Here is a 269,993-nt window from a genome sequence, read left to right as displayed (position 1 = left end):
ACACAAACACAGATCACATCACGCACACACACAGATCACATCACACACACAGATCACATCACGCACACACAGATCACATCACGCACACACAGATCACATCACGCACACACAGATCACATCACGCACACACACAGATCACACACGCACACACAGATCACATCACGCACACACAGATCACATCACGCACACACACAGATCACATCACGCACACACACAGATCACATCACGCACACACACAGATCACATCACGCACACACACAGATCACATCACGCACACACAGATCACATCACGCACACACACAGAGATCACATCACGCACACACAGATCACATCACGCACGAACACAGATCACATCACGCACACACACAGATCACATCACACACACACAGATCACATCACGCACACACAGATCACATCACGCACACACAGATCACATCACGCACACACAGATCACATCACGCACGAACACAGATCACATCACGCACACACAGATCACATCACACACAAACACAGATCACATCACGCACACACAGATCACATCACGCACACACAGATCACATCACGCACGAACACAGATCACATCACGCACACACAGATCACATCACGCACACACAGATCACATCACGCACACACAGATCACATCACGCACACACAGATCACATCACGCACACACACAGATCACATCACGCACACGAACACAGATCACATCACGCACACGAACACAGATCACATCACGCACACACACAGATCACATCACACACAAACACAGATCACATCACGCACACACACAGATCACATCACACACACAGATCACATCACGCACACACAGATCACATCACACACGCACACACAGATCACATCACACACGCACACACAGATCACATCACGCACACACAGATCACATCACGCACACACACAGATCACACACGCACACACAGATCACATCACGCACACACAGATCACATCACGCACACACACAGATCACATCACGCACACACACAGATCACATCACGCACACACACAGATCACATCACGCACACACAGATCACATCACGCACACACACAGATCACATCACGCACACGAACACAGATCACATCACGCACACGAACACAGATCACATCACGCACACGAACACAGATCACATCACGCACGAACACAGATCACATCACACACACACAGATCACATCACGCACACGAACACAGATCACATCACGCACACGAACACAGATCACATCACGCACACACAGATCACATCACGCACGAACACAGATCACATCACACACAGATCACATCACACACACACAGATCACATCACGCACGAACACAGATCACATCACGCACGAACACAGATCACATCACGCACACACACAGATCACATCACGCACACACACAGATCACATCACGCACACACAGATCACATCACGCACGAACACAGATCACATCACGCACGAACACAGATCACATCACGCACGAACACAGATCACATCACGCACACACACAGATCACATCACGCACACACAGATCACATCACGCACGAACACAGATCACATCACGCACACACAGATCACATCACGCACACACAGATCACATCACGCACGAACACAGATCACATCACGCACACACACAGATCACATCACACACACACAGATCACATCACGCACACACAGATCACATCACGCACGAACACAGATCACATCACGCACGAACACAGATCACATCACGCACGAACACAGATCACATCACGCACGAACACAGATCACATCACGCACACACAGATCACATCACGCACACACAGATCACATCACGCACGAACACAGATCACATCACGCACACACACAGATCACATCACACACACACACAGATCACATCACACACACACAGATCACATCACGCACGAACACAGATCACATCACACACACACAGATCACATCACACACACACACAGATCACATCACACACACACACAGATCACATCACACACACACACAGATCACATCACACACACACAGATCACATCACGCACGAACACAGATCACATCACGCACGAACACAGATCACATCACGCACACACACAGATCACATCACGCACACACAGATCACATCACGCACACACAGATTACATCACGCACGAACACAGATCACATCACGCACACACAGATCACATCACGCACACACAGATCACATCACGCACGAACACAGATCACATCACGCACACACACAGATCACATCACGCACACACAGATCACATCACGCACACACAGATCACATCACGCACGAACACAGATCACATCACACACACACAGATCACATCACACACACACAGATCACATCACGCACGAACACAGATCACATCACGCACACACAGATCACATCACGCACACACAGATCACATCACGCACGAACACAGATCACATCACGCACACACAGATCACATCACGCACACACAGATCACATCACACACACACAGATCACATCACGCACGAACACAGATCACATCACGCACACACACAGAGATCACATCACGCACACACACAGAGATCACATCACGCACACACAGATCACATCACGCACACACACAGATCACATCACACACACACAGATCACATCACGCACACACAGATCACATCACGCACACACAGATCACATCACGCACACACAGATCACATCACGCACGAACACAGATCACATCACGCACACACAGATCACATCACACACAAACACAGATCACATCACGCACACACAGATCACATCACGCACGAACACAGATCACATCACGCACACACAGATCACATCACGCACACACAGATCACATCACGCACACACAGATCACATCACGCACACACAGATCACATCACGCACGAACACAGATCACATCACACACAAACACAGATCACATCACGCACACACAGATCACATCACGCACACACAGATCACATCACGCACGAACACAGATCACATCACGCACACACAGATCACATCACGCACACACAGATCACATCACGCACACACAGATCACATCACGCACACACAGATCACATCACGCACGAACACAGATCACATCACACACACACAGATCACATCACGCACGAACACAGATCACATCACGCACGAACACAGATCACATCACGCACACACGATCACATCACGCACGAACACAGATCACATCACGCACACACACAGATCACATCACGCACACACAGATCACATCACGCACACACAGATCACATCACGCACACACACAGATCACATCACGCACACACAGATCACATCACGCACGAACACAGATCACATCACGCACACACACAGATCACATCACGCACACACAGATCACATCACACACACACAGATCACATCACGCACACACACAGATCACATCACACACACACAGATCACATCACACACACACAGATCACATCACGCACACACAGATCACATCACGCACACACAGATCACATCACGCACGAACACAGATCACATCACGCACACACAGATCACATCACGCACACACACAGATCACATCACGCACACACACAGATCACATCACGCACACACACAGATCACATCACGCACACACACAGATCACATCACGCACACACAGATCACATCACGCACACACAGATCACATCACGCACACACAGATCACATCACACACAACACAGATCACATCACACACAGATCACATCACACACAAACACAGATCACATCACGCACACACAGATCACATCACACACAGATCACATCACGCACAAACACAGATCACATCACACACAGATCACATCACACACAACACAGATCACATCACGCACACACACAGATCACATCACACACACAGATCACATCACGCACACACAGATCACATCACGCACACACAGATCACATCACGCACACACAGATCACATCACGCACACACACAGATCACACACGCACACACAGATCACATCACGCACACACAGATCACATCACGCACACACACAGATCACATCACGCACACACACAGATCACATCACGCACACACACAGATCACATCACGCACACACACAGATCACATCACGCACACACAGATCACATCACGCACACACACAGAGATCACATCACGCACACACAGATCACATCACGCACGAACACAGATCACATCACGCACACACACAGATCACATCACACACACACAGATCACATCACGCACACACAGATCACATCACGCACACACAGATCACATCACGCACACACAGATCACATCACGCACGAACACAGATCACATCACGCACACACAGATCACATCACACACAAACACAGATCACATCACGCACACACAGATCACATCACGCACACACAGATCACATCACGCACGAACACAGATCACATCACGCACAACACAGATCACATCACGCACACACAGATCACATCACGCACACACAGATCACATCACGCACACACAGATCACATCACGCACACACAGATCACATCACGCACGAACACAGATCACATCACACACACACAGATCACATCACGCACGAACACAGATCACATCACACACACACACAGATCACATCACGCACACACAGATCACATCACGCACACACAGATCACATCACGCACGAACACAGATCACATCACGCACACACAGATCACATCACGCACACACAGATCACATCACGCACGAACACAGATCACATCACGCACACACACAGATCACATCACGCACACACAGATCACATCACGCACACACAGATCACATCACGCACGAACACAGATCACATCACGCACACACAGATCACATCACGCACACACACAGATCACATCACGCACACACACAGATCACATCACGCACACACACAGATCACATCACGCACACACACAGATCACATCACGCACACACAGATCACATCACGCACACACAGATCACATCACACACAAACACAGATCACATCACACACAGATCACATCACACACAAACACAGATCACATCACGCACACACAGATCACATCACACACAGATCACATCACGCACAAACACAGATCACATCACACACAGATCACATCACACACAAACACAGATCACATCACGCACACACACAGATCACATCACACACACAGATCACATCACACACACACAGATCACATCACGCACACGAACACAGATCACATCACGCACGAACACAGATCACATCACGCACGCACACACAGATCACAATCACGCACACACAGATCACATCACGCACGCACACACAGATCACATCACGCACGCACACACAGATCACATCACGCACACACAGATCACATCACGCACACACACAGATCACACACGCACACACAGATCACATCACGCACACACAGATCACATCACGCACACACACAGATCACATCACGCACACACACAGATCACATCACGCACACACACAGATCACATCACGCACACACACAGATCACATCACGCACACGAACACAGATCACATCACGCACACGAACACAGATCACATCACGCACACGAACACAGATCACATCACGCACACGAACACAGATCACATCACGCACATGAACACAGATCACATCACACACACACAGATCACATCACGCACACGAACACAGATCACATAACGCACACGAACACAGATCACATCACACACACACAGATCACATCACGCACGAACACAGATCACATCACACACAGATCACATCACACACACACAGATCACATCACGCACGAACGCAGATCACATCACGCACGAACACAGATCACATCACGCACACACACAGATCACATCACGCACACACAGATCACATCACGCACGAACACAGATCACATCACGCACGAACACAGATCACATCACGCACACAGAGATCGGATCACGCACGAACACAGATCACATCACGCACGAACACAGATCACATCACGCACACACAGATCACATCACGCACACACAGATCACATCACGCACGAACACAGATCACATCACGCACACACACAGATCACATCACGCACACACAGATCACATCACGCACACACAGATCACATCACGCACGAACACAGATCACATCACGCACACACAGATCACATCACGCACGAACACAGATCACATCACGCACACACAGATCACATCACGCACGAACACAGATCACATCACGCACACACAGATCACATCACACACACACAGATCACATCACGCACGAACACAGATCACACGCGCACACACAGATCACATCACGCACACACACAGATCACATCACACACACACACAGATCACATCACACACACACACAGATCACATCACGCACGAACACAGATCACATCACACACACACACAGATCACATCACACACACACACACACAGATCACATCACACACACACAGATCACATCACGCACGAACACAGATCACATCACACACACACACAGATCACATCACGCACGAACACAGATCACATCACGCACACACACAGATCACATCACGCACACACACAGATCACATCACGCACGAACACAGATCACATCACGCACGAACACAGATCACATCACGCACGAACACAGATCACATCACGCACGAACACAGATCACATCACGCACGAACACAGATCACATCACGCACACACAGATCACATCACGCACACACAGATCACATCACGCACGAACACAGATCACATCACGCACACACAGATCACATCACGCACACACAGATCACATCACACACGAACACAGATCACATCACGCACACACACAGATCACATCACGCACACACAGATCACATCACGCACACACAGATCACATCACACACAAACACAGATCACATCACACACAGATCACATCACACACAAACACAGATCACATCACGCACACACAGATCACATCACACACAGATCACATCACGCACAAACACAGATCACATCACACACAGATCACATCACACACAAACACAGATCACATCACGCACACACAGATCACATCACACACAGATCACATCACGCACAAACACAGATCACATCACACACAGATCACATCACGCACACACACAGATCACACACGCACACACAGATCACATCACGCACACACAGATCACATCACGCACACACACAGATCACATCACGCACACACACAGATCACATCACACACACACACAGATCACATCACGCACGAACACAGATCACATCACACACACACACAGATCACATCACACACACACACACACAGATCACATCACACACACACAGATCACATCACGCACGAACACAGATCACATCACACACACACACAGATCACATCACGCACGAACACAGATCACATCACGCACACACACAGATCACATCACGCACACACACAGATCACATCACGCACACACACAGATCACATCACGCACACACAGATCACATCACGCACACACAGATCACATCACACACAAACACAGATCACATCACACACAGATCACATCACACACAAACACAGATCACATCACGCACACACAGATCACATCACACACAGATCACATCACGCACAAACACAGATCACATCACACACAGATCACATCACACACAAACACAGATCACATCACGCACACACACAGATCACATCACACACACAGATCACATCACACACACACAGATCACATCACGCACACGAACACAGATCACATCACGCACGAACACAGATCACATCACGCACGCACACACAGATCACATCACGCACACACAGATCACATCACGCACACACAGATCACATCACGCACGCACACACAGATCACATCACGCACACACAGATCACATCACGCACACACACAGATCACACACGCACACACAGATCACATCACGCACACACAGATCACATCACGCACACACACAGATCACATCACGCACACACACAGATCACATCACGCACACACACAGATCACATCACGCACACACACAGATCACATCACGCACACGAACACAGATCACATCACGCACACGAACACAGATCACATCACGCACACGAACACAGATCACATCACGCACACGAACACAGATCACATCACGCACATGAACACAGATCACATCACACACACACAGATCACATCACGCACACGAACACAGATCACATAACGCACACGAACACAGATCACATCACACACACACAGATCACATCACGCACGAACACAGATCACATCACACACAGATCACATCACACACACACAGATCACATCACGCACGAACGCAGATCACATCACGCACGAACACAGATCACATCACGCACACACACAGATCACATCACGCACACACAGATCACATCACGCACGAACACAGATCACATCACGCACGAACACAGATCACATCACGCACACAGAGATCGGATCACGCACGAACACAGATCACATCACGCACGAACACAGATCACATCACGCACACACAGATCACATCACGCACACACAGATCACATCACGCACGAACACAGATCACATCACGCACACACACAGATCACATCACGCACACACAGATCACATCACGCACACACAGATCACATCACGCACGAACACAGATCACATCACGCACACACAGATCACATCACGCACGAACACAGATCACATCACGCACACACAGATCACATCACGCACGAACACAGATCACATCACGCACACACAGATCACATCACACACACACAGATCACATCACGCACGAACACAGATCACACGCGCACACACAGATCACATCACGCACACACACAGATCACATCACACACACACACAGATCACATCACACACACACACAGATCACATCACGCACGAACACAGATCACATCACACACACACACAGATCACATCACACACACACACACACAGATCACATCACACACACACAGATCACATCACGCACGAACACAGATCACATCACACACACACACAGATCACATCACGCACGAACACAGATCACATCACGCACACACACAGATCACATCACGCACACACACAGATCACATCACGCACGAACACAGATCACATCACGCACGAACACAGATCACATCACGCACGAACACAGATCACATCACGCACGAACACAGATCACATCACGCACGAACACAGATCACATCACGCACACACAGATCACATCACGCACACACAGATCACATCACGCACGAACACAGATCACATCACGCACACACAGATCACATCACGCACACACAGATCACATCACACACGAACACAGATCACATCACGCACACACACAGATCACATCACGCACACACAGATCACATCACGCACACACAGATCACATCACACACAAACACAGATCACATCACACACAGATCACATCACACACAAACACAGATCACATCACGCACACACAGATCACATCACACACAGATCACATCACGCACAAACACAGATCACATCACACACAGATCACATCACACACAAACACAGATCACATCACGCACACACAGATCACATCACACACAGATCACATCACGCACAAACACAGATCACATCACACACAGATCACATCACGCACAAACACAGATCACATCACACACAGATCACATCACGCACACACACAGATCACATCACGCACACACAGATCACATCACACACAGATCACATCACGCACGAACACAGATCACATCACGCACGAACACAGATCACATCACGCACACACACACAGATCACATCACACACACACAGATCACATTACGCACACACACAGATCACATCACGCACACGAACACAGATCACATCACACACACGAACACAGATCACATCACACACACAGATCACATCACGCACACACAGATCACATCACGCACACACAGATCACATCACACACACAGATCACATCACACACGAACACACACTGTGTGCACACACACAGATCACATAACACACGAACACAGATCACATCACGCACACACAGATCACATCACACACACACAGATCACATCACGCACACACAGATCACATCACGCACACACAGATCACATCACGCACGAACACAGATCACATCACGCACACACAGATCACATCACGCACACACAGATCACATCACACACACAGATCACATCACACGAACACAGATCACATCACGCACACACAGATCACATCACGCACACGAACACAGATCACATCACACAGATCACATCACGCACACACAGATCACATCACGCACACACAGATCACATCACACGAACACAGATCACATCACACAGATCACATCACACACACAGATCACATCACGCACACACAGATCACATCACACACACACAGATCACATCACGCACACACAGATCACATCACGCACACGAACACAGATCACATCACACAGATCACATCACACACACAGATCACATCACACACACACAGATCACATCACGCACACACAGATCACATCACACAGATCACATCACACACACAGATCACATCACACACACACAGATCACATCACGCACACACAGATCACATCACGCACACGAACACAGATCACATCACACAGATCACATCACACACACAGATCACATCACGCACACACAGATCACATCACACGAACACAGATCACATCACACAGATCACATCACGCACACAGATCACATCACACACACACAGATCACATCACACACACACAGATCACATCACGCACACACAGATCACATCACACAAACACAGATCACATCACGCACACACAGATCACATCACGCACACACATATCACATCACGCACACACAGATCACATCACGCACACACAGATCACACGCGCACACACAGATCACATCACGCACACACAGATCACACGCGCACACACAGATCACATCACGCACACACAGATCACACGCGCACACACAGATCACATCACGCACACACAGATCACATCACGCACACACAGATCACATCACGCACACACAGATCACATCACGCACACACAGATCACATCACGCACACACAGATCACACACGCACACACACACAGATCACATCACGCACACACAGATCACATCACGCACACACACAGATCACATCACGCACGAACACAGATCACATCACGCACGAACACAGATCACATCACGCACACACAGATCACACGCGCACACACAGATCACACGCGCACACACAGATCACATCACGCACACACAGATCACATCACGCACACACAGATCACATCACGCACACACAGATCACACGCGCACACACAGATCACACGCGCACACACAGATCACATCACGCACACGAACACAGATCACATCACGCACACACAGATCACATCACGCACACACAGATCACATCACGCACACACAGATCACACGCGCACACACAGATCACACGCGCACACACAGATCACATCACGCACGAACACAGATCACATCACGCACACACAGATCACATCACGCACACACAGATCACATCACGCACACACAGATCACATCACGCACACACAGATCACATCACGCACACACAGATCACATCACACACAGATCACATCACGCACAAACACAGATCACATCACGCACACACAGATCACATCACGCACACACAGATCACATCACGCACGAACACAGATCACATCACGCACACACAGATCACATCACGCACACACAGATCACATCACGCACGAACACAGATCACATCACGCACACACAGATCACATCACGCACGAACACAGATCACATCACGCACACACAGATCACATCACGCACACACAGATCACATCTCGCACACACAGATCACACGCGCACACACAGATCACATCACGCACGAACACAGATCACATCACGCACGAACACAGATCACATCACGCACACACACACAGATCACATCACACACACACAGATCACATCACGCACGAACACAGATCACATCACACACAGATCACATCACACACGAACACAGATCACATCACACACGAACACAGATCACATCACGCACACACAGATCACATCACGCACACACAGATCACATCACACACACACAGATCACATCACGCACACACAGATCACACGCGCACACACACACAGATCACATCACGCACACACAGATCACATCACACACGAACACAGATCACATCACGCACACACAGATCACATCACGCACACACACAGATCACATCACGCACACACAGATCACACGCGCACACACACACAGATCACACGCGCACACACACACAGATCACATCACGCACACACAGATCACATCACGCACACACAGATCACATCACACACGAACACAGATCACATCACGCACGAACACAGATCACATCACGCACGAACACAGATCACATCACGCACACACACAGATCACATCACGCACACACAAATCACATCACGCACACACAGATCACATCACACACAAACACAGATCACATCACACACACACACAGATCACATCACGCACACACAAATCACATCACGAACGAACACAGATCACATCACGCACACACAGATCACATCACGCACACACACAGATCACATCACGCACACACACAGATCACATCACGCACACACAAATCACATCACGCACGAACACAGATCACATCACACGCACACACAGATCACATCACGCACACACAAATCACATCACGAACGAACACAGATCACATCACGCACACACAGATCACATCACGCACACACAGATCACATCACGCACGAACACAGATCACATCACGCACACACACAGATCACATCACGCACACACAGATCACATCACGCACACACAGATCACATCACACACGAACACAGATCACATCACACACGAACACAGATCACATCACACACGAACACAGATCACATCACACACACACACAGATCACATCACGCACACACACAGATCACATCACGCACACACACAGATCACATCACGCACACACACAGATCACATCACACACACACAGATCACATCACGCACACACAGATCACATCACGCACGAACACAGATCACATCACGCACACACAGATCACATCACGCACGAACACAGATCACATCACACACACAGATCAGATCACGCACACACAGATCACACGCGCACACACACTGTGTGCACACACACAGATCACATCACGCACACGAACACAGATCACATCACGCACACGAACACAGATCACATCACGCACACAGATCACATCACACACACACAGATCACATCACACACACACAGATCACATCACGCACGAACACAGATCACATCACACACGAACACAGATCACATCACACACACACAGATCACATCACGCACACGAACACAGATCACATCACGCACGAACACAGATCACATCACGCACACACAGATCACATCACGCACACACAGATCACATCACACACACACAGATCACATCACGCACACACAGATCACATCACGCACACACAGATCACATCACGCACACACACAGATCACATCACGCACACACAGATCACATCACGCACGAACACAGATCACACACGCACACACAGATCACATCACGCACACACAGATCACATCACGCACACACAGATCACATCACGCACACACAGATCACATCACGCACACACAGATCACATCACGCACACGAACACAGATCACATCACACACACACACAGATCACATCACACACACACAGATCACATCACGCACACACACAGATCACATCACGCACGAACACAGATCACATCACGCACACACACAGATCACATCACGCACACACACAGATCACATCACGCACACACAGATCACATCACACACACACAGATCACATCACGCACACACAGATCACATCACGCACACACAGATCACATCACGCACACACACAGATCACATCACGCACACACAGATCACATCACGCACGAACACAGATCACACACGCACACACAGATCACATCACGCACACACAGATCACATCACGCACACACAGATCACATCACGCACACAGATCACATCACACACACACAGATCACATCACACACGAACACAGATCACATCACACACGAACACAGATCACATCACACACACAGATCACATCACACACACACAGATCACATCACACACGAACACAGATCACATCACACACGAACACAGATCACATCACGCACACACAGATCACATCACACACGAACACAGATCACATCACACACGAACACAGATCACATCACGCACACACAGATCACATCACGCACACACAGATCACATCACACACACACAGATCACATCACGCACACGAACACAGATCACATCACGCACGAACACAGATCACACGCGCACACACACAGATCACACGCGCACACGAACACAGATCACATCACGCACACGAACACAGATCACATCACGCACATGAACACAGATCACATCACGCACACACAGATCACATCACGCACACGAACACAGATCACATCACGCACGAACACAGATCACACGCGCACACACACAGATCACACGCGCACACGAACACAGATCACATCACGCACGAACACAGATCACACGCGCACACACACAGATCACACGCGCACACGAACACAGATCACATCACGCACACGAACACAGATCACATCACGCACATGAACACAGATCACATCACGCACACACAGATCACATCACGCACACGAACACAGATCACATCACGCACGAACACAGATCACACGCGCACACACACAGATCACACGCGCACACGAACACAGATCACATCACACACGAACACAGATCACATCACACACACACAGATCACATCACACACACACACAGATCACATCACACACACACAGATCACATCACGCACGAACACAGATCACATCACGCACGAACACAGATCACATCACGCACGAACACAGATCACATCACGCACGAACACAGATCACATCACGCACACACAGATCACATCACGCACACACAGATCACATCACGCACGAACACAGATCACATCACGCACACACAGATCACATCACACACACACAGATCACATCACACACACACAGATCACATCACGCACGAACACAGATCACATCACGCACGAACACAGATCACACGCGCACACACACAGATCACATCACGCACGAACACAGATCACATCACGCACACACAGATCACATCACGCACACACAGATCACATCACACACAGATCACATCACACACAGATCACACGCGCACACACAGATCACATCACGCACGAACACAGATCACATCACGCACGAACACAGATCACATCACGCACGAACACAGATCACATCACGCACGAACACAGATCACATCACACACGAACACAGATCACATCACGCACGAACACAGATCACATCACACACGAACACAGATCACATCACGCACGAACACAGATCACATCACGCACGAACAAAGATCACATCACACACACACAGATCACATCACGCACACACAGATCACATCACGCACAGATCACATCACGCACGAACACAGATCACATCACGCACACACAGATCACACGCGCACACACAGATCACATCACGCACACACAGATCACATCACGCACGAACACAGATCACACACACAGATCACATCACGCACACACAGATCACACGCGCACACACACAGATCAGCTAATTGGTTGCTCTTAATATGTACCAACTATCTAATTGTCGACTAACAGCTACACAAGCTAATCTAATTTGTACCAACTATCTAATTGTCGACTAACAGCTACACAAGCTAATCTAATTTGAACCAACTATCTAATTGTGGACTAACACGTTGTGTGTTTGTGTGTGTGTGTGTGTGTGTGTGTGTAAAGTGCTTGAAGTGTAATGTGATGAAGGACTTCATTCTGTGACCTGAAACAGCTTTTCTTCTTCTGAGGGCTCTTGGTGCTCTTCTGAGGGCTCTTGGTGCTCTTCTGAGGGCTCCTCGTGCTCGATTAGAACACTGCTGTCCATCACTCTGGTGGGTGTATTTAATACCATCGTCGAGGTTTCTTCTGTGATGTCCACTTCCTTCCAGCCAGCATTGTTATTGTATGCCATGTAGAGGTTAAATTCATTTATTCCACACAGCACATTATCATTGTCGTCTATAAGGCCCAGTTCCCTGCAGCGCTTCTTCCTCTCAGGCTTGCTGAAAAAGACCTTGAGATTCGGGTCATGGAGACAGTTATATTGTGTGTCCATGAGCTTCATGTTTGGATCGCTTAAAGTGAAGGCTGCCTGATGCCGAATGAGACTTTCACTCAATTTCTTTCTGGTGAACTGTGGAATAACATTTCTGGGGATAAACACCTTAGTGCCCCGCGGTCTATACATATCACAGTCCAGTTGATACTGAACTATCCTCTTTGAAGGCTCCATCGATAAACAAACGATCAGAAGATCCGCAGAAGTCCAGTAAACAGAAAAGATTCAGCGTGTGACGTCATCGGGAGCACCGTTCAAAGCCGCAATATACTTCATGGCAACGAGACTCTACACGACGGTAAGTTTACACAAAATATGAAATCCATAATTTCAAATCACACGATTGTTCACTACACGCATTACTGACGAGAAGTGATCTTAGAACGTAATTATATGAATAAATGACTAAAAAAACAGGTCCAAAACAGCACGCCACCCTTCCGCAGAGCAAACTCATTAATTATGCAAAACAACAGCCAATAGAAAGTCTCCAGCAACAGACCCTTCAATACTTTCATGTCACTGTTTGAAAAGCAGCTCAGTTTATTATCATTTGTATATGAAGCGGGTTTCTAGTGTGATTAGGGTTCTCGCTGTACGCTTGTAATAGTGCCTCCAATTCGACTGGCGAGAAATAATCGGAGCGCTTTTGGTCACATGCCGTTGCCATGGTGAATCGTGCTATCTTTGCTCAATTGATGACGTGTTCTTACAGCCGCGGTGCACGCGCGTAACCTTGGGTGCTTCTCAATATCCCTCCTCGCTCCTCAATCCTATGACCCGGAAACCGATCGAGCTCAGCCATATTGAAGGACATCTCAATTATCTAATTGCACCGGGAGGAGGCGAGGAGGCTTCCCGGGGAGGGTTTTTATTGCCTAAACGTGACGCACGTATAAATTCTCCTCCCACTTCACATCTGCTCCATGGCAGAACATTCAAACACACATCAATGTGAGTATTAATCATAAGTTATTGTAAATGTGTGTTCTTGCCACTGTTTATTAATTATTATTATTATTATAATCATTATTGTTTACATGTACAAGACACAATGTGTGTGAAATCACAACAACAATAATTCATTAATAATAACTGGAGAAAAAGTTGACGACGCGTTGAAGTGACGCTAAAGAGTGAGGATATAGGCTTGTTTGAGATGCGCCTGTAATGTAGGTGAGAGTAGGCGGCTGCAGTAAGGGGAGGAGTCAAAAAAGACCTTTGAAGTCGGACACTTCGTGAATCTCGCTGTTTTGTCGCTTGTAAACGTGAACAATGGAGGAGATCGCGGTCGCGTTTTTTATCGCAGACGAAGTGGATGTAATCGAAATAACACTGTTCTTACATGAAGATGGTTACAATAATAATCACTGAATGTGCTGTCAAATAATGTACAAATAAACAGCTTACACAAAAACATGTAAGACATTTTCGAGGATTGTATAAACAAATGGTAAATTAAGTAAAAAGTTGCTTTTGAGAGACAGAGGTCATATCAAATGTTTATCATGTTTAATAACAAGCAGGTTTCTGCCACCGTTTCACGTCCATATTATTTTTCCATACCATGCAAGTCAAAGCTGTATTGTAGCAAACATTCTTCAGAATTTCTTCCCTTGTTCTAAGACCCAGACACTTCTCAGATGAAACCACACAAAGATGAGGCGTAATGACTAAACAGTCCATTTAGATATGTATGTGTGCATGTATATTTTTAATGGATTGATTTATTAATTCACACAAACATACAATAGAATAAAGTGAAAATTACAAAAAGGAAGAATTCTAATGAAGAGAAATATAAAATAAATTCTTAACTTCACTAGGCGTGTTTTGTTTTTGTTTAGTTTGCATGTAAATATAAATAAACAGATGCGTAATCTAATTCTTAGAATGAAGAGAAAATGTATCAGTTGGCATTCTCAGCCAATGAGCATGAAGCTGTGTCGTCAGTCAGTCGTTTCCCATCATGCTTTTGAATAGCGCAGTCGGAGGAGAGCAACTGCGCTCGACTGCTCAATCCGACACAGCCGCCTCGCCGTCGCGAGAGTTTTTTGGCACACGTCATCATGACATCAGAGCAAGGCGGACGTAACTCTATGGAAGGCCATTTAGGCAGAAATGTCTTTAGACGTAACGTGTACAGACGTTATTGCGCCTAAAGACGTAATTTCGCGTATAGACGTTTTGGTTTAGCCAATGGTAAGCCCCAAAACGGAAGGATTTGCATTAAATTGATTAAACATATAGCCGTGACGTCATCGTTCACTTGGCCACGTGTCATTCATGAATAATGCATAGTTCCGGATGCGTCACCAATATGTAGTTTTAGGACAAGGAAAAAGAGAGCATTTCAAAATACAAGCGGTAGAATAAGGAAAAGCAATGGCTTTGCGAAATTTTCTTAACAATTGCAGACGCGTTTTTCAAGAATGTGTACATCTTTGCATGTCAGATAATGTGGAGGTTTTTTCCCCTTAACAGCCAAGTCATCTGCTACTCCTCACAGTGTTCCCACTTAGATTAGATTAGATTCAACTTTATAGTCATTACACATATACAAGTACAGTAACGAAATGTAGTTTAGGTCTAACCAGAAGTGCAGTTAGCAAGTGCAGGATATACAGTTAAAATAAATACAGAATACAATACTGATAAAATATTATACAGTTATGAAAATATTTTACAGTAGGTATGTTCTATAAAATAATATGACAGTAGGTATATACTAAGAACAATATATACAGATCACTATATACTATGAACATTAACACTATGAACATTAATGTACAGGTGGATATGAGCAGATAATAATTTAGACTAAACAATAGTGCAAGTGATTTAAGTGTGCATAGATTATTGACATTAGCTGTTAAAGTTGCAATGCAATAGGTGAGTTAATGCAGTTGTTGAAGTAACAGTGCAGTGGATGAGTTAATGCGGTTATTAAAGTTACGGTGCAGTATTAGAGTTAATAATAGGTTGCAGTCCAGAAGATGAGTAAATGCAGTTAATAGGTTGCAGTCCAGAAGATGAGTTAATGCAGTTAATAGAGTTACAGTGCAGTAGAGGGGTTTCAATGAGTTCAATCCACTAGTAAGTTCACACTAGGGGGGCTTCTCATTTCTTATTTGTGCGTCTTTGTTTCCTTTCCTCGTGTCTTAGCTTCACCTCTTCAGGATGCGAGAGAAGGAATCAAGGAAAAGACGCGAGGACGGAGGAATCGAAGCTAGTGAAATGATATCCTCGCGCTCTTTAGCGTCACTTCAAAGCGTCGTCAACTAATGATGACTGTACACCGCTGGATTTAGCTTGCACATCAGGATTCTTGAACATAAGATACAATGATTTATATTGTAACCGTTTCAACCTCCACAAAATACCACATTTGTTCTTATTTTTTACCAGTTATTATTAAAGACTTATTGTGTCTTGTACATGTAAACAATAATGATTATAATAATAATAATTAATAAACAGTGGCAAGAACACACATTTACAATAACTTATGATTAATACTCACATTGATGTGTGTTTGAATGTTCTGCCATGGAGCAGATGTGAAGTGGGAGGAGAATTTATACGTGCGTCACGTTTAGGCAATAAAAACCCTCCTCAGGAAGCCTCCTCCCGGTGCAATTAGATAATTGAGATGTCCTTCAATATGGCTGAGCTCGATCCGTTTCCGGGTCATAGGATTGAGGAGCGAGGAGGGATATTGAGAAGCACCCTCGGTGTTGGTTGAGCCTCCTTATTGAAACGGGCCCTAATAGTTAGAACAAGCTAGCAGGGTAAATAGCAGACTTACGCATCTCCGAAGTTTTTATTTTATTTAATAAAACAGTTCTTTATTCAAAAATGGTAAATTCTAGTTCTCTTTCTAAAAATCCCATAATGCACTGGTAAATGGGGAGCATTGATCCTCACTTCGTGTGTCCAAAAAATCAGGTAGGCTTTCTGTCCAGCATATGTGCGTTTGCAGTATGGATTAATTCCAGATATGTATTCTAACTTCCACATATTTCAATGTCAACAACTATAATTCACGTTTTTAAACCATATATTAAGCTACCAATCAAAACAACTTTCAATATCACCAACATACATGAAGTCAGACTGGTGTAAATCCTTAAAAATAATACATGGTATAAATTGTCTTCTGAGAAACAAGGATATTATTATAGCTTCTGACAAGCGTTCCTAAAATGAAAAGATATTAAAACAAAATAACATTTTACACTGGTCAATCTGTCCAAAGGTTTACAAACACCTGACAATTAAATGTAATGTGTTGACGTCGTCGTAAGCTCCACTGAATGTATGTTTTGCAATAGTTGTGTACGAGTCTCTCGATTCTCCTGCTAAAAACATGGACCTAATCTCACACTCAACGCTGGACAAAGCTTGAATTTGCACAGATTGGGGAGCATTTCTCTTAGGTGAACAGTGTCATGTCTCAGGACAAACCAGAAACACAAACAAAACTTACATTGATCGCCCAGATAACAACAGGCATCTATAGAACAAATGCGAGAACACATTATGTAAACAGTTTATTTGTATATTTTCCCAACATAAAGTCATTTAAACTATCTGAGCAGTAAAACCATAATGCAGGGAAAAAAATAAAATCAAAATAAATACAAACCATAAACACAGACTTGAAAATAAACGCTGTATATGATTTGCACATGAAAACTGAATGAAGGGATGTATTTACACAAATCTATGACCGGCCGTCTCAAAATTCACACCCTCATAACATTCATCATTCGAGATCCTCTGCTGGGAAAAGACATCTTACAAAAACCAAACGGGATGAAATGACAGGTCACTGTATAAAAGGCATCGATAAAGCCAAATAAATATCCAGAGTTCAATAAGAGACACTGATTTGAATAATAGTTTGCGAAGGTCCATATATGGGCATTGATGGCAGGAAGCACTGAGCTTCTGAAGAGAAGAGAGAGAGAGAGAGAGTTTATCACACACGCTCCGTGCCCGGCGCTGGAGACCCAGCTGGACCCGATCTGACCCGTCACGAGCTCCCAGTCACAGATCCACAGAAGAGGAGAACGTCTGATGTTACAGCAAATTCAGGACACATCTGCAGAAAAAATTACAGGTTTCCAATAGAAATTAGTTCAAGGGACAGTTTACCCAAAAAGGACAATTCTGTCATTCTTTACTCATCCTCAAGTTGTTCCAAATCTGTATAAATTACTTTAAATTAGAGTGAGAATTTATGGAAAATGTTAACAATTTTCACTTCTGGGACATCATTGACTTACCATAGTAGGAAAAATTTAACAAACCTTAACTTTTACTAAATTCTTTAAAATATCTAATGCTGTCTTCAAAAGAACAAAAAAGTTACAATAATATTTTTTTCTACTATGATAGTGAGTGAATGATGTCCCAGTACTGAAAATTGCTAAAATTCTTTCAAATATCTTTCTTTGTGCTCAACGGAACAAAGAGTGTGTACAAGTTCGAAAGAAAATGAAAGAACATTCATGTTTGGGTGGAGTATCCCTTTAAACACATGTAAACAACACACGTGGGGGTTTAATACGTACAGCTTGCAGGCTGCTCCCCGAATCTCCTCATCAGCTGGTCATGGGTGAACTTCACAAATGCATCATATTGTTCTAAAGAGAGAGAAAGAGAAATAAAATCGGATTTTAACATCCAGAACCAGACTGTTGTGCTCTAGAATAAGGAACAAGAATAATTGTTACTGCTGATACCTGCAAGTTTGGTGGTCAAGATCTCGTCGTACTCCTCCCGGACCTTCTCCTCACGCTCCTTCAGCAGACGCTCGCAGATCATTCCCACCTGCTTCAGCGTGAATAACGGCTGCTCCCGTCTGGAGGGAGACGCCGATCCAGAAGAACCTAACGGATAAAACCAGACAAGATAACCTAAACCAGCTGCATAACCAAAACACAGGCCGACAAATCTGCCCATCAAACCCTTAATAATTCTAAATGAAACACCACATGAATGGATCATGGAAGGGCACCTGGTATTGTGTTGCTGATGGAGGTTTGGGGCTGGGAATCAATGGGGCAGCAGGTGTCTGTCTGCTGGAAACTGATCTCCAGATGTCTTCTCTTCTGCATGCGCTTGTACTCCTGCTTGATGTTACTCAGGATTTGCTCTGAAAAATAAAACAATTTTAACAAAGCAGCTCTGTGGTTATAAAGACAGATAGAAGCTCAGAAACACAGGCGAAAGATATTTGGAAGAATGCTTATAACCTAACAGTTCTTGGCCATCATTAACTACCATAGTAGAAGTTTCAGTGGTAGTCAAACGTGCCCTAGAAATGTTTGCTTACCAACATTCTTCAAAATATCTTCACCGAACAAAGAAATGTATAAAGCAATTTTTCCTACTATGGGAGTCAATGGTGGCCAAGATCTGTTCGGTTATAAGCATTCTTCTAAATATATTTTTTTGTGTTCATCAGAACAAAGACAATTATACAGCTTTGGAGAAACATTTTTATATTTTTAGGTGAACTGTTCCTTTAAAAACCATGGTTTCTTATAACCAGGCAGAGGTTGCGCAAGACTTCATTTATCGTCTGTCATTTTGACGGACCGGCTTGTAAAAATCCGCCATAAGCCATTACCCGTCGCTATGTGTGTGTGTAACGCAAGGTGGTGTTACGTGGTTATTAGCATGTTCGTGACATCATCACGCTGTACTTTCGTTTACTCTCTGAACTGTCTGTATTTTAATACAACTGAACGCCCAATGAAGCCGTTGTTGTTTATCTTCATTTATATATTAAATGTTTCTGTTGTCAAACATTTGTCTGTAATTAATACTTTGTCTATGTTCATATGTCTAGTCAGTAACAATGACATGTGCCTGTAAATAGTGTTTTGTACTCGCTCACTCATAAGTAAGCTGCGGTTTGGTCATGAATGTAATGCTTCTGGCGCTCACTGAACACGCCGAGAGACATTTTTCCACTCACTGAAAGCTAATGTTTATTCCAAATAGATGCTAGTAGCTTTTCTGAAGGAAGAAAACTCTTAACACCACACCGCGTCTGTGTGTGTATAAATGCACGCAACACAGGGGTCTGAGTGACAGATGCATCTTTGCATTTGCACCGGGAGTCTCACACGTTTACCTAAACCGACAAGGCATTTGCAAGTGAGTTAATGATGTGTGCGGTACCGCTGAAACCAGGTCTTCAAAACCTTTTTTTTACTCCAAGGCCCCCCATTGTTTTCAACAATATTCACCCCCCCATAAAAAATATTTAGAGCTTGTAATTAAATAGGAAAAAAAATCATTATAAAGATGGTCAAAAATAAGAAACATTTCGTTTTTTGTTGAATTTCAAATCTGAAATGCAGGGCAGGCGTGGGCCTAATGGTTAGAGAGTCGGTTTTTGTTACCAGAAGGTTTCCGGTTCGATTCTTAGGGCCGGTGGGTAATGACTGAGGTGCCCTTGAGCAAGGCACCATACCCCTACTTTCTCTCGGGCTCCCAGGTCACATTTCGGATACTTTCACTTTAGCTTAATCTTCTTGGGCCCCCTTAGCTGGGGCACCCTTGTTGAGAACCACTGTTCAAAACCATGTTTTCACACGAGATGCACCGGTGTGTATTGGCTCCTGATGATCACGAGTTCATCTTTGATCAATCCAAGACCATCAACATATAAGCTATGGCCTTGGCTAGCTGGAACCGGGTAATGAATTTTAATGTGGCGGATTTCCAGTTAAAAACACCAAGAATCTTATCCATCAAACGCCTCCAAACATCATGAAAATTTCATAAAGTGAATATTTGCAATTCCCACCATTGACATAGCATGAAAAGGCTAATATACCAAACAGTTAATTAAATATATGTATTAAGGCGCTGAATTGCACCAATGTTTATGTACAGTCCCTCTAGGTAAAATAATGTCAAACTTACCACAACAAAATGAAATCTGTGTAAAAATGATGAATGGATCCGTTTCATGTTCCATGATTGGATGATGTAGCTCTAAATAGCTAGTATACCGTACTGCATGTGTTTTTGAACTTTTATCATTTAAAACGTAAGCACAACACTGATCTATATTAATGACAAAAGTTCAAATAAGTTAGCATGTGACAAACAACGTCTTTTGCCAATAGCCGTTTGGTAAAATCGACATCGAGTCCAAATATCGCACAACTGCTTTCCTGACGGACACTGATAACATTCGTGTTAAACTATCCTGTGTGTTTCAGAAACAGAAATGATGTTTTACTTACTAAGTCTCAAATGAATCAGATCATAACAGATTACAGCTAGCATAGTTAGCAACACTCATTAAAAACCCTCACGAACACAACACTGGATAACGTTAATGTGATGTTTTTAACCATAAAGTATTATGTCAATAAAGTGACAGCGAGCATATATACAAATATATAGATGACTACGTGAACACATTAAACATGTATGTTCATAACCGTGACGTATTGTCATCGATGTGGAGGTCACGTCACTGCAATCAGTGGATTTCTCCGTATTAACACGACGCGATGTGTGTAAACACGTATGTTTAATGTGACCTGGATGTGTTCGCGATGTTACAGACCTGTGGTGAGGACCGAAGACACTGCGCCGAAGGGCGACGGCTCCATGCGCAGGTATTTCTGCGGAGATCCGCCGGAGGTGGACGGGGACATGGGCGCACATCTCCGCCTCTTCGGAGACGCCGGGTTCATAAGAGGATCAAAATCCAGAGTCCGTTTCAGAGTGGCTCCGCATGCCATTTTATCTGAACACTAGAAGGGTAAAGTGAGCAATCCGCGAAAAATATAGCACACAACGCCCGGGCCGAGCCTCCTGCTAGCGACAGTCCTGCTGTGATCTCTGGGGAACACGACTCGATCGCTTCGTTTTATTCAAATCCTGCGTCGACCTTCCACGCAAAACATCCGCGAGGAAATAATAAACGTTTGAACACGATAAAGCACGTGGATGAGCAGTCGATCCTCTACATGAACACGCCGATGATGTCGGATTGTGCTAACAACCGCGGTCCGACGCCTCTTGGTTTCCGCCGGCTAAACAATATGGCGTGGATACAAAACATTCGACGAAGCGACCTCTCTGCGCATGCGCAGCGGCGCTAAAGGGAAGGAGGGATTTGCTGTTTTTAAAATAACTTTCCTGGTGGATTCTGCCTGTGAATAGGAGCCTTGAAAACGACATGACCCAGAATGCACGTCTCGATTTTTCTAGCTGAGTGAAGTTTCCCATTGGTGGTTGTGGATTGTTTGTAAATTTGAAAAAAGCACCTCACAGACAGACACTGGATTGATTTACTCTGTTCAAATCATACTGATGATGTTTTTACTCCGTGTCCTTTCACCAAACCTGTTGATATAGTGTTGAAAAAATATATAACTTTTGAGGATATGATTATATGAACGGTATTGTGTGAGAACACGCCCATTACAACCTCTTATAAGTCACTTCGTTTTCACAACCATACAGACAGACATATTGGAATTTCTTCCTATGTTTAGCAGAACAAATAAATGTATACATGTTTGGAACAATTTAAGGAAAGTCATTGATGAAAGAATTTTCATTTGATAACAAAACATTGTCTCTATTTTTTAAGTTCCATAGCTAAAAAAACGTTATCATAGTTCCTTTTCAGTCATTTTTGGCAAAACTTTGGGATACTTCTCCCAAAAATGACAATTCTGTCATCATTTACTCACCTTTGAGTTTTTCCAAATGTGTATAAATGTGTTTGTAACACAGAGAATGATATTTGGAAGAATGCTTATAACAGACAGATTTTGACTCCCATCGTAGAAAAAATACAATAGTAGTCAGAAGTGCTCCAGGACTGTTTGCTGTCCTACATTCTTCAAAATGTCTTCTGTTCAACAGAACAAAACAAATTATAAAGTAATGTTTCCTATTATGGGAATCGATGATTTGTCTGGTTATAAGCGTTCATCCAAATGTCTTTCTGTGTCCATAAGAACAAACACTTTTAGACAGATTTGGAACAACTGGAAGGCGACTAAATGATGACGGAATCTTCATCTTTGGTTGAAGTATCCCTGTGATGGTCTTAGAGATGTATGTTTCGCTCCGCATTCACCATCAGTTTTGCAGCATCTTTTGCACTAGCTCTTACATGAACACTGTTAACGGCTGTTTTGAGTGTTCAAAGCTTTCAAAAATCTATAACAATGATTATTGTTTAATCAATATTACATTTTCAGGTTGACATGTGATTAGTGACGTAAACATGATATACAAAATGGTACTCATTCAGAACAAGGGTAAACGTGACCCTGGACCACAAAACCAATCATAAGTCAAATGATCGTCATATTGCTCGTTAGTTTGGAATGATCCACTCAAGTTTGGTATCAATGTAAAGCTCAGATGTTTCATCTACTCTCCTCAATAGAGAGCGTGAAAACAACATGTTTCATCTTAGCAACGGCCTGCTACAGCGCCCCTGATGGACAACATCAAAAGCCATTTAATGCACCCTCAGATTCGAGCGTCACAAGGATCCCAATTCAATTATCACGCACTACATTCGTTTATAAAGGCGCTTTGTAATAGAAATGATGTGAGTAAGGTTTTCACTAAATTATAGTTTGACCCCCCGGCATATCGCTCTGGGCCCCCAAAAGTGCGTGGGCTCTAGAATCATCCTTCCCCTCTTATAGCACCCCTGAAGACAACTCGGACATTATGAGTAAAACAAGATGTTTTAATAATAAGAGAAGAATATCTTTACACACTTCGTTGAGGGGGAGCTCGCCCAGTAAGGACGTGCCCGTGCCCGGCCGCGACAGAAACCCCGTCGATGCGCGCAGGCATGAGTGTATGCGCGCACCCGCGCGAGTAGCGCCGCCCGCCATTTTACATTATCGGGAATCGCGCGGAGCTCCGCCGGGGACGATTTACCGGTCTCATCACACCGAACATACACTCACACTAAACCGAACAACCCGGAAAAACACCGTCAGGTAACCGTGCGCCCGCTCGGGGGATTCGATGCCGTTTACCGCTGTGTGGGGGTTTATTTCACCGCTGTTTGGAAACAATGTGAGGCGCGGGGGGAGGGGGTACCGGACACGTTTAACACCCGTCAACGGAGTCAAATCAGACCTGCAGATCAGATTAAACGTCATGTTGAGAGCCGTTGTGTGGTTTATTGTCGCGTGTGAGGTGCGGATGTGTTTTACGTGTTTTGTCTGGGTCACGCGGGGTGAGTTAACGTTAGCAGGCTAGTGCTAATGTTGTTGACTGAAGACACTCCTGTGCCATATTTAACGTAAGCTCACTCGTATCGTGATTTCATCTTTTTTAACGATATCAGCACGTTTGATGTTTTTTTTGTTTGTATAAACGCAGTTTGACCGGTGTTTAGCTGAAACGGCCCCATATAACACCGGCGCGTGCACATGTTTCATTTCACCTGGGCTCAGGTGTGCAGATATAAACCGCGCAAATGATACAAACAGGGTTTCAGTTTAGACATCACACTTGTTTAGATGAGGTCTGCGCATGGAGACCGTGGAGATGATGTTTAATAGTAGGCCGAATTGTGTAGATGGTGTTTAATGCGTTTTTAACACTTTGACAGTGTAAAATACACAGCTGATCCGAAATAGACTCACGTCTCTAGGTGTGTGTGAGCAGGATGGTGTTCTGCGCTGATCAGATGTGGAATATTGATCATTTGATATATTTGTTCATGTTGTGAAATGGCTGCCTTCACGTGCTCTCGGAAATTAGATGATAATACTTTATGAAACTGTTCTATTCATGTTAGCAGACAGTTTACTAAATAATGTTTAATGTTACTAAATCCAGAGTCGAAGTGTCGAATGATCAAATTCCCGGGAGCACGTGAAGGCATCATACGTCATATATGTTGGGTGATGGGGAGTGTGTAAGAATCGTTTTTATCATGTCTGAATACCTGTAAGTGATGTCATGTACTTTACAAGATTTCTTTGTCGTATGCATGCAGTCTATATTTTTAAGTGGCGTTATTTGTCTGTCTGCCTCTACCAAAACATGGAATCATTTGTCTCATTGCATCTGAACAGATTTCTGGAGACATGGCCACAGAACATATTAATGGGAACGGTACAGAAGAACCCATGGACACCTCTGCTGAAGTTACCCATTCTGACCACTTCAACGCTTTATTAGAATCTGGTTTACCACAGAAAGTTGCTGAAAAGCTGGATGAAATTTACATAGCAGGTAAGCAAAGCTCCAACCCTCCCCAATGGACTCCTCACCCTTGTTCTATATCCCATTGAGTGCATGTTGAAGTGTGCCCATCACGTCTCTCTCTCTCAGTAGGGAACGGGAATGTAGTTAGAAACTTTGTGTGGTTTCACCGCAAAATGAGTACTGCAGCGCCGAGCAATGCTTTACAACGGGCAAATCGAGCATGTCTGGTTCGATCCAGAGAGGAGTCTTTTTGGGGATTAGCTGTTTTAAAGGAGGGTGGGGAAGGGAGCTGTCCCGGGGGAAACGTGGGCCAGCTGGGCATATGCTGGGACAAAAGAGGCAGCTGTCTGGAGCAGGGACAGGTGATGTTCCCCCCTGTGGCTTATCGCTAACAGATGCTAATTCTAAAGGGGATGAGATGAGCTGGGGGCTTTTACAATAATCTTTATTGTTTATTTAAATGAGTTAGTAGATAGGTGATAGCTGGATGAACAAATGCAATGCACTAGAAAGGGATATTTAAAAGGGTTGTAACTATGTTGCCGCACAGTATGTCATGTATACAGAAAGCTATCAAGCTTTATACTCAGTGACGTCAGTTTAAATGTCCAGTGTGTAATTTTTGGGAGGATCTATTAATAGAAATGCAATATAATTAGGGATGCACCGATACCAGTTTTTCTCTGCCGATCCGATTCCAATACTGAACTTTCAAATATCGGCCGATACCGATCCAAATCCGATATCAGTTATTGTTGACCTTTTAAGGTTTAGAATGTCTGTAACTCACACAGTCATTCAATTTATCTGCTTAAAGTCAAGCTTTGCATATTCATGAAATACATCAAAACTTAGATAAATAATATACACAGTATGACAGACATCTTTATTAAGAACACTGTGCTAAACTTATAATTGAAATAAATTACATTTAATCAAGCTATGAAGTCATCCAAATGACAATCTGTATTTTCCAACCATCCAGCATTTCTTTGATTGACGCTGAAATCACGCTGCTTCTGTGTGATCCTCGCAACTCTTTAGCATGTAGCACAGCACTCTGCAATGCGTGACCAGAATCCATCCCATGCGCGGTTAAACTCAAAATGAAATGGGACACACGTCGGAGCTCCAAATATTAGCAGTGAAGCTCAAAGATTTGACATCTTTTAACTGATCCGCAACATGCGACGACACTATAAAATAACTCGGGCAAAGCTGTTTCAGAAATGTATTTACGCGATGGTAAACTAACGCGGTTCAGGCGACGGAAGCCTACATTTTCCACAACAGAGAGAGACTGATTATCTAGTACAATAAATTCCACAACTTTTTCTGTGATTTTTACAGATTTTTTTGTCGTCTTTGTGAAGTTTTTCTTGCCTTTGAAATAATTCCTGCAAGGTTTGGTGCTTTAATTCGTCCTTTTTGCGTTTCGCTTGTACAAACTCTTCGTGATCTTTTCCGTGATGCTTCTGAAGATGTTTGATTAAATGTGTCGTGTTGTAACGCGAAACTGGCAGCTGTGCTGCTTTCTGTTGTTTCAAGCGTGAAATATTTCCACATCTGCGACATCTTCAACGCGCTGAAATTTCCATATAGGCATAAAGTTGGGTCCTGAAAGGTCTCCCCACTAAACTCGCCTGTCGGGCCATTACGCAAAATACATTTCAAAGTATTTAATTATTATTTTTAAGTAAATGCATTTTTCTCAAAATAAACGAACGTTTTCTATTTACTTAAATACAGCTCCCCGTTCAACAACTGCTGGTAATTTGGTATCGGATTTGGATCGGTTGTGCTGACTCGCGCATGATCGATACCCGATCCATTCAAAAAGGTATGGATCGGAGCCAAATCCGATCCAGAGTATCGGATCGGTACATCCCTAAATATAATATAAAAAACTATGTGTTCAGAGATGTATAAAGAGCTTACATAATGAAGCGTTATGTTTTTATTACCTTAGAATGAGATATTTCTAACTACATACACCTCAGGTCCCCTTGCGTGTAATTGGCCATGTTCTGTCAGACGTCATAGTGTTTGGAGAGGGAGGGGTGGACTAAGCGCTTAGTTGCAATTCACAACCTTGCAGCTAGATATTACTGACTGGACCTTTAAACCTGTTGGTTAAGCTGCCAATAAATGACATGTCACCATATAAAATGTTTTAATTTTGTGTGCTTTGTGACGTTATGTCAATAAGTTTTATTTGCAACTACTTTATATTTATATTAATTTTTTGTCAGTTTACATACAGAAGGTCAACGAAGCCTAAATATGGTCAGTTCTGTAAGAAGTGCAACATTAATGTTCTGGAAAACATTTGTTTATCAAGATTTACTGCTGCTTCCACAAATACATAAAGGATTTTAAAATATAATTTTTCCCTTGAAGCCTCGTCCAAATGATGATACCCTTGAACTCTCTCTCTGAGTTACACTGTTACTGTGATGTACAACAGAAGAATCTGATTGGACGCTGGTTGTTGTGTGTGTGTGTGTAATGTCTGCAGTGGCTTAAACGTGTCTGAGATTTGCCTGCTTTCCTACCCACAGGTCTCCTAGCTCACAGTGACCTGGACGAAAGGGCCATTGAAGCACTGAAGGAGTTCAATGAGGAAGGTGCACTGCAGGTTCTCTTGCAGTTCAAAGAGAGCGATCTATCCCATGTGCAGGTGAGCACGCTCGCTGTGTGTGAGTGATCACGTGAAGTGAGCCTTTATTGACTCACTCACTCTCTCGTTCATCCAGAACAAAAGTGCCTTTCTCTGTGGCGTTATGAAGACTTACAGACAGAGAGAGAAACAGGGGACCAAAGTTCTAGACTCCAGTAAAGGACCAGATGAAGCGAAAATTAAAGTAAGTCCAGTGACAGGTTTCTGATGTCGGTAATGAATGTAGATGTAATTTGCTGCGTTTTTTGCCTTCAGACGCTTCTTGAGAGGACAGGCTACACCCTTGATGTCACTACAGGCCAACGCAAGTATGGTGGCCCTCCCCCTGAGTCCGTCTACACTGGTGCTCAGCCCACTATCGGAACAGAGGTGAATGAAATGCTGTTAGGCCTAGCGGTCTGTGAGGATTGTGTCCAAATGATGAATGATGTACACTGTTCTGGAGTAACTCTTGTTATGCTGATGGTTTACCGCTAAGATCTGATTGGACGTGACACGGAACCTGACTGATATAAACCCTGTAGTGCGCTGTTAGAACACCCACAGCGTTCACTCTGTTTATTACGAAAACAGACTGTGGTTTGTAAGAAACCTCACTTTTCAGTGCGTACCTCATCTCCACTCTCTGTGCTACAGATTTTTGTAGGGAAGATCCCGAGGGACTTGTTTGAGGATGAGTTAGTGCCTCTGTTTGAGAAGGCTGGACCGATCTGGGACCTTCGTCTGATGATGGACCCTCTGAGCGGCCTGAACAGGGGATACGCTTTCCTCACATTCTGCACTAAAGAGGCTGCACAGGAGGCTGTCAAGCTAGTAAGAATAACTATTTCTTTAGTTGTTGTTCTGAATCTCCATTGTGAAGCTTGTGGAGTCATTTAAATTATTCTGAGCAGAAAAAACTGAAACGAAAACGCACATGTACTGCTAACTGCTCGGTACTAATTTACAGAAAATCTAGCACTGCATTTGTTGAACATGCTTATGTTGTGGCACTTGCGTTGAAACATTGGGTTTGAGTTTGGAAATGTGTAATGGTTTCAAGAATGTGTTCACGTGTCCTTTTTCTTTGCAGTATAACAATCATGAAATTCGCTCTGGCAAACTCGTTGGCGTGTGTATCTCTGTCGCAAACAACAGACTCTTTGTGGGCTCCATCCCCAAGAGCAAGACAAAGGAACAGATTGTAGAAGAGTTTTCCAAAGTCACAGGTGAGCTGGTGATGTGGATGTATGCACTGCTCATTGCTGAGCATTTTGACATGTATTCTCTTGGGGTTGAATGATGTACAAAACTTGCTGTCTTTTCCCCATCAGAGGGTCTCACCGACGTGATCCTGTACCATCAGCCCGACGATAAGAGGAAGAACAGGGGCTTTTGTTTTCTGGAGTATGAGGACCACAAAACAGCAGCACAGGCGCGACGGAGACTCATGAGTGGGAAGGTGAAGGTCTGGGGCATTGTTGTCACAGTCGAGTGGGCCGACCCTATCGAGGACCCTGATCCAGAGGTCATGTCGAAGGTCAGAACCTGCTCGGACTATAATTTTGTTTTTTATTTTTTAATATCGCATTTGAGTCTTGCACAATACTGACTGCTTTGAAGAAGTATGTGAATAAAGTGTCTGAATATTTATACTGTGTCATTGGCTGTCCAAATTATTTTTGATTTTGTTGCACTGACAGTTTACTGCTAAGATCTGACAGGACAGCCTCTTGAAGCTTGTGCTGCGCTCCTTGCCGTAAGTCTCTGGGTTTCAGATGTACTGATGGTCTGTTGTGTCCACGTGTGCCGTCAGGTGAAAGTGTTGTTTGTCAGGAACCTGGCCAACAGCGTAACTGAGGAAATACTTGAAACCACTTTTGGCCAGTTTGGAAAACTGGAGCGAGTGAAGAAACTTAAAGACTACGCCTTCATTCACTTCGATGAGAGAGACGGTGCGGTGAAGGTAATGACACTGAGAGTTCTTTTGTTGGGTGGGAGGCCTGTTTGTCGAACGGCGATAACAGCGGCGTGGTGAATGTTGACAGGCCCTGGCGGAAATGAACGGAAAAGATTTGGAGGGAGAGAATATTGAGATTGTGTTCGCCAAACCACCAGACCAGAAACGGAAAGAGAGGAAGGCACAGCGCCAAGCAGCAAAGACACAAATGTGAGTTTTTATGGGTGTCTGTCTTGAGGAATTTTTCCCTTGTTTTCAAGAAGTGTCTGTATTGTTAATATACTCTATGTACGGTTGTTTTTTTAAATCTAGGTATGATGATTACTACTATTACGGCCCCCCTCAAATGCCACCTCCCTCCAGAGGCCGGGGCAGGGGCGCCGGTCGCGGTGGTTATGCCTACCCGCCCGACTATTACGGCTACGAAGATTACTATGATTATTATGGTTACGACTACCATAACTACAGGGGTGGCTACGATGACCCGTACTACGGCTACGATGATTTCCAGGTGCCCGCTCGAGGCCGCGGGGGGCGTGGTGGTGCCAGAGGCGGGGTGTCTCCGGTGCGTGGCCGAGGGGGTGGCGCTCCACGGGGCAGGGCGGGCTTCACGCAGCGCGGTGGTGTCGGACCGGGAGCGAGCAGAGGCCCACGGGGAGGAGCCAGAGGCGGGGTTCTGCCGAGAGGGCGCGGGGTACGTGGTGCTCGGGGTGGACGCGGTGGAAATGTAGGAGGCAAGCGCAAAGCCGATGGCTACAACCAGCCAGATTCCAAACGGCGCCAGACCATTAATCAGAACTGGGGCTCGCAACCCATTGCACAGCAACCCTTGCAAGGTGGCGATCATTCTGGTAACTATGGTTACAAATCTGACAACCAGGAGTTTTATCAGGATTCTTTTGGGCAACAGTGGAAGTAGAGAACGTAGGGCCTTTTTGCTTTTTTAAATAAGAAACCCTTTTTATAGAGACTTGATTGGTCCTAAAACACGTTAAAGGTTGTCCCCTCTCTTTTTCCCGTCGGGTTTTCTTGTATATATTTTAAGAATCCGCTTGGACTCGATCAGTAGTCACACACTCCCACCTGCTTCTGCCGAACTGATTTTGTCTTATGTTTTGTTTGAGAATCGTTTCCTACCTTTTAAAAATCGGGATTGAAATTTTAAAATTTGCAGTTCTTTGTCTATTTGGCAATATAGTACCATGTATGTTCATAGGATTTTTGCTCTCCATGTCTTTAAAGTAGGTAACAGCAACAAAAAAGGACGGGGGAAACTGTCTCCTTAACATGTATTCAAGAAAAAAAACAAAAAAAAAATTGATATTTGTATGTTACAAGAGATAATGCTAGTAAAATAGCTTGTCTTGTGTTGGGGAAGAAAAAAAAAACACGATAAAAGAGGACTTGATCCTAATTTTTGGCTTTACATTTTGGCTTGTATTCTTTGCTGTTTGTCTGCTTGAATAAACATACACGCACCAGTGTACAAAAACTCAAATTGTGTTTCAAATTCATGTTTCGGCAAATTCTCTCTTCAAATTGCCTACAAATTTATGGCTCCTTGTGGAAGAAAAAGGACTAAAGGTTTGCCTGTTAGACGTGCTGCTACCTCACTCTGCATGCCTTCAGATGATATATCACCGACAGTCCATATCCCACTTGAGCTTTATGTGTAAATACATGATATCATTTCACACAATGACGACAACAACAACAGTTCACTGCCATTCCAATCTGGAGCCTTCTCTCTCCCGAGGTCCCGCTCTGTGTTTTTTTTTGTGATACGCATTCAGAGGGGTTTTGTTAGAAAAACTCAGCTGAGATCTACGCTCACTTATAGCCACAGAAAGCACAATTTGACCCAAAGCGGACGAGACGTCTTTGTCGCTGGAGGCTCTAACTCTTTGCCCTTGCACGTTTGTTCCAAATTGTTAGCGAACGGTGGGAAATCTTTACATGCATGCATGCACTATTGTCTCTGTAGTCAATCTGTTCTGTTTCTCTGTAAACGATCATAACCCCTCCCACCCTTTCCTAATACCTGTCGCTTCGATCCGAACCGCTGCTTGGCTACTCTCGTGCATGCCACAGATCACAGGGTGTCTGTAGTGTCTAGTGAATGCATCATCCTTACAGTCTTTTGTGTTGTTTTGTTTTGATATCTTTATCCTTTGTGTTGTTGTATTTGTTGTTAACGCTTCTCTAATTTGTGTCCCTTTTGTCACCTGGCTAGCAGGGTAAGGGGCTGGAGGCGGCTTTTGACATATCCCAGTGAAGGACGAGTCGCTTGGTGGGGTGCTGCCGGTGGATGCGATGGTAAGGTCCGTTCCATGGTCCGACTCTGTTCCTGCCTTACGGAAGCTCCCCATCTGCCTCCAGGATTGCCGTCAGATCCAGCATAAGACCTGTTTGGACCGTAATGCCACTACAGTAACTTCTGGAGGTGGAGATGCCCAAAGGATATTTCTCCTCGACGTGAAATGTATTTTGCACTTTGTAGATGTTTGAAGTGGCTTGGAGGTGCTGTTTGTGTATGTATATTTTTGTGCGTTTTTAACCGCGGCTTGGCATGTGTCGAGTCTTGCTTTGTTTTTTATTTGATGTGTTTTTACCACCTGGCATGCTTGGCCAGGCATTCCAGGTCAATGGTTCCTTTTGGAACGTTTTTTGCTTTTCTCTTCAGTAAGTTGATATTAAAGGGTGGGTTAACTACCTCATCGTGGAGGCTGAAACTGCCCTGTCTGTTCTGTACATATGATGTAAGCAGGGCTTTTTATATTCCACACTTATGCACAAGGGCCACAGCAGAGCCGATGTACTTAGTGTATTATAGTCCTTTTGTATAGCGCAGAACAGTCGGACTGGACATGTGTCTGAAACTCATATGATGAGTCTAAAGTCACTGGTTTGTTTTCTGTAAAGGTGGGGGAAAAGCTACTTTTTAAAAGCTTGAGCTATTTTCTCTCATGCATTTTGTAAAAGTCTGCAGCTCGATCAGTTTTTAATCGACATCATCTCTTTTGTATGCCGTGTCACAGTTTCAGAGGTAAGTTTATAAATGTCATGCACTAGAATGAGACGGCCCGGAAGATCTCACAGGACCTAGAGGAAGTCAAGCTTCCTTGTTCTCATCTCATCAGAGGCTTGAGATCAGTCTCCTCCCTGCCGCTCATCTTCAATCAGACTGTTGCCATAATTCTCTAGTCTGTTTTGTGAGCTGTGCTTGGGATGGACAGGAAGTGATGTCATGTAACTGGGCACACCAGAGCTGCCTTTACATCACATTAAATGTGATGACTTAATGAGATATGCATCATTGTGGCCATGTGATTGGTGGTGATTTTAATTCTGTCTCTCTTACAAGTAAGGGGGGGGTTAATATCTTTGAAAAGGGATTTTCTTGCATCTGATAACATTGACTGGATTTTGAACATGACTGACTGCCACTATTTCTGTATGATCATGAAGCCATTTTATCAGAAGTGGTATTTGTTTTGAATTCACAATACTGCTGCATTAGTGTTTGCATTCCTGCAAATAAATTTTGTTACCGAACATGTGTAGACTCTGATTTTGTCTTCTTAATAATTTATTTCTCAAGCAAACTTGCATTTTCTACATTGCAATGTGATCTCCAGTGTAATAGTATATGAATTCAGTGCATTGTTTCACAGATTAAGTGTCTCATTGTGTTCTCTCAATGGTCTCAGTAATGTCTCACTGAAGTAGCTCGTGACGCTACTAATCGTTTTTGAAATGGTCACACGCTCACTTACAAACAACTGTCGGTGTAAAGCAACATACAGAGATATGAAAAGAAACGACTTGAACACGAACAAAAGGGCGAAAAACAGGACTAGGCCAATAACGTCATTCCTGTTTCCTTCCGACACGAGTGACGTCACTTCCCATAGGCTGAGTCTCCGCGCTGTTTCAGTTATATCTATGGTTTATGTTTTTGCATATTTAATATTTCAAGTTCTCTTTTTTAAGTCTTAAATGTATTTATGTAATATATTGATTAAATTATTATATTCGCGAAATAAAGCCAATGAATACATTATATTTAGGACGCAATGTCCTAAGTGTAGTTTTATGATTTACAGTATTAATTTATTGGCATCGCCTCATGGAAAATATTGAAAGCGCTTTTTATACACAAATTATTCAAGTGTGCCATGGAGCACATTTTAAAAGGTTTAAGTAATTCAAATGTTTATGGTGTTTTTAGATATATTATATATTTATTTGTTTCACAGAAAATCGAATACATTTACATTCGTGTATATTTTATTAAATGTGAAAAAACACCAAATAGTATATTTATTACAAAATAAAACAAAACTAACATCAATATTATTACCAAAAAATAACCCCAAATCTGCCCTTGTTCATAGGCGGGACCTCGCGACGATGACGCAAGTTTACGTGACGTCCTTGCGCTGATTGGCTGGTCAGCATCGAGGGGGCTCGTGATTCGCTAAGCTGGAAATTTGAAAACATTCCGTTGAAGTAAAATTGTGTGTCCGGGCGGAGAGAGTTAAAAAGAGCAAAGAATTAGACAATAAGCGATTAATACTTTGATAGCAACGATTGAAATGAACGTCTAAACATTCACCAGAAGAACAGATGGACATCGCGTCTTATTTTCAGTAAGTGAAATGACATTTCATCGCGACGCTATTGGTTATTCTCGTATGTTTACAGGACACTATTGTGATGAAAGTGTTTGAATGGATGTTTATACAGTATAGTGTCAGGATAGTCATTTATACTCCTTGAACATCTTCTGTCATTCACAAATCTTCTTTCAGGGCCTTTGAGTCCAGCGTCCGCAGTTATGTTGGCGATGACCCTTTAGACCCATGGGATAAGTCAGTGGATTTTTATGAAATCTCCATGTGTGTGTATATGCAATGTTTCACATGTGTTGTGTTAGGTTTGTGCAGTTCCTGGAGAGCAGGTTATCGCTGGAGGAGAGGAAGGGTCTGTCTGTGGTGTTGGACCGCCTGGTTCAAACCTTCCTTCATGATGACCGATACCACAATGACCTGCGATACGTCACTCACTGTATCAAATGTGTAAGTTCAGTCTCGTGCATTTGCAATCACGCGGAACTGAGCGAATCTATAGCTTGTAAGATCAATATCTAAACGAGATTAAAGTGATCGGTCACTCAAAAATGAAAATGCTGTCATCATGTATTCACCCTCTTGTCATTTCAAACCTGTATGTACTTTCCTTCTGCTGCAGAACACAAAAGAAGATATTTTAAAGTAACAGCGCCGGCACACGTTCACTTACTGGTATTGTATGGACACAAAACCAATGCTTGTGAATGGGTGCAGGTTAAAAAGAAATAAAGTACATACAGGTTTGAAATGACAAGAGTGTGAATTGGATGAACTATCACTTTAATACGCTTTAAACGTCCTCCGCAGGCGAGTTTCTACAGCGATCCGATCGAGGTGTACAGTCATCTTTACAGTCAAGGTGTGGGGACGCAGGCCGCAGCGCTATATATGGACTGGGCCCATCAGTTTGAGAAGAAGGGACTGATCCCGCAGGCCGAGGCGGTGTACCAGAGAGCCCTAGAGAACAAGGCCCAACCGCAGGACAACGTGCTTCAACAATACAAGTGAGTGATCGTCCCTGCTCGTATTCCGGATGCTCATTTTGTTGATGATATGACGTGTTCTTATGGCTTCACAGGCTCTTCCAGAGTCGAATATCTGTGAACGCTCAGACGACAGTGCCAGGTACAGGAATGATCTTCTGTTTGAGCTTTTGAATGTCTGAGAGAGAGGACAATAATCTATACACCGCCGTCTCTTCACTGACAGATCACGTGCGTCAGCCGCTGCAGAACTCTCAGCTCGTCAATCAGACCCAGAGACAGAGAGAGACCGTCCAGACTCCATGCAAGGTACAGACGTCACACTGTCTGCTCTTGAACTGCGTGGTCTAACTGTCGACCTGTTTTCTGATTCATACGTGTTTGTGTCGCTCGCAGGAGTCCGAATGCGTCTCTCCGGCACCTAGAACAGTGCGCGTGTAAGTGTCTGTCAGATCTGCTGAATCTTCTGGAACACAGTAATATTTCAGTGTGTTTCTTTGGAGCCGTGTCTGACCGGCTTTTCTGTGTGCTCAGGATCTCGCGCTCTGAGAATAACCCGAGCCGGGCGGCCGGCAGTACGGGTGCTGAGAGCGTGTCCATGTATTGTGTGAACGAGCTGCAGTGTGAGGGATCCGAGTTGTCGTTTGAAGAGCTCCGAGCCAGACGATACTTCTCTAAATGCAGACAGCAAGAGGAACAGCGCAGACTGGGTGAGAACTCTTCCATGAATCCTTGACGTGTGTTTGAAACATGCGCACATGTGACGCCTGTGTGATGGCGAGTGTTTTGTGAGCAGCGGAGGAGCAGAGGAGGCTGTGGGAGGAAGAAGAGGAGGTGAAGAAGATGAAGAAGCTCCTGGAAGATCTGGAGAAGAATGTGATCGTGCAGCCAGCTGAAGAGAGGAAGGTAAAGAGGTCACTGAAACATCACACCTGCAAAAAGCAGTCGGTGCAAGCTCTCCATTCACAGCTCGCTCTCTGTTCAACTTGTTTGGGTTTTGGAGAGAGGTGTGGGGTTGCAGGAATCATTATTATAGGTTATATTAGTTTTCATTCTGAAAGTGTTTGAACTCTTTTGTACAGGAACAAGCAGCATCAGCGTTCAGAAGGACTGAAATCTCTGAGCTGGTGTCTGAGCATCAAGCAGCACTGCAGCTCCGCACCGAACACTCCGCAGGGCATGCCGGGAAATCGGACATCTGTCTGTCCTCCAGACACGTGACAGAAGCCAGTCGACCCCTCGTGCCTCAGGGGTCCCAGGCTGAATGTGTGAGCGGTGTAAGAAAGAGTGGAGATGTGATGCAGACATTCAGAGCGTCAGGAGATACTGAGAGCTCATCCGTCCATCAGATCAGAGATCGGTGAGGAGCATCACATCACAGCTTGATCAGATACTGAAGGAATGTTTTAACGGACTGTATCCTCACACTTGTCTGTGTTTATCTGTAGTGATGTGTCGAAACAGCCGGAGGCAAATGATGATGGGAATAATGCTGACAGTGAGTGTTTCTATACATGACACACACACACACACACACATAGAGTGGCTGTATGTGGATTCACTCTCTGTCTCTCTCTCAGCATCATGTGGAGGGTTCAATCACTCTCATGTTACTCCAAACACATCTCTGGGTTTCATGCACGCCACACCATCCCGAGTTCTTCCTTCTCCCACTGTCAACACACGAGAAGCTTTGGGTAAGAACACACACACACCTGATTCCTCAACACCTTGATATCATTGTTGTCCTTTCATAACCTCAGATGTCCAACATCTTTTAGGAAACACTCGTTTTAAATGATTAAATACTGTTGTCAAAGATGACAAGTACTTTTAAATGAAACTAGTGATGTGATGTTTGACACCGAGGCTACGAGCTTGTATAAAAAGAAAGAGCGAAGCATTGTACCGCCGCTTTATTCGTTTTGTCATAACCACGTGATCCGTGACGTCTGAAACTTCGTTTTTAGATACAATCACTCCATATTATGAACCCATGGTCTTATGTGAAAGAATATCCTAAAAGGCAGCAGAAGTAAAGAAATTGACTAGCCTCGCACTGTTGAACACGTCCTGTGCCTTAATAAAAATCTTGTGTGTAATAGAGTCCCCAGTTCACAATCACGTCATAGGTCACTTTACATCAATAAACTATTATATGAAACCACAAATATAAATGGACACTAAGGACCAGCTTTGACCGTAGTGTGCACCGGTTTGAAAAGCTGAATGAAAAGAACCATTTTATGATACACTTGAGTGGAAAGCCTCAATGCTTCGCATAGCTTCGTTTCACCATCACTATCAAAATCCCCGTGAACCAGAAGTTGCGATTGTTTTTACTTCAGTATTTTGATGCATTTCCTAGTGGAACAGAATTTTGAATGAGAAAAATAGATGGAATGGCTTTCGTCTTTCGTTTCACTGCGATTTGTCAAACACATGTTCCAGTGTCGTGGGCTTGTTTGTCCACGAGAGATTTAAGAGTAGATGCTTTTTTAAACCTCTCGTGGTGCTCTGATATCACATATACTGATTTGTCCGGGTGATGCTGCATGTGGTCGAACAAAAATGCCTTTTCTGAAACACCGCCTGCAGTGACATTGGTGACATCACCAGTCACCTCTCTGTTTCCTTTTTTTTTTTTTATTTGAAGTATTATTATTTCAAACTTTAATTTTACACATGAATGTTTCGTCAGACAGTCTGTGTTAACACACATGTTCATTTGTATTATGCTGAGATTTCTTCACAGGCTGTCTTTGGCTCAGATGTTTGTTGTAGTGTCTAGTGTGTGTAACAGATGTGTGTGTGTGTGTTTTTTCTAGGTGTGATCATGGACATGTTTCAGGTGCCCACCCTCCTGCAGGAGAGCATGTTTAACAGTATGATTCAGCCTGAGGACAGCTTTGAGAAGAGCTGCAGAATCACTGGTGATGTTCATGTCCTTCTCTGATGCTTTTCATGTGTAGTGAACAATGCAGTAAAGCAATAAACGCTGCTTTTCAGGAAATGGAAAAAAAACACTGACAACACCGTATTTAATCATTTAAAAAGAACAAGGTCAACGAGCACTTATTGAAAAAACCCAGCGACACACATAAAGGGGGACTAATAATGATTTTTGGGAAAAACTATAAATATCAAAGGTGCTTAAGCCAGGATGATTAGGGTATTTAAGTCCCTTTTTTATTTGCCAGCTAATAGTAATATTGGACACAAAACACTTGCAAAGTAAACAGGACTGTGGATTTATTGATTTTGGTGGGGACTTGCTGAAAAACGACAAATTTATATTAAATACAAACAACGTGGAAAGAATATTTAACACAGAAGATAACTAAATATACACGTTAATCGTTAGTTCTCTTTTTCCCCTGAACATCATGTACCAAACATACTTTACACTAGTTAAACATTATTTAACCTTCAAACTTTTCTGGTATATTCTCATGTAACAAACAAACTATAGATGTTCTTCCAGAGCAAACCACCGAGTCTAACCGATCTCAAGACAGAAAGCATTCAGACAGCAGTCTGATTCAAACAATATGCTTTTGTTCCTATAACTGACACATTCATAAATACTGAATCTACATCAACAGTTACTAATATCAGTAAGTGAATGATCACGACAGAACTGTGCTGGATTATAACTGTGAGGAGCTGAAGAAGTTAAACCAGAGGAAATCATTTATGATTTATCACCTATAATATATCGGCCTAAGTTCTTATTATCAGCCGATAACATTAAAAATGAACATTTATCAGCCGATACTGATTTATCATGCATCCTTAATTAAAATTGCACACAGGCTGAAATGTATTCCGTATTCATCCATCATGTATTAAACATTTGAAATGTAAATGAATATATATATAGAGCTTTATACCACCGGGGTCTTTATACGTACAACAGTCTGAGAACCACTGCCTTAGATAAAGATATTACTGGTGTGTATCAATGATGTATTTAAAGATACTGTATGTCAGGGTAATTTCTTTTCAGTCAAACTTAAATTTTAGTCTGGGACTAGTCCTGAGCCTCTTCTGTGAAACTGTGCAAAGGTTTTAGTAGGACAGGAGAGATGTGTTTGGCTTCTACATCACGCATTGGTCTGATGCTGGTTTTCTGTGTGTGTTTTAGGCAGCGCCGCCTCGTGTGTTAAACCCAGCACAACACCATTCATGATCTATCAGGACACAGATGATCAGGAGAACGGAGGGTAAGATCAGGACTTCATCTGTCATGTGATGTAGATGTTTGTGTGAAGGCTCTGTTTGATTCCATCTGTCTGTCGGTCTGTAGATCTGCTCAGTCTGTGCTCAGAAAGAAACCAGCAGTGAGTCGAGCACTCGCCGAGATCTCCAAAACCAGCGTGAGTGTGTAAACCTGTATGTCAGCCGTTCTTCTGTGGAACACAACAGATGATATCTTGAGAAATGCCTCCGTTGTTTTTCTGTTCAGTGTGGTTTGATTATGAATATCTGAAGTTCTACAGGTCTGGAATGAATCATTTGCTGCATTATGCTTATGATGTGATTGTATGTTGTTGTTTGTTGAGTAGGAGACTCCAGTCAGCACCGAGTTCATCACGGATGAGAGCGCAGTGTGGGGGGCTCGTAACGTCTCGCTGGGCCCGTGTCCCAACCACACACGTGATTTCGCTCTGTCCGCTCATCTGGTGTCCACACCGCTGCATCCTCGCGCTCCGCACTCGTGGGATATTGAGCAGACGCAAGGTATTCCACTATTGATTCAATATTCATCTGTTCGTCTCCGTGCAGTGTTGACCGCTGGATTTATTCTCTCGCAGAAGAAAGCGCGCAGGTCAGAGGTGTCGAGAGCTCGGAGGAAAACCAATTCGTGCGGCCGCCCACTAAACTCAGGTATGGTCTTGAATAAAGTGCATTCTCTCTTCTTTCTTGGCTGAAGCTGATTGGCCCGTTTCTCATCTGTCCGCAGTCCAATCATGGAGCAGAGTCCATTAGACGAGAAGCCGTCAGAGGTGGTGGAGTTCAGCATGCGGGCTCAGGGCACTATCGTCGGGGAGGGCGTGTCTTTAGCTCATCAGACTCCGGGTGTTTCTCTGACCCAACACAACCACACCACCAACAGCAGCAGACATCCGCTGGCCGCCCTGTCGTTCCCCGACCAGACCATCCTGCGGACGGACGACGAGTCTTTGAAATCTGTCAGCGCCAAACCCAGCTGGAGCATCTACCAGAGCCCGGAGAAAGAGCCGGGAGCAGATCTCATCTCTTCTGAAGTCTCGGAGAGAGACGAGGATTCACACGCAGCTGATATCCTCCTGCCCAAGATGTCCTTTCACAGGAGAAGATCCGGGAAGAAACCACTGGAGAACAAGGACGTCCTCATGAGTCCCAAAGCCTCACCGGGATTATCCTGGTTACAGGTGGACGCATCGGTTCCCACGCCAGATCCAGATCTTGATGTCATGATGATTCCTGGCAGGACTGCTGGAGAGCACCAGAACACCAGACCTATGTGGTCCATCTACCAGAGTCCAGAGAAAGCCCCTGAACCAGACTTGCTGTGGGCAAAGAGCCCTGAGCCAATGGCAGAGCAGGATTCAGAAGTGTTCTCCGCTCAAGAGGAAGTTCAGTTTCTCCTCCCGAAGAAATCGTTCCAGCAGCGGAGGTCTGGGACGGAGGCTGTGCGCATGTTGCAGGAATCTCTAATGAGGAGTCCGAAGCCGGTCTATGATACCAGCCTGGAGGAGCCCATGAGTCCGGCAGCAGGTCTAGACTGGCTCTCCACTGCCAGCCCACCTCGACCAACAGACACCGATCTGGATGTCATGGCGAGTCCTCCGCAGTGCTCCGGGAAACTCTCAGATACGAGACGAAGCGTCTCGATGAGCCCGGAGAGGAAGTCTGTTAGTACTGTGGATGTTCCCATGAGCCCCTGCGCAGCGGACACGCCCACACCAGGTATTTAAATGAGGCGGAGGGGATGCCATCATGATCTTGTACACGTGCACGTGTAGGGCTACTGTTAAGTGGATTAACCAGGGTTTGAATTTAGGGGGGTCTGGGGCGGCTACCCTGTTGCCCAAAGGAATGACATCTGTTTTTTGTATTCTGCTTTGGTTCATGTGGATTATTTGCATATACTTGATCTACATTATCAGGAGCTGAATCGTGTTAAAACGCTCATATGCTGCATACGACGACTGGCTGGTTCCCCCACTCTTTACATTAGTTTTTTTATAAATAGTGTATATTATATAATTAATGAATACAGAACCATATCTCAATAATATAAAGAACAAGAATCAAAAGACGAGAAAATTAAAAAAGCACGGTAGTAAATAAATTTTTTTAATAAAAAAACAAATTATTATTATTGCTATCAATACGATTTTACAATGAATGAAATGTCAGCAAGAAAGACATCAAACTTAGGCAGAAATGAGTTTTTGTGAATAAAACAATGTCTGCTACAATGCAACATAAAATACAAAATAACAGAAAGATGGATAGCATGGTCTCTCCAAAAAAGAAAGAAATATATCCTTCAATTTCTCCTCATGTGGATCTCTTTTAATGGATTATCAACATTTTAAGGACATTTATGCGTGTAATGTGGTCAAATGAGATCATGTGATTGATGCTTGTACCGCCCGCTGCATCGTTTACTTTATTATTTTGGAGGAGTGGTACGGAGACCCCCGAGAGCCTTGACATGATGTGAACTCTGGCATTAACCCATCACTTCACAAACAACAGAGTTCTAAAAATGAGATGAAATGACCGTATGAAACATTAAATGAAATAAACCAAACAGAAAAGCTTTTTATACTTTCCCACTCGCTTTTCAGCCCACTTTAGCCAACCAGACTTACTCTTGTGCTTCACTGATGTCTTTATTTGCTGGTGACCGAATATTTCAACTGTTTAGTCATTTGTTTGCGTCTCGTTCATATCGGCAGACTCGCTGTGTAACTAACTACACTATAACCCTGATTCAACGAGACAACAGCTCAAAACATTACAATCATGTACCCCACATTCTTTTTAGTGACCTTTTCAAGAAATCAAAAGCTCTTTTTGAGCTCACAGAAGGGCCAGAAACAAGCTTCTTCCACTGAAAACATAGTGCCGCCACTGCAGTTCAAATGATAGTCTATGTGAGAGTATTTTGTGAAGACACCCGACATCATTTTTGGCGTCACACACCAGATACAGGACATTGCTCAATAAAACTTGTTTGTGTAGGTGGACTGCAGCTGGTGTCAGACCCCTGGGATGAAGACCTGATCGCTTCACTTCTCTCCAAACTTCAACCACCTCTGTCCTCGCATCCCACCCTCACCGTCTGGACCTGTCGCCTGCCCAGCATCACACCTAAAATGACCATCCAGATCGGTAAATCTCGAATGAGTGTACCCTCACTGAAGAGGAACTTTATTCAGTTTGTGTCTATAAATATGTTTGTGTTTCAGCCGGACAGTCGCTGCGGGTGGATTTTGTTCTGGGTCAGGGAGCTTTTGCTACGGTCTATCAGGCCACAAACCTGATGAACTCACAGAAGCAAATCCTGAAGGTGAGAACTGAACGCTGCGTGTCTCCTCATTTGATATAATGCTGAACATCAGCGTCATGTGATGTGTGTGCTGCTGCTCACAGGTTCAGAAGCCAGCCAATCCGTGGGAGTTTTACATTGACAGTCAGCTGAACGCCCGTCTGCAGCCCGTCGTGCGTCATCTCTTCAACACATTATACTCGGCTCATCTCTTCACTAACGGCAGCGTTCTGATCGGAGAACTGCACAACTGCGGCACACTCCTGGTGAGGAGAGCCAATGAAAGATGGTTTTATATCTGAGGGCGGGGCTTGCAGCTGCTCTATAGGCCACTTTGGAAACTGTAAGCAATGCTGATCCAACAGCGGTCCAGAAGAACTTTGCGTTTCACTTTTTTAACACCACACAGAAGTTGAAACAAAATACAGCTGAACATTTAAAACAAATATCTTGAAGATATAGAAATGAAACAGGAAGTGCTTCTGGACCAGCGTTTACATCTGACGAAGTGGTCTGTAGGAGGATTTGAATGCATGCGTGTGGTTTCGATTATAGTTTTTAAACCGGTATGCGTGACGTGTTCTACCTGCAGAGCGCAATAAATCTGTACAAGGGTCGCAGTGAGAAGGTGATGCCGCAGCCGCTGGTCCTTTACTTCACCGTCTGTATTCTGCACATGGTGGAGACGCTGCATCAGGCAAACATCATACACGCCGACATCAAACCCGATAACTTTCTGCTGGGAGAGAGGTACATCATTCACTCTATGTAGGGCTGTAGCGATTGGCCGCGAGCCTGTTGAAGACCGACTATAATATGTGACGATTCAAGTCGGTTGAGACGTTTGAAGAATCACAGTACATGTTTTGAACCGCAGAGGCCGCTGTTTTTGGACAAGCTTGGTAAACCTGGATATGCTGATATTTCTTAATAAAGTAAAAATTAGGAAAAGCACAAACACAGTCTTAGTTTGTGTATATTAAAGTATTGTATAAATATTCATTTTTTTTTGTTTGATTTTAAAAATGCTATTTAGTTTTGTTATTTGACATAAAAGATATTTAGATTTCGCAATGAATTGTGCAACATTATGCAACGGTCAGACTTGATAAATTCATTCGGACGCTGCTGCGAAAATGGGCGGCTGCTTTTTTGTTCATCTATTGGTCTCATGTAATGCGAATTCACAGGTCACAGTTCACCAAACTTCAGACGGGCTTGTGTTTCTGTTCTGTCGCATTCACGTGCGTATGAATTGAAGTCAGGGGAGGGAAAAGTCAAGTGTTACTGCAGATTTATAGAATCCTTAACCGTGTAATAATACCAGCGGTGAGCAGATGACTGGACTGACTGGTCCTGATGCAGCACACAGAAGCTCATCTGTTAGGATGAACCTCACAATGATTTCCGCTGAAAGGGTGTCTTGTGTTCTCTCAGGTTTCTGGAGAACGAGTGTTTCCATCTGGAGAACCTGGAGCACGGTTTGACTCTCCTTGATATGGGTCAGAGCATCGATATGACTCTCTTCCCAGCAGGCACAGCGTTCACTGCCAAATGCATGACGTCAGGCTTCCAGTGTGTGGAGATGCTGAGCGGGCGACCGTGGAACTATCAGGTAACCATCATCTCCAGACGTACCACACATCATCCACACGGCTGTAGTAGCTCACTCTGGATGTGTGTTCAGAGCTTAATTTGGTGAAACTGAATTTGGAAAAAGAAATGTTTTGTATAAACAAAGGAATTGTCTATAATAATTCAAGCGTGCATTAACAAAGACATTTCAAATACAACTTTACAATGTTGAACTCACAGATACTGTAGATACATTGTTAAAAAGTCAATAGTTCAAAATAGATTTCAGCTGGATTATGAGATTTCATTCAGAAGTATAAACCTATTTTAACAGACGGATTACTTTGGCATTGCGGGGACGGTCTATTGTATGATATTTGGGACGTACATGCAAGTGAAGAATGAAGGTGGAGTTTGGAAAACAAACGGAACGTTCAAAAGGTAAATGATGATGATTTTATATTCACAAAACCTCATACATACAAGACCGTTATATATCAATACACAAAGAACGGCTTTATTTGATATACTTGAGCAGCAAAGAAACCGTCATGCAAATAATACTGATCATCCTTTATGAGAGCAGAAGAGCAATGACGTTCAATAATATACGTTATGTTCACTGATCTATATAAATGAGTGGATTGCTAATGACATCATTACACTGAAACTACCGCGCCGCCATGTTGGTGTGCCCAAACCTTCTATTAAATGAATAGTTAGTTATCACATATTAATGATATGTATCGTCGTTTTTATATCTTAAGTCTTACAGTACATTCTTACAGCGCAAATGTCTTAAGCATGTAAATGATGAATCATTTAATGTCGGGAAATTTCCCGTCTTATTTGATATAGAGTGAGTTGCGTTCATTTTCTCACGAGACACCTCAACATATGACAAACGTGCTTATCCTGGAGTCCCAATACGGATGAATACAAGGCTGTATGTTCTTTGAGTCATGAAGCTTTATTTTGAAACATTTACTAACAGTGTGCAAAACACACTCGCCTTCTATACATTGATCTCTATACGTCACTATGTGAACTGTAAACTCATCGCACGCCTAATAAGCTGAAAAACGATTCTATTTCTGATGGTCATTTTGACTGTAAGTCAATGGCGCTCTGTCAGTTGGGCGGCGCGATCGCTTCCGGTGGCTTCACCTCCTGCCGTTGGTTTAGCGTTCTAGGAGCAATCCAGTCATTTATATAGATCAGTGGTACAGTTTATGAAAACATCTTCGTGTCCTGAATCAGAAAATAAATCATATGGTCTGATAACGGGTCATTTCATCCTTCACTCCATCTTTTTTCAGAAATGTTCACGCTGACCTCTGGCAGAATTTCTTCCACACGCTCCTGAATGTGCCCAACTGCGGATCTTTACCGTGCCTGCGCAGTCTCCGTCTGCAGCTAGACGCAGTCCTGCAGGAGAATTACAGTAGCAAACTGCGCAGCCTCAAGAACAGACTTGTGGTTCAGATTCTGGAGTCCTCGCGTTCCTCGCGCAAATGAAGATGAAAACGGATTTCTTTTAGTCATTGCCTTTTGTGTTTTAATGCAGGATTTCATATCATGTAAAAAGAGTCATTGAAGCCTTTTGTAAATTGAAATAAACCCTGGACTCCCACAGCTGTTGTTTGAAGGGTTTCTCGGGGACGCACTTGATGGCGCTGTTGGACACAAACACCTTCAGTTTATAACCATCACAAGCCTTCTCTCGCTTCAGCGTTTTATCCCTTTTCTGTGTTTGTGCTGCAGAGAGTTAAATTCATCCACGATTTGAAAACGCACTTGTCACCATCATGAGAAATATCTGAAACACGGATGAGACTTGCACAAGTTTCTATTTGCTCTTCATTTCATCTCACTGATGTCTAGAAGAAATCGTTTATTTCAAATGAATCGATTCATCCACTCTTGACACAGACCGTTGGTAAAAATCATTTAAATGTGAAATGGAATCAGAAATATCTTTCACATTTAATGTGAACTTGTGTCCACTTTAATATTGAAAAAGCCACATACTACACTTGTGTGAATCACATGTGACAGACGTGTTCTTTTTTCCAGCGTGTATAGAGTAATGATCTTATACTTCTGGGTTTTGTCATAAGCCTGAATCCTGATCTCAGTAGTCAGGTCTAGAGGTGACAATGAGTTTTGTAATGTCCACTGAAATGATGTTAAAGGGACAGTTCTGTCATCATTTACTCACCCTCAGGTTGTTTCAAACCTGAATAAATGACACAAAGGAAGATTCAGGGAAAGTCAATGTGGGATGAGATGTGTTTGGTTACTGACATTCTTCCAAATCTCTTCTTTTGAGTTCAGCAGAACAAAGTCATTTATACAGGTCTGAAACAATCTGAGGGTGTTCATTTTGGAGTGAACTTTCCCTTTAAAGGATCAAAGGTGGTTATGGGTTGTGAGATATTTTTAGTCACTCCAGTGGTGATATATGGAAGAGAGATCAGGTGTAAATCCCTTATCCTCCGTTCCTCTCGACGCGTTCTTGTCCATCCTGAGGTCATCTACAGTAGACCTGATCGGTGTCATATCATGTCAACAGCTTCTCCAATGCGTTGCCTTGGTTTCCAAAACTCATGAATGTTTGATCAAAATTCAGTCCCTTTGAAGATCTTTTTTGTCGCCTTCCTCAAAAGAACATCTTCCGTCTTCCCTCTGTTTCCATTGGTTACACCGCAGAAGCCTGTGAACAATGTGCTTTAAATATGGATCAAAGACTGAAGAACAATACAATACATGTAGAGATTACGTGATGACTTTACACATCACGAGACAAATCAACTGCATTACTCATCTAGTTAAAGAAAGCATGTGCTAGATATCGTTTTCTGAAACCTTTCGTCCTGAGAGCAGATTCAGAGATGTAAAGAATGGATGGAGTTTGTAATGCTGTTGGGAAGAAAAATAAAAACTATTGATATAGAAGCTTAGAACTGCTGAACACATATTTGTTAGAAATAACTTTCTTGTAAACATTGAATTATTTCTTTATGAAAATGCAACTTTGTACCCGAGTGACATGGTTGACAGTCGATTCATCCACTCTTGACACAGACCGTTGGTAAAAAAATCATTTAAATGTACTTTTCTGTGTTTTTGTAAAATGGAATCACAAATATTTTTCATATTTAATGTGAACTTGTGTTAATATTAACATTGAAATGCCTTGCAGAAAAAGCCATATGCTACACTTGTGACAGACGTGTTCTTTTTTCCAGCGTGAACTGAAACGCACCTACGGTCTTGATCACAGTTTACAAAAATACACATAAGACAATATACAATAGTTCTACAAACAAGACATTCATTCATCAATTGATAAATAATGAGACATTAAGTGCGTTTGGTTGGTGTATTTCTGAAAGCTGTTCCTATAGCGTCTGACAGAAATGCAAAGAATGACACTGTTGTTGCAAAAGACTTAAATATTCATTTCCTGATTCCAGTGAGTCACTTTATAGCGCTGTAGTGATATGAGGCAGTGACCTTCAGCTTCTGTTGACTTCTGTATGCACACACACACACCTCATATAGCTACACTTACATTTGCAATTTTTAGTTTTATAACAGCATAAATAAAGGAAACATCGACCGTTCTGCTAGATAAAGAGACGTTTCGTTTCCTGTCTCTCTTACAGAAAGTGATGAAAGCAGCAGACAAAAATAACATCCACAGCAAAACAGTCATTTCAAGAGGAAGAATGACATTTATCTGAATTCTCTTCAATCCTGATGCATTATTATATCTGATCAGTAAATGCAATCTTTTTCATGTATGGGATGTTATTATTTTATGACACGGCTCATTGGAACGCTTGATTCTGATTGGTCAGTCACAACATTTGCAGGTTCGTTATTCCCAGATAACAACCTCTCAAAACGAATAACACACGGTAACCCGGGTGCAGAACATGTGGCAAGTATAGTCGTGTAAAAAGCAGGATAATGTTCAAACAGCCGCTGTTATAGTGAAATAATAAAACCCTTCAGTGAGACACAAGACCCTCCGAGGGCTTCACGTCCCGATCACACTGGGATTATTACATCCGGCTGCCTGAACATTATCCCTTACATATCTCACACATTTATTTCTTTTATTGTTTTCTTCGTGTGGCTGTGTTCGGGAATCAATGTTCCTCAGATTCCAGTGTGAAGTGACATGCAGATATATGTGTGATGTGTCAGAAGAGACCCGTGTGAAGTTGAGCTCACAGACTAGTTTAGTTTGTATAAATGAGGATTCAAACTGCAGTCACAACACAATCACACATTTCTCATTTTACTCCCTATTTTCACATTATTACACGGCTGTCTGGAATACTTCATTCTGATTGGTCAGCTGTGAGATACATTTACATTTAGTCATTTAGCAGACGCTTTTATCCAAAGCCACTTACAGATGAGGAAACATTGGAAGCAATTATAACAACATGATGCTGAGGTCTGTTAGCACATCCTACATCCGGCTGCATGCCGTGAGTCCACTGCAGTTTAAAACTTACTTATAAATTCACTACGTATATGCCAAATGAACAACATATGTTTTATAAATGAGATGATGTCATTATATTTACAGATTGATTAAACCAAATTGCCTTGTTGAGACGCTAAAAACAACCAGGTTCTCTTCACAGAAGGTTTGTGTTTGTTCTGAATGAGCTCATTAAGTATTTCAAATCAATCAAAAGGTAAATAGAATATACTTGAGAGTATTTAAGGACAGTTATATAACGCCTCAGTACACAAGACGAATGAGGAAAGATGAGACATAATAACACTTCAAGAATAACTCACTCTTAAAAATGAAGGTGCTTTTGACATGGTTCTTACATTTACATTTACATTTGTTTCTGACTATGTGCAAACCCCCGGGATCGATTCTTCAGAGCGATGCCATAGAGGAACTATTTTTGCTTCCACATAGAATTGAATCAAAGGTTCTTTAAAGAACCTTCTCTTTCTTACTTTTTTATAATAACATTTCTTGAAAGGTTCTTCAGTTGTTAAAGGTTCTTTATTAAAAGGTTCTTCTATGGCATCAAAAAACCTTTCAAAGCATAGACAAAAAAATCACATGTATGATATAAACTGGGACATTTCTGTCGGCAATAGGAAAGATCGATTCAGAAACTGTTCTCATGGGATCTGTATGGTGATATTCATCGTGCTGGCATGAAGAGAGATTTCAGAAGACCCTTCTCCTCTTGAATGTGTCTGATCGCCCATACCTCCGGTCAGCATGAGAGAGAGAGAGAGAGAGAGATGCTCACACACACTTCACTTATCTCCTCATGTTGCTAAGATACCTGCTGAGATCTGCTTTCTCAACACTCAATCAACATTAACACTACATGACTCTCTCTCTCTTTATCCTTCTGAACTTTCACTCCTTTAAGATTCCTGACAACGGTATATACATGCAGGTGTTTTTTAAATCAAGAGATAAAAGTGAAGGTCATTCAGGCGTTCAGAAGAAATGACCTGACGTTAAAGGACCAGAACATTCATGAGAGAAAGCAGACTAACACTTGGCTTGTGTTGCTCTCTGTGAGTCATCTGAGTCAATACAGTCAGAAACAAATCTTTTCACTTTCTTTGTTTCTGCCCACTTTCACTCATTCAGAAATAATAGAGACGACATGCAGACGGTTTGTAAGGGCAGAACCGCGGGTACAGAAGATGTGCTCTTTACATCACTCAAGTGCCACTAAAGGTGTCATGTCAACTGAAGCGACAGTTATATACCGTAAAAGAACTTTTTTCCTCTTAAATGACAGGATATATAATCAATTGTTTTCCGGTTTTCTTGTAAAGTTTGCGATATTTTCCTGTAGTATTTCAAAATGACATAAAATCGGTAAATTTACACTTTACCTGGAAAATCTCTTATAAAAGGTTTTCCGACTCCATGATATCACTCATCTGAGAATGTTTTAGTAGTGTAGTATGCAGTATGTTAAGGAATGGGCAAATATGATGACCTAAAGTTCATATCACCATTTGTTTACAAAAATGATATAAGATTGTGTTATAAAATACCCCTATTTATAACGGCTGACCACATTACATAACCTAAATATGATTTAATTTACTTATTACTGCGTGTATGGAATAAGCGTTAGGGGCTTATTGCTTTAATGAGGGTCTGAATCCTCATTGGTCTCATGATTTTATCCCATTACGATTATTGTGTGAATAATTCGATTGAAAATGATGATGCATCATCAATTATGGCTGGCTTTCTTTGGCTTGCTTCTTGGATATCACTAAGAGATGCAATGTGGCGTCCTTTACATCGAGCGCTTTACATGTAAAACCACTTTAAACAGCGGCCCAACTTCAGAAATATAGAAGACGATGTGCTTTATTTCAAGTATACGCATGCGTCCTGTGCGCACGCACTCATCTGAATGGGGCAGAGAGACTTTATTTTTTGTCAAAACGTTTTCAAATAAGATATGATAAAAATACTTTACAGTGAACTGAATGATGTTTGATGATTGCATGTTTTAATAATTGATAATTTTTTTTTATGCATCGATGCAGATTCGTTCATATGCATAATAGAAGCGACTATACTAAGAAAGAAAAAAAGAAAGATAAAAGTTTTATGCTCTCAATGAAAGAAATACTTACACAAAGTTGTCATCGTTCCATTAGAGCCGTATGGATTTTATTACCACCATCTCAGGAGCCCTTTAGAGACCCTTTCTCACCCTATAAAACCTCTGGTCTATTTTGGAGCGTCTGAAAGAGGTTTTATAAATGTGTTCCCGGGTGTCTGAGGACTGAAAGCACTTACTGTGTGAAACACTGATCCTCATTCGGACTTCTGTTTATTTGTGACTTTGTGTATATGTGTCTTCAGCACACTGACCATCAAACACACATTATCATCACGTTCACCTGTTGAGCTTTACGTGACGCCAGTGTCAGCCCATCACATGCCAGCAACGGTGAAGATCTGCTGAAGCTCTAAGCATCTCAATGGAGTTGAAGGTGAAATTGGATAGTGACGGAAACACAGTTGTGTTTTCAGGTGAGGTGGGCTGTTGGTGTTTGTGTGGTTTGTGAGTCACAGTCTCTGCTTTTCTTCTGTTTCCCGCAAGAAAACAACGGCATGGCAAAGTCACACCACGTTCCAGCCCACGTAACAAAATCATCTATTCCATTTACTGAACACGTCGTAGTCGTTCCTCTGAGAAGTGTGCATGTGAGAGTCAAAGAGATGAGGACGGAAACGAACAGTTTGCCATATTCAGATGTATTGAGTGTGTCACACCTCTTTCTTCCGCTCGTTGTTTCTTTGACCTCTGGTGTCTTGACTAGCTCATCATGAAGCGTTTTAACTGTAAGAACCTGATAGCCATGAAGCTCATGGCACAAAATCCCTCCTGAAGGCTTGATGTTCTTACAGCATCAATGTTAAACATGTCACAGACCTTATACGACACTTTCATTTCAAATCGTAATTTGATTTCAATAAAGAAAAATATTCGTATTATGCTACAGCTCTGAAAAAGCAGAGTTTGATTTTATATTGGTCAGAAGCCAGTGCAACTTAAAGGGACAGTTCGCTCTTAAGTTGCTCCAAACTTGTCTTAATGTTGATGTTCTCTTGAGCACAATGGATGACATTTGGAAGGATGCTTGTAACCAAATAGTTCTGGGTCACTATTGACTACCATAGTAGGGAAAAAAGACAATGATGGTTATAGTGCTCCAGAACTGACGAAGCTCTGATGGACATCAACACACATTCAGTCTGATTCTGCTTTCTGTCGGGAGCATTTACTGACAGCTCTCGTGTAACCAGAGCAAAACACATGAGTGGGTTTGTGGTTTTAAAGGGCTTTCTGTTATGAAGAAGATCTAGCAATCCATTTGCACCAAAATCCTTTAGCTGTACCCTCAAAGGCCGGTTGTTTTAATGGATTGATATGCATTCATCACGACTCAATGCTTGTAGTTTATTGTGCATTAATGACATGATGTCACAGAGTTCTGTGTGCTGTGATAAAGATAATCACTTTTGACAGTTTCCCTCCATGCATCAATCCAGCAAATGTGTCCCCAGATTTTCTGGCACATTTGGGGTTCTTGCAAAAATGCGTTCTGTCGTTGACTGAGAGAAAATGATGAATTAGATGGACTTCTTTGGGAATGATGTTTAACATTATCGCTCACAATCTCTTTGTTTTCCCCCTTTCAGACAAAGACTACAAATAAAAAACGTTTATTTTCATGGTATAATTCTGGCGCCCCAGATGCTGGAAAATATCAGTTTTTTTAATACGGTCAAAAATCTTCAAATTAAAGAAAAAGACCATAAATTTACAAGTAACAAAAAAAACATGTTACTTTAAATAAGCAATTTTTGACCTGTACCGTTTTAGTTCTTCTGACTTATTGACAGCAAATCTCCTTTTTATGACCAGTGAAGTGAGTTTTTTTTGCGCTTTTTCTTCTGTGATGTGCTTCTCTCTAAGTTTTACAGTGTTATGCAAAGTTTAAGAAGAAATTCAAGAACACGATGTTTGTTGTATTTGTGTTAAGATGCTTCAAAGATTCGAAACATGAAAGTGTGAAGCAATCAAACTTAAAAAAGAGACTTGCTGTGAGAGATTCAATGTCATGTCACTGCTGGAAATCCATTGAGTCTTTTTTTCTTTGTCCTGTAGCTGTGGTGGTCCTCTGGAGGGCCGTCGGGGTCCCGCAGCGCTTTTGAGACCCTGTGTGTGATCTGAACAGACTCATTTCTGCACGCGAAGCCTCAGAGAGATTAAAGCTCACAGATCCACATTCTCTGGTTAAAAAACATTTATGTAAAAAACAACTATAAGATTTACTTCATTTCTTTTTGTTGATATGCGCATTTTTTTTAAGTAAATTTGACTTACATTTCTTTACTTTTTTGCAGTGTTCTTTTTGCACTAAATCTTTCTAGTTGTTTTTACAGACCAAATAAAACCGTGTGTTTCTATAGTTTTTTTACTCTATTAACACACAGAATGTTGTCTTACACAAAGCCTCATGTGAGAAATCAGAGGGAATCTCAGTTACCCATAATGCCTCTGTGTTCAGCTGCTTTGTGTCATTGGTGTTTGTTGATCTCTGGGGTTCATTTCCTTTCTCGACAAAATATTTTTTAGAAATATTTATTTTTGAGTTGTTTTATGTGACGTGAAACTTCCAAGGCTGTGTTTCCAAAAGCATCTTAAGCCTATACGTTGATGGCTGCTCCATTGGTGACAATGTTTTGAAGATCAACTTAAGGTTACGATGCGTATGCCCTGGACCGATCTCAAGTGTTTGTCAGAAATGATGTGTCTCATGCAGTCATCATGGCTCTTTCAGGACGCTCTATTGAAGGCTCTGTACTGCTGAAGAAGAGAAAGTGTCCTTTGGTTACTCTTTAATGTGTTGACTTCCATACTATTTTGGTTTATATAATGGAGAGATGAACAGTCTCCAGGCAACAGAGTTTGACCACGACAGGCCTACGACAAAAAGGCTTATATATCAATCATGACTTTAACTGAGAGGTTTTTCTCTCTCTCACACACAAGCAAACAACAAACCTGTTCACACAATTCCTCCTGACACACAAACAACTCACGGATACATGTGAATGAAATAAGTGTAAACAAGCGAAAGGTCTTCTCTCCAGAAAAACCTATTGTGTGAATCTGTCAAGCCGTCTGAAACTCTCTTACCCTGAGGAGCTTTCTATCATCTTCAGTGGTGTCGGCTGGATTTCACCTCCTGATCTGCTCCTCACATCTCCACACGCACCTGCGAGCCTCGAGGTCAGCGGATGAGAAAACGCGTCGAGCAGGAAACTCAAGAGATCTCTAATGAAATCCTTGTCAAGGACGCACTTCTTCTCTGGAGACATGAGACAGGTTATTAAAGATGTAAGAGGGCGGAGAGAAGAGAAGGAGGTAAAAGAGAAAAGCCATTAATATATAAAATAACACATGAATGTAAAGTCACAGTTCAGTGTGAAAGCTTCTTTTACAGACAGAGAGACAGAGAACTACACTTTTCTTTTTTTGAAATACGGTAAAAACATTACAGACTGTTTTTTTACAGTGTAGAAAAGTGAGGATCGGGACTAAAGCTCTTCTCATTTGAAGTTATTTGATGTTTTCGATCGGCCAACATGTATGAGGCAAGATTATGATTAAATGTGACGCAAGACTGCAGGATTGTGCAGGTTTAGAGACAGGATTGTGTTTTCGTGTGGTTCCAGTTAAGTTGTTTTGTGTCTTAAACTGTATTACTGTATAATACAGATCAGGGAGGACCACATTGAGCTGAAACTCTCAAGACATCGCTGTTAGTCCTGATACTGTCAATGGATTTACCAGTGCAAAACTCTTTCAGAAAATCTTTAAACTGCTGTAAAAATGAATGTGAGTGTTTGTTAATGCAGCATGTCGTCATTCCTTGAATTTCCATGGAAACCAAGCATCAGCGTTCACTACAGGATGAATGGTGTTGTCGACTGAGCAAATAAAAGCACACTTCAGTCGTGAGTGACAGTTCCATCTTACCTCTGTAAATGTGATGTAATGCAGAAAGACTCCAGATCTGTGAGCCTGTCGTTGATTCAATCATTCAGTGTCTGTTCTCCAGCTCTCATGAAGAAGAAAAACATCATTCCATTTACACAGAGAGTCACGGACACAAGAGCTTTAAACATGCTGTCACAACAATTACTGTCTGTCTCTCTGACATTCTCTTTTGTCTTGCTCTCTGTTTGTTATCTGTCTATCTTTCTCGTTCTCCTATTTATTGGTCTGTCTGTTGTGTGTTATAAAAATACTTCTTTTATTCATCTTTGTTGATGATTTTTAAAACATTAGTTCATAGAGACATACAAAGATTTCAATGTGTTATTAGTCCACATAGTCAACATTTATCATCTGTGTAAGTTTGAAGAGATTTGTGTGGCCGCAGTACAGCGTGAAGGTGATAGTACATCTCTGAAAACACACACGCACACAATATTTGAAAGTGATTTAATCTCTTATCTTTCCATGGAAATCCACATCTGACAAGCTTCATTAAATGTAATTTATTGTAAGGAACGTTATATGTAAGGAAAATGTAATTGTATCATTTACGGCTTTCCCTGTCAAATGGCTCCCATCTTTTCTTTTCTCCTCTCTCACTGGTTGAGGATGTCCAGCTCTGCTTCATCTGTGTGTGTGTGTGTGTGTGTGTGTGCGTGCGTGCGTGCGTGCGTGCGTGCGTGTGTGTGTGTGTGTGAGTGGTGATGTCTATAGTGAGTGAGTATTTGCACGGATGCTTCTCTATCCAATGCAAGCTCTCTGTTTCTTGTCTCTCATGGCCAGATGGATGTCAGTGTAAAGAGGATGTTTTTGGGTTATTTACTTTTTTATTTGTGTACTGATCCCTAGAGTTTGGAAACTGATAAATGATCACGTTTAACACACAGTGCAGCCGTACAGGAAGACCATCACCAACTAATGGCCTGCACTGAATAATACAGTTTAATGTTGTGATTTTAGCCATTCCTGTCATTTTGTCAACATTCCTATGCAGGAAAAATCTTATCTTAAGAGGACACTTTTTAAGCATACTCATACATGCTCATGAGGTAGGACTCTGAAGGTGAGGCGGGAGGGGATAGATGGACGGATGAGAGGATGACGGTCCATCAGAACCAGGACAGATGAGCCGCCAGCAGCTGCAGGCCTTCCGTGATTCTCCAGTGAATGTTTGACTGATTACAGCCCAGCAGAGAAGAACACTGATTGAAAACAGCTCGCTCGTGTATTTGAATGAGAGAGAGAGAGAGAGAGAGAGAGAGAGAGAGAGAGACGACTGGAGAGATGAGTGTTGAGTCTGTGGGAATGGGATGGAAACTCGCTGAGCACTGAGAGAGATGGACAGTGTTAAACACATATCAAACTATCTAGCTAAAGCATTTCTCCCAGATATTACCACTTTCATAGAGCTTATAGATGTGTTCTTTGAGAAAATCTTTGTAATTTCACTTAGACATCAATGAGATTCAATTGAGAGCGAATGTAAACTTTTGCTTAAAGATGGGTTATCACGCTTTGTCATGTATTCTGACTTCTTTACACTGTTAAACGTGTTGGCTTCTCATGCTTAACATGGTCAACTTGTCAAAAAATGAGTTGGACATATGACGTAGTATTTCTGAACTTGATACACTCTCCCAGCACTCCAACTTATTTCGGAAAGTTTTTTCATAATTCCATTCCTTTTATTGGCCATTCCACCGGTAAAGCACAGCAAGGCGAAAGAAAGAACCGCCCATGAGCCAACCGACGAGCGAGATCCACTTACCTTCAAGATTGGATTTCAGTGATGGATGTTATATAAACGGTGGATATAACGCTGGATTTGGAGATGGTTTGGAACTGATAGATGGAGCGGTCACAGTGCTAAAAGATGCCTGATATGAACTGCACGAGGCAAGTCAAACTAAGTCATACGTCTGGGTTTTGTTGGCAATCGGTGTGTACGTCCATAATGTACAAAACACAAAGGGATTAATGTGATGATGTGTTGTGTGCTCATGCTGTAGATCCGTCCAACCTATCCCCACTAGTCCCGCCTCTAGCAGCTCGTGTTTTCCGAAAAATAATCGTACAGCTGTTTCTCTCTTTTATAAATTTGATCAAACTAAACACTCTTCGGAGATACGACGTATGCAATACTACTGTATAGGTACTCAAGATTAATATGAGATCGGTAGAAACTGCCTGTGATATCTAAGATATTTTTCTTTGAGAAAAAGAGTCAGAAATGTCACACATGTCACTAGAGTTTGAGAAGAGATGTCAAGGATGTGTCTAGCTGAGCTCAGATGTGTAACGTCTGCAATCAAAAGTCAATATTTTTGAAGATCTTAAAATGAACTCAAAACATTTCTCATCAAATTGACTCAAATCCAGATTATTTTACATCTACAATCTACATTAATTTACACATCTAGACTCTTCATGTGTTTACACAATTACATTCTCATTTCATTCTGTTTTATTTCTCCTAAAAGAAGGAGAACTCACCTTTATTACCTTTATCTAAGGTCTTTAGAGATGCCAATTGAACTTTTGAACAGAGAAGATGAAGCTTCAATAATCGGTGGACTCTATCCTACTCAAACACAAATGAAATTCTAATATCATCTGAGACTAATTTCCTTTCGACCTGAACAGAGGGAAGATAATATTAGTGAGTCAGCGTTCTGGGTGTCATTCAGCTAAGAACCTGAAAAATAAAACGAGAACGGCCATCTGGCCACAGTCTGCGCAGAGGGACAATATCTCTCCACCGAGTCTGAAGTTACGTGGACGGAGAGAGCGAGAGGGTGGGTGGAGGTGAGACATGAAGAGCGAGAAAGATTTGAGATTTAACACAAAAGATGTTTAAAACTCTTCAGGCGAGTGATTTTTACAGCTAGCCCAGCATTAGAAAGAACCTAAAAAGCAACATTCTGGCTTTTGTTGGGATGGGAAAACAGCCAGCAGGTCGGCCAGCGCAGGTGAACTTCTTGTTGCACCTCATGAAGATTTTTTGTAAGAAATAGGACACAGAGCTGAAATTACGACCAATCATCACCCACAACCTCCCAGCATCACTGCACACACTTCTCTAGCGCTCACACATTCTCACAAACTAATCCAGTTTATTATATATTTTGCTATAAATGAAATGCTAATGCTTCACAGCTTCACAGCTTCAGTCGACACTCGTCCTCTCCTGAGGTGTCGTCCACAGAGTTGCTATGAAGCACACGTGGGATGCCGGTCATTTCATCCCATATTTAGACTTTTGTTCTCTTCTGAAAGACACTGATTATATGTGCTTCAGGAGAAATACACACACACATAAGTAAGACAAACTAAAAGCACTTTTCTTTTGCTTTCTAACATTTCACATTAGGGAATGATTTCATATAAACAGAACATCGTGAGAAATGCATCTGCTATTTTGAAATGTGATATATTTTTGAAGCTCAATCACATTTGTGTTAATGCATGTAGAAGATGCTTTAGTTTGATCGTGCTGTGTTTGAGAATCGTGCCAAACGCTAATATTCTAGCTATCTTCATGCTCCAGAATAATGTGAACAGTATCAGAAAACACACTGAAACAAGGGATTTTGCTGCTTGTCCAATTTACTCATCAGCATGACTTTTGGAAAATTTGGGATTTGTTTGGTTTAGTTACGTAATTTAATCTATTCTTAATAGGACTACATGAATGATTTGTGTTGTGTTAACATATAATTGTTACAACTATGAAGATGATTTCCCGTGCTTTTGTCATGATCCCGTCTTTCTAGCAGCTGTATCTCTTGTTCTGACAGACATGATCACGACAGCCTCATTTCTTGTGTTTGTTTTGGAAGCACATGGCCATTGATTGTGCCTTGTGCTCTCCTGTCTTGCGTCTTAGCCCCGCCCCCTTGTTTCCTTATTCATTATCGCATTCTGGTCCTGTTGCACCGCTCTGCCTTTTAGTCAAGGTTAAGTCAAGGTTAAATCAAGGTTTAATCAAGGTTAAGTCGATGTTTAGTCGATGTTTAGTCGAGGTTAAGTCTAGGTTTAGTCAAGGTTTAGTCAAGGTTTAGTCAAGGTTTAGTCAAGGTTTAGTCAAGGTTTAGTCAAGGTTTAGTCTAGGTTTAGTCAAGGTTTAGTCAAGGTTTAGTCTAGGTTTAGTCTAGGTTTAGTCTAGGTTTAGTCTAGGTTTAGTCTAGGTTTAGTCTAGGTTTAGTCAAGTTTTAGTCAAGGTTTAGTCTAGGTTTAGTCTAGGTTTAGTCTAGGTTTAGTCAAGGTTTAGTCTAGGTTTAGTCAAGTTTTAGTCAAGGTTTAGTCAAGGTTTAGTCAAGGTTTAGTCAAGGTTTAGTCAAGGTTTAGTCTAGGTTTAGTCAAGGTTTAGTCAAGGTTTAGTCAAGGTTTAGTCAAGGTTTAGTCAAGGTTTAGTCTAGGTTTAGTCTAGGTTTAGTCAAGGTTTAGTCAAGGTTTAGTCAAGGTTTAGTCAAAGTATGTTGTTCTTGTTTTTCCCCTCGAGGGATTTTGAGTTTTATTCTGTCTATGTCAAATAAAATGTTTTTGTTTAAGAGCCTTTCTGCACTTGGGTTCTGTTACCTGTCAGTTTCATGACAGCTTTGAGTGTGACTGCATTTTGAGAGATATTTTCTTAATAAAGTGTTTTATTTGTCTTTCAATCAAGAAAAACACTTGGAGGTGCTTAATGTTAATTTATCATTGAGATTTATATGAGTTTTACATATTTTTGAGTTTTGTGTTTAGAAAAGCGTTGCCTTTGGTAACTATGTAAACATAGTAAACATAACTTTATCATTTACATCATTTTTTTATGTTAATCCAACAGATGGTTTCTCCATGTATGATATTGTCATGTTACCTGACATTATTCTACTACATTACATCATTTATAACACATAATGCATTTTATTTTAAAGCTTTTGAAACAAACATTTATTTAATTGAACAAATTTTGTATTTCATTATTCAAGGATGAAAAGCCCAGATTGGACGGCTTTGTTGAACAATGCTGGAGCAGTTGTGAATGTAAACATGCAGTTATAATCACACTTGTCATGATGAGCCCTTTACAGCTCAGATATGGACACGTTTCTTACACTAGTAATTACATTTGCTTCACTCGCTCCTGGGTCTTTTCCACAGCTGAGATCATTTTGCATTGGAGTGTGAATCAAAGGTTCTCCTCACAGCGGCTTAATTAAACCTTACAGAAGAAGAGATTATAGGATGTGCTTTTGTGAGGTGAGATATTTTCAACAATGAATATTAATGATGTACAAATCAGTTTTTCTTTTGTCCTAGCGAGATTCGTGTTTTATGTGAAATAACTTTATTTGAGGCTAACCACCCGCATGAGTGAATATTGTAGTATGCTTTAGGCCTAATATTTACTCAATTGTAAAATTGCTTGATGCTATAGGATCTATGAGCCGTATCATAGTGAATATGATAGTAGCAATTTACACTGTAAAGAATTTATTACTGGCAGCAGTTTACCAGTAACTTACTGTAGATTTCCATTTATGTCATTTACTGGAAACAGTTTGTTCAAGGATAAATGATCAAGTCTTTATCCTTACAGAATAAAAACTATAAATAACAACCTCATGCAAAGCATTCTGGGAACCAAAATAAAAAAACAGAAAATAGTTTATGTGGATTTTTGATTCCCAGAATGCTTTGCATGAGGCTGTTATTTTATCGTTTTTTTCTGTAAAAAAAGACTTGTTAATTTTTTATAATAATTTATCTTTGCCCATAAATTAGATAAATATAAATTACAGTAAGTTACTGGCAACTAGCTGCATAACTACTGCAAAAACGTTTACAGTGTACTTATCAATTCACTACAGAGTACTGCGGTACCGCACTGTAATATATTAAATACAGGATCCTATACTATTTACTACAGTTTACAGTAAATACTTAACATAAGTATAGCCTGCTAGTAACATATTTTACAACTTTGCATTTGGCAGATGCTTTTATCCAAAGCGACTTACATCACATTTGATGTGGGAAGTGCTGACGAAAAACATGTATATTTATTTTATAATCTCTTTTGTTTTTTATAGTAGGCTATAAACATCTGGCTGCTTGTACACATTCGACTGTATGTTCTTTAATATCTTTAATAACTGCACAGCGTTCACTTGATATAATCATTGGATTTCTTCCAGGGTTATTGTGAAACTGTCAATACCGGACAAATAATGAAACGTCATGACGTTTTATCCGGTCACCATGGCAACCATCGCCAGCATCCCCTGTCCGCGCAGCTCGAGGGTTAGAGCCCTCTGCTGTCCGTCACAGATGTACGGGTGATGATGATGATGGTGATGGAGCTGTCAGGTGTGTTAGCTCAGGTGTGTGTGGAAGATTCATGACAAACACACAAACACACAGCTGATGCACGATGGATATTTCATTCAGTAAATGGACGAGTAAAGTTGCGATGAACGCTTGACATGCAGGTGAGTTCATTCAATAAACGCTTTCGTGTTGTTCTAAATCAAGCGCTTGAAAGCTCAAACTTCTCCGTAACGTGTCGTTTATAAGGACCGTAATGATTTACACACGTGACGCGAGAAAACTGATGGTCTGTTTGTCATTATAAATGTGTGTGTGTGTGTGTGTGTGTGTGCTGTATATATGAGGATCGACATTTTCATGCTTTATCGATATTGAAAATGTCCAGCTTGTTTAATATTAACATTATAAAGAACTGTTCTCATTGCTGGAAATGAATGAGTTGAAGTTTGATAGGCTAATGTTTTAGTCTTATGTATGATAGTTTGTGTAAATGACGTGAACTGAACATCAAGACCAGAGATGATTCCTTTAGACCACACACTTTCATATACTGTAGTATGTACCGTAATGCATTGTAGTTTATTGTAGTACAGTTGTACAACTGCTGTAAATTAATATTATAGTAAACCCACATTGAATTGAACTTTAGCAAATACTGTTGTATACTGCTTATATTTGCTATGGTTAGGTTGATAATATGATAGAATTTTAATACAGTTTGCTATAGTAAATACTCAAAACATACTACAGAGTTGTTTTCATGTGTGCAAACAAAGAAAAGTCCAATCAAACATCAGCGTGCAAATGTATTTCTAGTTATTTATATACCACAGTCATTTGAAATATTCCAAAGGGAAAGTTCAGGTCATGGCACGAGGAATTGATGGGTTGCTCAATTCAGAACGCTGGAGGATTCGTGATATTCCCAGAAATCAATACGACTAGATCACTGAAGGGTTCAGCTGATGCTGTTCTTTTCACATGTTAAGTGTGTGTAGCTTTCAAGGGTCAGAGAGATGTTTGGTTCTGAAAGTGAAACCTCAGATCACACAATCTGTGATAAAATCACAGCGGTCCTGTAACGTGTGCTGAAGTACAGCAGTCATCGATGTACAGACATTCATTTAGTCATGAGCGCACCACTGACTGTTTTCTTATGATTCATATCGTTGCTTGTCTGTAGCTCACTGGTTAGATCATGGCGCTAGATCACGGGTTTGATCGTAGGATCGCACATACTCGGATACAAATGTGTAGTATCATGCAAATGTAAGTCGCTTTGAATAAAAGCGTCCGCCATGCGTAAATGTGTTACGAGTTAAGCATGTATAGGGTTAAAGCAGAAATCCACTGCATTTGTTTATTCATGTTGAGCATTGGACATAAAGATTAAAGCATTCTTCAGTCAAGGCTTTGAAGTTAATTCTAGTGGATATAAAACCATAACATTTCCAGAAGATGAATATGAGTGATATGCATGTTTGAAATGAAAACAAATGCCTTGTATTTGGAAGGATGTGCAGTGATGAATTATTATGCACAATAAGATGAGGAATGTCTGTAAGTCAACAGTGTGATTTTATTTTATTATGATTTCATCTGTTCTTACGTAATACTTCACACACACACACACACACATTTATTTATAACTAACTTTAAGCTTCATTCTTCATTCTGTCAGTTTGTGTTTTAATAGAGATTTAGATGAATGTTCATCGGCACTGCAGTACTGTACTGGTGTGAACTCTTGATGTCTGTATGTCTTGTGTAATGAGTGAGATTCTGAACAGTGTTCATTGCTCACATACACATGTGTACAGCAGTGCCTCTGTGTGTGTGTGTGTGTGTGTGTGTGTGTGTGTGTGTGTGTGTTTGAGAGTTTGTCCACCCACATGCCGTTTGCTGAAACTGAGGTCATGTTCTGTTTCAGCTCTAGTTTTGTGTGATTGTAGACAATATTTTCAATCAAGAGAAGAAAAACCCTCATACTTTATGACCCCTCACTATTCTCATCACACACATTAATGCACTATATAGTAATACACTGACCATACAGTCACAGTCCGGGCTTGAACAACCACACCTGCCAATGGCCAGTGACTTGAGAAAATTGACCAGCCATGAATATTTTTGAACAACCATTAAAACCGTTTTCAGCAACAACTAAACCTATTTAGGTTACACTTTACAGTAAGGCTAGTTAATGTGACAAGCTGAAATAAAACACGAACAGACAATAAACAACTGAAATGACATTAACAAATAATAATAAACGCTGTTAGTTCATGTTAATCTGTGCATTAAAGGGACAGTTTACCCACAAAAAAAATTCTGTCATCCTTTACTCACCCACAAGTTCTTTTAAACCTCGATACATTTGCTTGTTATGCTGAACACCAAAGACAATATTTGAAAAATGTGGGAAACCAAAATTGTCTGGTGCACCATTGACATTTACATTTACATTTAGTCATTTATCAGATGCTTTTATCCAAAGCGACTTACAGATGAGGAAACAATGGAAGCAATTATAACAACATAGGCAACAAAATACATAAGTGCATCAAACTAGTCCATTAAAGCCTAGCACAGTATACAAAGCTAAGAGTAGTGAGGTTAGTAAGTGTTTTTTTTTTTTTAAAGAAGGAAAGGGAAGAGAATTAGGAAAAATCAATCAGCGACGTGTTGACGGAAGAGATGCGTTTTTTAAAGATGGCAACCGAGTCTGCTGATCTTGTAGCAGCTGGTAGATCATTCCACCAATGTGGAACAGATCCAGAGAAGGTACGGGAGAGTGACTTTTTTCCTTTATGGGATGGTACCACTAGTCGTTGTTCCTTTGCAGACCGCAGTGATCTGGCAGGAACATAGATCTGCATTAGCGAGTGGAGATACGATGGTGCAGATCCGGTGTTGGTCTTGTAGGCCAGGTAAATTCTGGTCTGTGTTTGGAAAGTGTCTGATAATAGAACTATTTCGATTTAATTTATATTAACATTGATTTATATTATTATTGTATTATATAGTAATTGTTTAAAATTAGTTTGTCGATTTATTGGATTTGTTGTCAATTTTATTTAATAAACAATTTGTTGAATGGGTCCTGTTGTTTGATGCAAAAACCGTACGGTAGAATGTCATCTAGTGGTTGATCTTGATATCGCAATCTAAATTCAAAATATTGCAGAGACAAGTTAAGCCAAGGAACGGATCTTCTCGATTTCTTTTGCTTGTTATGAGAAATAATGTACAGGCGCTCTATTGTCCATGAACATGCACATGCGCAGTAATGTTTGTTTATGTTGTCACTTATATTGAGGACCTCAATACATTGCAGATATGCTCATTGAATACGCAGATATGCTCATTGAATACAGACCCAAAAGAACACTCAGGTCATTAGTATGGCATCAGCTAGAAATACCAAGGGTTCTCTCCAAGCAAGGAGAGTCTGCATTTAGCTATTATGCGAGCCGCAGCTGGAACCAGCTTCCAGAAGAGATCAGATGTGCTCACACAGTAGTCACATTCAAATCCAGACTCAAAACACATCTGTTTAACTTTGCATTTGATTAATGTGCCACTTTGCCTCTGACCGTCCCACTGTTTGTGCTGTACTTTATTTTATTTATTATCTATTCTAAACTATATTTATATTTTTATTCTTAACTGGTTCATTTTTATTTTTCTTATTTCTTCTAAACTATGTTATTTTATTTTTTATTCTTAACTGGTTACTTTTATTTTTCTTATTTCTTAACTGTTTTATCAAATGGATATTTTTTATTTCTTCTATGTAAAGCACTTTGAATTGCCATTGTGTATGAAATGTGCTATATAAATAAACTTGCCTTGCCTTGCCTTGCATATATTGAAACGTCTATATTAGTCAATGGTGACCCAGAAGTGTTTGGCTATAAGTATTCTTCCAAATATTTTTCTCCTGATTCAGCAACAACCAAAGTCATACAGGTTTGGAACAACCTGAGGGTGTATAAATGATGGATCTTCATCCCTTTAACTAATGTCAACAAATACAATCGATTTCATTCATTTATAAAGGTTTTATTTTCAGTTTGTCATTGAACAGTAAATGAATTCACTTCATTAAGCTGATATGACTATGTGTCTTCAGTCACTGTCTTTTTCACACCCATTTCTCTTACACCTCATCCTCCTCACATGTGTCACAGTCTCTCCGCCATCCATCATCGTTGTACATCTCGCAGAACGTACAGCACCGCCGTGAGTTTGTGCATCCACACAAGTGGTCGCCTATAAAGTCGTGTTCACTGCGGCAGGTTTTTATCAGGTCACTTCAGCAGCGAGCATGTGAGATTACACACTCTTCAGCTCTGAACCTTTCGGAGAGGAGACGACAACGTGACAAATGGTTCCAGCAGCACTTTTGGGCTTTAGGGAAGATGTTTTTAATCATCCCCCTTCATCCCGCCCAGGTGGGCTTTAACTTTCGTTCTGCAAAAAAGACCAAGTGGATGAAGATAAGCTCAAGGACGAACTGAAGTTATATCAGCTTCAGTGAAAGTGGAACAGGGGATGTCATCGTTTCCTCAGTTGATAAATCTCACCTCATTTCTGTTCTCCAGCTTCAAAGACTTAAAAACAGAGAGAAAGAGAAAGAGAGAGAGAGGAGCTAATGTCAGAAAAAGTTCTCGGTTTCTTACATTGACCATACATTCGACCGTTTTCTTGACCATTTTACCTTGGTTTATTTTATTTCTTATCTGGAAACATGTCAAATCACCTCTTATACAGCTCAAAGAAAAAGTCATTAAGTGCTGGTCTATTCATAAAGGCAAAAGTATAGTCAGGCCGTCTGCGTTCACCCGCATGATGTCATTTTCGCCATTTTTTGAGGACGGAAAATGAGTCCACACGGTGACGTACTGTGCATGTGTGGAACTCGTCTTTGAGCAGACATGCACCCGGTCCTTAAAGGTGACCCGGGTTGGCATTATAAAGCTCTGCGGCCAGCGAATCATCTGCTTCATAATTCATGTGTCTCTTAATGTATGATTTGTGGAGATCACAGTTAATGCTTTGATCTTGGAGAAATGTGGTCTTCCCTTCATCTGAGCCTTGAATAATAAATGCATCCATAATAGATGTGTCATTAACAGGTCATTTTAGCTGTGGACGAGTGGCGTTTTTGTGCTAGTTTAATCACGCTGCTAAAGGAAATGTTTCAAGTGAATCAGTGATGTTACGACGTGTGTTTAATAGACCGTGTCTCTGAGTTATGAGCCGGTGCTGTTCATCAGGAAAACTTTCAGTTTCAGTTTCATTTAAGTGTGAGACACATGAGATAACGCATGGATTAATTCTGTCAGGCATATTTGTAATGTTGGTGGATTTATTAGGGATATATTATATATTTATGACAGCATGCAAAGTAGAAATAAAACTATTTTTAATCATTACATTTAAATTTAATCAAACATGGAAGTACGCACACATTTATGCAGAACTTTCCAAAAGTTGCTCATCATTTGCGTAAAATTAAACATTTCTCTACTTTGCCGTGTCAATAGACAAGCCCGGTCACTGATTGGACCTCACCAGCTCTCCATTCAAATAAATGGGATCATGCCGCCTTGTTGCTAGTGTTGTGAACGGGGCATACATGGGATGGCTCAACCCCCAAAAGTGAAAATTCTTTCATTATTCGTTCATCCTCATGTCAAACCTGTTTAACTTTCTTACTTTGACTCAACACAAAAGAAGATATTTTATGAAAGTTGTTAACTAAACAATATTGAACACAAAACCACTTAAAGTTGTTTTTAGAGTTCTTTAGAGTTCTTTCTTTGTTTATTGTCTATTTGGGCCAGAAGCTGAATAAACATAAATATGCCCTGAAGTTTCTTGCATCAGACTTGCATTTTACAGTCAATACACTTTGTATTACTTTGTGTGATATTCATTCTGTATCACTCTCTGTGTATCACTCTTTGAATATCAATCTATAACTATGTGTGCCACTCTCTGCATATCAATTAGTTTCACTCTTTATACACACAGTGTGTCAGTCTCTCTGTATCACTCTCTGTGTATCGCTCTACCATGCTGTGTATTATTTTATCATTTTTAGCAATATTTGATACTTTTATACTATAAATAGATTAATTCTGTTCCACTCTATCACTCGGTGTATCACTCTTTGAATATAACTCTATAACTATGTGTGCCACTCTCTGCATATCAATTTGTATATCACTCTTTGTGTATGACTCTGTTTGTCACTCTCGGAGTATCACTCTGTGCGTTTCACTGTTTATACACTCAGTGTGTCCGTCTCTGTGTATCACTCTCTGTGTGTAATATTCATTCTTTATCACTCTGAGTATTACTTGTGGTCAGCATCCAGACCATCTGCTTTGTAACGTCTCAAAATCAACGGAGGGCCTGGTTATAAAGGTCTTCATGGCTGTCTATGAGGCTGTTGTAGCACCTTCACCTGTCTCGGCTGAGAGCACTCGCTTTGAGACGTGCAGACAGACGATCGCTCAGGTCTGAGCGTGATGACAGCCGCTTTTCAAATACCCTGACAACTGCACGCCATTACTCAGTCTCAGCAAACAGAGGACTCAAGGTCACAGAAGGTCAATGGATCGTGCTCTTGGAGAGCACTAGAGGTGATCGTGTTATCGCATTAACCCCATGGGACACTCTAGTCTAAACTATTAGTCAAACCTCTGCAGTTGTAGGTTACTGGTGTATGAAGGATTGCCGATGTGTGTCTTTATCATTGGTATGACTTAGTACTTGGGAATTAAAGGTTAGACTTCTGAATATATGTGAAAGAAAAATGTAACGATTTAAATGGTCACAGTGGGAAAAGTAAGCAACATCATTGGTGGAAATAATGTCGTCCAACAAGCACATGCACACACTTGAACGGTTGGGTACGTTTTATTGCGGCTGCCTTCTTTAATGTGCTAAAATGTGTTTAAGTGCTGATGTTTTCATTTTAATAGCAAAGAACAGCATGTTAGCCTGTTATTGCTGGCACAACTGTATTTTTGTCCACAAATCCAGACATACACCTTCAGATCAAAGGTTATTAAAAACATGAACATCATTTCAGCCAAGTGATGCTTAACTCTTGAACAGTATGTCTATGTGGAAGAGGTATTATCCTGTTATTTGAAGAGTTTTATGTACCAGATGACATGTTTGTTTATATGGATATTTGTGTGTTGGTGTGAACATCCTTAATGCCTCAAGGTGAAGGATTTCTCTGTCTTTGCCCTGGAGACAAATAGTTAACATTTACTTCACTTCATCGTGTTGTTGTTTGTAGGTGTGAGGCTGTTTTGTGAATTGACAATGACTAGAGAATGCAGTGTATTCAAAAGCAAAACGTAATTAAAGCAGACCACTTGCTGTTTGTTACTTGAGAGCCCCACGCATGACATGCAAGGTTCCTTACTGATTTATAAATCATGCAGATGATGAAGTCGTCTGTTTTTCCGTCATGTCTATGCACTTTGTCAAATGTCCATTGTATAAAATTGTGCAGCCTCTAGCGGTGAGGTTTTGAATTGCGACCACTCCTTTTTGAATCACCACAGTGACTGACACGAACCCCGAGGTGGTAATGTGGCCAAGACGCGCAGCGGATAGTGTGCATTCACGTTCAAATAATTACATACTAATGCCACGGTGATCACATATGAATTTACTGAAAATTAATGCATACCCATAGACCGTTTGTCAACCAACAGATTGAAGCATTCAACAGCACCGTGGTATAACAAGCTATATTCTAAAGATTTGGAACAGACCTGAAATTAAATGATGTCAAGATTTCATAGTCTAACTGCGTTCACACCGCCCGCTACACCCATCGACAAAGCGACGCAATGTCATTTATTTCAATGGAAACTCATCTTCGTCCGGCGACACGTGAGACAGTGACCGTTGGCAACATGAAGTGGGTGTGTCTAGTGATGCGACAAAGTTGAGAATTGCTCAACCTTATGCAAATGACGAGCGACTTTCAGGAGCAACTACCAGTAGGAGAAAAGCTGCGGAGCTCAGGTCAGCCGTCTCTCGTCAGTTACAGCATGGTTTGTTTATAACAGTTAGAGCAACCGAAGATAGGAACGCCTTCTAATGAATGACAGTAACTTCATCACATTTGGATAACAGGACAATCTATAACCGATAGCAATTAAGCTAATTGACATCCAACATGCACCATAGACTGCAGATTTATTTGGAAATTCTGTTTAAAACTGTCTAACTTTCATTGCCTGGATTAGGAAAACGGCGCATATGGTGCACAAGCTGAATAAACCATAGGAAACATGACAGATGTGATTACGGTGAACGTCTCTCGTCCGGAAAGATCTCCCGACCTATTTTGACCCTGTTGAAAAAAAGGGCATACGCTGGTTAGGTAGGTTTTGAAGCATGGAAGCTGGTTTGTGTTGGATTAAGATGGTCATGAGCTGGTTTAGGACCGGCATAAACCAGCTACCATGCTTCAAAACCTACCTAACCAGCATATGCCGTTTCTTTCAACAGGGAATTGTGTTTGGAAGTCAAATAAATATAATGAATTTGTTTAACACATTCGCTTGACCCTGTTCAACTGTGTTTCTGACAGGGTGTTAATCGTTGTGTGTAGCAGTGGCTTTAGTCCTGGAGTCCAGCCGTGGGATGGAGATGGAGCGTTATCTGGGAGAAAGCTCCGGTGCACCTGCCAACACCACCAATGCCACGGCCACACCAGGAGCGGCGTTTCCCGTTAAGGTGACGGAAAGAATAGCTTTGGTGGCTCTGCTGGCCTTGCTTACGTTATTGACAGCCGTCATGAACGGTGCCGTCATCGCAGCCATTTGCACCACCAAAAAGCTCCACCTCCCTGCAAACTACCTCATCTGTTCATTGGCCGTCACTGACTTCTTGGTCGCTGTGCTGGTGATGCCCATTAGCATCCTTTATATCACCACGGAGACGTGGTCGCTGGGACAGATTGTGTGCGAGGCGTGGCTGAGTGTCGACATGACCTGCTGCACCAGTTCCATTTTGCACCTGTGCGTCATAGCGCTGGACCGCTACTGGGCCATCACTAAAGCCATCGAATATGCGCGCAAGAGAACGGCCTGCCGCGCGGCTGTCATGGTGGCGATGGCGTGGGTGATTTCGGTGTTCATCTCTATACCGCCGCTGTTCTGGAGGCGTCGGGAGGAGGGCGGCGGTGGCCCGCAGCAGTGCATCATAGAGCACGATCACGTGGGCTACACCATCTTCTCCACCTTAGGCGCATTTTACATCCCCATGACGCTTATCCTCATCCTGTACTCACGCATCTACCGCGCCGCCAAGACGCTGTATCAGAAACGCGGCTCGTCGAGACATTTCAGCAGCCGCAGCACAGACAGCCAGAACTCTCTGAATCACTGCCGGGTCACGCACGCTTTCTGCATCTCCGACCCGTCCAATTCAGAAAACGCAACGGAATTAGAACGAAACAACATCACCGTTCGCATGCCGTCGGTCGATTTGGAAATGGCGGACTCAGACGAGAGGAATCAGATCTGTACGTCCCGGGAGAGGAAGGCAGCGCGCATTTTGGGGCTCATCCTGGGGGCGTTCATCCTGTGCTGGCTGCCCTTCTTTCTGAAGGAGCTGCTGGTGGGGCTGAAGATGCTGAACCCGCCCCCCTATGTGTCGGACCTTCTCACATGGCTGGGCTACGTGAACTCTCTCATAAACCCGCTGCTCTACACCAGCTTCAATGAGGACTTTAAACAGGCTTTTAAGAGACTGATCAGACGCAAAGGGCACACATAAAACCCCCAACAAGACTCTTGTGAATAAAATCATGTGGAATTATTTCAAGTTCTGTAACTCTGTGTGCATTTACTCAACAGTTTTTAAAAATGGAGCAACCAGAATGAAAAATGTACATGAAACATTCCTTCCTGATTTCATTTCTAATGTTTCAATAAAATGCGATGAAAACCCGCTGTCTGCTTTTACATTTACATTTATTCATTTGGCAGACGCTTTTATCCAAAGCGACTTACAAGTAGTTTTTTATACAGTGGCACATTACTGCAGAGCAATCAGGGGTAAGGTGTCTTGCTCAAGGGCCCTTCAGTCATGACCTGCTGGCACTGAGATTAGAACCGGCAACCTTCTGATCACAAGCCCAACGCTCTAACCATTAGGCCACAACTGACCCCTACAACACTTTTCTACAACATTCTTCATTCTGATGCTACAGATGAGTCAGATCCAACATAAGTGTCCTTTTTTATCCAACCTAAATTACATACTATTATATTGAATAAAATAAATATCAAACACAAAATATTAAATGTTGGAAATCATATCAGGTCACTTCTTTAATAACATCTGAACATGGGCAGATGTGCCAATAGTCATTGTTTATTGATTTAATTGGTAATAAATAAACTAAATCCCTTTCCATCCTGTTAAAGTCTCTTTAACAGTTGCTTGATGACATCATCTTTCATGAGATATTTTAAATGAATCCTTACATTGGTAAGAAAGGCGGTGATATCTCTGTCCCGTAGGTTGCTGGTCCACTATGAGAAGCGAGAAACTGTTATCTCTTATTGATTCAGTCGCCCACATTTAAGAGGAATAATGTGGCATTTCAGACAAACCCACTAGTAAAGCTGTCTTCTGATTCACAGGGTCTCTGGGAAGCGTTCGCTCCTTCCTACACACGCAGCAGGGGATAACAAATGTAATTCATTTGCAATTTCATTAAACCAAAACACTTAAGTCGTGCAGATCACTGGTTTAAATTTAGGTGATATAGTATAGCCTACCTGTGAAAATAAAAAAATATGCATAATATACAAATGTTAATAACCAATTAGTCACGGAACAATGAAGAGCTTAGTTCCAAATGATGTTTTTTTTAAATCATGATGTTTTATTGTGAATTCCAATTGACATGAATCAAACTGCAGTTGGTTTTTGTTTTGATTTAAGCCACAATGACTAAAGTAAGTAGCTAACTAACACAATAAAACACGATAACATAAAAAAACATAAATTTTGAAGTTATCTCATTTTGGAACCAGAATCTTCAAATATATGTGTATGTAAATATAATGAAACGTTTGAATTATTCAAAAGTTTCATTCACTAAAATGTATTTTGTCTAAAGCCATATGTCTGAATTTTGTTTAACTAGATTTGTTGAGAAATAACCGTGACAACACATTCATTCCATTACAAAAGTGTATAAGCATCTCAGGGCGAGACCTCAAGAAGCTGCTGCTTGATAAAATGACAAAACTGGCAACACTGTAGATGATCAAATGAAACATTGTTTTGGTAAATTCCCAAACTTAAATTTACTATTGTTGTTCTATCTAAAATGTACACACAAAACCTACAGCCCAGTGACTGACTCCATGCGGCGCTGCGCAGACCGATCGGTGTATGACGTTGAAGTATCGCGAGAGTAACAGCTTTCGACCAGTTTTGTCGGTACTTCGACGTCATAGGACGATTGGTCTGCGCACGCAGCGCTTTCGAATGAAGTCTGAACAAGGCCATAATGGCAAACTACACGCTGTTCTACGACTGGATAAAACAACGAACAAAAGGACTTGTGTCACGCGAGACACTTTAATGACTTCAGCACACATATAGCTACCAACAAATGCATTGTTAGAGTTTTAACAGACAAGCGAATCATTACATGATACACTATTTTTAACGTTTATTGGGCGTAGTGAAGCTTCTCCCCCATTAAAAAATAACCGCCCCTGGTTTCCGTGTTGCGTTTTATTCAGGCTTTATCCCGTTCAGCAGCTTTGTGCTTAGTTCGCTACCCCGATACGCTTCTGAGTGGAGTCACGTGACTTGACCTGTGCGTCAGGACGCACGGTGATTTTTCGTCACGTGTGACGCGCTGAGCGTACGCGGCGGAATTGTTAGTGAAGATGGCGGACGAGGAGGCCGAGCAGGACCACGGCGAGAGGGTCGACGCTTCCGACGCTTTAAACGCATTCTCAGCGCGCTTGGCAGAGATAGCGGCGACATTGAAAAGCAGCGCGGAATCGCCTGACGAGCGCGCGTCGCAGTACTGCTATGAGTTCTGTCAGGTACGTGCAGATTGTCTGACAAAACACGGCGCAGCTGCATTCATAAACACGCGCACAGCGACTGAAATACGATAACCTCTGTCGTGATAACTAATGCGTTACTGTATACAACGAATAATAGCAGCACCTTGATGCGATGGCACGTGCGTAGCGGGTATGTCGCGTATTCGGTGTCGTTATTTTGTCTCGATCTCGCGCAGGACTGTAAACAAGCACGCAGCGCACGCACAGCTGCAGAATTAAAGCTACAGTTATAACTGCGCATCATCTATCACTGACTGCATGACTGTAAACTATTACTGCACCTCATCGTCTCACATCACTGTTCGTTTTCATCTTTGCACGTGATCATAATCAAATACACACTGCATAGCATCATATTTTACTCACTGCACATCAGCTGTCACTCAGTGTGCATTGACCAGTTCGTCATCATAATCTGATACGTCATCTGTGTGCAGGACATCACGTCACTGGTCACTCACTCATCATCTGGTTCTCACTGCACAACATCATATGATGCTCACATCATCATTTACTCACTAGGGCGCGAGTATGTGCTAGAAAGATGCTTACAGTTTTGGTCAAGAGCTGATCATTCTTTAAAGGGATGCTTCAAATCTGTATAGATTACTTTGTTCTGATAAACAAGGAAAATATATTTGGAAGAATGCTTGTAACCAAACAGTTCTTGGACCCCATTGACTACCATAGCAGGGAAAATAACTGTATACATTTTTTTCTTCTTCTGAACACAAAATATATTTTAAAGAATACAGTTTTGGGGCACTTTTGACTACCATTGTTGTTTTTCCTACTAGTCAATGGGAGAAGTGTTTGGTTACAAGCATTTGTCCAAATATCTTTCTCTGTGTTCAGCCGAACAAATGTTTATAACAAGTAGAGCGTGAGTGATTCATGACAGAATATTTGCGTGAACTATCTATTTAACATGGAAAGCTATTAACCAATATTTTGTTTAATTATTGGACTGATACTGATAACATTAAAATTACCATTTATCGTCTGATCCTGATATTGTGCTTCCCTACTTAAAGTATATCGGCCGGTTTTACCTGTCACAGAATATTGTTTTTATAATCTGCCGTGTGTCGTGTGGACAGTCATTTTTATTGTCTAGAGAAGAAATGAACCATAGAAATAGAAATAGAAATGTTGTAAATAAATCTTTCTCCTACCGTGGTGCATTTTGCCGTTATTGAATGACTTTCAATATCAGATCAGAATGGCTGAATCAACCGCTCATGAAGACAGGTGTGATTGTTGTATTACTGTCATTCATTGATTACCTGTTGTGAATCATTTAGTGTTTTTGGTGTATGTGGTTGTTTAGTAGAATACACGTTTATATCAGACTCCTTTACAGTGAGTGTTGCTGCGCTTATCTCTTTATGATGACGGTCTACTGACCTATATCTCTTTTGTGATCATGTCTTCACATCAGGGTGTGAAACATGACGTTATGTTTAATCTGCTCTTAACGTGAGATAAAAATAAAATGTTCAACTTTGAGTAGCTCAAACTGTGAGTATGCTTTTGAGTTCACATCAGGTTGTGCTGTAAGGATCTTTTTTGTGTGTGTTGATATACTTTTAAAACATATTTGGATAAAAGCATCTCCTTAATGTGTACATGTAAATCGTTTCAGTTAGCAAATCTAAAAAAGTGCATTCTTATAAGAATCCGTACATTGATTTCTGTGTGTTTCTGGAGCCGTTTCCAAATAATCTTTCAAACAAACATGTTTGTTTTTATTGATGACAAAACTAACATTTTATGTAATAAACTGTGATTGTTTTAATGGTTGACTTTGACTGAATAATGAAGAAAGAGCAGCCAGTAGGAGCACAGAATAGACGAGAGCTCTTTTAATGTTGTTTAAAAAGCATCTCTTGAAGCTTCTTGACAAAATGACTAGCAAACATTCTGCAAATTCTGTTCAAAAGCTAACAACACTGAAGACGATAACACTGAATAACGATTTGAATTTATTTTTTATTTTAGTTACAACATAATTCCCATATTTCCCTTTGTTTCATTTCATAATTTGGATGAGTTTGTTATTATAGTAAAATTTGAAGACATAAGTGAGTAAGTGTCCAAAAACATTCGACCGGTTGTGAGTCCAAGAGCATTTTTTATTAGCGTTGCTGGTTAGTTAATATTCGGTCAGTTGGATAGAGTAAAATCTAATGTACCGATCTGTTAACACATTTCTCCTCTCACAGCATGTTTTGTTTGGCTCGTAGTAAAGAGCAAAAACATTTCAGCATGACATCATAGCACCAATAGTTTTAACTTCAGTCATTGAAGAGAACCACATCATTATAGTGTGTCAGAGAGTTGCTGCTTACCTTCACAAGAGAAATCTGAACACTTTTGACCATGTTGACAACACAACTGTCTGTTCGGTGAAGTCATAAACTTCAATTTGCAAAGATATATGACATTGTCTGACAAGCTTTTTTATATTTGTAAACAGAAAATATACATGGCAAATTGTGTTTTAACATTTGGACAGCCTTGTTTGTTATTATTGTTTTTATATTCTTTCTAAACATGTACAAGTGCAAGGACCACATTATGGGAAATCCTTGCCCCTCACCACCCTTTGACCTTCAGAGCCCAATGTACTGTAATGATATTGAGATTCACAGTTAATGAGATGCGTTTGTGTGTTCAACAACAGACATTTGTGTTTTAGTTTTGTTTTTACAGATAACAATACTGGCATTTTAGTACTAGCCATGTGACAGTACCAAAGTATGATTGCAAGGACCATTATTACTCTATAGTACAGTATATCACAGTATAATGTTGCATTCATAACATTGTGTGTAATATATAATAATCATATATTCACTGCTGTCAATAGCCTTTCATTTATTGATTGCATTAAAAAAATCGACATGCCTAAAAGATATAAACATGATTCCCATCATAGGTTTTGTTTTACAATTGTTCTCCATAAACAGGGGTTGCGTTATATAGCATTCTGAATCTTGACTTATTGATGGAAAATAAGCTGTGATTTCAGAGAAATGTAAACTGTTTCATAGGGGTGAAAAACGGACAGTTCTTCAATATCAATATTTGCCAATACCACCAGCATTTTTGCGATCCGATTAATTTAATCAATATTTTGATATTACTTGCCTAGACAGTTACATTTTTAATAACTCACAAATGCAACCAAAATATCTGTCCAGACGGGACATTTACAACAATAAACTGTAGTGGTTCTGCTAGGATTTTATGGAACAGTTGGGCTAAATGATGTCATAGGCTAATTAACATATTCATGATGTCATCGCATAGTTTTGTGTTGCAGCTTAAGACTAGTTTTGCTTCTACTTTCACATTGTTTTTAATACAGCATATTGCCCAATAAAGGTGTTCTCGTGTACATGTTTTCTGTTTCATATTTACATATCAAACACCCAGTAACCGTGTTGGAAAAGCAGTTTTTTTTGTACCCATTTATTCACAAGTCGGCCACCGTACGGTGAACAAGATGTGATATGTATTAATTGTACACCCCTAAGTTGGTAATAGGGAAGCGCCAAATGTACGACAACTGAAATTATTTGCCCAAATGTAGCAAAAAAGATGTGAACTGGAATGGTTGTCAGTGAGCGTACATTGCTTGCATGGATGTTTTTTCTTTAAATCATTTAGCCTATAATAATCCAACTGTTTTTGTTTATTTGTATTGTTGGTTTATAATAATTTGAATGACACTTTTTAATGAGTTTTGTTGTAGACGTACAGAGTACATTACATTCTTTCAGGCCTAATATAGGATATTCAAGAAGGGACAGGACTCCTGACTTGTTTTGTTTTAAAGGTATATTGTATTATATTAAAAAGCAAGACAACACTTTAAAAAAAGCACACCTTGACCATTGGCTTATGCAATAATAAAAAAGCGAAAAATAAAAATAAGTTTTTATTTGGCTTCAGTCAAGAATTTTCATTTCAGATCCCTAACAAGTAACAACATTAACCATATAGGGAAATTTTTATCGTTTGATTTAGTAGAATATAAATTATTTAGCTGTCACTTCAATTTTAATTGTTAAAATGACAATAATAAGTCCTAATGGAACTTGTGACTAGCTAATATAGAACTAGTAATTAAACTTACAATAAAGAGTAAACGGATACAGTAATGATGTTTTCCTTTCATCATTGGCTTTATAAATGGTATCATAATTTCTTGAAATGTCTGCAGTCCCATGACTCTCCATACCTTACTAATGACACTAATATTTACAAATGTGCTTTTGTGTGAAACCATTGCTGGAGACAGTAAGATGGGCACTCGTGGTCATGATTTCATTGTGTCATATCATCAACTCTGGGCTGATGACTGAAAACATGCAATACTTTCTTAAATTAACATTTAAATTAACTCTCAGTGAATTTTTAAAAATAATCTCTGGGCTGTTTTTAATGAAGAATCGGCCCTGTGCTTGTGTTTAATTCAGATTTTGGTGGAGTATGCCAGTCTTTGGAAGATGGAGGAGGACCCATTACCAGTACTAGAGGTTTACATCACGGCCCTGCTCAGCTTTGCACAGGTGTCCTCGTGTCTTTCAGCACAGTGTGAAAAGGTGCCTGTCGTGCTTGAAAGGCTCTCACTGTAAGTATGCATTTCCTTAAAAATACTTCTATCTGTTTTTTGTGTTGTAACCCATGATTTATTTTGCCTTCTGCAGGAGTTGTGTAGAGTTGCTAATTTCTCTGCAACAGAATGTCCCAGATTCATTGTGGGAAAGATTTAGGTCATCTGTCCAGGTAAATCAGAATTTGCGTTTGTCAGATTTATCGTCCTCCACATTGACAAAATGTGGTTGACAAAAATCAAAGAAAGCTTCTAGAACTGTGGTAAAGACTATTTTATGGGTTGTTATTTCTGTGTAGATCGTTCATTCTCTGGTACAGGAGAAAGGAATCTCTCAGCTGAGGATGCTCTTCACCATCTCACAAGAACAAGGGATGTGGACCAATCCAACACTGCAGAGTATCCTTAAAAACGACACGCCACCGCAGGAGAAAGGTGGTGCTGTCCTTCCTCTTTCCTCTTTAGCTCTGTGCGAATAACCAGCAGTCTAATGTTCTTCTTTCATTTCTACAGTTCACGAGTTCCTCACTCAGGAAGGACCAACACTTCTTAAGATGCGAGTCAAGCACCTGATGAAGGAGAGCTACATCGAGCAGGCCGCACTGCTGGCCAAGACATGTGGCGACTTCTCAGAGTTTGAAGAACATGGGCACTTTAAGCAAACATACCTGGTTTGTTTGTGCAGCATCGCTCCACAGGAAATTGTGATGGAGGAGGTGAGATAGGGAATTATAAACTTTTCGTTTGCATTTGTCATTCTGCTTTTGCTATAAAGCAGTCCTTCAATATATATTCCACTTGAATAAAAAGGTATTACTTGAAAATTGAACTTGCTGAGGATTATTGTCAGTGGGTCCTTGAAAGAAGATTTTCATACTTCAAAGGGGAATATTTCTTTTTAAATTATTTTTTTTTCTCTTCAGCTGTCAAGAGTGGACTGTCGTGATGCTTTAGAGATGATTTGCAACCTTGAGGCGGACAGCGATGAGAAAGCGGCATTTACTCTGTGTTCAGGTTTTTTGACCCGTCAGATTCTTCAAGAGGATTCTTACTGTGCTTGGTACGTTACTAAAGTTACCATTGCTGATTAAAAAAATATGCCTTGCTATAAGTATATTAGTTTTGTGAATATTTTCACTGAAAGTTGTTTTGTGATCTCTTGGCAGGGAGCTGACTCTGTTTTGGGGAAAACTTCTTAAGCGATTAGAACCTTCAGAGCAAGGCTTTTTGGACCGATGCCGTCAAATGTCACTTATGTCCAAAACTGTGTTCCATCTACTCTTTTTCATTAAAGTCATCCAGTCGGAGGTGAAGCTTCCCTAAGCTCTCGTTTCATGTAATTATTTTACAGATAGTAGAAATACTAAACTTCCTTGTTTTCCATTTTTAGATGGATAAAGTTGGGCTTTCCACTTGCATTGATATGTGTATACGAGCTCTCCGATTGGAATCTTGTGAAGGAAACACCAAGGCCACGGTCTGCAAAACCATTTCCTGTCTCTTACCCTCGGACCTGGAGGTGAAAAGGTCCTGCCAGCTGACAGAGTTTCTTCTGGAGCCAACGGTAGACTCCTACTATGCGGTGGAAACTCTTTACAACGAGCCGGACCAGAAGCTGGAGGAGAAAGATCTACCAGTACCAAACTCACTGCGCTGTGAGCTGATTTTAGTCCTCAAAACCCAGTGGCCCTTCGATCCTGAGTTTTGGGACTGGAAGACATTAAAGCGTCACTGTTTGGGTCTTATGGGCGAAGAGGCTTCTATTGTGTCCTCCATTGATGAGCTGAATGATGGCGACCCTGAGGGTTCAGAAGAAGATGCGAACATGTTTTCTGACGATTTTAAGGATGTGTCTCAGTGCTTTGTGGAGACAACGAATGAACTGAATGAAATTGCAGATCAGAGGCAGAAAAACAGAGAGATGAAAAAGTTGAGAGAAAAAGGCTTCGTTTCAGCGAGGTTCAGAAATTGGCAGGCTTACATGCAGTATTGCGTTTTGTGCGATAAGGAGTTTCTTGGTCACCGAATTGTACGACATGCACAGACTCACTTTAAAGATGGATTCTACAGCTGCCCAATATGTTTAGAGACTTTTGAAACAAAAGAGACTCTCGAACCGCACGTCGCATCGCATGTGAAACTTTCGTGCAAAGAACGTCTCGCTGCAATGAATACGAGTAAGAAACTAGCCAACCCCAAAACCACTGCTCCCGTCATAGCTACTCTGAAAGCTAAAAGTGGCGAAAATCACATGAGCAAGGCAAAGACAAAAAGCAACTGCAACGGGGACTCTGACAAACTTTATAATGGACACGCCAATGACAAAGAGCTCTTGGACATCAAGGAAGGCAGCGAAGGGAGCATTTGCCCAGTTCAAAGCTGCAGAAGGGGATTCAAATATTTCCGTAATCTCTTTGCTCACGTGAAAGATCACGGGGACAATGAAGAAGCAAAGCGCTTCCTTGAAATGCAGAGCACAAAGGTAGTGTGCCAGTATTGCCGTCGTCAGTTTGTAAGCGTTGACCACTTAAATGATCACCTACAGGTCCACTGTGGAACGAAACCCTATATTTGCATACAGCTCAATTGCAAAGCCAGTTTTGACTCTAATGCTGAACTGGTTGTACATAAGAAAGAGCACCTGGCGTTCAAGGCAAGGTGTATGTTTCCAGGTTGTCGCAAAATTTTTCAGGACGCCTACAAACTATACGACCATGAGGCACAGCATTACAAAACATTTACCTGCAAAGCATCAGACTGTGGTAAAGTGTTTCATTGTCAGACTGAGTTCGATCTCCACGTAGAGAGTCACGTCACAAAAGCGGAAGTCCAGGGCTCTGACGGGCTGCTAACTGAACCTCATGAAGACCAATCGAACGAAACGCATCAGAGTTCTGTTCAGTCAGACCCTCTCTCGGCCACACATGCCAACAGCACATATCCTCTAGTGGATCGTACATTGGGCATGCTGGCAGTAAAGCATTCTGTTACAAATATGCATAATAGTGTGTTAGAACTGTCCACTCAAGAGTGTGTTCATCCTGAAACAGGTCAACCTCAAACTCCCATCCATCATCCAATCCCTCAAACGAATGACCATGTGACGCAGACAGCCATGAGCACTCGCATGTCTCACTTGAGTCAAATCGGACCAGAGGAATCTCTGCTCGTTGCCTTGATGAGTGATTCAGATCCGGTGCCATCTACGTCTTCATACCAGAGTGTATTAGAGGACTTTCTACCGGTTCCAGCAACTGATGCTTTGCGCGGTCAGCTGCGGACGACAGATTCTGCTAAGGCTCCTTTATACAACAATACCAATGGAGTATATGGACAATACACTCCTAATCCTCTAGGTCAGGTTCAGACGCAGTATTCCAGCATGTATAATAGTACCATGACGTCTCCAATGCAGGGATCCCACAATGCAACACCTCTTGTGTCATTGGGTCAAATGGTTCCACCTATTTCACAGACACTTAACCGTCAAATAGCTCCCTTGCCAAGTAATGGACAGGCGTGTGAGAACAAGTCCGTGCAATTGGTAAACACAAACAACGCTGCCCAAGTGGTGAAAGAGAGACACAAATGTCTTTTCGATTCATGTACTCGGGACTACAGCTCTTACAGAAGTGTAACCAAACACATGAAAGCTGTTCATCCTGATTTTTACACGCAGTGGAAACTAGCAAAAAAGACCAAAATGGCAATGCGATCCACACTCCGAACTGTTTCTAAAAAAGGAAGTCTCAATTCAAGTCAACAAGACCAGCCAGCTCAAACCGTTCCCGCTCCTGCTGTTCAACCGCAGAACCCTCATGCCCAATCCATTCCCTACACAACAAACTGTATCAACTCCGGCTTTCCGTCTGTGGCCCCTCGCGTAACAGCTCCCTCGGGCCATATTCAAACCAATAATATGGAAAATATATTGGAACCCCTTGTGATCTCTCAACTTGGTACAAATCAGTCTCACATGGCAACAGGTCACTTGTGGGACCCCAGGCACAATTCATCCCTCCAGCAACAGACGTGTCATTCTCAGGAAATGACTCCAAACATGAACACCCTTTCAGGCAGTAATTTCACTTCTCACCTTAACACAGCATCTACTAAAGGTGCCCAGCATAGAGGAATGAGCTATTCTACTCTACAGCCGCATCCTAATAATCCTCCCGCACCTGCCCTACTGGACAGTGTTCAAAAGCTTAATGGTGACAGTTTGCATTCAAACATTAATCCACCTCAACAAGTCATGGCTTCTAATATGATGGAATCTGTAAATTCTGTAGCAGATCCAAATTTGTCATCTGCTCAAATGACTCGGTTGCCCCCTTACGCTGAAAGTGTAAACGGTTCAATTCCTAAAGATCCCTTAGCGTCCTCCTACTCTCAACAACAAAGTGACAGTTCATTCTCATCTGTACCTCACACCGAGTGTGCAGTGAGCGTGAAGACCGAACCTAATTTAGATTATCCTCTTTCGAGCAACATAAGTGCCCCATCAAATGAGAGTTCTCCGGCTCCTCAGAACAACACTGGGAGTGTGACAAACAACGGGGATAAAAAAGTAAAACGAAGCAGAAGAACAAAATGGCCTGCTATCATTAAAGATGGAAAGTTTATTTGTTGCAGGTGTTATCGAGAATTTCAGAGTCCTAAATCTCTTGGTGGGCACTTGTCCAAGCGTGTTCATTGCAAACCATTCGATGAAGCAGACCTGACGGCAGACCTTCCCAGCTCTTTTCTTGATCTTCTCAACTCGCCTCATCCAACACCTTCTTCATACGTGAACCTTCCAATCCCTACGCACCCACCGATAAGAGGTCCTCTTGATCCGAAACTGTTTCCCAACGTCACATATCCTCAAGCTAATGGCTCCACGTATGCTAGCAGTGATAAACAGATGGAGGAAGGGTTCAAGCAGAACTCATCAAATGTGTTTGTGAGCTCTGGACAAGAACAGCTTCCAGATGCCTGTGGTGGATATACTCAAAACAATCGAATGTCAGAAACTAGTGTCATACAGCACACTGATAGTGTGAAACATCAGCTACAACCCAGTTACCCAGACATCTCCAATCCACATTTTACAGATGGTCTTAGTGATCCTCTTCTTTCTCAGTTGTTGGCTGAAGGTCACTCGGCATCCACCTTGAATAGTGGTTCTGCAGATCACGTCAGGCAAATTCTTCAAGCTGAAACTGTAAATAAAATAGAGACCTCGGAAAAATCAGCCATCAGCAATGCAAGCCTGATGTCGAATGATGGTCTTCTGGCAGCAATGGAAAGTCTCGCTCAGAATCTGGTGTCTGAAAAGAGCGTAAAAGAAAGACTGCGTGAACAGATATTGGCAGGAGACTTTAACAAAATAAGCAGTCTGCCCCGTGGCTCAAGCATTGATAGTTCCTGCTCACAAATTTCCGTAGCAAGTCCTGTGACTGGGGAGACACAGTGTACCTCAAACTTGATTCAGGATGCAACTCAAGGTGAACGTCAATGGAACGCTGCTGGGACTTCTGCCGAGACTGTTTTGCTGTCTGCCAATCTAACTGAGGGCTTATCTTTCAACAATTCATCTGTGTCTTCGGGACATGGTGTGAATGAGGTTAACAATACCACAGCCATCCCGAATGAAATTTTGGAAATCCAAAAAGCTTTTGAGAAACTTGACCTAGACAGAGAAATCACTGAAGATACCAGAACTGTGGACCAACCTAAAATGAGTGAGGTAAAACCCAATAAACCAGACTCCAATGATTCAGCCACTGAGAAGTCGAGTTATGAGAAACCATTTGCGTGTGTCGCAAACGGTTGTACTTACAGAGCAATGACAAAAGATGCCCTTTTTAAGCATCTTATCAAACTGCACAATTACACGGATGACATGCTTGCTCAGGTAAAAGATCAATGTAACGTCTCCCCTTTCAGCTGTCAGAAATGTAACAAGGCGTTCACACGCAACTCCAACCTCAGAGCCCATTACCAATCCATTCATAACTTTTCACAGGAAGATATGAGGAAATTGAAAAGTAAGCGCCAGTCTAATCACATGTTGGTGGAGAGTGATGGCGGGAGCCCTTGCCCAACGCCAGATGTGTCCAGTCAAGTCAAAAACATGACGGATGCAAGTCAACAACAAAAAGTAGCTGTTACAGGCACATCAGCAACATTAAAAGCAGATATCTTAAAAAAATCATGCATCACTCCATTGTTTGTCCAGCAGACTGCTGTTGTTCCTCAAAGCAAAAATCCTGGAATAGCAAAACAGGCTTTAACTTTGGAAAGTCAGACAGCCATAAAGCCATCCGTCATTATATCTGTTCATTCTTCTGTGACTCCAAGAGTTGATCAGCATCCGAAGACATGGTTTCCCGGACAGTCCAATGGGTCCCCACTCAAAGAACTTCTGCCTACGCCTCCCTCAACCCAATATCCGTCTGCACAGGTAAAGATAGAAAACCAGCCCCTGGATAAAAAGCCCAAACCTTGCAAGCCCCGGCTGCCAAAGCCAAAAGAATCTCCCAAGAAACCGAAAGAGAAAAAACCAGAGGCTGATGATAGCTTTAGTCCTTATAGACCGTATCGTTGCGTTCATCATGGCTGTGTGGCAGCTTTTACAATTCAACACAATCTGATCTTGCATTACAAAACGGTGCATCAGTCTGCTCTGCCTAAATTTGAGGTCAACAATCAAGATGAACAGAACGACGAAGACACAGAGGATAAGGATAAGAACGAGGAAAGCGAGGATAAACCAGATGGTGAGATCAAAGAGGTGGATGAGTTCAGGTGTCAAGTCAAAGACTGTTCTTGCATTTTCCAGACAGTTCCGGACTTGCTCCAGCACTACCTTCAGCCACACAAGTTACCCCTTGAGAAAGCCGGTGCCATGATGTGCAGCATCAACCTGGGCAGGTTTCAGTGCGATCAACCCGACTGCTCTGAGATGTTTACGGGATTCTGGAAGTACGTCAATCATGTGGATGAAGAGCATAAAGATATCAAAATCTCTAAGGTGGAGCCAGTGGAGGGCATGTTCAGATGTCAGGTGGATAGTTGCGAATGCGCTTACAGCACGCGCTCCAATCTACTGCGGCACACCATGAAGAAACACCACAACGTTTACAAACGGCTGCTCATGAATCCACGGGAAGGCTGCAAGGGCGGTAAACTCGGTCGTCCTAAGAAATCTGATACTGCTGATGTCGTCGAGAAAGAAAACCGAGAAACAAACAAGAAAACAATTAAAAAGGCATGTCCGAAGAAGATCAAAAATACGAAAAACAACTGGACCAAATATGGGAAACCCATTTTGAAAACCCAAGAAGAAGCCTCGGCGATGTGCACCAAACGATTACAGCTGCAGTACGCTTGTATGATAAAGGGTTGCGAAACGGTGACCGGGTCAGAGCGAAATATAATGAAACATTACCTCCAGCATGGTCTTCCAAAACAGTACCTAGAAGAACAGAGAAGCAACTTTATCTACTGTAAAAAGTTATCCCGCTCCAGATATAAACGCATTGCATCCAGAAGTGATGACACGGATAAGTCGGAGGAGAGTTCAGTCGAGACGTCTGACAATGACGAAGTCCCTGACCCCGTGCCGAGCGAGTCGGAGTTCTCAAAACCCACGTCTGAGAAGGAAAGCACAGAAGATCCCGATCTGTCCGACAGCAAGCCTTCCACGGACACGTGTTCAGAGATCTCTGTTGTGGTTAAACGCCGGAGGGGACGTCCACGCAAGGGTGAGATAGTCAGGAAATCATTGGGACAGAATAGGACGACGAGACTGCGGACAGCAAGGAGTTGCACAGTCAGTTATGTGGATTTAAACTCGGATTCCACTTCCTCCAGCACTATCACCCAGGAAGACGTCTCCGATCAGAACACGGCATTAAATTCGTTTAAGCCCATGGGATTTGAGGTGTCCTTTCTTCAGTTTCTCGAGGAATCACGGACATCCAAGAGAAAGGCAACGGAACCGATGAACGGAGGTTCCCGTAAACGGACAGCAGCTTTCCAACTAAAGACAGCCACGATCGTGTGTAAAAGAGCGGATGCGGAAATGCCTTCGCGGGACGTCCTGAAACTTGTGGACTTTAAAAATCCCCAAAAGTTGACCTCTCTCTGCAATGTAACGTTTGAGGTGCAGAAAATGTTCTCTGGCGTCTTGGAGCTTCTTCTCAAGCAGCTTCATGAAATGAGACCCACGGTGATCCTTGAAAAAGAAAATTAATTTATTGAACTCAGGATAAGAATTACGATTGCAAGCTGATTTCTAGAAAGAAATGAACGCGGAACGGCTGTAGCTGCATTTGAAGATGAACAATACATGCCCGGTATCTTAATGGTCCCTAGTATGACGTTAATAACTCAAGACTGTGTAAGTTAAGCTGACTTTATAGTTGCAGTAGATAAAGAAATACCTCTAAAGCATGTATGTCCTTAGATAAAGGTGATCAGCACATTTTGTTGCCTTGATTTGGGAAGTGGATTTGGTTCTATATTGAGTTTTGGATAGACTTTGTAATATTCCATTGGACTTTTTCTATCCAGCTGAAAGTGGTTCAGTTCTGATGTCATGTGCCGTGTATAATTCGTAACCGTTTTGGTCCCGTTCCCCCTGTAAATCTGAAATTTGTCAATAATGTTGTGTCTGGTTCTTTTTGATCAACTACTGCCACCAGCAGTCCGTATGTTAATCAATGGCAACCGATTTAATACAGCTTGCTTTTTGGTACTAGGTTTTGGTCTCTTTTTTTCATTGTAATGTCGCAGGAACCCAGGACATGAGTTTAACAAGTGTATTGTGTGCCCTGTTAAAACAAATGCATTAAGTATACACTATTTTGTACATTTCCATAAGGCATTCAAAGTGCTTTTTTGCCACACAATTATTTTTACATATTATACAAAAAAAGTATTCTTCTATTCATGATGTCTCAAAATAGCACAGTTGAGTATACTTGGCTTAAGACATTTTCTTTGGTATATTAAGAGTAATATAAGCGCATGAAAAGGGGGCTTTAAGTGCATTTAAATGTATTATTGTACCCTTTTTTTCACCTGGGTGTACTCGACTACATAAGTGTCTGCCTCACATGTACATTTTGCTCTATTAATTGTAATTACACTTAAAGTACTTACACTGAATTAACATGCGTGCTGTTACCCCTCACTGTAACCCCCAACCCTTACCTCAAACCCATAACCAAACGTTAAGCTCATTGAAATGTTCAGTGTGATCAAGTCCGTTTCTATGATTTATTTTCTGAGATTTAAGTCAAAATTTAATTATTCACATATTTTTATTTACACTGTGATGTTTTTTCTTTATGCATGTTGTGAACATAGGACCTTTTTAGAAAACAACAAAGTTTTATCTACATAGTAGTAACCACGTTATCACACATACAAGGTCACTTATAAAAAACTTATTTTTAAATACAAAGCAACAAATCATTTATATTTGTGGATAGGGCGGCCCAGTAAATTTTGAAATATGGAGTTTAAATCCCAGTATTTTCAATGTAAACATCTGGTCTGCAAAGAGATCACCGGTGAAACTAACATTACTGCGCATGCACACTTTTGTGACCCCAGCTGTACAATAGAATATTCTACACAAACAATAGAGCGCATGTACATTCTTTCCCATAACAAACAAATGAAACCGATAAAGAAGCGTTCCTTGGCTAAATTTGTCTCTTCAATATTTAGAACTAGACTGCGATACCAAGATCAACTGCTAGATGTCAGTGTACCGTACGGTTTCTTTAAACGCGACCGAACTACAGGACCCATTCAACAAATTGTCAATATAATAAAAAATGAACATACAACAAAATTCAACAAATAGTTTAATTAATACAATTATTATACAATAAAATAATAATACAAATAATATGAACATAAATAAAATATAAATAGTTATATATTATTAGACACAATCTAGAAGATGAATACTGTCCCGCCGCGTGTGTCTGATGAAAGGGTCTTGAGTTATTTTTCCTTCTCTCCCCTTGCTTTTTTCATAAACAGGCAATTCTATGCAAAGATGGACTTTACCGTGACAAAATGAGGTTCTACCAAAGGTTTTCATCACTGAAGTTTTAAAGTTTTTATTGTTAAACATTTTCAGGTAAGCGCTGCTTTAAGAATTGACACATCTGTAACAGTCCTCATAAATGCGCACATGAAGAAAGAAATTTAAAATAAAATAACTACATTAAATCTTATGCTGTGCAAAGAGCCATTTGTTGGGTATCATAGCTTCCGGTTTGTGCATTTGAATTCACGGAAATGCTGAAAAAGTCATCTCTCAGAAACTGCTTTTTTGTCACATGCTCCCTTTTTGTTTTTGTAATAGAAACATGTATAGACTATAAACAGATGCTTTATTACATTGGCTATAAATGCTCTCTCTATTTCAAGTTTTGATGGTAAAAATCACATCAATTACGCTGAAAGTGAAATTGCCCATGTAACACTTGACCAACCGGAGTTCTTTTAGAAATGCGATTGAAATAAAGCTATTCATTTTGTCTGATTTGGTTATATGAAATGAGCGACATGCAGTTGATAATGGATTTTAAGCCGGTTCCAACCAGAAAAGAAAAACATCCATCAGTCCATATTCACGCAGCATTAAGCGTAGGGTTGTCCTTTCCCGCCAGTGCAGAATGAAGTCCACCCTCTTTAGACGCTGATAACGGCTGTGGCGCGGACGAACCGAGAGTCACCACGGAAGGAGGTCGACCGTGACAGCCGACTCTTTGGCTCACAGGTACATACTTCTTACTGAAGCACTTCCAGCACTGCTTGGATACAATATACACCATCTCCACCACATTCAGCACGATGCATAGTATAGATGTACATCCCATAATATACAGAAATATCTTTTTCTCTGTGGCTTTGGAAATGTAGCAGTCCACAGCGTTGGGACAGGGGCTCTCTTCACACCGGAGCAGTCGAGGGACGTTGAAGCCGCTGTACAGAAAATAGAAAGCGAGTAGGGTCGCCACCTCGAAGGAGGTTTTGAGGACCAGACTCATGATGTATGTGAAGAGGAGACCTCCGTCGATGCTGCCCTTGTCCTGGTAAAGCTTTCTTTTGTGTTTGCTCTCTCTGTGCTCCCTGTAGGCCACATGCAGCGCCACCAGCAGCGACGGAGTGGACACCATGATCAGCTGTAAGGCCCACAGTCGCGCCTGTGAGATGGGGAAGAAGTGGTCGTAACACACCTGCTCGCAGCCCGGCTGCTGAGTGTTGCACACAAAGTCTTTGAACTCATCCTTCCACACCTGCTCGGCGGCGGCCACGAACACCAGGATCCGGAAAACGAAGAGGACGGAGAGCCAAACCCGTCCGACGACTGTCGAATACTTGTTTACTCCGCTCAACACACTTTCTAGAAATCCCCAGTTCATGATTTCTTGGGTGTCATTGGGCTGGGATGTCGGAACACAGCGTTACAAATCATGAAATCACACACAAAACACTCAAGTTGTTTGTGTCACTTGATGAGATCACATTTTCTATGAAACAACCGTTGGAGTGAATTTAATGTACTGTGACCCCAAAGACGCTTTTAAAAAGGACAAAAAGTCCACAGTAAAGTTTACAGGTAACACTTTAGGGGAAGGCTGTATTTGTTAGCATTAGTTAACGTGAACTAACAATGAACAATACAGGTGTTCTGCATTTATTACAGTTGTTTACTGTATGGTATGGTTCTGTTGAATTAACTATTGTTAACAGTTTCAACTTTTGATTTTCAAAATGTCCACACCAGACGTGAGCAACAGACTCACTGGGAAAACAAGGCACAAGGCACATCGCTTCAGGCGTAGACAGGGTGTAAGTATAAGAAATGCTATAAAAAACATTATTGTTCATTGTTAGATCATGTTTGCTAATACATGAACTAATGTTAACAAATACAATCTTATTGTGTTACAAGTTCACATCCTACTTAACATTTATTGAGCAGACTGTCTTATCCACAGCAAGATGTAAAACAACAGGGTTTGTTATAACAAAAGGAAATAGGCCTACTGTTTTGAGATAATAATAATAATCTGAATAATGTGAAAGTATTTACCTTTAATCGAGTCTGACTTCTCTTTTCTCTTGTGTTTCTCTGGCTGTTCGAGACGACGGAGCTTCTCTGTGCTATTTGATAGTCAAACACACCTGGCGCAGGTGCCGCACCCGTTCTGTTGCCATGGATGAGCTCTTATGTTAATGGAAACTCGAAGCGAAGGATATGTGACCAATCAGATGCTTTGTTGCTGTACGGTGTTTCTGGTAAATAGAAAAGCTGACATGTTTGCAGAGTCATCAGAGTTCCTTCTGTAGTGTTATTAGTGTAAACACGGTTAAAATCACCAGAAACACACACACTCGTGTCCTCCACAGGTCTGTACGACATTGTCTCCATGGTCATGGTCTCTATAGGTGTTCAAAACTGTAAACGGAAAAATGAGACTCGGGACAGTAAATCACTTTACATTTGACTGATTTTTGCTGTAAATTTGTGTAAAGTGTTTACTGAAGGTCTTAATGTGAGTTCTGACAGTGAAAACAGACACAAATTCCCCTTACATCACAATATATATCCTTTACGTTGACTTCCCATGTTGTTAAGTAAATGTTTAAGTCCTGTTAATAGCAAACTTCTGTTTGTTGCCAGATCAGAATATAATCCCCAGAGCTCACCCTCATCCACTCAAACCCTCACAAGCATTCTGTGCAGTGGAACATGTGGCCTGTGTATGTATAACTGTGAGAACCGCACAAACACTGTTACATATGTGTGTGCAATGGAGCTTTCGCTTACATCCTCACAGGGCTATAGCTCTCTGTTTCACAATCAGTACTGATGTACGGTATGTTAATGTGACGTGCTGCAGATATACAGTATGCGTGTGCACCTGTACATTTGTGTAACACCACAGGTGACATGTCGCTTATGTAGGTGCACATGCAGCTTTTATAACGTGTGAATTACTAATGAGATCAGCAGCAGTTATCTTGTTACCGACAGAGAGACAATCAAACATTGTCCCTGATATCTTACTACACTCTTAAAATAAAGGAGCTTAACAAAGAACCATCTCTTTCGTAACCTTTTATAATCTAAAGAACCTTAAGAAAATGTCAAAGGTCGCCAAAGTGGCATCTGCGGCTTCGAGTTTGACTATTCAAAAGAGAATATGGGAACATTTCACATACGTAAGCAAACAAACTGGATTAGCCTCTCTTTTCTTCATTCATAGATTCTTCCAACATTTTTTTATCTGATGAATTCAAATTCAAAGCTTTTTTAATCCTAAGGCAATAAAAACTGTATTGTAATATTTGTCCTTTTTGTCTTCCTGAAGTGTCATATTTTTTTCTGCTGCCTCTGCAACTTATTTTGTCTTTGTGCTTTTTCTTTACTGTATTACCTTATTGCTTCAATGTTCTATGTTTAATGTTATCTCATTTAAAAATACCTCTTGCGATGCTTTGATGTCGTCCTTTGATATTTTCATTTATTTATGTATAATTACACAAATGTAAAGACATCCTCTACAAAACAATATACATGGAAAATATCAACTAAAACTAAGAAGAACAAAATACGTTAATCCACACATTAATCCTTTTGTACAAAAATGACATTCTCTTTCTCATTCTCACAGCAATACAAGATGAAACACTAGAGGGCGCTGTGATGTTTCTCTACGGCATTTCACCCTGCCGACTTCTCTTTATTAACTGTCGTCTGTCTTTTCAAAATGTCGTCCTCCTGCCTGTGACGATAACACTCGTGTTTTTGAAGGATTTAATAGTAACAGCGGTGAGATGTGTCGAGCGGCGGATGGCAGCGGGACGGGAGCCGCGCAGAAGCCGGGCGGCAGTGAGCGGGAGGCGGGTTATAAGACTCCAGGGCTCCGTGGAGTTAACACCACCTCACTGTTCCGTGCTGTCAACCCGGAGCTCTTCATCAGACCTGTGAGGCACTTCACTTATGTCGCTTTATAATGCGAGAGAAGGCACAGCTCAAGTTTTCTTGATGGGGTTGTTTTGCACGTTCTAGTAAAGACATCAACGATTGACGTGATTTATTGACCTTGAACCCTGTGTGTGTGTCTGTGTGTGTCTGTGTGCGTGTGTGTGCCTGTGTGCGCGTGTCTGTGTGTGTCTGTGTGTGTGTGTCTGTGTGCGTGTGTGTGTGTGTGTGTGTGTGTCTGTGTCTGTGTGTGTGTGTGTGTGTGTGTGTGTCTGTGTCTGTGTGTGTGCGTGTGTGCCTGTGTGTGTGTGTGTGTCTGTGTGTGTGTGTGCGTGTGTGTGCCTGTGTGCGCGTGTCTGTGTGTGTCTGTGTGTGTGTGTCTGTGTGTGTGTGTGTGTGTGTGTGTGTGTGTGTGTGTGTGTGTGTGTGTGTGTGTGTGTGTGTCTGTGCCTGTGCGTGTGTGTCTGTGTGTGCGTGTGTGTCTGTGTGTGTGTCTGTGTGTGCGTGTGTGTGTGTGTGTGTGTGCGTGTGTGTGCGTGTGTGTGCGTGTCTGTGTCTGTGTCTGTGTGCGTGTGTGTGTCTGTGTGTGTGTGTGTCTGTGTGTGTGTGTGTCTGCGTGTGTGTGTGTGTCTGCGTGTGTGTGTGTGTTTGCGTGTGTCTGCGTCTGTGTGTGTGTCTGCGTCTGTGTGTGTGTCTGCGTGTGTGTGTGTGTCTGCGTGTGTGTGTGTGTCTGCGTGTGTGTGTGTGTCTGTGTGTGTGTGTGTGTGTCTGTGTGTGTGTGTGTGTGTGTGTGTGTCTGCGTGTGTGTGTGTGTCTGCGTGTGTGTGTGTCTGCGTGTGTGTCTGCGTGTGTGTGTGTCTGCGTGTGTGTCTGCGTGTGTGTGTGTGTCTGCGTGTGTGCGTGTCTGCGTGTGTGCGTGTCTGTGTCTGCGTGTGTCTGCGTGTCTGTGTCTGCGTGTGTCTGCGTGTGTGTGCGTGTGTGTGTGTGTGTGTCTGCGTGTCTGCATGTGTGCGTGTCTGCGTGTCTGCATGTGTGTGTGTCTGTGCGTGTCTGCGTGTGTGTGTGTCTGTGTGTGTGTGTGTGTGTGTGTGTGTGTTCCAGAATAAGCCGGTGATGTTTTTCGGGCTGGTGACCATCAGTCTGTGTGTCGGGTATCTGGGTTATCTTCACGCCATCAGAGACGCAGACGAGCAGCTCTATGAGGCCACAGACAGTGATGGACAGACTTACATGAGGAAGAAAACCTCCAAATGGGTCTGATGGAGACTAAACCACTGCTGACACTCCTGTTATATCAAACAACATTTGCATTTCTGTCATTTATAATCATCACATTTTGTCAGAATGAAATAGTTCGACCAGCAGCTTGACAATATCAGATATTATAGACAATATTTATTGTTTAAACCGAGCAGGTTGCTGAAATGTTGAGGTCCCATAGCTGTAAGACTCATGTTATAACTGACGTGAATTATCTGACTGTTATTTGTACAATGACATTTGTAGGTGAATATTTTGTTGGCCCTGTAACGTTCTTGTTATGTGTAATACATCAAGAAACACAGAATGAACAAGAAATGTCATGGTACTTATATGGCCTGGAGAGTCTAAATTGTGTCTAATGTATATGTTGCTGTATTTATAGCCGCTTTGGTGCTATTTTTAAATCCTTAACACCACAAAGCAAGTGCCTCTCACTCAAAACTATTTGTACAAACAGCACCACAGCACAGATTTCCTGCGCAAGCCCGTCACTTGATCAAAATCTTAAATTGAAGAAGTAAATGATTATGACAACATCAGCACCATCAGAAGTCCTCATTGAACAACAAGACACATGACAGTTATAAGTGTCAGGATTTCCCAATGTAAACTTTGATAACCGTTTTGATGACAGTGACTAAAAATGAATGCTGCGTGTTTGATCAATATTAACATAACAAAGGTATTTAACATTGACTAGAGATGGACGAGATTCACAGTCACAATGTCAAGGCATATAGAAACCACAAGATTATTTTACAGCACAAAATGGACAGGGGAAAACGTTTTTTACAGTTTAGGGGGGAACAATTTATTATATATCCTCATATCCAGTATCTTTACTGGGAATTTATTTTTATTTTACAGTTTGTTTGTCAATCCAGCTGACAGTAAAGGTAAAAACATGTAAAGGGCCGGTTTATTGTTGGTATCATGAGTTTATCTCCACATCCAGTTTTATGAAAAAAATAACAGTAAACAACTTTGGTTGTGAGATTCGTCTCCAGCTCTCACACAAATGAATCATATGAGCTGTCGTGTGAAGGAGAGATACCGGAAGAATTGTTGTAAGACAAATGTAGACGGCTGCTTATTCAGTATTCTCTTGGGAATGATTGACCGGATCAGTCAAGAATATACTGCATAGACTAGAACTTTTTATTTCACATTAAAGAAAACAAAGTAAATCGGTCTCGCTTTTAATTAAGTCAATGTTAAAATGATTAATTTTATTTGAGATGCTTTACTTCAGCCGGAACCACAAGTCTGCTAATATTACAGATAAACAGACGTCTGATCTTCAAACACAAAGACGTTTGCTGTGATCAGATATTGAGATTCGGATCCATATCAGTGACATCACAATGTTCAACAAAGACCAGATGAAGCATGCGGCTGTCTGGCTGTGACAGACTGTTTGACATCATTCAGAAAAACCCTCAACATTCTGCTGGAAGAAGGAATCGTGGCCAGAAGTGTGTGAAGAGCAGCTTGACCTGTTCTGGTGCTTTTAACATGATGCCATTGTAAATTGTGTTTTGACAAGTAATATAAAGTATAAACGAATGTTAAGTTCAGGTGGCAAAAAAGATGAAATATTAATAACAAAAATATAATAATATGATTATAATAAACAACGCTGATCCAGAAGAACTTCCTGTTTCAGGGTTTAAACCTGCATGAACAAAAGGATACATCCAACAGAACATTTGTAACCACAAAAGAAAGTTAAATACATATCTTTAATATTTAATTATACATGTTTACTGTTGCAAAGTGGTCTATATATATATATATTGTGTGTAACTGTGTATAAACTGTGGTCATCCATAGAATTGTAACGTTTATGCAACCAATCAAGTCTTTGGAAGACGGCTGTGAGTGGGCGGAGTTTGGCGCGTAGCCCCGCCCGTCTGCCACAGGTTATAAATACGCTGCACCGGCTGCGGCTCATCGGGATCGTTCAGCCGTGAGATGCTCACCGGGTTCGGGTCAACATGGCGGAAACACCCGCTGCTCTCCCGCTGCACAGCAACTTTCTGCTGTAGGTTCCTGGAGGATCTTTAATCTTCAGAGTTTAGATGAACATGAGCAGCGCAGGTAAACAAACCAACGCGATCAGTTACTTGTTTGTCATATGTCACGTGAGTAGTGCTCATAAGTAATAATAATAATATATAATTGTGTTGATGTGATGCTTTAATCATCTCAGTGCGGAGTGAGTGTTTGTGTGCGCGTGCAGCCGCACGAGAGGAATAGACGCGGGTCATTCTTCTATATGTTATTGTGCAAACTTCACGGTTAAATAAAAAAACACTTTTAATGAATGAAATTGGTTTTACATTTGATAAGGAAAAAATAAGACCACTGGTGTCCAGTTCTACAATGTTTAAAGGGACCAAGAATCTAATTTCTGCACATTAGAACATTAATCACTTTTTGTAGTATGGAAACATATAAAGAATAAGTGACTACTTACTACTTCATAAGAACATTTACTTAATATACAATCCCAGATACCACAATCCATCTGGCTTACGTCTATTTGACGTCTGCATTTACATCTGCTAGACATAATTTGCTCGTCTGTAATACGTCTGGTAAAGATCTGGAAACATCTGCTGAGTAAAAAGATCTGCTAAACGTCTTCGAGGTGTTTTACATCCATTCTAAATCATAAACATCTTACAAACGTCTTCTAGAGGTCTATATGAGGTCTGACAGCAGACGTCTCTGAGATGTGTTGCAGATGTAGACGTGAGTCAGATGTATGTATGCTATCTGGGATGTATTTTGACTTCACTTACGACACAATGGTGTTGTAACACCGCAGGAATGGGGTTGGGTGACGCGTCTCTTTAAATTTAATTGTTAACAAAATACTTTAAGTCTACATGTTTAAAAACTGTATTTGCTATATAACTTTATACTTGCTAGCTATGAAATCTTAAGACTCCCTGCATCCAGGTTTTGTAACAGGTTCTGTGAAATTCAAATGTGATTTTAAACAAAAATGAAATTTTTTGTTTAACAAAGGTTTTCAACCTTACAGAATACAAACATATGTTATGATCTTTTTGTGGTTAATTTCAAGATGCTTCACATATGTGAATAATGCCCCAGGCGTCCATGATTAAAGTCATTTGTCTCTTGTTTCAGAGGTCCGGTGGTCTTCCCCGTCCCCTGCCCTTCCTGCGGATCACGTGTTGAAGTCTGGAGCTGTCATATTCCCCGGTAAACATCTTCCTCGCTATGATGCTGACAGATGTGTCACGACTGCCCTATTGTGTTTTTATGAAGCGTGTGAATGTGAACAGGTGCGTTCGATCAGCACGGATGTCCTCTGGTCACGTTTCCGGCGGAGACTCAATGCAAACTGTCTGAGGAGATCAGCGGAGAGGAGGTGTCGCAGTTTATACTTTACTGTCAGCGTCTGCACAAGTATGAAACGCACAACACCCTTCAACCAAATACAATGAGAGCGAGAGCGAGAGCGAGATTTGTTGTACCTTTATTTTGTGTTTGTACAGTAAGAAAGGAGAAGATGGTCTGCTGTCTGTGGTTGCTGATCTGAGACAAGCGGATGGCACTGTGGTGAAGTTTATCACGGAGACCCTCCTGAGATTGGAGGTATTAACTCGCCCTGAGAGCGGTTTCTCTGTGACCAACTGTCTTTACTATTAAAGTTATCATTTCGATTCTTTTACACATAATAAATAAAATGTGTCCGTCAGAATACACAGCTGACACACATTCCTGAGAGAAGTTCATGATGTCTGTTAAGCAGGAATGAACTTGGCCGTGGTGTTGGTTTTGAGGTGAAAGGCTTCAGTGTTTTTCTTGTGACGCGTAGAAGAGCGAGCAGAAGATCACATGCCTGCCGTCGGTCACAGGACTGATGTTATCTAATAATGGCGCTCCGGCGGGATGTTGTTCTTGAAATGGACATGGAATATTTAGAAGCCGTACACTTGAGTTCGATGTGTTTTTGCATTACTTGTTTTGTCATGTTCAGACAGCTGATGCTTCGTGTTGTGTAGTTCCACAGGAGGATCTTTCATTCTGTGTATTTTGTTCAACCAAAGAAGAAATCTGTTCAGAAGCAGCTGGGGAAACTTCTGACACAGAGCTCCAAACAGAAGCGACCCGTTCTCTTTAAAGTGAGTTCACGAGGAGCTCTTGGTGTATCCGTGTTAGTCACCTGCTCAACAAACATGATCATTTTCATCCAGAAATGTAAATTGATACTCGCCTTTGAGTTGTTCCAAATCTGACTAACACAGAGAAATATATTTGAAAGAATGCTTATAACAGACTTTGACTCAATTCAAAAGTGCCTCAGAACTGTTTGGTGTCCTACATTCTGCAAAGTGTCTTCTGTTCAACAGAACGAAGTATTTTTCCTACTGTGGGAGTCAAGATCTGTCTGGTTATAAGCATTCTTCCAAATCTTCCTCTGTTCATCAGAACAAACACATTTATACAGATTTGTAACTCGAGGGCGAGTAAATGACTGAATTATGTTTTAGGTGAACTGTTCCTTTTGGGGTGAACTATCCCTTTATAGGAACTTTGTCATTTACTGTAAAGTGATGTTTTGAACTTGTTTACAGTGTTGTTATGCTGAACACAAAGATGTTTGCAAGAAATGTGGGACACGAAACCGTTCTAGAGCATCATTGACTACAATCTAATGAAAACTACTATGGCAGTCAACGGTGTCCCAGAACTTTTGCTCGCCCACATTCAGTGTATACAGCTTTGGAACAACTTTTGAGTGACTAAATGGCAGAATAAAATGTTGGGTCCTTTCAAAGGCTTATGTACACCATGAGTGATATTTTTATAAGCTCGTCTGAAGAATCCTGTTATAAATGAAACGTTTACTTTGAGATTGAAAACTGAAACAATCAAACTGACAACATGTCAGATTTTTCAAGAGACATTGAAGGGATAAGAATGTACATTTTGTAAACATGGACTGAAAACATTATCTGATTTAGAAGTTATGATAATGGACTTTTAAAAACGAACAATTTTCTTTCATTTGAATGTTTCATAAATCTGTTACTACGTAATGGTTCCATATCGCTTCCGTCATTCTCATATTTCATGTTTATTGTTTGTCAAAAATCATTCGTTAGTCACTCTTTGTTTGTCGTTTGGTTTCTATCTACACTTTTAATCCCTTAAATGCAGCGTTTTTCCTGAAGAACAGTGAACTTGGACACGTGATGTTTTGCAAGGACAGCAATATGTTTGTTATGGTTTAATGTATTTTTGTTAACTTTGTTTTGCATGTGAACAGCGGGTTTTCCTCAAGGATGTTTGTGAACTTTCCAACTTCATCGACAGGAGTCAGTTAACATGTAGTTTAGGAGGATACCTGATGTACTGCCATGACAGCTGGGTTCACTTCATTAAGGTGTGTGTGTGTTTTTGTAGACCTTCATTTTACTCTTGTCTTTTTCTTCAATCACATGATATGTCCCTTCCTCACACTGTTCTCTAAATGAGGACACGCTGTGCAGTTCTGATGTTTCCCAAGATGAAAAATTTAAACCGTAACCTTTAAAGAGAAATGCTTCATTCCCAAATTCAGGTTTTTTACGGTTATGTGTACCTTTGGAGAAAGTGTAGTTCCAAATGTATATCCATGTAAATGTTGGATATCTCTGTACACAAGAGTTGTATACGAGGCCTGGAGTCGGTTACTGTTCTCCTCACTTTAGGACGGAGAGAGATGTTGAGGATGTCACGCTGAAGTGAAGGTTCTGTCTGTTGATGTGTTTAATATGTGCATGTATGATGAGGCTTTTAATGAGCGCGTCTCTATTGTGAGATCATTAGCAAGTGAAAGGATCGCACGCTCTCTCTCTTCTGCTTCTCTCGCTCTTTGTCATGTGAATGCTCAGGGTTTTCAGCTCTTAAAGAGACAGTACAGACAAAAATTAAAATGCATCCATCGTTTATATCCTCATGTCAAACCTGTATGAGTTTTTCTTCAGAACACAAAAGATATTTGGAAGATCGTTGATGAACAAACAACACTGACTGAACCGCAATGACTTGCACTTGCACAAAACCGCTAGCCGGGTTTCCATCTAAATGTCATGCAAATCTTTTCAAAGTTTGCAATGTCAGGAGGAAAGACAAATACAAATTGGTACGTTTCCATAAAGTTCCTGGAGCGGATCACTGTGGTATACTGGTAACCAACAGTAAATACACAAGATCAAAGACACCATGAACGGTAACATCCGCTTTGTTTCTTGGCTTTAATGTTCTCTACGTCAGAATTTATTTGGCAAGTGCGTTCCCTTCTCCCTTTTGCAAAAAATATAAAACCATCACAAGCGAGTGTAAAACCTTTTAGGGCTTTTTATTGGAAATGTTTTAAAAAAAACTAGCTCGGTGAGACATCTCAGAATATCATCTTTTGTGTTCCACTGAAGAAAGACTCATTCAGATTTACTACCACATGACTGCTGGTGTTCAGTAGTTCTGGATCTGGTGAGCCGTGTTCATGTTGTCGTGCAGGAGATCGACGGGTTTGTGCAGGAGTTTGTGTGTGTGGTGAACCGACTGCCGTCCTGTATCTCGACACTGCAGGCGCTTGCTAAGCTGCCGGTCCCCACAGGCTTTGAGCAGCTCCGAGACTTTTGCTCTGTGAATGAAGCTCGATTCCTGCAGCTCCGGAGGTATTTCTGTTTCTGCTCCTTTCATTTGAAGGCATGATGGTATTCGCTAAAAACACTGGAACTTTGAACGGTATTCTGGGATGTTTGACGTTAGCATCTCATTTCTGTCTGCATGGCAACTATATGTGGCCAAAACCACTGTGTGAATGAAACCGATAACCACTGTTTTTTAAATAAACACTTATGAAAGTTATTGGAGTGTTTATGTGGTCAAACAGTTCTGTGTCAGTAAGATTTGGTCAAAGTTTGGAGGTTTTTGACCAGTTACAGCTCATTTAAGAACGTTATACACCTCAACACAGAAATGCAATATAATATACATGACTGTCAATAGATCGTCCACAGCTTTAAGAGCTACACACAGGTTTCTGTTGGACCGTGATATAAACATTGATTTTCATTAGAAGATCCTCTTAAACACACGTTTGTGTTTTAGAGATCTTGGTTTGGATGACTTGCTTAAGCGCTGTGAGCGTTTATTGGAGAAACTGCGTTTCCCTGAGAATGAGCCCTGTTTTCTTGCGATGGCCGGAACAAGTCTCTTCTCTCACACCGCGTTGGAAATGCTCCAGAACTACAACCGGTTTGTACAACCAGAGCACACTTGCAACATGTTCTCATTGACATTTATACAGACTTGCCATCTCTCTCTCTCGGTCTCAGGTTAAGTGCAGCGGTGGAGAAAGTGGAGTTGCTGTGGCAACAGGCCTTCTCCAAGCCCCGCCTCCAGCTGCAGGTCGCCCACCTGCAAAGAGAAGCTCAACAGGTTAGAACAATAAGAGCGTTACACACGTTCACCCCGCTGCGATGTGAAGTTGATTTGACCTTGTGTTGTGATTTCAGATTCAGGAGCAGATAGTTGTGTTCCACAGAGAGAAGGTTCAGCCGTACAGGATTCAACCGGCTGAAGATGTTCACGGAGCTGAAAGTGTCCGGCTGCAGTTTGAGTCTTTAATATACATGCATGCAATGGTACGTAACGGGTCTTCGGCTTTGAGGAAACCGCTGCACAGATATCAGTTCAATAGACGTGAAACATCTGTACAAAATGAAGTTGTACTCCATGGACAGTGATGCTTTAGGTCTTTGTGTTTGGTTAGGACACATCGATAGATGACTAATGTCTCAGCTAGCACACAAACATCTGTTAGACGTCTGCTAAAGATCTGGAAAACATCTTGGAGTTTTACATCTTTTCTAAATCACAAGGATCTTACAGATGTCTATATACGACATCTGACGTCTCCGACACTTATTGCAGATGTAATACAGACGTCTGCCAGATGTAGTGTGCCATCTGATGAAACGTCTTATGTGAACAGGCTCTTGTTCGTCGTGCTGAGGATGTTCTCCACACGTTATCAGAGAGCGTTCAGTCAACAGATGTCAGAGAGCCGTGGGTCGACGATCTGCACCGAATGAAGGAGAGCCTCCGTTCTTCTGTTCAACATCTTAACCAAACACTTAGAAACGTGTCCGACTTCCATTACACCTTAAACCGAGTATGTGCTTTTCATCTGGTCACGAAATCATGACATTATTTGTGGCGTTGCATGACTTTAAACCGTAACCCTTGACGTGGTTTATTTTTGTAATAGTGTAAAGACTGGTACAAGCAGGTGCTGTGTGAAACCTTCCTGTCAGATCTGTCACGGAGACGTGAGGTTCTGTGTGAGCGCAGCTTTACTCCGGACGGACTCATGTGGAGACGAGGAGTGGAGACGTTTCTCGGGAGGAGTTCTTGTCCTGAAGTGCACGAGTTGGTGAAGCTTGCTCGTCTCACTGACGTTATGAGTGACCCGTACCTAAAACACACCGGCAAACTGCTGTCTCACAGGTGCTCATCCAGAGAATCCATTCCCAGATTCTAATCTCATTGTAATTGAACTAAACTATATCGATTTGGGAATACCCAGAGGCTGTGAATATAATCTATATTAATATATTATATTATGTGCTAAGGACAAGATAAGCACTTTTAAAACTGGCCTACAAAGTTTTATATGCCAAACTCTTAAATATTTTAGTAATTTAATGTTATACATTTACAGTAATGTTCGGTTGTCAGCTTGCCTTGAGTGCATTATATATGCGTGTTTTAACTTTAAAGCTTTTTCAATTTAAAATGAACATCTAAAATTGTGTTTGATCATATATGTGATAGATAAATTGTTATAAGGCACTAACATGATGATAAACAAAAAATAAGCTTAAACTAAACATACAATTGAAATGTTGCCACAGAATTCAGTTTTTGCAATAATCGTTAGGCCAATAAACAGAAATGTTTTAAATGTAGTCATTGGTTATTTTAAACATGTTTTTAATACTAAGATTTATCCGACATCTTTTGAACAATTTATCAGAATGGTCCAAAATTGAGTATAGAATATGACCCCATCACTCGTGTGATGAACATCTGAAACACTGTTCCTCAAAGATAGAACTGTGCTACATTGGGCTTAACATGTGCTAGAAGTTGAAGATCGTCATGTAAAACTTGTTTGATATGAAACTTGCTGTTCTATAATCAATAATATATATTACGTTCCCATCCACAGATGCATGACTTTAAGAAGACTGTTGACATCGCCCGCGTCTGTACCTCTTCATGACCTTCAGATTGCGCTTCAGTGGCAGTACGAGTACCTCATGTCTGATCAGAATAAGAGTGGTCTGAGAGATGACAGCTTCATATCCAACGCCGTCCCACACAGACCTTTACTTTCTCAACGTGAGAGTTTGTTTGATTTGGCCAAGTGGCCTTTGGTTGGAGATTGTGACCATCAGGTGTCACCCAGCGGCGCTCCTGGTGCCGGTAAACCTCCCTCTCTCAGCTCGTTCGACTCTGGTTTCGATGGAGCGGGAAGCAGTCACGTGGACACCAGGAGCCGAAGGGAGGGGCTCTTTAAATTTCCAGCCAACGGGGACACCAAACCGGTTTATGCTCAAATTCACGAGGAGAACGTCACAAGCGTGTCCGACTCCGAAGACCTGCTTGAAGATCCAGAGTGTAGTTTGAGGAGAGACGCCCCTCAGGCCAGTATTCAGATTGTTCCCACAATAACACCGGACTCTGTGAACCTGGAGATCAAGGTGAGGCGATCGGCCACGCTACCCAAGAACCCCTGGCTCAGTCTGCCTATAGATGATCTGGAGAGCTCTTATACGGTTACCATCACGCCAATTTCTTCCAACCAGCAGAGGATTATCAAGAGCCCCGGCTTCTCAAACACTCATGATGCAGAACAAACTTCTCGGACACGTGACCCGCGGCGGTGTGTTTGTGAGAAACCTCCCGAGAGGGAGGATTGCTTTGAGGACTCTGAACTGAATCCCGTCATCAATGTTTTGTGCAGTACCATCACTGATCCTGAAGAAAATACTGTGGACGCCGAAGCCTCTCTTCTCTGGGACACGTTTGATCTTCACAACCTCAGACATGATTCCTATGAACGGTCAGTTAGCCATACATGTCACATCCTACTTTGCACTATAAAGCAGAATTCACTTCAAAATCAGTGTGACATCCATGTGAGTGTTTGTGATGTTTTGGGACAGGTTGGACGCTTCTCTGTGTGAGTGGGTTCAGAGAGAACAAGAAGAGCTTCAGGAGGTGGAGAAGACTTTAGAGCGAGCAGCTGAGATCCTGCAGGTGAGTGTTGATTTACTCCCTGGCATGCCGTCTCAGATTAATGTGACAACACAATCCCAATGATCTATAGCATTACGTTGTTTGGTAGCATTCCTGTAGCAGTGTTAAGCGCGTGGTGCACTAACAACACCAAGGTCATGGGTTGGATCCCAGGGGATTGCACTTACTTGGAAACAAATGTATAGGATAATGCAATGTTAGTCGCTTTGGATAAAAGCGTCTGCCAAATGCGTACATGTAAATTGTTTGATTATGATAGATATGACAGGATCTCTTGCTAGTTGTAATGCGGCAGATTTTAATTCTGGTGGCTTTAATCTAGTCTGCTCTCTCTCTGGTGTTTACAGTCATACACATTACATTTGCAAACAATACTGTGGATTTGAAATTCGTCTGGGAATAAAACACTCATGTATGTCATGTTCAGGAGGAAGAGAATGTGCTTGCACAGGAAGTGATGCTCGATGAGCTGTTAGAAGCTGAAGATGTGATCAAACATGGTCCTGTATGGAATAAAGATCAGCACGGTGAGGTAAGACTGCCTTCACGCATGCGAACAAATTGAAGATTCATCAATCTGATGTTAAAACTGATGACACGTCGTCATAGTTCACACAAGATCATCTTCACTGAATGTCAATCCTTCAGACTCTTTTTCTTAGGGTCGGTCATATTCACCCATGCTACGTAAAGACACTCATGACTAAACCGAAAACCATCTCATGCCAATGTCTTTATTTACAGGTGTCACCTCAAGATCTGGTTCAGTCTGGCGTGATTGGGTTAGACTATGAAATCTCTTCTCTTCCCGTCAGTCCTCGCAGTCAAATCCCATCATCTGATTCTGACACTGAAACCAGTGAGATTTGTGAAAAGCGCTCAGGTTCACGCGGATCAGTCACAGAAAGCCTTGCGTGTGTGAATGTACGACAGAAAGTGGACAGAAGTGACGTCCTTCAAGATCTTGAAGTTCTCGAGGAGCAAATCCTGGAGGAGAGGTTAAAACTAGAAGCCTTGCGTCTTGGCGAGTCCGAACCTTTAGCTCTGCCTCACGTCACGACACGTAGCTCCTGCAGAGAGCGCCGGATGTTTCTGGCACACCTGGAGGACGAGAGGCTGGATGTTGAGAATATGGAAAGTCTGAGAAGAGCGCGAGTAAAGAAGAGAGTTGTGAGGTGTTCCATCATGGAGAATAACTCTATGACCAAAGATCTGTGGAGTTCAGACACCGAAGAGAAACTTCAACACACCGACACATCTCGTCTCACAGAGATGAACACCAATCCAACACCTCAGGAGGCAAAACCGGCGTGTACACAAGTCACAAACAAATCTCAGTCAACTTTGAGTTCTCCTTCTCCAGATTCTTCATCTCAGTCTGAAATTAATCAAGATGTCCGGTCTTGTCATGAGGAGTCCGATACGAGCGATTTGTCGCGATCTTCCGGCACAGACTCGCCAGCTTCGGTCCACCCGGATCGGTCATCAAATCCTCCGGTGGATGAAATATCTTGCTGTCTGGCGGAGACGCAGCAGACCGATCCGGAGAACTGTGCTTTTGATCCTGGTGGTGCTCCGGTACCTGTACCAAGACGTGTCTTTTATGATGGACTACAGCAAATGCATTCTGAATCCATCTCGGAGTCGATCGACCTCATCCGAACTCCCGGCCAGATCACAAGATGTCTACGAGGACTTCACATGCATAACAATAACAACAACAATCTCGTCCAATCATACCGACACGACGGACATTCTGAAACCCAACAGAACATCTCTTCAGCCCTACCGAACACTGCAGAACCGCAGCGGGAGGAAAGTGTTAAAGCAGAGTGTGAGTCGACGGGGCCGATGTCGGGCCGTGAGCGGAATGAACATGGAGTTTATGATGGAGGTGGCTCCACGAGAGCTGTGTTTGGATCGCTGCCGAACACGTCTAATAGACCGGTGAGGACTAGAGATTTCTACATTCAACTTTAATGGTTCCAATGCTTGCGCGAGGCGGGTTTGATGAGAACAGATGATGCTTGTGCATGGATCCTTCATGGAAGCATCGTTTTATTCAAGCTGGTGATTTGTTAAAATACAAGTAGCCTACTAACATCTGAGACTGTTTTTGTTGTAAACTCAGGATATTTTCTTAGAAGATGAATCGCGAAAGTCAGGAACCCTTTAACTCATTGAGTTTGTGTTGACCAGGAGGAATTGATGTACAAGTCTTTAAGAATGTTTTTACACGTCTCTTTATCAGCTGGAATATAAGACGCCCATCGTGCTGGACACGGGGTCTGGTTTGATGAAGGCAGGATTTGCAGACCAGGACCTTCCCACTATTGTGTTCCCTACTGTTATTGGTCATCCAAAATATGAGGTTTGACCTTTCACCTCCGTACAGTCTGTGTCACATGACTAGTTTGATGCTGTTTTTTTTTTTATCGCAGGAGGTGATGAGTGGAGGTGTGGACACAGATGTGTACGTCGGACATGATGCTCAGCACATGAGAGGAGTTCTGACCCTCAAACATCCCATAAGAAATGGCATCGTACGCAACTGGGATGAGATGGAGATGGTGAGTTGTCGTTGATCTCCTCTTTAATTAACGAAGAAGAGTTTTAAAGTCCACATGAAATCTAAGTTGACCTTATTCTGTGAGCTGCTCCAGAGTGATGGTTCTGTGTGTTGGTTTGATGATCTGGACAGAGGAAGGTGTAAACAGATTTTTTGGTTTGTTTGTAGATCTGGCATCATGCGTTCCAGCAGCTGTCTGTGGATCCTCTGGATCATCCAGTGATGTTGACTGAGGCGGCCAGGAATCCTCTGGAGAACCGTCAGCGGATGATAGAACTGATGTTTGAAACCTTTAACGTCCCGCTCACGTTTGTGGCCATGCAAGCCGTTCTGGCGCTTTACGCCTCAGGACGAACCACAGGTCAGACGCGTCTGGAATATTTTTCATGATGGTTTATCTCCCAGGTTCACCGCTCAAATGATTATTGGGTCGTTCAGATGGTCACAGACATATGCAGTATTTAATCCGTCGTCTTTAATAAATACATATGAGAAAATTAAACCAGACAGAGTTTTCTAAATAATATAAAAGATTTCTTAAGATGTGGCTTTTTACGGACAAAATATCAAGGGCTTTTCAGTTTGATAGGTGTACTTGTAGGAAGATTCATGTTCTGTATTAGCAGTGAAGTTGAAAGATGATCGTTTGCTTCTCACATGAACAGTGGTTTTTAGTTCGGAGTTCAAAGTTGACGTATGATGGAGATCCTACACCACAAAAAACACTTTCTTACCAAATATTTCTTGTATCTTGCTTTTATTTGTACAAGTAAACAAGATTAATTTACTCTACAAGGAAAGTGACCGAAGATATTCCGTTTTGTACAATGAAGGAAAATATAATGACGTTTGTTTAAAATGAGCAAAAATTCTACAATGTGGTGAAAATAAACTTCGTATTTAGCTTGACTATACTTCAATACATTTTTTGTTTTAAATTTGTTTCCTATATTTTCTTTCATAAAACAAGATTAATTGTACTGTAGTCTGTTTGAATACTGGATTACTAATGTTGAAGTAAATGTTTATTAATAAATTCATATGTAAATATTAGTTTAGTGTAGTGCTGATTTTGATGTGTGTTCAGGTGTGGTTCTGGACTCTGGTGATGGTGTCAGTCACAGTGTTCCAGTGTTTGATGGTTACTGTCTGCCTCACGCTGTCCAGCGCTTCAATCTGGCCGGAGCCGACGTCACGCTGCAGCTGCAGAAGGTGAGGACATCACACACGCACCACAAAAGCAATCTTCTAAAAATCTGTGTTTGTTTGCCACGCAGTCACACTGTTTTATAATACATGAGGCGTGGTCTAAATGTCCATGTTTCAGACTGAAGTGTGTGTGTGTTATAGCTTCTCCTGGAACAGGGTGTCCGTATGCAGACGTCTGCAGAGCTGGAGATCGTGCGGGAGATGAAAGAGAAATGTTGTTGTGTGGCACTGGATTATGAATCTGAGATTAGAGGCCGAGGTACGGCATCCTCGGAGGTCCAATACACGCTACCTGATGGACGGATCGTCTCGCTCGGCACAGAACGCTTCAGGTGATGAAACCGTCTCGATTAGACAATCTTCAACTAGACATCTGCCAGATATATGTGTGAATATCTGATGTCTGCATTGTTGGCTCATCTGCAATACGTCTCGGAGATGTCAAATGGACGTCTAGAAGATGTTTGTGATCTAGAACGGCTGGTCGTTTGAACACAGCAGATGTTTTCCAGATCTTTAGCAGACATCTTACTGATCTGTACGGGAGTCTTGGCTTGTCTTCACAGAAATCAAAATGGTAATGAGGTCTAAGTGAAGAGAGAAGAACAGACCTGTGAACGAGAGCTATCGGAGTACAGCGAGAATATTTCGATGTCAATGAAATGACACCGATTGAAAACATTAGGAGACGCATCTTTTAATTCTCTTCAGATTTGGATTTTGTAATGAAAACGCTGCTGAATATGCAGGTGAAGTGAAACCGAGATGACAAATGTCTCTTTCTATCACTTGTCATACACAGGGCACCAGAGGTCCTGTTCAAGCCAGAGCTGATTGGACGAGATCATTATGGGATGCATGAGAGCGTTTTTAAATCCATTCTCCAGTCGGACATTGACCTGCGGAGGAGTTTTCTGGGAAACATGGTTCTGTCAGGTATGAATCAAACGAGTCTGCTGTGGATGTATGAAGGGTTTTGGTGTTCATATGAGTGTAGTGTTGATGCTTTTTACTGCCCATATTCACAATAACAGTTGATTAAATCCGTCCGTGCTGTTATTGTGAACATGCTGTTTATCCACGAGGGGCTTTTGACGAACTCATTGTGAACGTTAGCTGTATAGTTTTATTCTTTAAAAAACAAACACCGTAACACCATGAATAACATGATTTATGAAAGTTGATAAACTGTCTTCTGTTTTTGCAAATAATCTCTTAATTTCTTCCGATTGTTAGTTCTGTTAAAGGGTTAATAGCTTGTGTCTATGGGTGCACATGTCTGAGTTTGTGTCTCTTGTGAGGTGGTAACACGCTGTTGGCCGGACTCCCCGAGCGTCTGCAGATGGAGATCAGACACATGGTTCCAGCAGATCTGATGGAGTCTGTAAGCGTCACGAGTCCGAGCGATCGAGACTTCTCTGTGTGGTGTGGAGGAGCCGTGTTGGCCAATCTGCCCGAGTTCTCCAGCGCCTGGATCAGCTCTGATGAATATGAAGAGTTTGGTCCACAGATTGTGTTCAGGAAATGTTTCTGAGGTTTTAATGCAGTTGATTCACACAACACGGTCTTACTGAAAAGAGTTTAAGTCCTCTGTAGGTAAATAACTGCCTGGTGAATTCTGAATCTTGACTGATTCAACGCATCAGCCGTGTTTTAACTTTGTTTAGATTTTTGTCTCTTAAAAACGGTTAATAATTTTAATTATAAATATAATTATTTTTTTAATATTTTATATATATATATATCTATTCAAAATGTTATGTAAGTTTAATATGTATGTGATCAATTCTCTGTGTGGTTTGTGGATGCAGGACGTGTGAATGGATCGAGTCTTTTAGTAATGTGCCACAACCATCTAAAGATTGAATGGTCTTTATATTCATTTCTGTCTGAACTCATTTACCTGCCAGAGATCCTGTTCTCCTACATGGCTGCAATCTCTCAGCTTTCTCCTCCCGTCGTTTTGAGTCTTTTGTGTGTTTTGAGTGTAACTGGGTTTATTTGCACGAGTGTCGCTTGCAGAAGTTTGTATTTTCACTGTGGTTTTGCTTTAGTCTTTAGTGTCTGAAGGAATGGTTTTGAAATGCGTATGGATGGATGAACATGGATTGAGATTGTGTATCCTGCAGGTATTGATCAGTAATTCTCACAGACTTCAACAGTATAATAAACCCTTCAGTGTGTGCCGGATGAGGATATGTATAAACACTGTATCTGTGTATGTCTGTGGTTTTATTACGGCATGTGTGTGACTGCGCAGACGCTTGGTTTGGACTGTTTGTTAAATGCTGAAGCTTTAGTTTTTCATGTGTTCAGTTGAAGTTTTACTTGAATGTCCTGTGATCTCAAGCACAAGTCCAGCAGTCGTGTCTGTTAAACTGCTGACCTTTTTTATAATAAATCATTCAAAATCAACCTTGTTTTGTCTGCTTTTTAAATGTCTCCATATTTGTAAACGGCTTGATGGTGTCAAGCTTTTCTAAAACAAGATTAATATGGCAAGAACTTTATTCAGTAACCTGTCTGCTCGGATTCAGCTGATGCACATGCACGGAAAGAGAAACTGGCACGGTAATGGGCACCAAAATATATTTTAAACAAATTGAAAGATCCGTTTCATGATTCAATTTCAGAATGCTGTAAGTTTAGACTTATTCTGAATTACCGTTTTTCGATTAAAGATCAGCGATCCCTTTTTTTGTGCTTTTATAATAAATACTTCACCACTGTGAAAGAGTTAGAATTATCATTTTTTTTAATTTTAATGCTGACTAAGATTGGAGTTTGTGAAAAGCAGCCTGTGTGTAGGTGCATTTGAATCTGGGATGCGGTCATAAGCTATTTGGTAAAGAGAAAAGCGTTTCACACTTTAAAATCTTGTATCAGTCCACTATAAGTTAAATAATACGAACTTGTCACCACGTGGTCTAAAGACATTCAACAAACCTTTAAAATGAAACTTTAAAGGTCCATTGTGGGATTTTAAACAGCATCTAGTGGTGAGGTTGTGAACTGCAACCAACGGCTCGCTCCTCCCTCCCTCCCTTTCGAAGCGCTACGGTGGCTGACACAGCTGACTAAGATGTCTTGATTTTCGCTTTGCTGTAGGAGATGATGTATTTATGAAACGCGTTCTGTAGAGCAGTTTGTCCGTTTGGGGCTACTGTAGAAACAACATGATGAATTCAATAGCTCATTCTAAGATGATGAAAAAAGGTCTTTATACACCTCTCAACACACGGTCATGTTTATTATATTGCATTTCTGTTCACAGGTACTCTAAAAATTACACATTGGACGTTAAAATACATTACATTTTACAGGGTTTTTGGGTGAAATATTCCTTTAAATTTCATCATTGTTGGTAACTCTTCATAATAAGATTTCATTTGTCAACATTATACATTAATGAAAATGAGCTATATATGCTGAATTGTGTTTATTGATCTTTGCTAAAAAAACAGTTGCTCATTGTTACATCAAACAAATACAGGATTTGATTTTTAATGTGTTAGTAAGCGGTCAAATAAATCATATTTAGGTGCTTGTCCCTATTTTCTGTCTGTTCTACTCTTAATTTAACACGGTTCCCCGTCATTAACCTGCTGATGTCATCACCCCCAATAAAACAGCATGGCAGACAGCCAATCACAGAGCAGATGTGTTATTACACTTATGATCACTCTATGCATGTTCAAATTGAAAGTCTTTGGATTGTTTTTAACCACATGTTTTGATAATAAAAAAAGATATAATAAATAACTATCACATTAAAACAGATTTTTAAAGTGAAATAAACATTTATTTAAAGGTTTATACAAATTCAAAAAAATACTATGACACCAAGATAATAAATGCAAAACTGAGACCTGAAAACATTTTGTTCATCTCAAAACTCACTGACAGATCAAATATTTAAGCAATTGAAAGAGTCTATAAGGGTCATGTCATATATTCTGTTTTTGTTATATACAGTGCTAAAATAACCAAATAATGAATTAAGGAGCTGCAAAGTGAAAGAAAAGAAACTGTCTACATATCATCTGTAAAATATATATATTATATATAGTAGACTCGGGTTATCTCAAAAAGTGGGATGCTGTGTTACTGTAAATAACTTACTGAACAAATTACTGCAAGTAGGTGTCTGACTACAGTAAAACACAAACTACAATTTTAAGACAGAGTAGTTTCAAACTGAAATGGACTATTAATGAGATTATAAAAAAGAAATAAAGTAAAAACATGTGATAAGTTACTGAGCAAATAATTTGTGCAGTGTAATAAAATACTTGATTTATTCTGAAAGGTGGAGGGGACGGTGGTGCGGTGACTCCAAGATAACGTTTACCTACAGGCCTCCAAATGTTAAGAACCGACCCTGCTGACGTTATCTGTGATCTCTCTAAAATATAGATCTATAGATCACAGAGTTTCACTGATGATCTATAATAAACATAAAATCCAGGATAGAGCGGTTGAGTGAATGTGGTGCTGATGCTGTGGATGAGGGTCATTGTGTCAGAGACGCTGTAGAAGGACAGAATTCCTGCTCTCTCATCCACATACACTCCTATTCTATCAGATCTGAGCTTTACAGAGAGATCAGTGCTGATGTTATTGTGTTTGAATGAGTAACTGGAGCGAGAGCAGATCAAACTCCAGGACTGATCATTACGTCCAAACAAACATTCATCACCTCGTCCCTTCCTCCTGATGCTCTTATATGACACTGAAATATCCACACGAACACCGGTCCACTCAATCTCCCAGTAAGAGCGTCCACACACACTCTCTCTACACAACACCTGCCACACATCATTAAATCTGTCTGGATGATCAGGATACTGATGCTCTTGTGGGTAAGTGTTTGTAATCTCTCTGTTGTCCTCAGACAGACTGAGATGTTCATTCACTGTGTTTAGATCCAGAGTCAACTGAAGAGAATCTGAGGAAGAAAACGATACAGAACGATGAATTTAAAGATGAAAATGAACATCTGTTCAATGTGTTGTATCTGAACTCTCTATAACTATTCAGAGTCACTATTCGGTTTATCTTGAAACACAACTTTTTTTTCGATGGCAGGAGTCACAGAGGATTATTATTGATTTATATTTATTAGAAACACAGATCATGTTGTCGTTCATTGTTCGGATCCTCCTTCAGAGGAGATATTTCATCAATCTCAGTGTGTTTACATTGTAAGAAGTCGTCTCTGATCCTGGGGACAGTGTTGGTATGTGTGTCTGTAGAAATCAGCAGATATAAACAGTGTCAATCTCATGATATTCATTCTCTGGACCGTATTTCTAATATGATGTCAGATTAGATTAGATGATGAATGTTCAGTGTTTTACCGGAGATCTGTCTCGTGTGCTGTGTGCAGAAATCCTGCAGTTTGTCTCTCAGCTGACCGACAGATTCTCTCACAGCATCAAAAGAAAAGAGGAAAGTGACACTGATGTCGTCTGAAGATTCAGGAGGTGCAGAGAGAGACTGAAAACTCTACACCATCAGATAAACACAAACACCATCACAACAACCACTGTCACGTTCATCATGATCTTCATCTTTACTTCCACATCTTCAACAGCTCTATACAGCACTTTTACAACCACGTTCCTCCTACATTCTTACACAATTTATTTCCTTGTAGGTGGATTAGAGGTCATGAAGAGAACTTGAATGGGAATGTACAATGAAACATCATAATCTAGTATTTAAAAATGATTCAATGTTCAGACACAACAATCTGCAGAAGGTCTCAATAATGATGGATATTTATCAGTTTTGATTAACCAAAAAAACAGACATTTCTAATGAAACATCTGTTTCTGTCCCCAGTTCTTATCAAACTACATACTGTGCGCAGAATTCATACATTTTTCGCATTATTTATACCAGCAAAGATTGTAATTATTTTGAATTACTCTGTAATGATACAATACTTCTCAATCATACTAAATGTATTATATACAGTATATTATTGCAGTTTTGTAATAAATCACCACATTACTGTAATTGACATGACCAAAATAAAAGAATAAAAACGGCATTTGGCAAAATGTCCTCTGTTACCTTCAGCAAATGGATGTGATGATGTGAGTGTAAAAGCTTCTCCAGCTCAGCGTCTCTCCTCCTCAGATCATCGATCTCCTGCTTCAGTCGCTCCAAGAGTCCTTCAGCTGAACTCACTGCAGCCGTCTCCTGATCTCTGATCAGCTGTGTGACCTCAGAGCGTCTTCTCTCAATGGACGAGATCAGTTCAGTGAACATCATCTCACAGTCCTCCACTGCTGTCTGTGCACACCGCTGTTACACACACACACACACATTACTGTGAGACACACTGAGACTTCACTGAGACTCTTCTGAGATCTTCTGCTCCAAACTCACCTTGTGAGACTCAACAGCATCTTTGAGCTTCTGAAGGTCTTTCTGTTTCTTCTGGATCTGCTGCTGAAGTTTATTCTTTGTTTCTCCAAACTGACTCTGAAGAATTGAACACAATGACTGTATAACAGAGTCTGTTTGAACTATTAATGGTCATTTAGCTCAGTAAACTTCTATGGTAAGACAATGAAAAAGCATCTTTTGAAGAATAAAATAAGCACCTGTTTCTCCGTCCACGCTGCAGCAGATGATACAGCGTCATGTGTTCTGTGTTCATCTATACACTGAACACATATAAGCTTCTGATCCGTGCGACAGTAAATCTCCAGAATCTTGTGGTGTTGAGGGCAGATCATGTCATGAAGTGGTTCAGTGGCGTCTATCAGGTTGTGTCTTTGACCTCTGAAGAGATTCTCATGTTGCTCCAGATGAGTTTGACAGTAAGAGTTGAGACACATCAGACAGGATTTGATGGCTTTGTGTTTTCTTCCAGTACAGACGTCACACTCCACATCTCCAGCGGAACAGTGATCAGAAACAGCACATTTAGTCTTCTTCAGTTTCTCCGTCATCTCAGCAAACATCACATTCTTTGCTAGAACAGGTCTTGGACTGAAGGTTTGTCTGCACTGAGGGCAGCTGTAGATTCCCGTCTGATCTTCTGGATTCCAGCAGTCTGTGATACATCTCATACAGTAAGTGTGTCCACAGGGAACAGTCACTGGATCCTTCAGTAGATCCAGACACACTGAACACATGAAGTGATCCTCTGAAATACTCGCTTCTGCCATTTCACTGTATCAACACACACAGATAGAAGGTTCAACTGTGAAAGACGCACACAGGTAACAAGTATAAGATGCAGTCACCAAAAACCTTCTTACTTTCACTTTCACAACTACACGCTATTGGTTCAATTCCCCGTCACTCATCTGCCCCACTGGCGTCATCTCCCAATCAAACAGCGGGCCACCCACACCCTAAGGGTACACATCAAACCAACATTTAATCATTAAAACATCGGATTGTATGTTGTGTAAAGATGAAAAAGATTTGTTGTATGTTTCACGTTTCATAATACAAATCACCAATGACACGTAATCGTTGTAATGACGCGGCAAAGGACTTTTATTTTGTATATTTACCGGGGTAAAGCGGAAGTTGTTTTATTTTGAACGCTGGCTTCACTCTGACGCTTTCACGTGTTTCCGTCAACGAGGAGCAGCGGAATAAAACCATGACACAGTCAGACGGGATCGTGTAAGTTTACGTTATATTCGATCATCTGTGTGCAGTTAGTTAATGTCGTGTTAGATGATGCGTGCAACGTAGTGCGTTTGGTAGTAAACTTGTTTTAGTGCAAGATCTAATCTTGCCAGCTTTCTCAGCTCGAGACACGTGAAGCTGAAATCATGTTGTTTTTAAAGATCTCTGAATTGTTTAGTAGCATCAGCACCCTCACGAGCAGCAGGACCGAGATAGAGTGAAGTTGGTTAAACCGAGTGCGACTATGAGATGTTTTGCCCTTTATGCCTTTGGGCTGGACGTAACAGTGCCCGGGATTCGAACCCACATCCGTTGCGTTGCTAACACAACCACAATATGCTATTTCAATGAGGCATTTCCAATAAAATACACGAGAGTACTGTTTGTTTCTGAATAACAATAGAAGGATATGTTTTTTAAATATATAATGTCAATATATGTATTCTCTTTGGAAAATAAGTGTACTGTGTTCTTTCTGTGTGATGATATGTACCATCCCTGAACCTAACGTGCATGTCAACAGGTTCTGTAACATAATGAATCTCAACTGTGCTTTTGGTAAATATCAAGTTTGTGATCTTATTTTCAACTCTTTCTTTCAGGAGGCCGAAAACCAAGCGCGCTAAGCGCTTTCTTGAGAGCCGAGCACCCAAACTGATAGAAAACGTGAAAAATGCCATGATCATTAAAGGAGGCAACACCAGCGAGACGGTCACTCAAGCCTTGAAGGATGTGGTGAGACGTTTGGTCCTCAGGCTCACTGTTTTAGCAGCAAACGTTACTATCGCTCTTAGTTGAAATGTTGAACAGAAGTCAAGACTCGGATCTAGAGCACATTTATACAAATATACTTTTATATGCCCGACCTCTGACTCAGTGTTTCATTTTAATGATAGTGGTTTGTTTTAGTGTTAAGCCACATTCTTTGTTTAATGTTTTATGTGGTCTGTGTTGTTTCAGTATGCTCTAAAGAAACCAGGTGCTGTGTTGTTCAAAAAGTAAGTCTCTTAAATGATAAACAAGCATGTGGTTTATGATGTGGTCAATCCAGACCAAAATATTGCACACATTATACAAACGTCAGCAGTAGTGCGAGTGGAGCTGTATACCCTCGGTTGTCAGTAACAGAGTCTGCCTTTTATATAGTTTGTTGAATTATTTTTATAGCATCACTAAAACGCTTCTTTCTTCTCAGGAAAAACATAGTAAGGCCATTTGAAGACTCGACAGCGCTGGTGAGTTTACGCTTCGTACGCCATGTCTTCATTAATATGTCATTTCAGTGGCTCATTGTGTAACATGATGTTTACCGTCCTACAGGAATTCTTCTCCAAGAAATCCGATTGCTCCTTGTTTCTTTTTGGCTCACACAACAAGAAGAGACCACACAATCTCGTATTTGGTAAGTTCATTCAATGAATCATGAAGCGCCAAACACTTCAGAATGGCTGGTTTTGTCAAAAGTAACGTGTTTACTTTTGTTTGTCACAGGTCGCATGTTTGATTTCCATGTGCTGGACATGTTTGAGCTCGGCATTGAGAAGTTTGTCTCTCTTAAAGACGTTAAGGTAAACCAGCCTTTTTTATTCGATGCGGTGCGATTCATGTTTTTATTTATTTGATGGCAACTAAAGACCGTCTCTGTTGTCTCTGAAGAAGGACAAGTGTCCCGAGGGCACCAAACCAATGTTGGTGTTTGCTGGCGACATGTTTGACACAGATAATGAACATAAACGATTGAGGAGCATTCTGACAGGTAATGTACCATCGATTCTCACTTCTCATAAAATAATGACTCCGATCACGTCCTGCCTTACAAACGATCCATATACCATATTTTTCTTCTATGATGTCGTTTTAGCCTCGTGGATCCACATGCTCATATATTAAAGACCACAGTGTTGTTTACGCTTCAGTGTCTTTTGGGTTAACAGTTACGCATGATAACACTATACGCTGTGTATATTTCCGTCAGATTTCTTCTGTGGTCCCAGAGTAAACGCTGTACGTCTGGCAGGACTCGAGCACGTGCTTCACTTCACTGCGCTGGACGACAAGATTTACATGCGCAGCTACAAGTAAAACACAAACTTTTCACTTCATCTACACGTGATCTGTGTCAGACAGAGATTGCTGGTGATCCGGTCGTGTGATTTGGTTTTATCACTGATGTTCACAGAGTATTGCTGAAGAAATCTGGCTGTCGGACCCCCAGGATTGAACTGGAGGAGATCGGACCTTCCTTTGATTTTGTCATGAGGAGAAGTCACATGGCGTCAGATGACCTGTTCAGATCTGCACACAGACGGCCCAAAGGCGTGAAGGTCAGACGCTTGACAAACGTCACGTGCAATAGATTGTTATTTGTGTTATATTTTGATGTATTCCGTTAGTTGAATACATCTTCATCTATTCACTTCTTTTAAACTTCATCACATTGTGTCTTTTATACCCGCACAGCCTAAGAAAAAGAAGAACATATCCCATGATGCCTTTGGCAGCAGATTGGGCCGTATTCACATGCAGAAGCAGAATCTGGACAAACTGCAGACACGCAAGATGAAGGGCCTGAAGAAAAGGAAAGGAGAGATCACGGCAGAGGCCACGTCCCCCAAACTGCCCAGAACTGATGAATGACATCACTGTGGTGTTTGAATCAAACCCACACTGTTGCATTGTGGGACTGTGTGTGTGTTTGAAGCTTACAAATCCTAAACAAGCTTTGAAGCAAATCCAGTTCACGTATGGATGGCGGTTAGACTCAGACTTTATCATGGACTGATATTTACAGGGAGAAAGATTTCTTTCACTCCAACAGATTTACATTTATTATTGACTATCACTGGAGTATCACATATGTTGTGATATAAGTGTCATTGTAATAAAAAGATTCTTTCAAAACTAATGCTTTTGTGTGACTATTGTGACTATAGGTCATTGTCAAGATTGTCAGAACGGAGCTTTAGTGAGAACTCTTGAGTATATTGATATCTGAGCATAATTTTCTATGCACGATGAGAAATTACTAAAGTGTATGAATAAAGAAATGATTAAATACACGCAGAAATGAAGTGATAAAGGTAATATGCAATTCATTTTATTGTACAGTCTTTCCAATCCATATCTGCTCAGAGCAAGGTTTGATCGCGCGGGCACCATGACGTCTGAGTTGTGTAACTAGAGCCCTCATGCCAAGTCATACTCATAACATACTTTTTATATTATTTCTGTTGTTTCTTTCATATAATGATTGGTTCATTTGTTTATTGGAACATTTCTCTGTGTATTATTTCACGTTAAGTCATTTAAGCACATCAGTAGATCCACTGTATGCTTCGCTCTCAAGCTGTTGCTTTTTTTGGTGCCGTTGTCATGGTGAATAGCAATATTTGATGATGGTTTTTTTATGGTCGTGGTGCACATGCTTAACCCAGTGTAAAAAAACTCGAGTTTCTCATTTCTAAGCAAAGCAACTCTTGAGTTCAAGGTTTGACCTAGAGTTGGTTGAACCTCCTTATTGAAACAGGCCCCGGGAAACACTGGGTATATTATTTTAATATAATTAGTTAAATATTGATAATGTAAGGAACGCTCAGTGGTTTCGTTTGCTCCTCTAAATAAAATCACGCTGTCTTTTAATATCTTTTAATGATAAAAAAGATTTAGGGATATCATTCTCAGATTTAGTCTTTAGCTGTGATGAGTTTTTCTGAAGGGTTCTGTCAAAAGAACATCACTATTATAATCACTTAAAAACGCTTTCAAATAAGTTGTAAATAGAAACGACAACCAAACCAGTGCACTCTAAATAAACAGCTGAAGAATAAATACTGTAAGACACCATGTCAGAGACAGTTTTCTTACTTTATGTTCAGGTAAAATGATCAGTTTTGTTTCCTTCTGTGAACTACTCACAAAGTTTCTTCCCAATTTCAAATAAACATTTGTTCAGACCTCAAATACTGTAAAGAAAACCTGATTCACTTTTAAGCAACACAACAGTCATATTTCTACATTATTCTAAATGATTTTTTATGTGAAAATCTTCGTTTTTTAATGACATGCTGTCAGTCTTTCACATTGCTCTTGGATGACTTTACATCACTCCTGAGGTTTGATTTGACAAACACTGGACTAGAATGACCACAATACATCTTGAAATGCCTAGAAATTTTAAATACAAATTTTAAATTGTCTATTTGTCAATTTTTTTCTGCGGCTGTATTTCTTCCTCCCCATCTGTAAAAGTTAAAATACTTCACAGCTTCATTAAAGCAAAAAGTTTGTCTGACAAAAGCATCACATCATTTCTGTGTGTTTTAAATGCTATCTACATTTAGAATCATTTCATTGACATCAAATAAATATTTGAATACCAAATTAATTTAAAATTTCTAATCATTGTCTAACCATGCATCTTTACTTTCAATATTCATTCAATTCAATTTTATTTATAAAGCGCTTTTCCACTGTGCATTGTTACAAAACAGCTTTACAGGAGAAAATAAGAAAAACAGAAAAACATTAAAGAGGTAAAACACAACACAGTACATGATGTTTATAGAACAAGCAAGATCATTCTAGTAAATAATATCTAATGTCAGCATCTCCCGGTGGTTTATTTATCATATTTTGCATTAAGTGAATGCTTGGCTGTAAAGATGTGTCTTTAATCTAGATTTCAATTGTGCGAGTGTGTCGGACCCTCGAATAGTATCAGGAATAGGGAATCATAATATCCAGTATTCCTTTAATTTTCCATCTTTTTATTGACCACTGATTTATAACCAGATGTTTAATATTACACATCATTATTTGCCAAAAAGATGAACATATTATTTGATTGACATTGAGAAATGTTTCAACTTTTTTCATCTACTGATCACAGAGTTTCACTGATGATTTATAACAAACATTAAATCCAGGATAGAGCGGTTGAGTGAATGTGGTGCTGATGCTGTGGATGAGGGTCATTGTGTCAGAGACGCTGTAGAAGGACAGAATTCCTGCTCTCTCATCCACATACACTCCTATTCTATCAGATCTGAGCAGCTTTACAGAGAGATCAGTGCTGATGTTATTGTGTCTGAATGAGTAACTGGAGCGAGAGCAGATCAAACTCCAGGACTGATCATTACATCCAAACACACATTCATCACCTCGTCCCTTCCTCCTGATGCTCTTATATGACACTGATATATACACAACACGGCCGGTCCACTCAATCTCCCAGTAAGAGCGTCCACACACACTCTCTCTACACAACACCTGACGCACATTATCAAATCTGTCTGGATGATCACGATACTGACGCTGTTGTGTGTTTGTGTTTGTAATCTCTCTGTTGCCCTCAGACAGACTGAGATGTTTATTTACTGTGTTTAGATCCAGAGTCAACTGAAGAGAATCTGAGGAACATAAAACACATCATCTGCATCATTACAAACCCAAAGTAATAAATCAGACCAAAGTCCTCCATCATTATTGTTTTCCAAGAAATTATGCACTCTGTACAATTAATGCAGTCAAACTGTATGAAATCTTAAATTAATATCTCTATCTTATGATCCCGTCAGCTGTTGTCATATGAACAAATGTGTCACAAGTTTATATAATGCAAACTCATATTTGACACCATATGAACTGAAGATGAGATTCTTACACAAACAATAATTCACTGATTCAAATCATTTGTTCTGGACTCTCTCAACAGCTCTTGATATCACACGTGTCATGAGATTCTTCATTGTTGTGTTTCTCTGTAAAGTTTGTGTGTTTGATGATGTTGTGGATGTGTTGATGTGTTTGGAGACACTTACACTTGAGGAACTGATCTCTGGTCTTGAGTTCAGGACTGAGAATAATCTCTGTGTGTCTCACTTGAGAAATAAACAGACATTTGATTGTCAATCACGTCTCATGAAATCATTTGTGTTTCTACATGATAACAGCTGATGGATGTAAAGAGTCAATGGATGATACTTCACCTCTCTCAGAGATCTTTTCTAGCCCTCGTGTGCAGAAACGCTCCAGTTCGTCTCTCTTCAGTTTCTCCATCACTTTAGTCAGTATGATGTTTTTTGCTAGAACAGGTCTTGGACTGAAGGTTTGTCTGCACTGAGGGCAGCTGTAGATTCCCGTCTGATCTTCTGGATTCCAGCAGTCTGTGATACATCTCATACAGTAAGTGTGTCCACAGGGAACAGTCACTGGATCCTTCAGTAGATCCAGACACACTGAACACATGAAGTGATCCTCTGAAATACTCGCTTCTGCCATTTCACCGTATCAACACACCAAACACTCCACAGATCCAAGTCACTTGAGTTTCTGATTCCCTGATGTCCTGCTTCAATTACTGAGACCTGTGAAAACAGATTCGATAAGTCATGTGGTAAGGTCCATTCGATGGGCACAAAGTCCCTTTTGAAGAAGGAAACACTTCTGTCCAGGTTGCTTGGTCTATCACACACGTGTAGAGGTTTATAACTCTCTTCTAGAGAATCTTCAGTCTTTAATCATTGATGATTTTTGTCATATCTGGTGCTGTGTACTGAGCATTTCACTCTTCCACGGTAATAGTAATAAAACTGCTGTCTTGTTATTAAACACAATGCAGTGTTTAGGTTCAGTCCAACACAAAGTCTGTATAAAGCAAGTGGACACAAAGCTTATACACAGTATGTTTACATGACTTCTAAAGCCAAACATTGTGTACTTTCTGAGGACTGATCAGGAACATTTGAATAAATCTACATGTCAAAAGACTGCGGGTCGAGTCGTCGTAGTACATTCACACAAAAGTGGATCAGAAAAGCTAATAATCCTTTAAAATAGGACAATTTGCATTTAAGTTGACTTTAAACTTTATTGACATCATTTACAAAAGACAGAACACTAAACAACAGCTGTCCACAATTAAAACGTCACTATTTACATTTTTTTTAAATAGTAAAACGCCAGTTCATTGATTCAACAAAGCAAATACTCATAACTTTTCATTTCAATTTGCCTTCCAACAATAACTAAAACACACGCACACACACACACGCACACACGCACACACACACACGCACACACACACACACACACACACACACACACACACACACACACACACACACACACACACACACACACACACACACGTGCTCCTGTGACTAGCTGTGTGTTTCAAATGGGATTTTCTGTATATCGCCCTATCGCTAGTGGTGGAGACATGAAGCCTCATGAAGCTTTTAGCCAAGTTGTTCACAAAAGGGTTCATTTCTCGAAGATTCGTTTACTCACATTACCATCTTGTGGCCAAAGAGTGTAAAGCAAGCAGATAGATTACAGATGTGCCTTGTCTGTGATACACTGTATATTGTGCCAGTTATAAATAACGGTGAAGAAAGAATCTATTTCCACATAGACTAATCTATTTAAATCAATATAATGTGTATTTTCTGCTGGTATATACCGGAGACTATAGCAGTAGAATGGACAATGGACGGAAGAGGCCTCAGATACATTGGCCTAAATCCTGCAACAAAGATTGAGCAACTATTGAGTCTGATCTCGTCCAGCTTTAAGCAGGCCAAAAAGGAGATGTCGAAAGAAAACTGGAGAAGATGGGGGAGATCATCTATAAGTATGGGGTGGAGAGATTTAGAGAACCCAAGGTCACTGAAGGAGACGATGGGCTGGCTGAACTTATCCAGGAGACAAATATGAATTGACAGACTTTGGATTGGATTCAATTTATTGTCATTACACACATACAAGTACAGTGCAACGAAATGTATTGAGTACTTGTGAGAGAAAGGAGGAGCCTCAGTGGAAGAAGGCCACAGAAGAGGAAAGGAAGGGCCTAGAGGCACCATAAGGCGATATTAAAAGTCGACTGGCCTCGCCGCAAAGAGCAGAGAGCTTGAGAAAGCAACATAAGAAAAAGGAGCAAACCATGAGCGCTTCCTACAAAGATCCTTACAAGTTCGTCAGTAGCATCTTTAACAAGGAGAAAACTGGGACCTTTAAAGGACTTGTAGGATGAGCACTTTCAACAAGTTGGTGTGACTTCTTAGGGTCTTCATGAAATGTCTGGAACACATATTGCTTTAAAACACTCAATGGCTTTGTGAACAAATGAGCCTGATCACGGCTAACCAAAACTCTGCCTGAATACAAATTTGAGAGCAAATATAAACATGTGATACACCACATTTAGGTTTGCGTTCACGTTATAGGCCTACATCCATTTGTGTGTCAGTAGCCTGCTGTGTCCCGCAAGTTTAGAATGAATGTAACTTTATCGTCTGCTGGTGCGGACGCAAATATAGCTATACTTATTGTTATATATTGTAAATCCTGAATGTAACCCAGACCTTTCCTTCTGAAATCAACATGTCAGTTTTCTTAGAAGTCTTCACCATTCCCGAAGGTAGTGCACACAAGCCAGTCGGACATGTAATGGGTTGTAGATACATATAGTTTGTTTATATAGTCTTTGTTAAATAGTTATTAAGGGTAAATACAGAACAAGAGAACTTTCAAGTCCCTTTAAAATGTTTGCAGAGCGTTTATTGCAGTTACAGTTATTTTCATAACTGTATAATATTTTATCAATATTGTATTCTGTATTTATTCTAACTGTATATCCTGCACTTGCTAACTGCACTTCTGGTTAGACCTAAACTACATTTCGTTACACTGTACTTGTATATGTGTAATGACAATAAAGTTTAATCTATTCTAATCTAAAATTCACTGGTAGGTGGCGCACACGCGCTTAAGGCGAAAACCCCGTGACGTCACGGTTAGAGAAAAATGTGTTGACTAAATGTCATCCGGTTCATGAACTTATGTTATAGTTACAATCAGGTTTAGCCGAATGAGAATGAACCACAGGTTTGTGTATGAGCTAGTGTCTCTGCAGATCGGTTGTTTTGTCATTTTCATAGTTTTACAACAAATCTCACGTGTTTGCTGCAGTGAGTCCGTGGTGCGGTTCCTAAAGTTAAACCCCGCTTCAGTTTAACCCGGTTCAGCTAAACTCCGCTTCAGTTAAACTCCGCTTCAGTTAAACCCTGGTTCAGTTAAATCCCGCTTCAGTTAAACCCCGCTTCAGTTAAACCCCGCTTCAGTTAAACCCAGCTTCAGTTAAACCCCGCTTCAGTTAAACCCCGCTTCAGTTAAACCCCGGTTCAGTTAAACTCCGCTTCAGTTAAACCCCGCTTCAGTTAAACCCCGGTTCAGTTAAACTCCGCTTCAGTTAAACCCCGCTTCAGTTAAAGCCCGCTTCAGTTAAACCCCGCTTCAGTTAAACCCCGGTTCAGTTAAACTCCGCTTCAGTTAAACCCCGCTTCAGTTAAACCCCGGTTCAGTTAAACCCCGCTTCAGTTAAACCCCGGATCAGTTAAACCCCGGTTCAGTTAAACTCCGCTTCAGTTAAACCCCGGTTCAGTTAAACCCCGCTTCAGTTAAACCCCGGTTCAGTTAAACCCCGGTTCAGTTAAACTCCGCTTCAGTTAAACCCCGGTTCAGTTAAACCCCGGTTGAGTTAAACCCCGCTTCAGTTAAACCCCGGTTCAGTTAAACCCCGCTTCAGTTAAACCCCGATTGAGTTAAACCCCGCTTCAGTTAAACCCCGGTTAAGTTAAACCCCGCTTCAGTTAAACCCCGGTTCAGTTAAACCCCGGTTGAGTTAAACCCCGCTTCAGTTAAACCCCGGTTCAGTTAAACCCCGCTTCAGTTAAACCCCGGTTCAGTTAAACCCCGCTTCAGTTAAACCCAGGTTGAGTTAAACCCCGCTTCAGTTAAACCCCGGTTGAGTTAAACCCCGGTTCAGTTAAACCCCGGTTGAGTTAAACCCCGCTTCAGTTAAACCCCGGTTGAGTTAAACCCCGCTTCAGTTAAACCCCGGTTCAGTTAAACCCCGGTTGAGTTAAACCCCGGTTCAGTTAAACCCCGGTTGAGTTAAACCCCGCTTCAGTTAAACCCCGGTTCAGTTAAACCCTGCTTCAGTTAAACCCCGGTTGAGTTAAACCCCGCTTCAGTTAAACCCCGCTTCAGTTGTTTATAATACCGATCAAGCACACACACACACACGCACACATACACACACACACGCACACACACACGTGGATCAACGAGAGCTTGACTTCCTCGAGGGGCTCGTAGCCCCGCCCCCTGCGGCTCGCGCTATATTTATACGTTATTGCAGCAGCAGCAGTGCAGTCAAACCTCTCGCGCCGCTCTGCCCTCGCGCTGCAGGGAATGTTTGCCTGAAGATTTACCACAGAAACATTTACACTCGGACATCTGCATCGATTCAGGACCGATCGGACATCAGCAGCATGAGCGAGGGCGAATCAGACGCGGGCGAGCCGGCAGTGAAGCAGGAGAACGGGGACAGTAAAAGCGCCCCGCCGGCGGAGTTCGAGCACCCGGAGGGCGGCTGGGGGTGGGTGGTGATGCTGGCCGCTATGTGGTGCAACGGCTCGGTGTTCGGGATCCAGAACGCGTTCGGCATCATGTTCGTGCATCTGCTCAAAGAGTTCGGCTCCGAGAACGACGAGGACCTCCGGTTCAGGACAGGTGAGCCGACGCGTTTACAGACACGTGATCAAAGTTACTGTACTCATCAGCACACGTGGCGTGTCGTTACACTTCGACGCTAGTAACACACCTCATCTGACAGGGAATGTCGCATTTCAACAGGTAACATGCTAAAGTCATTTATCAATTGGGTAAGTTCCGAAATATAAGACACGTGACCGTTTATGAAAGTGGCGTGGAGTATTTGAAGACACAAATGATTTAAGAAAACCAAGTGTGACGACTTGCCCCGGCCTCATATTCATGTACCTCAGTAGTTTAATGGAACTGTACAGGGGCTTTAATGCTTGTACCGGCCAGAAAACATTGTTGCTAAGGTGCCGTTAGAAACAAAATACTTGCAATACAATGAAACTCTGAAGAATGATGTGATGGAAAAGCTGTTGCAGAAGTCTCTGAGGTTTCACTTCTCAACACAAGAAACAACGGCCAATATCTGCGCACACATTGGCTTTATAATGCTCTCTGTCAGTTACACGTTGAAATCCTTCATCAAAGATTGCACATTAAATCATTAAGTTATCATTTTCTCACTCTCAAACCTGTTGGACCCTCTTTGTTCCGCAGAATCCCAGAGAAGATATTTGGAAGAATGTTGTTAACTGGACCCCATACAACAGAAGTGAATGGGTGCAGGTGATGTTCGGTTACCAACTTTCTTCAAAATATCTTCCTTTGTGTTCGCCGGAAGAAAGAAAGAAAGCGCATACAGTTTAGACATGACAAGAGAATGACGACAGAAGTTTTATTTTTGGGTGAACTATCACTTTAAAGCTATTGCAACACACTCGTAGACGGCGGAGCATCGTAATGGTGTCCAGATAAAATCAGACCTGTTAAGCAAAACATGGCAGCGTTTATTACAGTGTACTGACTTCAAGTTTCAGGCATAGTTCTTACATTTACATTTATCAGACGCTTTTATCCCAAGCGACTTACAGATGAGGAAACATTGGAAGCAAACATAGGCAACAAAATACATAAGTGCATCAAAACTAGTCCATTAAAGCCTAGCACAGTATACAAAGCTAAGAATAGTGAGGTTAGTAAAATATTTTATATTTTTATAATAAGAATGAGAGGTTAAATCCATCAGCGACGTGTTGACGGAAGAGATGCGTTTTTTAAAGATGGCAACAGAGTCTGCTGATCTTGTAGCAGCTGGTAGATCATTACACCAATGTGGAACAGATCCAGAGAAGGTACGGGAGAGTGACTTTTTTCCTTTATGGGATGGTACCACTAGTTGTTGTTCCTTTGCAGACCGCAGTGATCTGGCAGGAACATAGATCTGCATTAGCGAGTGGAGATACGATGGTGGTCGTTCTTAACAGGACATGTTTTGTACGAGCTTTCATACACGAGAGTAAAGTTTTTCGGGGTGATGTGTGAACATGGTCATTTTAATGCGGATCATCACAGTGAGGGAGAAATGTGTTAAAGTCTTCAGCACAACAAGAGATTAAATTGAGCCGCGAACCTTCCTGTCATTGTATTTAGTCTCAGGCTTGCGAGTGATTCATCGGCATCAACATTTGAATACATTTGAGTTTTTGTCAATTAAATGAGCAGTAACAATGACTGCAGGAAAGAGATCTTTTCCTTCTTGACGCTCGCTGAAGAATGCACCAGCAGCAGTTCAGTCCAGCCGTCTCTTGTCCATCACACACAACTCGCCTGATGCCAGCAGAGGTCAAAGGTCAGGACAAAGTCAAGGTTCTGTAAACCTGCTTAATGGAAAATCATGACAGACACTGAAACCATAGAACAAGACTTAAAAGGACCGTTCATCTGAAGTGTGTCGATTTGTTTGTGACTCTTTGTTCAGGGAAACACAAAAGAAGATATTTTGAGAAATGTCCCAGTGGTTTTGTGTTCATTCATACAATAGAAGTCAATGGTGTTCAGTGTTGTTTGATTATCAACATTCTTCAAAATATCTTCTTTAGTGATCTTCAGAAGAGAGGAGCTCATACAGGTTTGTCACAACGTTTGAAAAGTCTTGTTGTTGAACATTGATGCATTTCGGCAGATGCTTTTTATCAGTTTGTGTGTTCACTGGGATCCCAAGACCTTTGCTAGCACAATGCTCTACCAAATGAAACTTTACCGTTGCTCTTTGCTGATGATGTCATGCTGTGCTGTTCAGAGACGTTCTCGTATGCTTTTATCTGCGTCTCGCACACCCAGAACACATCTCTTGATAGTGACATGAGGCCGTCCGTCGTATTTCCATACGGTCACAAACTTGTTTTAAAATGAGATTAGACAAATACGGCCTGCGGTCTGCTGCCTTCTCGCTGTGCCACAGCAAGAATGTGGATGATGAATTATATTTTTTTGTTTCAACCATTATACGTTAATATTAATATGATTTATAAACTCTTTTATAAACGTATGTTAGTATGTTATCTTGTTCAGAGGTTTCACTTTATGATCTTCAGGACCTGCAAATAAGATGAACCTTTCATCTATCTTTATTTGATTAATAGTTAATGTGACATTATAAAGACAACACATAAATGTTACAAAACATCTGGATGTACAGTATAAATCCCTGAAGAGACATTTTAAATTCAAAGGTATTTTGCACTGTAAGTTTTTTGCAATATTGTTTTTATACATTTTCTAACAAAGGCAGACGAGATAACAAGTATAAATCATGCCTAGATCAAATACAAAACAAAGCTCAAGTCATACAAAGAGAGGGACAAAAATCAGAACACAAACAGAATACAGCAGCTTTGTCTTTCAGTAGGAGACATGGAACGACAGCGAGAAAAAACTCACCCGAAATATATATATATATAAACAATTGTGGAAACTATAAAAACATTTACAACTTTTGCTTTATCTTGCAACCTTCTGGAGGCCCCCCGGGCGACCCCGGACCCCAGCGTGAAAACCGTTGATCTTGTTGATCAGGTACACTTTACAGTAAGGTTGTATTTGATGACGTTAGTTAATGGATGAAATGTTTTTTGTGGTTGGTAGTACCCGTAGACGCAGGGCTCTAGTGTGACCGAGATCAGACGTTAAAAAACTGTTTGTAAAAATCAGTATGATGTTCGCTGGACACTGTTCACAACCCCATCTGTCTTTTCACCTGTCTTCTTGTTTTAAACTGGTGATTTAGCCTGCAGTCGTGCCCGGCGGCACTGGCCTTGTTCTTTTGGGTTACAGAGCAGATGGAGTTAACACGCAGACACGTGTCTCTCTCCCACACAGGTTAGTTAATAGTCAACGGAGCATTTGATCTCTGTTGACTCAAAGTTTAGGTGAAGGTTGCTGGCATTTTAATAGATAAACACAGGAACCGTGAGCTCAGAGGAGCGTGGACCAATCACATCGCTCCGGCATCCTGGATGGCATCATCACCCTATAACTTCAGCGGGTCGCACGGAAAAACAGGATGGATCTCTCAGAGGATTGAGATGTCACGGGGTTGACATGAATTCAGATGATTTATTCTGAATGCGAGTGTTTGGATTTGTTGTTGTCGTTTGTAAGAATAAAACATTCATCACATTATTTATGGACAGTGAGTTTGTTTCTATGACGCTCTTTGTCTGCGCAGTAGATTATTCAGGTGCTTTATCTGGTGTCATCATGGTTGTCTTCTGTCTGCTGTTTTGATTCAGATGTTTTGTGAACACTCAGGAGACATCTGTGTCTCTGTCTGAGAATCTCATGGCGATATTTCAGCAGAAATTGAAAACTGCAAATTCAAGCTTTTGTTGTTCAGCTGTCAGTGTTTTGAGAAATGGCCTTAATGTTTTATTCATGTTTCTTGTAGTGTTGGGTCATTTACCCAAATCTAAACATCTGTCCAGACTGATGGTGTAATATAGACGGTTTCATTGGATGCACTAGCTTGGCCTGAAGTTTACTTCCCGTCTGTGTTTGGTTCAAATATCTGTCATGATTCCGCTGTCATGTTTATTCTTGGTCTTGCAGCGGAGTCATGGCATAGCCTTAGGTTTGTGTGAGAAAGACATGGCTTTGTTTTGATTCTGACTTGCCATGTGCTTTCTCGTGTCTCGTCAGTGTTTCCCGCCCTTCTGTCTCGTTAACCTTCCCTGAGTGTTTCAGTACCCACACCTGCCCATTGTTATCTCCTTTGTTAGTCTCCCTATAAAATGCCCTCTTGTCTATTGTCTTGTGCTCGTTCGTTGTACCTGTTCCCTGTTCATGTTCCCTGCCATGTTCCCTGCCATGTGCCCTGCCATGTTCCCTGCCATGTTCCCTGCCATGTTCCCTGCCATGTTCCCTGCCATGTTCCCTGCCATGTGCCCTGCCATGTTCCCTGCCATGTGCCCTGCCATGTGCCCTGCCATGTTCCCTGCCATGTTCCCTGCCATGTGCCCTGGTAAAGTTTATGTTCTTGTACCCTGTTTGTTTAGTTCTTAGTTGTTATTCCTAGTTGTTTTTTTGCCCCCCTTGTGGGAAGTCTTTGTTTTCAGTTTTGGATTTTAGTTTTGTCAGCGTTTTCCCCATCGAGGGTGTTTTGGTTTTTGAGTTTATTAAAGTCTTGTGTTAACCCCTTCATCCCCGTGTCTGCCTGCACTTGGGTTCTTCCTCCACGTTCCTCATCCACGTTCATGACAAATATTAATTCATTTTATATGTAATTCACATTGATATCACTTTGTATCATTATTTGATTGTATATTATTTTGTATTAAATTAAATTCAATGAAAACTACTCAACATTTAGATTCTTTGAGGAGGTCTACCGGATGTTAAGTTTGGGTCATGTAACGTTTGTTTATGTTGTTGCTATTTTAAGTTATTTGATTGTTTTGCCTCCAATAAAAACGTTAAGTGCACAAACACAGTTAAATCTAGACCTGGTGTGCACTTACAACTTTTGATGAAATAACATGTGATGTGATGAAAGAGATCGTGCTTTATTCTTTTATTGAGTTTTTAATTTCATCTAAAAGAAACAACAGCTACAACATATAATTGTTAGTAAAACAAGTGAAGTAAAGCATGAGGGAAACATAATGTTAAGAGATCGTGCTTTCACTCTTTGTCAGATGACTGTTTTCTTGCACGTTATGGGATTTTGTCTTTAGTATCTATTTCTAAAAAACAAACTTCCCATATTTATGTTTCGCGCTGCCAAATGGAGAGTGAAATTGCAGACACAATAAATCTTAAGGTTCAAACACATTCCATATTCACAATATTCTGTGTATCTTTAACACAATTATATTGATAATATGTAATATTTCTCAGATACATTGGATATTATCACTATGATGACTTCTGGGTTTGTAGTATGGAGGAAAAAATGTCTTAAATAGATAAATGCCTAAATAATTATACAAAGTATTTTATATTTAGTTTTTTATATTTATATTAATTTCTGGTCCTCCATAGACAGTGAAAAAGATGAAAAAGTCATGGAGAGATTGAAAAGAGTGCTCACATGGATAACACAAGTCAAGTGATGCTCTTCTAGTCGAGCTGTTGAGGACTGAATGCTGTTCATGCTTTAATGATCCATAATGTCCTCCACATGTGTGCCGCCTCGCTCCTCCGGCATCATCCCGCAGGCCGACAACAGATGTTTCAGGAAATTTTGCAAAGTCATCATGAGGAAAGCTGGGCTGGAATTATGGAGGAAGCCTTGTGTTTTGTGGAGGCTCTAGCTCCGTCCATGACCGTAAACCCACTCAGATCTTCAGAAACACCTGAGGGCCAGAACGACTCCTGAACATCTGTTTTCAATCTCAGATGTGAAGCCGCACATTAAGAGCCAGCGTGGGGATCCGGGGATGAGTCCGGCTCATAAATGGTGTTTGGCTCTTTTAGGTTATGAACTACATCATGTTGTGCTGTTGTTTTTTCACTGTTTCACTGTTGTTACAGGAAGTTTAATCAACACGTTTTACGTGGTGTGAGATGTTTTCAATGTAAACTAACAAAAGCGATGTCAGATGTTCTGTGTGCTGCTTTCCCACCTACAAATACTCTAGTACTGTATACCAATGCATTTACCATAGTCAATTGTAGTAAAAGTTCTAGATACTGTAGTGTTTTTGAACCTTACTATAAACTGAAACCCCCTCCATAAAAGACTGATATTCTGGCAGCTGGGGCACCAGAAAAACTGAAATATATATATAACTATATATATTTTTGTTATTTTACAACTAGTCTTGTGTAGCACCGCTGCTATCTTTTGCTGGCAGGTGAAAAACATGCCATTCTCTGTGGACTTGTGTAGTGTTGGTCAGCTGTGGTTGAGTTGAACAAGTGTTGGTAAGCGTTTGGCAATTCTTCTTCTTTCAGTGTTTGCACAGCCGGCGTGGTTGGAAACGGTCAATCAGTTTTGCATTGCAAACACTTTAGTGAGTCGACTGATTTATCTGCGGTTGTATTATGAAACAGTTAATCTCACACGCTGTGGCTGTAAAATGGGAAACGCACCAAAGCTGCAGAAATGCAAATACATTTTTTTTGTGCAGCAGTCGCGAGACATCGCTGCTGTGTGTTTTATTGTTGTTGCCAGGTTGATCTGTATAGTTGTCAGGGTGTTGCTCAGATGCACTCTGTGGTTGCTAGGGTGGAATTTCAGATGAACACAGGAGGAAGGCGAACTTAAAACTGATTTGTTAGCTTGAAGAACGTTGAAAATATTGTCAAGAGACGGTATCTGTGACTCTGCTCTTGAGTAACAGATGGATATCTTGTCTGTCTCTTTACACCACCAAAGGTATATGAAGACTCGTCTGTTTAACATTAAATACTAGCAGGTGCATGACACAAAGTAGCTACACTAAAAAATACTCTGTGTGGGGTTCGTGCATATTTTACACAACCATGCGTTGAATAAAGCCAGCATTTTATCGAGTGCTTACAAGGTCAACGAAGAAATGATTTACAGTCTGTTGTGGAAGAACTTGACTGTTGTGATAGCAGCGGTCCTCTCACATCGAGAAGAAATTCTGTACGGAGGAATCCAAATAATTTTGCACATCTCTGTCTGGATCATCTCACATAAATGTCCAGTGTTTGGAGATGAACGATCACGGATGGGTGTGGTGCTCACATTTACTGAACCTTGTACTGTTAACCTCTAGTACACGTGAGAGAACTAACACATGTGTTCATAATCTTATCAGAGAATTTCATTACTGGATGTGCAAATCATCATTAGATCTGACATCTGAAGTACTTGACATAGAAAAAACACACGAGACTGTTCCGGGAGCGGTCAGCTTCAGATACACATATTAGTGTAAAATCAGATCTTGAATGACATTAAATGGAGAGCGAGTGGAAACGTTTGCTCACGTCTCATTTGTTTCTCAGGTGTTTTTTCCTCACGTCTCCCAAGTGTGTCTGTCGTAAGAGTTTCAGAAGAGACGTCAACAACATGTCAAACTGAGCTCAGATTTGTCAAGTCTGCTATCAAAGGTCAATACTATTGAAGATCTCAATATGACCTCAAACTTTGTGCGTTTACACAATTACACTCTCATTTGTTTTCTGCTTGATTATTTCTTCTAAACATTTTAGGCTAATGCTACATCAATAAAGACAATGGAGAACACCTTCAAATCTTCTGAGCTATGAAAGAGAAACATCTGAGTTTTCTAGTCTCTTGGTTTGTCTTGGCGTATTGTTGATGTATTGGTGATTTATTAGGTTGTTGTTGAACTCTGGGTTCAAGCTGATAAATCAAATGAAAAACTCAGAAAGGGGAAATGGAATAAATCCCACCCAGTGTATTTGGAGCAGTCATTCGTGGTTATTTGTGGCGTTCAGGAAAGAGAGAACATAACTCTTCTATCTCTGAAGTATTTACCTAAACTCATTGTTTCAGGTTGGCACAGATTGTTTGAGGGTCTGTTTCTAGGATACACATTGATCATCACATGAATATAAGAAACAGAATTCTCAGATCGACTTTATTTGATTTTGACTGTTTGATCACAACTGGATGTCCGTCACATCATTGAAGGTTCAGGTGTTTGTCGGGAAATGGGATTTGTGTTGTTTATAGTTCGGGTGGAATCTGTTGGTGTTTGGGGATGTGAGCTGATGTTTGTTTGCTTTGCTTACATTGTTCATCTTCTCTGTGGAAACATCACCCATCCAAGCGAAAGGACGGCTCGATCACCGGTGCATAAAATATGAGATTAATCATTAAAGAACTTGTGCTGTCCATAGGATTAAGGATGGTTTGCTACAGATCAAACAAGAATCAGGATTACTTTAATCGTAATCGAGCTGCAACACTTTTGCTATACTAAGGGTATACTTACTATTTCGCTATACTGAGATCCGTTTGAGTTGCTTTGAGTTTGACGTCAGATATGCCAGACACTGAAATGTCATTATATTCTTTTATTAGCTTTAGTTCATGCACTGACAGCAGATTCTGTCGTATGTTTCAGAATTTGAAGTGATCACGTGAATGTGATGTTCATCATGTGATTTATGTGACGTCCAGTCTGAAACACGGATGTGCAACATCAAGGACACGAATGTACGGCAGAGAAAAATACATGTTTGCCAGGTGCTGTCGCGCGTAAGATATAAAACATCCGAACATCTGTCTTTGGCATTGATGTCTTATGCTGATCATTGACATTGCACCCTTTATCTTGTTTTTCTCTATTTTTCTTTGCATTTGACAGGTTGTTTTATTTGTAAGTTATTTGTCCAGTTGTTTTGTATCCGCATTTTTTGTGGGTGTCTGCGAGTATAACAACACAACCCAAAAAAACATAAACAGTAGGAATATAAAACAGGCAACAGGCAAATTGGTTTAATCATTTGTAAATATAATGTAATATATGTTATTTAAAAACGTATCGATAATACATCTTTGTGTAATATTAAACTGGCCCTCTCAAAATGATTTACAGCATCCGGGTCATAGGGTGTTATTAGTTGTGAGGGGTTGTTATTTGAAAATAAACCCCTTGGAATGTCGCGACTGGCCAATCAGAATCAAGCATTCCAATTACCGTGTAATATGTAAATACAAACTTGCAAAACCAGTTCAGAGCGGAAGGACTTATCTGTCAGGGATCGCATGGAGGAAGAACCCAAGTGCAGGCAGCGGTGAGACACTCAACTTTAAAAATAGAACACAAAACAAGGACCCACAATGGGGGAAACAACAAAACGCGAACTAGAAACTCTGATAACAAAACAAGAATTCAAACCAAAACACTTCCTACGAAGGGGCAAAAAAATATCTAAATATAACAGCTACACAACATCTTAACAAACAAGATGAGGACGGACGCACGCACGCATGCATGCACGCACTGCGAGGGAACAGCAAGGTTCATAGCACAACAAACTAGCACAGGACAATACACATGAGGGCATTAAATATGGAGACTAACAAAGGAGATAACAATGGGCAGATGTGGGTAATGGGACACAGGCGGGAAGATAACAAGGAAACGAGAGGGGCGGGGCCAAAGACAAGACTGGAGAGAATGCATATTATGTCATGATCGACAATAATATGTTCCTCTCCACACAAAACACAAGGTTCTGTCATGATCGCTAGGTCAAGAAAAGCAAGGCAAGACGGGGCAGAACCATGACACTTATCCACGTAACCATCTATATTGTATTGTAACCTGCATCAGATTGCACGATAATGAAAGTTTTTGCTATCCCTCCTCCTCCCCAGCGCCACCTGTACAGATTCTTCACTGTGGTTAATGTAACTGTTGTGTATAAATGAATTGTGTTTGTGTTTTCAGCATGGGTTGGTTCTCTCTCGATGGGAATGATCTTCTTCTGTTCACCGATCGTCAGCGTGTTCACCGATCTCTTCGGTTGTCGGATAACAGCTGTGGGTGGAGCCGCAGTGGGGTTTGTGGGACTTCTGGCCAGTTCATTTGTTAGGTGAGTTACCTTTTTTATATTGGACCTTTCAAAGGTTGCATTTTTTCCAAAAACAATCACAAAAAAACTATTAAACGTATATAATACGTAGAGAAATATAGAAAAGCGAATCACTTCAAAAATAAGTTTGCTTACTGCTTTAAATCTTTGTCTTGATGTTCTCATACATTTTTTGATTGGCAGGTCTCTCGGGGCGCTGTACTTCACGTATGGTATAGTGTTCGCGTGCGGCTGCAGTTTTGCGTATCAGCCCAGTCTGGTGATTCTGGGTCATTACTTCAAGCGCAGGCTTGGTCTGGTAAACGGCATAGTGACGGCGGGCAGCAGCGTGTTCACCATCACCCTCCCGTTAGTTCTGGACAGTCTGCTGAACCGCGTGGGACTCTACAACACACTGCGAGTTCTGTCCATCATCATGTTCCTCCTGGTGCTTGCCGGCTTCACTTACAAACCTATCCTGCCCAAACCTGTGAGCAGCAGCAAGACGGGCGGTCGCTTACCGGCGCTCAACAGGATCTTTAACCTGCAGATCTGGAAATCTCTGGGATATCGAATCTGGGCCTTTGGTATCCCCGCCGCGCTGTACGGATACTTCGTGCCTTACGTTCATCTGGTAAGTGTGTGTTTTTTGCTGTATGTCTCTTGACCGTGTGGACGTGACAGACGTGAGATGCGATGAAGCCAACCTGAAGCTTGATACGTTCCTTCTGATTCCAGTGTGTCGGATGATGTTTGTCCTGCCAGGTTCATACAAATAAAGAGTCAAAATCCGATCTGTGGGTGTTGCTCACACAAACAGCAGCTCTGTTACTGTAGAGAGATGACGGCGCTGATAGAGGAACGGCTTGTTTATGTGCAGACGGTCGGGTCGGTAGAGTTTCTGGCTTGAGGAAGCGCTGGGTGTGAGGTGAGGTGGATAAACACCCATCTCAGCGTGTCATTGTCATCTGACGGGCTTGAACGACACTCTTGACCCGCTCAAGTCAAAACAAAAACAGCGTCCTCAGGGTTCAGGGTCAGATGGAGATGTTTTTTAAGCTCCTCAGTAATCCGGATCTCGCTGTGTGTCAGTTTGACTCCAAACCGGAGGAATAATATTGACCGTCAGTTCAGGGTCATTCGTAACAACAACTAGAAACCTGCTAAATTCCAAGGAAGTGTAATAATAAGTCATATTTTCTGTAATAAAATATAAAAAAGCTGTAAAAAACACTTATTCTTGAAACAGAATTAAAACTAACAGCTTGGCAGTTCCTCTGATAAAATAAATACATGCTAACAATGGCACAAATGACATATTAGGGGTTAAAGAACACAGGGACACATCCACATGAGTTCAGATCAGTTTTTATACAGAAACCTCATATATCCAAATTTGCTGTTTTTCAGGAAATGGAAAAACACAGTACTTTTGAAATGATTAAATATTCAGTTGTCCAAGTTGACAAGCATTTTCTAGATAATTTTTTAATGCTAAGATCCCTAGGGCTGTCAACTTTAGTCGTTTAGTCGACTAATCGGTCGATGCCGTCTTGGTCGACTGACATTCTCATTGGTCGACCAGTTGCCTATTTTTTTTAGCCTATGTTTCATCCCCAACTTTAAATACTTTAATTTCGGCTATTTAAAAAAAATCACTTAATTTTCAAAGAATTGTATTATTATTATAGTTGTATGTATTATTGATGTCTTTTCGTTGTTGTTTTATAAATGTTCTATGACGATTGTTTAATAAATGTTCAATCAAAATGCAATGCAAATATAAAATATTATATAAAATTGAATATAGACAGCTTATTATTTTCTTTTTAAGCAATAGAAAGCAATAGTAACAAACCAAGAAATTTTTAGTTATAAAAATTTGTGCCGTCAGATAATCCCAAAATAAATGGTTGTGTTTATATAATATGTATATATTTAGACTGAACTATGACTAATATACATCTATACATAATGCGAATCATATTTGAATATAAATATTTGTAATTGATAGATTTGACGTATATGTGTACATTAATATAAATTAGAACTTACATTCAAATATAATTGACATTATGTAGAGATGTATACAGAGTTATGACGTTTATGCTGAGCCGTGCGTTCATTGAAAGCCGCTGAAGGAAGTCTTGTGACGCGTCTGCAGCAGATGCTGTGTCATGATGTCGCATTTTTACTCTGCTGAAGTCAGCAGTCACAAGACTTCTAGAAGTCAAAGTCGAAGGTTCTTTTTTATTATTATATGATGTAAATTATCCAGAAGATAAAGCCATGTTCTGAGCTTCAGCGGGATGACATGACTTCAGAAAGATCTACGGCAGTTCTGTTGTTTTAGTCTGTTTCATGACCCAATCTGCATCACTTTTCATATTATGCATCATATGAGAATGTGTGTTTCATACTCATAATGTTAGAAATACACACATGTCAAACAGTTCATTCACTGCAGGCTGTTAATTGTGTTGTATTTATGCATTTCAGCTCATTTCGTAATATTTTTGTAAGGATAAAACCCCCCAATGTTGTTAATGTGATGTATTGATTGTGACGGCGGGTGGGCCGCTCCCGTCTCAGCTCTGATTGGTGTATTTTGGGAGGAGGAACCGAACGCCCACTAACCACCAAACACATCTGGCTCACATCACATCATGTGCCCTCACTTAACCCCCCCTCCTGTTACCTCTCAACTCGCCTCTCCATCTCTTCTATGTGAAAGTGTCTCAACGGAGGAAGAGGTGCCTGTGGGTGAATGTGATGAATGTGTTAGGATGTGGAAATAGTTGAACATACAGAAATGTAGGCAGGAAAAGAAAATTCCAAACAGACACCTGATCCTGTTTCCTGCACAGCTCAAGATATAACGGTGTGTGCGTGCGTGTGTATATGTGTACATGCGTGTTTGGGGTGGGGGGGCACAACCCACCCATTCGTATTTAATGCTGCGTTACTGACAAACCCATCCTTCCGCCCACACCCCTACACACACAGTCGTGTATACACACAGGCATAAACACATATACTAAAATATAACACATAAAGATACACACTCACACATAGATACACAAACACTACCCAAGACACGCACAAATAAAAACATGCACACAGAGAGATACGCACACACACAAATGCATGTACACAAACATAACGCAAACAAAGATAGGGCACACACTCTCGCACATAGAAACACACACAAAGACATACACAAACAAACACAGTGGCATGCACACACACACACACACACACACACACACAAACAGATACACAAACATAACAGAAAGATACACACACATCAGTAACAACCTGGCACACAACAACTTCAACACAAAGGAGCTCATCATTAATTTCAGGAAACTGAAGGTGGAACTGCCCTTCTGAACATTAGTGGAGAAATGACCTTACATTGACTGTTAAAGGTCCCATTCACAGTGATGCCAATCTCCAACCTTGAGTTAGTGTGTAATGTTGCTGTTAGAGAATAAATAATATCTGCAAAATTATAAAGTGCAATGCCAAGTGAGATACTTAACAGAATTCGCTTTTCAAGATCTACAGAGAACGGCTGGAATCGGACTACAGCCCTTTACTTCTCGGGTACATGATGTCACTAATACGAGTTTATAGATGACCTCCGCCCAAATTAATACGCCAAAAAGGGGCTTAGAGAAGAGGAAGAGCCTCTGGAGTAGTGTTTGGTTACATTTGAATGAGCTTCGCGCTAAACTACTTTCACTTTCATCACAGTCGGATATGAGAATTCAGCGACACACATTCAGATAAATAACAGCTTCCATGACTTTAGCATCGGCTGTGAAAGCTATTCTGTGTAATACTTGACCCTTAACAAAGATTGACGTTTGCACACATGCACTAGCAGACCTCCGTTACACTCCGATCGATCCGCATGTTTCTAACTGATGAAGTGAAGTTGACGCCACTGTTACGGTTTATCACTAAAAGCCAAAGCTTATGAATACACTTGTACTGAGAGGGGCACCGACCAATCACAACAGCCTGATATGGTGGGGGTGGGACATCTTCAGACACACACTCTAAGTGAGGAACCAATCACGACAGACTGGGTCAGCTCTACCAATCAGAACATTTCGAAAGGAGGGATTTTATTCAAAGCAGAAAACCAATCGTTTGTTAAAAGAGGGACAGCGGTGAACAATAGACTTGATAAATGTGAAATATAAAGCATTTTTTGAAACTAGACACATGAACATCCATTGTTAAATGCTTCGAAGACTGGACCGGATGCATTTGACAGGCCAGAAACATTATAAAGGACTGCACTCACCCTAGCCACAACCTGTCAAGACACTGAACAGTTTCGACCCCGGCTCAATCCTCAAACTGAACGAAGGACAACATCACTCTTTTGTTATCTATTCGCTAGTCGCACAAGATGCTAGATGGCGCCGGTGAGATTTTGAGATGTCAGAGTCGGCAGAGTAATTTCCGGTCCTATTACACTGGATGGGTGTTTTTTTAGATCCAAAATGAAGTAATATATAAGCGATATGACAGATCCTCTTTACATTGCTGAGCACTTCGTTAAGCCAAAACAACTCAATCGTGCTACACGACCGGAAATTAGTCTGCATCGAAAAAACTCACTGGCGCCATCTTGTGCAACTAACCCATTGGGCTTGTGAAATACTTTAACACTTTACTGCACCCACATTCCCCCACTACTGTGCTCTGTGCTCCATTCTATGACGTTCTACGTACTCATTTATTTATCCAACTTTTAACTATAACGACTTTCATACCACAACATTCGTTGCTGGTTGTTACTCATAATCTATATCTGTGAAGGTATGAATGTCCATTTACCTGCTAGGGCTACTCGATTATGACACAAATCATAATCGTGATTATTTTGCCCAATATTGAGATCCCGATTATTTAACATGATTACTCATCAACCTTTAAAACAACATAGAAAATAAAAATACTTTGCTTTTAAACTCTGAATTGTAAATGTAAAGAAATATCACTGCTGAAGCGCTGTAAAAGAAAGCTGTGCGCTGGGGTTTTATACTACAAGAAAAGAGAGGATCCTTGCTAAATAGAATGCGGCAGAATAATCATTTATCTGCATTATTTAGTTTTTGTAACTGATGAAGGACAAAACTGACGATTATGATTTATTTTCAGCCCAAATACCTACCCTGTTATTTTATAGAGATGTGTGACTTATGCGACTACAGTTCTTTTCCTATTGTTGTATTTTGTATTCAACACTACATCATGTGTGTGTTTTCAGATGAAGCATGTTCAGGAGCGTTTCGGAGAGGACAGTAATAAAGAGCTCCTGCTCATGTGTATTGGCATCACGTCTGGAGTTGGTCGTCTGATCTTCGGCCGGGTGGCAGATTATGTACCCGGAGTCAACAAAGTCTTCCTGCAGGTGAGATAAAACACTTAATAGAGCTCTGATGGAGCCGCTCAGATGATCAGATCTTTTATACACGACACCATTTCAGCGCTGAGTTTGACACGTATTAATAATCATCAAGTTATATTAATAACACTAGCGCTTCATCTACTTGATTTTCTCATCTGTAAATCTATCAACCACAAAACATGTCAAAACAAACATTCATAGTTTCAGCACGTCTCTCTCTCTCTTCTGCGCAGGTGGCTTCATTCCTGGTCATCGGTGTGATGTCTATGATGATTCCTCTGTGTAATGTGTTCGGCGGGTTGATCGCCGTGTGTCTGCTCATGGGTCTGTTCGACGGCTGTTTCATCTGCATCATGGCTCCCATCGCCTTCGAGCTGGTGGGGTCTCAGAACGTGTCACAGGCCATCGGATTCCTCCTGGGCATGATGTCCGTCCCCATGACCGTCGGCCCTCCCATCGCAGGTATGGCACATGAACACCTCTACGTCCTCCTGACGTCTGAAGAGCTTGTGTGATTTAGTAAACACAGACGTCTGCCACCTGCTGGTTGAACCATGTACTGCATCGTTTAATGTCCCTCCACAGGATGGTTAACAGTTTTTCAATCTCTTTGTTCATGTCTGAAGGATTCTTAAGGGACCGTTTGGGCAGCTACGACGTGGCTTTTTACCTGGCGGGGATCCCTCCCATCATCGGCGGAGCCTTGCTGTGTCTCATCCCGTGGGTGGAGGCGAGGACGAGGAGGAAAGTAGAAGAAGCCGCTGCAGAGAAGATGCTGGAGCAGAAGAGCGCAGACGCGCAGGACGACGCAGGCGCTCGAGAGAAGACGGACAACTCCGAATCCGTCATCTGAGTTACTGTATGATGAAGCAACGTGAAACGCTTCTCTGGCCGTCCATCAGTGAACTCCTGCACAAATGTGATTTTTTTACAGCTATGCATCTTTCAGAAAGTGTCCTTCAGTAGTTGTGTTGAACTTTTTAAGGGTTTCAATGGAAATTGCGCAAACTTGAAAGTGAATCAAAAAAGGGAAAAAGCTCGCCTGTCTGCATCGACAGGTGAACATCTGGATGCTTTTCTTTAAAAAAAGTATATATTTTTAATATAATAATCAAATAGGATTTCAAAGGGATTCCCTCCATTTCATCTTTTTAAATTGGTTTTATTTCTGATTCCAGTAAGTCAGAAATCGTACTTTTTAAGAATTGTAAAAGTTGTCATAGAGATAAGAAATGGCCGCGTGTATTACTTCTCTCATTGTGTTATTTTTTATTTTGTGTGATCACACTATGACTTAAGCACTTCAGTAGTGTTTATAAAGTGAAAGTCACTACGTGATGACAGTAAACAGGATTTGTTTGTAGGGATGTAACGATTCACGGCCAGCCGGTTGAAAAGCGATTATAATATGTGACGATTCAAGCCAGTTGAGATGTTATTTGAATTATTTGAGATGTTGTTTTGAACAGCAGGGGCCGCTGCGTTCACTGCAAACTTGGAAAACGTGGATATACTGATATTTCTGAAATGTAAAAGCAATCCAGGAAAAGCACAGACAAGTCTTAATTTGTTTATTTGAAAGAGACTTATTTGGCATGAAAGATATTTTTATTTACAAAGTAATGTGCTGCATTAGAGAAATAATAAAAGTCCAGTTGTTCATTTCTAATTTGTCTCAGTATCGTGAGCTGAGGGAATCGTTACATCCCTATTTGTATGACATTATCTGTGATGTACTTTCACAGGGAAACATTAGGGCCGCTTTATAAACTAAAAGCCAAATTCAGTGTGTTATTCAATGTAAAGGTTTAAAAAAGTTTAGTCACACGTGTAGATGTGCGCATGATTCCCATCACAGGTAAAGGGTTTGAGCTCTGGGGGTTTGTCGAGGGTTAACATGTGTTGTGTTCCAGGCAGGACAGATTTGAGTATTTGAGGTTTTCTATGCAATGACTTCATTTTTTTTAGTTGGAAAGCTTTAGGAAGGCGCTCGACCGGCATGTTTTCATCATCAGACTGTGTGTCAGTCACATCTATTTTAAAGTGCTTGTTCACCCAAATGAAAATCATGTCATCATTTACATTCCCTCTTATCATTTTACTCTTGAATGAATTTCAAAGGAAGATGCCAGTGACCAATCAGATCTCATCCCTCATTGACTCCCATAGTATTTATTTCCCTACTATGGCAGTTAATGGAGGATGACATGTGTTTGCTTACTGACATTCTGCCAATCTTCCTTTGCGTCCAGCAGAACAAAGACATTTATAAAGGTTTGAAATGAAAAGATGGTGTGTAAATGATGACAGGATTTTCATTTTTTGGATGAACCGTCCCTTTAATCTCAGTGCTGTTCGCATATCATTTCTCATGAACAGTCATCAGGTATTATTCACATGTATTAATATTCCTGTAATAATGGAAGCAGGTGCTTTGCTACAGGACTGATGGGAATATGGTGATAATATTCTTAAATCTACAGTGTATACATCTATCATCATAATGACAATCCTGTGGTGTTTGAGTATTAGTGCTGTAGTCTACCTCAGATTGACATGATGATTTGAACAGATGCCTGTGTCACGTCTGTGTGCTGTGTGCCTTGACAACATGATTGTTGGATTGAGATGAACGAGGGATTTTGACATTTTTAAAGGGGTCATATGACGTGACTAAAACAAATATTATGGTTTATTTTAGATGTAATATAATGTGTAAACATGATTTAAGGTTCAAAACGCTGTATTTTCCACACACCGTGTATGTTTGTATCTCCTCTTTGCTCCGCCTCTCTGAAACAAAGCTCATGGCTCTGAGAAGCGAGGTGTGCTGTGATTGGCCAGTTAACCAGTGTGTAGTGATTGGTCAGATACTGTAAGCGTGTGAGGGAAATGTAACGCCTCGGACCATATTTGGAACATCAGGTTCCTCTTCAATTGTACTGACAGGTACGCCCACCTTACTTGTGTTTACATTTGGGCGGTCTTAGTCAATCATAGCACGAGCTGATGTAGATTTGTGGGGGTGTGGCTACACGAGGTGTTTCAGGCAGGTCTGGGTGAGCATTCGCTTTAAGATAGAATGCATCTTTTGTTTTGACACTTTAATTTATGCAATTTTACATGTTTAATACATACATGAGCAATTTATAACACACCAAAGACACAGAAAAACACATATTTGCGCCATATGAGCCCTTTAAAGCTTTGGCTCGATTTCAAATGCTGCAAACGGAGACAAACGTTCAGAACATTTGACAGGGAAAGATTATTTTTGACACTTGTTTTTATTTTATGAATACATGCCGCTACACATCCCTTTTAATTTGAGACGTCCATCCCTTCATGAATGTCTTTAAACTCATCTGTTTATGTGAATATTATAATAATATTGTTTTCCAGCATGTTCTTGGGAAGATTATCATTTTTTTACTTTTTTAATGGTGTAACATATTGCACATGTAAGCCATTGTTGTGTGCCAAAGAAAACATATTTTGTGGACTGATGACAATCATAAGTGCTTTACTCAGGATCATAAGACATGAACTGGATTGTAAAGTGTCTTCAGCTAAACACCAAAATTAAACTGTAAACGCTTGAAGATTTGAGGTTTTGTTTGTTTTATTCGGTGTGATTTTAATGTTCTGAAATGACACGTACCAAATAAGCAAGTAAATCACAACGAACAGTGTAAAGCCATCGATTCTTCATCAGTGGATGACTTATCCTTCATATTGCACTTAACAGCGACACCCTCTTGTTTTTCACTCTTGTTGTGTGTAAATCATAATGCAGATGATCTGTTTATTCGCTGCAGTTCTTCTTCATTCTTTATTATTTGATTGTGTTATTTTTGTGTATGTATCACACAACTGCTATATTTGAAACTACAATAAAAACTATACTTATCCTCGAGGGGTTTAGCTGTGTTTGTGGATTCTCATGAAGCTTGTAACGTGTGATGATTGGTGGCCATTTTATTTTCACGACATTGTATCAACTTACAGCATAGACAGAGAAACAGGTTTTTATTTATAAATGAATTTTTAAATCTTCATTCACTACCGTCAAAGTTATGAGAGTTATGCAGATATTTAATAGATCAGGCAAAAGTCAATGTGTTCAATATTTCAGAGTCAGTTTGGAGAAACAGAGTAAACTTCAGAGGAGAGAGAAAGACCTTCAGAAGCTCAAAGATGCTGTGGAGTCTCATGATCTTGGGCCTCATTTATAAAACACGCAAAAATCCTGTGTGAAAAGAAATATAAGCATGTTAGAAATTGTATGTATTGTGTATAGAATATTGTGTAAAAACAGCATGTATTGTGTTAAAGGAATTTTAACACAGCGCTAACTGTGTTAAGAGTTTAGAAGATGTGACTACAGATTGGTCAAAGGGATGTTAGAACTGTAAACGTTAATGTACGTAAAGTTCTGTCAGGACAACTACTGTGAAAGATTTAAACAATAGCAATATTTCATTTATCATAAATGTTCTTACATTGAATCTCGGTATAGCCGAGGCTGTGAAGGATACATTTGTTTTGTCCTTAAAATCTGTGAATATAAGATCGCATTTTGAGGCTTTATTTGAAGCAGCCTTACCAGCCTTCAGTCGGGCTGCTGTGACGCAATCATTCTTTAAATGCAGCCTTCAAACGACACAGACACACCCTGTGTTCCAATTCACCTACTTATACTTGCCCTAATAGTAGAATGTGTTCTTCTGTGGGATAGTAGGTACACTGGGACATACTGACAGGAAGCAGAAGTGGCGGTTGTTGCCTAGACAACATTGTGGCCATTAAGTGTCACCCACATTAAAATACAGCTCTTCTTTCCATTAAGGTGTTTATTCATTATTCCGTTGGTAATGTTGACTGTATACTTACATTTGTTCATTTAGTGACGCAACAGTAATGGTAAACTCTGCCTCCTCGCGGTGAGCTGTCGGTTATATTAGCTGTTAGTGTGCATCATTCTGTAGTAGACCATCTGGGAATCTTTGGAATACTATTTTCAACATACATAGTCATTTTACTATCCAATACTATTACGATGGAACGCAGGGAGAGTCTAGTACAGGTACACAATTATACAGTTATAGAATGACCCGTATGTGGGGAAATACGAGCAATCATATTACGACAGATATTCGGTCTGAAACTTTCAATTTTGATAAAGAAGGTTTAACTGCAACATTTTCCTTGAAAGTATATTTGTGTGAAAATACATATTTGTAATGTTGCTGTGCTTTAGCAATGTAAAGACTCTTTATAGCATATTAATAAAGGTTTCAAAATGTGATTCTGGATGTTTCATTTATTTGATCAATTGATGAAGGTTTCAAACAGCTCGTCTGTTTTCAATCATTTGACAATGAAGGAAGTGGGTTCATCGGTTTTATTACTTATTACTGCTCTTGTCATTTGGGTTTGTGTAGATGTGATGAATGTTACCCGTCTCTTCTCTCCTTCCAGTCGTTCCTGCATGACTCTCTTGTCTCTCTCTTATAAAAAGGCAAAGGCCAAGCACCTCCGTAACCTCATAGAAACTATCAAAAACAATCCAAGGATTTGATTTATTACAGTTTTAAATTAACAAATAAACAGACATCTCCTGACCTGAGGCCTATTGCACAAAACTAGGATAAGGGATTAAGCTGGGATATCTTGGTGATCCTGGCTCAATTTATCCGTGATCCGGTTGCACTAAAGCTTGATAGGGGGCAGCAGGATATGTTATGGTATACAGCACAACGAGAGTCAAACAAGTCGCTGCAACAACCACTAGCCACATACTTGAGGATTCATCAAGCAGTGATGATGTATACGTATTTGTCTTGAATACCACAGTTCGTCAGCAACCACCTCATGTGAATATAAACGGAACAAAGATCAGAGTTTTGATAGACTCTGGAGCTGCAGTAAACATTATCAGCAGTACGGTGTATAACAAACTCACACCTCAGCCTCAGCTCGAACCAACAGCAACCAGAATCTTTGCATATGGCTCTGATGCAGCTCTGCCCATTAGTGGTGTATTTCAATGCGACGTACAAGCGTTACAGAAAAGCACAAAAGCCAAGTTTTACGTTCTTGAGCATGACGGACAAATTTGCTGAAATGCTATTCACATTACGGAACAGCAAAGGAACTTGGACTGATTGACATCATTGGTACTGTTGCCCCGCAACAAGGTTAACGCACAGTAGCAGATGAACTTATCAACACTCATCCAGAACTTTTCGAAGGAATCGGAAAACTCAAAAACTTTAGAGTAAAGCTCCACATTGATCCCGACGTCCAGCCCACATGTCAGCCACATAGACGAGTGCCGTTTCACATTCGACAGAAAGTGGAGGCTGAGCTACAAAAGCTAGAAGATGATGACATCATAAAAACAGTAACTGGTCCAACTCCATGGGTTTCTCCAATCGTGACTCCACCCAAGCCAGAAACACACTTGGGATTACGGAGATATAAAAGCCTAAATTTCGGCATATCTTCTGCTGCAGAAGTTTTTCAGAACACCATAGCTCAAACCTTACAAGGCATCAGAGGCATAAAAAACCTTAGCGATGACATCATTGTGTACGGCGTGTCACAAGAAACCCACAACGAAGCTCTCAAAGCTATTTTCCGCAGACTAAAGGACAGTGGTTTTATGCTAAACCGTTACAAATGTGAATTCAATAAGCACAGACTTGAGTTCTTTGGATTTATTTTCTCTGCTGCTGGCATCTCTGCGGATCCCGTGGAGGCAACAGCTGAATGTGTTCCTCTCCGACACACGCAGACATGCCACACACTCTAACATTCAACCTGGAGACACTGTGTTGTGCAGACAGCAGAAGAATACCAAACTGACAACGCCTTATAACGTCAAACCACTTGCAGTCACCAAAGGCACCATGGTAACTGAAGAAAGAAATGGACATTCTATCACTCGGAATTCTTCCTTCTTCAAAAAACTAAATCTGGGTACGTCAGACTTCTTGTTGGACTTTGAGAACGAGACTTAAGAAATTGATGTACCTGATTACCCCCTCAAGGTACCCCACTAGGTCCAGTCGCAGGCCCCCTGCTCACCTTTCTGATTATGTGTAAATGGCCTGTGCAGCAATATGTACAGTGTTAAGGACTGTTCAAAGTTAATGTTTCAGATACTAAGCACCTACGGACTGTTCACAGAGAGACTACAACATTATAGTTTGTTGATATATCAATAATATTGTAGAGTCTTCAGTTCATGTTTTTTTTGTTGCAACAATACATTTCTGAAATGCATACAGTAATGTTATCTCTGTTTAAAAAAAAGAAAAGTGATGTAATATTCTGTGATAATGCCAAGCAAGAAGCCACGACTGTACGTGGCTATGTAGATATGTGGGTACGTGTTGCGTGAAGTGCATGGCGGAATAAAGTTGTTGCTAAGTTTCCTAGTATCTCTGTCTAATGGTTACTTTCAATGCGAAGTGCTAAACAAGAACTATTACACTACCTGTTGAGAGAAGAGGGTTAGTGTACTTTATTTAAAAAAAATTATTTGTCTGTCAGGTATTCATAGAAGAGATGGGTTTAAGCAGTCTTTTGAAGGTTGTGAGAGATGTGGTTGACCGGACCGCATTTGGAAGAATGTTCCTCCAGGAAGGAGTTGTGAAGGAGAATGAGCCGGAAAGGGATTTAGTGCCCTTATGAGAAGACATTACAAGGCGCCGCTCGTTTGCTGAATGCAGGGTTCTTGATGGGGTGCAGGAGTGTAGTAGTGTGTGAAAGTATGCCGGCGCAGATCCAGTGATAGTCCATAGGCAAACATCAGTGACTTGAATCTGATACGGGCTTCAACCGGTAGCCAGTGGAGAGAGATGAAAAGGGGTGTCACATGAGCGCTTTTGGGCTGTTGGAAGATGAGGCGTGCTGCTGCGTTTTGAACCTGCTGAAGTGGTTTGATAGCCTTTGCAGGAAGACCAGCAAGGAGAGCATTCCAGTAGTCCAACCTTGAGATGACCAGGGCCTGGACAAGGATTGTGCCAAATGCTCAGTGAGGTTGGTCTAAACTTGTGAATGTTAAATAAGGCATATCAGCATGATTGCGTTGTCTTTGCAATGTGATCATTGAAGGACAGCTGTTCATCAATATGACTCAGAGGTTCCTGGCTGATTCGGAGGGAGTGATAATGGAATTGCCAAGTTGGATGGTGAGATCGTGTTGCACCGTGGGGTGTGCCGGAAACACAAGTAGTTCTGTCTTGGCCTGGTACAGCTGCAGGTGATGCTCTTTCATCCAAGCTGAGATGTCATCTAGGGCATCTCCAGGCTTTTATGCGAGTTGCTACAGTGGTATCGTCTGGGTGAATGTAGATCTGGGTGTCATCAGCAGCACCTTGGTAGCAATGAATTCATGAAAACATACGAGTCAAAATAGTAAAAACTTAAACTCCAAGACTGTCCTATGTATTAGTACCAACCATCGCCCCAAAAGAAAGACTGCAGTATTTTTCACCTATAAAACAGGAAGATTTAATTAAACTTATTGCAACATCTAAGCCTAAAACTTGCTTATTAGACCCCATACCAACTTAACTCTTAAAAGAGTTACTACCCGTTGTAATTGTGCCCATTTATAACATTATCAACTCGTCAATTAATCTAGGCCATGTCCCAGGACACTTTAGGGTGGCCGTCATTGAGCCTCTTATCAAGAAACCAAATTTAGACCTCAATGAAATAGATAATAAAAAAAATCTCCCTTACCTGTCTAAAACACTAGAAAAAGTAGTGTCCACTCAGTTATACTTATAGAGCCTTAAAGGGTTTAGCCCCTACATACCTAACAGAGCTTCTATCACACTACAACCCATCACGCTCTCTAAGATCTAAAAACTCAGGACTTGTGATAACACCTAGAATAACTAAATCCACCAAAGGGGGTCGAGCTTTCTCATACGTAGCACCTAAACTCTGGAATAACCTTCCTGATATTATTCCAGGATCAGACACACTCGCCCAATTTAAATCTAGATTAAAGCTAGAAAAAAGAAAACATCTTTTCAGCCAAGCATTCACTTAGTTTTTGTCGATTGCTTAAACACATTTCTTGAAACTATGCCTCATGTTCTCAAAACAGTAAACACAAATCCATAACGTCTCACACAATTGCTCGAACATCCTATTTTAGGTCAAAATGAAGCTCTACACTCAAAACCATTTACTCTTGCTGAAAAACCAAACTTTTCCCTCACACACAAGCCCTCAAAAACACACACACTAAAACAGTTTTACACACTGATGCAATGATTTCAAAACAATATTTCCAAAACTGGTAAGTTATGTTGCTTGTGGTTATCCCCTCAAAAACCTTTTCACATGAACACAAAAGACACAACCAAATGTGTACATTGGCACATTTTTATCCATTCATGTACTACACATCACTACTTTAAAAAAATAATAAAACGTATTCCACCTCAGCTTCCCATCATTGTTCTTGGTCAGGCCAGAGAATCTCGTCCACAGGCTATATTGGTCCTAGGCTGCGAGGGTAGAATCCTCTTGAATGCCTGATCCACCCCATCATGCATCTACTGATATGTCTAGGCAGGCTTCCCCCATGGCCTGGAGGAGGTGAGCACGGATTTAAGATTCTCTGTCATACACTTTCCACCACCATACCGAAAAAAACTCCTCTATACGGTTTAGAAAGGGAGAGTATGCAGGCAGAAAGAGGTTAGAAAGCCTCGGGTTATTGGTTAATAAAACAAAAGCTTCTATACTTTGAGGGTACACAATACATACGATATCAAAATTCATATCTGAACATATTCCACTTGTTGGTCATTCACTCTTTCAGAGTTTCATTCGCAAGGGACGCGGTACGGCTGTTTCATCAAGAACGAGTGCTTTCGGAGGAAATGGTCAGTTGTGGAGAGACTGATTGTCATGATCCTGCCTCTCCTTGTCTTGGTTTTCGAGTCTTGTGGCAGGATCATGTCATTCCAATGTGTTTTGTGTGCGGAAAGAGAATTGTTTTGGTTTGTCACGCCATGCTCTCCGGCCCATTAGTGTTAGTCTTGTCACCGGCCCTGGTCCATCTTTCCTTTAGTGTTTCATTCCCCTCTCCTGCCGCCACTCTCCCTGTGTGTTCAGTCCTCATTAGTGTTTCCCTTTATCTAGTCCCAGTTTCCCTCTGTCCCTTGTCGGTTCATTGTCATTATTTTCCCTGTTCGTATACACTTGCTTTATTGGATTATTTCTGTCCATGGATTATCGTGTTCTTTGTTCCTGTTTGAAGTTTGTGGAATATTGTTGATTTATTATTCAAAGGACTTTGTTTGTTTTGTCCCCCTATTGGGAAGTTTTAGTTTTCATTTGTGTCTTGGTTTTGTTCATGTTTTCCCCATCATGGGTCTCTTGTTTAAATAAAGTTTTGTTTTTTATCTCACGTCTGCCTGCGCTTGGGTTCTGTCCATAACCGTGACACTGATGGCATGTATCCCTCGAAAATGATGATCATCCTCAATCACTCTCCTTTGAATCTCTTTCTTACATTGGCAATGACCATGTTTACAAGCTTTCTCTCTTGCTCCTCAGACAAAAGCTTTAGTCGGCATCCACCAGGTAGTCGTCTCTGTGTCCTACAAAAATAGAAGCACTCATTACTGTATCAATCTTTTTACAGGCAAAAATGGAAACATACTGACTATCTGTCTGCGAGGCATTTTGAGGCATTTCTTTATTACATTGGCATAGTGCAACAGTGTATGCATTAAGTTAATGTACAAAACAGTCTTACTGTAAATACTGTACCTGTCTTCCTCCCTAAAGGTTCTGATGATGGAGGGGATGGTGAAGCAACTCAAATTTGGCTGTATTTTTGCCCAGCCTCCCTCATAGTCATACCATGGACAAGGACATGGTCAACTAAAGTGGCTAGAATTTCATCAGAGACTACTTGTCTCCTTGCCCTTCTTCCTTCTCCTCCACGTCCTCTCCCTCTTCCTTCACACCCTACTCTCCCTCCTCTTTCACCACGTCTTCCTCCTCTTCCTCTCCCTCTTCTTCTTCCCTCTCCATCACCACGTTCTCCTCATCCTCTTTCTCTCCTTCCTCCTTCACCACGTCTTGGGCACAAGCTGTGCTGACTTGAGTAAACAATATTGAATGCTTGTGCAGTTTTGCAGTAACAGTTCACCAAATCTGACTCATGTGTCATAGGGGAATAGTGTTTATGGTTCATCAAATTGGGTTTGCTTTTTGAAAAATGGTATTATGGTTTTGATATTTTTGTTCAAAAGCCTGGCTATAGTGTTTTAGCAATCAAGAAAAACTGTAAATACTGAGTATCTTAAATTTAGCATTAATGTGACAAGTAGCTTCTCAGCTCTTGCTCGGTTGCCTGAGATGGAGCTGGGATGGTCAGGCAGTCTGCATGCTCTCGCAGGAAGATGGCACGGGATGTTCTAATCTCTAGTTAGGGATGGACATATGACGTTCATCTGGGCCTGGCGTAATCTGTCCCTGCCTTGGGATGGGCATCCAGAGGCGGGGGAGGAGGGCAGAAAGAGAATGATAAGCGTAGCTGCTGTTCATTAAATTATGAAATATTATTTATTTTGCATGAAGTGATTGCTTGGCTGAAAAGATGTGTCTTTATTCTAGATTTACATTGGGAGAGTGTGTCTGATCCTGGAATAGTATCGGGAAGACTGTTTCAGAGTTTAGGTGGTATTTAATATTTATTTTACCTACTATGGCAGTAAATGAGGCATGAGATGTGTTTGGTTACTGACATTCTTCCAAATATCTTCCTTTGTGTTCAGCAGAACAAAGACATTTATTCAGGTTTGGAACAATCTGAGGGCGAATTTTCATTTTTGGGTGAACTGTCCCTTCAACACCTGCCTGAGAAACTGACCCATACGTTTTAAATGCTTGTAATGTGAGTTATGTTTATATTTGTAATGCAAAATTTTTTACATATGTACACATTTAAAAAAATATTAACAGCCACAAAACTTCAGTATTACAGTTTTTTTCTATTGCTAAACGCCAGTGAGCACAACTGCAGCTTCATGTGTAAAACTCTATCTACAGTCTGCACTAGCAACAGTCACCTGAGTTAAACTCTTCACATCACCTGCACAACTCATTCAAAGCAACACAACTCTTAACACACGGCTCAGTGCAGCCAAACACAATACACAACCCTCACTGAGATAACACACACTGTCACTCACAACACACTGAGAGGAAAAACACCAATACACAAAATACAAACTTTACATCTTTACAGTTTCAACTATTTCAGTGACTTCATACAAAGTCATATTTCTCCTCTTCCTCCTGTTGGGGTCGGCCTTTGGGTCCTGTTATAAAAATATATTTTACAGTCAAACTTACTGTCATATATATCTGTGTAAATATTCTATACTGTAATTGCAATAGAAAATAAATTCCTGTAATGTTTTCATTTACTGTAAGGATGTGACTCTCAGCTGTTTGTATGATGGAACATTCACATTACAGATGCCACTGTGGATCTTCAACCCTTCCTCTCTCAATGAGAGACCATGATCCACCACAGGGTCTATAAGTGAAGCTTCATCTGAAATAACAGCTCTGTGTCTTCTGTGTCTTCCTCTCTCCCTGACACCCTTCTCCCTCCACGAACCTGTCTTCCTTGTTCAATTTCCAAAATTAATCTTTCTGAGCTCTACCTATATTTACAGTTTTTTTCGATTGCTAAACGACAGCGAGCACAACTGGAGTCACATGTGTAAAACTCTAACTACAGTCTGCACAGCAGCAGTTCATGTGGACCAAACTCTAGTTCGGTTTTCATTGCTTGAACACAGTTTTCAAAACTCTACACACTTATCCCACAACTTTAACCACAACCTGCACAACACTGTGGATTTACAGCACTTTGTTCAAATGCTAACACACTGCTGTCAAAACTGTGAACCACACATTCAAAACAGAATAGATTTCAGCTTTGTGCCTTTCAAACACTGCTGGTTGCAATTTCAGCTGAAAGGCTAAGCAGGTGTCTTGTTTTAGATTTGTGAGTGAACACACAGACATATATATATATATATATATATATATATATATATATATATATATATATAGGTAGAGCTCAGAAAGACTAATTTTGGAAATGGAACAAGGAAGACGGGTTCAGGAGAGGGCGGATGCGTGGAAGAAGACACAGAAGACACAGATCTGTTATTTCAGATGAAATAAGGGCTTCACTTATAGACCCTGTGGTGGATCATGGTCTCTCATTGAGAGAGGAAGGGTTGAGGGTGCAACACAATCTGCAAAGATCCACAGTGGCATCTGTAAGTCGGATTTTCCATCCTACAAACAGCTGAGAGTTACATCCTTACAGTAAATGAAAACATTACAGGAATTTATTTTGTATTGCAATTACAGTATAGAATATTTACACAGATATATATTACAGTAAATTCGACTGTAAAATATATTTTTACAACAGGACCCAAAGGCTGACCCCAACAGGAGGAAGAGGAGAAATATGACTTTGTATGAAGTCACTGAAATTATTTAAACTATAAAGATGAAAAGTTAGTATTTTCTGTATTGGTGTTTGATGCTAGTGTTTTTACTCTCAGTGTGTTGTGAGTGACAGTGTGTGTTATCTCAGTGAGGGTTGTGCATTGTGTTTTGCTGCACTGAGTCTGTTTTGAGCCGTGTGTTAAGAGTTGTGTTGCTTTGAATGAGTTTTGCAGGTGATCTGAACAGTTAAGCTCAGGTGACTGTTGGTTGTGCAGACTGTAGTTAGAGTTTTGCACATGTAGCTGCAGTTGTGCTCACAGGCGTTTAGCAATCGTAAAAAACTGTAAGAGTTGTGTTGATCTGAATGAGTTCTGCAGGTGATGTGAAGAGTTTAGTTCAGGTGACTGTTGCTAGTGCAGACTGTAGTTAGAGTTTTACACATGTGTAGCTGCAGTTGTGCTCACTGGCGTTTAGCAATAGAAAAAACTGTAACATCATACAACTTTAAACATACAGAACGCAGTTCCCTTTCTGTCGGTCTCTCGACGTTGTGTCGACAGAATGGGGTTTGACTTGAGAACCTACCTTCTCTGACTGACTTGAACAGGCCAATGAAAATTGGCGAATGAAATTTGCATGCCGGACTCCGCCCCCGGATATCCGGGTATAAAAGGGAGCCGGCGTGCCGCATTCATTCACCTTTTGTTCTTCGGAGCCTTCGCATCTCATGCTGACGACTTCGCAGAAAATATCTACGTGTTGCTGGTCTTACGACGTGGTGCAGCGGACTGTCCCTGTTCCTGTGACTTCCCCTGGGCGTCTCGGCAACCTCCAAGGCATCTCTCTAAAGAGCGAGCCCTTTTCAGGGCTTAGAGTTTTTTCCAGCGCGGCATGTACCGCTGTGCTCATGGGTGCGGCGCACTCATCGAGGAAGGGGACGGACACGATGTCTGCCTAGTGTGTCTGGGACTCCAGCACGCTGAGGCAGCGTTTGTGGATACATCTTGCCCGCACTGCGGGCGGATGGTAATTCAGACGTTGCGTTCACGGGTAGCTGCGTTCTTCCGAGAATCAGCCGCCACCTCGAGTGCTTCCCGCTCTGCGGCAGCAGTGGCATCAGCCCTGCCGTCCGCTTCGGCGAACGCCGAGGGTGATCGGGGAATTACCGTGAGCCTCAATCGGTCAGCCATCGGCTCGCGGACCGTTCACGCCCCGCCTCACTCGTCTGACCGTCCCGGAAAAGGCGGTACGCCGCCTTGTTCCTCCATCACGTACTCGGACACGGGGCGTGACGACGACGATGAGATGTCGCTCGCAGCATCGGAGGGCGACCTCTTGGCATCCGACCCCGACGAGTCCTTAGAGCTTCCCCCTCCGGGGGGTCGAGCTCAGGACGAAGCGGACGTTGAGATGTCAACCATGCTTTCCCGGGCCGCCGCGAGTATTGGGCTGCAGTGCACCGCACCGCCTCTTCCCCAACGCTCGCGGTTGGACACGTGGTATCTGGGGACCGGCCGTGACTCTAAGCCACGGTCGGCGCCGGTACCATTCTTCCCGGAGGTGCATGAGGAGCTCAGTCGGACCTGGAACGCCCCCTTCTTGGCGCGTGCACGTCAGACTAGCTCGGTCGCCCTGACTTCCCTCGATGACGGGGCAGCTAAGGGCTACGTCGACATCCCTCAGGTGGAACGTGCAGTCGCGGTGCACCTGTGCCCGCAGACAGCTGCCACCTGGAGAGATCGACCAAGGCTCCCTTCCAAGGCTTGTAAGTTTTCGGCATCGCTGGTGTCGAGGGCTTACAACGCTGCGGGTCAAGCTGCCTCGGCTCTTCACGCTATGGCCATCCTGCAGGTCCATCAGGCCAAGGCGTTGAAGGAGTTGCACGAGGGAAAGTCCGACCCAGGGATTATGCAGGAACTCCGCACCGCCACTGACCTCGCTCTTCGGGCGACAAAGGTGACGGCGCGAGCCCTGGGTCGTACGATGTCCACACTGGTGGTCCAGGAGAGACACCTTTGGCTAAACCTTGCGCAGATGCGGGACGCTGAGAAGGTTCGCTTTCTCGACGTCCCCATCGCGCAGGGTGGGCTGTTTGGTGATACGGTCGAGGACTTCTCTCAGCAGTTCTCGACGGTAAAGAAGCAGACGGAGGCGATTAAGCATATCCTGCCCCGCCGCGACCCGGCCGCCTATCGTCCGTCGAGGTCCCGCGTGGCGTCTGCTTCCCAGCAGCCCCGCCCCTCTTCGACTCAGACTCCGGCCCCAGCGCCCCCTGCACAGGCGGCCTCCCGGAGAAGGACGTCGAAGAGGAGAGCACCATCCCGTCACCAACCTCCGCGGAAGCAGAAGCGTTCCCAGCAACACCAGCCGGGCCCTTTTCAGGGCCTGGCGCCCAGGGGTGCGCATACTCAACTATCTCGACGACTGGCTCATCTTGGCGCACTCGCGAGATCTGTTGTGTACACACAGGGACCTGGTGCTCCGGCACCTAGACCATTTGGGGTTACAGGTCAACCGAGAGAAGAGCAAGCTCTCCCCTGTGCAGAGCATCCTTTTCCTCGGTATGGAACTCGACTCTGTCTCCATGATGGCACGTCTTTCTTCCGAGCGTGCCCAGTCGGTGCTGACCTGCCTGAGGAGCTTCAGGCAGCAGCCAGCGGTCCCCCTGAAACGTTTTTAGAGGCTCCTGGGACACATGGCGTCCTCGGCGGGGGTGGTCCCCCTTGGGTTGATGCACATGAGACCGCTACAGCACTGGCTACAGAGCAGAGTTCCTTGGAGTGCGTGGCACACCGGCAGCAGGCGCGTCCCGATCACGCCCTTCTGCCGACGCACCCTAACCCCATGGTCTTCAATGACCTTTTTGCGGACAGGGGTCCCTCTTGGGCAGGTTTCGAGGCGCGTCGTGGTGACGACCGACGCCTCCCTGCAGGGTTGGGGTGCTGTGTGCAACGGGCACGCAGTGTCGGGTCTCTGGACGGGCCCCTGCCTGCGCTGGCATATCAATCGCCTAGAGTTGTTGGCGGTGCTGCTTGCACTGAGGAGGTTCCTTCCCCTCGTGCAGGACAAGCACGTGCTGGTCCGGTCGGACAGCACGACTGCTGTGGCGTATATCAACCGACAGGGTGGTATTCGTTCACGGCAGCTATCGCAACTCGCCCGACGCCTCCTCCTGTGGAGCCAGCAGGTGACGAAGTCCCTGTTAGCCACTCACATCCCGGGCGACCTGAACCAGACAGCCGATGCGCTCTCTCGTCAGTCGACGCCCCGTGGAGAGTGGCGGCTCCACCCCCGCGCAGTCCAGCTCATTTGGGTGCAGTTCGGGCAGGCACAGGTGGACCTGTTCGCCTCCCTGGACACCACCCATTGCCCGCTTTGGTACTCCCTGACCGAGGCCCCCCTCGGCACGGATGCCTTGGCGCACAGCTGGCCGCGGGACAAGTGGAAGTACGCCTTCCCCCCAGTGAGCCTCATTGCACACGTCCTGTGCAAGGTCAGGGAAGAGGAGCATCAAGTGCTACTAGTTGCGCCTTACTGGCCCAACCGGACTTGGTTCTCGGAGCTAATGCTCCTGACGACAACTCCCCCCTGGCAGATTCCCCTGACGAAGGACCTTCTTTCTCAGGGGAAGGGCACGTTGTGGCATCCGAGACCAGACCTCTGGAACCTCCATGTCTGGCCCCTGGAGCAGCCCTGCCCCCCTTGGCCTGTTTCTGAGCCCTAGCAGGGACTCAAACAAGGCCTAGTGCTCCACACGTAGTAACCCCCCCCACAGGGCGGTTCCGTCTGTTGTCTTCTCATGAATGGCTCTCAATCGATGGCCCATGACCTCTCCCAGGTGTACTTCACCTGCTCGCGACACCCTCTCGTGTCTGCATGTTCCCACGTGCTCTCCCCTATCTGGTGAGACCGTGTGTGGGTCTCCACTAAACTCCTCCCTGCGGTAGGAAGTGGTCTCCGTAGCGCGTTCCCTCATGGGGGAATGACGCTTCCCAGTGGCCCTTACGGTGCCGGGCGGCTTCTCGCTGTTAAGAGAACTAGGCCGCCGTCCGTGACGGCCGGAGGAAGGGGCTCCCATCTTGTAGGTAAGCTCTGGACCCCTTCCCTTCCACTGGAAGGTTGCAATTCATGCTAGCGCCCACGTTTGACACGCCCAGGCCAGTCAACGTCGCTTCGCGAGGAATTGTGACGCGGCACAGCGCTGTGGCGTTTTCCGAGGAACCCCATTCTGTCGACACAACGTCGAGAGACCGACAGAAAGGGAACGTCTCGGTTACGTATGTAACCTCCGTTCCCTGATGGAGGGAACGAGACGTTGTGTCCTTCATGCCACAACGCTGGCCGCCCGCTGCAGCAGTCGGGGCAAGATCCTCAGGCTCCTCAGCACAAAAGGTGAATGAATGCGGCACACCGGCTCCCTTTTATACCCGGATATCCGGGGGCGGAGTCCGGCATGCAAATTTCATTCGCCAATTTTCATTGGCCTGTTCAAGTCAGTCAGAGAAGGTAGGTTCTCAAGTCAAACCCCATTCTGTCGACACAACGTCTCGTTCCCTCCATCAGGGAACGGAGGTTACATACGTAACTGAGACGTTTGTCCTGTATAGGCCACTGTTAAAATTCAACGTTAAATATTCTCCCAACAAAGATCATAAAATAAACTGAACACAGATTATTATCTAGTGAATACTGAAAGAGATTAATCTTCACCATTAGGATATTTGGTTTGGTTTTGCATGACTGAAATATCTGTCCAGAGTTCAAATATAGTCCCCATGCAAGAGATTTTCCATAATAAAGGACTTTGCTGTCATCTAGAGGACGTGTTTATAACATCACCTGTCAAACTAGTTTCATAAACTGAAGTAGGAAGTCCTTCAGTTCAGAGAAAAAGAAACTCAAGTGACTTGGATCTGTGGAGTGTTTGGTGTTTCTATCTGTGTGTGTTGATACAGTGAAATGGCAGAAGCGAGTATTTCAGAGGATCACTTCATGTGTTCAGTGTGTCTGGATCTACTGAAGGATCCAGTGACTGTTCCCTGTGGACACACTTACTGTATGAGATGTATCACAGACTGCTGGAATCCAGAAGATCAGACGGGAATCTACAGCTGCCCTCAGTGCAGACAAACCTTCAGTCCAAGACCTGTTCTAGCAAAGAATGTGATGTTTGCTGAGATGACGGAGAAACTGAAGAAGACTAAATGTGCTGTTTCTGATCACCGTTCCGCTGGAGATGTGGAGTGTGACGTCTGTACTGGAAGAAAACACAAAGCCATCAAATCCTGTCTGATGTGTCTCAACTCTTACTGTCAAACTCATCTGGAGCAACACGAGAATCTCTTCAGAGGTCAAAGACACAACCTGATAGACGCCACTGAACCACTTCATGACATGATCTGCCCTCGACACCACAAGATTCTGGAGATTTACTGTCGCACGGATCAGAAGCTTATATGTAATCTGTGTATAGATGAACACAGAACACATGACACTGTATCATCTGCTGCAGCGTGGACGGAGAAACAGGTGCTTATTTTATTCTTCAAAAGATGCTTTTTCATTGTCTTACCATAGAAGTTTACTGAGCTAAATGACCATTAATAGTTCAAACAGACTCTGTTATACAGTCATTGTGTTCAATTCTTCAGAGTCAGTTTGGAGAAACAAAGAATAAACTTCAGCAGCAGATCCAGAAGAAACAGAAAGACCTTCAGAAGCTCAAAGATGCTGTTGAGTCTCACAAGGTGAGTTTGGAGCAGAAGATCTCAGAAGAGTCTCAGTGAAGTCTCAGTGTGTCTCACAGTAATGTGTGTGTGTGTGTGTGTGTGTGTAACAGCGGTGTGCACAGACAGCAGTGGAAGACTGTGAGATGATGTTCACTGAACTGATCTCGTCCATTGAGAGAAGACGCTCTGAGGTCACACAGCTGATCAGAGATCAGGAGACGACTGCAGTGAGTTCAGCTGAAGGACTCTTGGAGCGACTGAAGCAGGAGATCGATGATCTGAGGAGGAGAGACGCTGAGCTGGAGAAGCTTTTACACTCACATCATCACATCCATTTGCTGAAGGTAACAGACATGTGAAAAACAGACCAGTGCTCTTTAGATACACAACAACATGTGTTTCATTGTGCGTGTGTGTGTCTGTGTGTGTGCGTGTGTTTTTGTGTGCATGTGTGTGTGTGTGCGTATGTGTGTGTGTGTCTGTGTGTGTCTGCGTGCGCGTGTGTGCGTGTGTGTGTGTCTGTGTGTGTGCGTGCGTGTGTGTGTGCGTGTGTGTTTGTGTGCATGTGTGTGTGTGTGTGTTTGTGCATGCGTGCGTGCGTGTGTGTGTGTGCGTGTGTGTGTGTCTGTGTGTGTGCGTGCGTGTGTGTGTGCGTGTGTGTTTGTGTGCATGTGTGTGTGTGTGTGTGTGTGCGTGCGTGCGTGTGTGTGTGTGTGTGCGTGTGTGTGTGTTTGCGTGTGTCTGTGTGTGTGTTTGTGTGCATGTGTGTGTGTGTGTGTGTGTTTGTGTGCGTGTGTGTGTGTGCACGTGTGTGTGTGTGTGTGTGTGTGTGCGTGTGTGTGTGTGTGTGTGTGCGTGTGTCTGTGTGTGTGTGTGTGTGTGTGCGTGTGTGCGTGTGTGCGTGTGTGTGTGTGTGTGCGTGTGTCTGTGTGTGTGCGTGTGTCTGTGTGTGTGTCTGTGCGTGTGTCTGTGTGTGTGTCTGTGTGTGTGTGTGCGTGTGTGTGTGTGTGTGTGCGTGTGTGCGTGTGTGCGTGTGTGTGTGTGTGTGCGTGTGTCTGTGTGTGTGCGTGTGTCTGTGTGTGTGTCTGTGCGTGTGTCTGTGTGTGTGTCTGTGTGTGCGTGTGCGTGTGCGTGTGCGTGTGCGTGTGCGTGTAGAGTTTGCCGTCTCTCTCTGGATCTTCAGACTCTCTGTCCAGCATCACTGTCAGCTCTCTCCTCTCTTTTGATGATGTCATCAAATCTGTGTCTCATCTGAGAGATGAACTGGAGCGTTTCTGCACTCGAGGGCTAGAAAAGATCTCTGAGAGAGGTGAAGTATCATCCATTGACTCTTTACATCCATCAGCTGTTATCATGTAGAAACACAAATGATTTCATGAGACGTGATTGAGAATCAAATGTCTGTTTATTTCTCAAGTGAGACACACAGAGATTATTCTCAGTCCTGAACTCAAGACCAGAGATCAGTTCCTCAAGTGTAAGTGTCTCCAAACACATCAACACATCCACGACATCATCAAACACACAAACTTTACAGAGAAACACAACAATGAAGAATCTCATGACACGTGTGATATCAAGAGCTGTTGAGAGAGTCCAGAACAAATGATTTGAATCAGTGAATTATTGTTTGTGTTCATATGGTGTCAAATATGAGTTTGTGACATTAATGAAGACGACAGAAAGAGCGTCTGTACTCCTCACAAAACTAACAACATAAAACTAATGAATGAATAAACTCATCTGCATGTAGCTAATGAAAAGATGAATTTATTTATATTCTGCATGTTCTGACCGTCAGATATTTGCCCTGAAGTCACAGAGCGACACTTTCTTCAAATGTCACAACATTCGGCTTCATTGATTGCTTGTTTTGAACAAGATAACCTGATTGGTGGAATCAATGATGTGTGTGTGTGTGTTCAGATGAACAGAATCTGAGATTTCATTCAGTTTAACAGCATCAATTGAGCCGAGTGAATCATATCTTGAAAACAATAATGACGGAGGATTCTCTGTTTGAAGTCTGATGTCAACAATGAAGAATATCTCAATATTTCTCTGGTTTATCACTTTTGTGATGTAAAGATGCAGATGATGTGTTTTATGTTCCTCAGATTCTCTTCAGTTGACTCCGGATATAAATACAGTGAATAAACATCTCAGTCTGTCTGAGGACAACAGAGAGATTACAAACACAAACACACAACAGCGTCAGTATCCTGATCATCCAGACAGATTTGATGTTGTGTGTCAGGTGTTGTGTAGAGAGAGTGTGTGTGGACGCTCTTACTGGGAGATTGAGTGGACTGGTGTTCGTGTGGATATATCAGTGTCATATAAGAGCATCAGGAGGAAGGGACGAGGTCATGAGAGTGTGTTTGGATGTAATGATCAGTCCTGGAGTTTGATCTGCTCTCGCTCCAGTTACTCATTCAGACACAATAACATCAGCACTAATCTCTCTGTAAAGCTCAGATCTGATAGAATAGGAGTGTATGTGGATGAGAGAGCAGGAATTCTGTCCTTCTACAGCGTCTCTGACACAATGACCCTCATCCACAGCATCAGCACCACATTCACTCAACCGCTCTATGCTGGATTTGGATATGGATATAGATTTGGATATAGCATGCTTCTTTCAAAAGTGAATCTGTGTGATTTGATTACAGTTGATAACTGATGCACCTGATACCGAGGTATCAAGAAAGTTTTTACGTCGGGGCTCAATATTGAGGCCTTTATCATTTTAGTTCATTGAAGTTACCTGTGCTTCATGAATCAATGTGGAACCAAACTGAGCATAAATACTTTAAAGAAGTCCTTGTCAGAGCCAATAGCTCAGCGGGTACATATATATACAGTAATGGAAAATAATTCTCTTAAATAAAGAAAAGAATCTCATTTATTTATTTATTATTTTACATGTGTTTATGCATGTATGTGTTAAAGTAGTTCTTGTAGTACTCAAGACTTTCTCACAGACTTTAATGTATTTGGTCTTCGTGTCGTCATAGTCTCAGACTAAAGCTTAACCTCTGTAACTCAGGACTGGCGGGTGGTACTCGTGTGATTCCACAAACTTGCTCATTGGTTTAGTTCACGTAGTATTTAAATCTGTTGACTCTATGCAGCATTGTGAGGATTTTTCGTCTCTTGTATGCCACAGATTTTATTTCAAGACCACATCTACAGTATGGACTCATTTATTTGTCCATTTTTATTTGTCTATTAGATGTTAAACATTCTGCTTATTAGAAATGAATAGGTAATTATGCCAAAATGTCAACAAATTGAATACAAATGACCTGAAGATGATTGAAAAATGACCTGTACGTTTGAACAGTTTTATTTCTTGTTCATGTGGATTATATATAAATACACTGGGAGAGTTAATTTAACATTTGCGATTTTGCTGTGTATGATATATTGTAAGAGTCTCACAAGAGAGCGGTTGTTCTGTGATTTTTAAATGTGATTTTATATTTGCAATCAGTTGTTAATGCTTTATTTTTACGGTAAGGTTTATGTGAATGCTTATTATGAATTTGAAGAGTACTGGTCTGGTCTTGGTCTCAACGCCTTAAAGTCTTGGTCTTGTCTTGACTACAACACTCCTAGCATTGACCAGCGGGTGTCCCAGCCGTGATTTATTCACAGTAAAGACTCTTGCCTACTTTAATAAAAGTCATTTTTATATTTTAGGCAAACAATATGTCCATCAGGGGTGGGTGATATGTTTTTTGATCCAATACCAAGTACTTTCCAGACCACTATTGTTGATTTCGATACCAATAGAATATGTGCGTGATTGTATTGTCCATATGTTTGTTTTTGTTTCGTTTGAAAAATAAATTGAATCAAATAAATGTCAAAATACGTGACTTCTCTTTTGTTACATGTTTTAGTTATTAAATTAGTGTATCAGACAAAGCACATGTCACACAAATCATGTTCAAACTATAACTTTCACATTATTATAATTATATAACGTTCATTCATTCAACTTATGCAAGAACATTTGCTCAACTTAGAAATGAACTAATATCAGATACAGAACACATTTGAGAAATATCCTCCTTGTTGTTTCACTCCGTCACAGTGGGTGGCGCTGTTCACCGCTGAAGTTGGCTGAAGAAACCACAGAAGAAGACGGAAGACCGGAAAAGAGCAGAACTGACATCAACCGAGCAGAAGTTTCCTCTTTTATTTCACGGTAAACGGTGAGCTCGCCGTTAGTAATAAAGGTTTGTTCGGTTGTGATCGTGTCTGTCACATCAGATAAAATGAGAATTAAACTGTAATGTTAGTCATGTTGTTTTAATCCAGCTGTCAGAATGACGTCATGTTGATCTGTCACAGATGGGTCGGATCTTTCTGGATCACATCGGAGGCACGAGACTCTTCTCTTGCGCAAACTGCGACACGATTCTAACAAACCGGTCAGAGCTGATATCCACGCGCTTCACCGGCGCCACCGGACGAGCATTTCTCTTTAACAAGGTAAAGAACACGCACTACACCTGGGGTTCTGTTGGGTGACGCCCCCTTTGAGATGTCCTGCTGTACCATGAATGTGGCTCAACAAACTCAGGGTTACAGGACCAGGGGCCTGTACCATGAATGTAGCTGAACAAACTCAGGGTTACAGGATTAGTTTTGGGTTGACAAAACCAAACCAACGTGATCAAGCTTTGTTGGTACCATGAAGCAGCTCGTGGAGTTTCTTTGTCAACTCAAGCTTTGATCCTGAAGCTAAGATTAGTTTGCGCGCGCGTGCACATGAACGAAGTAACGTCAGCATGGCTAAACCAATCGCATTATAAATGAATAAAGCGATTTCCACAATATGAACACAAAATTGAATTTCAGCCATGGAGTGATATGTTTCTGCTGTCTACGCAAGAGCGAGGTGTTTCAGAAACACTGCTGATTGAGTTAATGTTAAATTAAACGACTATATAGTACACACATTTACTGTAGTGCTGTAGGCCTACGGCAAACAGGATCCGCGGGGTCCTCGGTGGAACTACAAGGGGTCCGTGTCCTTGCGGGCAACTTTTTTTATGTAAGGCATGCGTACAGAAATATTACAACAAAGTTCATTGAAGCTCCCGCATATTGCAATTTTAACCTGCGTGCGGACAAAAAACATCCATTCAGGCAGCAGAATCAAGAAAGTTAACCTTACATCTGCTTCATCATTTCCCTTCCGAGTACACATGAGAGGAGTCGCGTGCACATAAAGTTCATTCTCATATATTTCTGAACTTACAAATTTGTTAAAGCTGTAAACGGCTATTTTGACACTGACAGGCAAATGACACCACACCGCGTCTGCATTGTAAACTCTGACATCTTACGTGTTTAAAATCAATGAAACATGCACGTACTGATGGTTCATGTCAAACAAGTTACCCAAAAAATAACGCGGACTGGTTGCATGTTGGTCTCCTTTTAGTCTGATATGATGCTCTGCAGAAAAAAACTAGTTAATTTTTTGCAGAAAGACAACGGAGCTCAGAATTATAAAATAGCGGTGTGTTCTGCAACACAGAGAAGCGGAAGAAAATATAAGAATTACACTTAATAAAACGGCCTGCTTTTACAACAGAATACATAAGCCTTTACATTTAATAGACTTTGCGCCATTAACCAGGGTCAGTCTTTTCATTGAAGCCTTAATAAAAACTACGGTTGAGGACAAAGAAAAATGTTCTTATACAGTGAAACTGAAAATGTTCCTAGATGTTCTGCACCACAGACAAGAATGTAAAAAATCCAATGCAAATACATGTGATACAATAAAAGTGGAATATAAGTAAGTATATTGAATCTCATATGAGTGTAAGGGAAAGCCAGCAAATCTGTAAAATCTGATTTTACCTATATAGTTGTAGTGATAGTCATTACGGTAATCATTGCACGTTATGTACTGCCCGCTTAAGACGGGGACTACGGTAGTAGTACGGGGTTCATCCGTAATGCCATGGCCTGTGAAATGTTAATAAAGACGACTACGAGTTAACACAGACGTGCGTGTGTATGGTCCTTATTCCTACGAGTGCCATCCTAACATTACAATAGTAACCAATATTTGATTTTATATTTTTATTTTATTAAACAGTATAAAAAATAACTAGACATTCTAACACGCACTGTGAGTCAATTACGTCACCTATATGTTTCATGGCTCACAGCTGATTGGTCAAACTTCAGTCTGAGATCTTGAACCCAGAACATAGCCGTGCAGCGTAAGATACCATGGCGACGAACACCGATTAAAGCCGAGCTACTTTCATGGTACATAAAACCCAGGGTTGGCACAAACTAAACCGAAACATAGCTGGCTAGCCACCTAAACCAGCTTCATGGTACAGGCCCCAGATCAAGATCAAGCTTTGATCCTGAAGCTAAGATTAGTTCACGCTCTACAGCAAGATGCTAGCAACGACAAGGTCATGGGCTCCATCCCAGGGATTGCACATACTTGAAAATCAAATGAATAGTAAGGTAAATACTACAGTAAGGTATTGATGAAAATATCCTTCCTTGTACTTTAATTGAAGAGAAACTACCTGTGCGCTCTGACAGATGTTAAGAGATCAGTGTAATGTGCTGTTCATTATGGGACACGCGTGATGTGAAGATTTATGTTACTGGTGTGTGTCTGTTCTTTTAGGACATTTCACATCATTCCTCAGAAACTGAAGTTACACTGTGAACAAAATACACTACAGACGCTGATTCTGAAAAATGTAGTAGTCCGTTGAAGCCATTTCAAAGTGGTTCTATGGGCAGAATAGCATAAATAACCCCTGTCTCCCACCTCCATCCATCCATCCATCCATTTTCTTCCGCTTATCCGGGACCGGGTCGCGGGGGCAGCAGTCTAAGCAGAGATGCCCAGACATCCCTCACCCTAGACACTTCCTCCAGCTCTTCCGAGGGGACACCGAGGCGTTCCCAGGCCAGCCGGGAGACATAGTCCCACCAGCGTGTCCTAGGTCTTCCCCGGGGTCTCCTCCCGGTCGGACGGGCCCGGAACACCTTCCGAGGAAGGCGTCCAGTAGGCATCCGTAACAGATGCCCAAGCCACCTCAGCTGACCCCTCTCGATGTGGAGGAGCAGCGGCTCTACTCCGAGCTCCTCGCGGGTGACCGAGCTTCTCACCCTATCTCTAAGGGATCGCCCAGCCACCCTGCGGAGGAAGCTCATTTCAGCCGCCTGTATCCGGGATCTTGTCCTTTCGGTCATGACCCAAAGCTCATGACCATAGGTGAGAGTAGGAACGTAGATTGACCGGTAAATTGAGAGCTTCGACCGGTCCGTCGTGGTGAAGTCTCCCACCTAAAGGCTGTCAAACGGTCCTGTCATAGGACAAACAAGGGAAGCTTGTATTGAGGTTTTTTGGTGACATATTTAATTCATTTAAAGGGTTTTGTATTGTTCCCCATTAACTTTGACAGATGCATTAGGGAATAAGAAAGGCATGACAGCATTATAAACTTCTTATACATTCTTTAAATGTAGGCCAACTGCATCATTATTAAGGTGAATTCTAAGTTTAACTTGATTTTAGTAAAAAAGTATTAAAACAGCAGTTTTTAAAGATATGTGTGGTCACCTCCTGTCAAAATATGGGTTTGTCTGCGTCTTACTGTTGCTGTTTAATAGAAGGTTTCTTTGGTGGACAAAGAAGATAAATGTCCCAACACAGTGAAACTGAAAGTGTTCCTAGATGTTCTGCACCACAGACATGAATGTAATAAATGCAATGCAGAGGAAAAACATATTGTGTGTAGTACAGTAAAAGAATACATTTCATGCGAGTATAAAGAGAAAACCAGCAAATGTTATTTCTAAAATCAAAATATTTCTATTTAGTAACCATTATTAGATTTATATTTGCATTATATATTTATATATGTTTTTTATTTTATTAGGGTTCTTTTGTCCAAGAGTTTACAGTACATATACATTTCCCTCAACCCCTCAATGCTGTGAAGTCATCCTGTACCCGAGCAGAGAAAAGCTCTAAAGCATAATGTTTCCAACACTGAGCTTCTCTGTAGGGATGCTGTTCTCGGGGTTGATTTCGGTCTCACAGCACTTTCTTTAAAGCCTTTTCTGAATCATTTGATGTTCATTGTCTAACTTCAGATAACCAATCTGTGGAGCCAGAATTCTTGCTGGCTAGTAGGGGATCAAATACTTATTTCACTCACTAAAATGCAAATCAATTTATATACATTTTCTTCCCTCATTTTCTTTGGTTGATATTCGGTTTCTATCAGTTTCAAAACCTACCATAAAACGATAGACCCTTCATTTATTTGTAAGCAGGCAAACTTACAAAATCAGCAGGGGATCAAATCATTATTTCCCTCACTGTATAGACGTGACACTTGTGCTAAATTAAGAAAAAGACATTCAACCAATGAGACTAACCTTGTTGATCGATATAATAATCATACGCGAGGAAGCGCAACGGCTTACACGAATCATGTGAGGCACCTCAGCCTATCATATATCAGCGTCTAGTCTGCTTTCCTGCATTCGGCTGAAGGTTGCTGGCTTTCCATCGAGGGGCTTTGTAAACACGGATATGACGCCATTGACAGGCGACAGCCAGACACGATCCCATCTCACTAGTTAAAATGGCCATTTTTCTCACGATTTACAAATAGTTGGAAACATTTGAGATATTGTAAGTAGTACTCAACTTAACAAAATCTATAACACTGACCTAGAGGTTTAAGGATATTTTACTGCAAAAATGTTACATATTATACCTTTAAGGCGAGACGGTGAGAAACGGTTGTAAATCTGTGCGTGTTTTGTTTTTCAGGTGGTGAACCTGCAGTACAGTGAAGTCCAGGACAGGGTCATGCTGACAGGACGACACATGGTGCGTGATGTCAGCTGTAAAAACTGCAACAGTAAACTGGGCTGGATCTATGAGTTTGCCACAGAGGAAAGCCAGCGCTATAAAGAGGGCCGCGTGATACTGGAGAGAGCGCTGGTCCGAGAGAGCGAAGGGTTCGAGGAACACGTGCCGTCAGAGGCTTCCTGAGTCACATGACGTCACAGCCCCTCCTCTGTGTGAATGACGCATCAGCTTTTTGCGCTAGTCTGTTTTAAAGACTCCAGGAATGACCCCGCCATACTCTCAGTGAGGTCACGTGAAAAGATTCAGAGCTGCTGTTTCTGTCACCTGTCACACGCGTACAGACGCATGACAGATGCCGAGAGCTCACTTCAGTATTTCAGCTGTTGTCACAGGTGCAGCGTGTGGAGTGTACAAGTCAAACATCATCATTTCCTTTTCTGTTCATTTCTTTTTTAGATGATGATTTGTTTGACTTGTTAAATCAGTATTCATTTGATCTCGATAAACTCTTAACTCAAAGTATGTCAGTAGTGCTCTGTGACATTTATTCAAAGAAATCGTTTTTCAATCCATGAGGCACTTTTGTTTCTTTTTGTATCGTCACGATACACAGCTCATGAATTTTTTAGTTTGTTGGATTTCAGAATGAATGGTTGAGGGGGATTATGGAACTAAAGAGATTCCGGTTCATTTCAGATTCTGCTGTTGAGTTTATCATAAATGATTGCTCGCCTTTCCCATTACATTTTTGAACTCTGTGTTCTCCTTGTCATTTGTTTCTTCTGTATTTCCATAATTAATAAACAGTACGTATAAACTTGATTATATGCTGCTGCATACACCTGCCCTTGATAGGTTACTAAAAACACAACGTTCTCAATGTAAACTGCATGAGCGTGTGGTTAACACGATTTTACTTTTTTTTCCAGCCCCTCAGAGGTTCACACTGATATTTCAGTCTCGCGTCACAAAACCTGATTTGAATGTGTCGGCATTCATCCTTAAACCCAAAATCACATCAAGAATCCGTTTAATAAATTCTGATATAAACTAAACTCTCATTAGAGATTAATTTCTCATAAGACCAAGAAAACTCTTTGGAGTAGAAGACACTCAATTCACTACAAAAAAAGATTTTTAAAGGCTATTTGGCTGGAGACACCTCATCGTCTGAAGACCTGAAAGGCTTTTGAAAGAATTGTTTCTGTTGGAGTGAAGCAAAACTGGACTTAAGCAACAGAACTGTCCTCGATATGTAAAAAAACAAGTAAACATTGTATTGTGATTCCACAATTTTTTCGTTATCGTGCGTATGAATACGATACAGTGCCATATTGGTCTGACTTTAGGATGAAGTCACAGTTCAGATAGTAACACAAATAGCTGCTATTTTCATGACAATCACAGGTAGTGAATTGTTTATATCTTAGATGACATTACTCGCTTCAGCCGGTATAGTTTGCAAAACACTTTATTTATAAGATCTGATCATTAAAACACATGAATATGCACACCTGCACATGGAATGCTATTTACAGCTTTGTTAAAGTCCGGATGAGGAATTCAGAGAAACAACTTCTAAATCTCGGAAGACTGGTTTAGAGAATCATGTATTATTGAGCAATAATGTTTAGGATCAAACTAACATAACTACATGAACGTCAGCATATTTAAAGTCTAAAACACAACACTGAACTCGTTTTAAATGTGCATTTTAGTCGGATTTATTAAGGATGATGATTCAATTGGAATGTGTCTCAACAGAAGAAGCGTTTCTAACTTCCACTGTGCAGTGTTCAGTAAACAATACATGCAAACAAGTACTAAATACTCGAAATAAATAAAATGAGTTTTATGATGTTATTAGAAAACCTGACAAAAACTAGATCAACTACCTAAAAATAAATAACAAATCAAAAACGTACAAATCATTTCCTAATCAAATATTAGCTTATTCAGAAACCCATTTTGTGACGATTTGTGACAATCAGACAAGTGCTATTCTGTGGACTAAATCTCTTTCACAGCGAGTTTTTCCTGTTAGACGTGAGAGGGGGATGATGATGGTGGAGGCTGAGCAGGGGGCGGGGCTGCAGGTTTAGCGTGTCCCGGGCTGCCTTCCACGACTCCGGCTTCAAACTGTGTGGGACACTCAAAGTGCACACAGTGAAAAACCTGCAGGAGTCAAAGGTCACACGTTACAGACAGAAATGCTTTAAAAAAATGCATTGAAAACGTCTTCGGGCAATGCAGAATCTCATTCACCTCATTTGCGGTGTTGTGCGTTCCCACAATCCGAATGAACGACGCGGGTTGTTTGTCAAAGGTCAGCGTCTGCCAGGATCTGACGTAGGGGAATAACACACTGATGTAAACATGACAATCACATTCATGTGAACAGACACCATGCACTCAGAGATGCTCACCGACAGGCTACTTGCGTTCGGTCCACGACTTTCGTCCAGTGCTGCTGATTGGCGGAGACCTCGATGTAGTAACTGTACGAGCGTTCGTCGCAGTCCCAGAGCAACAGCCTGAAATGTAATACACATCCTCTAATCCATGTTTCTTCTGCAAACCTGCAGCTTTAAATACTGCGTTTCTGTGCCTCCGGACGGCATAAACTGAACTGATTTTTCAACAAGCCCCGCCCATTCGTTTGCATATTAGAAATGTCTGAAAACACTTTTCAGAAAGGATCAGCCTTAGCGTAATTCCTAAATATTCTAAATCAGGAACTTGAAATAATGTGACTACAAACACGTATTCATGTTAAAATAAAGCAACAATGAAGCCCCGCACAGAAACCAAACCGTCACTATGTACGAAATTAAATACAAGTAAAATTGTTACAAATTGTCGTGAGCATGCGTGAAAAGACGGTGCGGGCGCAGGGCGCACCTTAAAGAGCTGATGATGTAAGGCTGAGCCAGTTGAATGACGATGGCACCGGAGCCCAGCTGGTGACACGTATAACCAGAATCCCAGTCGTAGTTGCGCGTGTCTCCGTTCAGCAGGGCGTCTCTGCTGCGACTCACGCCCTCGATCACGCTGGCACACGTTGAGATGCTGGCCACGTTTTCACTGGGCACTAAAAGCACATGTAGGATACAAGAGGCCAATGAACATCACTGCTCCAAGAAATAAATAACAATATCCATAATCTACAGATCAAAAGCTTTCTTACCCACAAGCCCTTTTTCCAGCGTGAAGGAACGGTTAGTGAACATGCATTCAAAAGCCACCAGATGGAAGACTTTATTAACCGTGTTGTGTGTTCCCACAATTCGCACGTACCTGAGACACAAATGTCACATAGTCGCGTAGACTTAATAAACGGCCGTGAGAAGCAGACTTTATGCCGAGCGTCTGGCTGTCTGAGCAACACTGTACCTGCACACGTGCGGAGAGAAGAACAGATTCTGCCAGGACCTGCACAGGAACTTTGAGTGATCCACAACTCGAACCCAATCCAGCTCATCCACTGACACCTCGAGGTAATATGAATATGACCTACAGGGGGAGACCGAGTGACACATTTAACTACTCGAAATGTACCCAGATGACACAGGTACGTCTGTAAGATGTCTGCTAAAGATCTGGAAAACATTTGTTTTGTAAACACATCTGACAAACATCTTAGAAAGGGCAGTTTTTCATACATTCTACATCAAACATCTTACAGACGTCTTCTAGAGGTCTATATGACATCTGACAGGAAACGTTGCAGACTAGGAAACAATAAAAACGTCTTGCCGATGTATGTTTGCTATCAGGTTTGGCAGATAGAGCATACAGTGTATAAAATAGAGATCACGACATGAGGTTTTTATTTTCTTCTAGCATCTCGGCATGTTAGTATATCTAACTTTTTTGCTCACTAGGGCTTTACAGACAAATATGCTAAATGTAACAAAGTCCTTTATGATGGATTTTATTTAGTGTGTGCGTTTGGGAAGGGGGTGTACCGACTGTCTCGGTCCCACAGGAGAATGCGGATGTGGTTGATGATAAAAGCCTGGCCGAGTTTGACCTGAATCCCCGCCCGCCCGTCGTCCTCTATGGGGTGTCTGGAGAATCCGTGGTCCAAATCGTAGTTCTGAGTGTCTCCGTCCAGTAACGCAGACTTCAGCTCTCCTTTCACCACCTGAGCACCGTACTTCATGGTCGCTATGTTCTCCTCAGGAACTAAGCGCACAAAACACAGAAACTTTAATATCTGTGTTGTGGAAGTACCTGACCGGATCAATGTACAGTATCGTCTCTCTACTTATAACGAAGCAGTTATAGATGATGAGGAATCAATACTCACTGAGCATGCCACGATAATTCAGGTCCATATCACGGCTCTCAGAGCGCGTCTTGATGGCATCCAGGAGATCGTCCGGACTGACCAGACTCGAGGGACGTACCACGTTCAGCATCTCCGTCAGAGTCATGAGGGGCAGACGCACTGCTGACATCACTTCCTGTGTGGCCGTCGCCTCAGAATTCTGCCGACACCAGCGAGCCAAAGCCTGGAAGATTTCCCGCTCGCTGGCCGCAAAAGAGTCTCGCCGAACGACCGTCAAGAGAGCCGCCTGCGCGCCGCACAAGTATATATACAGTAATAGAGGATAATCCCAGACGACATTAACGCGTCGATTTATTCATTACCCATTTATTTACTTTCTAAATGTACTGGTGAAATGAACATGAGGCAGACGACGATGTTCATCAAATCTCTTTGACAGTTACCTTAGACAGCGTTATGAAGCCATCGGAGGTCAGGACGTCCGGAGCGTGTCGATCCATGTACGAGCAGCAGGCGGCGACGAGAGAGTTTAGTGAGTACAGAGTGGCCACGTCGAACACCAAACAAACGTTGTGAGTGTTCAGGATGGTTCGAAGGAACTCTGACGTCGAGTCCTCCAGCAGCTGCAGGCCGTAACGGTTGGCGAGACCCAGGAAGTCCAGCAGAACCTCCTCCCGCGCCGAGCTGAGACTGGCTCTTCCTGTGTACAGATACTGGAGCAACATCCCAAACGCTTCTGCTCGAGTGTCCTCCAAACACACCTCGGCCTGAGACTGAGACTCCTTCATTCCTCCGTACAGAAGAGCCCTGAGGACGATGAGATTCATCAACACCAGCCCAATCTGAACATCCTCTCGCGTTTAATGCATTGATTTAGTTTATTATTCAAAGAGGCTGTTTCATTACAAATCTTCAATTGAAGAACACCCATCACACTACCAGCTGCGTATAGCTTCACAGTATTCATTTTAATCAATAAGCGAGACTTTCTGGATCTACATCACAATTTAATATATTCATAAGGACTAATGAAATACGCATAATCATAATAGAGTTTACATTTACATTTAGGCATTTGGCAGACGCTTTTATCCAAAGAGAGCATTATCCTATACATTTATACACAGGTATCTGCAATCCCCTGGGATCAAACACACGACCTTGCGTTGTTAACACAATGCTCTTAACACTGAGCTACAGGAAAGAGTTGATGGGGTGTCAGGGTCAGAGAACACGTGAAAACGATTATGATGACCGTTCTTGGGAAAATAAGCTTTGATCTCAGGCTACAGTATTTGTAATGAAGCTACAGTGTGTTGTTCTAACGTTACCTGAAATAATGGCATCGTGCGGCGAGAATGACTCTGTGAGCTGGAAATCGCTTCTGCTCCACGATGAACGTGACATCGCTGTACTCGTGACCGGACACGAGAGAACCCAGCTGCTCGGACAGCAGGTGCACATGATCGATCTCTGACACCGAGCTCAAGGGTCGCAGAGGGTTACTGTTGCTGCTCATCACCGCACATCTGCGAGAATAACATCAGACCATCATCAGACACGCACAGAGACTGTTGCTGCTCATCACCGCACATCTGCGAGAATAACATCAGACCATCATCAGACACGCACAGAGACTGTTGCTGCTCATCACCGCACATCTGCGAGAATAACATCAGACCATCATCAGACACGCACAGAGACTGATGCTGCTCATCACCGCACATCTGCGAGAATAACATCAGACCATCATCAGACACGCACAGAGACTGTTGCTGCTCATCACCGCACATCTGCGAGAATAACATCAGACCATCATCAGATACGCACAGAGACTGTTGCTGCTCATCACCGCACATCTGCGAGAATAACATCAGACCATCATCAGACACGCACAGAGACTGTTGCTGCTCATCACCGCACATCTGCGAGTCTGCTCATCACCGCACATCTGCGAGAATAACATCAGACCATCATCAGATACGCACAGAGACTGTTGCTGCTCATCACCGCACATCTGCGAGAATAACATCAGACCATCATCAGACACGCACAGAGACTGTTGCTGCTCATCACCGCACATCTGCGAGAATAACATCAGACACGCACAGAGACTGATGCCGCTCATCACAGCACATCTGCGAGAATAACATCAGACCATCATCAGACACGCACAGAGACTGTTGCTGCTCATCACAGCACATCTGCGAGAATAACATCAGACCATCATCAGACACGCACAGAGACTGATGCCGCTCATCACAGCACATCTGCGAGAATAACATCAGACCATCATCAGACACGCACAGAGACTGTTGCTGCTCATCACCGCACATCTGCGAGAATAACATCAGACCATCATCAGACACGCACAGAGACTGTTGCTGCTCATCACAGCACATCTGCGAGAATAACATCAGACCATCATCAGACACGCACAGAGACTGATGCCGCTCATCAACGCACATCTGCGAGAATAACATCAGACCATCATCAGACACGCACAGAGACTGTTGCCGCTCATCACCGCACATCTGCGAGAATAACATCAGACCATCATCAGACACGCACAGAGACTGTTGCCGCTCATCACCGCACATCTGCGAGAATAACATCAGACCATCATCAGACACGCACAGAGACTGTTGCTGCTCATCACCGCACATCTGCGAGAATAACATCAGACCATCATCAGATACGCACAGAGACTGTTGCTGCTCATCACCGCACATCTGCGAGAATAACATCAGACCATCATCAGACACGCACAGAGACTGTTGCTGCTCATCACCGCACATCTGCGAGAATAACATCATACCATCATCAGACACGCACAGAGACTGATGCCGCTCATCACAGCACATCTGCGAGAATAACATCAGACCATCATCAGACACGCACAGAGACTGTTGCCGCTCATCACCGCACATCTGCGAGAATAACATCAGACCATCATCAGACACGCACAGAGACTGTTGCCGCTCATCACCGCACATCTGCGAGAATAACATCAGACCATCATCAGACACGCACAGAGACTGTTGCTGCTCATCACCGCACATCTGCGAGAATAACATCAGACCATCATCAGACACGCACAGAGACTGTTGCTGCTCATCACCGCACATCTGCGAGAATAACATCAGACCATCATCAGACACGCACAGAGACTGTTGCTGCTCATCACCGCACATCTGCGAGAATAACATCAGACCATCATCAGACACGCACAGAGACTGATGCTGCTCATCACCGCACATCTGCGAGAATAACATCAGACCATCATCAGACACGCACAGAGACTGTTGCTGCTCATCACAGCACATCTGCGAGAATAACATCAGACCATCATCAGACACGCACAGAGACTGATGCCGCTCATCACAGCACATCTGCGAGAATAACATCAGACCATCATCAGACACGCACAGAGACTGTTGCCGCTCATCACCGCACATCTGCGAGAATAACATCAGACCATCATCAGACACGCACAGAGACTGATGCCGCTCATCACCGCACATCTGCGAGAATAACATCAGACCATCATCAGACACGCACAGAGACTGATGCCGCTCATCACAGCACATCTGCGAGAATAACATCAGACCATCATCAGACACGCACAGAGACTGTTGCCGCTCATCACAGCACATCTGCGAGAATAACATCAGACCATCATCAGACACGCACAGAGACTGTTGCTGCTCATCACAGCACATCTGCGAGAATAACATCAGACCATCATCAGACACGCACAGAGACTGATGCCGCTCATCACAGCACATCTGCGAGAATAACATCAGACCATCATCAGACACGCACAGAGACTGATGCCGCTCATCACAGCACATCTGCGAGAATAACATCAGACCATCATCAGACACGCACAGAGACTGATGCCGCTCATCACAGCACATCTGCGAGAATAACATCAGACCATCATCAGACACGCACAGAGACTGATGCCGCTCATCACCGCACATCTGCGAGAATAACATCAGACCATCATCAGACACGCACAGAGACTGATGCTGCTCATCACCGCACATCTGCGAGAATAACATCAGACCATCATCAGACACGCACAGAGACTGTTGCCGCTCATCACCGCACATCTGCGAGAATAACATCAGACCATCATCAGACACGCACAGAGACTGATGCCGCTCATCACCGCACATCTGCGAGAATAACATCAGACCATCATCAGACACGCACAGAGACTGATGCCGCTCATCACCGCACATCTGCGAGAATAACATCAGACCATCATCAGACACGCACAGAGACTGATGCTGCTCATCACAGCACATCTGCGAGAATAACATCAGACCATCATCAGACACGCACAGAGACTGTTGCTGCTCATCACCGCACATCTGCGAGAATAACATCAGACCATCATCAGACACGCACAGAGACTGATGCTGCTCATCACCGCACATCTGCGAGAATAACATCAGACCATCATCAGACACGCACAGAGACTGTTGCTGCTCATCACAGCACATCTGCGAGAATAACATCAGACCATCATCAGACACGCACAGAGACTGATGCTGCTCATCACCGCACATCTGCGAGAATAACATCAGACCATCATCAGACACGCACAGAGACTGTTGCTGCTCATCACCGCACATCTGCGAGAATAACATCAGACCATCATCAGACACGCACAGAGACTGATGCTGCTCATCACCGCACATCTGCGAGAATAACATCAGACCATCATCAGACACGCACAGAGACTGTTGCTGCTCATCACAGCACATCTGCGAGAATAACATCAGACCATCATCAGACACGCACAGAGACTGATGCCGCTCATCACAGCACATCTGCGAGAATAACATCAGACCATCATCAGACACTCACAGAGACTGATGCTGCTCATCACCGCACATCTGCGAGAATAACATCAGACCATCATCAGACACGCACAGAGACTGATGCTGCTCATCACCGCACATCTGCGAGAATAACATCAGACCATCATCAGACACGCACAGAGACTGTTGCTGCTCATCACCGCACATCTGCGAGAATAACATCAGACCATCATCAGACACGCACAGAGACTGTTGCTGCTCATCACCGCACATCTGCGAGAATAACATCAGACCATCATCAGACACGCACAGAGACTGTTGCTGCTCATCACAGCACATCTGCGAGAATAACATCAGACCATCATCAGACACGCACAGAGACTGTTGCTGCTCATCACCGCACATCTGCGAGAATAACATCAGACCATCATCAGACACGCACAGAGACTGTTGCTGCTCATCACCGCACATCTGCGGGAATAACATCAGACCATCATCAGACACGCACAGAGACTGATGCTGCTCATCACCGCACATCTGCGAGAATAACATCAGACCATCATCAGACACGCACAGAGACTGTTGCTGCTCATCACCGCACATCTGCGAGAATAACATCAGACCATCATCAGACACGCACAGAGACTGATGCTGCTCATCACCGCACATCTGCGAGAATAACATCAGACCATCATCAGACACGCACAGAGACTGATGCTGCTCATCACCGCACATCTGCGAGAATAACATCAGACCATCATCAGACACGCACAGAGACTGATCTGCTCATCACCGCACATCTGCGAGAATAACATCAGACCATCATTAGACACGCACAGAGACTGTTGCTGCTCATCACCGCACATCTGCGAGAATAACATCAGACCATCATCAGACACGCACAGAGACTGTTGCTGCTCATCACCGCACATCTGCGAGAATAACATCAGACCATCATCAGACACGCACAGAGACTGTTGCTGCTCATCACCGCACATCTGCGAGAATAACATCAGACCATCATCAGACACGCACAGAGACTGATGCCGCTCATCACAGCACATCTGCGAGAATAACATCAGACCATCATCAGACACGCACAGAGACTGTTGCTGCTCATCACCGCACATCTGCGAGAATAACATCAGACCATCATCAGACACGCACAGAGACTGTTGCTGCTCATCACCGCACATCTGCGAGAATAACATCAGACCATCATCAGACACGCACAGAGACTGTTGCCGCTCATCACCGCACATCTGCGAGAATAACATCAGACCATCATCAGACACGCACAGAGACTGATGCCGCTCATCACAGCACATCTGCGAGAATAACATCAGACCATCATCAGACACGCACAGAGACTGTTGCCGCTCATCACAGCACATCTGCGAGAATAACATCAGACCATCATCAGACACGCACAGAGACTGTTGCTGCTCATCACCGCACATCTGCGAGAATAACATCAGACCATCATCAGACACGCACAGAGACTGATGCTGCTCATCACCGCACATCTGCGAGAATAACATCAGACCATCATCAGACACGCACAGAGACTGATGCCGCTCATCACAGCACATCTGCGAGAATAACATCAGACCATCATCAGACACGCACAGAGACTGATGCCGCTCATCACAGCACATCTGCGAGAATAACATCAGACCATCATCAGACACGCACAGAGACTGTTGCTGCTCATCACCGCACATCTGCGAGAATAACATCAGACCATCATCAGACACGCACAGAGACTGTTGCTGCTCATCACCGCACATCTGCGAGAATAACATCAGACCATCATCAGACACGCACAGAGACTGATGCTGCTCATCACCGCACATCTGCGAGAATAACATCAGACCATCATCAGACACGCACAGAGACTGATGCTGCTGCTGTTCAGATTTGATATGCGTGCGGTGTCACGTACCGGCAGCACGTGCGTCTATTTCCAGCTCTTCTGTGTTCTGAAGATCAACGCTGTCGGGTTAAAGGTCGTCGTGTTAGCATACGGCAGTGTAAACACAATGAATATGAGGAAATGCTTCGATACTAGAAATGTCGTGAGGCGACAGAGCGCCGAGAGCGTGACCCGGATGTTGATGTGTGCCTTGGTGACGTCACCGGTATTAAAGGGATACTCCACCCAACATGTCTCAAGTTCTTTGTTCGGTTGAACACAGAGATATTTTAGAATCATGTTTGCATCCAACAGTTCAGAAGCACCATTGACTGCCACAACAGAATTTTGTTATGAAATATTGAAAAATCACAACTGTGCAAATCCAGAGAAATTCCTATTTAAAATAATGTCCCGTCTCCCTTGACTTTGATCAATTCAGAACGAATATTAAAATGACCATTTGCTTCAGTCAACCACCTCCAAAAAAGCCCAAAGGGCGGCAAATTCATCTGCCTCTTTCCTCATAAATAACCAATAACCAATTACATTATCCTTTAAAAACTAGCTTGTATAATCACACCACAGTAAGCATATGCCATTGACGTTAGACAACACTTCGCGAGACCGTAATTATCACAAAAGAAGAAAAACATACTTCAGAAGAACAACAACTTTAGAGAAAATCTCCCGTTTGTGAAATATCATCTGTGAATCTATATGACGGTTGTTGTGACAGTAAAGGAAAGAAGGATTGTGCATCTACCAATAGGGGAGTAACGTGAGAGATGTTAGATCAAATGGGGCCTCCATTCATACATTTATAAATTGTCTTAGTATTAAATTGTTCAGTCTTTAGATGACACTGTGTGGTTCTAAAATGTCCCACTGAGAAGCAATAGTGTGGGAAATATACAACGTAGTCACTTCTGTACCCACATAAATAGAGGTTCAGTGTTACGTAGTTTCATGTTATTTTATTATACGTTAACGGCAATTGAATGAAATCTATAACTACCCATTGTATTTTTTCTGTAACATAACAAGAATGGATGTTAATATTTCGATGTTATTTCACTTTAATGATCTACACCACCTTTTGGGGTTATTTTATTCTTACATTTAATGTAAATTGAATGTCTAATTAACACGTTTTGAAGACTAATAATCTTAACATTTGAATTTGTATTGTACCAAACACATATTCAGTTTGCACATCAATTATGTTGGTTGGTGGTCTTATTTTTATGATGTTTCATGGCATAAAATCTATGATCAAATTCTATATTTCATAAAATGGCACAGACACTGTGACCCACCTGGATCCATCTTGGAGGCCCCCAGTTTGAGAACCACTGCTATATTATTGATTTGATTTAGAATTTATCCCAGCAAAACCAAAAAGCGCAGTACAGTTTTCCCACTCATAGTTCTTTGACACAGAAATCTTCATTTTATAGTTTTTTTGGTCTGCAGGTTGCCATCAAGTACGTCCCTAAAGAGCGGGTAGAGACAGTGGGGAAGCCTGTTTATTTCACATCTACAGCAATATTCAGACTCTTGCACCATGTGGGCTTTTGTATTCATGTCTCAGCATTAAACATCACAATATCAAACTCAAGAGCACATAAAACACTTCTCGAACAAAACCAAATAGACCTTTGTTCAATGTGACATGATGATCAATATAGCATTGTGTTGTTTAAAATGAAGGAAAAAGTCTTTCGATGATTTTTGGGTGTCATCATGTCCCAACATCATGTGTCTTGTTGAGTGGTTCGAGCAGCCGAATCATTGCGAGATGATCCTGGAACACCCCGATCCGTGCCAAGATCTCAAGATGTTCTGTAGACGCATCAGTACAATGGACAAAAAGACGGCAAAGAGGGTGATGCTGCAGCTGATCAAAGCACTGCAAGACCAGAAGACTCTTCCACCGGGACGTCAAGGACACGCAAGTAGTCAAGATGCTGGATTTCGGGTGTGGAGATTTTCTGAAGAACACACCTTCTGAAGAATTCTGTGTGGCTCACTCCCGTTCTATTACGAATGGCAAATCATCGAAAACCAACTGTACATACCGCAGTTCCTCTCTAAAGGTAAGACAGAGAAAACTGTCAAAGACATCCATTTCATGCCTACATAAGGATGTGATTTGCTCTTCCGTGTTATTGAAGACAAGGACTATATTTTGTGTAACAGAATCTCAACACTTGATTTGATGGTCTCTTCATGGAAATCCAGACGGCCGGCCAAATTTGGAGGAGATGGTTTGAGTAAACAGGTGATCAATAACAATTTACATAACTTTGGACAGTTAACATTGATTTATTCTTGCTCTGAAAGTCTTGTTTTGGTACAGTATTGTTGAAACAAATCTTTGGAGTTGTTTTGTAGGGCCATGTGAATGGACGAGAGATCAAATATATTTATTCCTAAACAAAAATATGAGTTATGTACTCAATCCATTTAGACCAAATTTACGATAAAGTAAGCTTAAATGATAAACATTTGTGTGCCTGATGGGTTGTGTTTGTAACTATAGTTACATTCTACTTCAAAATGCAACCAACCAAACATTAAAATCATCCAGTCAAGCTAAAGAAACTCATCTTACAAAATACTTTTGAGTTCCAGTCCGTCCTGTCTGATAACATCACATGTAAGAGATAAATGTAATTGTTAGTGTCACTCAACGTTTCTTCAAAATCTTCGGAGGTGTAAAACTCTCTCCGTTAAATGACATATTCTGACTCCAGGAGCAGTGTGGATTTATATTGTACTGACTGAAACACCCTTTACAACACTTACTGGATAGTTGTCCAAAACAACAGTGACAATGTCAAACGCGTGTACATGTTTAATATGTTCTTTATTTTTAAGATCACATCACATTTTACAATAGTTTCATGCAGAGACCTGCAAAGGAACATTTTCAGTGCAAATAAATGCAGACCAATTCTTCAAACACAACAAAAATACAAATGGTAGAACTAGTTTATATATGAGACATATTACTGGAGAACAATCTGAAAATAACTAAATATGTATGTAGACATACGGTATACAAAACAATAATCATAATACTCTAGGAAGCGAATAAGGGAAGTTGTGGTAAGTCAATGCGTTTCACTCTTAACTGGAGGCAATGTTATGAGTTTGAGAATTGATTTTGGTCAAAAGAAAAATAACACGTGATACTTTTTAGTCTAGAAATTTTACTTTAAGCTGCAATCCACATTTTCTCTGAATAAAAACAAATTCATATAATAAACAGTGTTGAAAACTGTCTTCTTACTGTGATCCAGAGTGAGCATATAAGGATTTATAATTTAGCTGTGAATGGCAAGTAAATATATATGTACTTACGATAAAGTAAGCTTTAATATTATGTTTTAAACACAGATGGTGATGTAAAAATGATGAATGCGTGTTATGGAAGTGTTCAATTTCCACAGACAATTGTTTTGATTGACTTTTTTAAGCATTGTGTTCTCGACTGAAAGGTCCAGGGGGTCATTTTTGGGAGGATCTATTGATAAAAATGCAATATAATATACATAGCTATGCCTTCAGAGGTGTATAAAGAGCTTACACAATGAAGCGTTATATTTTTATTACCTTAGAATTAGATATTTCTATCTACATACACCGCAGGTCCCCTTGCGTGTCATTGGCCATGTTCTGTCACCCGTGGTTGTGTTTCCAAAGGGAGAAATTCGCATCCTTGCCGCTATATTACTGACTGGACCTTTAAATTTGGAAATGTTTCCCAACAAAAGGCGTTAATCCAGTTTATCTATAATCTCTTCACCCTCCAACAGGCTGTGTGTGTTCAGAGGAGCAGTATATGGCTCTTGGTCTGTGCCTCCCTGATCAGACCTGCTGTCTTCTGATAATATGGAGACAGTGTTTGTCCTGTAAAGATAAAAACATTCAAATGAAATGTGTTTGCAAATGGTGTTTTTAAAAGTCTGTCAGATGCATCTTTATTATTCTGTATCAGCACCATTGTAACCGTGTCAAAAGCAGAAGTGATGTCATTCGTAGGCCTATGTAGGGCATGGGGACGGGTGCAGAATGCCATAAAGAGGCACAGATGCTAATCTCAGGGATTGTGCTGATCCTAACCCAGATTAACAAATGTGATGAGATTAAAATAAAGAGGTGAACACAACTCGGTCCTGGTCACCACCACTATTTTAAGATATATTTTCAACTAAACATAATGTTTTTTTCCCAATAATCCCTCCATAACTATCAGCCCCTATTTGTATAGACAGTTTTAAAGGAACAACATAAACAAACGTTACTGTGCATGCACACATTTGTGGCCCAAATTTAATTTCCGCTACAGGTTCGCAAAGAATAGAATCCCTGTAGATTATTTCTGATGACAAACAAAAGAAATAACAAGTAAATAACATCAGACAGCAAGTTAAAAGTAGGTCAGTATTAATTTGGGTTACCAGTAGAAGAAGCGTTACTTGGCTAAACTTCAACGTGACAAAGTTACACAACCTATTAGTTTTACAATCAAATTCGACAAATTGTTTATTTAATACAATTATTATGAATGACATAACTCAACATAACTCACTGCTTAACCATCATAGTTTGATGCATTGTAGGGGAAATTAATGATATAGATTGGACTGTTTCCCGAGACCGCAGTGCCGGAGATCAATTGTTTGAAACATGTTGGTTCAACCGAATACTTGACAGGTGGTGGAGTAATAATGTCTACTTTCAAATAGGTTCAGATCGAATTAATGTCAAATAATTGCTGTAGATAGCATACATACACTGTAAAACATTTCCGTAGAAAGTACAGCATTACTGGCAGCAGTAACTTACTGTTGATTTACATTTATGTGATTTGATGGCAACAGTTTGTTCAAAGATAAATGAAAGTATTTATCTTTACAGAAAAAACCTATAAAAGAACAGCCCCACGCAAAGCATTCTGGGTACCAAAATTTGAAAAGACAATTACAGAAAAAGGTTGAATAATGCTTTGCATATTTTTTCTGTAAAGAGAGATTTTTTAATGCTTAATGTTCGTTTATCTTGGAACAAACTGTTCGCTATAAATTGGCAACTAGCTGCATTCTGCAACATTTTTCACAGTGTACATTGGAAGACTACTTTTGTTATCCCTTTTTGTTTTTCGTTGTTTTATTTCAAAATGTTTAATTCAAGTTTCCTACGTCACTTCGCCCCGGGATTCCCTCGGGGTCCTAGAGCGGCTTAAGCATGGCGTGTGTATCAGATGAAACCGTCTTTTAGAACATCTGATAAAACTGGATTCTTTGGGTACCATTCATTCCTCTATTGTTGTCACGCGATATCAAAATGTTGACTTAGAAAAGATATATGTAGGGACTCTTTTATTTTTGTTATATATGCCTTATTTTTGGGAATTTCAGAGAATTTTTAAATACATTTGATATTTTGTTTTTGTTTGCGTTGTGATGTAACTAAATGTACCAAAATATTTTGTTTCTTTATTATTCTTTCTGTTTTCCTTTACTCGAATAAGGTGTTCTGTTGAACTGAAGAGTACTAATGTTAACCAATCAGCATTGAGCTTGTTTGAAGTTTGCGTACGCAAGTTGCGTTAAGTTACGTTGTGGAGAGAAGGAAGGAGATCGCACATGGCGAAAAGAGTTCAGCACATGTCCTCGGTCTCCAGAAAGTGAGCGTCATTCTTGGAGACTTCGCTACTTAGTACAGGCCCAAAGTGACAGATAGAACATTCATCCTCTCGATTAGTTTTTTGTTTGTTTAAAGTGTTGTTTTACTTATATAATTTCAACCCATTCTGCCGTTGGTTTGCGTCATCGGTGTCAAAAGAAGCACTTCCAGACCACTCGTAACGGTGGTGGAGGGGGACGAGATTCATCGGAACCTGCCTTGTTGAGCATTTAGATTGGACTTTCGCTCCGCGGCAGCGGGACTGTTCTTTTAGCGGCTCGTGCTGTAAGTGATCACTTCATTGCTTCGTCATTTCCTTGGATGGAACGTAAGTGAATTCGTCTCGACAAACGCTCTTGATGTACTGAGTTACCTTGAATCTGTTCCCTTGAAAGTGCACCAACGATTGGGCCCCAACGGCTAGCCAAAAGAGTGTGTTTTGTTCATTAAAGACTGCGATCGAACTCATTGTGTTGATACTGAGTGTATTTTGGAAAATTGTGTAAATTGAGATATTGTAAGTTTTCAATAATCATCCGCTGTATGTTCTTTTTTTTCACTTGAAATAAGAAAGGAGTGTGTATGTATATATATATATTTTTTGAGGGTGATAAATATTGAATGCTTAGAGATTGTTTAGGCTATTGCATACTTGATTGTTAAAGGAGAGGGCAGCTATTATTTTTGGTTTTATTTATTTTTTTTCAACAACAAAAAAAGGGGTTTATATTAGTGTCAAATTAATAAATCTTTAGAATTTTTCCCCTTATTTGGAATATTTTGTATTGATTTATTTGATGTATTGAATTAATTGTTAAAAGAGGAAAAAAACAAATCTCCGGACAATTCAACATTCAATTTCCGGGAATCCAGGTTTTCTGGTTTGGGAAAACATTTAAATTAACCACTAAGGTTGAGAAAAGGGTTACATATATAAGAAAAGTATCTTTACTGACTCGATGCCTTACAAAAACTACTGGAGGGTCAGATGACAAGAAACAAAATGAAAGTGTTTGCTGTCTGCTAAGGTGGAATGGGAATGTAAATTGTTTAAACCTAAATTAATCCAGCTAAGACCTTAAATATGGTCATGGTCGAAAACATTAGCTGACACGAACATACATTGTATTTATTCATATCAATCCATTGACAAATGTTAACAAATTAAACTTATTTTTTTTAATAAAAACATAATTGACTAATGAATGAAATAACCATTAACTAAGGTCATTGAATGAATGAATGAATGAATGCTGAAGTATTTCCCATTTTTAGTTCATGTTAACTAATGTAAGAAAATCAAATCTTGTACAGCTGCTAAGCAGCATGTTAATGTCACAAAGATAAGATCATCAGTTCTGCTTTTCACAAGCCCTGCTGGCATCAAAAAGAAATGTGGTTCTGCCACTGAGCATTCTTCAACTAACTGTCTTCAATACAGTATATGTTTTGAAAGCCTGCCTGCCTGAAAAAACGTATTTACCTGGAAATTCTTGGAATTATTTCCAAATCACAGAGAGAAAAACATATAGCTACAGTTATATAGCTTTACAATGGTAGTTTGTATATCATACCATGCTTTACCTGAACAAAAACTACAATTGCATTGTTTTACACCAAAAGCATATATTGTATATTTTTTCAACAAACAGTGTATCCTGACAAACATTCAGACTTTATATTTGCTATATGTTGAAGTTAAACACTGCAAAACATCAACTTGAAAAGGGCTTGAAAGTGGAAAGTTTTAATAGACTTTCAGAAAACGTGTAAGGTTATGTATTTTAATTGAATAATAATCAATAATACTGGAAGCGTGACACTTACCCATCAATTGTGTCATCATTGCCCTGATCGTGTTTTTGCTCGACATTCGACAATGATTGTTGCTGCTCACTATGGGATGACCTATCAATGGGTTGAAGACGAGCAGTGGGCATTCTCCTTTTTCCAGGTTCTCCCCATGGTCGTGGTAATGTAGAAGTACACGAAGGCGTCCATGTATGAGGAACTAACTGGTTGTCCTGACAGAACACTGCTCGAGTATCAGAAAACGATTGTGAGCTTGAAACTGACGGGTCATTTTCTTCTGTCACAGCCCATCTTTGTATACTTGAGGGGGTTAGTGTTGTGGATGGTGTCCACTTTCCACTCGGTGGGAGGACTGTTGACGAGGGGCTTGACACTGCACGGTGCACGGTGGGACCAAAGTGTGGAAGTCGCCCTCTGGAGATGGGTGGAGTTGTCGGAGGAGCAAACCTTTGGTGACCAGTTGTAGCATCAACCTCATTGTGGTCATCGCATCCTTGAGGCGGTGGAGATCGACGCGTTCTTCCGTTAGCCAGGCCTGACTTGTGAACAGACTTTGTAAAATCCGGGTTATACGTGGATGCTGCCTCTCTTTCAGAATCCAGATCAATCATTTTGTTGTAATCCTGTTCAATGCAGGAACCTACCGAAGCATCTTGTCTCACCGGACGAGTATCTGAGTAACTGATGTAGCCTTGTTGCATGTTCACCCTGTTGGGGGTCACAGTCTCTCTTCGCATTGAAGCATGTTGCTGTCTACACTGTGACCCTTGAGTGCCAATCTGAGGTGGCAACCCTAAACTCTTGTCAAATGAATTATCCATCAACATCTCTGGGGGTGGAGGCGGAAGACTGTCTAAATCCACATTTTCTGTTCTGTCTGCCAGTCTGGGCTTGGGTGGACGGGTACTGCCATTGGTGGTAAGAGCTGGCACAGCACCTGGGCTGTGTAATAGCAACGGAAGGCAACTTTTCTTGTTACTCTTGACTCTTGATGGTCTTTGATCCAGTCTGGAATTGCCTTCCACTCCTTGGCTAAAAGTATTAATGAGCCTCTTGACAGCATGTCGGCCAGGGGGTTCTGGAGTAAACTCTGGGGGAGAATTAGGTCGCGTTGCTGTAAAAGGCCCTTTGCTACCGTACTGAAGACCGTAGTACCTGACTGCATTCTGTCCTCCTGATGAATGTCTTCTAATCTTCGTCCGAATGCGACCTGTAGGCTCCCCAGGAAAGTTTTGACTTTCAAGAGTTTGTTTGTTTCTCGGGATCATCTGTTCCTCATTAAGACCAGAGTCTTCCATTTTGCCACACAAACACCCTGTGGATTGTGAACGCTTTGGTCCTCTTAAATGGCGGTGCTTTTGTTTCACCTGACAGCTGTTATCTGCGGTTTTTGGTCGTCTGGTGTTCCTCCGTACATTCTTGTTGACTTGGTCATTGATTTGAAGAGGATCTGCTTCAGAAGAACCACAGATAGCTCCCCGCATCTTGTCAGTCATCTGCTCATCTTTAGCATTGACTTCTTCGATTTCTGCATCATCATCATCATCATCATTGTCTGTAACTTCTTCATTGTCATTTGTAAGCTGCTGATCAGGAGAGCTACTTGTGGTACTAACAGATGTTGTGCCCACGTTCGACCCAGAACTATTGCGATGGCGTCGAAAGCGCACTGAGCCATTCTGACACTCATTGTCGGCACCAATGCCACTGTCCTCGCTGTGCAGGGCAGAGTCATCAGGATTGCCTTTCCTGAGAGCAGCAGCTTCCACACGCATCAAGACCTGTTTCAAGCGACTCTCTGCCGCATGCTTAGCGTGTAATTTATCTTCTACCAGCTCAGACAAGGAACCAAAGTAATCGGCTAGTTCTTGTAAGGCGGAGTCACCCAGGCATCTCACAGAGTCTCCAACAGAGATCATCTTTAGTGTGGAGTGAAGAAGCATTTGCTGGATCATTTCAGAAGGAACCACAGAAGTGTTCAGATCATTGTTGGGTTTGCTTATCATAAGTGGACAGTCTTTAAGTGAAGAAGGCCAAGTCATGTAGTGTCCGTGTTCCCACAACATCTGCTCACCTTCAGCGGCCATTTCCTCCAAAGCTTGGTTGATTTCTTCATAGTTTAAGATCACCGAAGCTACCGTGCTACGTAAAGCTAAGCGGGTCTGAGATGCCTGGTCCAATAGTTCCAATAGTGACTCGTATTTGGATATGCTGGGGTTCAGGTAAGCACAGGCTGCCTGCTGTGCTTTTAATATGAACTCTGCTTTGGACTGCACATATGAAGTTTCTCGTAAACTCTGTTTTCTGAGCTTCCTTCGTTTCCCCTGCTTAAGTTTTGTCTTTATTTCTTTGGTGCCTTTCTTCGAATTCCCTAGCAACCCCTCTTGTGTAGTCTGTCCATCCTGAGAACCTCCTTTCTGGACTTCATCCACATCTTCTTCAGGACTATCTCCTTCAATGACTTTGAAAGTGGCATCACAGACTACGTCACCTACTGAGGATCTCTTACCTTGTATGTCTATAGTTTTGTCCTGTATCTCTGTTTCTGCTGATTCTTCTGAAGTCGTGTTTGAGAGCAGTTCTTGCGGTGCAGTTGGCAGAGTTTTTTTGCTAAATAGTTGACCTTTAGAAGGAGAGCAGCCCATGCTGGTGAAATATATGTATTCCTTTTCTTTTGTTGTTTTTTTGTCAAGTTTAAAAAAAAATGTCTCCTTCTGGCTTCCTTGATACCTCAAAAACATCTCCTTAAAATCTTTTGAATCAAACTTGCTTCCAATTCCGTCGTTTTCTACACTTACTTCACAGTGTTTTGTTGCGATTCACTGCAGCCCAATAGGTTCATTGCACACCTGAACTGCAAAGAACAAGCCAGAGGAAGAGGACTGACAATGACCAGCTCATCCACACACACATATGGTCACACTTTAGTGCATGCGTAAGCCCGTAAGCTCATCAGGCTAATAAGATGCCCGGCTGGTGCCCCGGTCTTCTTTATTTTTACCCTATGTGAATTCTGATTGAAGGAAGTAGACAATATGCATATATAAAGTACAATATATACATTTTTGTAAATCTGTGACTCCAACTAAGAGGAATGAAAGTAATATGGTCAAAGTAATATGTAATATGTAAAAGTAATATGGCAAAAAGTTGTTTATATCACTTTTTATTATTTTTTTAATATGTTCTTTGGCATGTCAGGTCATGAGATGAGCTCTTATCTTGAGTGTATTATTAACAATCAACCATAGCAGTGCACATCAAATTTGGCGTGACTGGAGTGTTTCTAGATGTTTACTTCTTACTGTAATCCTATATGGACATGTGCCAGAGATCTACTGAGAATGGGGATTTAAATAGAACCCATTGAGCCACAGGCATTACAAACAGTGTTTAAGAGGCCAACAAAGTTTAAGAACTATTCCATTTAGACAAATGTACACAAAAATGTATATCATTATTGATATTTATAAACTTTTTACACCACATGATACATTTACTGTATATTTGTCAATTACCCTTATATACTGTAAATTCATGTATTAGACCAGCTGTCATAATAAAGAGAAATAACATTTAAAAGCAGAAAAAACATCTAAACGAGTAAATCGTCCTTATTCACACATTATAACCAAAATAGCCTTAATATTGTATAATATTACATAACCTTAACATAAACATAACATAAATGTCATTTTATATATACAGTATATAGTTCAAGGCAACACTATTCATATCACTTTGATGGTTAATTGCTGGTTTATTCATGCATTCGATCTTTAGACAACACAAGTACTGATAAAAAGGTATAGCTTGAATTCACTGTAGATCACGTTGAATTAAAGCATATGCCAAATGTATCGATTCCACAGTCAACCCCTTCCTGTGTGTACTGATTTGATATTTGATCAAATATATGAAAACGATATAAAAATCACCAAATTTCCAACATCACTGTTTTTAGGGTTTGAAACAAGGGGCCTCATTCATAAAGCATACACGTCTGCAGGGATTTGATCATACAGTGTGCGTACCCAAAAATCCACGGGAATCTTCATATTTATAAAAGCAGTCTTTGAAGAGGAAAGGTGCTTAGCACCATGTACTTTGTGGGTTTATAAATGATCTTGAGTAAAACATAACAATTTCAGAAAACTCAATAAGTGATGTGTTTTCACTCGCGCGTGTCTGTTCTGTGTTGAGTTTACACCGCCTCTGTCCTCATTCAATACATATCCCAGTATTTTGAGTTTTTACAGCTCTCAGAGCATCTTTAGAAATTGTGCCAACTGCTTGCGCAGATTCCACTGGACCCGCTCCCGTACCTGCTTCCTGCAACACAGTAATGTCTGCGTTCCTCATGTTTCGTCTAGTATGTCTTCTCAACCTGCCCAAGATGGCAGACCTTGAGTTCCAAGACAAATCCCACAAGACTATGTAGCACTTAGGGACAAAATGGCAGAAGATTATGCCGTAATTGGAGGCCAGAACGGCCGAAGCCTGAACTATGTGTTGCTGTTCAGTCTTGTTCTTATTAATGTAAATGGGAATAAAACAAAGCCAGACAAACAGGTGAATCAACATGCTAAAGATGATGATACCGGTGTCATTAAAATCCTGCGGAACTCTTCTAACCTTGAAGGCAAGAATGAAACAAATGAAGGCAAGAAGAGCAATATAACAGTGCATGACCGCAAAACCTACGATGGAACCCTCAATGCAGACGATGTACTTTACCATCCCTGATTGTCCAGGCCACACAGTCTCTTCCTTGGGAGGCTGAAAAATCAGCCAAAACAACAGAATGACTCCCTGACCGCCGGTAAGCACCAGCACGTTGATAAGAGGCTTATAGAGTTTCTTAAGCTGATGCTTTGTGTTCGTCTCAAAGATCATGAACGCCAGGAAGGTGCGGTACGCTTTCACCAGGATGCTCGAAACGCACAGGGTGAAACCAAAGCCGTACACGGCCTGCTGTGCCCGACACAGATGATCGTTCGGCCTGCCAATAAACACGATGACGCTCACAAAACTAACCATCAGACCCAGCAACATAAAACTAGACATTTTAATGTTGGCCATTTTGATGATCGCTGTGTCTCTGTGAATGTAGTAAATGATAAATGAAGTAAACACTAGAGTTATGCCTATGGCTGTTGCTACCAACAGAATGGTGGGATAGACGTCAGACCAAAAGAGATACGTGTACTGGAAAACCTCGCATTTAGTTTGTTTCTTTGTAGACCACTGGTCTTTCGGACAATCATGACACCTGTCTGCGTCTGTAAAAAATAAAAGACAGGAATCATCAGGAATGAACTGTCCTATGCAAACCGTCTCTTTGCTAGTTTCACGGCTCTATTCTCAAATCGTCAAAATACCTGAATCAATATTTCACATCTATTCAGTAAGTCACGGATAAAAAGGTAAAACATCTGCAAAAAGAAGACAAAGGGAATGAAGTGTGATATACCAGATGTGTTAGTGTAAGTTCCTTCGGGACACTCAGTGCAGTTGTAGCAGCAGGACTTTACCGTGTTCACCACACCCTTACTGGTGCCCGGCGGGCAGGACTCTGAGCACTTGGACGGTGTGAGCTGCAAGACACAATGATGACAATCTAATGATCTGTGATGATGTACACGCGGTGAGAACACTGACTGGGTGACAGGACTCACTGTGATCCCCTGGTATTCACTCCGGAGCTCCACTTCTCCTTTCTTCAAGATAAACTGTCCAATAACCTCAATAATTCGACCATCATTATTTTTCGTCCACCTTATAAGGTCATATCCATCCGTAAAGTCCCCGTATTCATCAAAGGAATGAGTGATGCCATCGAGTGTGAAAGTCACACTGCGAATGCTTTCCACAAGCTCCAAAAGAAAGATATTAAACATTTTGAATACACTATTACTACATTTGAAATGTTTGCTGTAATTGTGAAGAAATCTATAATCAGTGTTTCCGCTTGGATTTTGTGGAACTGTAGCGTTGAATGAGGTCACATGCTAATTAACATATCTGTGACATCATTGTGTAGTCTTCACATAGTTTTTACGTAGTTCTGACATGCTCGTGGGGCACTATTGGCGACATTGTCCCTCTAAATGAAAGCTAAGCTTTAACCAAAAAGACACTATGTGTGTCGTTATGCACTTCTTCTCAAAAGTCACTAGATCTAGTAAAAGAGTTGCCAACTTAGCAACACTAGCAGGGCAAACAAGGAATGAATGGAAAACCCCTTGTCCCCGAAAAACTGGAAATGCTCTCTTTGTTAGACTTTAAATGAGTCAATCTAATATACAAACACAACAGAACATCATATTTTATTATGTCGTCACTTAATTAAATCGTACCTGCCAAGGTGGAAAGTCTATATTTCCAGGGCAGGCGGTCTCGTTACATTTCAGGAGTTTTTTGAGGCCGTGAGCTATAGCGTATACCGCCACTCTCCGACTGTAAACATCCCTCAGGTCCATAACGTCCAGCAGATCACCTACACTACAGTTCAGAGGCGAGGTGGAGCAGTTCCGTCTCAACTCCTTGTACACCTCTATGAAGACATTCTTTGCTCCTGGTGATGGCCTGGGGTTTTTCAAATAATCCTCAAACCCTGGTATATTTCCCATGATGAAAGAGAAGCCCAAAATGTCCCCCACTTTATTTATGTCCGGCATCTTCGCCAAGGGTCTGTACATGGACCAGGCGTCACTTGCGATCCAAATTCTGCTCATGTTGGCTTGAATCATCTCTTTAAAAATCTTGGCTACCAGCTTGTCCTTTAGAATGAGAACCACAACCTTGGCAGAAGAAGCTTTTATAGTGTTGACAACATCTATGATGTACTTGTCAATTTCCACGTGGTCCAAGTAGTGCGGTATTACCATCTCAAAATCCAGACACACCTTTCCCTCGGCCTCTTGCCGGAGACTTTGGTGGGCTGCTCTTCCATAGTCATCGTCTCCGTACACCACACCGACCCAGCTCCATGAAAAACTCTCCATGAGCTTAGCCAGCGCCTTAGCCTGGTGGACATCACTTGGAACGACACGCATGAAAGAAGGGTACCGCAGTTTGTCGCTGAGGACTGGTGTAGAGGAGGTACAGCTGATCTGTTGACAGAAAACTTCTGTGCATCACTCATTTTTACTTTCAGTGCTAACAGACATATTGCAAACCACTTCAAGAACTTTGGCAGAAGTGTTTGCTATGAACTGTTGTTGTATCTAAGACCTGCATAAAGATTCTTGCATAAAGACTCCTGTAGTTGGAAACAACGTGAGGGTAAATAATGACACTAAAATGAAGGTACAGTTGGAGGAGCAGTTAACAAATTACCTGAGGAAACATGTACAGACTGAGTAGTTTGGCAACAGCAATAGATAATTCAGAGTATCTTTCTCCCAGAAGCGCTTTCATTGATGGGCGGAAATCAGAGAAGTCCGAGAGAACCGGCAGAGATCCGTTAATGGCTAGTAAATGTTCCAGACAGTGCAGTGCTTTGGTGGGAGACGCACACGGGTCACAGACTTGATATCCAAACTTAATTCCCGGAAGAAATTTAGAATCATTGATTTCTTCAATTGTGTGGATCGCAGCCAACAATTCTAAGTATGAGCCCAGATCAAAACTAGTGAAAAAAATAAACAAGACTAAGCATCAACGTTGGCTTTTAACTGTACATATGACAAAGGTTTGTGCACACTTACCCGGAACAGATGAATGGCTCCGGACGTCTTCGGTTGTGAAGGTTGATGACTTTTGAGTGAATAGAGGACAAAATTGCACAGTTAAAATCTCCATGCAGGTAAGCTCCAGACAGATCATGCGGAATGTCACAATGAACCCACAAACCCAAGCACAACATCAGCCCCAGCACCCAGACACCATGATAAAGAGTAAAGAGCTTCATGTTGAGATTTGAGAATGTGCAGAACGATACCAGCGCGTGTTTGTGCAGAGAAAAACTGGTTCTGTTTTTTTGTAGTGACGTGAGATGAACGGCAGGCATCTTTTTTCAGATTTTGCTATCTGATGGCCCAATGCCCAACCCAAAATTGTTTGACTTCCTTTAACATACAGGGTGCTGTGAAGTGGTTGCAGGGTACGTACACTCAAGTCGGTGTGAGGTAGGGCACAGAATAAACCCCAAAACAAGGTGGATACTCTTTACATTTGGCAGACGCTTTTTTCCAAAGCGACTTAAATTGCACTGTCCTTTACATTTGATTCTCAGCATGTGCAATCGAACATACAACCTTGGCATGCTAGTGCCATGCTCTAACCACTGAGCTACAGGAAAGCTTTGCTCTTCTATCACACTGGTAGGCTTTATTATCTTTTTCACAGTGCTGTGATATAAATAATAGATCATATACATTTGTTAAAATATACTTTAAAGAAGATCTCTAGTGAAGTTTGAGTGTGTTCAGTATGTTACTTATTGGACTTATAACAACCATAAATACTGCTCATCTATTGACGGATGTTCCAAAAAACCCTCGTCATCAGCAAAGAATCATGTCATTTGAAAGCCATGTCGCCAACAACTGAAAACTGCATTTTCCATCTTAAAAATATATCTAAACTACGTCACTATCAGATGCAGAGAAGTTAATTCATGCATTCATTACATCAAGACTAGATTACTGTAATCACTATTAGGTGGTTGCCCTGCAGGCTTATTACAAAAACTCCAACTGGTCTAAAATGCGGCAGCTCGAGTTCTTACACGTCCAAATAAAAGAGCATTTTCGCCTGGTTCTGTCAACCTTGCACTGGTTATAAAGCATTAACAATAAAGCATGGCATTAACTTTAAAATCTGGCGTATTGCCTTTAAAGCCCTACATGGTTTAGCTCCTCGCAGTCTTTAACGTGCACTACGCTCTCAGGCGTCCTGCTTCATTTTATTTATTTTATAGTTTTACTTCATTAATATTACATATAGGAATTTATAGTCTGTTTAATATTTGACCTGTGTTTCTCTCTCCTTAATCTTAAATGTGTGCTTTAAATGTTGTGCTTATAGTCAATATGTTTCTTGTACAGCTGCTTTATAACAATAACAATTGTAAAAAGTGCTAAAGTTGACAAGTTGACTTGTTAGAGATACATATTTAAATTCAAGAGTATCATTTAAAATTGAACAAAACAGATCAGGGATCACGGTTATATTTTGACATTAGAATTGGAAGATTGTTGGTTGATGTGGAGTATAAAAATAAAAGCTCTGAGGTGAATTTAAGCTGGATTGACACACAACACAAACAGAAGATCGCTTTGTCCACTGCTGTATGATATCTGTCTGGAAACACAGTGACATCTAGAGGTCTGACTGGAGATCATTTCTGTCTCTTCAACTTCATGCTCTGATATATTTTTGTTCTGCTCAACACAACAGAGGATATTTTGAAGAATTTAGAAAATCAAACCGTTCGGTGGCACCTTTGACTACCATTTGATTTTTGCTACTTTGTATTCATGACAAATTTTTCATTCTTGGATGAACAATTGTTCTCCTTCAGTTAAAACCAAACACCTTTGTTAATATTGCAAAACCGTGGTTATTGTAGTAAAACCATGTTTTGATGAAAGTAATTAACACTTTGACCACAAAAACATGGTTCATTTTTGCAAGCGAAGGCCCAAAAATAAAATGACCAATGAGTGAATAAATTCAAAACAATGTCAAGCTGTTTCAACAAAACAAAGTTTGCGTGTCGTGTTACACGGCAGACATTCTGATATTATGGAAGTGAAATGAAATGGATTCCATGTGTGAAATGAAATGCTTTTGTGACATACTTGAGGAGCAGCTGGAGCAGGTTCATCTTATCTCACCTGCACATTTCTCTGCATGAGGCAGACACGACACACACTTTCATCTGCAGGACACATTCTTTTGTGTTCCCTGAACAAACGGTCACAAGAGTCTATTAATGATGATAGAATTTTTATTTTGGTTGAACGGTTCCTTTAAGACGGCAGAAATATAAAATGTAAAGAAAGTCTGTGTAGTTTGGATCATGATTTGTTTTCATTTCTCCCGACCCCTCTGTACTCACTCATGAGGTGTTCACACAGTCTATAAATAACAGCTTTCATAAATATATATATATCTCATAACTTACAATTTGCATATTTTGTTCAAATCAAGACATATATTACGCATTTAAATAATTCGTAAAACGGACAACAGGAAGACAATATTCCTCTGTCATACATTTCATGCCATAAAATACACACAGAATTCATGCTGAAACAGATGTGAAGGTGTGGATAATACAGAGAGATCACGTCAACGCCGCGTTTTTTCCTCAGGTGCACTCTTAAAAATAAAGGTTCTTGCTGGACTCCGTATGGTTCCATCAAGAACTCCCGTAGCGTACTGTTGCATAAAGGTCCTTGTGTTTGAAGGGAATAAACAAATGTTCCTTGTGGAACCAAACCATGGTTCTTCATTGGCACTGCTGCGAAGAAGCCTTCAAGCGCCTGTTCAAGAGAACAGGTGAAGCGCAGATTCAGGCCACTTTGAGACGGCCGCACTGTTGAAGAGGTCTGGGAAGAGGTTTCAGAGAGGCTGGAATGGGAAGCTTGTCCAGGCTCGTGGGGAACTGATCGGGCGGCAAGAGCGCGAGGATTCTCTGCATAGCGATGAGGAACAGAGACGGCGGGTCTCTTCCGATGAGGTAGTTCAGTTTGTCCTCCCCGAGAACCTTGGACCACCTCGTGGGGTCTTTCTCCAGCGAGCTCCTCATTTTGAAGCGCGTTTCCGGCATAAACATCAACAGGTTATCCAAGCAGGATTTTTTGGCCCCCGTGTTGACTTTGGAGTCCCAGAGCTGCTGGAGGATGACGTCGAGCGGCGTCATCCCGTTGTGGTCTACGGCCTGCGGCGACGCGCCGTTGCCTAGCAACAGCACGACGGCGTCCGAGCGCAGGAGCTCGCAGGCCAGGTGCAGCGGGGTCTTGCCGTCCTCGAGATGGAAACACCCTCCGCGATTCATGTACGAGCGCAGGCTCGGCAAGCGATGCGCCACTTGCAGTATGTGAGCGAGTATGTCGCGTCTGTCGTAGCGCACGGCCATGGCTAGATGCGGCGCGGATGACGGACAGCAGCAGAAGCGCTCGCCCGGCATCGCCAGCGCCTCGTCGGAATAGTGACCGAGCAGATATTGCGCGTACGCCTGATGGTCGTGCACGATCGCGTACAGCAGCGCCTCGGACGGGGTGTAAGTTCTCTGCTTGGCGTCCTCTTCCCAATAAAACGTCTCCATGGTGCGCATGTCCTCCAGCATCCACACGGGCTTCAGGTCCCGCACCGCTTGATAAAAAAGAAACGAAATGAATTTCTGCTGCTTACACTTGTCGTCCATCTGGGCTCTGCCGGCTTTATTGCGGCCGGACGAAGACATCGCGCGATGCGCCGGAGAACGACGGGGATTCAGGCTGACGGCGTCATTTCATCACGAGAAACGCGAGATACGCGAAACGAATTCATGTCATTCAACCGATTCGGTAAGCAGAGATCGAGTGTCACGTTGATTCCGTGCCATCTCAGCACTGACGCCTCTGTCAGTAAAGCCCTCTCGTTCTGCAGTGTCCCCTCGCTGCGCATGCGCGCGCACTATTTTAACCCTTTGTCCCTCCGACGGGATTTCATCCGCGAACAAACGACGATGTCTGACACATTTGTTACAACAACAGACGAATACATTACAACTTTGTGACATCAGAAACGACAGTTATCCTTTTCCACTTCATTTTGGCATGCGATTCTGAAAATAGCTCCCACGCCCTCAAGAATTTGATTATATTGAGCCCAGCATCTGCGTAAATAGACAATAGGATGGGTGTAAGAAAATACAAAGTTGGGCTGTTAAATGGACTATATTCGTATCGTTTTATTCTTTATTTTAAGGGTAATCATTTGAGTCAGTTTATTGCTGAGGTAGCATTGTATTCATTTTCACTGTAGAATATTTTATTTCAAATGTTTCAATAGTTTTCTTTTTCGTAATGTAACAACCTGAGTCCTTCATCAAACGTTTTCTGCAGCACAAGGCTCAGTTTCTTAAGGGTCAACTATGACGCATCATGGTCTCTATGAAGACTAAAGGTGTTTAACCTTTTCTACACGTTACCAGGTGCTGTCCATGGCGGTGGTGCTGATCCTGCAATTATTCACCTATACAGGGGCTGCTTTATGAGGTTCTTAAATAAAATAGTTGAGGTTGCATTTATTAGGACAAATACGACAAAAATACAAGTTTGGTCCAGTGTGTACAGCAAGCCGAATCAGCTTTAATTGTTCCCAGCGTTACTCGTCATAATTGCTTTTTTCCTAGTAACATTTACAATTACACAGCACTATAACTCAATTTTCCTAGTAACATTTACAATTACACAGATCTATAACTCAATATTTACTAGTAACATTTACTAGTTACCTCTATAATTAAATTATTACTAGATATATCTATTGACTTCCATTCATTTTTAATTACAGAGCTCTCATATCCAATTCTAGTTGCAATTCTATTCGCATTGTAACTAGTGAGAATTAAATGGGAGAGCTCTTTAATTTAGTGTTTACTAGTAAAAATTACAATTGCAGAGCTCTCTAATACAGTTTTTACTTGTAACTATTAAATTAGAGAGCTCTCTATTGGAACCAAATAGATCTGCAATTGTATTTTGACTAGTAACAATTGAATTAGAGAGCTCTGCAATAAAATATTTACTAGTAAGAATTTAATTAGAGAGCTCTATAAACTGAATTATTACTAGAAAGTATGAAATTTGAGAGCTCTGTAATTCAATTCTTACCAGTAAAAATGCAATTGCAGAGCTCTCTGATCATAATTGTTACTAGTAAAAATGTAATTATAGAGCTCTCTAATTTAATTTTTACTAGTACGAATGCAATTACGACGAGTAACGCTGAGGACAACAGCCCAGTGTTCGCGAACTGCGTTTTTGCACGCGGAGCAGAAATGCGCACTCGCAAGTATTGTTCTGCTGCTTAAAGGGACAGTTCGCCTAAAATAACATGTATTTTACTCCAGTGGAACACAACATCATATATTTTTTGAGAAATGCCTCAGTGGTTTGATGTTCATAATGGAAGTCAATGGGGTTCAGTGTGGTTTATCAACATTCTTCAAAATATCTTCTGCAGAAGAAGAAGAGTAATACAGTTCTGACATGACATAAGGGTCAACAAATTGTCATTAAATTATCTTAAAAATCTTATTTTAAGGATCTGAAAAAGAAAGACATGCATGTTTAATTGTGTGGCAAATAAACACCTTCAGATTATTTAATTATAACAAATTGTTTGCTTTGGTTTACATTGTTGCTGTTTCTCTAAAACCTCGGAAGTCCAAATCTGCTATTGTGCAGGAATTGGAAAAACTTGTATTGTGTTGGCAAAGTTGACAAGCACTTTTGAACACTTATTGGTTAGATATTTGCAAAACCCTGCGACACACATAAAGAGTGAATGATAATAATGATTTATATCAAAAATACAAATCATGAAATATGGAAACACGCGGTATCTCAGGGTATCTCAATCTTTCTTTATTGGCCTCTAAAAAAATTGTTAAAATATAGATGATGTTATAATTCATTAAAGATTACGATATTTAATTATTACATTTTATTGTAAATACCTTTATATTTCGGCCACCAAAACATTGAATTATGTTATAAATCATTTTTATATTTCTGCATTATCTTTTTATCTTTAATTAAACCACTCACTTTGTTCTTTGACGGCCTAAGCCTTTCAAGGTACATACTGTCACTGACATCTGTACATTTGACAATCAAACTTGAATTACATATAATTGAATAGTCCATCTTTTCACCACAAGTGGGCAGTATTGCTCTGTGCCTGTGCTCAAGATCCTTCAGATCTCTATTTTCTATTGCATTAAAAATGGTAGATGGTCATTATATGGACACATTACGAAATAAAACCCTTTATATGCGCAACAAAGCAGAGCGGTTTCATCACAACATTTCAAACGGTGGTTTACATTTAAATGTAATGTTTTTCACAAAAAATTGTATCTACAAAATACTTCTCCATAAACCACGGAAATACACGTTGAAACATTTATCAAATATTACATTTGTCAGCAAGTTTAAGGTACTTTGTGTCTGAGCCTGGCATGTGCGTATCCTTAAAATTGATAACACTTTTCTCCATTAAAAGATTGAGTATGTACAGTACAGACCTAATATTCTTCTAGACATAAATGTAATTTCAAGTTCAAAGAAAGTAGACTTTTTCATTTCAATCAAGAACTAAACACATTTTCTTTTTATTCACTGTAGTTCACTATAAAATGACATTTTCATGATAATTCACTCACCCACATGTCACAGCAAAAGGCTCTAAACGACACCAGCCGATAAATAAGGCCGTTGCCTTGCGAAACAATGTCATTTTCCAAGAAAACTATTTTTTTCATACTTTTTAAACATAAATATTTGGCTTTGGACCTTAACAGCCCCTCATTGATGCCATTATATGGTTAAGAACCCTGGAAAGCTTTCCTCATAAGCCTCAATTTGTTTTCAACAGAGGAAATAAACACGGACGGCTTGTAAATAAGTGAATTACAATGACATTTTCCTTTTATAGTGAACTATTCCTTTAACACCGACTCCGTTCTAGTTTAACCGAGGCCTTTAACAGCGGGTTATAGTTACACACATGTTCTGTCACTGCATCCTCCAGAGCCGTTTCTAAAAGCTCTCTGTGAAATAAATGAACGCATGTCCACTCAATAAATCACTGAGGTGTTAGCGCAGGTCAGGGGAAACAGATGAGTGTTTGTGACCTGTTTTACAAGACATTGAGGAAACTCACAGAGCACGAGCGGAAGATGAGCTTCATTTCACACCAGCTCCCTTCAGGCTGTCATGACACAGAATGAGAACACCTGTACCTGAGGTATGAAAAAAAACACAAACTGCTCTTTAATGGACTTTAACACTGCTCTCTCTGGAAAAGAAAAATACAATATTTCCGAAGAGGCTGCTGTGGTTTGAAGGACGTTGAAGGTACATTGTGATGCATTAAATGCACCTTACTTAAAGAGAAAGCTTCATTTAATATTAACAATAATAAACTTACACGCATTTGTTTTTAAACCTTTATGACTTCCTAACAAATCATAGTGATCATTTAATGAAATCTGTAGTATATCTGTGTGAGTCAGGAGAGTGACTGCCGTGGAAAAAAACTATAAAAATGTCATCTTGCTTTATATTCTCAGAGCTTTTTTGTATATATATATATATAAAACTCATCAACACATAATTAATACTTAAAAAGGTTGAAAACGGAGCAACTAAATCCTTAATCTTTCCTCTGAGCCACACCTGTGAATCAAACAAAACCACACGTGAATCTAAGATAACTCCCTGCAGTGTTCCTCAAATCATGTGACGTGAGACGTGAACTCATCTACGAAAGTGATCAGATGTGTGAGACTCTCACCTGGCGGATGATAAAGACAGAATGTACAGAGCAGAATATAACAGAGAGCATCATCAATAGATGTTATCTTTACAGTTTTATTTGTGCTGGCTTTCAAGCACAACTACAGTTCAAAAGCAGAAACAAACAAAACCAGTAACAACAGATCAGAATTAGGACCATTGGGTAACATTTAGCAGCATCTAGCGGTGAGGTTGTGAACTGCAACCAATGGCTCACTCCAGCGCTCCCCTTCAAAGCACTACGGTGGCTGACACAGGACTAAGACGGCCTCACGCGGGACAGATGAAGTCGTTTTTGTTTTATTGCGGACAAAATGCATTCTCCTCACTTGATAAAATAGAGATTGAACCACTGTAGGCACATGGAGTATTTTAATGATGTGCTTTAAGAGTATGTTGTGTTGCTGTCTCTGGGGGGTCAGACATTACATGACAGACTTGACATTTTTTGGCATACTATCCTTTTAAAGGGACAGTTCACCTGAAAATACAAATTCTGTCATGAATTAGCCTACTCGGTCATTAAACTGTTTTTGGACATCATTGACTACCAAAGTCAAAAGTCCCCCAAAAAGGGTTGCTTTCCTATATTCTGCAAAATATTTTCTATTGTGTTCAACAGAAAGTTTAATGAAATGTTTTCTACTGTGGTAGTCAAAACTGTTTGGTTGCAAGCATACTTCCAAATATCATTCTCGGAGTAAATTATGACAGAATTTGTATTTTTGGGTGAACGGTCCCTTTAAAAGGATATAATGCCAAAAAATGTAAAGTCTGTCATGTCGTTTCACAACCGTAAAACCTTTTCAGAACACAAATGAACTGTTCCTTTAAGTTCTCCAGACTTGTACACACTGCTGTGCTTTGATGAAGTGTGCATCATTTATTTTTATACAGTCCCACCAGGATTTAAAAAAAAATATTTTTTTCAAATTGCTCAAAACTGTTTCCTGTTGTTTGATAAACATTAAGGACACAGAAACAGAAGCATGCTGCTGTCACTTTAAGACCTACGGTAAGGTGCAGAGCCAATAAGATCCATACCGATACTCGCCAGGACGGACATTTTGACACAATAATGTGTATTTGTAGCATTGAAGCGTAAGCAGAAAGAGCACATTTCAGATCTGGAGGGTTGACAGGCGACAAGTGCAGATGTTTTATACCGCTGAGATCTTTCTTTAGTCATCCTACAAGAACCGCAAGACTATTTACCCCCATCTCGTGTAATACATTAGTATATTGCTTCACATATGTGCTTGTCACTTTAGTAAAACAGCAAGTGAGAAAAATTCATACAATCACGTCATCGTTGAAAACCTTTTTCGATTCGTATTTTAATTAAATTGGTAATAATAAGATATGCATCATTTATCTTTTTTTGACTTATTACGACATATCACAAAAATGAATAAAGATGTTTTGATAAGTGACAACCATTTTGTAAGTGCAGTGTGTACGTGATGTGAAGCGGATCTGTGATGACGGTCCTGCTGTTCAATCGCACGCACAAAGAAACCCTTACAAGGTTCATTTTCATTGTTAATTGAATCAAAATGACAACAGACGTTTTTCACACATCAGTCCATTTTCATTAATAATGCGTTTTTCTTTGTAAATACAGGAATATACAAGAACATCACAATTCATTGAAATATACACTGAATGTCTCAAGGAGAAAACCAGATCGTAAAACCAGGTGAGGGAGAGAGAGCGGTGGAGAGAAAGTTCTGGAAAGAAGTGTGACATTACAAGTGTTTGACCAACAAGATACAAAATATAAAACGCTTTAAATTCATTTCACATATAAACCGGCGCACAAGAAGATCAGAGAAGTTCAGTGTTTATTTATGACCGTTGGTATGGTCATACGAAAGAAAAAACATTTCCTGTTTATGTTCCTTGATCCTCAGAGCAGCCGTGAAAAACTGCAGGAGTTTCTTCCACATTCATTAAAACTCGTCCGGTCGTGTTTCAGACATAAAACAACACACACATGCCCACACACACACACACACACACGCACACACACACACACACACACACACACACAACAATCGGCCACAGCTTGTGACTAGATATCAGCTATGAATATGGCAAGGCAAAAAATAAACGTCCAGAGACTTTAAAAAGAATCATGCAAGATGAAATCGATGGCCACATACACACTACAGGTTTTTTTGTGACAACCACTTCTATATATTGTAGTAATTCTAGATATTGGACCAGAGACAAAATGATCCCCAGCACCAGATTGAGAAGCAGAATTATTAACATGATTGAAGAGATTCTGAGTGAACCGACACTGAAAAGCTATGATGGACACACACAGAACTCATTGTTATGTATGTATTGCTTGTGTAATATATCATCGCTGTCTTTCTGAAACTCAGAGATGTTTTTAGCAAATAGAAAAACACTGTACTTTTTAAAATGTACAAACTGTGTTGTCAAAGTTGATACACTTTTTATTGGTTAGTTGTTTGTAAAACCCAGTGACAAACATTGTAATAATAATGATTTATGGCAAAAAAAATCAAGCAATATGGAGATAAGAGGTTCCAGAAGGACAGCGGCAATATGTTTGGATTGGATTCAATTTATTGTCATTACACACATACAAGTACAGTGCAACGAAATGTATGTTGTTTCTAGAGATGCACCGATACTATTTTTCTTCACCGATACCAATTATTCCACATGATGTCTGCCAAAATCGATTCTGAAGATGAAATGAATATTTCTTAACTTTCTGAATGTTATTAGTTCATATAATGACTATTAATATCAAGCATTACACTGGTGATGTTTCTTAACATTTTCTATGTACAGAGCACAAATTCATTGGACTATCCTGTTGTCTTTTGGTTGAAAGGATCTTTTGGGCTCTAATTGTCGTCTGTTTTTAAACTAAAAACATCAGAAAAATTGCCGATATTTTGGTGCATCTCTATTTGTTTCGTTTGCATTATGTTGGGTTCAGACTACACAATAACCGCTGGTTTTGGCACAATCTGTTTGTTGTGTTGATTGTCGTGATGATTCGTGAACAACAACGGCGGTCGTGAAACAAGACTGATTTATCTCACATTGTGTTTCATAGTGACAATTCTTTCCTCAAGGCGCTACTAGAAATGACACTACTGAAATTAAAGAGTCAACGTCTAAAACACAAAAGGGATGATAATCGTTTGCTAATTCACTCCCTGATGTAGATGGCGCTTAATGAAAAACAGAAATACCCCGGTACACAGGGTGGCGCTGCGCAACTTTATGCTTCTGACACTTGTTTGTCACACAGAAGAAGAATTAATCTTGCTTTGAAGCATCTTTCATCTATTAACTTCCTCTTCGTCGTTGGTACAATATGTGCTCGGCAAGACCATTTCGTGCTTGAGTGCCAACAGAGACGCCTCTCATTGGTCGGCCAGTTTTTAACGTGTCATCCCCCAATTTTCTTTTAAATGACACCTTTATGCCTGCCGTTTTGCGTGACGGTGTACAAACTCACATTGGCTCCCTTTGTTTAGTCATGAATCCTTAAATGTCGGTGATCACACACAAGATTATCGTCCCGTGTGGACAACCCTCAACTATCGAACAAACTAAAATATTGTGCAGTCTGAACCGGGCATTGGGGCTCACTGTGTAGTTTTATGTAAATATGGTTGTCACTGGCTAATTTATTCAGCTGTAGTGTGTACGTGGCCTATACAGTACTCTCCATAACCCACTCGGAGCTCTCTGTGGTCGCCCTACTCCCTCCGGCCTCTCCCTCCTCATCACACTGCAGTAACATCCCGTTCACAGACAGACTGCGTTTAGTCCAGATGCTGCTCACCCTGCGAGGATACGAGCGCAGCCGTTGCGCCGTGGACACGGTGAAGTCGCCCATGTCGAACGAGTGGCTCCTCTTGGGTTTAGAGTCCAGCGGCAACATGAGCAACCGGCTGAGCCGTGAGTCCAGCGTCCGGCCCAACAGAGGCTCCTTGTCGGTAAGGGGCGCTGCATCGGGAGCGGCGGCCCCGGGGACAGAGCTTCCAGACGAAGCCAACTCCTTGGTCGGGCCATGAAGCTCCAGAGAATTAAAGGCCCCCAGAAGCTGGTCTATGTTACCGCGGGGCTTAGGAGGCGCGGACCTCCAGATGTTGGCGAGAGCTCTGTTGGGGCTGTAGGAAGTGGCGTCCACCGAACCCGAGGATGAGGAGGACGAGGAAGAGGACAAGCTGCTCTGAAGCGAGCCGCACTTGAATTCCACCGCTTTGTCCCGTTCGCTCGCTTTAGGCTTGGCTTTGGGCACCGGCAGAGGCACCCCGTTCTGTCCCAGCCTCCCGCCGTTGCTTTGCGAGTATGTTTCACCGACTTCGCTCAGTTTGGTGGCGAGGTGCTCGTCTCCGGCCCCTGCTTTAAAGCGCACCATTAGGATGACGATGAACACAAGTAACGTGGCCACGATCACTCCGCCCACCACCAGGATCATGGTGCCGCCCAGCAGCTGGCCGTGTAGAGCCTGGCACTGAGGGTACTCGTCTCTGGTGAAGAACTCCACGCAGCCCACCACATTAGTGGCAGTGAGAGTGGTTGCTGTGTCGTCCCACACCGCCAGTACACACAGGTCGTATCGGGTCCCAGATACTAGATTGGTGACATGGAAGGCCTTACTGGAGGCGGGAATCATCCTGGGAATAAACAGACACAGAATGAGTTTTGTGTTTCCTGCAGCTCAGTGGTAAGAGCATTGTGTTAACAACGCAAGGTTGTGTGTTGGATCCCAGAGGATTGCAGATACCTGTGTATAAATGTATAGGATAATGCAATGTAAGTCGCTTTGGATAAAAGCATCTGCCAAATGCGTAAATGTAAATTTAATCTATTTAAAAGTTGTTATTTAATCATACTGACGTTGTATCATATTATTGTGCGAAGCGCTTTTTTTCATATACATTATACAAAGTGCAAAACAAATACATGTTTATTATTAGAATTATTACTATTCATTCATTCATTCACACAGACAGGCAGCATGGAACGATGCTTTAAAACCTGAAAATTTATATTTTATGCAGTAAGCGTTCCAGATGAAACGTGCGGTTATATAAAGCTGTTTGTGCTTATCCAGAATAACTGCAGTCAAAGCACAAATAACTCACTGAAGCTAACTACAATCCTCTATTTCAACAAAAACTGTATTTTCTTCCTGAACTAACAGCCAACGGTGATTTGCTTTTTCTCTAACCCATCTGTGCTGTTGGCGCCAGCAGATGGCAGCTGATATCACTGACACATATTCAGAAATACATCAACATAGCCCACTTCAAAAATTGACATTGTTACTAAGAATTTTTTGTCTTGTTTTTAGAAAATATCTAAATTTTCTTAAATCAATACACAATTACTTGACCACAAAAGGGCCCTAAGATATTTAGTCTTATTTGATGAAAGATTATATATGAATTAAGCAAATTTATGGTAAAATCGAGCTTAATAATCTGTCAATGGGGTGAGAAATATAAACTAGAATTTAGTTTGACTTTTTTCACGTTCTCACAGTTTATTTAGCTTGTTTTTGCCATAAACGTACTTAATTCTTATATTTTTCTCCTTAAAAAGAGCCTAAATATCTATATATTTGTACTACAAAACAAGACAAAAACACTTAGTGAGATTATCATTTTTTGAGGAGAGAGAGAGAAACAAATATATATTTCAAATTTTATTCAATTCTCTGCAAGGGAATAAATGAATATTTTGTGACCAGAGTTTTGCTGAAATGTGTTTAAAGTTGTTTGGGAACGGTCTGGCACACATTTGTACACTTGCTGTCATTTGGCTTGACGGTGGATTAAAAGCATGAGGATTATAAATCATGTTTGCTTATCTCGGCGACCGTAAGAGCTTGTTTATGTAGTTTCCTCGGAGCAGCTCATTTAGACATTTAGAGGAAACCGCCCAATTCCTGCGAGTCTTTTCTCACACCAGCAGAATGTGTGCGTATCATGAAGCACGCAGAATTACTGGCCATGAACTTAGCAGTAAAGCTTTTTTGCTGATATGAATGGATGAATGGCAGAAGTAATTGGATTTTCCCCCTGTTGGGTTTCTCTCGGCCTTACACTACATTGTTTCATCCGCTGTAATATACTATTACTTCATCAGCGAGCAGCGGATTGACATACTATCCACCCATAAAACCTCTGAATCCCTGAGTGTGGGAATACAGTAGAGATAAAGAGAAAAGTAATCAGGAGAGAGCGAGAGAGAGAGAGAGAGAGAGAGTCACAGAGGACACCATGTTGTTTTTCTACATATCAATCGTGATGACAGTGAAGGATGAAGGACAAATCCCTGCAGACAGCTACAATTCAGACAAACTCAACATGTTATGTAAACATAAAAACATATCATCCAGCAGTATTCACTGAAGACAACTCTTCATAAGCAAGTAAACTGCCTATATTTATCAAAATTACACTTTTTATGTTTGCCCTGGATATCTGCCTCATATTTTCCCTGCACCAAATTTCAATGCTATTCCTTCCATTGCCTCCGGGAATGCAAGAATTAACACTTTACCACCGTATGTACTGTATGTCATGAATATTGACAGATTTGATACAGTGCATTGACCACCAAATCTGTACATGCACAGAGCATCACTAGCACTTGTGAGAGCTCTTGTTGCATCTTGTTGCTAAGCATCCATGAGCCATGCTCGCTGTGAAGGCCGTGAACGCGTCACTCTCTATTCGTCCGCTCATGTCCCACGTCTACATTTGAAATAACGAACTTGCACACGCAACAGATGCAAAATGTGAACCGCCCTTAGGTGATTTGTATAGGCATGGTAATAAAAACAATCAGGGCTTTACTGTAAACATTTGGGGCTTCAACCCCCTTATCCCACCCCTAGCGGCACCCTCTGGTTCAGACGAATGATACCTCATGCAGTTTGCTGAGTTCAAGAAATTTCTTCACAGCAACCAACCAAACTGTCTTTGAAATCAAACTCAATGTAGTGTGAAGAAAAGCTTAAGTGTAAATTAGATCAGTATTATTATCTATGACATGAAAGACATTTGTTTTAACGTAAATACTGTATGAAGGAAACATCACTTTTTTTGTACCTGTAGATGAGGACCTCATCGTCTGAGCAGTTGTACTGTAGCTGGTACATTTTTACTTTGGGAGCGGCCTTGTTGACAGACCACCTGACCAAGGCAGAGACTGCGGTCACCTCAGACACGGACACGGTCTTCTCTGGTTCGCCCTTAGGGGTGCCTTTACCGGTCCTGGATGTGCCTGTAATGTCTGACAGGCGGGATTTGGGTTGTGTGCCTTGTCCTGTACCATTGCTTATGTGGGGTAGCTGAATAATGGACAACTCCACCGAAGCAGAGGATTCTCCGGCCAGGTTGGCCGCAATGCAGGTGAAGGTCCCGTAGTCCTTCGATGTGGTTATCAGGATCTCCAGGGTGCCATTGCGGTACACCACAGTGCGGGAAGAGTTGCCGAGTAATCGATCATCGGGGGCGACCCAATGTATGGTCGGGGTGGGATCTCCAATGGCTTCACACCGTAGACTAGCGGTCTGCCCCTCCAGAATCAGCATCCTGTGGGTGTGTTGAGTAATCAATGGCTGCTCACACAAAAACTCATCTTCCCGAATGCTCCAGAAGTAGCGTCCCTTCAGACCTGGAGGAGAGGCACAGGTCTCCAGGTCATCCTCTCGCTCCAGTCGCCGAAACCAAAGCAGTTCACAATTGCAGTGAAGTGGATTCCCTCCGATGCTTAGTGAAAGTTGAGGAACGAACGGTGTGGTCATACCCTCGGAATCCTGTGCCCTGGCAAAGATCGGATCTGGAGGAAGTTTCTGAAGCCGGTTCGAGGTGAGGTCCAAGCGAGCCAGCCTCTCCAAATCCACAAACGTGCCCTCAGGGATGTAATCCAACAAATTGTGGTCCAAGCTTAGCTGGTGCAGGTTGACCATCTGTCGGACCGAATGCCAGGGCACGGTGTTGAGGTTGTTGTAGGACAAGTCCAGATCTTCAAGCGTCGCCGTGAGGTCTTCAAATGCCCTCTGAGAGATGCGACCCAGCTGGTTATTGTTGAGGATGAGATGCTGTAGGCTGACCAGCCCTCGTAGGTCATCTGGACCCAACTCTACTAAACGGTTATTATCCATGTGGAGAGATCGGAGAGTCTCCAGGTCGCCAAAGGAGAACGGCTGGATGTAGCTTATAGTGTTACGGGAGAGTGTAAGGTCCACCAAATCCGTCATGTTGGCAAAGTCTTGCTGGGCAATCCGGAGGATGTAGTTTCCCCCCAAGCGGAGCTCCACGGTGCTGCGATCAATATCATGCGGTACGAAGAGCAAGCCTTTAGCGGGACACAGGGTCCCCAGGGACTCGGATAAGTTCTGACACGTGCAGTATTTGGGGCATGCATGGGCCATCATTGCAGCCATACCCAGGACCAGCAGCTGATAGAGCATGTGGTCCATGGTAGATTCACACAAAAGGACCTGAAAGACAAAAAAAACAAAATAATCAGTTTTGATATTTATTGATATAAAGAACAATTTTTTTCAACTATGCCCTGTGGTTAACTGTTATGTGCTCACGGCAACCCCGAGTTTGAGTCCATGGCCAAACCTGCTCCCCTATCTCTGCCCAGTGCTTTCCTGTCTGCTTTATAGTAAAAGCCCTAAAAATCCTAAACAATATCCAGTATATATAAAAATAAAAAAGGCCAATATCTTTGGATCAAGTTCTTATGACGAAAACTATTTCATGAAGTAATTATTTCATCTAAACTTGTTGTTTCATTTCAATGTTTTCCAGGACCAATGGGTGAGTGAGTAGTTTACTTCATTATTTAATGTTGCTCCATTACATGTTCCAGTGCATTTTCAAGAAATGTTCGGCTGAAACAATCATGCAATGTGCAGCAAAAATAGAGCTGCTCTCACATACAGTTACAGTACAGTCTGAATGTTGTTATACAATATGGAAACTTCGATGTGCCAGAGATGCAGAATGTGCGAAACCGGAAAGTTTCTGCACAAATATTTGCATATGAACAAAATGCATCCCATTATATAATGCTCCAGTTACAGTAGAATGTAATATTTTCACACATTTATATTTGGATGACTAGTTTATACCTTTGCACACATCAATCAAATTCTAAATCAAATCCAATCCAGTACAAAATGAACATTACAATTCCACTCTCCTGCCATTATAACACATTGATTCTCATCTCATTCACATACACATTACTTCATATTTACACTTGCTCCACATTCACACTCACTGCATATTAACACACTCCACACATACCGTACATACGTCACACTCACTTGTTATTTTTTCCAAACATGAAAATCCGTTTCATAACAACTTTTCGTAGACCCTTATTGGACAATTCTCCCGGAAAAGCTTGCGGCACGCCCACGCGATAACCAAGGGGAGTGTGCACACACACAGCCCAGTCTTAAGGCAGCTCGTGGCATAGACACTAAATTTTGAATTTATTGATTTGTGTTCATGGACATATGTTTTATCCACATGTTTTCGTGTCAGTGACCACAAACTTTTTTCTTAATCTACTGTTATTGGTGCAATACTATTCTGCAAATTCTCAAGATTAACATGAGATATGCAGAAACTGTCTGATTTACGGCCAATGTGAGGAGAAGAACAATATGATGCTTAATTATGTTGCCATGGTGATGGTCCCCAACATCTTCTTGTGTAAAGGCTATCGCTATAAAATCGGAACAGGAAGAGTTCGCCGTTGAGCAAATACAATGATAAAAAACTTACTTTATTTTTTTGACTATAACCAATACAATTCCACTCTAGACAGTTTAGATTTCACCTAAAAAGAGTCAGAGCACTCAAATTTGGTCCATGACTCAGAATACGTTCACCTTCCCACCATCTATACCAATCGACTTCATTCTGGACATCTAAATGTGTTTACTCTTGGAGATGCATATGGTGAGATCGTTGCTCTCTTATTACCGTCTCTCCCTCCATTAACATTCAAACTTATCCATTAGCTCTCAAAATATCCACTAAAAGATACAGAGACAGAACAAAATACAACTATTTCATCTATACAGTTGATGTTCTCCTGCCTTCTCTGCCAATACAGACACACAACCGTGACATCACAGTCGACAGCATCATGAGCGCATACAGCGTGTGAAACGGCTTCTTTTCTATCATCAGTGTCATGATGTGCTGGATAAGAACGCAGTTTAACACATTAACAGACCACAGAGAGAGAATCCTTTAATACAGCTGTACGATCATCTCATAAAAGCACCTGCACATCACGAACACTGATCTCATTTATTAAAAGTGATGACAAGACTCCACCACTGACTTATTCAAGGAAATAAATGAAAAGCCATATTTCTCATTCTTTCTTTCTCATACGTGCTTTCCTTTCACTAAAGTCTGTCGATGCGGCTCGGTAAATTGGTTTCCTGAATTCAAGACTCTACAAACAACCGGTTTTCCTAGAACTAAACTATAAGAGAGCTGAAATTCAGTCTGTCTGTTTACGTGATGTTAAAGGTCAGCATTTTTAGTCATTCAGCTATTTTCTAACCTCACAACCTCCTGGCAAAACCTGCTCTAAAGACATCATTTCAGCTCAGCCAATGTTAACAAACGCAGATAATGACGGTCAGGAAGGTGAGAGATTTGAATAGAGACGGACATGGTTTCTCATATTTACTGATTTCTCTCATGCTGTCCAGATGTATTATGTATGAAATTACAAATATGCCCTTTAAACAAAAGAGACGTAGACACACACACACAAACAAAAACTGTCAGCAATGAGGTAAATTCATGTTTTGTCCAGGTGTTCAGTAAAATATGAAGAAAATATGAAACCTGAAGAGGAGAAAATATTGAGTTGCGATTGACCGATCAGAAATATGATTTCGAGCTATGAATTCAAAAGAATGAAACGCACACTTCTCTCGCTTGAATTAATGTTGTGACTTAAGTACGTCCTTTTTAATAAATCAAAACACCTCAGTCAAAATTTGATCTATTAAACATCCAGTGAAGACTATAGAAATGTGTTATCATGCCGGATACGGTTGAGGTTCACTGAGGGGACTCCAGTTGGGGACATTTTGGATATTTTAAAATCACAGATGCAGAAAATGACACATAAGTATGTTTGAAATGTGCATAGTGTTTAGAGGTTATTTCATGAATAAAAGATGAAAATCCTTTACATTTTGAGGAGGAACTCTGTCACCTTTTGAATTCACTCCTTGGACTCCATCCCTTCCCTGTGTTTCTCTTATATTATAGAAAGATTCCTGAAATGAGGGCCGGAGTGATGTGTTAAAACCAAGGATGATTTATTTATACAGTACATTTATAACAAATGATCTTTAATAAATTATTTTAATATGACTTTCACTAAACTCCTGATCTGACTTAAGAGAGATTCTCCTAAACTACAGTCCATTTGCTTTTTAAATGGTGAAAACACTTTTTGTTTCTTTATTTTCTGTTCACTCGTCTGACAAATTTACGCTATATAAACTGTCTGTAAACATTCAGATGTACATGACCTGGAACTTTCCATTAAACCCAGTCACACGGAGAGAAGAACAGTTAATGGTACTCTGAGACAACAGCGGTCATGTTAATACTCTTATCTGTCCTCAGATATCCAATAAAAATGATATGTAGTGCATATTAATTAAAATGGATTAGACATATAATCCCATATCAGAAATGTAAACTGGAGGATTTGATACACGACTGTGGCCTGTGACCCCGTGATAAACCGGCTTGATCTCTGTGACTGAGCGAGTGAGGGAAGGTTAATGGAGTTAAACTTCGTGAACCCTTCAGATCAAGAGTTATAAGTTTCATTCAGGAGACATAAAGCGTGTAATAACCTCAAGAAACAGTCACGACTTTTAATATGACTTCTACAGCATTGACACCATAAAACCATGAATAGAACGTAATAGTATTGATCACCGCTTGACAATCTTTCTTCACCTTTTCCTTGACTATATTAAGATTACAGAATAAGAGAAGAACATATAAAACTACACTTTACGCTGTAAACAGAGATGGCGATAGAGAGGCAGATTGCAGAAACCAGCGCTGTTCACTTACCGACATTGAATGTTCCTTTTAATTAATAATTCATTTATATAATAAAAGTATCATTGGATATTAAAATCATCAGCAATCAATACTGACAATTCTTGAATGATCTTTCATGGAATATTTGCAACGTTTGCAAATCACTGTTTGACTTGAACCATGAATTAAACTGCACTTTTACACTGTAAACAGAGATGGCGATAGAGAGTCAAATTGATTTTGTTTAATGGATGCTTTGTTTTCCTTAAATGATTAAAGGATTTTGTGCAGTGAGCAGCCGGCCGATCTGAATCCTCAATACACATAAACACACAATTCAAATACAGAAAAAACAAGATGGTGTTCTTTTGACTAATCCACTTCAATCTCTTTGTTCAACGTCAAACGTTCCACTTATTTTTTTACAGAGGAATCAATTGCCAATTTCTCTTAAAAGGAAGCGACATGGAGCTTTAATACTGGGCGGGTGAGCTTGACGTTCGCTGATAAAATTTTCCAGAGGATTTGTGCCTCTCTCACGTTCACTAAGCCAAAGAAGACGAAGCGGCGGAGTCAAACAACCGAACATAGAGTGATCTGATGAGACGGCGGAGATGACACATCACTAATGAAGTTTTAAGTATGATTCCGTCTGCAAGTGATGCAGATCGAGCTGAAGATTTCACTGGTGTCACTGTCATCTCTTACCGTCACACGCTGACATTTGGAAGAACTCAAACTCTCAGGAACAGAATAAACACACAAAATCATCAGACGCACAATCACGAATCAGATCTCTGCAACGTTTTCTCTAGACAGCAACAACATCAAATGCGCACCCCTGACCTCTGGATAAAGTCTGTCATCATTTATTCACTGTTATGTTGTTCTTTCTTCTTTGGAAAACACAAGGAAACAACTGAATATTTGTGAAGAACACTGGTCTTTGACTATCATGGAAGACCCTGTCACAAAAGATGGGTGGTGAATAGAAACCAAAGTGATTCGGCTTTGAAACAACATTTACATATTGAATGCAGTTTAAAGGATCTAAAACACACACGTACATCTCCACTCTCAGCCAGTCTGGTCTCATCGTTCCAAGGTTCCCAGAGCGGGCAGGACACAGTCATCACAAATGCTGTGATGATAGAGCTGGACAAAGGCCGTGGCGACTCTACAAAATGTCAGCCGCTATTAGATTATTAATGATAATCTTCTTTTTTTTATTTATTATTTTGCCTTGTTGAGCGAGCACTGTTGTGCAGAGGCTGCAGCTTTTGCCAGAGGGGAACTGGAATCCCCTGGTTAGGCCTGGTTTCCCTCTGAGGTTTTTTTTCTCCTCCAATGGAGTTTTGGGTTCCTCGACACCGTTTGCCTGGCCGGGGGGGCTGCTAGAATATTATAGTTTTATTTAATTAACACTGCATATTGGAATTTATAGTCCGTCTGATATTTGAGCTGTGTTTTGACTTGCATAACGTTATATGTTTTGCTTAAAGTCAATGTTTTCTTGAACAGCTGCTTTGTAACTATTAAAATTGTAAAAAGCGCTATATAAATAAAGCTGATTTGACTTGACTTGACATCTGCAGCAATCTCATTGGCCGGTGAGGAAACAGGTGACCAGCACATGCATCAGCATCATCACCGGCCCAGATATCTCTTCTTCAGGAAGATGAGTGTGTGTGTTTGAGAAAAGATGTATGACATTTAGAAGGTGAGCGCTTGCGTGTCTTTGTTTTATTATTATGTTGGAGGACACTTTAAATTGAACTTTCAAATGAAAGTGCTTTATTCCCGTACTGCTTTCTTCTCAAGAGATCATTTCCGTTGTTCTCGTTCGCCATCTGCTGGGGTTGAGGTGGAAGAGGCGTTGGTGTGATCGAGGTGTCTTTCAGGTGTGTGTTTGCAAAAGCATGCTTATCACACCTGATGTGTTATCCAAGCGTCAGCTCTGAGCAAACATCTCTGACAAACTTTTTATTTATATTACTTTTATTACATTTGTACTTTTTTCTAACCTGTATTCTGCTGCTCTGCCATAGGTGAAGCCTATCAATCAAGTCTCACAATCCTCCTGATTCCAGCTGAACATCGATGACATACCTGAAGAGAAACAAGAGCAGGTGTGAGAAAGAAAAAAACATTACATTTACATTTTCACAATTGCCTTATAATGGTGTGTATGACACACCCTTTCTTCACACATAATAAAATAATTTACACTTATATCAATCAGTCATGTATTTTATTTGTTAAGTAGATGTGTAACAATGGCATTATTCAGATATTAAAGCCCCATTGAAATAAAAATTACACTGCTTATTTTTTCATGAAATATTGCTGCGTTGATTGTATACAGTTATCATCAATGTGGGCCATTATCTTTTTAAAAATCGTGTGCCATCTGAAAATCTGAAAATGCCCTTCTGCCCTCTAGTGACAATAGAAACTTTATCTTAAGTCTCATCTGCGTCTCAGATATTTCTCGAGTCAGAAGAGATCAACAAGGTGTCAAACTGAGCTCAGATTTGTCAAGTCTGCAATCAAAAGTCAATATTATTGAAGATCCCGATACGAACGCAAACATTTATCATCAAATTTAGTCAAATCCAGAACCTGAGCAATAATATCTCTCTCTGTGAGGGCAGATTTGATGGGATTAATGTCAAGCTTCATTGTTTTATAATGAATGTAATAATAGAGATTTTCACAGGTGTGAACAGGATTAGACGCATTCAGACGATTCAAGGCAAATTCCTTCTTATTCGAGAGTGCTATTGTTGTTTGCGTTCTGTGAGAAATGGATCGTTGATAAGAGTTTAATGCATATTTGCCGGGGCCAGAAATGGCTTGAAGATCTGAATCGCTTTGAACGCTTCAACTAACACAGAAGCGTTAAAAATAGAAGGCTTTCCTCTGATAAAGACCGTCCACCCGTAAAGTCTATAATTGGTGCACAGTTTGCAGGATCAACAGCGCCGTCTCACCTGTCAGATGATTTCAGAACAAGCTAAAGAGAGAGAGAGAGAATATTTCAATAACCGGCTGAAGAGAAATGACATCTCTTTACCACAGCTCATCTCTTTCATTAGATTATTGTGACAGTCACACTTATTCATGTGTATTCAAGATAATAACACCATTTAGCGCTATGATTCGAATTTCATTCACTAATAATTATACAGACATTTTTAATACACACAACATGTTTTTTTTTTACACACATCACAAACTGGTTCTTTATTCATGTTCATGAAGCCACTTGTTGCCACGGTGTTGTTTACGTTTTCTGATGTGGTCTATATTTTCATTTGTACTAGTAAGATTGATCAGTTTCTAAAATCAGATTGGGTTTATTTCGATGGATTTCACACGTGCCAGTTGACCATAACCCAAAACAAAAGCCCCCTGCTGTCAGTTACGTTTAGTTTGTGTGACATTCTGGAGTGAGTCTTAGGCCGCTGAAATATTGATGTGATGAGACTCCTGGAGGTGGACTTGCTGCTGATCTTCTGTTAGATGAACTCAAGGTCACAAGATTCCTGATGACCTCTGACCTCACCCTGCATCAGCATCAGAGGTACACATGTTTCAAGTCCACAAACACACATCACATTCTACATCACCTTTCCTGGAGGGCAGGACCCATACAAACACCTCAGACTGCTGAACTGATCGGATGCCAGGCGTCTCATGACTCTATGGCTTCAGATCTGTGACAGTAAAGCCCATTCGTCTGCCTACATTTTCTGATTATAACTCAATGTATGTTTTGTATATCAAGAGGTATTCATTTAAAGTTCCAAGAGGTCAGGATTTTATATGTTTTTTTCCAAATGGAGGTTCGGACAGTATTTTAAAAAAAAGAAAATGTGATATATTTAGCCCAGTTTTATATATATATATATATATATACACACCGGCAGCGGTCCAGTCTGGTGTATGTATACAGTCAAGGGCTACGTCAGTAAATCTCTGTCAGACAGTATGAAGTCCTCTTTCGTGCTTGAATGAACAAAACAGCACAAGATTATGCCAGAGAGGTCCAGCATTTTGAATGCAAACAGTTGTGAAAATAGGAAAGGGCGTCAGATATGCATCAAGCTGCAGCTCTTAAAGGGGCGGTGTTCCTAAACCTGCTGCTGTAAACCTCTTTTTTTAGCATTAAAGACTGTAAAGTGTTTGAGAACTTCATTCAAGTTCTGTATATTTTCTACCTGTTAGACATGGTAGCTGTCAATTATACTGTACTTCAATGTTGAACCGCTATGATGAATGTTAAAATAAAGAAATAATCGATATAATAGAGACATACGTTGCAGTACTAATATCAGAATGTTGGCTTTCATTCATAAAATGATGCTGTTAAAGAAATCTGTTGTTTCCACATTAATTTGAAGATTAAATGTGAAATTATTAGAATGTAAAAGTATATTCAAAAACATTAATGTTATGTGAGATTCATTGCGGTTAAACAAAGAAAAATGTGCAATTAATCAGATCAAATGTTTTAATGGATTGACTGCTAAAGCTTCTTTACCATGACTGTGCTTCTCACCAGCATTTGAAATTCTCACTGCTGTTCCTGAAATCAGAAGAGAAGAGCACATCCGCCCATCAGACAGACTCCGTCTAGACCTCAGACAGCACACTCATCGTCTGATGCACACTGCACATTAACATCCAAAGGCTTTCCAGAGCCATAAGCTTGAATCTGATCTGTTCAGCTGTATGCAATTTCCAGGAGTGAAGATGAACTTTCCAGACGTTCTACTGGGAAACAAACAACGTTTACATGCGACCGTAGGGCTGTGAAATTAATCGTTATTGATTTTCAATTTCAATTATGGGTTCCAAAAATGACAAAAACAAAACAATCTGGGTAAAATGGTTTCTGAGCCATCTTATGTTTTGCGGGGATTGTCTCATTTCTTCTTGTGTTATAAATCCACAGCGCACTTCCCCTCGAGGTTAAGACACGTGTGAGTTTACAGGGCAGTGGACAACATATTATCAACATAAACAGCAGTTAATTGGTCTTTATGTAATAGATCTGTATTTATTTGAGATATGAATTATTTATATTTAACTTTATCCTTTTTTGTTGAATCCACTGTTTAAAAGATGACTTTTTATTTGCTAATTAATTTTTTAATTCAACAAATACATGTCGTTGTCAAAGTTAATCATTGTGGAAAATAATTGTGTATTAAATATAAGCCATAATAATTGTTATTATAATTAATTTGATGGAGCAGCCCTAGCTTAACAAATAAACAATTTTTCATAAAAATAGACAAATTAAGCTTGAAATAAGTTAATCATTTCTGGTTTATCAAAATGTATAAACATGCTGTTTTTCAAGCATCGTGCCAAAATTATATCTATTAATCATCATTACCACACGTATTCACTCATCATATTTATCAAACTTATAATGTTTATCATTTTAATTAAAACAAATCACATTTATCATTATATACAGTATATGTGTAAAACTCCCAAACGGGGTTACAAAGCCCAACCAACCAGGGTTTGGCATCGGACGATGTCTATAGTGAAACAATGTGTTATAAAGTGAGGCACGTATAGGCACAAGCTGTGCAAAGACACGTTTTCTACAGCTCGAGCTGTGCAGTTATAAATTAAGGCGTGTGTCATCTGTACAGTGTGAGCTTCACAGATATAAAGTGAGGCTTGATTGTATTGTTATTCTGATATTCAATCTATAGGTTCTAAAGTGTTTTTTCTTTCTACAAGTGTTTCATTCTTTATACAATTCAGACATGCATCTTCTTTGAACAACGCAGGCTGCGCAGACATGCATCTTCTTTGAACAACGCAGGCTGCTCAGACATGCATCTTCTTTAAACTATGCAGGCTGTGCAGAAATGCATCTTCTTTAAACAACGCAGGCTGCGCAGACATGCATCTCCTTTGAACAACGGAGGCTGTTCAGACATGCATCTTCTTTCAACAACTCAGGCTGTGTAGAAATGCATCTTCTTTAAACAACGCAGGCTGTTCAGACATGCATCTTCTTTCAACAACTCAGGCTGTGCAGAAATGCATCTTCTTTAAACAACGCAGGCTGTTCAGACATGCATCTTCTTTCAACAACTCAGGCTGTGCAGAAATGCATCTTCTTTAAACAACGCAGGCTGCGCAGACATGCATCTTCTTTAAACAACGCAGGCTGTGCAGAAATGCATCTTCTTTAAACAACGCAGGCTGCGCAGACATGCATCTTCTTTGAACAACGCAGGCTGTGCAGACATGCATCTTCTTTCAACAACTCAGGCTGTGCAGAAATGCATCTTCTTTAAACAACGCAGGCTGTGCAGACATGCATCTTCTTTAAACAACGCAGGCTGCGCAGAAATGCATCTTCTTTCAACAACGCAGGCTGTGCAGAAATGCATCTTCTTTAAACAACGCAGGCTGTGCAGACATGCATCTTCTTTGAACAACGCAGGCTGTTCAGACATGCATCTTCTTTAAACAACGCAGGCTGCGCAGACATGCATCTTCTTTCAACAACGCAGGCTGCGCAGACATGCATCTTCTTTGAACAACGCAGGCTGTTCAGACATGCATCTTCTTTAAACAACGCAGGCTGCGCAGAAATGCATCTTCTTTCAACAACTCAGGCTGTGCAGAAATGCATCTTCTTTAAACAACGCAGGCTGTGCAGACATGCATCTTCTTTGAACAACGCAGGCTGTGCAGACATGCATCTTCTTTAAACAACGCAGGCTGTGCAGACATGCATCTTCTTTGAACAACGCAGGCTGTGCAGACATGCATCTTCTTTGAACAACGCAGGCTGCTCAGACATGCATCTTCTTTAAACTATGCAGGCTGTGCAGAAATGCATCTTCTTTAAACAACGCAGGCTGCGCAGAAATGCATCTTCTTTGAACAACGCAGGCTGCGCAGACATGCATCTTCTTTATAAAAGGCGGGCTGCTCAGAAATGCATCTTCATTATAGTACTTCATTACAGAGTTATAAAGTCTGGCGGGTCTGCGCAAAATGTGCATACTCTTTATACAGCGCGAGCTCCACAGTTATGAAGTCAGGCCATGGAAAGTCTCTGTGTGTTTTTCTGATGGGTTCCCAGTGTTATTTTCATGCGCTGATGAACATCATTAACAGCACACGGCTCTCCATCGATCCACTGACAACCTGCTGCTGCGTTTACAGACACAGAAACAGCAGTGGACACAGATATCAACCTCCAAACAAACATCTCCAGTGCAGTCGAGTGAGCCGTCATTCAGTCTTTAAGTGGGTGTGTTACAGAGCTAATGATGAATAATGTGTCTTTAACATTCATCGTGTGTCTGAGGTTAAAAAAATGTATCTGTTCTCTTTAGCAGAAAGCGTGCTGTCCCGCTCGGCTCATGATGGATGAGCAGATCCGCACCAGCTGAGGCTTACATAAACATAGCGTCTCGTTCTGTGAACTTCCATCATCGTCCTGCACATCGTTGACATTCGGAGCAGATGTTACTTAGACACGGAAAAGGAGAGCACGGATAATCGGCATCTCAGCCGGCGGATCGCCGTAGTAATCAAAATCAAAACTCATTAGTGCAGAACGCTCCACAGATGTCTGCGGAATTTCAACATCTATCAATCATAAAGTACCACGCATTCCCACCCCATGTGTGTTTATTTTCCATGTTTGAGAAAGCACATTAAACACAGCTTTACATAAAAGGGAAGGAAACGGAGATGCGGACAAATGTTGAGCAATGTAGATACTACCAGATTACATTTACAGTCGAGCAGGATATCTGCATAAATCCCTCGATTTGATTGCTTCAACTCAATTGAAATGGCAGTCAGAATGACTGTTTAGAGATGTTCACAATGCTGTACAGGGAACAGTTATTTACGAACGGTGGATTACATCTTTTATGCATTTGGCAGATATCTTTATCCAAAGTGATTTACAGTGTGATTAGACATGTGCCGGTGTTCGGTAGTACGGTCACTGTGAAGAAAAATTCACCTTATCTTTTCTTTTGACAGGATAAAATAACACCCTGTTTATGCTGCGCATGCGCAGTCGTGGCTCTGATGTAAACAGCCTCACGTGGAGAAGAATAGGGGAAGGCGGAGCGCTGCCGATGTAACGGGTGCAAGCTAGTGAAGAGCTGTGCAGTGTGTAAGCCTCACTCCCCAACCAATCATGTCTTTTATTATGTTATCATGTTTTTATTGTGTTTATTGTGGCTTAAAATCAAAACAAACCAATTGCAGTTTGATTGATTTGAAATTGGAATGCACTATAAAAACATCCTTTTTTGAAGTTTTAAAAACGTAGTTATCTCATTTTGCAACCAAACTCTTCATATATTTAAATATATACATAGAAAATAGATTTTTATACTTTTCTTACATATATACATGTATGTGTTTATAAATACAAAATTAATAAGCACAGACATATATTACGTAAAAAAACATTTATTCTGGATGTGACTAATCGTTTAACAGCCCTGATTTTATTATTTCAAACGAAGTAAGAGTCCCATGTGGTGAAGACACAAAAGAGGATTTACATTCATCAAATTGAATTTAAAACAGATTTAATACCGGTACAGGAACTTGTACATTTGTAAGCAAAGCATTCTGACATCTTATCAGAGGCTCTCTAGAGGAACATCATTCATCTGCTCATGTACTTTCTCTTCAGGACAGAAACAATTGTACCTTGAATAAATTCATTTCACAGAGGGCAGCACATTCACCTCGAGCAGCTTTACCCAACATCTCAGGTCACCAGCATTAAACTGCTTACTGTACAAGAACAGAGCTCTAACCAGCTTCACTTCTGTCCGACAACATCATTCTACAGAATATCATCTGAAGAGATCAGCAGATGGAATATTTCTGATTCTGCTAAATATAGATGAAACAAACAATGTATTTTCACGCACAGAACCGATCACACCACACACACAAAAAACATTGCAAAGAGAATATATATATATATATATTATTTTACCGTCGTTTCATGTTTCTCTCAAGTGTAGTTTGGATCGAACAGCAATAATAGAATCTATTGTACGCTGACAATCGAATTTTGTAGATCTTCATTGAGATTTTCTTCATCCAAATCACAGCTCTCTGTTTGAATTAATGATATTTCTGAGAGCTAAATGGAAAAATATATCTAACATGGAGGAAAATCTCCCTATAGACCCCCTGAGCCATTAAAGCAAATAGACTCGAGCTCTGCATGCCACGATTTCACTAATAAAAGCATTTCTGCAGTCAGTTTCTATCAGCGAGAGACACAGGCAGCCAGTGAACTGTGGAGGTGTGTGTCTGTGACTCCTAATGTGTTTCGTCCCACTGGAGAAAGTGTATGAAGACTCAATTCAGCCACTCGGCGACATCAATTACAGCCGAACGACTGTAGCGCTGCCGCCTGACACAGAAATGATCTCACAACACCACCGTCAACGGAAAAAATGAAAACTTTCATGCGTTTTAGCCATTCATTTACACAACGATAGTGTTTTGGGGTCTAAAACGGGGTTTAATGTGCAAGGTTTTGCAAATGATATCGTTGTCATCCGAAAGGCGAGAAATCTGTGATGTCATGCGTATTTCGTGTTCCATCTATGGACGAAGAAGTTTTAATTGAATTAAATACGATTAGTATACAATCAAATATTTATATACATTTAAATTATTGTAACTTAAGTCTAAAATAAATGGTTATATTATAACCAAACACAGGGTCAGCATGTGCGTCCAATGAAACGCATTTCTTTACAATGCAACATCGCCAGCTAGCGGCCTGCCGTGTCATGTTCGCGATCCGTTTTGTATGCATTTCCGTTCATTGCAAATCAGTGTTGTGTAAATGTACACTTAGAAAAAGATTCTTCCACGATTGTTCTTCCTGTGTTTGACAGAAATAAATAAAAGTATACAGATTTGAGAACACTCACTCTCGCATGTCGTCCAACAGAAAATGATTTCCCAATCTCAATATACATTTGAATAAACATGTAAGAGAACAAAAATAAATGTTGAAGTGTGCTCAAAAATATGTTGTTTACTTGCTATTAAGTTCACAATGCACACCACTTCTTCATGAAGTTTGCAGTTTAACAATCACAGCTTCTCGGTTTGGACGATAAACATATTTTTAACAAGTCACAGATTTCCGCACTGAAAGTAAACATCCATTTCCAGCGATTAAGCGAGTTCTTAAAACTTAAAGCTATTCCATATGGTGTGGATGTCAGCAGTAAGGCACTTAACTTCCAAGTGCTGCTGTTTTCATAAATCCCTAAACAAAAGCATTCAGAGTGCTGAGGCGGCAGGAAAAAACACATCCAGGCCACAATCACATGGGCTCACGCCGCTCTCATATCAGAGACTCAAAGCCGATTCATTCTGACGTGCTTCATTTCCCTAAGATGAATGTGAGATTCATTTTCCTCAGCGGTCTGAGTGGGCGAACACGCCGTACCCTCAGAAAAACAATACAGACGCTTGAATATTTCACCGCTTCTTATTCTCTTCGTTCAATGGGTTTCGTTTAACTCTCCAGCGGCAACAAGACATCAACCCCCATCTGCATGTGTGTGAAACATCCAGAGAATCCAGAAATAAAACCATCAGTCGATGATATAATGAATCAAACACACAGCTTTGCATTTCAGCTTTGATCAAACATGTTTGTGAAATTAGTAGATAATGATCAAAAGAAATACGCCATAAGTAGATGTTACTGAGATGTTGCTCTTTCATACATTTGATGGAGTTTTCATTTGAGGAAGAAATGCTGAAACACATGAAGAGTCTGGAGATGTAAATGAATGTAGATTGGAGCGGTCAAATCATCTGGATTTGAGTTCATTGGATTCGAGAGTCGAGATCTTCAATAATATCGATTATCGTTTGATTGCAGACTTGACAGATCTGAGCTCAGTTAGACACATGGTTGACATCTCTTCTCAAACTCTGATGACAGACACATTTGTCAGATTTCTGACTCTTTTCTCATAGGCCAAAGCAGGTTGGCTGGTCAGGCTGGAAGACCAGCTAAAACCACTTTAACAACAGCTTGACCAGGGTGAAATCTTGACCAGATCGGCTTGTCCTTGCTGGTTTAAGATGTTTCTTAAAATGTCGATGTTTTCCACACCAGCCTGCCATACCAGCTGAAACCAGTTTACAAGGTTAGGCCGGTTTTAACCATTTTGAGATGATCTCTTAATTGTTTTCCACAGCTTTATACATGTATACAGACGAAGATAAACATGAAATGGAATAATGGCATGATACAGAAAGCAAGGTTAAACATTTCCAGTGTGCAAAATCAGATGGCCGTCGACTCCTGGAGATTCATGCGTGTGTGTGATCTGAGGCCGAGAAGAATTTTCCATTAATTCCCAGTTTCTTAAGACCACCGCCGGCACATCACATGTCTCCTGCCAGCATCACCTTTCTGCCCGTGTGGATAAATAACTGCAGAAAATCTCTGTGCTTCTGAATTACAGGAAAGCTTGAGGTTTGGTTTGCTGGAGGGGCAATTACGAGCCGCTGTGTTTCTGCATGGTGCCGCTGGAAAGGTGAAAGCAGTTATGAATGCCCTAATGCTTTCACGCTGTGTGCTGTGAAGCTATCAGAAGACATTTCAAAGCCAACTGTCAAAGAGATACAGGGAGGTCTCATGGGTTTGCATTATTTTTCAGCCTTAAGAGTCTGGCCGCCAAAGACCGTAGCGCGCAAAGATGTCAAACTCAGTAGGGTGGTCTCAAATCCAACCCACTACTAGATTGGATCAAGGTTTGGCTGAGAGAAAAACAAGACTGGAAGGACACAAAACTACACTTAGCGGTGCCTCTTAAAAGAAGCAGCATATTATAAAAATATTTTATGATATTAAACTTCCAGAAGTGTCCATGGGCAAAGATGACCCCCATCGAGTGCATGTCTCAAGCCAATTTAAATTTCAACCTCAATTTCTTCATGTAGCACTTTTTACAATGTTGAATTAAATTAGCATTATTGCAAATGTTGTTGACCTCATAGATAGATTTTAACCAAAGACTCACCGATATATCGGTATCGGCAGATATCACTCTGAAGTCCAAATAATCAGCTATCGTATCGGTGGATACATTTTTATATATGAACCTATTAAAATGGCATACAGTTATTTCTGAGACTACGTGACACTTAATAAATTACTTTTTTAGTACAGGAGAGTAACAAAGTATATTGCAATAATACCAAGAGTTTAACATGCAAAACAAAGTGTGTAGTAATAAGAAAAAGTGAAGCGGTGACGTCTAAGATGGAAAATTATATGAAAACTATTTTATCAGAATTGAAAAAAACCCAACGCTAAGCTCATGTCAGTAAGAAAGCAAGCCGAGATGATCTCATTGAGATGAACCCTATCATAGAACCTTCTCCAGAGATTAAAGACCTTATCTCCTCCCCGAAGAAGTAATCGATTGGCACCCGAGATACAAGCAGCAAAAGCTTTGATTCATAAGTTCTGAGTACCGCCTGAGCTTCAAAAGATCTCCATATGCGCTAGCAGATGGCAGGATGCTTTTGTCAGTGGAGATATGCATACCCGCGTGTGCTCACCAGGTTCTTGGCCGCCGCGCAGCCGCCATGTGGCCCGTGGGCAGGTGTGGAACGGGTGCTAAGCCTGTCATGTACTGAGGTGACTGGGATCAGAAGTGAGAGGAGGCATCAGAGGTCTTGAGAACAGCGGTGGGATGGTGGGAGGCGATGGTGCTCTACAGTCTCCGTCCCCGCTGGACAGGCTCAAATGAGAAAACCTCACGTAAGACACTTGGAAGAACACTGGAAAGATACTTGAGGGTTCGAGGTTATAAAACGTATTTTATTTCAAGTGCCCCTCACAAAAAGAGATCATTTCATTTATATCGCATGTGTGGTACGTGCTGTGTTCATTGCTTCGTGATGAGAATACTTCCAGCAGAGAATACTGAAGTCGACGTAAAAATCCATTTACAACCCACTGACCTTTGGTAATTGAATCAAGTGAGATGTATATGTAGGCAGAGAATTGATTTTCCTCTTTTTAAATTGACTGGATGGTAGAAAAGTGTCAGAGTTTGACCTGTCACTTCTAGAAGACCACACCCTTGCTGAAACAAAACTGGGACACAATTGGATGAAACTTAAGATGCCTTTGTGACATCAGGTGAAAAAGGCGGAGTTATAATTTTGATTAAACATTACGACTTTTTATTTTAATATTGTGTTAATATTTGAAGTACATTTGAAAGTGAAAAGGTTCTCGAGTTTGATTCACAAGAAACACACAAACTGATCAAATGTATCTTGAATGCTTTGGATTAAAGGCCAAATTTATCAATTAAAGCATTTCCTGTCAATGTTCTTCACATGACCCAAACATGATCCATGTAGTTATTCCTTCCAGACATCGATGAGATTTCATTATTGTAGAAGAATTTAATTTAAGAGAAACATGGAAGACTAGAGTTGATTCTTAGCTCTGAAAGAGCAATAGCATTATCCTCTGGGTTCACATGTGAACTGGTTTAGCTGTGTTTTATTGACATAAGCTCCATAAGCAGCTTACACACATGACAAAGACGGAAAACCTCCTTCATGAAGGAAAATTCAAACAATCCAAAGTTACTCTTTTTTTCAGATTTTCTCCTTTTTACTCACACTTTACCAACATAACTCTTTGTTGATTCTGTAACCAAGCAGTTGATAGATGCTTCTTTAGAAAAACGAAACCAAAACCATTCAGGTTATAGTTCCAGAACGCATGGGAAACGAATATGAGAATAACTGAAAACAACAATATGTTCATACATTTTTGTTATGACATAAACATGTTTTCTTGCTGACGATTTCAAACATCCTTTGTATTTTATTTGTATTCGGTGTACTTTTCAGTAGATGTCAAAGTTGCTTTGGGGTCAATTTGACCAAAAACATACAGTAACTGGAGGGGTAAATCAAATCTGCAGAGAAACAGCTACACTACCAAAAGGGTTCTACCATGGCATCACTGTGAAGTTCCTTTCAGCAGTGAAGGCCAGCACGAATAACACAAGAATAAAGTTGTGAATGAATAAATACAAACAAGCAGCACTTAGCAAACAAACTTCATGCTTTGTTCAGTCCCAAACCCTTCATTCAACTGAATTAACACAAACAAAACTTAATCAAAGGGCGAACATCAGTGTTTCAGACTGTGAGAAGAAACGGACCCATCTACTGTTTTAAACAGAGGTTGTTCACAAAAATGAACAGCTGTCATCCTTCTCAACAACAAAAATTGCTAAAGCGGCAAGTAACACACAGAACACAAACAGACGTCAAGCATTTATCATTCAAAGCAGATGGCATCAACACTTTCTGAGTTTAGTTGCCAGATAAACTCGAGGGTTTTGCTTTGGTTCTTTCAGTCATTGGCACTGTCTGGACTTTCATTTATTTGCGTTTGTCACTGTATTTAGATATTCCGCAATATTCACGTTCTCTGTTTAAAGACGGATAACATGGCAATTTACTTTCTATTAGCACGTCTCATTTCATCCTCAACACGGTGTCCCACACAGACATCAATGAGCGTGTCTGATAGCAATTTCAGATAGCAAATGAGGCCCTGACATGTGACACACCAGAACACCGGCGGCCGATGTGTTTCTCTCCCGATGTACAGTATTACTTCTAAATGAGCAACCCAGCTAACACAGAATGTCCTGAAGACGTCCACTCTTAGGCCAAAATCCCAAAATTGGACGTGGTCACTTAAACGGACAAATAAAATCACAAATTTATTGAATCCTCCATGTGTTTATATTAAATTAGAAAAATAATGTTAACAATGCGCCTGTTTGGTCATTTGGACGTATCCATCACGTCCCAGATCTCAAATCAAATTCCTTTACTGACACTCGACCATATACACAAGTGCAACAGTAGGTGAAATTCTGGGGTGCAGTTCCGACCAGTTGTGACAAATATGGTACATCTTAGGAGGTAATCACCATATCCCAACGATCAAAGGATATGGGATATATTAGCATTATTGCAAATGTGGTTTTGGAATATATGGGAATCACATAGTTATGTCACTGGAACGTTATTTGGTACGTCGCTGGAACACATATGGTCAGGTACAGGTACGTTCTCACAATATAACTGTGGGGAGTCACTTATACACTGTATACTTACCCATCATTTAAAAAGAAGGGATAAAGGGATAAAAACTTTACTTATGCAAGTCATCCCAGATGTATGACTTTCCTTCTTTAGTGCAAGAGATTTTTATATTTGAGACGTATTTAATGATCAAATCACACAAGTCCTACACACGTGAGATGGTGTGAGGATGAGAGTAACGCATATTCTTTACGATTTCTTACACACACAAAACAAAAAAACAGCACACGTGTTTGGAATGACCGGAGGCGGGTCAATAATGACACAACCGCTGCGTTAAACATTAACGTTCTGTTGACGTCAGGTGGAATGATGGGACTCTTCTGAGCAGATCTGTGTGGGAGAGACGGACATCTGAAATCTGAATGACAGGTGTGTCCCAAACCTCTGAGACCCTGAAAGATCCATTTCTCACAGAATTACACTGCTGTCTGGTTTCTCCCTCTACCCTCTTCAGATTACCTCACACAATACATCCCATAAACACAGGCGAGGCACAAAGAGGTGAAATATGCAGTCTGCTGGAAGGCAATAAGGGTTTTTTATCAAGCATGTATTGTACGTGTAGGAGAGACTGGGGCTAGTTGTCACATGAAGTCACAAGTAGGGTTGTCACGGTACCATAAACGTATCTATAATAGCAGAGGTATCACAATCACAATAAGTTTGCAAAAAAAAGCTTGCAGAATTAACTATAGTAATTGGATGAACTGTAGCAAATACTGTAGTCTTTTAATAATAATAAACTTTTTGTTTATTGTGGTAAGACTCAAAAATACGTCTAGGAAGAGTGTCTAGTGTCTAGGAATTTTAGTAATGCTTAAGTGCACTTTTCACGTGGGAACTAATTCAAATGTGCGATAAATCTCATCTACACAGTAGCGTTTATAAAGGGAAATGTTAGGATTGTATTTAAAAACACATACAAACTATATATTCTGAATGTGATTAATCGTGGAACAGAACTCGATTAATCGCATCCAATAAATATATTATTCTATAGCAGCAGAACACTGAGAATGTAAAGCGTGAATCATAAGGACAAAACCGGACAATCCTAATGCACTGTGAGTCAACCAGTTCAGCTTTTCTTCTTTTGTTTTCAATGAAATGAAACTGAAATGTGTTTGTGGTGTAAATAGTATATGTCAACAGTTATTCCCAAAGAGCTTTAATAAAGTTGTTAAGCTTTGTTTGTAGCTTCTTCAAAAACTACAGCTCAAGTAACTTTTGCCCTGACAGTAAGTCCATCTACAAACTTTCTGGCAAACTCCGACAGGCAAAGTATTAACAGCAACACACAAATTCTCTCTGTCATTAAGACGACGCTCCCGTCCGCCAGCTCAAACCACCAAAGTGAATCTTAGCAGAAGAACTGCAGAGGTTGTGTTTGTGTAACCGGCGGTTTAAGTGACCTCGGATCAGAAGAGCCGGCTGTCGGATAGAAGGGAATTAGATTTTGGGTCAATAAATGCTGCGAGACCTCCTAAACTTCCTCACGTCTTGGAGCTTTATTCAGGTATTTAGCGTTGAGGTTAGAAGCTTATGTCAATGAGATCCTCAGAACCCTGCTCTCATCTTTAATTCCTCACGGACACACTTTAATGGAAGTTCTATGGTAATCGCAGCCCTCCGTCAGCTCAGGGGTTTATCTCGGACCACAACACACATCAATACGGCTCAAGAAGACGAACAAAACCTAAATCTACTGGGTCACCAAAATGGAAAAATGTAGAAAATAACATGTCATTTAAAGTCATAATAGCAGGGTGTCACGATTCAGTTCAATAGACTCTTTTTTTATATCATAGGAGAAGGTGATTGGTTGAGCTCAAGTCATTTCTTGTCTTTTCTGGGACGTTAGGGCCGCAACAAGCGATTATTTTGATAATCGACTAATCTATCGACTATTGTGGCGATTAATCATTGAGTTCTTACTGTTGTCAAACATCTATCAACACTGTTGATATTATTAGTACAGCAAACTCGACAACAAAAATATTTGCTCACTATAAATTAAATCGTTGCAGCCCTATACAGCATAAATATTTTAAGAAAGTGTTGTAACCAAACAACATTGACTTCCATTGTATGAACACAGAACCACCGAAAAGAAAGATCTTTGTTTGTGTTTCACAGAAGAACGAGTCACATACAGGTTTTGAATGACACGAGGAGGAATAAATGATTAGAGTTTTTCTTTTTTGGTGAATTGTCGTTTTTGAGTTATACAGAGATGATCTGATGCTATCAGCGTCTCTGTGCCGTGACGAAAGACGAATGACAACATGATGGAGGAATAACTGCAAAACCTTTGGAGTTTTGCTGAGAAACTCTGGAAATCAAGTCTTAAAATACCCTGAAGCCGTGCGATTGATTTGAACAAAACTCCCGCCATGCATGACAGAATCACAGTTACAGATTCACAGATTCAGAGAGCGTGAGAAGCTCTCAGTGATGCTCCACAGTCATGTTCTTCAGACCGGAGCACACAGCTTTCAATTTCAGCTTGTGTTAAAATGTATTAAATAATCATGTATGAATGTCGTCGAAATGAGATTAGCGACAACAGTCGTCCTTCTGGGATCCTTCTTTATAGTCGTCCTTCTGGGACGCGTGAAGCAAATCATTCAGGAATCAGTTGTAATGAAGTTCTCCCCTTACAATTTACACCCAAAAAAATACTCTAGCGCTTGACATCACTATAAAGATGTATTTTATACTACAACATACCATTTGTCTGTGATGTGCACGATGACAAGATGAGGAATCGATTAATACAACTGAACCATTAAAGGAACAATACAGTGTTTTTGGGAGGATCTAGTGTCAGGAATACGGATGCAAGATAACATTTTTGGCCATATCGGTACCGGCCGATATATTATAGCCGATAAATCATAAATAATTTCCTCTGGTTAAACATGTGTCTTTCTGTCATTAACATTCACTTACTGCTATTAGCAAAACATTGTTTGTATATGTAGATAAAACAAAAGTATATTGTTTGAATCAGACTGCTCTCTTTCGGTCTTGACTTCTGGCTATTAAAAACATTTTTCTTAGAAAAGTTTGAAGGTTAAATAATCTTTAACTAGTGTAAAGTAGCCTTCGTACATGATTTTCAGGGGGAAAAGAGAAATTGCAGTGAATGTTTTGATATAAAAGCAGTTGTGCACTTTTTGCCTTTTGTTTCAGTCTTAGGAAATGTTATATTATTATCTACATACTGTATATCGGCTTCCAATGTTAAAGAATCATCGGATATCCATCCATCTTCTTCCGCTTCTCATAATCATCGGTTATCAGCCAAAATTCACATATCGTTCCATCCCTAGACATAAATGCAAAATAATTTACAAAACAATGTCTTCAGAGGTGTATAAAGACCTTACGTAATGAACCGTTATATTTGTAATAACTTAGAATAAGCTATTTATATCTACATACACTGAATTCGCAGCCATGTTTTGTACAGCAGCCATAACCAGACAAAAAACTCTACAAAACGCGTTTCTTCTTGCTCTCCCCTGCGGTGTAACGTTAGTGGTGAAACGGATCGCGGATGAAACGGATCACGGATGATCCGTACGGATCGTACCCTACGGTTCGGAATGCACGTGACACACGGATTAACTAAATGTATTCATCATTTAATATTGTACGTGCTCCCTCTCCAGAACAATATTAAAGCTGTGACAGATAAACAATGACGTCAAAACTGCTCCATCACACAGCTAATATTACAACAACATATCTTGGTTCTAACAAAACGAAAACAATTTTACTCACATACTGATCCGAATCAAAGCAACCTCCTCGGGGATGAATTTTTCTCTCCAACGTCTCTCTGCTGGAAAGTATCTCCATAGAAATCTATGAGTATCTCTGCTAAAAGCTTTAGTACCTGCGAGTCCTAAGGTGTCTCTGCTGGAAAGTCTTTATAACATTCACGCATGTCCTTGCTCCTGCCTGACTTTTATCCTTCTAAAATACAACACTAGTGGCCGCGTTAAATCAAAAACTGCGCCTTTAAAGAAAATAGACCAAAAAGGGTGATGAAAGGAGGAATCGATTTTCCCTTGATCTTTTGACGTATAAGAGGTTTTGATATCATTTATACATCCTGCAGTTTCATATATTAAAACGTCCTCATAAATAATGAAGTCAATGACACAATGTAACAAATTTTTTGGAAAGTTGTGTTTTGCTTAAATTTTTACTATGAAGTTTAACATGCTGAATACGAAAGCCGTTTTTTTCACCATCGATGGTACTCACAAAAACACAAAATATGTTCACACATTTAAACATTTCTGTATCATTACTTGTACGCAGAAATGACAAGGTACTGTCATAACAGTTTAACATAACAGTTACTAAACTTAAGAAGTGTACATTTAATTGTTTTTGTCTTTTATGACTTATTCTGTCCTCACGAACCTAGTTACAGACAAAGTCACCCATCACCGTGTCATCCCACCTTCCCTGTGCTACAGACATTTCTAGAATCCTCTGATAGTGACATTTGGAAAATATGTGAAAATGAGTACGGTTTTTGCTTATTTGCAACATACTGATATATCGTAAATAATGATTCTATGATAGCTAAATAAATATACACTAAAACCCACTAAAAATACATTTTCCCACAATAATTAGCACCACAGAATTGTACAAGAAGTATAGAAAGGTCGGGTGAAACAACACTTTGTTATGAAAGTGATTTCCGGAAAACTAGAGTGTGAAACAGCTGGATGTTTTCAATCAGGTCATTTTCATATGACCTGCTTACAGCAAGACAACAACACCCACTTTTACATTATCACAAATTTGGCTCCGCCCAAAGGTTATTGTAGGATGAATGGACATAAAGAAAAGACGGACAATATAACAACACCTCAACTATTCTCTTGAAAGATTTAATCCACACTGAAAGCTTCGGAGTTCTGAGGAAGATTGACCTTGTTTTTCCTTCCTCGAGTTTGTCTCCATTTAGCTCCACAACATCCTAATGACTGCACTTCTAAATTATTCACAACATTATGAGTCCCGTGTATGACTAAAAATAGACATCATTACAGTGTGTACCACCACCGAGCTCACATCACTGCAGAAAAACTCCGGTTCTATATATATATATATAGCCAGGATCCTCAGGAGACATGAATAAACATCAGCGCGTCTCCTCGCGAAGGTCCACACATCCATTCAGACCTGCCAGAACAGAGACACCACGGCTCTCCTCGGACGCTTCGGCAAACACATCAAAGACATCCCGCTGCGCTTTGCTGTGCGCAGCTTTCAAAGAGTAAACACAGTGTTAAAAAGAGCCCTGAATCATCATTCATCCCGTACTCTGCACTTTCTTCATCTCGGCCAGAGATAATCTGGTGGGTAAAGATGTGCTGCATGACAATGAAGGGAAGTAAACTATGAAGAATGGAAGAGGTCGCCCCCCGAATAAGGGAATTGACAAAAACAGCACAAAAACAGAAGATGAAAGTTCAAATAAAAATGATAATCATTCGAAAAACTTATGATAATAGATAATAAAAAATATAATGATAATAATGCTATTAAAAACAATTGGCTGGCTATCAGTCTGTTAGAGACGGATGCATCAAACAACCTTGATTTGATGTCTATACTATCAGGTGGCAACGTAACAGAGCTGACCAATGAAATATTAACATAAGGGGTGAGGTTTGCACTTAACTGTTCGTGGAACAATCACGCACATCAAACAGTTAGAAAACATCACACAGTTAACACACCACGGCATCAGTTACTGTATAAGACAATGAAATATTAATATATGGGGTGTGGTTTAACTTCGTTTAACTCTTTGAGGAAAAAATTGCGCACGTCAAAAAATAAGCACAACGGCTAGCGCAGAATCATACAGTAACAGAGTTGACCAATGAAATACTAACATCATTCAATTCAATTTTACTTGTTGCAGACAGCTTTACATAGATCATAATAAGACATTTAATCAAAATAATACTAGGGGGAAATTGAAAGAGGATGTACGGCATTCTCTATGCACTGATACACTGATGTCAGTGGATTGTCAGAAACTATAAATTATTAAATCGAAGTATATTCAATTTAGGTATATAATTATTATTTTAATATAATGTATATTCTTTTTATTGTTATCAGGACTGGGATCCCAAAATTGAAATAAACCAGAACAATTTAAAATAATACCAAAACATAAGGAAAGAATATATTTGTTAAAATACGTTAATGTGCATGTGTTGTGTCAAATGCAAGTTATTTATATTTATGGATTTAACTAAATCAGCAGTCTCCCAGTGAGTAACAGTGGCAAGGAACCAGAACTCCACTATAGATGTCTCTGTGTACAAGAGCGCTGATAAAAACCGTGGGAGACTCAACCGGGAGAGCCAGTTCTCCTCAGGCATGTTAAAACAGCACTGCTGCAACCATAGAGAGAATAATTACTGGAACTGTGAGATTCATCGGAAATAGTTTGCAGGCCACATGAGGAGTGAGTGGTTTGTGTTTAACTGTTGGTGGAAAAAACACACACATCAGTCAGTTAACACAACACAGCATCAGACAAAAACAGAGTTGACCAATATGATTTTAACATCATGTGCACAGTCTCATTTAACTGTTTGGGGAAAAATCACGAGACAACACAACATTAGACAGTTAACACACCACAGCATCAGACAGTCAGGAAGTTGACCAATGATATATTATATATTCACTTAACTTTTTGTGGAAAAATCACAAACATTTAGCACAACATCAGACATTTAGCACAGCATCGGACAGTAAAAAGGCTGACCAGTGAATTATGAACATTGTGGGTGGGAGAAAAAAATCGACTCAAATATGAATCGCGATTCAGTCATCTAGCGTTTCAAATTGATTCACAAATTTACAGAAATCGATTTTAAATGTTATAAGTAAATATGATAACATGTCATTGGAACAAAAATGGCAACCGCGAGAGAGGTGCAGCACCCGGTCCAGTTTAGCGAGAGAACACCTCACGCGGAGCAAACACGAGCATTAGAGAAAGAGAAAACCATTCAGCCCTGTTGTACTAAACGTCAATATAGACGAAATATATTTCAGGATGGTCTTTCTCTGCATCTACTCTGTGCAGTGAGTGGCTTCTTCAATAAACCATACCATATTTTTGTTTGAATTTTCAATGAGTGCAATATAGCGTTTCCCAAACCTGTCACTGTTTAGACTCAAGAACATGATCATACTTCTGTTAATATGCAGTTTGTTAGCCAGCTCACGAGACTAAATCCCCTCTCTTCTGTGTATGACAGCCATTAGGGGGCAGTTTGCTGAAGAATCACGAGACCTCATTGACAAAAGACAACGAGCGCAGCATTAGTTTTGTAATGTGAAATGCTTTGGATAAAGGTGTGGGCTTTGAGCACACTTAAATTGACTATTTCATAGATTTTTTTCAAATCAGATGCATCTGTCATTATAGGCAAATCATGTCATGTGACCTTCATCCAGTAAGACCAAAGACTTCATCCAGACGAAGAAATATGAACATTAAAGTTCTTTACAGCTAAAGAGAGAGGTAAAGAAGGTTCATTCCCCGTACTACTGCTATTTTGACATGTACATCCCCCAAAATATAATTAAAGAAAATTAAGCTATGACATGAAGTATTAGAAAATGAAATACACAGAGGATAACTACGGTCTTCATACAGTAACATGTACAGTCTCTAAAATCATCGAAACTGACCTGTTTTTATAACGTCACAAAATAAAACATGGAATCATCTTTGAAGTTTAGTTAGTTAATGACCTATTATTAGCTGCTCTGTTGGCCTTCTCAATGCATTAAGCAGAAGAGTCGCTGTATCAGTGCAGTAGTACAAGAGAGATGCTGCAATTAAGTAGGTTAAATATAGAAAAGCCTCAAGGCTGATTATCAGGTGTAAGCCGGGTTTCCTCGCTGCAGTATTTCTCCTCACATGCCCGACACACGCACGACACATGAAGCCTGCTGCTGAATGAAGCAAAGGAAATGATTGAAAATACTTGCACACACTCATCATCAAAGTGAGTCTTAAGACAGCATGAGGGTTTTCATGTTAACTCACAGCAACAAGATGATACTGACCCACTTCAAACTACAGACACACACGTCTTCAAAAACACTTCCTACGAGTTCTGCTGCAGACCTCGGTCAGAGACTCAATTTGAGTCAGGCGCTTCACTTCTATAAATAAAGTGAGAAGAATAAGGTATATAGGAGGCGTGAGGCAGCACCGCAGTTCATGCCATGAGCACTAATTAGGCTGTTTAACAAGATTATCTGCACCTGCTGAAATCCCCACAGGTCCACAGGAACAATGTCCATCACTCCAATTCTCAGGAACAATCACACGACTGCTGTGAGCGACAGAGAGCGGATGTTCTTCATCAGAGCGCTTTACATGGACTGTTATGATATAATTACCTAAATACACAACGGTTCATTTACTCTTAAGGTTACACTTTTTTTTAATGGTGTTGCGTGTTGTTGACATGGTCAACTTAAGAATATAGCTGCAAGCTTCAATGATGGGCATAAGCACTACACCATGGCTACCGTTTATCACCATGAATTGCTTGTTAAGAGCCACACTTCACAGATCATGAAATTGGTTAAACTGTTTTATCGATATTTCGCGATACTTCAGCGATATTTTGAATGAGCTTTTAGTTTTAGACGCATGGTAAAGGATTAGTTCATCCAAAAATCATCATTTGCCCACCCTCAAGGTGTTTCATACCTGTACATATTTCGTAGTTCCTCTGAACACAAAGAAAGATATTTGAAAGAATGTTTGTAAGCAAACAGTTCTGGACACTATTGGCCACAACAGCAATGAAATAAAGGACTGTGGTAGTCAATGGCGCCCCAGAAGTTTTTTTTCCCCACATTCTTCAAAATATTTTTTTTGTTTAACAGAACTACACAATGTGAAGGTGAGTGAATGATGACAGAACTTTCATTTTTGGGTGAACTGTCCCTTTAAAATGTTTAAAGTTCCTCTGTGGGTAGTTGGCACCAGTGAAGTTTTAGTATATTACCAGCGCTGTGGAAAGATCTGTTAAATCTCTTTTTAGTATCGACTTGGAACTGAAGGACTGGATATCGCCCGCTCCTATCGTGTGAAAGCCTCATTAAGTGGCCAAATCTTGTACGTGAAATCTAATTTGTGTGGTTCTGTCTAAATTGTCTAGAAATCTGATCTACTTGGATAAAAGCGTCTGCCAAATGCATAAATGCGTGAGGGCTTAGTGGTAGAGTTTAATAAATATATTTACATTTAGGCATTTGGCAGACGCTTTTATCCAAAGCGACTTACATTGCATTATCCTATACATTTATACACAGGTATCTGCAACACACAACCTTGAGTTGTAAATGCAACGCTCTTACCACGGAGCTAAAGGAAAGCTATTTATTTTATAATATATATATATATATCTTTGTATAAAACATTGTTCTGTCTGTTTGATGTCCTAACACATTCTAGCGTCTGTGTGTGTGTCAGGCTTAAATGATTTGGGTTTACACGTCAAGTCTTCTCACTGTGTCTGTGCACTTCTCACGTGCATACGTCAAATTTGATGAAATAAGTGATGCCACAAACATAAAAATGTATCATGACATGAGACCGATATTAAGCATAATTATTTAGCTCCAAATGACAATCTTGAAAGTGTTTCATCTTCTGCATTCACGATGCTCACGTTTGTGTACTGCAGACAATGAAACCTTATTGAGCAAAAATAGGCAGATCGGGGTTAAATAGGCAATAGTATCTTCTTCTAACAACCTTCTGCATCTGCCATGATAATACTATAAAGATCCTCTGATTGTGTAATCATACAAACATACCCCACACTAAACACACACAGTGAACTCTCAAGAAGGTTCAAGGCTTAAAGGCAGATCATTAAAAAACACAAGAGCTCGCTGTAAATCATTTACACTAAAGACTTGATTGTATGTGTACACAACAAGTGTAAACTTTCCATCTGCGTGATCTGTATAATGAAACGCTGATAAAATCATTAACAGCTGAACAGCCATTACAGAACTGACAGAAGAGAGAGAGAGAGAATCACTAACATGACTGTCATTCCTGTGGAATTATTGGAAGCAGCTCGGAGTGCTTGTCTATTTTTAGGTTCATGAAATATGAATGGATCGACATGAATCTGTTGTTCTGCAGATGTTCTCTGAAGTCCACAAATATCTTGTTTAACACAGGAAAAGCAAACTAAGATCCTTCTCACCTGCTTCTAGCGGCACCCTAAAAATAAACCCCCAGATCCATATTATCTGTCCTAGACGGTTCTCAAAATTAGAATTAGTGTGTCTTAAATCACAATATGTTGAAATAAGAGTTATTTTCCTTGGACACTCAAATGGCTGATATTGCTGAACTCAGTCCAAGAGGGAGGAGTTTAGTGGCATTTCACTCTATTTAAAAAAACTGATAAGGAATGCATTTCAGCGGGGGGCATGATCCACAAGGGGGTCCCAGCTGACTTCCAAGGGGTCCTCGAGATGACCAATAATTGAAAAAAGACAAAATGAGCACTGAAGTACATAAAACATTTGTAATTATTTAGCCATTTTGTTATGAATAAAGATTTTTTTCAGTTAATGTCAAGCTCTACATTTTGTTTTGTTTTAGCCTTATTAAGTAGAGGGGGGCCTGAAAGTCAAAAACGCTTTCTCCCGTTACTAAAACACCATAGTAGAAGTATTCAAATCGGGATGTAGCAATGATAAAAATAAGTGTCACGTGAAGACCTAATAAACCATCAGACGTACACAGAAGATGCTGATGGAGTCGTGATGTCATTCTTTGTTGTTTTAAGCGTAAAGTGAGTCACAATGAACTACAGTTGTACTGAATACAAACAGAATCTTCATCGAACCTTCTTCTTTCTTGCTCTAAAGAACATCATACAGGTTTAAACAAAACTGGGGTAAAGAAATCAGGATGAAAATGTGCATTTTGGGATTCTTTAAAAACACTTTGTTAACACTTACAAAAATAAAGGAAGTTTTCTCACACTCCAGTTATAGGAAAGGTGTTTGTGGTTCATAATTCATCCTTTTGATGTTAAATTCTTATTAAGTGTTTGCCTCCAAGTTCATAATACAGCTTTAGCCTAAATATTGCACGAGCAGCGTTTATCTTTATAAAGTTTTCTGTTCATAGCAGCAGCATTGAAACTGCTGAACAACACCGAATGCACTGAAACCGTCAGACATTTCTCTGAGGACTGCGACAGTCATTTGTATTCTCCTGTCATTCCCTGTAGCCTTGCTTTTTTCTCTGAACTGCAGATTAAATTCAGGTAAGATAGCCTTAATTTTGCAACTAATAAATCATCTACATATTTTATTAGCTGTGGACCACAGGGCCTCGGCATGAACAAGGACGACCGGTGAATAATGACTAACAGATCTCGATCAAACCAAACAATCTGCTGCGTCTGCAGCGTTTCCAGCAGACCATCACTTATCTACAGGCCTTGAGAGTTTTTAAAAGGAAGATTTCTAAACACTGTGGCCAAAGAATCACATGAGGTGAATTATAATAAGCTTTGAACAGTTTGAGAAAATTATTTTCTGTACAAAAATGTGGTTTAAAGAAACCCTTTCTGTGCACCCCATGACAAACGCATCTGCCGAATGGACTGTAGTTATGATATAAGAATCAAAACAATATTTTTTACTAGGTATCTATCGTCCAAATATCTTTCTCTGTGTTCATCAGAACAAAGACGTGTATAGGGATTTGGAACAACTCAAGGCTGAGTAAATGATGACCTATGGGTGATGTATCCCTTTAAGATAATCAATAAGCATATTATGGAAACAAGCATTAAAACATGTTCAAGCTCAACTGCATTGTGGGTTTAATCTCAAGGATTAACAAATACTGAGAAAAATATATATTTGTATTGTAATGCATTTTATTTGGATAAAAGCCTCAAGCATATAAAAATGCTGGTTTATACGTGATCACTAAAGCACATCTATTTCCCTAGAGAGAACATGAATCATATTTTGAGATACGCAGCGTGGTCTGAGACCGGAACATGACATGCCAGTAAACCGCCTTATAAAAGCATCGGCGCTTGCGGGATTATTCACATCTCACTGAAATGCACTTAAAATAATGACATCATAATGTAGTGTTCTTCACACTGCTAGTTCATGCGTGTCTGATCACGGCACATCGCCGTACCCTCCCAACTCAAGAGATCCGGACATGAAGTGAAAGTGAAGCCACCATTGTTTTGCACAGAAGATCTAGGGTTGAATGATTTGGAAAAATAATAGAATTGCTTGATTAATTGTATTTATTTGTATCACACTTTTCATAATATACTGTATATATTGTTTAATAGGAATGACAGATACATTATTCCATTATTCAGTCTAATGTTCCTGAGCCACTGGGAGGTGTGAATCTGCAACTGTGAACTGTGATAACATTTTCCAGATACATTTAAAGCAAAACACCATTGGACCAAATGATGAGCCTTTTTATTACGTGAGTCTAATGACATGCAAACACTGCATTCAATGAGTCTGTGAAAACAAACTGCAGGACATGCATTTCCTACATGTGCACATACTGTTATAGAATTCAGATGCTCTCATAAGTTCAAATAGAGTACATTTGTAGTTTGACAAGATCTGACAGACAGCTTGGAAAACAAGCAGATTGCAGACAAACTCATGTTGTCACATGCATTATAGAGACGGAGCGCTCTAGTGTAACACAACAAGATCTACAGATGTATACTGGACAACTACATACACATCACAATTCTGGATTAGAGAATTCTAGAGATTCAACAAAATGCATTTGAATGTTATAAGTTCATATATTAACGTAATGGTATTAGAACAAAAAAGGTGGAAGTCAACCACGGTGACTTCCGCCTTTTTGGTTCGGAGCAAACACGAGCATTAGAGAAAGAGAAAACCATTCGCTAAACGTCAATATAGACGAAATATATTTCAGGATGGTCTTTCTCTGCATCTACTCTGTGCAGTGAGTGGCTTCTTCAATTCACCATACCATATTTTGGTTTGAATTGTCAATGAGTGCAATATAGCGTTTCCCAAACCTGTCACTGTTTAGACTCAAGAACATGATCATACTTCTGTTAATATGCAGTTTGTTAGCCAGCTCACAAGACAAAATCCCCTCTCTTCTGTGTATGACGGCTGTTTAACACTAATGAATCACGTTTATTTACTGTTATACACTTGTTTTAATGTCATCGAGAATGGCTTTATAGGGCACTCGGTTGAATTAAATACAATATGTGGCAGTTCAAAGACTAGAAGTGAAAGTGCCAAGACCAGTCTGACTCGGAGCATCGTGACCCTAAGAACCGATTCTGAATCGAATCCTGAGTGACCTAACGATTCCCACCCCGGCATTAATGTCTTCTGAGGACGTAGGCTTAAGAGAAAAGCGCCAAATAAAAGGAAGCTGGTCGGAGGATTACATGTGCTTGGCGTGACCCCGACTCACACCCGGTCCAGGACAGAGAGCATCCCTACAGGAGGTCATCTGTGTTGGGGTTTAATGCGTGGAGCTGTATTAGTGTCGCTCCAGTCACTCCCAGGACACAATGTCAAGAGAGAACAGCAGTATCGCATTTAACTGCACGTTTCATCAATACTTCATTCACATTTCACATGCGGGCGGTCATGAATACTACATGAATGAAGATCCATTTGCTCTGACTACATCAGCGGCACATTAGACGCTTCACAGAGCCGTATTGTGTAATTCTTCAACCGTTTTTCAGCCGGTTCAATACGTTTCATTCAATCACTATAATTTGATATAAGTGGATTACCTTGAATCTCTCTTTCAAATGTTAACCAATTACACATGACTGGAAAACCTGCAGGCTTCTGGCTTGTTAGTGGTGAGGGAAATTTGTGTATATCAAACGATCTGTCACAGCGATTTAAGCTTAAAAACAGCAGAAGTACACACAGGGATGTAGAATCCATTACAGACCACTTCACAGGATGTAAACACTGGTGCAGAAGAACTTACGGTTTCATGCTTTTACATTTTATTACTTACATGTGTCATTTTAGGACTGAAAACGATTAATCACATCCAGAACAAAAGTTTGTGTTTACATAATATAAGTCTGTGTACTGTGAATATTTCTTTTGTATTTATATACACATACAGTACATGTATAAATGTTGAGGAAATATTTAGATGTATTTATTTATATTTAACAATAATTAAAATGATACAGGTTTATACATTTTTATATTGTTCTTAAACATATGCATCTTTTACTCAGGGTGAGATTACTCTTTAAAAATAGTTTGACAGCCCTTATATATGTATAGAATTATATTTTGAAGATTGTTTTGAAGAAACAACAATGAACCCCACTGACTTCCATTGTACGAACACAAAAGCACTGAGACATTTCTCTGCATTTTTCTTCTTGGTTCAACTATATACTTTAAAAATGCTATAATAGAGATTTTGTATAAGAAGCATGTAAAAGAACAGCGGCGTGAGGTGAAGCTGAAGAGAGAATGGATGTGGGTAAACTGAAGCACTATATATGAAACGAATCAGATATAAAGCTGCATTGACAGAACGCTATATTAAAATATATAGACGGGTCAGAAAGAGCGTTCACAGACATGAGAGTCTCTTCTCTCTATCTGAATCTCATATCCATATATCATAGTTCAATAGCAGCTCCATTATTGCTCGAGTCAGGACATTTAAATCCACGAGTGTGCATGTGGCCCACATTCTCCTCCATCATTTGCTTGACTTCAAAGCTCTATTTTTTGCTACATTGATCCCTGGGGCTCAGTCGTCCTCTTTTCACTGCTCCTGTCAGCGATTACGCAGTAAAAAAAAAAAGATCAATTACATTGTGAGGCTGGCGGGATCTCAGAGAAACAGGCCGTCTGCTGGAAAACTCGACGACACGCGCACAAGCAGCTCACAAATACTCCTGAAAACCGTGAGGCTCTGGGAACACTTCACCCACACATCAAACCTCTGTCCTTTACGTGTTGTTCCAAACATGTTTTGTAGGACTTCTCTGTATTTTACTGAATACGACAGGTGAATCTGTGAAAGATATGGAGGATGTTGTTTAACCTGTAACAAACGCTCCACGTATATTGAGGTTATTCAAATATGACTATTTAACACTTCAGCTTCTTGAGGAGACGGAATAACGAAGCTTCATTCAACACTGCCTCAAAACTAAACACTCAACACAACACTGCGACTTCACTCTGTTGTATTCACCTATAGGCTATATATTTGAACTTCACTTTGAAAGGAAGGAAAATCAGCATCTCTGTTGTCTAAGCGGACGGCCACTAATGCTTCTCATCGGTGTCATGAAGTTAGTTGTGAAGCTCCTTTAGAGCGCCGTCAGACCGTAACCTGCAGTAGCGGTTTTAGGCACGGGCGAACCAGGCAGTCGCCCGGGGCGGCATTTTTTCATGTCACATGGGGGGCGGCACCGGCACGAGCAGTAAAAAAAACTCAGGGCCAAAGCGAAGCGGTTTCCTATTATCTATCATTCATTCATTGTGTGGGGAATCGGCAAATTGGCGCCCCTGCATGCTGAGAATGTGCCGTGTGTGTGAAGGGGAGGGGCGCACACAGGGGATAGTTCACCTCTAGGTGTTCACATCGAACGCGAATGAAGCGTTAAGCGTGAGTGATTTACATGTTAAGTCAATGCAAAGATGCGATGACCTACTTGCGGTGTGATTCGTTGATTAATTGAGAGTTGATTAATCTGAACTTTGGCGAAAATTCGCGCTTCCAATCAGGAGCTTTCTCTAGTTGGGCCGTGATTATTTACATTTAGTCATTTAGCAGACGCGCTTTTATTCAAAGCGACTTACAAAGAGTTTGAGGAGCAATAAGCGATAGCCTATGTCATACAAAGAGCAATAGTACAATATGTGCTTATAACAAAGTTAGTTTCAACAAAAGCTAGACCAAAACCTGTTGAGAGAAGAGTGTTAGTGTATGTTTTTAAAAAAAAATTATTTGTCTGTTATTTGGAAGAAATTATTATGACTTAGCGTGACAAACTTAGCCAGCGGCAGAAGCCCCTCCCATGACGCAAATTCAATTAGTGGGCTAAAGTCAGTCACACACCAACTCGACTTTTTTCCAAATACATTTACATTTCATTTATTCATTTGGCAGACGCTTTTGTCCAAAGCGACTTACAAGTAGTTTTTTACAGTTTCACATTACTGCAGAGAAATCAGGGGTAAGGTGTCTTGCTCAAGGCCACATCTGACCCACTAATAACCAACATTTATCCATAATGCAATGAACACAGGCCTATAGTTCCTGCACATTTTAGTTTTTCTGAATTGTGTGAAATGGCTAATCAAAAAATAAGTAATACAAAACGATTATGGCCGTGACTCGTTTCCTGAGTGACAGTGTTTTGGGGCGGGGAATCTGTTGATTGTCTAGTGCCAAATAAACAGAGATGGACAGGAAAAGGTCAAAGCCATCAGGTGCACAAAAAAAACGGATTCGTGCAATTGATCAATTTTATTTTCTCTTTCACTTATGTTGTTATAAAAAATATGACGGTTTGTCATCATTTTGTGTGTGTGTTTTATTTGTATTTATAAATTTTTCTGGGAGGGGGGCGCTCAAAGGTGGTCTCGCCCGCTAACCTGTGTTCTCTGTCACAGCGTCTCAGAGCTCAGTGCACTCACTGTAATCCGTTCACCTTTTGAGGGTTTTGGTATTAAATAGTTTTTATTATCACATAAAATGTGCACCCGTACTAAAAACACAATTGGATGTTCTACTAGATGTTCTCAAATAGCTAAAAATCATTGAGAGAATATATATATATATACATATATATATATATACATATATATGTATATATTGTGTGTATAATAGAAACAGATAACCTTATATTGTTTCTAGTTAATTAAAAGTGTAATATTCTTTATACTTTTTCATGCTCATTACCCGTACAGGCAGTTTTCTGCATTTAAAAGATGTTAAACATAATTTCTATTTTAAACATAATTCTAATTATGTTTTATTATATACAATGTATAAAAACTTGCTTAGGCATCATTGTCCTGGCGTTTTTTAGCAAAGCATGCAATGAGATTGACAGTTTTAATGGCAGGTCAGACAATAGTACACCAAAATAAACACTTTGTCATTATTTACATTAGTGTTTGCTCTGGCTCACGGAATATTGCTTAAAAACCCCTTCACCGTGAAATAAAATACCACGGCATGATTTTAGTCATGTTGCCAACCGCTAATGGGAATTTAATGGCAATGAGATGAAGACTAATGTAGACGTGAGTCGCTGAGCTGGAAGTGAAGGTGTTTCATATAAACACAAACCATGTGCCAGATTTGGACCTCAGAGAGGACTTGTGTCAGCTGGGTGATGACACAAAACATTTTCTCCTCTTCACATAACCAGAAGAGTGAAAGAGAAATCGAACCAGTTCATCCAGACACATGGAAAACCTTCAAAAGAGCAGATTTGACTCAACCGTGAAAATCCTCTACAAACAGAGCTACAAACATTTCATCACAATCATTTCAGAGAACTGTAATTATTATGAAAATAATGATTATTATGCATTGTAAATGTAAGGTTTGTTGTCTAAATAACGTTGTATGTCCAAACCTGTATACACAACACAACACAACACAACCTCTTTCTCTCTCTCTCTTTCAGAAGCAGACCAAGAAATGGTTTCTAGTTCTAATGTGATCTGGAAGCGTCTTTTTAACAAGCAGTTCCTCGGCATAAGAAATCATTTCAATCCCGCACACAAGGGTTTCTGGAACACTTCTTAATGATTCCTTATTTACATACTCTCCATGGTCCCAGTTGCTAGGGTGTTCTGGGTGGTTGCTAGGAAATTGCTAGGCTCGCAGTACACAGCTCATCAAACTTCACTCCTATGTGTCTACAACCTGGCGATATATGACTGACTATTGTTGCTCTATACCGTAGTTGCTGCTAGGGCGTGGCGACAGTTGTCATGGTAACGCTTTAAGACTGCTCGACACTTTGAGACGAATCAAAAGAGCCAGTGTTTCTATAATAATCTTCATTCATGTCACAGTTGCTGGAGATGGTTGCTAGGGTCATCTAGCTGGTTGCTAGGGTATGACTAGGGTATGAAGAACAGCATTTCCTGGAACTGTGTGTGTGTGTGTGTGTGTGTGTGTAGGCAAATCGTTCTTCTTCTGTGTCCCATATTTGGAGTTTCTGTGCGAGAGCGTCCTCTGGCTTTCGGATGTTGCGGCATTTAACCGTAATTCATTGAGGAAAGTGAGTATAAGTATTGCAAGCTTTATCGTCTCAGCCCTAATCTGCTGCATTGTTTCCACGTCATATTTGAATAAATTGCTTTTTCCTGACAACGCAACCTTATTTCATGGGACAATGGAGCAATGTGGATGTAAACACAACTGTCACTGGAGCAAAAGCAGATCATAAGAAAATGTACGATTGAGATAATGTACAAATGCATACAAATCAGCTAACGAATAAGTAAAGTTTGTCAGAATTGTATGTGAAACTGTATTGTTGGACAGTCCTTCCCAAGGGCGGATAGGAGACAGTATGAAGCGCAACACCAGCATGTACAGTAATTCCATTAACATGAAACACGAAGTTTCATGACCAAAGAAGCTTGAGCAGCTTCCAATTAGAATGCCATCAAATCAGCTACAAAAGCCACTTTCACACATGAAACCCCTCAAAATCCTTTAAAATGGTTTGATTAACTTCAAAAAACAGTTCCAGGAAATGTAGCATTTACATTTTTATATCCATGTGTTCCTTTCAATGTTTGGTGTAGAAAAAAGAATATAGTGACTGACATTTAAAGGGGTAGTTCACCCCAAAATAGAAATTCGGTCATCATTTACTCACCCAGACATTGTTATAAACCTGTTTACAATTTTCTTAGTATACTGCACATAAACTTTGTACAGCTTTGAAACAATTTCAAGGGGAATAAATGTGACTGAATTCTTATCTTTGGGCGAACTATCGCTTTAAATGTGTTTCACATTAAATGTATTTAATGTATTATTTAATTTATGTATGAGCATTTCATTTTGATCTTCGTGACTTCGCTTGAATGCAGCAAAATTCATACAGAAATTACATTTGCAAAGAAAGCCCAGAGGATGATTTACCCAGCTTCACAGCTGAAATAACACACATTTTGACTAAATTATTCAAGCTTTAACAACACTACAGGCTCCACATTTCTGCTTATTAACCCGCTAGAATTTGGTCTACTTACAGTATATGTACATAACCAAGTTTATAAAACCGCGATGAAAAACGTGAGAAGAGTGTAAATATTTCCACTCACATATATTCCCCATACGGCAGCAGTGTAATGACACGTTTAATGGCCTCTCATCATCAAACACTCCCATGACGGCCATCATATCTATGAAGCTTAACAGCACCATTTTCCTTTAATATTGATGGCATTTACTGCTCTCAACTGAAAGTTTCTAAGTTTTTAGCTATAGGACAAGAAAAGCGTGGCGATTTCTCAGAGTTCTATATGAAGTTAGGATTGAATTTGAGCAGTGAGGGTAAAAAGCAGTGGAGAGTGAAAATGAATCAGACAGCGTATGGCAGAATACACACGAGCAAATGAATTATGGCAGGAGTGTGTAATTGGCAGAAGCCGACATGTGGCGGTAGGTCATCGGTGACAGTCACGCTGGTCTACTAATGAGAGACTTACGTAACATGAAATAACTCTTCCATCTTTAAACGTCTCATTCTGAGCTACAGCTGCGATTGGCATAGCAAAAAAATAATGATTGTTTTCACACAGGTTTCTGTCTCAAGCTCAATCTAACTGTCTGGCTGGTGTCAACAAAGCAAAGCCAAAGTGTTTGTACTAGGGCCGCTGTGTATTGGCAAGAGTCTTGAGATACATATAACAATAGATGAGTCACAATACAATATATTACAATATATTTAATTACGATACATATTGCAATGCTTTTTAAATAAAAAAAGAAAAATAGAGCTTGCTGTGGACCACCTCGTGTATCTTTTAACAGTCCACCAATAGAATCCATCACATACCAGTAGACACCATTAACGTTTCCATTAAAACCAATACAATTCCCATTATGACCATTAAATCCATTACATTTTCTATTGTGTTTTGATCAGGGTTCTATGTATGCTCACTCTTGCTTGGCCGTATGGGCTGAATGACATTAAACATGATTAAAAAATAAATTGATAGTAGCAAACTATATTGCAATAGTTTGTACTACAAATTATTACTATACTTGATTTTTCAATTTCTTCTACGCATGTACAGATTGTCTCTACACCACCTTCTGGTCTGAGATACAAAAAAATTACTTTAAACACTTTAAATAATAACTTAAATAAAAAATTATGTGATAAATACGAACACATTTTTGTGTTATGGAATTGTTAACATGAGTTATTTTGTGTTATGTTGTTGTGTAGTCCCATTTAAATGAACACATGTTTTGATTGTCTTTATCACAATTTTTTCTTTTTATTTCACTTGTAGTTCAAGGATTGTTCAAATGCAATTATTTGTACCTTTTCATTTGACTAAATGTAACTAATTTACGAGGTGGCTAACTCATCCTATCTCTTTCGTACGTTTAAGTAGGATTTGAGGGGTGTTGCTTTTTTCTAATAAACATATGTTTTTGTAACATAATGCATATAATGCAAATTGATACAAATTGGCCACCTCGTAAAATAGTTACGAATTCCCTTAAGATCAGGCGGAATGTTTAAACTATGTTTTATTTTAAATTTGTTTCCAAGGGATAACAATATTTCATAATACTAAATGATTACTTCTTCAGCTTGTTTTTGCCACAGGTTTGTTTTGTTAATGCCAAATTAAACATGCTGTCTGCCCTCGCTATCATTTATAACCAGTGCCATGCGTTCTTTTGCATTTTGTCATGTAAACGGTCTTCATTTCCCATCATGCAAAATCAAAACACAGCAATTACACGAGACCTCTCTGATCTGTTCTGCATGCGACAGACGTCTGTGCCTCAGTGATTCTCAGATTCAGAGATGAGGGAGCGTCCAAACTGTAGAACTACACAATTGACAACAAAAGTCATTTGAAGCCATTTTCCAGAAATAATGTCTGCATCTCTGAATGTCATTTATAACCAGCGTGATTTATCTTCAAATTCAAAGCGAGTCGCGGCACGGAATGCTCTTCTGAAGTTGCGTCACAGTGCCATCCGATTCGGCATTCAGATTCTGAATCAAACAAACTCGATAAACATCACATCTCGTCCTGCCAGCAGAAGACGAAAGGTTTGCCTGTCTGCAGTCTGACATGACCTCACTTCAGACGACACACCTTATGTGAGGAAAACAGGGAATGATGGGAATAACAATACGAAATGGTGTGGAATAGAAGTGTGTGCGTGTGCGGGCAGCTCTGTGGGAGATTAGAGCTCGTCAGCCAGAGACACACTGACATATGTGGCATTATTTATAGCCGGCAGATCCTCTCTGAGGCCAGAGGACGACTTATTGTCAAAAACTAAAGACCTGTTTGGACCTTTGTCAATCTAAGATGTGCAGTCTGCTCCTGAACAAACATCAACTTTTCCCCAGTAACGTGCAGCAGAACATTCAATCATTTATCCAAATGTTCTGAATGCAAGTGTAGTGTTACATGTTTGGATGATTCATGCCGAAGTTCAAACCCCACCGTGCATCAGTTAAAAGAATGAGTGCAGTCAAAAACATTAATCCCGATGAATCCATTTCAAATGAAATGTTTGTTTTCATATAATACATGTGTGTGGCGTTTATTTAAACCCCCATACATGTGCATATACAGTACTGTATAAAAGATATACAATTTAAATATAATTAGCATTATGTATGAATATAAACATATGTTATTGATATATACAGGCATGTTTGTGTATTAATATCTACATGTGAATACACATGCCACACACACACAGACTATATTATACACACAAACATTTATTTTGGAATCAATTAAATCACAATTAAATCGATTTGACGGCACTAAAAAGAAGGCAACTTTATTACAAATTCAGAAAAAACATATGAACTCCAGAAGAAGGTACTATATATTGTGATTCTACACTGTAAAAAAGGATGGGTTGTATCCAACCAGCATTGGGTCAAAAATGGACATTAAAATAGGAAATGGAAATGAACCTGTGCTGGATTGTTCCAACCAAATTTGCTGGGTTGTTTAAACTCATTGTTGGATATAAACATTTGTCTGGGTTCATTAAACAGACCGCTGGATTTGTCCATTTTTGACCAAACGATAGCTTGACATTTGCCAGAAGCGCGTCTCTACGTTGTTCTAATGATAACGTCCCGAGTCCAGCAAAATCTGTATGCTGGTTTCTGATCCTCTACAGATTATGTGACGGATAGGAAGAGTCGTGTGACCCGTCTGTAGTTTAAATGTCTCTGTAACATCATTATGGTCACTCACTAATCTCTCTGTGTCAAAGGTTAAACATCTGAACAGCAGAGCAAGATGCTCACGCAGGGATATTCTCTCAAACACATTCATCTGTAGTGTGTCACACAGTCTCACCAAACCAAAGACGAGATGAGAAAAATTTACTGCTACCTTTAAAAGATGAGCCTACTTATAGTTGTTCCAATGACTATCCAAGCAGTTATATATATAGGCTATATATAAAAGTATAAAAATGCGTAAAAGAACGTTTATATTATATTTGTTATAACGGGAGTTCTAGTGGTTTTAATGAAAACCATAATGATCTCTGTGGGTCTCTAGTGTGTCGAGTTCTGTTGGTGTGATGGTTGTAATGGCAAACAGCTGATAATAATAAAAAGCATAATGGAAACCATTAAAACACTGTCATAAAACATGGGCAATAAATGTACCCATCTGCCACTGGGACGGTAGCCTTCGGAAAGGTACCATTTAGGTACATATACATCCGGTACCAATATGGACCTTTGAATGAGTAGCATGCAGTCTTTAGTTGTTAAGGGTACCGGCCCATTGACCGCTTGGGGCGTTTCTTACCATTTTGTCTGGCAGTGAATTCCTGTTGTTTTCTATCCAGCAGGGTTTGACAAATTCATTTGAGATGCGATTTAAAGTAATCTCGTGACATGTGTTTGGCCATTAAAAGGGCATGTAAATCTGCATATAAGAATTGGAAAAGCAATGTGTTTTAAAACAGTTTTACACAAAGACCCTTCAGTGTTACGGCATGTGTGAAGTTCTGCATTTCTCATTAAACAAACGGCAATGTTTTATGTCCTATTTAAACATGCCTGTTGTTTGTCCCCAAAACAGCTCTTGCGGTTTCGGGAATACCGCGGTTTCCCCGCCGCGCTCGACGGTATCACAGGCTGCTGCTGTTATTGAGCAGAATCTCTTCTTGATCATATAAAAATCGATCAGCAGAAGATGCTAAAGTGCGATCGGAACTAAAACATTTCTCCTGGTGGACACGATCGTGCTTTCATATTCCTGTTCAACTGCGCGTGTGTAGTTTTCACAATATCGAAGGCTTCGTTTTCTTACCTTTGACATGAGCCGTCGGATCACGTTTATCCATCGATGTGCGTTAAACGGACAAGTTTGTTCTCCGATTTCTCGGGACGGTTATCACAATTCCTCTCGTTTCCATGTCGATATGCGCGTCCACTGCGAGCAGAAACACATCTGAACACATGTGAAGTCCGTGTGCTGATGCATCACATCCCAAAACACCTCAACGCGAGTCTTTCACGTCCATTTAACGGGATGTATTTACTGATAAAACTGACGATAACTTCATACGCGCGCCCGCCCTAAAGAGACTAATGTAAGCGCCTGCATATGTACAGATGCCCTGAGACAGCCGGTGATCGGATCCCCCTCTCGTTGAGAAACGCGCTCGAGGATGTGATTTCGAAAAAAAGACAAATCCGATTATTTGTTGCGACGGTCTTCCGCTCTGCGGCACGCGCGCGACGCGGGGAGGAGCGTCAGCGCAGCGCGAGACGGACTGAACCATCACAGCTCGCTTGAAAATCGTCTTAATGTGTCACTTCTTTGACCTTCTTTTCTTCTCTCTTCTTATTTTGAAAAGCTGCTTTATTGCAAAACTATGGGAAGCGCAATATAAATCATGTTTGGTGGGCAGTTTTGGGAAGCAGGTTCATTATTTACCAGTGGAAGCGATATTCTTCTGGAGATGTGTTTAGAGGTTGTTTAGTGACTTCCTCTGGATCTTGATGCCGTGATTGATGTATTGTTTTATTTTACGGTCAGAAGAATGAGTTTAATGCTGAGGTCAAACTGAAATAGGCTTTTCTATAGGAAACTATCCTAAGAACCAACTCGTCACATGACAAAGATTTATTTCTTGTCTGTATTTGTCTTCTGAAATAGGATGACTTTGGACTTGTATATCGGTAAAGCCCAGTGACTGTGAAGGGAAAATGTTTCTTTATGCGATGACAGTAGCAACAGAAGGTCGTCTAGTATTTGCTTTGTCTGTACTCAAGGCAGGGGTCAGATCCGGGCAAGCAAGTGTTGAAGACAATTTATTTAAATAAGAAATAAAACAGCACCCTTGACATCTGCTTTTGTCTGACTCAAGTACTCGGTTCCTCTGTTGTTGATTTTATAGTAGGCATACGAAGTTGTTGCCTTTGTACATTTTAATGATTATGCATCATATACGCATACACCTCTCTGGATGATTTTTTGAAAAAGCCAACTCAAGCCAAATATGTTTTATGATTCAGTTTATTTCTGTATACGTGTGTTTATGATTATTTTTGTGTTCTTAGATATGTTTTACTGATCAGAATAGTTTGTTAAAGGAGCAATGTGAACATTTTAGCAGCATCTAGTGGTCAGGTTGTGAATTGCAAGCAATGGCTCGCTCCATCGCTCCCCCCACAGTACGGAGGCTGACACAGAACTAAGGTGTCGTCACGGTTTTGCTTCTTTGCTGAAGGAGATAACGTATTTACGAAATGCAGAGCAGATTGTCCATTTAGGGCAACTGTAGAAACAACATGGTGAATTCTTGTAGATTTATGTAGACAGAAATTGCTCATTCTAAGGTAATAAAAACATAATGCTTCCTTATGTAAGATCTTTATACACCTCTGAAAACATAGTTATATTGCATTTTGGTCAATAGATACTCTAAAAAATGACACATTGGACCTTTAACCGCTTATTGTAATGTCTGTGTATATATTGGTATTGTCATCTGAATTCAAGTATCTCTCAAGTAACGCATTCTCTTAGTGTATTTTCAACATATGTATATGTTTTTATTTGTTTTATGACGATATTTCCTGTCGTTTATATGTGTTCTTCCCTACAGTTCTGTCACTATGAGTGTTGCGGAGCTGTATAGGGCTGAATATCTACCAAATTTTTCAACTCTAACTCATACTATAACTTTCAAGATATACAACCATAAACATTTACACGTCTATCCATCTGTCTGCATGTCCATGTCTCTTCTTCTGTCTGTTTATTCTGTCTAACTGAGACTGGTGTAGTTTGATGTGGTCTAATGAGACTAAATCATGTAAATCTTTTATATATAAACCTTTGAAAAGTTGTAGAAGAAGAACGGTATTACTCTGCTTTTATTAAATCAACTGTGTACATCCCACAGTTAGGTTAGGTTTAGGGTCCCTAACAACACACTGGATATTGTCAATACCGGCTTTGTTTCGCAAACTTACGACTGTCACTTATGTGACACTTATTGAAAGATGTTGATTCAACACAACTGAACAAGCCTTTCCTACCAAAATCCATGTGATCAAAGTCAATGCATCAGATCGTTTTGCAGTGCATGAAGAACAGATGTTCGGGATCGTGCTTAGATGTGTTGATGTTAAAAAATCAAAAGAGCCTTTAGCCGTTTTGTGTACCGCTGCTTTTCGTCCACTGGAGGCGTTCTGATCTAATTTTATCGGATAAGAAAAAACCCATAACACTGATGGTGCTGTAATACACAAATGGTTTCTTCAGCACATATTGGGCACCTGCAGGGAATGAAGACTGCAAGCTGGGTAGAATGTTAACAACCATAAACAGTTTTGACTCCCCGTAGAGCGGCGACAGTATAGACTGTGTCTGACTGCATTTGAACTCTGAAATCAATTCATCACTTCAGCGCTTACACGTTTCTTTGACACCTGAATTAAGAGCACATCCACAAGAAAATAACATGATCACCCTGAGATCACGTTACATGGGGTCACACTGTGGCACTTATAGAAAAATGCGCTGGGAGCATCTGAGGCCCCACATGATCGTTTCAAAGTTGATTGTGGTGGGATTTCAGGAACACAGGTAACTGCCATAAACGCTGCTGGAGCGTCGAATGATTCACCCAAACTGTCACAACAATCCACCGCAGAAATGAAAATCAAGATATTAATACAATATCTCCTATTATTTTGAGCATAATAAAAAATCTTACTTTGAACTCATTCTGTGAGGTACAATGTTTTTACCGCCATTTCACATTAAAACAGTCAAAATTGATGTTGATGCTTCTTTGAAATGGAGAGTAAAAGCGTAGCATTAAAGTAATCGATATCATTCTCCCCCGGGGCATTCAGAACTTTAACAAATCCTTTAAATGCCCTCCGGCCTGGAAGATTTTCAGACACTTCAACAAAGCCAAAAGAAGCACTAGAGATGGAAATACTGCCTGTCAGAAAACTATTCTGAGAAATTGAAATGGCTCAACTTATTTTCCAGACTAGGTCTGCATTCTGATGACAAAATGTGAGTTCTCCAAATACTGCCAGTGTTTTATTGGCGTCATTAATGCACCTCCTCTGATACAAATGTGCAAAAGAGCAAACGCTCATTACACCCAATGACATATTGCTGAAAGATGTTCCATCTCAACACACTGCTGTCCAGAAAGATGTTTATATGACAATAATGCCATACAGATCAAGGAGAGCTGTGCAAATAAGGTCTGTTGTGATTAATTTGGCCTGTAGCCATTAACCCTGTTTCACAAGCTGAATGCCGTATGTTTCCATTTAAATTCAAGCCCATGTCTGTGAAATCGCACTCGCTGGCCGCTGAGCATCAGAAATATCAAGCAGCTCGGAATTTCTGAACAATTTTATGGGCTGCAGCCAATTACATGTGCAGAATGTTGATAGGGCATCCACAGTGCTGACCAGAGGCCGAGCTGCTTCTGATAATACTGATCAGAATCCAGGTCATAGAACCGCCGTCAGATCAAAAACCTGTGTCTTATTTTTTTAATCACGCAATCAAGTTTAACCGGCATTAAAGCCCCATAATAACACTGTTGTGCATTTAAATGAAGATATCCAGATGAGCATTTGGATGAATGTGATCTTGTACATAAAGTATAACAGCTTGTTGGCTGCAATCCGTGGTGCTGAATGAGACACTGACCGCTGTCCATGGTGCTGAATGAGACACTGACTGCGGTCTGTTGAATTGACCCAGAAAACATCCATTGTGTTGCTCAGGGAGCAGGCTGCTGTTCATCGTGTTGACGTTCTGTACTTGTTAATTAGCACATAGGGGCTCTTTCAATATTGAGAGGACAGAACCATTCTGTTACATTTACATTCATTTTCCTGATATAATTTTTACAATAATCTTACCAGATAAGATCCTCTTTTGTGTCCCACTGAAGAAAGAATGCTATAAAGGTTTACAATCACATGAGGGGGAATAAATGATGACAGAATTTGTATTTTTTCTTGATCTCTTTGAGTCTGCTGTTCGGGTTGTTTGCATTCTATGCACTGCTTTTTCTTTCTCTCTTTGCCATTCTGTACTATTGCTGCTTTTCTGGATTGGCAAACAAAACCCAAAGGTTTATAAAAGGCTGCATGGTTGGTGAAGGCCAACTCAAATTGTTTTGAGTCGTGTTCACTGAAATTCTGTCTCGGATCAAAAAACGTTCTTATCTTTGCCTCACTCCTATTTGAATTGGCTATGAATTATTTAGAGAAGTCAGAGTGTCAAAGTGACATTTATTTCATAGACCTTTTTTTGTTCTTCTTTACATTATGAAGCTTGAGTAGGCTGTTTCTATTTTCTTGATATTTTCATAAGGTCAATTATTTTTTGCCATCCTGAAGTCAGCAATATGATTTAATCAAATGCATCAAATATTGATTTTATCTTTATTATTATGTCTGTAGACTGATGTGGGAGCTTGGTCATAGGTAAACATATATTGTCTTTACCGTTGGATTAAATTCATGTCAATAAGTCAAAACGATATTTATCAGCATATTTAATTTGCTTAAAATACATTGATAATTGTCATGATCACAGGGGTGAGACACGGACAGAGGACTAAAACTAACTACACTTAAACAAGACTTAAATAAACTCTTGAGATGAACTACAAATAACTAAACTAACAAACACATGAACTCACCACACAACCACAATGAACCAGCAGAAGACAGAAGACACAAGGGCATTAAATAAGGGACCAAATCAAGAGGGGAACAGGTGAAGGGCATGAATCAATAACGAGGAGACGAGAGGATGGGAACAGAGACGAGACCGTAGAGAGAGTATGGAAGGTCATAATTCCCTCTCTCCACACAAGACATGAGACTCTGTCAGGATCCTGCCACTTAACCAAGAGAAACATGACATGATGCGGCAGAATTGATAACCTTGATAACATCCAAGCAAACTCACATATAATATGACGCATCTGTTGCCGTTAGTTAATGATTTACAGGTTTAAAATATGACCCAATATGCCCTCTTAAATCTTCTAACCAAATGACAGATTTGAATACAGCTCTTGACATTATGAGATGTGTTTCTCTTATCTTTTCTTTTTTAATTTTGCCATGCAAACTACACAGTATGTGATTTTTAAGCTACCAGATGTGGTTACAATTCATTGAAAAATTCATCTTGAAGATTTTTAAAGGGGGGTCAGATTAAATTTCACTTCTTTAAATTGAGTTACTGAGTAGGATGGCTGTTTGAGCAAAATCGCAACGCTCGAAATTCACAGAAAAGCAAGAGATTTTCTTTAACAGAAATCACTACAATGACTAAAATGACCGGCTTGTTGGGACTACAGCAAACTTTTTCCTGGTTCAGTGACATCACAAATCCCCAAATGTCCTAATTTTTCCACATTAGGAAAATTTGACTTTTCCTATCTGAGCATGTTACGCAAGTCCAGGCTCTTGTTCTGTCCGGTCTGGACTATTGCAAAGCGCTACTGGCTGGACTCCCAGCCTGCACAACCAAACCTCTAGAGATGATCCAGAATGCAGCGGTGAGAGTGGTCTTCAATGAACCGAAGAGAGCACACGTCAGTCTTCTCTTCATTAAGTTACATTGGCTCCCTATAGTCGCTCTGCTCTTGGCCAACAAGACCACCACTGGTTTGGCACCCTCTTAAATTCACTCGCTAATACAGACTTATGTACCCGCCAGATCTCTATCTCTTTTCTACTCTTACTATATAAAGAAATCTTAGCTTTGTATACTGTGGTGGGCTATATGAGACCATTTTTTCTGCACTTATGCGTTTTGTTGTCCTTACGTTGTTCCAGTTGCTTCTATTGTGTACCTCATTTATAAGTTGGATAAAGGTGTCTGCTGAATGACTTAATGTAAATAAATGTACATTCACCCTGCCCCCTGGAACACACGTAGGGTAATGGGCGGGACAGCTCAAAACACACTCTAAAGGGTAGACCAATCACAGAAGACTAGCTCACCATGACCAATCAGAGCATTTCGGAAGGAGGGACTTCAGAGAACCAGGAACAGCCTGTTTTCTCAGAATCCAGATGATGGAATTAAACACAGGTGAAATATGTTATATATAAAGCATTTTTTGAAAATGGAAACATGAACATCTGTTGTTTTGCACACCCCTTTAATATAATGTATATATGATACAGCATATGAATGACTTTTAGGTTATGATTTGATTCATCAATTGATGACGTGGAGTGAATTTTCATTTTTGTTTCACTGTACTGCCCCTGTCCATTTCATGGACTATTGCCCGTCTTTATGCATCACACAACAGGCTGAACTTCTGTTAACAATGACCTTACAGCTGGGAAAGAAATCTAAACTGATCTGTTTTAATCAGTACAGAAGAAGAAGTCAATATTCTGCTGCTCTGTTATAGTGATGAGTTCAGTCGAACTCTCTCGAGGAAAGGGTTAAAGTCTTGGCCTTGCACCTGATAGATTGATTTGTCACCAGCGCTTTCTCGTTGAATTGATGATCTTATCTTAAAACAGTCTGAGTTTCCCTGGAAGCCATTTAAAAAAATTCCATTACATCAATATAAACCAAGTCACAGCCTCATTTAAAGAAGCTTGTGATTAAAGAGATCTCAGACTTGACCTTTTGAGATTGCCAATGACACAAAACTCTTTGTAGAGGATTCTGCGGGTCTTTGTGGGAAACATGTGCCCGAATGTATTACGGTCAAACAGGCAAACTTGAGCGTGCTTTGCATCACAAATGTTGGGCATGAATCACGACAGTTTGAAGGTTTGCAGATCTTTCATAACCATAAACTGTTTCATAACCTCACCTGAATGACATGACTATTCAAACAGAGGTTTTCGGATTATGGTCCATATAGATTTCAGAAGTATAAACACATTTCTTTAATCTTATATCCAGAACGACTTACAAATGAAAAAGCTTTGAGCATTTTGCCTTTAAGGAATAGTTCGCCTTCAAAATGAAAATTGTGTTATTATTTACATGCCCTTTAGTCATTTTAAACCTATGACTTTCTTTATATTTTTTTAGAAGATATTTTGAAGAATGTTGGTAACAGAAAACCATTGGTCCCCGTTGACTTGCATTGGTTTTGTGTCTTTACAATAGAAGTCCAACGTTTTCGGTTACTAACATTTTTTTAAATGTCTTCTTTTGTGTTTTGCAGAAGAAAGAAAATCATGAGTAAATGATGTCAGAATGTTCATTTAAAGGTGAACTGTTCCTTTAAGATGTAATGTTTAGAGGTGAGAATACTATTGATCAGCATAAAAGAGGAGATTATAAAAGATGATATAATCAAATGTTAAATAAAGTTCAACAGTCATACCTTGGATGTTTTTTAATGATGGTAATGACTATGTGTTGTAATGATCCAAACAGAACACAGCTATTTGTGCCACTATCTCCATCTGGCTACAGTCATTCTTTTTAAAAAAATTTAAATCTTAAATGAAGTTGAAATAAACACTTACCGGTGGTTTATGGAGATATATATCATCACTTAATCTTGGAGATAATGGTAAGCCTGTCTAGTAGTAAGAAATGTGTGGAAATCACAGATGGTAGTACATGACAGTACAGATATTATTCACGGTGATGTTTTTTATTTAGCTTTAAAATAACAGTGTGTTGAAAGCTTCTCTAGAACAGTTTGTGAAATACAGATATTTTCTTTATTACATTTTCTCTCTTCTGCCAAAATAAAAATAGTTTCAAATTCATGAATGCGTGTAATCATGTTGTTCAGGTTGTTGGTGATTTATTGCATTTGTGTTTTTTATTGTGCTGTTTGATGCTCGTGTTTTGTTGTTTGTTTATGGACGTGTGTATTTCGCTTTTGGATTGAAAATGTTGCTTTATTTTCATCGCTGTGGACATTGTGTTACACTGCAGCAGGTTGTGGGTTCACAGCTCTTCCACAGATGTCTCTATCAGTTGTGTTACACATCTGACATCACAGCTGTGTTAATGAGAGTCGCTCACATTCTCTAAAACTGAGCCTCTCAACGGAACGAAAGCTTTTAATACGTCTAATAATGTCAATAATAATCATTATATCTCAACTCTCCTCTTCTTCTGTTTTCACTGCAGAACATCAACAATGGATGTGACCCGTCGCTCTCATCATTCTCCTCCTGCGACGGTTCAGAGTTCATGACTACTTATTAAATCATAATCCAGTCAGTCCCGTCATCCATCACAGGTCTCCGAAACACACAGACAGATGTTCTGGAGGTCAGATTGAATGACTTTAAGTGACACTAACATCATCTTCATCTGTATGTAGCCTATATGAACGGTGTAGAGACATATGCTTGGATATGTTCCCCTCTGATGGAACCTTTGGGATTTCTTCAGGCGGTCTTTTTTTGGAACAGCATTCATCTGTGTCAGTGTGTAGCAGCGGATTCAGTTTATTTCTGTCACGGCACACGCTGAGCTCAGCACAAACACATTAAACATGCACAAATCTGAAAATAGGCCTTTATGAAGCAACAAAACAAGTGCACAATTCACATGTTATTCAAGAGTTCGGAGTATGATAACATCCATTTAAATGAACCGAGTCCTGTCTACCGCATTACACAAATACTTTTTAAGTGTACCCCAAACAAACGTTCGTGTTTTGCCTTATGTAATATAATGAACGTACACAAGAGCACCGTGTGCCCACATTCACCAGAATCGTGCTCAATCGAGCTCAACCATATCCATGTTTACTTGAAGGTTTTTCAGCCCGATTGAGCCATCAGTGCGATTACTAATGTACATACAGTGATTGACATGCAGACTTATTCATGAGATGCTGAATGTGAGAAAATGACACTCGACGTGTTCGGCCCGCTGGAGATGAGAGGATTGCACTTCTTCAGATGTGCTTGAGCCAAACATCTACTCGCATTCTGCACGACGCTGTATTTATAGACGAGTATGTGGAAAAATGCTTTTATAGGTCTTGTTCGAGATAGATACAAATATTGCAACGTGATTTGATTCCAAGTAACATCCTTCACAAGGAGCAGAGGCGTAACAACCAACAGAAGAGTTTTCTTTGTAGTTTGGCTTCATTAAAAACAGATAAAGATAGATTTGTGAGACACGTAGAGTCTTTACTGGTATACCAGAAACAGATCATTTCTAGACGTACACGTACTGAATACTGAAGAAGTTGATATTACCAGAAAATTATAATAAAATGCTCATAGTAACAAGTATGTTTTCTCTTGGATGCAGTTTGTTGCATAGCATTCTGGGATTGCTTTCTCCATGGGTTATCGGAGAGTGATGTTACCCTTGAAAGTAATTAAATGAAGATATCCTGCTGTATGTGCTGTAGGGTGCACCCTACATAGACCACTGATAATGTTTTGGGAGAGAGCTTATTGTTACTACAGCTCCAAACTTCCTGTCTGGCTCTTTTGTTTGCTCTGGCCCTTATGGTCAATATGTCTGAGGTGAAGTCCATTTATTGTCTTAACTGGAATCATTTGGCAGGTTTATGGACTCAGGGTGAGATGTAGCCGTGTTGTTTAATGCTTCTTTCTGCTGGCGAACCAGGAGAAGCCGGGTTATTGTTTCTGTGCTGTCAGCTCACTGCTTTCAAATGATTTTCTTGTCTGCCGCGAGCTAAGGATTGCACTCATAACCTCAAACCGCAGTGTTGTCTCACCAACCAAAGAATGAAAAATTATACCACCCTACCTCACATCAAATGTGCAATTACTTTATTTAATTATAATACTATAATATTGCTTTAATAAGTATAACTATTACATATGTACATTTCAAATTGTCTTTTTGTATTTCATCAACCAGTTATTGATCATTGAGAGCAATTTAATTGATTTCATTCAAACGGTTCACACAAAAACAAGCATTTTGTCATTATTTACTCACCGTGAAGGTATTTCAAAGTTTAATGCATTTCTATGTTCTGTGGAACACAAAAGACAATGGGCCTCATTCATGAAACATTAGTTAATATGAATTAATTTCATCCAGATTCACAAATACACCGCAAACATAAGATTTCATAGTTAAATGTGTGTGTGTGTAAATGAATTCCACTCATTCTTAAACATGCACGCTCGTTCACAATTAGCACAACCCCTGCCTATGAATTACAGCTACGCAAATTACGTATATATGAATGTCGGGATCCTCTGGACTTCATTCTCTGGGTTGGCTACATTATATTGCATACACGCACAAGATAAATGAGTCGATTAAACTGTGTCCACCAAAGCGTTTTTTGCCAGCTAGAATAATAATGCCAGCTGGTGGCGCTTGAGAACGCTTTGGAGGCCCTGCGCGTTATTCTGGAGATGCCTTGGTTGCTGTGATTTATACGTTACTAGAATCTTATTTAAAAAGAATATGACTTAATATGAAAACGTGCTAATCGTTAATTTTAACTTCTCTATTGTGTATGATGATTGGTCAATGTAGTGTTTCTCCCGCCTCTTCTCCACTGTGATTGGATGGCTGTATAAAAAAGGACAACTAACATTTTGAAAATAAGAACATTTTCATTCATCCGAAAATGTATATCAGAATGACTTTACGAACGATTTACGATCAAATTAGTTGTACTAGCGTGAGGCCCAATGTTTGGATAACAATCAGTTCTCGGGCACCATTGATTATTATAGTAGAAAAAACTGCTATGGTAGTCAATAGTGACCCAGAACTGATTGGTTACAAGCATTCTTCCAAACATTCTTTGTGTTCTTCCCCATAAAAAAGTTTAAATATAACATCAGCGTGAATAAATGATGAAATAATGTTTGTTTTTGGGTGAACTATCGGTTTAATACTGCACTGCTAAGACTAACACTACAACAGCCAACATCAGTCAATAAGTGATCAACTTGTGTTAAATTACAGCGCTGTGGTATAATGGTAAAAATCTGGTGTTTATTGCTCATCTCTTGGCTTTTTAAGCCGGTGAGAGAGAACGATCTGAGCCGTTTTCGTCTGTATCATCGGTATCGTCGGTCTGCTGGTGTCTGGGGTTTACCAGTCAGACAGCCGATGATTTTCAGGTCATTGAACAAAGTGGTGTAAATTTCACTTCAAGTGTGACGATCCAAAGTCAACATGAAGCGTTTCAAGTGGATGTATTGATTTTATAAGAGATGTGTTGGAAACGGATACATTGAGAGACCGGCGTATTATTGAACCTTCTGGATAACTGGGGTAAGATTTCTCCTGTTGGATTCCAGCAATTAATGTGTGAAACTCTCTCTGCTAAACGATACTTGCTTTTTCAGTAAAAGAAGAGATGTGTTTTTTTTCTGAAAGTCAGTAATCGGGTTTTAAATAAAGGCTAGAAATAATCCATGTGCATGTCAGTGGTGTTCAAGTCTGAAAGTGTTAGAGAAAAACAAATTCAAAGAAAACCAACCAAAATGCCGAAGACCATAAATAACTAAACCTGCCGCAACACATCAACTGAGCGTCTGTTTACAGCTGCAAGCACAAGAGCCGACACAAGAGAAGTTTGCAGATGTTTCTACATGATGCTGTGACTCTTCAGATGAAGGACAAACACATGTTGCTGCTGTTGAGCTTCAATATATATCAACGCAACACACAGAACAAAGAACAACATCTTTCAAAATAAACCCATTCACCTTCATCTGATGGTGTTGATCAAGAATTGCATGCAGATGACTAAAATACTTTTAAAACATTTCCAGCTTATAAAGGGGAAATGAAATCGATAATAATCAAACATAAATCAAAGAAAGTATGGCCATAACTGGAACAGAATGATGAAATGTATGACACGTGATTTAGAAATAAAGAACCTATGTAATGCAATTGAACAATAGCTATAAATTGGAGTTTTGGAACAAGAAGACATTTTAAGCATTTATGAGAAAAATGAATTCAAAATGCTGTAGTGATTAACACATAAGTTATTATACATAGGATAGAAATAACACACGTGTTGAATGTGCTGAAGCAACAGTGTAAAACATCAATAATGTTCATGCTCGTTAGAAAACAGCAGGTGGCGATGTAAATCCAATCACTGTGTTCTTTCATTCTCCACGTCTGTCTGGAAAAACACATTTATTCCTCAAAAATAAGAACAGTTTGGCCTCTTCCATCCCGACATTATTATACATTTTTTT

At 41.1% G+C, this 269,993-nt stretch overlaps 19 protein-coding genes across 38 annotated transcripts; 10 read left to right on the top strand and 9 right to left on the bottom strand.

Moving 5' to 3' along the window:
* Positions 1-20,579: 20,579 nt before the first annotated feature.
* akirin2 (akirin 2) lies at positions 20,580-25,600 on the bottom strand. Its single transcript, XM_079475233.1, has 5 exons — positions 24,642-25,600; positions 22,065-22,202; positions 21,790-21,936; positions 21,619-21,690; positions 20,580-21,146 (listed from the first exon to the last, which is right to left on the bottom strand). Exons 1-5 carry the CDS (start codon positions 24,817-24,819, stop codon positions 21,136-21,138), a joined length of 546 nt encoding a protein of 181 aa, XP_079331359.1. The 5' UTR covers positions 24,820-25,600; the 3' UTR covers positions 20,580-21,135.
* A 1,056-nt stretch (positions 25,601-26,656) lies between these two features.
* syncrip (synaptotagmin binding, cytoplasmic RNA interacting protein) lies at positions 26,657-36,467 on the top strand. 14 transcript variants are annotated; one of them, XM_079475224.1, is made up of 12 exons: positions 26,826-27,057; positions 28,147-28,306; positions 30,841-30,959; positions 31,036-31,143; positions 31,215-31,328; positions 31,596-31,772; positions 32,032-32,167; positions 32,273-32,478; positions 32,755-32,904; positions 32,987-33,108; positions 33,211-33,734; positions 35,135-36,467. In XM_079475224.1, the coding sequence occupies exons 2-12, from the start codon at positions 28,159-28,161 to the stop codon at positions 35,137-35,139; spliced, it is 1,809 nt and encodes a 602-aa protein (XP_079331350.1). In that variant the 5' UTR covers positions 26,826-27,057; positions 28,147-28,158; the 3' UTR covers positions 35,140-36,467. The 14 variants fall into 14 exon arrangements, with proteins under 14 accessions (XP_079331345.1, XP_079331350.1, XP_079331352.1 ...); XM_079475226.1 differs by having other exon boundaries at positions 26,838-27,057; positions 33,211-33,592; positions 35,132-36,451; XM_079475223.1 differs by having other exon boundaries at positions 26,842-27,057; positions 33,211-33,749; positions 35,135-36,456.
* Positions 36,468-37,295: 828 nt separating this feature from the next.
* bub1 (BUB1 mitotic checkpoint serine/threonine kinase) lies at positions 37,296-50,616 on the top strand. Of its 2 annotated transcripts, XM_079475647.1 has the most exons (25): positions 37,296-37,550; positions 37,713-37,772; positions 37,838-37,979; positions 38,340-38,536; positions 38,611-38,657; positions 38,742-38,824; positions 38,912-38,952; positions 39,050-39,225; positions 39,312-39,421; positions 39,598-39,875; positions 39,964-40,013; positions 40,096-40,212; positions 41,344-41,448; positions 42,663-42,741; positions 42,825-42,894; positions 43,084-43,258; positions 43,333-43,405; positions 43,482-44,470; positions 45,758-45,907; positions 45,985-46,085; positions 46,169-46,330; positions 46,657-46,814; positions 47,502-47,679; positions 47,974-48,080; positions 48,959-50,616. In XM_079475647.1, the coding sequence occupies exons 1-25, from the start codon at positions 37,528-37,530 to the stop codon at positions 49,155-49,157; spliced, it is 3,870 nt and encodes a 1,289-aa protein (XP_079331773.1). In that variant the 5' UTR covers positions 37,296-37,527; the 3' UTR covers positions 49,158-50,616. The 2 variants fall into 2 exon arrangements, with proteins under 2 accessions (XP_079331773.1, XP_079331774.1); XM_079475648.1 differs by lacking the exon at positions 40,096-40,212 and having other exon boundaries at positions 37,400-37,550; positions 48,959-49,273.
* Positions 50,617-73,252: 22,636 nt separating this feature from the next.
* htr1e (5-hydroxytryptamine receptor 1E) lies at positions 73,253-74,389 on the top strand (the record flags this gene model as incomplete). The annotated part of the gene is made up of 1 exon (XM_079474090.1): positions 73,253-74,389. One exon carries the CDS (start codon positions 73,253-73,255, stop codon positions 74,387-74,389), a length of 1,137 nt encoding a protein of 378 aa, XP_079330216.1.
* Positions 74,390-76,417: 2,028 nt separating this feature from the next.
* On the top strand, positions 76,418-90,088 carry znf292b (zinc finger protein 292b). The gene is made up of 8 exons (XM_079475452.1): positions 76,418-76,689; positions 81,201-81,355; positions 81,432-81,510; positions 81,637-81,772; positions 81,851-82,053; positions 82,261-82,397; positions 82,504-82,645; positions 82,728-90,088. The coding sequence occupies exons 1-8, from the start codon at positions 76,528-76,530 to the stop codon at positions 89,577-89,579; spliced, it is 7,866 nt and encodes a 2,621-aa protein (XP_079331578.1). The 5' UTR covers positions 76,418-76,527; the 3' UTR covers positions 89,580-90,088.
* Positions 90,089-91,411: 1,323 nt separating this feature from the next.
* On the bottom strand, positions 91,412-93,548 carry gjb7 (gap junction protein beta 7). The gene is made up of 2 exons (XM_079475630.1): positions 93,450-93,548; positions 91,412-92,796 (listed from the first exon to the last, which is right to left on the bottom strand). The coding sequence occupies exon 2, from the start codon at positions 92,773-92,775 to the stop codon at positions 91,981-91,983; it is 795 nt and encodes a 264-aa protein (XP_079331756.1). The 5' UTR covers positions 92,776-92,796; positions 93,450-93,548; the 3' UTR covers positions 91,412-91,980.
* A 1,551-nt stretch (positions 93,549-95,099) lies between these two features.
* Positions 95,100-98,191, top strand: smim8 (small integral membrane protein 8). Its single transcript, XM_079475043.1, has 2 exons — positions 95,100-95,347; positions 96,447-98,191. The coding sequence occupies exons 1-2, from the start codon at positions 95,198-95,200 to the stop codon at positions 96,603-96,605; spliced, it is 309 nt and encodes a 102-aa protein (XP_079331169.1). The 5' UTR covers positions 95,100-95,197; the 3' UTR covers positions 96,606-98,191.
* A 10,594-nt stretch (positions 98,192-108,785) lies between these two features.
* Positions 108,786-112,276, top strand: LOC306904375 (uncharacterized protein; the record flags this gene model as incomplete). Its single annotated transcript, XM_079474232.1, has 8 exons — positions 108,786-108,911; positions 109,216-109,335; positions 109,406-109,534; positions 109,702-109,894; positions 110,621-110,745; positions 110,884-111,074; positions 111,545-111,678; positions 112,044-112,276. The coding sequence occupies exons 1-8, from the start codon at positions 108,816-108,818 to the stop codon at positions 112,274-112,276; spliced, it is 1,221 nt and encodes a 406-aa protein (XP_079330358.1). The 5' UTR covers positions 108,786-108,815.
* A 1,696-nt stretch (positions 112,277-113,972) lies between these two features.
* On the bottom strand, positions 113,973-118,048 carry LOC306904731 (tripartite motif-containing protein 16-like). 2 transcript variants are annotated; one of them, XM_079474782.1, is made up of 6 exons: positions 117,360-118,048; positions 117,142-117,237; positions 116,824-117,057; positions 116,103-116,250; positions 115,944-115,991; positions 113,973-115,690 (listed from the first exon to the last, which is right to left on the bottom strand). In XM_079474782.1, exons 1-6 carry the CDS (start codon positions 117,927-117,929, stop codon positions 115,161-115,163), a joined length of 1,626 nt encoding a protein of 541 aa, XP_079330908.1. In that variant the 5' UTR covers positions 117,930-118,048; the 3' UTR covers positions 113,973-115,160. The 2 variants fall into 2 exon arrangements, with proteins under 2 accessions (XP_079330908.1, XP_079330909.1); XM_079474783.1 differs by having other exon boundaries at positions 114,168-115,690; positions 116,103-116,241; positions 117,360-118,040.
* A 252-nt stretch (positions 118,049-118,300) lies between these two features.
* rpf2 (ribosome production factor 2 homolog) lies at positions 118,301-121,493 on the top strand. Its single transcript, XM_079474800.1, has 10 exons — positions 118,301-118,398; positions 119,007-119,139; positions 119,365-119,402; positions 119,600-119,639; positions 119,725-119,806; positions 119,896-119,972; positions 120,061-120,160; positions 120,380-120,482; positions 120,584-120,728; positions 120,865-121,493. Exons 1-10 carry the CDS (start codon positions 118,376-118,378, stop codon positions 121,039-121,041), a joined length of 918 nt encoding a protein of 305 aa, XP_079330926.1. The 5' UTR covers positions 118,301-118,375; the 3' UTR covers positions 121,042-121,493.
* A 548-nt stretch (positions 121,494-122,041) lies between these two features.
* LOC306904745 (tripartite motif-containing protein 16-like) lies at positions 122,042-124,850 on the bottom strand. 2 transcript variants are annotated; one of them, XM_079474802.1, is made up of 3 exons: positions 124,392-124,850; positions 124,224-124,283; positions 122,042-123,812 (listed from the first exon to the last, which is right to left on the bottom strand). In XM_079474802.1, the coding sequence occupies exons 1-3, from the start codon at positions 124,681-124,683 to the stop codon at positions 123,280-123,282; spliced, it is 885 nt and encodes a 294-aa protein (XP_079330928.1). In that variant the 5' UTR covers positions 124,684-124,850; the 3' UTR covers positions 122,042-123,279. The 2 variants fall into 2 exon arrangements, with proteins under 2 accessions (XP_079330928.1, XP_079330929.1); XM_079474803.1 differs by lacking the exon at positions 124,224-124,283 and having other exon boundaries at positions 122,251-123,812; positions 124,392-124,779.
* A 3,771-nt stretch (positions 124,851-128,621) lies between these two features.
* slc16a10 (solute carrier family 16 member 10) lies at positions 128,622-148,234 on the top strand. The gene is made up of 6 exons (XM_079474785.1): positions 128,622-128,982; positions 138,750-138,894; positions 139,078-139,507; positions 144,164-144,307; positions 144,538-144,766; positions 144,931-148,234. The coding sequence occupies exons 1-6, from the start codon at positions 128,742-128,744 to the stop codon at positions 145,155-145,157; spliced, it is 1,416 nt and encodes a 471-aa protein (XP_079330911.1). The 5' UTR covers positions 128,622-128,741; the 3' UTR covers positions 145,158-148,234.
* A 14,473-nt stretch (positions 148,235-162,707) lies between these two features.
* Positions 162,708-167,442, top strand: LOC306904724 (tripartite motif-containing protein 16-like). The gene is made up of 6 exons (XM_079474775.1): positions 162,708-163,357; positions 163,480-163,575; positions 163,668-163,901; positions 164,713-164,866; positions 164,975-165,034; positions 165,675-167,442. The coding sequence occupies exons 1-6, from the start codon at positions 162,788-162,790 to the stop codon at positions 166,238-166,240; spliced, it is 1,680 nt and encodes a 559-aa protein (XP_079330901.1). The 5' UTR covers positions 162,708-162,787; the 3' UTR covers positions 166,241-167,442.
* Positions 167,443-167,642: 200 nt separating this feature from the next.
* On the top strand, positions 167,643-173,208 carry ypel5 (yippee-like 5). 3 transcript variants are annotated; one of them, XM_079474805.1, is made up of 3 exons: positions 167,643-167,804; positions 167,920-168,060; positions 172,409-173,208. In XM_079474805.1, the coding sequence occupies exons 2-3, from the start codon at positions 167,920-167,922 to the stop codon at positions 172,631-172,633; spliced, it is 366 nt and encodes a 121-aa protein (XP_079330931.1). In that variant the 5' UTR covers positions 167,643-167,804; the 3' UTR covers positions 172,634-173,208. The 3 variants fall into 3 exon arrangements, with proteins under 3 accessions (XP_079330931.1, XP_079330932.1, XP_079330933.1); XM_079474806.1 differs by having other exon boundaries at positions 167,656-167,780; XM_079474807.1 differs by having other exon boundaries at positions 167,700-167,773.
* Positions 173,209-173,905: 697 nt separating this feature from the next.
* On the bottom strand, positions 173,906-183,758 carry LOC306904722 (BTB/POZ domain-containing protein 9-like). Of its 2 annotated transcripts, none has more exons than XM_079474772.1 (11): positions 183,525-183,758; positions 178,076-178,273; positions 177,188-177,551; positions 176,763-177,030; positions 176,419-176,638; positions 175,844-175,963; positions 175,638-175,747; positions 175,352-175,541; positions 174,877-174,984; positions 174,716-174,794; positions 173,906-174,625 (listed from the first exon to the last, which is right to left on the bottom strand). In XM_079474772.1, exons 2-11 carry the CDS (start codon positions 178,261-178,263, stop codon positions 174,491-174,493), a joined length of 1,782 nt encoding a protein of 593 aa, XP_079330898.1. In that variant the 5' UTR covers positions 178,264-178,273; positions 183,525-183,758; the 3' UTR covers positions 173,906-174,490. The 2 variants fall into 2 exon arrangements, with proteins under 2 accessions (XP_079330898.1, XP_079330899.1); XM_079474773.1 differs by having other exon boundaries at positions 178,076-178,339; positions 183,525-183,702.
* Positions 183,759-186,339: 2,581 nt separating this feature from the next.
* Positions 186,340-193,902, bottom strand: pcare2 (photoreceptor cilium actin regulator 2). The gene is made up of 2 exons (XM_079474766.1): positions 191,019-193,902; positions 186,340-187,412 (listed from the first exon to the last, which is right to left on the bottom strand). The coding sequence occupies exons 1-2, from the start codon at positions 193,742-193,744 to the stop codon at positions 187,280-187,282; spliced, it is 2,859 nt and encodes a 952-aa protein (XP_079330892.1). The 5' UTR covers positions 193,745-193,902; the 3' UTR covers positions 186,340-187,279.
* A 280-nt stretch (positions 193,903-194,182) lies between these two features.
* Positions 194,183-198,930, bottom strand: olfcb1 (olfactory receptor C family, b1). Its single transcript, XM_079474767.1, has 7 exons — positions 198,716-198,930; positions 198,345-198,636; positions 197,363-198,118; positions 196,682-196,879; positions 196,477-196,600; positions 195,261-196,285; positions 194,183-195,108 (listed from the first exon to the last, which is right to left on the bottom strand). The coding sequence occupies exons 1-7, from the start codon at positions 198,916-198,918 to the stop codon at positions 195,064-195,066; spliced, it is 2,643 nt and encodes an 880-aa protein (XP_079330893.1). The 5' UTR covers positions 198,919-198,930; the 3' UTR covers positions 194,183-195,063.
* A 2,021-nt stretch (positions 198,931-200,951) lies between these two features.
* LOC306904744 (ankyrin repeat domain-containing protein 9) lies at positions 200,952-202,566 on the bottom strand. Its single transcript, XM_079474801.1, has one exon. The coding sequence runs from the start codon at positions 202,420-202,422 to the stop codon at positions 201,529-201,531; it is 894 nt and encodes a 297-aa protein (XP_079330927.1). The 5' UTR covers positions 202,423-202,566; the 3' UTR covers positions 200,952-201,528.
* A 5,300-nt stretch (positions 202,567-207,866) lies between these two features.
* Positions 207,867-258,030, bottom strand: lrfn2b (leucine rich repeat and fibronectin type III domain containing 2b). The gene is made up of 4 exons (XM_079474768.1): positions 257,614-258,030; positions 220,692-220,776; positions 213,652-215,048; positions 207,867-211,206 (listed from the first exon to the last, which is right to left on the bottom strand). The coding sequence occupies exons 3-4, from the start codon at positions 215,025-215,027 to the stop codon at positions 210,237-210,239; spliced, it is 2,346 nt and encodes a 781-aa protein (XP_079330894.1). The 5' UTR covers positions 215,028-215,048; positions 220,692-220,776; positions 257,614-258,030; the 3' UTR covers positions 207,867-210,236.
* Between the last annotated feature and the right edge of the window lie 11,963 nt (positions 258,031-269,993).

This window comes from Barbatula barbatula (genome assembly GCF_947034865.1).
Source record: "Barbatula barbatula genome assembly, chromosome: 15".
NCBI classification, from domain to species: domain Eukaryota; kingdom Metazoa; phylum Chordata; class Actinopteri; order Cypriniformes; family Nemacheilidae; genus Barbatula; species Barbatula barbatula.
This window is presented reverse-complemented; position numbering and strand designations above follow the sequence as displayed.

Bases quoted from the DNA above. Each gene is read 5' to 3' on its own strand.
- akirin2 (XM_079475233.1), bottom strand. From the start codon at position 24,819: ATGGCATGCGGAGCCACTCTGAAACGGACTCTGGATTTTGATCCTCTT. The intron at 22,203-24,641 runs GTCTGTAACATC...TTTATTTTTCAG, and splicing joins GTCTTCGGTCCTCACCACAG to AGCAAATCCTGAGTAACATC. The intron at 21,937-22,064 runs GTGCCCTTCCAT...TTTATCCGTTAG, and splicing joins CATCAGCAACACAATACCAG to GTTCTTCTGGATCGGCGTCT.
- LOC306904744 (XM_079474801.1), bottom strand. From the start codon at position 202,422: ATGTCTTCGTCCGGCCGCAATAAAGCCGGCAGAGCCCAGATGGACGAC.
- lrfn2b (XM_079474768.1), bottom strand. From the start codon at position 215,027: ATGGACCACATGCTCTATCAGCTGCTGGTCCTGGGTATGGCTGCAATG. The intron at 211,207-213,651 runs GTACAAAAAAAG...GTTTATTCCCAG, and splicing joins GATGAGGTCCTCATCTACAG to GATGATTCCCGCCTCCAGTA.
- LOC306904722 (XM_079474772.1), bottom strand. From the start codon at position 178,263: ATGAGCAGCAACAGTAACCCTCTGCGACCCTTGAGCTCGGTGTCAGAG. The intron at 177,031-177,187 runs GTAACTGTCAAA...TGCGGCGCGCAG, and splicing joins GCTTCATAACGCTGTCTAAG to GCGGCTCTCTTGACGGTCGT. The intron at 175,542-175,637 runs GTAAGAAAGCTT...ATGTGCTTTTAG, and splicing joins GCTGGAAAAAGGGCTTGTGG to TGCCCAGTGAAAACGTGGCC.
- syncrip (XM_079475213.1), top strand. From the start codon at position 27,221: ATGTTGAGAGCCGTTGTGTGGTTTATTGTCGCGTGTGAG. The intron at 30,960-31,035 runs GTGAGCACGCTC...TCGTTCATCCAG, and splicing joins GCGATCTATCCCATGTGCAG to AACAAAAGTGCCTTTCTCTG. The intron at 32,479-32,754 runs GTCAGAACCTGC...GTGTGCCGTCAG, and splicing joins ATCCAGAGGTCATGTCGAAG to GTGAAAGTGTTGTTTGTCAG.
- pcare2 (XM_079474766.1), bottom strand. From the start codon at position 193,744: ATGTTTTTGAGGTATCAAGGAAGCCAGAAGGAGACATTTTTTTTTAAA. The intron at 187,413-191,018 runs GTAAGTGTCACG...TTATCTTTACAG, and splicing joins AATGATGACACAATTGATGG to GACAAACACTGTCTCCATAT.
- slc16a10 (XM_079474785.1), top strand. From the start codon at position 128,742: ATGAGCGAGGGCGAATCAGACGCGGGCGAGCCGGCAGTGAAGCAGGAG. The intron at 144,308-144,537 runs GTGAGATAAAAC...TCTTCTGCGCAG, and splicing joins TCAACAAAGTCTTCCTGCAG to GTGGCTTCATTCCTGGTCAT. The intron at 144,767-144,930 runs GTATGGCACATG...TCATGTCTGAAG, and splicing joins CGTCGGCCCTCCCATCGCAG to GATTCTTAAGGGACCGTTTG.
- smim8 (XM_079475043.1), top strand. From the start codon at position 95,198: ATGTGTCGAGCGGCGGATGGCAGCGGGACGGGAGCCGCGCAGAAGCCG. The intron at 95,348-96,446 runs GTGAGGCACTTC...TGTGTGTTCCAG, and splicing joins CGGAGCTCTTCATCAGACCT to AATAAGCCGGTGATGTTTTT.
- LOC306904731 (XM_079474782.1), bottom strand. From the start codon at position 117,929: ATGGCAGAAGCGAGTATTTCAGAGGATCACTTCATGTGTTCAGTGTGT. The intron at 117,058-117,141 runs GTGAGTTTGGAG...TGTGTGTAACAG, and splicing joins ATGCTGTTGAGTCTCACAAG to CGGTGTGCACAGACAGCAGT. The intron at 115,992-116,102 runs GTAAAACACTGA...TGATTTCTACAG, and splicing joins GCACACGAGACAGATCTCCG to ACACACATACCAACACTGTC.
- gjb7 (XM_079475630.1), bottom strand. From the start codon at position 92,775: ATGAACTGGGGATTTCTAGAAAGTGTGTTGAGCGGAGTAAACAAGTAT.
- bub1 (XM_079475647.1), top strand. From the start codon at position 37,528: ATGGACATCGCGTCTTATTTTCA. The intron at 39,422-39,597 runs GTAAAGAGGTCA...TCTTTTGTACAG, and splicing joins AGCCAGCTGAAGAGAGGAAG to GAACAAGCAGCATCAGCGTT. The intron at 45,908-45,984 runs GTAAATCTCGAA...TTTGTGTTTCAG, and splicing joins TAAAATGACCATCCAGATCG to CCGGACAGTCGCTGCGGGTG.
- LOC306904745 (XM_079474802.1), bottom strand. From the start codon at position 124,683: ATGGCAGAAGCGAGTATTTCAGAGGATCACTTCATGTGTTCAGTGTGT. The intron at 124,284-124,391 runs GTGAAGTATCAT...TTATTTCTCAAG, and splicing joins AGAAAAGATCTCTGAGAGAG to TGAGACACACAGAGATTATT. The intron at 123,813-124,223 runs GTAAGTGTCTCC...TATGTTCCTCAG, and splicing joins CAGAGATCAGTTCCTCAAGT to ATTCTCTTCAGTTGACTCTG.
- znf292b (XM_079475452.1), top strand. From the start codon at position 76,528: ATGGCGGACGAGGAGGCCGAGCAGGACCACGGCGAGAGGGTCGACGCT. The intron at 76,690-81,200 runs GTACGTGCAGAT...TGTTTAATTCAG, and splicing joins ACTGCTATGAGTTCTGTCAG to ATTTTGGTGGAGTATGCCAG. The intron at 81,773-81,850 runs GTGGTGCTGTCC...TCATTTCTACAG, and splicing joins CACGCCACCGCAGGAGAAAG to TTCACGAGTTCCTCACTCAG.
- ypel5 (XM_079474805.1), top strand. From the start codon at position 167,920: ATGGGTCGGATCTTTCTGGATCACATCGGAGGCACGAGACTCTTCTCT. The intron at 168,061-172,408 runs GTAAAGAACACG...TTTGTTTTTCAG, and splicing joins GAGCATTTCTCTTTAACAAG to GTGGTGAACCTGCAGTACAG.
- rpf2 (XM_079474800.1), top strand. From the start codon at position 118,376: ATGACACAGTCAGACGGGATCGT. The intron at 119,403-119,599 runs GTAAGTCTCTTA...CTTTCTTCTCAG, and splicing joins GGTGCTGTGTTGTTCAAAAA to GAAAAACATAGTAAGGCCAT. The intron at 119,973-120,060 runs GTAAACCAGCCT...TTGTCTCTGAAG, and splicing joins TCTCTCTTAAAGACGTTAAG to AAGGACAAGTGTCCCGAGGG.
- LOC306904724 (XM_079474775.1), top strand. From the start codon at position 162,788: ATGGCAGAAGCGAGTATTTCAGAGGATCACTTCATGTGTTCAGTGTGT. The intron at 163,576-163,667 runs GTGAGTTTGGAG...TGTGTGTAACAG, and splicing joins ATGCTGTTGAGTCTCACAAG to CGGTGTGCACAGACAGCAGT. The intron at 165,035-165,674 runs GTAAGTGTCTCC...TATGTTCCTCAG, and splicing joins CAGAGATCAGTTCCTCAAGT to ATTCTCTTCAGTTGACTCCG.
- olfcb1 (XM_079474767.1), bottom strand. From the start codon at position 198,918: ATGAAGCTCTTTACTCTTTATCATGGTGTCTGGGTGCTGGGGCTGATG. The intron at 196,880-197,362 runs GTACGATTTAAT...TTTCTTTTGGAG, and splicing joins TAGACTTTCCACCTTGGCAG to CTTGTGGAAAGCATTCGCAG. The intron at 196,286-196,476 runs GTATATCACACT...TATTTTTTACAG, and splicing joins AACTTACACTAACACATCTG to ACGCAGACAGGTGTCATGAT.